The sequence below is a fragment of the Cajanus cajan genome, chromosome 11, assembly GCF_000230855.2.
Source record: "Cajanus cajan strain Asha chromosome 11, NIPB_CcT2T_4, whole genome shotgun sequence".
NCBI classification, from domain to species: domain Eukaryota; kingdom Viridiplantae; phylum Streptophyta; class Magnoliopsida; order Fabales; family Fabaceae; genus Cajanus; species Cajanus cajan.
Window position 1 is genome coordinate 42,420,236 of NC_138527.1, and position 259,842 is coordinate 42,680,077.

The following is a 259,842-nucleotide window of genomic DNA, read 5'->3' on the forward strand; positions in this document are numbered from 1 at the left end:
TTAAAAAAAATAAAAGAATTTTTTATTGAAATTTTTTATTATGATTATTGTGGAGAAAAGACATACACTAGAAAAAAGGTTAAATAGTGTGTATCAAAAACTCATATGTTTGTGCAACGAAAAAAAAATTACTTACTAGACAAAGCGCCGGAGAAAAGTCAGATTTAAGCTCAACATCAAGCATTCTTTAAACAACAAGTTTTTTTAGACTCAGCCCTTACAATAAAGGTTACATAAGATTATAAGGTTGTTTTGTCTCTTCTAAACATGTTGCAACCAACAATGAAAGTACAACTAATCTACAAAAAAAAATATACAAAATTCACGGTGAGTGTTTCTCTATATGTAAGTTTTTGCTCTATGTTTTCTCTTTGTTATTTATTAAAGATTTGATCCTTATATATTAGTTTAAGAGAAGATGATCGTTGCAACAATTTGCGTTGAACTCACAAGTTGCTCATCTCACTATTGATCCTAAAAGAGAGAGATTACCGTTACTTCATTTAATGCGAGCATTAAATACTTTTCAGTAAAGTGTTTCTCTTATATGATATAATTGGCTACTTATCATCATTTTTTTCTTTTTAAAATAGACATAACAAAAATAATGTCAGTATAAAGTAGTTAAAGTCAACTAGAGCTGTTATGCCTTTTGCTTTTGACGGATAATTTGACTTTTCCTTCTCTAACAAATTTTGAGAGTTTTGAGACATCTTTCTTGTTTGATCTGTTAAGAAATAAATCATTTAATAAAGTTTATTGTTAATCTCACTTAAAAATATACGTTTAATGCATAATAAGACAATTTATATGTTTCATCTGATTCTCTTCATATAAAATATTTTGCAAATAATTCATTTTGTTTAAAAGATAATATTTTGTTTATTATTATTAAAATTTGAGAAATTCAAAATCATCTTTTAACTTAATAATTATAAAAAATTTCTTTAATAAGTTACTTTATTCTCAATAAAAAAATGACCAATTTTTAATTATTTACTATTTATTACAATGATTGATGTTAAAAAATGACTGTGAGATTGATATCATTTTTTAATCAAGGTATTGGATTCAAATTTAATAAATGAAAAAAAAAAAGTTGTGTCATGAGAGGAATCCTTGTTAAAAGTGGGAAGTCAAATCTTTCCATCAAAATTAGTCATTAAAATAATTGACAAATATTTTACATTAATAATTTAATTAAGAAATCTTTTGAAAACTATTATCTCTGGTCATTTATATATATAAATACAAACTTATAATTTAATGTTCGTTTAAATACAAACTTAAAAAATGTATAGTTTTCTGTAGATTTGAAAAACGAAATCATTTTTATGTTTTTCTATAATTAATATACAATTCAATGAATATATAAATTAGTATCTATCTAGATATTAGGTTATGCATTTTTAATAAATTACAAGAAACAAATCATTAAATCCATATATTATTTGATGATGGATTATTTTAACTTAATTAAAAAAATTTAATTTAAATTATTAGATTATGTTTCTTATAACCTGTCTCAATTGATCAATTAAATTAAACATATAATGTAGTATCTTGACATCTAATATATATATATATATATATATATAAAAGGAGGGTAAAAAAAGGGAAAGGTATAAATGGAAAAATGACAATACGTTAAATTAGTCTTTTAAATTACAAATGACATCAATTTAACTCTTGAAATTATGAAAACATTATTTTAACTTTTAATATTATCAAAAAAATAAGTATATATATATATATGTAAGGGTGAAAAAATATATCTATAACATATAATAAAGAAAATTGACTAATTTGGTGTATATATTTTTCAACGATTTTATTCTAAAATTTTTAAATAATAAAAAAAAATATTAAAACTAGTCATTCTTACAATAATAAATTTAAAATTTAAGACTTTTAAATTTGAAAATTAATTATAACATTAATTGATTTATTAAATATTTATAATTTTTAAATATTTTTATTAAATAAAATATAGAGAGATAATGTGTTTCAATCCCTCTAATTATGTAGTATGTTAATATGATAAAAAAATGAGAAAAGGAATAAATGAAAAAATATTAAATAAATAATACAATAAATTAGTCATTAAAATTATAAATGTTTGTCATATTATAAAAAAATTCATAAGTACTTTACGGAGATAAAAAAATAAGAAAAAATTAAAATAAATTTTAATTTATAAAGAAGTTAACAAAAAAGAGTTTTTATAAATTAACTTATATATATGTTAATTTTAAATTATAAGGAAAATTATTTAATTTTTATTTATTACAAGTATTTAATATCTTAAAATAAAATGAAGAAAGAAAAATAGGAATTGTGTAATTTATTATATTATTTAATTTAATTCTCAAAACTATTAAAATATAATTTAATTTTAAAAATGATCAAGTAATAATTATTTGAATCTTCATTTTTTTTAATTTGTGGAATTAAATAACTGCACTTTATAATAGTGGAACTAATCAACATTGAAATTAGCCATTAAGGTTAGCATAATGGTTGAGTAGGAAGGAATTAGGATAGCCTGGTAGGTAAAAGTATGAAGACCTAAGTTCAATCTTCATTACGAGTAAAATTGTGTTTTCTATTTTATATTTGTGTCTGAATCTTAAAATATTAATATTTTAAAATAAAATTAATATAAAATAATTATTTAATTTAATATTTTATAGTTAAAACTTTTTTTTAAAGGTTCAGAATATATTTCGGAAGATCCAGAATTTTTCATGATCAATTGTTCATGTTGCGTACGACAGGTTGTCAATTGCATGTTATTGCTAACTTCCCTGACAGATGGCACTGACACACTCCACCGTCTATATTAACACAATTTTTATGACAATTTGAAAGTGTTTTATACACAAATTTTTTAAAAAAAATTTGACATCTGAATTCGAAAATGTTAGTTTTTCTATTTAAAAAAATAAATTTGTTAATAATATTTTTTAATATATTAAAATTTAATGAAAAAATTATTATTTTATAATTTAACATTCTATTTAATGACTTTTTCTTAATTTTATAATTTTTAATAAATTTTAACCAAAAAAAAAAAAAAAATATATATATATATATATATATATATATATATATATATATATATTACGAAGGATGTGTTAGAGTGTCTTGTTAGTACTCATCTTCACATAAATGTTTTTTATGAGTTTTCTACAAAATTATTCTTATAAGAGCAAAGAGAAACTAGCTTGTTTAAATGAAAATAATGTTTTAATGTAGTAAAAGTGTCATTATTTTTATCTATTTTTTAATACAATAAAAATCATTGATTTTCAAGTAATATTTATAAAAAAATTTAAAGACATTTATAATCAATCAAATAAATTTTCATAATTTGTATGAATCATAATTCTCATAAAGTATGATTTTTAGACATAAAAAATTGTTGTATATTAAATGTCTTATTAATTCATTACTTATTGTTGATATTTAAATTTTTATAATATTTATTTCAAAAATTATATTTTATATTAATCAAAAATAGAATACAATTAATATTAAAAAATAGAATATTTATATGTTGTCCATGAGGAATTCAAGATATAATTGTCGTGTACTAGATTTAATTTTTTTAAATCTTGTATAATTTTATTAATCTTGTTTTTTAATACATGAAATTAAAAATATGAGTAAATTACTTTATCCTTTTATGTAAGATAAAAGTATTATATTATTCTTCCCTTTTATGTTAATAAATATTTTGTGGTTTTGAATATAAAAAATGTTGGGCCCGATAGTCCACCTGTTTCTCCACCATAGTATGATATTGTCCGCTTTGGACTAGGCCCGCACGGTTTTCTTTTTGGGCTCTTTCCCAAAAGGCCTCATACTATATGGAATGGTGGACATCTTTATAAACTAGCCAATGTTTCTTCATTTTACAGATGTGGGACTTGGGATGAATCCCAACAAAAAATATATACTTTTATACTTGAAGGATAGAAGAAGTATTATTAAAATATATAATAAATTATACTTTTATCTCTTAAAAATTTGAATAATATACTATCACTTTCCTATTATATTAAAGTGTATAATTTGGAGAACTCAATTTATCATCACTAAATATTTATTATAAGAGTTTAAAATATATTTTTATTAAAATATATATTAAGATATTTTTAGTTCATTGTTATTTAATTACTGGATAATGAAGATATCAGGTAGGTGAATAATACTCAAACGAAATTGTTATTCATGCTATATCTTACAAGGATTGAGGATTGTTTGGAGAAAGAGATTCTTGTCAATAGAATGTTACTTTGACTTAATGTACATATTGTCTTAATATCTTTAATAAATCAACCTTATCTAATCTATCATAAGGAGTTGATGGAAAACCTTGGGATATCACTATGAAGCATACCCTATGAAAAGGAAATGTGTGTACTAACTTTGTTACATAAGTGCGTTCAAACTCTGATATTGCACTATTAGAATTGGAGGTTCCCTCAATTGAGTTGCACTACCAACTTTTAGCTAATGCAAGATAGATGTTGTATTTGATGTTCTATTTCTCAGTTTTTTTAGTTTATTGATAAGTGTGAATTTACTTTAATTTTATGTTTAAGTTGACATTCATTCATCATAGTTTTAACAAAAAATCTTCAACTTATCCCCTACTTTTATTCATCTAGATGGTAATACTTATTATATAATGATTAAGTTATTTTGTTGGGAATTATGATTTTTACTATAGATGTGTTCTTCCTTGTTTTGTAGGTCTTGAAAGTTATGAATTTGAAGAACTTAGGAGCCAAACAACTCATTCCTTTAAAAAGAGCTAAACGTTTTCATGGGCGTAAGCATCAGTAGAGCAGAGGAACCAAATGACTCACCCGTTTCAAAAAGTTGGGAATAAAGTGGTGCATTTCAAAATATTTTTTTCATTATGAATATTGAAGAATGTAAATTATGTAATTTATTAAATAAAACAATATTAAAAAGACAAAATTTTAAAATAGAAAATTATAATATGAAATTATTTAAATTGTATCCTCATTTCTCTGGATCTAGAGTTGATTAAAAAGTAACTTACTTAAGTACATATTACCTAAAGGTATAAGAATCGATCACATTCAGCAAATGAGTAAAAAAGGAAGGGGGGAGGAGCAAGGGGCACATATTTGCATTAGGACAGACATGCTGTTACAAGTTCGCCTCTCACTATTATTATTAGTATCTTTGTATGCTAAATAATTTGGTGTATAAATCACAATATTAATCCATGTGGGAATCCGTGCCTATTATAATATCTCATATTTACAATATAAGCAAACTATTGTGCCGGTTACATACGGACTTAAGGCAAAAGTCCAATGATTTGACTTTGAAAATTATGAATATCTACAGTAATTATATCAGATATGATCATGTTAGGATTTTTAAAAATTATTTCTAATTAATCCGAAATTCTGATACACTAAAATACAAGTATATATAATCTCTTTTCAGAGTTAAGATGATGCAAGTTACTATTTGAATGTTTTGAATTTTCACAACCGCTAGATTTTACTCTTGTAATAATTGTATCAGGCTAGATAAAAAATATATAATTGTTAATTTTAGCAAAAGAAACATATACAGAAAAGTTAGCAGAGTATCCATTTTGTGCATAGAGACCAGAGAGATATGTTTGTTGGGGGCACTTTTAGAGGTGGAGAAACGGAAAGCAGTAAATCGAAAAAGTTATTCCATAGGGGCAAGGTTTGCATGTTCCTTGTTGCTCTTTTCCCTGTTCACGATCACACTTTGTTAGTTTTTGCCACCGAATAATGAATGACCCTGTTACAATTTGGTATGTTGACGCTTCCCAACTCATATAAATACGTACAAACAGAAATATATATATATATATATATATTATTTGAATAATAGAGACATATGCAGAGCCATAAGTTTTGGGTCGTGTGTCCTATTGGTGGAGGAATGCTTGTTACCTACTCCTTTTTAAGTTCCCAAATTCCCCCAACCCAACCCAACCCAAACGTATCAGAATAAAGTCCTCTCTCTACAACAGCTGCAACAATTCCACACCCTCAAATGGAGAGGCACAAATGCAAGCTCTGCTCCAGAACATTCTCTAATGGCAGAGCACTCGGTGGCCACATGAAGTCTCACTTAGCCACCCTTCCTCTTCCGCCCAAACCCCAGCCTTGTAATTCCTCTTCTTGGGAAGATGAAGATGAAGATGAAGATGAAGAAAAGGCTCTGATTTATTATGGGCTGCGAGAGAATCCAAAGAAATGTTTCAGACTCGCAGATCCCGAGTTCGACACGGGCTCCGTCGTTCAAGACAGAGAGAGCGAGACCGAGTCAAAGAACCCAACAGGCCGACGATCCAAGCGGACCCGACGGCCCGCCAACTTGGACCAGCCCAAGAGGCCCAAACTGAGCTTCATGGAGTCGCCAGAGCCTCCCGCCCTCAGTTCGGTCTCCGACACTTCCCCCGAGGAAGACGTTGCCATGTGTCTCATGATGCTGTCCAGGGACCGGTGGATTAACAACACCACCCATGTTAACGTTAATGCTGTCGCGGCCCAGGGATCAGATGAGATCAAGCTCACCAGAGTCCGCGGCAACCACCACCGCTGTCACGGCTGTCACAAAACCTTTCGATCTTCACGCGCATTGGACAGTCACACAAGCGTTTGCCAAGGCTTGGGTAACCATAATAATAAAATCTACCAATGCCCCTTTTGTTCTAAGGTGTTTGGGTCCGGTCAAGCACTCGGTGGACACAAGAGATCTCACCTTGTGCCTTCTTCCTCCTCAAACCTTCAACTCAAAGAGAGCTTCATAGATCTCAATTTGCCTGCTCCTGCTGACGAAGACGACCTTAGCGTTCTTTCTGATGCATGATTTGATGTTTTTTTAATAGTAGGTGAGACCAATATTTCATTGTTTGCTATATCAAATGCTTTTGACAGTACAATTATAATTTTTGTTTTCACCAACCGTCAGTTATTATAGTACATGGTAGTAACAGTTTTGGCTCGATTTACTAGAAGCATTCCTTGTTGCAACTTGCAACTTAAATCAAGTTGATGTGTTTTTTTGGAGAGTTGGTTGTGGACCAACAGAGTACTAAATTGCTTCAATTCCGTTTTTGTGCTCTCATTCTCTTTCACCACCTCTCTCAACTCTGATACAAAGTAAAATTTATTTAAATGGTTTCGTTTTCTTCATGCTTGTCTTCTCTTAAAATTGGGTGATGAAAGATGTCGCTGCTGCAATTCCTTTCCTTTCTGTGAGTTCTGGAGTTAGTTCCGTGACGACCGGGGGATATTAGGAAAAGAGAATCCTTTAATTTTTCTGCCTAATTTTTTAAATAAAATAAAAAATTGGGTGAAGTTAAGCATATTTTTGTTTTATTATCAAAGACTTATCTTTGTTGTGGAAGCTGTGGAACCGGAACCAAGAATGGGTAGAAAGGGGAGACCCCCTAGTGTAGTAATATTTTTATCAAAGAAATGGTCAGATTTATGATAATATGGAATAGGCGCAAATCAAATGCTTAACTAGAGATAATTCTATTTGAGCTAAAACATAAATATATTACCGATGATTAAAAAAATTTAAAGTATTTAAAAAATCATGTGTTGAATATTCAATTTGGAAATTTCTTAAGTTTCAACAATCACAATTCAATTAATCCTTCTTGTTTCATAAAATAATCTTTAACAACTTGGAGGCGTGTGTTTACTTTATGATAGTAACTATGGTTGGAATAGAATTAAAAAAGCTAGCGCTGGCCTTTTTTCCGCCATCATGTGATGTCTTGCTTCACGCAAATTTTAGTGGAATGGCGATAGTGTTTTGTTTTTTTTTAGTACGAAGCAATAATGATTTTTGGTAGAGCGTGATGTAATTTTTAAGACATTGGAAGGTTTCTGAATTAGTAGAAATGGATTAAAGTAAAGGGAGGGGTGGGCGAACGTGAAAGTGAGTCATGGTCATGGTTGGCTTGGCTCATCGCTTTCGACACATAAAGACAGGCTTGGTCCTATGTAGCTTGCTTAATCTGAGGTGAGTTGGAGTACCCAAGATTGAAAGGGTGTAATTTGCCCATCAGAAAACATCAAAAGGGAATCGACAAAATTTTCGTTACAATTTTGTCGTATATTTCCAGCATTCCTGCCACATTGTGCTTATTGCAAAAATCTTTACCAACATTATTCAATACCAATGAAAAACACTTGTATCTCTTAATTAAATTATTGAGAATTTGAATCCTAATTTTAAATATAAAGTACATTATAGTGTAAAGAGAATTATCTTAAATATGAATTAGACTGTATTAAAAAGTGAATATGTGATCTTTGAGAAAGGTTAATTATCATGATTATTATATTATTTAATATCTTAAATAGAGTTGTGGTTAATTAATTTGATGGGTGTAATTAGTTGGTTGACAAGTTAAGTTATAAACGATCATAAATGTATCCACATTTTATTAATATGTTTTATTCTTTACTTATTACTTTTATGATAAGGAGAACTTTTCTTAAGCTAAGTCTAACTATAGTTAAATTTTAAAATATTCAAAAAGGATAACCTCTCTCTTCTTAACCCGATGAGTTATATATTTGTATTTGTGTATAATAAAATCTCATTCTCTAGAGATAATTCCTAAATATTGTAGCATGATTACTTGTGTCCCTAGTTATTGTAATTATATATAGTTCTCAAGGTTAAACTAGTAAGCTTTTGTTCTGGCTAAGTTAATAAATAATCGACACAGTTGTATGTATATGCTTGATTGAAACAAATTAATCTGATCAATTTTAAGTCTAAAGGGTACACAACCCTCAAACCTTAAACACATAAGTGTGAAGACTAAAGAGGCTTATGTAATCGACTAGATAACATTTACTAAATATCTCTTATCCTAAAATATTGTAAAGATAAAAGTTTAAAGACATAACAAAGATAAAATTGTTGCTTGGGTTATGGATTGTGAGGGGGCAATGGATAAAAGATAAGGAATAACCTTTATGTAAAGGGGTACAATTACACATATAGAGACAAATTACTCGTTGAATGCTCTAATAGTAGAAGTTTTTCTCTACTATAACACTAAAAAAATCATGAAAAATCTAAAATGCTATAACAATTGAATGATGAGTAATAGGAATAAATATAAATTTTGTTCTTGTAATTTAGCGCTTTTCATTTTTTGCCCCTATAATTTTATATTTTTTGAATCATTTATGTAAAATCTAAACATTCATTTTTCATTCCTACCAGTCAAATTTTGTTGTAAAAACTTTAACTTGATAACATCATCACATGCTACATAAGTAAAAGATGACACCATCATGTGTTAAGTCTACATAATGGCACATCATCACATGTCATGTCAACATTATATAACAAGTTAACAATAATGTCATGTCAACAACATAATAAAAAGATCAAAAGTGAAAGAAAAAAAATAGGGATGAAAAAAAAAATCCAGGGATGAAAAAAAATAATCTTTTCCTCATTTTTTTTCTTGTTCAATACTATAAGATCATGTACACATTACATAAACACTCAAAATTCTCTCATTTACTACACACCATCCTTTCCTTTTTTAACATGCACATACATCATAGAAAATATATATCTTATGTCTTAATAGTAGTCACCATTAGCCCATCTCAGTTACAACCTCTTTGGACATTGTCTCAATTGTGACTTCAAGGGTAATAGTATAGTCTAACATCGATAAGAGATGTTATAGCATAAAAATAAATTTACAATATAATCATAAATAAGTTCATCAACAACAACAAATAAGTACACAATATAATTATAAATAAACCTTAATAAGCATTTAACCACGAATACATTACCAAAAAAATACCACAAATAAAATAATATAAGTTAATAGGTCAAAGTCAAGGAAAAGTATAAGTAACCAATGAATTAACCCAAAAGGTCAATGCAACTAAATTTGTCATTTAATTTATTGGAGTGGTGGAATGTATGGGTTTATTGTGTGCGTTGGAGAATTGAAAAGTACAACCCAACTAAACTCAATTTGCTTTGGCCGGTTATATAGTTAACCTATTAGGTTGGACTAATTGTGACAACCCTTTTGGGCTACAGTTGAGACGAGTCATGAGTGACTACTATTAAAGTATAGAGTGTGCATTTTTTTTCTTGTAAGGTATATGCATGTAAAAAAGAAAAGAAAAGAATGATGTATGGTGAACAAGAGAGTTTTGAATATTTATTGAATAATGTAAGTGATCTTATATTGTTGAACAACAAAAAATGAAAAAAAGATGAAAAAATTAATTTAAAAAAAATATTTTTAATTTATATTAAATTTATACATTGAATTTAACTTATATAATCCATTTTTATTTTCGTCCATGTATTTTTTATTTTCATTTTTCATCCTTATAAGCTCTTTTTTTTTCTTTCATTTTTCATCCTTGTAATTTTTTTTCTTTCATTTTTGGTCCCTTTATTGTGTCGTTAACATGATACTATGCATAGAATTATTGTTGATGTGGCATGTGATGTCATAAAATCATGTTGACGTGACACATGACATCATATTTTGTTGACGTGGTAGATAATAATGTCATTAAGTTAAGTTTTTGTAACGAACTTTAACAGAAGAAACAAAAAATGAAATATTTGAATTTTACAAAGATGATTAAATTTTTTTAAGAGACGAATAATGAAAAACATTAAACCACAATGACAAAAATTATATATAAATTTAAGTATTAAGGTAAAATTAATATATTATAATTTTATTTACATTATTCGTGAGAAAGTAAAAATAATTTTTTTTTATCAAACAACTCCAATATTTGTTGCAACTTTAGTGTCAAAGTGTGTTTATATGTACCATCACATCAACTATAGACCCAAATAGATTGAGAATCAAATCAAATACAACATACATTCCAGTGTTTTTACATTGGATTTGGGTTATCTTTCACATTATTGAATCTATGATTTTGTCTGTTCATCGCAACTTGGATATGGGTTGTGTATTCTCTCACCGATTTGAGGCTTAGCCTAAAGTTATTATTCACATGATGGACACTTTGGTTCAATTGTATATGCGATGATAGTTATTGGGTAAAAAAAATTTGCTCTATTTTTGTGTGTTTTTCAAATTGCATTTGTTTTTTCAGGGTTGTATTTCAGTTGAGAATAATTTTGTGTTAACAAATGGCCTTAAGCCACATGTGGGTTTTCTGTAAACCCATGAGACTCTTTTCATTTGAGTATGTTTGTTAGTTATGTTCATGAGGAGATATCAAATCAAATACATTATACAATGGAGAGTTTGAATCAAATTAAATATCAAATACATTATACAATCTTGTTTCGAGGATTTCATTGGTTTTTTTTGTTTTCTCAAGGGTATTTTTGGTCATGAAATTTTATTAATGGTCAAGTTGGTGAAGATGGATGCTCACGAAGAGCATTTGAACGTCATAGTGGGACTGGATGAGGGTAAATATTATCAACAACTAATTAATAATTTCTTTCTTCAACTTTTATTTCTATAAATAATGATATCAATTGTCCTGATTGCATAAATGAAAATTCAAACGTGATGGTTCTGACGCGGGAACTGAGGTACACAGTCTAATGAAATTATTGAGTAAGCAATTCTTTATATTCAAACTTTAATATCAATGAAAATTCATATCACAATTCCCATAAAATAGTCTTGTGTTTTTGTTGGTGGTTATTTATTATATATATGTTCCTTTTGATGTTAAATGTGCTAAGGGTGACTAAGGAAGTAGCTGATGAATCTGAAAAAAATTTGGGTAAAAAGAAGCCTGTGGGTAAGGAAGATGCAATTGAGGGAAACAAGGACAATCCTATTATTGAAAATGAAGAAAATGAGTCTAATGATAAGGTTGATGGTTGGTTCATTTAAAAAATTTTGCATCTAGTTTGAATCTTCTATTGCACTTTAAATTTTTTTACACTTCATGATCAGGAAACAAACAAAAGATATGCATATTATTAATTACTGTCAAATCATTCAAATTAAGCTTCGGTGGTATGTTAGTGATCTAATTGAATTTTGTTGGTTGCTTTATTTACATTGTAGAAGGTCTCATTGTCCTTTTCTCATTGATGAATTTTTGCCTTAATCTAACTTTGCTTTGCAACTTGAAAATTTTAGGATTTCAATTGCATTTATTATTCTTGCTCATGCATTTTGTTTTTTGTTATATTTGAAATTTATATTATCTAGGTTGCTCATCAATTGCTAAATTTAATCTAAACTATGTGGTAGGAGATGACACTGAAAGAGTATGAGAAAATGTTGGAAGAGAGAAGGAAGGTTCTACAAACACTCAATATTGAAGCGACAAGAAAGGTGAATATCAAGGAGTTTAATTCCATGTAGCCACTATTAAACAAGAAAGACAATGATGAGATATTCATCAAATTGGTGAAAGTTTTAATTTGACCTCATTTTCCCCTTAATTTCTAATTATTTTTATAATTTCATATTAATGATTTCTAACAATAGTGCCTGACACTTTAATTTTCTTTCCAGGGGTATGACAAGGATAAGCGCAAAAATGCTTTAGATAAAGAGGAGAAATCTAAGAAGGTGTGACATTGTGTGATAACCAATGTTAGTGCCATGATACCCAATTGTACTGATTATTTTTTTAGGAGAGTCATCTAACACTAATTTATGTGCAATTTCATCATCAATGCTTACAAGGACATAAGGATTATCTCAAGAGCCACCTTCTACCAAGTCCTCATACCTATGTGAATCCAAAAGATAGGTTAGTTTTGCTAATTTAATATACTTGAAACTACATTAATATTATATTATTTTACTTAGTATTGTGTGTCAGCTATCAATAGTTTGCTTTCTAGCATGACATAGTATATCACCTTGTGAAAAATATGATGATTTTGAGAATTTGGTATTGTTAAGATCAAATTTAGACAATAGTCCAAGTTATATAATCATATGCCTAAACCTAAATTGATATTGCACTATATGAATTGCATTTTTTGCTGCTATAGCAATTGCCACTACAAGAAAAATGTAAATTTCTGACAGAAATTTTTTGACGGATATGGATCCGTCAGAAATTTTTGACGGATTTATAAATTTCCGATGAAATTTTCTGTCAAAAATTTTCCGTCAGAAATTTTTGACGGAAATATAAATCTGTCGGAAATTTCCGGCAGAAACTTTCCGACGATTCTGTGGGAAATTTCTGACGGAAAAATAATTTCGTCAGAAATTTCCAACAGAATTTTCCGTCGGAAATCTTATTTTTAATTATTATTTTTAATTTCTTTTTTTAATTTCTTATATATTTGTAGTATTAAAAATTTTATATATTTTTAAAGGTATAAATATATATTATAATTATTTATTACAAGTTTTTTACATCTACGATTAGTATTAAAGATGAAAATAAATTAGGTCATACTATATTTTATTATAATTTACTTAGTTTGAACCTAATTTTTTTTAAAAAATATATATTTTAAGTATGACTTATTTATCTATCATAAACAATTTTTAAATGTTTGGGTAGAACTACAATCATAAAGACTTATTTTATAATAATTTAACACTATTAAAAATATAAAAATAAATATGTTAAATTTATAAAAATAAAGTTTAATTTATTTATGATATAAATATGTTTTTAATATCTAATATATATTTTTAGATGATAAGTTATTTTAAAATATATCTTATAATAACAATTCTAAATGGAATATAAATCTTATGATTTTTCTTATTTTAATTTTTTTAATCAATGTATACAATTTTACTATTTTGATTTTTTCAATCAACGTATATAATAAATAAAAAACACAAAAGAGAAACATGCAAGCTACAAATTTTATTTTATCAAAAAATTATTTGTTTTAATATATTACATTATATATGTGAATATTAAGATATATATATATATATATACATATATATATATATTATAATTAAATTTTTTAAAAAAATTAATTCATTATTAAGAAAAAAAATTTATCACATGAGAATTAATTTCCTTCAAAAATTTGATAGATATCAAATAAATAAACATTTTTTCTGAATCTATTATTAGAATATAATTTTATTTTTTTAAAATATATTATTTTTTTAGATAAAAAATTATGTATATGTCAAATAGTAGTGAGGGCAAGTGCCTCACTATTCCAAACGTGCAGCTGTCCATGTATATATATATATATATAATATAGGGGGTTATAATTATACCGGTGTAACTTTTACTAAGTATTATGTCGCTCTATAACTTTATATTAAATGTAAATTTTATAAATCCAACCGTTAAATTGAAAGTTCATATCACTTTATACGTGTATATCAAATTTTGTTAAAATTGAACAACAACTCGAAGATAATCCAAGAGTTCATATTTTAGTGTATTTTGAAATGAATATATTACATCAATTTTGTTTTATAAGAATGAAGTATCAAATCATCTTGGATTAATATAAAGTTTTGTATATATAATCTATAAGAGATATGAACTTTCAATCTAGCAGTTGGATTTACCAAATTCATATTTAATATAAAGTTATTGAGCGGTGTAATACTTTGTAAAAGTCACATTTAATATATATATATATATATATATATGTGTGTGTGTGTGTGTACATATATATATATATATATATATATATAATTACAATGGTATAAATTTTACTAAGTATTACACCGCTCAATAACTTTATATTAAATGTGAATTTTGTAAATTCAACTATTAAATTGAAAATCTTTTACTCTTAAATCATATATACAAAATGTTATATTAATTGAAGATGATTTTTTATAAAACAAAATTAAAATCTGTCGAAAAATTTATATTTTCGATGAGAAAATTTTTGTAGGAAAAACTATATTATTGATAGAATATTTCAGACAAATTTATATTTGTCGAAAATGTAAGAATTGGTTTTAAATTTGATATGAAAATATTATGATATAATTAGATAATACTTTAAGTTAGTATTTTATTAATGGTTGATAATTAAAAAATAAAACATGGATAAATACATTTTTTGAATTTTATATGTTTGATTTAAGATAACTTACAAAACAACTCTTGGTAAAGTTATTCCGCTCAATAACTCATGGTGTGTGTTGAATTTCATCGATCCAATTAATTGTTAAATTAAAAGTTATTAAATTTTACTAATAATTAATATAAAAAAATTATTTAGTTTTGGAATAAATTATTTTCTAATTAACAATATAATTGAAACATTAATTATTTTAAATTATTTAACTAAAATCTTATTGACAATTTACTATATGATCTTAATATTTTTGTATAAATAATATCTGGTTTTAAATTTTATATGAAAATATTATATATAATTAGATAAGATTTTAAGTTAGTATTTTACTAATAGTTGATAATTAGAAGAAAAAAAATAAGGATAAATACATTTTTTGAATTTTATATGTTTGATTTAAGGTAAATAAATATGTTAAATTAATTAATAATTTATTTAAAATATTAAAATTTAATTTATAAGTATGTAATAAATAAATATTTATAATTTTATAAATTATATTATCATTATAAATTATAAAGTTAAATAATTTGAATTATAATTTTAAATAAAAATAAGTAGATGTTAATTATAAAAGTAAGTACATATAAATAAAGAATAATTAAATATATTATTATTATTATTATTATTATTATTCGTAATATAAAATTATTATATATTATTATTATAGTACAAATATAAGATTGTATATTTGATGATGACTTAAATGAATTAATTTGTACAAGTTATACTGACAACATACATAGACATTTCGGTAGTTTACTCATCAGAACTTCACAGTTAAGCATGTTTGACCTGGAGTAGTACTGGGATGAGTGACCTTCTGGGAAGTCTCCCAGAAATTGCACAAGTAAGGATAAAACATGCTAAACAGTGAAATATTGTGAAATAGAATCCTTGAGAGACCAAATATGAGAGTTGTTACATTAATAAATTTATTAAAATTAAAAAAAAAATTATAATTTTCGACGGATTTTTCCGTCGGAAATTTTGACAGCAAGTTTCGACGGATTATTCTGTCAGAAATTTCCGACGGAATTTTCTGACGGATATTTCTGTCGGAAATTTCTGAAAAATTCCGTCAGAAAATTTTCTGACGGATTTTTTTTTCCGACGCCATTTTTTCGACGGATTTCAATCCATTGGAAAAAGAAAAATCCGTCAGAAATTTACCTATTTCTGTCAGAAATTTTCCTCGGAAATTAGTATTTTTCTTGTAGTGTGCGAGAGTTGTGAATTTGACACAAATGTTTTTCGATTGAAAATATGTTAGATCCCCTATCACTGAACATATATTATTAGCATTTAGAAGGCAACAACATGGACATGTACATTTTGAGAGAATAAAAGAACAATATATTTAAGGGGTCACCCATTGTTAGACTTATTGAACCTACAGTCAGGAGCTGACAAATAAATAAAAGAAGTGATTAGATGAGAATTGTAGGGAGACGAAGGAGTTAGAATGGGATTGTAATAGAAAGGATAATTAACAACTGATGAGCGAAAATAAAGCTTAAAGCAATCATTCAGAGAAGGGAGGTTGAGGAGTTGAAAGGGGAGCGATGAATTTATTATAATGAATGTTTTGTGTGTTGAGTGAAGAAGTTTGTTCTTCCTCTGATATAATTTTATTTATTTTTGGTTTTATTTCTATTGTTTATCTTATAACAGAGGTTTTGACATCGTTCTAATTCAATATCAATATTACTTTAGTTTTACCATTCCTATTCTGATTCCTAATAATATTCCTTTAAAAATTGATGATATATTGTCTACTAATATATATTCCATTGTATAGGTTCTCTTAACTAAGATTACCCCATTGAAAAAGGTGAAAGTGATTTAAGGAGATGCTATGAAAAAGAAATAATCATTCCATAAAAATAATTATTATTTGAGTCTGAAACTTGATTAGTGCAATGATTGTGATATTTATTACCAAAATTATTTGATTAGAAAAATACTTATCATAATACCATATTTAAGCAAATAAGCACAAAGTAGAATATGTAATTTGATTAATGAAAGATTTTACTTTTTTTATTCAAGTTTTATTTTATTTTTTTCTCTTATTAAACTATTGATATCCTTGTAGTAAATTTTTGTTAAATTGATGAGTTATTTCTTAACTTTTGAGTATGAAAAATGTTAATTTAATATTAATTAAATATTATACTATTATGTGTATTAATTAGAATATTTAAAATAATAATAGAATTATTATTTTTAATTAGTATATTACATTTATAAAGTTAAATTATATTTTAATATTCAACCTTTTTGTTTGAAAGAGTTGAATTATTGGTTAACATTATTTAAAAATTATATTTTAATTTTTTGTACATGGTGCACAAACTATATATATATAAAGTTTTAAACACAAAATATTAATATGTAATATGATGTGAGATTATATAATTTAATCGTTCTATTTGTATTATATTGATTATAACTTATTTTTTGGAAGACATGTCATAAATTTTATTGAAATTTATAAATAAAGTATATATGATAAGAATAATTTTTAAAATAACTTGATATAAATTGAGTTATAGATCAATTATTGACTTATTCTCTAATCAATTCATTGAATATTTTGATTGTTTATACTAAACTATTTTTAAAAAAAATTCTATGATACATTAAAAAGACAAACGTGAGTGTGATTGAATCCTAAACAATATTATAGTCTGTATGTAAAGTGATACTTGTGAAAGTATTTTGAAATCTCATAAAAATAAATAAAAAAGTAAAAAGTGTTGTTTAAAAACACTTAAGTGTTATAAATATTTAGTGTATGAATAATTTGAACAAAATTGCCTTTGATAATTTTTTTTAACAAAAGGAGAGTTAAAACTTACAAACTAAAAATCACAACAAAAAGAGACTTTATTGTACCGTAAATAAAGGAAAATAGATCCAATCAGACGATGTATAAAATATCTTTAGTTCTTTCATTCATGTTAAGATCATGCTTGATAATATTATCTTATGGTCAGCCACCTGATTGACCTATTTAAATACATATTTGCGAAAATTAATTAGCAATAAAATTATAAACCCAGAGTTAAGGTGAAACCTGATGCATCTATTGTTGAGTAAGAGTTATAGTAGTTGAGTCTATTTCCACTAGGAGGGGACTCATAATGTCTTTTCTTTAACTATCTTCAACCCATGGTATATGATCCATAGCTCAACCTTGATACACGTGATTTATAAATAAAAAATAAAATATATATAATGTAATTGGGAAAAGTATAAAAAAATATATCTAATGAATCGTCAATTGTAGGAAAATTTGTTTTTTTATGATTTTTTTACACGAAACAAAATTAAAAAATAACATATCATTACATGAAAAAAAAATAATGTCATTAATTTTAATTAAAAAAATATCATATTGTATTGTTTCCAAAAAAATTAAGAAATTAAATTAATTTTTTTAATTAATGAAAAAGTCAAATTAAACTAATTAAGTAAAGTTTAAATTAATTTTTTTAATTCTTACAGTTTCAATCTAAAATCACATTAACTTAAAAAAAAATCTTTAATGTAATTTTATTTTAAAATTAAGCAAAAAAATATTCTTTTTTTTTCTTTGTTATAAAAAAAATGTGAAAAATCAACATTATGGGCCTCTTTATGTATCTTCGGTCCAAGGACCCTTAAGGTTAAGTATAGGCTCATGATATATCACTTTTTTTTTATTTTTTTTATTTTTATAAGTACACTTATTTTTCAAATAAAAGAAAATTATTAAAATATTTTTAATTTTATTTATTTTTTTGTTTTATACTTTCAACATTTAATTTAACATTTTTTTTCTTTTTCACATGCATCTTTTCTTCCTTTTTTTTCTTCTCAGTTTTCACATAGACTTTCTCACCTTTTCTTCACTCCCCACCTATTTCTATAAGTAATTTTAATTTTAATTTTTTTAATTTTATATTAGTATTTTCTCCCTCCTTTTTTAATTTTTAGACTATTATCCTCTTCCTTCCCTTTTTTAATTTTTACACGAACCAGAGATGTAGGATTAAACATTATTATTATATGGTACACAAAGAATTTGTCACTAACATTTTGCAAATAACCAAAACGTTATTAGTGCTTATAAGAGTGTCTTTGATACCTAATATTATCGTGGTTCTTAAACATTAAACAATAATGTTTGTCAATTTTTAGTATTGAAGTTTGCCAAGTAGATGTCACATGTAAATTACATTAGTTAATTAAACAATCATGCCTTAACTGATGAAAGGAATGAAGAAATATATTTTTATTGCAAAGCGATAGTTGACGAATGAGAAACTGAGTTACATGAGAGGAAAAAAAATCTCACAAATTACGTTTTTAAGATTTTGAAGTTTTAACATAATAATTTTTTCTTCTAATTTAGCAAAAAATATATATCATTTTTAATTTAACACGGTAAATAAAATAAACTTACAATAACTTTTAATTTGTTTTAATTTTTATATTTATTATTTTAAAATCTTAATTAAAAAAAATAACATTTAAAATAAAAATAAAATTAAAAATATATAAATTTAATTGTAAGTCCATAGAATTAAATTAAAAACTTAAATAAAAAATTTATCATTGGAACAAATTTGGTAAGAATTCCTAAATCTTACATGACATGACATAATGATATCCATAAAAAGAAGCTAAGAATCTCACTTAAACAACTTAGCATTTGGATCTTCTAATTTTATTTTATTCACAAAATCTACGTGAAAAAAAAAAAAGGAGCAACAGAGGAAAATTACACATAAAATTTGACATCGATAAAAAATAAATAATCTAAAATCGAAAAAACATCGTTGTATTGAGTTCTTGGTGCGTGCGAACGTAATCGAGAGCTTTTCCTCTCTCCAGATATTCTCTATCTGGTTGCCTACAAGATTCAGAACATGGATCGCAGAGATTTATTGTTGAATTGGGGCTCTTTACTTTGTCGGTTTCTGGGTACGTTTTCCTTGATTTGGGGTTATTGGATTGCGCGCGTTTCAGAATTCCCAGACCTTGTTTCTGTTTCGGTTATTGCACCTTGTCCTCGAGGTTTAGCTTTTAAGGTAGCAGTAGCTTCGAGGATTGTCATTTTGGATCTTGAGGTTTAGCTCTGAGCTTGAGGTTAGGAATTGCGAGAGGTGAGGAAATCTGATATTAATTGAGCGTGTTTTGGTGGGATCGAGAGGAATCGGTGAAGGGTTAGGGTTTTTGGCCAATGGCTTCGAATCCTCCATTTCACATGGAGGATCAGACGGATGAGGATTTCTTTGACAAACTGGTTGAGGATGATTTAGAGCCTGTTGTTAAGTCTAGCCATGAGGAAGACGAAGGGAATGATTGGGATGAGGCTAAAGTATTTGCCAATCTGGGAATCAGTGATGTTGATGCTGCTGCATTTGAGAATTCTGATGCCAGCGAGAGTGGGGTTGAAGTCAAAGGGGAATTAGTTGCTGGGGAATCCGATGTGGGAGTTGAACAGGAGGAGAATTCTTTGCCCTCCTCTAGCTCAGTTGGCTTTGATAGTAAGGTGGATCCCGGTGATGATGGGACTGTTGTGGGATCGGAATTCACGTCCACTTCAGCTGGAATCACGAGCGATAAAGTCGGTAGTTCTGGGGTTAAGATGGTGGGTTGGAATTCTTTTCATGATGATTTGGATAGGGGCAATAGGTTTGGATCATATTCTGACTTTTTCAGTGAGTTGGGAGATCAGTCTGGGGATTTTCCGGGGAACACGCATGATAATTTAAGTAGTGAGGTGAAGCCTGGTAATGAACTTCAAAATGATGACTTAAATGCCTCTGGTAATTATGTGCAATATCAAGAGGGTCAAGGTTATGATGCATCTTTAGAAAGCCACACAAACCGGCAAGGTGATGGCTTAAATACTTCAGTTAATAATGAACAAAATGAAAAAGGTCAAGCTTATGTTGCATCTTCAGAAGAACACGCAAATGGACAAGATCTGAGTAGTAGTCAGTATTGGGAGGATCTTTATCCTGGCTGGAAGTATGATTACAACACTGGGCAATGGTATCAAGAAGATGGCTATGGTGTAACAGCCACTACTCAGCAAAGCTCTGAAGCCAATGCAGCGGGGCATTGGACAGCCCATTCTGATGGGAAAACAGAGATCTCTTACATGCAGCAAACTGCACAATCTTTTGCTGGAACATTAGCTGAAACTGGCACAACTGAAAATGTGTCTAGTTGGAGTCAGGTTTCACAAGGGAATAATGGGTATCCGGAGCATATGGTTTTTGATCCTCAGTATCCTGGTTGGTATTATGACACAATTGCCCAAGAATGGCGTTCAGTGGAAACTTACAATTCAACCAACCAGTCTTCTGTTCATGTACTTGAAAATGGGCATGCTTCTACCAGTACTTTCTCATCCAATGATAATAGTTTGTATAATGAGTATAGCCAAGCTGATAATTATGGACCACCGGGTGTTGATAATCAGGCTGTAGATGGCAGCTGGGGTGGTTTGTATGACGCTAACCATCGGCAGGGTTTTGATATCTACACAACTGGTACTGCTACTAAAAGACGGGATAATATAACTTCTGCTGGTAACCAACAAGTTAATCATTCTTATGGTTCAAGTATTTCTGTGAACAAAGATCTACAAAATTCTTCTACTTCCTTTGGATCAGTTGTTTGCAATAAAGTAAACCATGATCATGGTTTGGCTAATGGAACTTTTGAACCACAAAGCTTTGGCCCTAGTGGCGACATTGTTCAACAGATTAATTATTCAAACACAAAGTTCAGAGAACAAAATTATTTTTCGAATGATTTTACTGCAAATCAGTATTCACACGCCCCTCATGTTGGGAGATCATCAGCTGGACGTCCTTCTCATGCTCTGGTAACTTTTGGATTTGGGGGGAAACTCATCATAATGAAAGATCCTAGTCTTTTGAGCTCATCATATGGAAACCAGGTTAATTCTCGATTCCTCTTTTTAGTTTTGATCTATGCTTTATCTGGTTTTTGAAAGGCTTTGAGGTTGCTTAATATTGTTTCCTTTATATTCTTTACTTTCTTATGAGTGATTTATCAAAATGATTCACACTGTATATTCATTTATATCCGAAGGATTCTGTACAAGGTTCTGTTTCTGTGTTGAACTTGATAGAAGTTGCCACTGGAAGTAAGGATTCTATGAGCATTGGAAATGGTGCCAGTGATTATTTCCATGCTCTGAGCCAGCAATCTTTCCCAGGTCCATTGGTTGGTGGGAGTGTTGGAATTAAGGAACTGTACAAATGGTTAGATGAGAGTATTGTACACTGTGTATCACCTGACATGGATTATAAACAAGGTGTAAGGTTGAGACTCCTTCTTTCCTTGCTTAAAATAGCTTGTCAACATTATGGAAAGTTACGTTCTCCTTTTGGTACGGACACCATACTAAAAGTAAGATACATCTATAGTCATTCAAATTATTTTCATCCTTTATGTAAACTTTGCCAACTGAATTTTCTATGCTTTTCAACTGAATTTGCAACATTATTAAGTGTTGAATGTTAGGTTAACTTTCATCAATGCATAACTTGGAGATGTTATATGTTTGTTATCCTGCAATATTTCTATCATGTTGATGTAAATGATATATGTCTTTTATTTCTCTACTTCAGAATCACTTCTGTTTGAACTTTGAAGTGATTTATGGCATTATAATTTATAATTTCTTTGCAAATGGCTGTTGTGCTGCTCTATTCTTTTTTCTCTGGCTAAATGTTGACTATACTTATCATGCTGACATGCCCTAGATGGTGTGTGATTCTGAGTCATATTGCCTAAATACTTTTCAGCATTGAATAAATCACTATTTTGGTAAACTTTTGGGCTTCATATTTGATCCAGGAAAATGATACTCCTGAGTCAGCAGTTGCAAAACTTTTTGCATCTGCCAAAATGAGTAGCACAGAGTTCCCTCAATATGGGATGCCAAGTCATTGCTTGCAAAATTTGCCTTCTGAAGGACAAATGAAGGTGTGTATTTAACTCCTGACCCACTTCCACTCTAAGATTGTTTTTCATCTGTTGCTGATTTTGATTTTGATATAGGCAATGGCCCTTGAGGTTCAAAATCTTCTTGTTTCTGGGAAAAAGAAGGAGGCTTTACAATGTGCACAAGAAGGACAGTTGTGGGGACCTGCAATTGTTCTTGCTTCACAACTTGGCGATCAGGTCAGATGTCAATATTTCAGACTGTTTAATACTATATTTCATGTGTGGGCTAGGCTGTCCCTTTAGATCTTACAGTGTTTTTCTCATACTTCCTTTGTTGGGGTGGGGTGGGGGGGGGGGGGGTGAATTTTGTCCATATTTGCCTTGCAGTTTTATGTTGATACAGTGAAGCAAATGGCACTTCGCCAGCTTGTTGCTGGGTCACCTTTGCGCACATTGTGTCTTTTAATTGCTGGGAAACCAGCTGAAGTATTTTCTATTGATACCTCATTTAGTGGGAATCCTGGTGCTTCTAATATGGCTCAACAGTCTTCACAGGTAATCCCAATAGATAAACTAAGAAGCCGTGCAAAGTGTATGCAATCCTGATGTATTGTTACCTTGCTTCAATAATTAGGAGGTAATCAGTTTCATTTGATTTGGAAGCTCAAACTTTTGTTGTTGCTTTGTCATTTAAGGTTGGATCTAATGGTATGCTTGATGATTGGGAGGAGAATCTGGCTGTAATAACTGCAAATAGAACCAAAGGAGATGAACTTGTAATTATGCACCTAGGTGATTGCTTGTGGAAGGAAAGAAGTCAGGTATAGTTCGCAACCTTTCAATTATTTTCTTCAGTGACTTCTGTAGTTTTCCATTCTGCTTCTGTTTTAAGACTTTTATTTTAGATTACTGCTGCACATATCTGCTATTTAGTTGCTGAAGCAAACTTTGAGTTATACTCAAATAGTGCAAGACTCTGTCTTCTAGGAGCAGATCACTGGAAATGTCCTCGAACTTATGCTAGTCCGGAGGCTATCCAGGTATTTGAAATTTTTTTAGTTATTAATTTGCTTCTTCCACAAAATTTTGCTTTTCTGTTGAATGTACTTGTTTTGAGTCCTTTCTCACAAAATGTTGTGTATGCTTTGTCCATCTGCCAAAAGTTCTCTCTCTGTCTCAGACTAGGCTGTTTCATATTCTGCACAATATTTGTCTAGATGCTTGAAAGATGGCATTTGCCTTTTCCAATTCCCTCTCTAGTCCTAGATTTATTTTCAAATAATATGATTTTATTTTATATTCAACCTTTTGTTTTGTGAGCTTTCTAAATAACCATCTGTGTGTCATACTTGTGCCATCTCAAGATTTGTTGCTTTTTTAAAAGAACATGTTCGATACCATTCAGTATGTTGCATGATGCATTTATTGAATTACTCAAACATATCTTACCTAATTGGTACTTGGACAGAGGACTGAGTTATATGAATATTCAAAGGTGGTTGGAAACTCTCAGTTTACATTGCATCCATTTCAGCCTTATAAGCTTATATATGCATATATGCTAGCTGAAGTGGGGAAGGTTTCAGATTCATTGAAGTAAGTTCATATAACATTATTTTAATTGCGATATTTCTTTTTATATGGTCTCTTATCTTATTGCTGTTATTTGATTTCAGGTACTGCCAAGCACTATTGAAATCCTTGAAAACTGGTCGTGCTCCAGAAGTAGAAACATGGAAACAATTAGCATTATCTCTTGAGGAGAGGATTAGAACTCACCAACAGGTACTTCCTTGTTCTTTATTAAATCTTCATTAAATCTTCATTATTAAGATAGTCTTGATTCTTATCTTGTTTATTAATAAATGTTTAGGGTGGATATGCTGCAAATTTGGCTCCTGCAAAGTTAGTTGGCAAATTGCTCAACTTTTTTGATAGCACTGCACATCGAGTTGTTGGTGGTTTACCACCGCCTGCTCCATCATCATCGCAAGGAACTGTTCATGGTAGTGAACAACATTACCAACACATGGCACCCAGAGTATCATCTAGCCAATCAACAATGGCCAAGTCATCATTAGTTCCATCTGCTTCGATGGAACCCATAAGTGAGTGGACAACTGACAATAATAGAATGCCTAAGCCTAATAGAAGTGTTTCTGAGCCAGATATTGGCAGAACCCCAAGACAGGTGCTTGAGTACTATGAAATGTGTATTGTGAAAAAATTTCATCTTCCTCTGCTTGTTTTTGGTTTTATAGAATTTTGATGGAAAAGTTCTGGTTGAGATGTATTGCAGGAAACAACGTCACCTGATTCACAAGGAAAAGCACAGGCATCTGGGGCTACATCTCGCTTTTCCCGCTTTGGGTTTGGCTCGCAACTTTTGCAAAAGACAGTAGGGCTTGTCTTGAAACCTCGCTCTGGTCGACAGGTATAATTAGTTTTTTTTTTCCTTTTATTCACCACTGTACTTCTGATTGTGCCTGTTCAAATGGTTCTTATTCTACTTTGTCTGTAGGCCAAATTGGGTGAGAAAAACAAGTTCTATTATGATGAGAAGCTGAAGACATGGGTGGAAGAAGGTGCTGAACTTCCAGTTGAAGAAGCTGCATTGCCACCACCTCCAACAACTGCTGCTTTCAAGAATGGTTCAACTGAATACAACTTGAGATCTGCATTGAAGACTGAAAGTTCACCTCCTATTGAGGGTTCTAACATAAGAACTTCTAGCCCTGAACTTAGTCCAGGGATGGCACCGAAGCCACCCACTGCAAATCAATTTTCTGCCTGGGGTCATTTGGGTGTTCGGTCAAGGTAACAACTATTTTTTTAGTTTTGTTTAGATTATTTATATTTTATAATAGCAAGTAGGGGTCAACTTTGTTTTTAGTTATACTTATTAGATTTTAAGCATTGTAAAGTGGATCTCCAATTGGTTTCCTTATTAGATTACTTAGTTTTAAATTGAAGCCTTTAATGAACTGTAAGATTGTAGCACCTAGAAAAGGCTGAGCTTGCATAGTAGTTGAAATATGTATTTTATCTTTTCTCTTATTGGGCTGAGCAGGCATACGAAGGGTTGTCTTGTAGGCCTAAAGAAAATGTATCTTAAAAATACTACATATGACAAGAAAGAAATGAGGAAGAACCCAAGGGTTATGGTTATTCTTTGCAGCTAGTTAGGTTTCCAGAAACAAGAGGAAAGTTTTATTATTCATCATTCATCTGTCTCCCAGTCATCAACATAATTTGAAACGTATAATATTGATGAAAATGTTTTATGAACTATGCAGGTATGTTGACACCTTCAACCAAGGTGGTGGAACCTCTGCAAACTTGTTTCAATCCCCCTCTGTTGCATCTGTGAAACCGGCTCTTGCTGCCAATGCGAAGTTTTTCATTCCTACTCCTGCACCATCATCTAATGAGCAGACAATGGAGGCTATAGCAGAAAGCCACCAAGAAGTTAGTGCAACAAATGAAGATCCTTCAACATCTGCCACAAATGAGTGGTCATACCAATCTCCCAAACATGTATCCCCAACGCCTATTCAAAGGTTCCCAAGTATGGATAACATTTCAAAACAGTTAGCAACAGAAGGAAGTAACGCTGATTGTGCTCATTCACGCCGAGCTTCATGGAGTGGGATGGAGTGGGAGTTTAAATGATTCATTCACCCCTCCAAAAATGGGTGATATTAATGGTGTGTTTAGTAATTGTGAAGTGGAAGAGAAGTGAATGGAAGTGTGGAAAAGTAGAAAAATTGAATGTGTTTGGTATGAGAGAAATGAAGGGAAGTGGGGATATTTTTTATTGAGCCCACGGTAAAAAAAAAGCTTTGGCGTAGAAAATGAGGAAAACGAGCAAAGTCTAGCAGCAGGGTCTTGGTTCAGTCATATGCTTATGTTTATAAATATATATACATACATATATATATATATATAAACTTAATTGATTTTTTTATAAATATATATTTATTTAATGATAATATAAATAATTTTATTTATTATTTTTAAGTAAAATTATTTTTAATAATTTAACTTTCACTTTATACTTTTCTATTTCTCTTTTACCAAACTATTATTTCTATTATATATATATATATATATATATATATATATATATATTAACCTATTTTCATATATTTCACATTTTCTTTCTCTTTACCTTTTTTCCCTTCATTTTTTTATTCTTTTCTACCAAACACAGTGTAAGCCATTAGGGGGTAGCTTCGGGCATGCCACCTTCAAGACTTATGCCCAAAGAATCTTTAATGCGTACACGGGTGAAAAGTAGCAGTTTTGGAGAAGATCTTAAAGAGGTTGTACTTTGAGCAGATGCTCAAGCTGTAAATATCAAATTTTGTTTTTTATCATCAGAATAGTTGGGACTTTCTGTTTCTGCAGCATTTCTCTGGATGTACAGAACAGTGGAACACGAGATGGGGTTCACACCGAAACAGATATCTATCCCTTCTCTTCCCTCACTCTTTTCAGTAGTTTTTGGCTAAACGACCATTGGGGCAGTTTTACAAATTTATTGTCAAAATGGGGCTGTTTTGAAACATTTTACACCTTTGGGGCTCTTTTATTGGGTGTCGCTATGGCCTATAGCGACACCCATGACACGTGGCATTTTTGGGTCTGAATATGAGCCATGAACGCCATATTGATAGAGTCGCTGTAGCCTATAGCGACTCAAATCGGCTAAAAACGAAAAAAAATAATAATTATTTGGGGCGCTATAGCCCATAGCTCCACTCAGGCGCTATGAGTCACAGCGCCTGTGTTAAAAATATATCTAATATTTTTAAAATATATCTTATATTTTTAAAATTTAAATTTTTTTTTACAAATTTATAAAAAAATAACGGATAAAAGGGAAAAAAAAGATTGAAATAAGAAAAAAAATATTAATTTTAAAAATAAGTAATAAAATGTAAAAAATAATTAAAAAACAAAAAAAAAATTATTTGGGGCGTTATGGGCCACAGCGCCTGTATTAAAAAATTGATAAATATAAAAATTGATAAATTAATTTTAAAAAAAATTCGGATAAAAAAGCGAAAAAAAAACTGAAATAAGAAAAAATATAAATATAAAAAAAAAGTAAAATAATGTGGAAAAAAATAATAAAAACCAAAAAAAAAAATATAAAAACGGAGCGCCAGGGTTCGTAGCGCCTTACAGGCGTCGAGGCCCATAGCGCCTCCTTCAGTTATATAGCGCCTCACAGGCGCGAGGGCCCCTAGCGCCTCCTTTTACTTTCGTAAGTTTCTCTTGTCTTTTTTTTTTTTTTCGTTTTTATAATTTTATTTTATTAAATATTTTAAATTTATTTTATGTTTACGTTAATAATAATTTTAACGTTTTAATTATTAAATTTTAAATATTAAATATTAACGTTATAAAAATCTAGCTAATATTTTTTAAATATTAAATTTATTTAGAAATTTATAAAAAAAACTTACAGATAAAAGGGAAAAAAATAATTTAAATAAGAAAAAAATAATTTTAAAAAATAAGTAATAAAATGTAAAAAATAATTTAAAAACAAAAAAAAATATTTTAATTGGGGCGCTATGGCCCATAGCTCCACTCAGGCGCTATGGGCCACAGCGCCTGTGTTAAAAAAATACATTTTATTTATTTTAAAATTACGTTTTTTTAAAACTTAATTTTCTTTTTATAATTTTATAATAAATAATTCACTTTATTATATTTATTTTACATTATGATTATTTTCCTTATTATTATTTTTTTTTTACCTAGTGTCGCTATGGGCTACATGATTTTTTTAAGCCCATCAGGTGTTGTGGGTTAGCCTATAGCGACACTGTTTCAGCCCAACCAAGCCAAAAATAAAAAAATGCCACGTGTCATGGGTGTCACTATGGCCCATAGCGACACCCAATAAAATAGCTCCAAAGGTGTAAAATGTTTCAAAACAGCCCCATTTTGATAATAAGTTTGTAAAACTGTCCCACAATGGTCGTTTAGTCGTAGTTTTTAAGTCCCCATATCCCAAATTTATGATGTATGATTTAAATGTGGTTGGCTCACTTGATAGTAGGCGATGTTTTTGTTTTAAATGTCAAGGGAGTTGACACATCTCAGGATTATGGAACTGGTGTGGTACAACAAAGAATAGTACCTTTTGTAATTGTTATATTTATGAGTGACTAAATAATATTAAATTTCTGAATCGTGGTCTTCAACCTTATTTGGAAGCAATTTTTATTACTTTGGACCCATATATATATATATATATATATATATATATATATATATATATATATATATATATATATATATATATATATATATATATATATATATATATATATATATATATATATATATATATATATATATATATATATATATATATATATATATATATATATATATATATATATAGATATATGACAATATGATGGGGCAACAACAATTAGAATGTGTTTTTATATCATTTTAAAATTTGAGTCCAAATCTGGTATAATTCTAAAATTTGTTCACAATTAGTGGGTAACTCGATAAATTTAATAACCAATATTAGAATACACTCTTATAATATCATATAATTTGAATTTAAATTTAATTCAACACTAACAATTAGTTCATAAGGTGATATCAATTTTAACTTATATTTACTATTTTAGTCATGGTTAAAGGATTGAATATTTTGAATGTTAAATTATTAAGATTGTATATTTTCAATTGTTCGATAATGGCAAATTAATTAGTAGGTTCATAGGATAAACAATAATTGATGATTTATAATATTATAAAATTTACGTTGAGCTTAATTTAACTTCAAAAATTTTATTTGATAGTCATCTTTTATATATATATATATATATATATATATATATATATATATATATTTAACATAGGAATACTATCTTATTGACAATTAATTATGTTAAAAAATTACAATTAAAAAAAGAAATTCAAGCTTTATTATTTTTTTTATAGGGGTATAGGTTAAACTTAATCGCCAATTAATGTATTTATTGTGCCAAAGGAAAAAAACTAAAGGATTCTTATAGAATAAATGCATGCTTTATTTGATTCATAAAGAAAGAACAAACAAAAACAAAATTTCACATGTATTATTATATATTTAAAATATCAAATAAATTTATAAAATTGAAAATGATATAGTCCAATTAATGTAAAAAAAACAACTCTAAATTTTCTCATTTTGGAGAGGGAAGTCAAAATTATTTGACAAATAATTTTAATCCCTTCCCTTATCCACCATTACATATATAAATATAAATAATTTTCTTGTGATTTCTCTCGAGAATATTTTTAGAGAGTATTACCTCAATGAAATAATTTTTAAGATTTTATAACTTCTTATCTACTTCAATTTATATTTATTATATTTATTTCAAAGTTAAATTTTAATATTTTAAAATAAATTATCTATTATTAAAATAACTCGTATCACAATATAAATAATTTATTACAATTTTAAAAATATTTTTTTAAAATATATATTTATAAAATAATTAAATATAATATAATTTATATATTTAAATATAATTTTTTATATATAATTTATTATAAATTATAGTTATATATAATAAAAAGATTTCTGTGCATATACATATATAACATATCAAATGAAAACTAAATAAAGACTATCAATTTAGACTATATAATCATTCATGATTATATAATAATTAGTATCTTAACTAATCCACATGCATATTTATTATACATAATTAAAATTATATATAAATATTATATTTGAATATATAAATTATATTTAAAATTTATATATATATATATATTTTAAATTTATAAATTATATTTTAAATTTATAATAATTAATTTATATTGTAACAAAAATTTATTTTATTTATTGATAAATTATTTTTAAATATTAATATTTAATTCATGATAATTATGATAAATAAAAATTAAATTAGAAAAGAAGTTAAAAAAATTCTTACAAATTTTTTCATAAAAAAAAATTCTTAAAAACACTTTCATGTAAAATAGAGATTTATGTGTAATATATAGGGGTTGATGATTAATTTAATGGTTCAAAATTTTTCTTTTTAATCTTAGCCATTCAAATATTATATGCTAATAATTTATATTAATAGTTATTAATTTTAAAGGTAAAAATTAATCACAGTTAATATAATCTACACGTATACAAAAAAATTGAAATTTTAATTATAAACAGGCATAAATAAATTAATTAAAATGATTATAATCAGACATACAAATTTAAATGATTATTTTATTATTTTGCTATCAAGTTTTACTTTTTTATAATATGATTAAAAATTGAAGCCTAACTGAAATGATTAAATAAATTATTTAATCGTTGTAAAAATATTTAATTATTATTTTTAATAAAGGTAAAAATGTTACATAGAAACTAAACCAATGCAAAATCATAAGAAAAAAAATTAAAAATATTTTAAATAATAATATTATTATATAAACGTCATTACTTGTTTATTTGTATAGTAAAGTGGGTTGAGGGTTGTAACTTAGACATGATTTGGACCAAAGAAAGCTAAGGCGAGGCCCATCTACTTTGGATATTTGAGCCCGTAACCCTAACCATAAACCCTAGCAATACTAATACCACAACTTATTCGCCATCTCCGTCGGTACCTGCGGCTGAAGCAAGTGATCGAAGCGATAGGAGAGTAATTAGCAGAAAAATTCATCGTCGCAGTGATGGGTAAGTTGGATTATTTCGGATTCATCAAGTGTTTCTCTCATGTGCAGAATGAATAATATGTGTAATGCAATTTGCAGGTAAGGTTCACGGATCACTCGCACGTGCCGGTAAAGTCAGGGGCCAAACCCCCAAAGTGGCCAAGCAGGACAAGAAGAAGAAGCCACGTGGCCGCGCTCACAAGAGGATGCAGTACAATCGCCGATTCGTCACCGCCGGTATTCCTCTAAACCCTAATTTTGGTTTCGTTTTCCTTTTATGCGATTGGATAATTTTGAAGAAGTAATTGTGCAGTCTCTAACGAGGGTTTTGGTTTGCGTTGTTGTAGTGGTGGGATTCGGCAAGAAGAGAGGACCCAACTCATCTGAGAAGTGAGGCTGAGGCTTGAAGAATATGTTACTACTCTATAATTGATTTATCTTTCTTGTTTTATCATTTGTATGTTTTGATTGTTTTCTGTGAACGGATTTTTTGTTAGCTTTATATCAAACTAGAATTTTGGCATGCAATTCTAATCCTATATATCAATCAGTTCATTGCTCGGTTCAATAGGGGAAAGTAATTACATTGATGTTGTTCAAGCAAAAGACTTATGTTACTTTAGGGTGATGTTCTTACCAAGTAAGTGCGTTTATGATTCTGTGCCCATTCAAGACATGCATGACCAGGTGAGTTCTGCCTTTGAGAATGTTGCATTTGCACATACTTAGATAAAATTATGAATTTCGAGTTTCTAGCTGTTTGGAATGTTATATCATCCCCTGTGTCTACAGCAAGGTTGAGAAGCAGACTAACCCTATATTGGATGCCCATAGTAGTTTTTCATATCTACGCCTCAAATCTCAACCTATGTCCTTATTTGGTTCTCCTATGAATCTTTTTTAAATTATACGACCTTTCTGTTTCTCTATATTCAGAATTCATCAATGGCCTCAACATTGCACCCCTTTTTTAGTCTTTCAGCGATATCCAGGAGTGCATCAAATTTGTTTCCTTTCCGTTGATGGGTTTAGGTTTGCAATAAGCAATGTTTGTTGTTTATGAAACTGAGTTAGAGAAGTGAACGTAACATTCTTTCAACCGTATTATCTCCACTTGGCTGAAATTTATGTGAATTTCAATGGTTTGGAAATGCAATTCACCGAAAGAGGAATATGCTCGACAGTGGGTGGGATCTACGGAAATTTCGTTCAATAGAAAAGTGTGTCGGAAAGGAAGTGATGAAATGCGCTGTCAATGTTCTTCAACTTGGTTATACAGCATTAGAGCTGTGTGAAAATGTGAATAATGACGTTACAGTTCTATGATAATTGTGTTTATCACTTGGTGATGAATTTTGCACGGTTATGGTGGAACTCAAGTATAATTTGATTCATTTGGTTAATGTACTACCTCGGCGTGTTTATATTTTATCATACAAATATGTTTATACAATCGTGAGGGGAAAGGAGATTATGGTTATATTTTTGTAACCTAATTTTGTTGGTGGCTAAATATTAGAAAATGGGGGAATGAGAAGTATCTTCGATTTTATTTTCCTCGAGTATATATAACTATTTAACTTTTTAACAATGATGTTCTGAATATGCTGGACAGTTTAGAAAGTTCTTCGTCAAGGTAGAGCAGCTTTAGAAAGATGAAGTACGAATACTGTATTTAACCAGTCTTTATAAAAATCATTAAAAAAAATGACGGAGTTATAGTTGAAAAATGAGTTCAAATATATTCGTTATATAAGCAAGATCTTTAAAATAAAGTTTTTAAGTCGCGGTAAAGGGAAAATAGGTAACATAATATTTATCTTAGTACACCTTGAGTATTAAAAGCTATGCCCATGCTTTAACAAAAGGTGAGATTTCTATTATAATAAGCTTAATTATATTAGAAATACTCTCAATTCCGTGTCTTTGGCTTCTTCTAGGTTACTATTATTCTAAAGTTTTCTGAATTAAACTACCGATAACTTTTTTAGGTTTGTCGTCACCAGTCACTAACATTAGGCACACAGGCATCCACTAACTTGATATGGCACATATATATTATCTAAAAATTACTCTTTCAATTAAGTGTGACATTTCAAACTATATTCCATGCAAATAAAATGACAGTCATATTGTAAAATGCTTTCATATGCTGCTTCTTGTTTCAAATGAAGAAGCCATGAAGGATAGGGTACTGATTTATTTTGTTGTGACTTCACTAACATTATAAAATACAGTCATATGTGTCATTACTTTCCCCACGTTGAAGTTGGAGTAAGGATAACAATATTCAGCTCAACACCATTTTGAAACAGCATAAGAATTTCATATATTAAATTTATAAACAAAAGATTGAACCATTATTACAATGTATGTATATATATATTTTTTTTACATTTGGAGTTGATCAAAGAATACTGAATGGAACGACTGGCACTCTACAAGGGGGGAACAAATGAAATCCTATATTGACAAAGAAATAAATGAATGAAGGAAATAATGGTTTTAGAGTTTTGAATGCAACGCGCAAGAGAGAAGAGAATAAAATATATTTTTAGACTTTATGGAAGGGGTTGGTGAGTTAAGCATCAGATGGGGCGATCCAGTGTCTGCCATTGACGAAGCTCTTCCTGATAAATGGATGGGCCGATTGAAAATCTAACTCTCGGGCCCATGAAACTCCACGCACAGCCTCTGCTCCTGGTCCCCAACACTTGTAGACTCCGAAGAAAACAGTCCTATCAGCAAGACAAGAGATAAGATTAAGTCTGAGTGAATGGGCTTTTACACTCTTTCTTTAATTTAATTCATACATGGAGAAAGTTGCTTACTTGTTCTTATTGTCGACATGGTCCCAGTCATCCCAACCGCCATGTGCAACTATGTCATCGAAATATGTGTAAGAGTAGACAATTCTGGAGTACTGTCCCATTGCTCGGCCCACGTATAGTGGGCCCGTACCTGTGACCCTGCACCGTACGAATGCAAATCCTGTCTTCTCGTATTCTCGTTTCCTATCTTGGGCCGCTATGGAACCGAACCTCGTGGCTATCGAGTGTAGCACGCAATCCTGAATCAACCGTTTTCACTCAGCCCAATGGCCCAATGATTAATGAATTAAGAAGCAAGTACCTATTACGTATATTACCTAAGAGCTATGAGCTATGAGCTAACCTTGTACATAGACCTTCCATTCCCAAATATGAAATCGATGGATCCCTCGATGTAGCATTCCTTGAAGTAATGCCTGCCTGCATCGTCGCAAAGCGTGTCTTGTGCGCCGTAGAAGCCGCAGCCGGAGAAGTATGCTTTGTCGCCCGATATGCGAAACGCCGCCGCTTGCCATCCCTGCATCCCCGGCATTGGTGCCGGCGCTGTGTTCTGCATGCCACGTACCAATTACCATTCATTCATTGCTCATTCTAAAGCTTTACTATGCAAAAACTAAATGTGAAGACCACGCAAGGGAGAAACTTGTAATAATTAAGCAATGTGCCACGTCAAATCAAATAGAGAAAGATATCAAATTAGTAGTGAAAAAGATACCTGTGCTAATGAATATGGTTAATTACTTCTAAATTTATTTATTTTTAATAAAATATAACTCCGCTTCCACCAAAAAAAAAAAACGTTTCTGTGATACTGAAATAGTATATCTTCTATGATCAAACCCTTACAGTAAACAACTTTGTTAATTAATTATTTCTAAATTTTTAGCCAAAGCAAAAGGAGGATCATTTATAAAAATAAAAAAAATTTGTACACTCCGCTACACCTTTAAAATATAACAATGCAGTTAATAGAATTATTATAAGAGAAATATATATTCAATTTTTATATTTGCTTTTTGTCACATTATTGCTCTTTATTTTTTTTCTTTCTCTCTTTAATCCACCTAGGTAGCTACACCTCAAAATGGGATCTACTTCTCAATTATACATATTTATATAATTTATTAGTCCTTTAACTTTCTTTCTTGTTTCTCTCTCTCGGCATCTGAAAAATGGAGTTTGTATTATATTTTTTCTAATAAAAATGTTATAAAAACAAAGTTCGCTTTACAGATCATATAGATTAACTAAGCAAAGTTAAAAAGATGAAACACTTTACTCAGATAAATGGACTCCAGTAGCACATGTCTAGGACTTTTTTGGCTGGATGAAAGCAATTTGTCTTTGACTTTTTTTTAATGAATCCTGTTGGTTATTTACTAAGAAAATATAAATATGCATGAATTTAATGAGTTTAAAATCATCAAAGCAAAAAAAAGTGAAATATAAAAATTTATGACACCTATTCATAATTTTCTTCCGGTAAAGGAATATATATTGATTCATTCTCAATTGTATGTAAGTTCTCCCAGGACAGATTCAAATCAAGGATTCAAGAGACCACAAGCAACACGTATATTTATGTTACATAAAAACGAGGTGGTCGAAATGAGCATAAGAACGTAAGTGGCCTAAGTATTAGACTATTAGTAAATAACATGTAAATTCAATACTATTTTAATAACTTTATTAAATATTTTTATCTACTTAAAAGTATTAAACATTCTTTGTGTAAAAAAATAAAAATAAAAATTCTTTCTGTTTGCCGTGTCATAAAACAATACAGGTCATACGTAGGTCCTTCCTCCCTCCCATATATGCTTCAAAGAATCAAAGTAATCAGTTAAAATATTTACCGCAACTTCATATTAGGTAGAAAAGTTATATATATTACTAGCGATTTAAAAAATATTTTAGTCGTTTTTCCTTCTCTCTAAAACTACTTATATTTCACAAATTTTAAATTTTATTTATTATTTTTCACTTGTTTTTGTATTTAACAATTACATCTAACTCTACAACTATTCTTACGATAAAATATTAAATGAGAGTATTTAAACTAAATCTATAATTCATAAATAATATTAAATACTTCCACGTATTTTTTTTCTTCTCTTTTTAGTAGAAATAAATAGATTATTATCATTGAATTACAAATTACTATATAATAATTATATAGATTTGACTTCTTTAAGTAAAATTTTGAATTTAAATTTTATGATAAAAAATGTGGTTAGAATTATTGTATTAAAAATAATTATTCAGATTTTTCAAAAGAAATTAAACATCAACAAATACGGTAAGAATAAGCTTGGTTAAAAAAAAAATAAAAAAAAATCAAGGCTTAATATCTTGAAAGTTGAAACATATGAAATAGTTTTGGGCAAAGACAGTGTGTACCTTGAAGCTGATGTTTCTGGCAGAAAAATAGCTGGCAAAAACAGTAACAGAAGCAGTTCTGTAAGTACGCAATTGTTGTCCACTGGGACCAGGGTCACTCGCTCGATCATGCCATTCTATCACCGTCACTTCCCTACCCGCGCCCCAAAACGTTATGTACGGCTTCGTCACGGGCACAACCACCTTCTCTCTGCAATGCCAAACATATAAAACCATACTCATTAATTAATTATCCTACGTGCCACGCACAAAATATGCTTAATAGTTAATCATACTATTACATGTAGCATCCCGCACTGATTTGAATAACCACGTTCTTTCGGTTGTTGTCGGGAACGGCGTTCACGGCGTCTTGGACGGACCGGAAGTACCCGCCGCCGTTTATGTCAACGGTGATTACACGGTGGCCGACGGGTCCTACCCAATGGTGGTTGTTGGAGGAGTTGGTTGAACTTGAAGAGAATATTCTCAAGGTACGCTCGTGGTGGCGTGCACGTGTCACTGTTGCTGCATGAACTGTGCAAGTGAATACCACAACTAGCACTACTTGCAGTGACACCAAGAGTGAAGCCATCATTTAGAATATTATAGCATCGAACGCGAAGGAAGCAGCAGAATGTTAAAGAAGTAGCAGAGAGACTGTGTTTGTATTGACGCAATTACAATATTGGAGGAATGTGGAATGTGCAAGCAAAAAGGAAGAAGAAAGAGTGGTATATTTTATAGTCAGAGGCTATTGTGACGAGTGTGGTTGTAAGGTCGACGTGTAATTCTTGCTTATCACGGACTTTCCAACGGTCATTTTTACTAGCTAGGTGCAAAAAAATGTAGATATAGTCTTTTGGAAATTTGATATTTTGATTGGTTCCCATTACAGTATTGCATGCACAAAATATTGTAAAACTAGTGGGTCGTCATCCTTTTGTCTTGTTATCTCCAAGTAAGATACCACCTAGGTACTACACCATGTCTCTCGATCCAATAATTGATGGTGATTAATATAATGATGCCCAGTTGTCTCTCTCTCTTCAATCCTTATACACTGTTAGTCTCTCGTGTGCGTGTAGAAGGAAAGAAAAGAAAAAAGTCTTTCCTTATATTCTGTAAAGAATAATCCTTTTAAGTGGCTACTGTTTATGATTTAAATGAATAACATTCCCATTTTAGTTAGTAGTGAGTATGCGAATGCTGTCGCACTTTTCAGTTTTCTGTTGCTCCTTTATTCTGTACAATTTACATGCTCTACTCAATTATGGTTCATAGAGTCAAAGGTGATGCAGTTGCACTAATGATGCTATTAATTAAAGCGCATGTGATGTAATTACAACAAAGTTTAGTTTCCATTTTGTTTATTCGGTTCATTAATTCACTCGCTTCCGATCGAACGTACCATTTGTTTTTTCCTAACGTAATATGCCTATAACAATGCACATATAGATAGATATATATCAAATTCGAAAATCCACCTCCCAATAAGGTGGTGAATGTTTGGCATATTTTTATTATTCTTGATATAGTGGGGTCCGGTGTGAGAATTCATTCGTCCCTTTCAACAACTAATTTTCTTAACAGATAGTGTTATCTTTCACGTCCATGTCCACTGATTCATCCTCTTGTATTATGTATATAGCATCTACGTCGTGTTTCAAACGGTCATTTGGGTGGGGGTGGCATGTAATGCGATCATGACGCATGATGGTCCAGGCATGGATTAAATAATATTTTTCATTTTGGCCTCTTTTACTATTATAGTCGCAGACAAGTGGGCCCCACCCACAAAATTTTTGAACGTTGGGGCCCCTAAGGAAGGGATGAGACAACATTTTCCCAAACTTGTAAAAAGTCATTCATAATGATTATAATGGGAAAAGAAAAAAAGAGAAAAAAGAAAAATGAATGATGATCGGCCATTGGAGTTTCACGGGGAGGGAGCCACGGTGCTGTCACACTGCTCAGTTATCGTTGGACCACACTGCAATGTTATTTCTATATACCATCCATGCTAGTTCGATATTACTGTAATAAATTTTATAATATGTATAAATTTATATTTTTTTCTTTATTCTTTAATTATATTACTTGTTTATCTAATTATCTCATGCTATTTTCTCTTTTCCTTCCTTATCTCAATCTTTTACGCAAAAAATATTATAAAAAATAATACCACTCTTGTCACAGTTTAATAGGAAGAACTGAAGAAGTCTCAAAGCCCCCTATTTATCTATTATTCAATAAAAGAAGTTGTCAATTAAATGTTAAAACAATAAAGTATGTAAATAATTAACGAAACATTGACATTTTGAGTTTATAAATTTATAGTAATAATTCATCAAAAAAATTTGATTAGTCTACTTAATAACTTATATTTTATATCAAATTTTAACAATTTAACCGTTAAATTTAAAGCTCTTAATACATATATCAAATCTATAAATTTTTTAAAATTTAAAAATTATTTGATATTTTATTTTATTAATTCAAATGGAAGGATGATTATAAAATTATTTTACACATTGATTTGAATTACTCCATTTAAATGATTCCCATCCAAACACTCTCAAAGGAAATGAGAGATAATTTCTTACACTTCTTAATGGTAAATATATTTGAGGGTCTATTGTTAATTCTTTTTAGAGAAATGCTAACAACTCAACATACTTTTTATACAAAATCTAAGAATTTGCTAAATAAAATTTAATTAAGTTAGTTTGTATGGAAGTGTGTTGATAACACTTCTCTATTTATATAATAAGTTTCTACAACATTTTTGATAGCTTTATTTTTATTCCTATTTCTTTCGATCATGTGAATTATTTTATTACACTTTTTTCTCAAATCCTTTATTCTTCGTTGTTTTAAAAGTTTTTTTTTTTGTATAAAAAGATTATTTAAATGTAATATCTTTTTCTCATTCACAAATGTTCTCAAATTTGAAGCTTTAGAAAGTTGGTGTATATATGTTTGCCCAACCCATTCAGCGAAAAAAACAAAAGTTAATGTGTGACCTTCAGGATCCCAATGTTGGGCCTTCATCGGAAAATTGAATCCCTTTCAGAATAGAAGGATGAAAGTCATGAAACTATGTTGGTTTTTTTTTTTTTTTTTTTTTGCATTTCATTAACAGTACCACAATCCATTTCCTCAGCATCCATAGCCGCTGATTGAGCTTGTTTAGGAGTGTATTAATATCATTTTTGGACGGTCAATAAGATAGAAAATATTTAAAAAATATTTTATTATTTGATTAAAGAAAAAGTGTGAGGAAAGAAAACTCAATGAAATAAAAATTTTCAAAATTCTCTCTTCGAGCTTTCGTTTCAATTTCAATTTTTAATTTTATTTTTCTCAATTTATTTCCTTCCAATGCATTTTCTCTCCTCTTACGTAAATAAAGTGAACGGAGGGATAATGGGATGAACAATCATCCATTTCCCTCTTCATGATCAATTCATGTGATTTTTTTTCCTCGTCTTTCTTTGTTTTTAATTATATCACGTGTAAATAAATCTCTCTTAGGGAAGAGATGGATCTTATACAGACTTGATGTATACTTGTATTAAAATTTAATTACATTTTTTTAATAATCCATCTTTGTTCGTTCTTGATATTTTCTGCTTTGGTTTACATATTGATGTAGTATCTCAACTGAAAAATTGGATTATGATGTGCTAATAATTTGATCGCGTTGACTAAATATAGATCTAGATATATAATATATTAATTCTTGTAGTTGTCGAGCAATTTATAGTTATATTCTTCTTTTGTTATCAATAACTTAAATAAGAATTTGTCAGTTACGGACAGCATAAAAGTATTAGTTGAATTTATTATTAGGGAGCTAAAGAAATTCAACCTTAATCGGAAGCTTAAGAAATTATATTTAAATTCAGATTTGGCGTAATTCATGATAGGTAAATAAATGAAGTTGAAACCTCCTATTTCTCCTCGCAACTTTTGTTGATTTAGTCATTTCGTTGATTATTTTTATTTTCGTTGTTTTATTACACTCTTTGATTCGAAATCAATCCATTTAACAAATATATAAATAGTGTCCGAGTGGTTGATAACCAACATTCAGAGGTACCATTTTCGTTGCTACATGTTGGATGCTTTGGAAAGCTAGAATATCGATCTTCGGCCAGGATAAGATATGGAACGGGTGGCATGTTGTTAATCAAATCCAAAACTCTACTATATCATGGCTGCTCTCTACTAGAGTTTGTAAAGTATCTACCAGTCTTAAAGGATAAATGTTTGCCATGCTGTATGTTGATGGTTTTCAAGTTATCATATGAGAATTTGATTTAATATCGCTTCGGATTTGATTCAGAAGAACCTCGATGATTTTTTTTGTTCTTACTACAATATATAGGTGATTTAGCAAACTTGAGTATTGGTTTTCTTTCCTTCATTCCTCAACTCTACCAAAAAGACATCATGCTCAAGTGAAAATTGATATCACAAGTGAATAATGAATTAGTTCCAAAAAGTGTACATGTAACCCCTTAAATATATGTAAAAAAACGTTTTCTAAGATGGGATATTTAAATAAATAAATAAATTAGTAATAACAAATATAATAATAAATAATAGAGTAATTACTTTGTAATTGTCAAGCAAATCAGGCCATTATGATCCAATAAAATATAAATTAGGAAACATGCATGTAGTAAAATTCTTGTTGTGTCTTTTGCCTCTCTATATGTATTTAGTAAATGATAGTATTCATGAGCTAGTAGTACAGTTCATGAATTCAGATGAGTTAACCTCCAAGATCGGTTGCCACATCCTTTCTCTACTTTAAATTATCATTTAGTCAAAATAACAAAATTTGAGCAAGGTGTGTCCACCCAATAAATGCACAACTTGGGCTAGCCAAGTAAATGTTAGCTCAAGTAATACATAAGTTCTTTTAAGCTTTGAAATGAGTGAAGGAGATGAAAAGATGACATTTTAGAAATTGAGCTCTAGAAGTCAAAAAGTTTACCACACACTTTGTAACTATTTGTGCCACAATGATTTCCCTCTAGTTTTCAAAATTTGAAAAAGGCGAAACCAAAGGAGTGCGAGATCATAATGTAACGACTTGATAGATCATTACACTTAGTATAACACAATTACTGCATAATTATCATACTAGAAACAACGACTAATACAGTGGTCAGATTGTTTTCTCATATTTTTCCACTTAAACTATGAAAGTCTAATACTATTGTTAAGGTAAAATAACTTGGGTGTGAGCCTACTACAACCTTAGTATGCATAACTAAGTCTTTTATGAGATTAACTTGCTGACTATCCTCTGAGTACTACATACTTCTCTAGTATTTGGTTAAGGATTTTAACTTTGACTTTTATGTCTTAGTCAATTGGTCCTTTTATACATCTATGGATCTACTTGATCGCCATATGTTTCCATACAAAGCCTAGAGAACTTAAAAAATCTTCTCATTTAAGAGCCAACTACTCACTGGAAGTTTATTACTTTGACCTCTTTGAATACCAAATTGATATCCGCACAATGGGATATGAAAACTTTAAAAAAAAATATTTTTCTTCTCCTCTATTTTTTATGTATCTCAACTGAGACATGTATCACACACCACATGTCTAAATAACTTAACAACTCTAAACATTTATCAACTTTGTACACATACAACTTTACAACTTATTCAACTTACTCAACTCTAATCAATTATCAATTCAAAACATCACTACACACTGTCCTAGATCAATGGACAATGAATCATGATCATATAACATCATATGATAAGTAAGAAGGCTTTACACTTCATATGAATACCAAGGCTTAGTAAAATTTCATGAAGTTTCATCAAACAAACCACGCCCAGTGCCATTCTCTTTGCGCCTAATGTTATTGAGATAAAATGTTTTTGTCTCGTCCAAATCTAACGCCAAACTACTTGCACTTGATGTGGATGAGGTAGAGGGTCTTTGAGTTAATGATGTATGGCGGCATTAAACCCATTCCCAACCTTATTTAGGCATAAAGTTTATGCTTGACTCACACCTGGTGTCACTCAACCTACACCAAGCATAATTTAGATAGAGAGTTGGTATCTTGGTCATGCTCAATGCTTATCCACCTACGTCCTGCATCACCAAGTTAGAAAACTCCTCACTGATGCATGCTTGGCACTATCAATCCCAGGATGATCAGGGTAGATAAACCTTAACTCAAGCTACATCCAATGCTATGAAGATGCACCCAACACGATGATGATCTTTGCAATGACAAAGGCATCAAATGACTTAAATTTGCAAGTGAAACCAACCCAAACAACATGAAATCCAACATATAACATACATGCACCATAAACAACACCAAATCAATTAAAAAAATACATGCAACCGTCTTCGAGATCATCAAAGTCACTCAAGAACACCTTCAAGAACATTTCTCTAACAACATTTTAATTCAAATTTTTCACCAATTAAATCATGCAATGATGAATCCAAGCAACATAAGCAAGTATTCATCAAACAATATTCAACTTACAAACTTTCCTTGCATCTAGTGGTTCTAATTGAGCAAAGATGAGGATGAAGAATGTAGACTTCGCACAGTTTTGACTATAAATTCCTAACTCTGTGAGCTTGAATCTCCAATTCAATCACCTTAGATCAGCTATAGGGAAGGGGAAGAAATTAGTGGAAACAGGGGAAGAAGAAATTCTTTTGTCTCTAGAGACCTTCTCTCTACTTTTTCTTAAAACATGAATTTATGAGACTCACATATTAAGAAAAAACTTTATAAACCTTTTCTTACGTTGAACCAATTTAACTCTAACCAAGACTACGTTAAAGACAACTTAACTCTTAAGATCCCTTTGATTCCTAAAGCTCTAAAGCAACAAAATAATAATAAAACAACAATTAATCATATAATTCATACAATCAAGTAAAACACCTAAAACATATAGTGTTACACATAACCCTTAATTTCAAAAAGTTAGGTTGTTGGACCCTTGGATCAACGATTCCCATGGCTCATGGTCATGAATGCAATTTGTGCAACATTTCAATTCAGGCCACTTAGCAACGAGATGTGTGTTCCCCATTGTTGCATGTAAATATCCATTGTCCCTTTCATTTTCCACTTTCATTTTTTATATTTTCAAACCTTCATTTTGCACATACATTATAGAGCCTTTTATCTCCTTCATTCCTATATTTTTCTTGGGAGTTATAAGGTGGTATGGTGGTTTGGAGGATGGATATTGAGTTGGAGTGATTAGGAGAGAGTGAGTTTGAATCCTTAACTAACATAATACACTAATTACTAACATTTATCCTTTCATTTTTCAAACTTTAGTACGTTTTTAATTGAGAAGTTTCTCCCTTTAAAGTTATGTTCCCTTTCCCCATTCTCTCAAGTGGAGAAAATTATGGTGAAAGTGAAACTTTTTAAGAAAGTCATGGGGTGGCTCCATTCATAAAGATGAGAGAGACGAGGTTGTGGAAACTCGATTCCCGTTGGTGAGGAACATATTTCCTAAACCCAAGCTCAAATTATAGATGCGGAGAAGTTTGAGAAACAGGGGAAGGGAGCAAGGATAAGAAACTCATTGGACAAGTGACAGTTATAATATTACGAGCAAGATTAGTCTTTAGTCCAATGAATTGAGAGATACTCTTGGTAAGATCAATATATATATATATATATATATATATATATATATATATATATATATTTTGTAATCATGGTAATGGTACGAAGTATTCATTATTGAAAGTAATGATTAATCTCTATCGAGGATCATGAACTCATGCAAGATAAGTATTCCCTTCTTAACATAGTGTACTTCATACTTAAGATGAGTATTTAAACTTCGTGGCAAGATAAAAAAATAAAAATTGTATACATATATATACGTGTGTGTGTGTTATATAATTATTAAATTCATATCTATTAATTTGAAAATTATTTAACTTTAATAAAACTGCATTATAAAAAATGTGAATAATAGGTATTGAGAATATAAAAAAGAAAAATAAAATAAACATATATTTAATTTATTATATTTTAATATTAAGATGTTTTTAATTAGTATAAGATATTTTTATATAATTTATTTCTACTCTCGTTTGTATTTATTCAAATAAGTGATTTTTTCTTCTTTTTCTTATTTTTATCATCTAAGGCTCTAAGCCATTTTTTTTCTATATTATTTTTATCATTTCTATTTTTTTTCTCTCTAAATTATTTCTAAACAAAACATGCATGTTAGATGAAACTTCTTAAAAAGAATGATGGAAATATACAAGGTTGGTTGACATTTTCTCTTAAAACCGAAAACCTTCTTTCGGGGAGATCCAAGTTTGTTTCCCAGAATTTTGTTTATATTTCCATTTTTTACACTATGATTGAAAGTACAAAAAATAATGCATACCCACCAAACTATATTTCTGGTTTGCGCATACGCACCTAATTTTATCACAAATAAAGACAAAAGTCATAGCTGCATCCCGCATCGCAACCATCAATAAATTATTCTTTTGGTAATATCAGTTTATTAGAAAGCGAAATAATATATACATTATCTTATCCTCTAAAAAATATATATATATATACATTATCTTAAATTTAAATCTTAGTACTGATAAAGTAATTTTAATCAATAAAAAAATGAACTAAAGTTTCTTTCAAAGTTGTCGGGTGTAAGATACATCATACAAGGGGATTGTTGAGAATACACAGCCACAAGATAAAAAGGAGATCAGAATAAACAGTAAGACTACGGATTTACTAAGTTCACCACGTCACTGCATTCTCCAAGTAAAGCGGTTGTATTTTTTTTTCTTTTATGTTTAATACTGAATTATTAACAGACTTTAATGATTATTAATTTATATTAAAGCAATTTACTAATTATTTTTAATAATATCTCTCATCTTAATTATATTTTTTATTTATAAAATTCAAATTCAAGAGTTTGTTTTAAAAAAAACTAAATTCAGAATCACCAATTTCCATTTAATAATTATCTTCGTACCAGATAATTATTTACTAAAAGAAAATTGTGATTAACATGTGATATGTGAAATTATTATTTATAGATTATTATATTTTCATAATTCAACTTATTACTTTTAGATTATTATATTTTCATACTTCAACTTATTACTTTTAGATTATTATATTTTCATAATTCAGTAAATAAAAAAATCATAACTTATTGATTACTATAAAAAAAAAAACAAAATTAATTCATTTTCAATATCAAATTTTGATTTATTTATTTAACTACCATTTTAACATGTGAATTGTACGGATTATTTTATTCTAAAAATATATAATGACTATGCATAATTATCCTAAAAAATGCAGAATCATTCATATGATATAAATATCAAACAACTACCACAGAATTTAGTAACTTTGTTTATTTACGAACAATTATCATTATTTTGACATTATAAATTATTCTTTAATTGAGAGACCAAATAATTATTATATTTTAGGATGATTTTCAGCTTTCCTGTAATTTATAAAAAATAAAATCTAAATTTATCATTATTTGTAATTAACATGTAAAATCACACACACTTACAAAATAAAAATCTGTTAAGTTGAATAGCTGTTTACATTTTAAGATATTTTGTTTTGCTTAAAATATGTTAATATGATTGTTGTTACATGATATCTCAGTTCGCAAATATCCTAATAGTAGTGAAATGAATGTTATAACTAATTAATTTTAGTGTAGTATTATGAATTCTTATAACTACTACATTTATACATTTAAATATATTTGCACTTTTTTTTCTTCAAAACAATCATATTAGTAATTGCTCTAAATTTAAGATATAAAGGACCTAATATAAAAATTAAATGATTAAAATAAATATAAAAAATAAAGTAAAAAACTGAAAGTATAATTTATTTATTTTTATATCAAACAAATGATCTATTATTTAGAAAACAATATTCAAATATCCAAATGAAATATATATTTATCTTGAAAATTCAAATATTATTTTTTTCTACACCATTTTATATATTTACATCAATGTTTATTAATCTTATATCTCTTTAAGTATATCATTTTCATATTTTTTAAAAACATTAATAATTAAAAATAATTTTGAATCACAATATAAATTATTTATTATAATTCTAAAACAAGATTTATATATTCAAAATCATATATTTATTACAAATTTTAATTATGACACAATAAATATATTATATAATATAATATAATATTTATTATTATTATTATTATAAATTTTAACTATAAAATAAAAATTATCATGTGTATTACACGTAAAAATACCATTTTTTTTCCTTATCATGTTACATCTTTTAATCTATTATTTTCATCTATATCTTTAACTTAAATTCAATATTTTGTAAATATTAATATTTAAAAAAAAACTTATATCACAATATAAATTAATAAATTATGTATCATAAATCTAAAATATAATTTATTTGATTAAAATATATTTTAAAGAATTTTTATTATAATATAAATTGTGTATTCAAAAACATTTATTTATTTTAATTTTTAGTATATAAAATAAATATTTATTTTGTGTGCATATTTTACAAACTAAAATATTAGTTTTTATAATTTTAAAAATTAATTATAAAAATATCCTTATATTATAAGGTAACTTATTTATCATAATTTCAAAATACTTATATATTTATTAATATTTATCATAAATTATAGTTATAATATAATAATTTAAATATTAATTTATTATAAATTTTAATTAAATATAATATATATTTATAGACACTGTATATACTAGAATGGTACAAAAATAAAGCTTGTTGCAGAAACTGTAAAAGATTTAGCTTGGGAATTCATCTATCTGTCTTTCTAAAGTTTAACACTTAAACTTTTACAAAACTTTTCTAATTGTTCCCTTGGATAATATAGGAGTCCTCTGAAATCTGAATCCACACCCTTGCTAAAATACCGAATGTGTAATGTGGAAGTAGCATTGCATATTTTTAATGTCACTTTTTGTCACAGTATTTATTTTTCCTTTTTCTTTTTAACGACCTACACAAAGAATTTCACACTAACATTTTGCTAATTACCAAAAAGTCATTTTTTTTATATATTTATAAACACAAAATCAACGTGAAAAATAAATTAAAAAAAATGGATAAACAGAAGAAAACTACACGAGGTGAACAAAATATATCATCAATAAATAAATAATGAAAAATTGAAAAAACGTAGTGGTATTGTGTTCTTGGTGGGTGCGAACGAAATCGAGGGCTTTTCCTCTCTCCAAATATTCTCTCTATCTGGTAGCCTGCAAGATTGATAACATGGATCGCAGAGTTTAATTGTTGAATTGAGGCTTTTAGGTACGTTTTCCTTGATTTCTGGTTATTGGATTGCGTGCGTTTCAGAATTCCCAGATCTTGTTTTCTCTTTCGGTTTTTGCTACTTGTACTCGAGTTTTAGCTTTTAAGGTTGCAGTAGCTTCGAGGATTTTCGCTTTGGATCTCGAGGTTTAGCTCTGAGCTTGAGGTTAGGAATTGGGCGAGGTGAAGAAATCTGCGATTAATTGAGCGTGTTTTGGTGGGATCAAGGGGAATCGGTGAAGGGTTAGGGTTTTTGGTGATGGCTTCGAATCCTCCATTTCACATGGAGGATCAGACGGATGAGGATTTCTTTGACAAACTGGTTGAGGATGATATAGAGCCTATTGTTAAGTCTGGCCATGACGACGACGAAGGGAATGATTGGGATGAAGCTAAAGCATTTGCAAATCTGGGAATCAGTGATGTTGATGCTGCTGCATTTGAGAATTCTGATGCTGGCGAGAGTGGGGTTGAAGTCAAAGGGGAATTGGGTGCTGTGGAATCCGATCTGGGAGTTGAACAAGAGGGGAATTCGTTGCCATCCTCTAGTTCAGTTGGATTTGATAGTAAAGTGGATCCCAGTGATGATGGGACTGTGGTGGGATCGGAATTCACGTCCACTTCAGCAGGAGTCACGAACGATAAAGTCGGCAGTTCTGGGGTTAAGATGGTGGGTTGGAATTCTTTTCATGCTGATTTGGATGGAGGCAATGGGTTTGGATCGTATTCTGACTTTTTCAGTGAGCTGGGAGATCAGTCTGGGGATTTTCTGGGGAACGTGTGTGATAATTTAAGTAGTGAGGTGAAACCTGGTAATGAAGTTCAAAATGATGGCTTAAATGCCTCTGGTAATTATGTGCAATATCAAGAGGGTCAAGGTTATGATGCATCTTTAGAAAGCCACACGAACAGGCAAGGTGATGGCTTAAATACTTCAGTTAATCATGTACAATATGAAGAGGGTAAAGCTTATGTTGCATCTTCAGAAGAAAACACAAATGGACAAGATCTGAGTAGTAGTCAGTATTGGGAGGATGCTTATCCTGGCTGGAAGTATGATTACAACACTGGGCAATGGTATAAAGTAGATGACTATGATGTAACAGCCACTACTCAGCAAAGCTCTGAAGCCAATACAGCAGGGGATTGGACAGCCCCTTCTGATGGGAAAACAGAGATTTCTTACATGCAACAAACTGCTCAATCTTTTGCTGGAACCTTAGCCGAAACTGGCACAACTGAAAATGTGTCTAGTTGGAGTCAGGTTTCACAAGGGAATAATGGGTATCCAGAGCATATGGTGTTCGATCCTCAGTATCCTGGTTGGTATTATGACACAATCGCCCAAGAATGGCGTTCATTGGAAACTTACAATTCAACCAACCAGTCTTCTGTTCATGTACTTGAAAATGGGCATGCTTCTACCAGTACTTTCTTATCTAATGGTAATAGTTTGTATAATGAGTATAGCCAAGCTGATAATTATGGACCACCGGCTGTTGATGGTCAGGCTATAGATGGCAGCTGGGGTGGTTTGTATAGTGCTAATCCTCAGCAGGGTTTTGACATGTACACAACTGGTACTGCTACTAAAAGAGGGGATAATATAACCTCTGCTGGTAACCAACAAGTTAATCATTCTTTCAGTTCAAGTTTTTCTGTGAACAAAGATCTACAAAATTCTTATACTTCCTTTGGATCAGTTGCTTACAATGAAGTAAACCATCATCATGGTTTGGCTAATGGAACTTTTGAACCACAGAGCTTTGGCCCTAGTGGTGACATTGTTCAACAGTTTAATTATTCAAACACAAAGATCAGTGAACAAAATTTTTTTTCAAATGATTTTACTGAAAATCAAAAGCCCTTTAGTTATTCTCCACAAACAATCCAGGGTGGGGATCAGTATTCACATGCCCCTCATGTTGGGAGATCATCAGCTGGACGCCCTTCTCATGCTCTGGTAACTTTTGGATTTGGGGGGAAACTCATCATAATGAAAGATCCTAGTTTTTTGAGCTCATCCTATGGAAGCCAGGTTAATTCTTGATTCCTCTTTTTAGTTTTGATCTATGCTTTATCTGGTTTCTGAAAGGCTTTGAGGTTGCTTAATATCGATTCCTTTATATTCTCTACTTTCTTACGAGCGATTTAAAAAAATGATTCACACTGTATATTCATTTATATCTGAAGGATTCGGCACAAGGTTCTGTTTCTGTGTTGAACTTGATAGAAGTTGTCACCGGAAATATGGATTCTATCAGCATTGGAAATGGTACCAGTGAATATTTCCGTGCTTTGAGCCAGCAATCTTTCCCAGGTCCATTGGTTGGTGGGAGTGTTGGAAGTAAGGAACTGTACAAATGGTTAGATGAGAGGATTGCACACTGCGAATCACCTGACATGGATTATAAGAAAGGTGTTAGGTTGAGACTCCTTCTTTCCTTGCTTAAAATAGCTTGTCAACATTATGGAAAGCTACGTTCTCCTTTTGGTACAGACACCATACTAAAAGTAAGTTACATCTACAGTCATTCAAATTCTTTTCCCCCATTCATGTAAACATTGGCAACTGAATTTGCTATACTTTTCAAGGTTGATCAACATTCTGTATGGTTTATAGAGCTGTGTTGTGCACATGATTTGCAACATTATTGTGTTGAATTTTAGATCAACTTTCATTAATGCATTTCTTGGAGATGGTATATGTCCTTTCAGAATCACTTCTGTTGACATTATAATTTATATTTGCTCTGCAAATGGCTATTGTGCTCTATTCTTTTTTCTTTGGCTAAAACTAAAATCATGTTGACTATATTTATGATGCCCCGAGATAGTCTCTGATTCTGGGTCATATTGCCTGAATACTATTCCTCATTGAATCAATCACCAATTTGCTATCCTTTTGGGGTTTGTATTTGATACAGGAAACTGATACTCCCGAGTCGGCAGTTGCAAAGCTTTTTGCATCTGCTAAGATGAGTAGCACAGAGTTCCCTCAATATGGGATGCCAAGTCATTGTTTGCAAAGTTTGCCTTCTGAAGAACAAATGAAGGTGTGTATTTAACTCCTGACCCACTTCAACTACAATATTGTTTTTTAGCCATTGCTAATTTTGATTTTGATATAGGCAATGGCTCTTGAGGTTCAAAATCTTCTTGTTTCTGGGAAAAAGAAGGAGGCTTTACAATGTGCTCAAGAAGGACAATTGTGGGGACCTGCACTTGTTCTTGCTTCACAACTTGGCGATCAGGTCAGATATCAAAATTTCACAGTTTAATACTCTGCTGATATTTAATGCTTGGGAAGACAGTCCGTTTGGGTTTTTCAGTGTTTTTCTCATACTTCCATTGTGGGGTGTGAATTATGTCCATATTTGCCTTGCAGTTCTATGTTGATACAGTGAAGCAAATGGCACTTCGCCAGCTTGTTGCTGGGTCACCTTTGCGCACATTATGTCTTCTAATTGCTGGGCAACCAGCTGAAGTATTCTCTACTGATACCTCATTTAGTGGGCATCCTGGTGCTTATATGGCTCAACAGTCTTCACAGGTAATCCTAATAGGATAAAATAACAAGCCATGCAAAGTGTATGCAATCCTGATGTATTGTAACATTGCTTCAATAGTTTAGAAGATATCAGTTTCTATTTGATTTGGAAGCTCAAACGTTTGTTGTTGCTTTGTCATTTAAGGTTGGATCTAATGGTATGCTTGATGATTGGGAGGAAAATCTGGCTGTAATAACTGCAAACAGGACCAAAGGAGATGAACTTGTAATTATTCACCTAGGTGATTGCTTGTGGAAGGAAAGAAGTGAGGTACACTTCTCAATCTTTCATTTATTTTCTTTAATGAATTTTGTAGTTTTCCATTATGCTTCTCATTTAAGACTCTTATTTTAGATTACTGCCGCACACATCTGCTATTTAGTTGCTGAAGCAAACTTTGAGTTATACTCAGATAGTGCAAGAATCTGTCTTATAGGAGCAGATCACTGGAAATGTCCTCGAACTTATGCTAGTCCAGAGGCTATCCAGGTAATTTGGAATCCTTCTAGTTCGAATTTGATTCTTCCACAAATTTGGCTTTTCTGTTGAATGTACATGTTTTGAGTCCTTTTCTGACAAAAATATTGTGTATGCTTTGTCCATCTGCCAAAAAGCTCTCTGTTTCAGACTAGGATGTTTCATATTCTGTACTATATTTGTCTAGATGGTTGAAAGATGGCATTTGCCTTTTCTAATTCTCTCTCTAGTCCCAGATTTATTTTCAAATGAAATGATTTTATTTCATATTCAACCTTTTGTTTCGATAGGTTTCAAAATAACCCATCTGTGTGTTATATTGTGCCACCAAAGGATCTGTTGCTTTTTAGAAAAAGACTTGTTCGATACAATTCAGTATGTTGCATGATGCATTTATTGAATTACTGAAACTTATCTTACCTAATTGGTACTTGGACAGCGGACTGAGTTATATGAATATTCAAAGGTGGTTGGAAACTCTCAGTTTACATTGCATCCATTTCAGCCTTATAAGCTTATATATGCATATATGCTAGCTGAAGTGGGGAAGGTTTCAGATTCATTGAAGTAAGTTCATGTAACATTATTTTAATTGTGATATTACTTTTTATGACCTCTTATTGCTGTTTTTTGATTTCAGGTATTGCCAAGCACTACTGAAATCCTTGAAAACTGGTCGTGCTCCAGAAGTAGAAACATGGAAACAATTAGCATTATCTCTTGAGGAGAGGATTAGAACTCACCAACAGGTACACCCTTGTTCTTTATTAAATCTTCATTTCTTTATTAAATCTTCATTATTAGGATAGTCTTGATACTCATCTTGTTTATTAATAAATGTTCAGGGTGGATATGCTGCAAATTTGGCTCCTGCAAAATTAGTTGGCAAATTGCTCAACTTTTTTGATAGCACTGCACATCGAGTTGTTGGTGGTTTACCACCACCTGCTCCATCGTCATCGCAAGGAACTGTTCATGGTAGTGAACAACATTACCAACACATGGCACCCAGAGTATCCTCTAGCCAATCAACAATGGCCATGTCATCATTAGTTCCATCTGCTTCAATGGAACCCATAAGTGAGTGGACAGCTGACAATAATAGAATGCCTAAGCCTAATAGAAGTGTTTCTGAGCCAGATATTGGCAGAACCCCAAGACAGGTGCGTGAGTACTATGAAATGTGTATTGTGAAAAAATTTCACCTTCCTCTGCTTGTTTTTGGTTTTATAGTTTTTTGATGGAAAAGTTTTGGTTGAGATGTATTGCAGGAAACAACGTCACCTGATTCACAAGGAAAAACACAGGCATCTGGGGCTACATCTCGCTTTTCCCGCTTTGGTTTTGGCTCGCAACTTTTGCAAAAGACAGTAGGGCTTGTCTTGAAACCTCGCTCTGGTCGACAGGTATAATTATATTTTTTATTTTTTATTCTTATTTTTCTTTTATTCACCACAGTGCTTCCGACTGTGCCTTTTCAAATGGATCTTATTCTACATTATATTTAGGCTAAGTTGGGGGACAAAAACAAGTTCTATTATGATGAGAAGCTGAAGACATGGGTGGAAGAAGGTGCTGAACTTCCAGCTGAAGAAGCTGCACTGCCACCACCTCCAACAACTGCTGCTTTCCAGAATGGTTCAACCGAATACAACTTGAGATCTGCATTGAAGACTGAAAGTTCACCTCCTATTGAGGGTTCTAACATAAGAACTTCTAGTCCTGAACTTAGTCCAGGGATGCCACCAATGCCACCCACTACAAATCAATTTTCTGCTCGGGGTCGTTTGGGTGTTCGGTCAAGGTAAGAGTTATTTTTTTTCTTTTTTGTTAAGTTTTGTTTAGATTGTTTATATTTTATAATCACAATTAGGGTTTAACTTTTTTTTACAGTTATACTTGTTAGCTGATAAGCATTGTAAAGTGGACCTCCAATTGGTTTCCCTAATAGATTGTCAAGTTTGAAACTGAGGACCTTTAAAGATATGTAAGAATTGTAGCACCTAAAAAAAGGCTAAGCTAGCATAGTAGTTGAATCTTAAAATATGTATTTTATCTTTTCTTTTATTAGGCTGAGCAGGCATACGGAGGATTGTCTTGTAGGCCTAACTAAAATGTATCTTAAAAACACTACACATGACAAGAAAGAAATGAAGAGCCAACCTATTGGTTCTGATTATTCTTTGCAGCTAGCTCAGTTTTCAGAAACTAGAGGAAAATTCTCTTATTCATCTGTCTCTCGGTCATCAACGTAATTTGAAAGGTTTAATATTGATGAAAATGTTTTATGGACCATGCAGGTATGTTGACACCTTCAACCAAGGTGGTGGAACCTCTGCAAACTTGTTTCAATCCCCATCTGTTCCATCTGTTAAACCAGCTCTTGCTGCCAATGCGAAATTTTTCATTCCTACTCCTGTACCAGCATCTAATGAGCAGACAATGGAGGCTATAGCAGAAAGCAACCATGAAGATAGTGTAATAAATGAAGATCCTTCAACATCTGTCACAAAAGAGTGGTCATACCAATCTCCCAATCATGAATCATCAATGCCCATTCAAAGGTTCCCAAGTATGGGTAACATCTCAAAACAGAGAGCAACCGAAGGAAGTAACTCTGATTTTGCTCATGCACGCCGAGCAGCTTCATGGAGTGGGAGTTTAAATGATTCATTTACCCCTCCAAAAATAGGTGATATTATGCCTTTAGGAGGGGGAGCTTCGGGCATGCCACCGTCAAGATTCATGCCCAATGAATCTTTAATGCATACACCTGTGAAAAGTGGCAGTTTTGGAGAAGATCTTCAAGAGGTTGAACTTTGAGCAGATGTTCAAACTGTAAATATCAAATTTTGTTTTTGATCATCAGAATAGTTGGGACGTCCCTGCTTCTGCAGCATTTGTCTGGAACAGTGGTACACGTGAGATGGGGTTTACACAGAAATAGATATCTATCCCTTCTCTTTAAGTCCCCAAATCCCAACTTGGTGATGTATTATTAAATGTGGTCGGCTCACTTGACACTGGACACCATCTCAGGATTATGGAACTGGTGTGGTACAACAAAGAAACAAATAGGACCACCTGCTTAGGTGAGTAGTACAACTCATTTGTTCATTTTATTAAACAAGGAATCGTCCGTGAGGAAAGATGGCCTCAATAGATCAAGGACAAAAGAATAGCTTATGGAATTGTGAAATATAATTTTGTTCCTTTTTGTATTTGTTTTAGTTATCAGTCATTAAATGATACTACTAAATTTCTGAATCCTCAGCCTTAATTGGAAGCGTTTTTATTACTTTGATGACGATATGATGGGAAAAATGGGATGAAGGGAATTTGCTCGCTGGCTATTATTTTGGAATGATATTTGAATAGGATCAAGTCTACAATGACTTGGTATACATATTAATTAACTTAATTTACTAGGGCTTTTTTTTTTTTTTAATGAACATGAAGTATTTCAAAGTTGATAACAATGAATTAATTAATGTTTGTGGAATGTATTTTTTATTGATCAAATAATATTTTAATATGTATTACTTTAACATTGATGATATATTTTACATTATTTTCGTCGATATCTCAAGTATCTGTGGATTGTGGCTGTCAAATAATGTAAAATCTTTTAGTGTATGTAAAATGTTATATGAATTAAGTTAAAAAAATTGTAGTTGTACTCCTTTAAATATATGTAAAACATTATCTTTAATATAAAATATTTAAATAAATAGATAACATATAAAATAAATAAGATAATAATTACTCTGCAACCGTCATGTAGATCGGATTGTTATGGTCCAGTAGAACAAAAATTATGAAATATGAAGTAAGATTCTCGTTGTGTCTTTTGTCTCAGGAATGAATTTGAAAATAATCATTAGTTACGTATCATTATGTAGCCAATGAATTCAAATGACCGACCTCTCGCTACATCACTTACCTTAAAATAATCATTCAACTAAAATAACAATATTTGGACGATGTGTACTCGTCTACTAGATATACAATTTAGCCTGATCAAGTGAATGTCAATTCAAGTAGTATAATTTTTATCCATAATTTCCTTTGAGCGAGATGATACACGACCTTATGGCTTTTTGATTGGAATATTTGTTTTTGAAATTTTCTTCATGAAGTAAATGATTGCACTGATTGGCTATCCAAATATGATGTTAAGTATGATGATGTCTTCCTCCATACGACGGTGAATTCTCCTTGTTACTTAACTCCTCTTATGTTAGCAAACATAATGGGGAGTCATGCACATTAGATACTAGTCTTCACTTTTATTTTCCTAATGCATAAAAAAAAAATTGACATACAACCAATTTAATTTTAACTCAACCTTCCTACAACAGTGACATTGTTGATAAGATTAAATGTAAAATTATTTTAAAATACTTTTTTTTATCTAACATGAAATCATGTATGACTTGAACTCATGTCACTAAGTTAAAATAACTTCATACTAATTGATCTACGTGTTTGTTCGTGTCATTTTAAGGTATTTTGAATTGATTTTTGAGATACTAATGCAATTTAAGTCTTATTAAAATTAAAATAGTGTAATTTAAGATTTTACATATTATTTTTATTTATTTTAATTAAAATTAAAATCAATTTGTTATAATATGATACTTATAATTATGAGTTCAATTTTTTTATATTAGTATCATGGCTATAACTTGAAAATTAATAATATAAATTCAACGCACATAAAAGAGTTAAATACTTTTTATTTTCTTAAATTTGGGTCAATATTTTTTTTTTGTTATTTCCTACCTTTCAAGAATACTAAAATAAATGTAAAAAAAAAAAGTAAAAGTAAAAGTAAATTAGTTTCAAATTTAGTAGAACAAAATACTCAACTGTCAAATTTAGATTACCAAAAAGAAATTGAACCCTAACTCGAAGGAAAAATTATATTTAAGTTTAATTAAAAATACATTTTTTTAATTTAAAATTTTGTAAGTAAAGAAATTATATAATTTTTAATTACATGCATACATATATTAACCAAATAAATCTAACTATACATTGACTCAATATTATCTCATGCAATTAATGAGTTTAATTTTCAATTCAAGTTAGATTCATCTAGTTCATGGACCAACCTCAATAAATTAATTAACTAGTCAAGTCTTAAGCTAATTTTGAGTTGGACCATTTCATTGTGAATTCTAACGGCGCGTTTGGTATTTAATGTATCACGCTCTCTCCTATTTTTGCTGAGCTTGCCAAGAAGATCCTTCTTTGCCCCATCCCAGCCTTGTATTGTGCCTAACTGGACAAGTCAATATAACTTGTTAAACCAAGAATTTGGCGAAGATTCTCCCAATCTTGTTGAAAAAAAAGCTTCCCTTTCTAGAGATAACTGAAGACCTGCTACTATTCTCACCATAGAGGCCCACAAAAATGGTGCAGAACAGAAGGCATAACCAAATACGCACAGCGCTCTCACTACGCCATCAGGGTACCAAGGAAATGCCATGACCATAAGGGCCCCTACAATTCCAAGCCACGGTACCAAAACCGGCAACATTGGTAGCAGAAAGACATTAAGTACAATTGAACAAAGTGCAAAAGCACCAAGCAAATACAGGATCCACCCCAGAAGAGGGTGGACCGTGTGAGGAATGATAAAGAAGGGTGTTGCGTAAGCAGCAAGGATGCACCACAATGCTATAACTTTGAGGCTGTTATGCACAAGGTTCATGCTCTTATCAGAGCGCCTATAACATAGCTTTGAGAAGCTTGGCCTTGCCAAACGCGTCATTGCTATTACTCCCAGATATATTGCGGATTGGAGAAGTATCACAGCCATCTCAGCACCATATCTGCAAAATGAATTTTTAAAAAAGCAGAAAAAAATTACCTCCGGAAAGCAAAGATATGATAAAAAATTAGAAACTAAGGGACTACTAAAATCAACATAATGTTGCATGGATAATCTATTATTGGAGATCTAGCATTGCCTTGTAACATGACCAATATAATGTATATAAGTAAGAGATGATTCTTATTTTACAAATTGATTGACTTATAATATGACCAATATATATAAGTAGGAGATAATTCTTATTTTACAAATTGATTTGGTAAGGTTAAATAAAAACACATATAATAATATAGTATTAAAAATTCACTAATAATTCACTTCCAAATGTTGTATCTAATAAATTTCATATTCGAAAGATGTAATTGTCAGTCTGATGAGGTGTAATGGAAATCATATTTACTAGGTTATAATATCCATCACTTTATGGATATATTCTGAGCTCCTGTTTTTTGGGTTATAGACCCCTTTAGTGATTGTGTCAGAAACTCGAGAAAATTAAAGGGCACCAAAATCTGATTAACTCCCTTTGGGACTTACCCCAAAGTTTGACGACGTCGTTCATGCCATTGGAGACCTAATGGCAGGACAGGCCACGACCACCAATACCATGGCTTCAACCATGGTGCCCCTGGGAATGTGATCACACTATTTGGTAAACATGGTACGCTCCAGCGTAGTTTAAGATCTGTTGTCAACATGCATATTAGCACAAACTTAGATTTCACTAAGCCCTTGAAACATGTACTTTAAAATACTATATATTGAAAGAACTTACAGTAGTAAGAAGCATCCATCTGATAACCCAAAGGAAGCCTATATGATCCATCGAGCTTGGTGCCATTAGGAGGTGGATGAAACATTGGTTTATCAAGCAACTTGGGGAAGTAGCTAACTATAAAACCCTGGTCTGCACCATCTGGATTTTCCCTCCCATTCTCCAATTCATGAACCATGTCCTTGAACACATCCATTGATGGCTGCCAACATCAAATATTATAATTTATAACCCATATGACAGGTCAACTATGATGGTCAAATTTAAGATTAAAAAAAAATGCATTTTTCGAAAACATAAGCATTTAGTTGTGCATAACTTTTTTTGCTGCTACTGTTATTAGAGTTTATTTCAATCCATATTAAATTATCAAGAATAATTTTTAAGGTAATTACGTAAAGAATTTGATAGATATGCTGAATATAAAAGTAACATTGTCATCTAAAAAAAAACCATGTTTTGTATAATTTCTAAGCCATTATTTGTACGTAGCCTTTTGGCGTATTCAGAGTAAGAATTAATGGTTTTACCCATACGAACTACTCCTACGAAGTTGTGTGGATAATGGAGTAATATAATGAGTTAGTTACATTACATTTTTAGAACGATATTACCTGCAAGACGAAGAGGCCAGTATGGAAGATGCACGGATTGATAAATACCGCACAAAATTGTCCACATTGAAATAACTCATCCGTGTTTTGAAGGAAGAGATTGTCAGCGTCCAACATCACTACCCTGTCATAGTCCACTAAGCTCCACGCATACAGTTTGTTCAATGATAACTTAAATCTCTTGTCAAAATTATCTTGGTGTCTGTACGGATTCTCCATGTTTTCCACCCTTACCACTTTTGCACCATCTTCCTCTTCCCTGATAAATAAAACCAACCCTGCTTATTAATATCCCCGACCCAATAAATGCATAATGGTTAATTGGATCAATCAAACTGTGTTTCTGCAATTAATTAAACTGGGCCACGTAATTCAGCCATTGAGGGGGTAATAATTGCTTTGACTAGTTGGTGAAATTAACTTTGCAAGTAGATATTCTTGCCTTCTCCAATTTTCATTTGACCAGTAAAAAGTAAAACTAAAGAACAAATTTAAATATTTTTATAGTATTTTGTTTCTAATATCATGAAGGAATATAAATGAAATGGGTTTACATTTTTAGTTAATATTTCTATAAAGATATAAAGTAGACAAAAAAAGAATATTATATGATGATGCAACATTTCTCCAAAAACAAATAAATTAGTTGCGAATCCTCTTCGTTAACTTTTAGTTATCAAATAATAATACTACATTTTTTTTTATGTTTTCAAGAATATATAAAATGTTTTCATTATTATTACATAGAAAAAAATTGACATGCGAGACCACATCTAGACAGATGTATATATATAGTATAGACAATAGACGAGGTAAGTGTTAGAAACAAGTTGAAGTCAATCCAACGGACTTAGAGAAATATAAATGGATAATTTAATAATACTATACTGGTATTGATGACAAAATTAAAAAAGAGTAATAAATGGTGCATGAGAAATTGAGAAATGAATTCTAAAATTATTTAAGTAGGTGGTTTAATGGAAGGCAGATGAAGATCAGGTGCTGAGACAATAATACTAGTAACTTTTTGGTGGAACCAAAAACGGATACAAACTCTTGCACTTAACGTGCAAACGTAAATTACATTAGCTTATAAAAATAATTAACGGCGTAAAGCAAGGGGAAAATGAGAAAAAATAAATAATAATAAAACTAGGAAGTGAAGGACAGGGATACTTACAAAGCTTGAATCCATGGGAGAGGGACATCAATGGAAGCAATGACGAGGAGATCAGCATGGACGTTAAGTTTGGAAAGGGATTTAAGGAGAACACGAACAGCAACGTAGAATTCGTAGTCTCTGGGCGTTCCCATGTACATCATGGTCGCGTAAGCATTCTTGTGGCTCGCTTTGGTCGAGGGAAAATGGCATAGGCCTAGGCCCAATAACAACACCATCCACCATCTCACAAAACCTGCACTATGACCCATATCATTCACCCAAATCAAACTTCCAAAAGGTTTAAGAGAGAGAGAGGGTGGTTTTTTGTTGAGGACACAAGTAACAGCTTTTAAATGCTACCTAGGCCGGTACAATATATTACTATAATTTTTGGCATCAATATGTAATATTCTTCTTCTTGTAATACTCCAGAAAAAAAAATATTTAAAAAAACTGTTGAATCATTCAGTCGTCTATAATGTGTGTTGCCAATTGGCTTATACGTACCAACTGCAAAGTAAACACAAACTAGTAGAGTTTCACCGTGTGATTGAACCATTAAGCTAATACCTAAACTAATTTAGTGACCCTTCAAAAATATCGATCAAAACACATATCAATTGCCGAGTAATTATTCCTCTGGACATAACAGCACAAGCCACAAGACACTAATTTATAAAGCTCATCGAAGTTGCCAAATATCAAAATAGTTAAAAACAATGAAAATGTGACGGAAAAAATTACGTTATCTATGGTTGTTCCTAAAATCATCAACATAGTCTTTGCCGATGAGAGAGCATGCTAGTCCATCTTCATTTTAATGCCAACACTAAAAGCATTTATAAGATAGACTGGGATGGATTAATCTTTATCTACATTCAATCTAAATGCTCATTGATTCACCAAAAAAAAAATTCTGAGTGCTTATCAGAATTTTTTTATTTGAATATGAATATTATCAATCGAGCTTGAATGATATATGATAAAAAGATTAAATTAAGCTAATTTAATTAGTGGTATTAAAGTAAAAAAAAAAGTATGTATTTAGTGTTTTTTTTTGTGAATTTGTTTAAAAAAATAAAGATAAAATAAATGATAAAAATAATTAAAATTAAATATATTTGAGTGATTAATAATTAGAAGGTGTGAGTGGTTTTAAATATTTATTTAGAAGATATAAAAGTCTAAAAAAAATAAATTTACGAGGAAGTAGAGTAAAAAGAGAATAAAAAACTATAAAAGAGAAAGTATGTTTTAAAAGTTAATAGACAAAACAGTTAAATTTTAAACTAGGAAGAATAAATTTTAGATATATTAAGAGACTTAATAAAAGATAGTTAAATTTTCCGGCCACTGAATACTCCGTAACTCTTTTTGTCGCCTAAAAGATTAACATACACATTAATTCCTTGTGTAGTTTAATAATCTTTTATTGATTTTAGAAGTTAATTTACTGATAGTCCTAACCATGCATGTAGGTGAATTAGTTAAGACATATTCAGAATGAACATCTATGCTCACGATAATATTGTACATTTGTATTCAAGGTTGAAATTTCTGATATGTTCGAAATCAACAATATTCAATAGTTGCATCAATTGATTTCATTAGAGCACAAAATGTGATCCAAGCTATTACCTCGCCATTTGGTTTAAGAAAATTATTAAGAGCCCTCTATTTGACTCTTTTTTTTTTCTTTTTCTTTTTTGTCAGCAAAACAAAGTTGTATTAATAAAATAAATACATATGATCTATCCAGATCCTTGTACAACTCCACCGTAAAAGAGGTTTAGGGTTTAGGGGGTCAATTGTTGTTGCAATAGTGAAAACAATAAATTGTGAGTTTATATATATATATATATATATATATATAGGGAGCGTATCAAGTGAGAAGTTTTTATTGTGAGAAGGTGGAAATATAACCCTTAGATTAATTTTTTCTCACTTGATTAAATTCTAAATTTTCTCTCACTTGATTAATTTAAGGGTTATATTTCCACATTCTCACATTCTCACAATAAAAACTTCTCACTTAATACGCTCCCTATATATATATATATATATATATATATATATATAAGAAAGACACTACCTTGAGGAAGGATATAAGAAAACAATATTATTACCACAGAAGTAAATTATACCGTATGGGATCGAGGCCGACCCGACCGATCCGACCGAATACCCGAACCCAACATAGACCGAAACCAATACCCGAACAGACCGGCCCCTCACCAAACGGAAGGAATCAGTCTGCTCGACCGATCCCCGGGACTCCACCAGTATGATTACGAAAGGATTAATTTAAGGAATAAGCTGGATTAGCTCCCTAATTTTTCGGGGCCCAGCTCCTAATCACGTCCCAATAAGAAACACTATAAATAGACCACCTTCGAGGTATGTAACCAATTTTTCTACCTACCGCATTTATTACGCCGAACACTTACTTGAGCGTCGGAGTGTCTTTGCAGGCGCCCCCCCCTCACTTCGAAATACCCGGGTTGGAACGAGAAGACCGAGACCTAAGACCAGACCCGCTGCTACGAAGATAATTGAAGTGTGTTTCCTAACACAGGAACATTTGGCGCCCACCGTGGGGCCGAAGAGACATTTTCAGCCCCTTCCGAACTGTACGTCTGAGACCAAGACATGGTAGTAACGTGCAAGGGACAATCAACAACGACTCAACCGATTCCTAACCCCGAGAACAATCCCACCATGAACAACCAAGAACGATACCCGTACGGAATGCCTCAGACCCAGCCGGAGCCTGCGATACGGGAGGCCCAGCCGAACACCAGCCAAGCTCAGCCCGACCTCCAAGATGACATGCGCGCACTGCGCGAAGAAATGGCTGCCATCCGAAGACAAAGAGAGGCCGATGCACGAGAGCTGGCCGAACTGCGTAGACAAAATGCCGAGCTCAGGAGTCTGAATCAAACATATGTGTCGTCGACTCCTACTCTCCAAGAGGAGTCGGCATACCATGCCCCAACCGATCACGTGACCCGAACACCAGTCACATCTCTAACGGGTAACAAGGCCGACGCCAGCGTTTATTCCTTAAGACACCCTTTCTCACGAAGGATAATGGAAGCAACCCTACTGGACCATTGGAAGAGTCTTCCAATCGAAAAGTACGACGGATCTACCGACCCGGATGAACACCCGAACGTATTCTTGACACAAGCGACCCTCTCCACTCAAGACGATTCGGCCTTGTGCCGAATATTCCCTACATCGCTAAAAGGAAGAGCCCTGAGCTGGTTCACGAGATTGTCGAGCTCTTCCATCGACTCGTTCAACGAGTTGTAATCCCAATTTACTCTCTAATTCGCGACGAGCAAACCGTATAGGACGACCTCGTTAGCACTAGCGGGGGTTCGTCAAGAAAAGAAAGAAAGCCTGAGGAGCTTCATGGACCGATTTAACAAAATTGCGATGGAGATAGGTGATCTTAATCCCGCCGTGGCATTAGACCGACTGAGCACTGCACTCAGGCCAGGGCCATTCGTGAACAGCCTGTGCAAGAAGCCACCTATTGACATGAACGATCTCCGGCGCCGAGCTGAAAAGTACATGCAAATGGAAGAGCTGGCGAAAACCCGTAACCAAGCCAGGGCCGAGGAAAACTATAGTCGAAAGGAATCCGGCCGAGAATCAATAAAAAAGCCGAATGTCGAACCCTCAAACGCTCGACCCCCAAAATGACCACGCTATACAACGTATACCCCCCTCAATGCTAGTAGGGCAAAGGTGATGGAGCAGGCCCTCGCATCGGAGATCCTTACAATGCCGAAAAGGGCGAACACACCCCCTAGAGCCGACAAAGCCAAGACATGTTGATTCCACCGAAATAGGGGACACTCAACAGAAGAATGCTCAGCGCTAAAAGACAAATTGGAAGACCTCATCAAGCAGGGTCATCTCAGAAGCTTTGTCACCCCTCAAGACTGTCAATCAATCAAGAGAGAGCACCAGCCTCGTGACGCTCGTCAGCCAAGAGACCGACGTCACCGATCCCGATCTGCCGAGAGGCACGATCGGACAAGACATCCCAGAGAGGATAGCGACCGACCATGGAAGGTGATCAACACAATTGCCAGAGGTTTTGCTGGGGGAGAATCCACCTCTTCCGCACGAAAGCGACACCTCTGTGCTGTCCGATCAGCCAATAATGTGAATTAGCCCAGGCTGCCGAGAATGCCACCTATAACCTTCTCTGATCGGGACTTTCGCGGGGTCGATCCTATCCAAGACGACCCCATGGTGATTTCGGTCATGCACAACTGCATTGTAAAGAAAACACTAGTCGATCACGGGAGCTCGGCCGATATCTTATATTGGAACACTTTCGTGCAGTTGGGAATTCTGGAAGAAAGTCTAGAACCGTATCATGAGCCGCTAGTAGGATTTTCCGGCGAAAGAGTGATGACGAGAGGGTGCATCGACTTGTACACTCGCTTCGGTTTCGACCAAAAGTCCTCCCGAGAAATTAAAATCCACTACATCGTGGTACATGCAAGCACATCTTACAATGTCCTACTCGGCCGACCCTCCATCAACGCGCTACAAGCCATCGTGTCGATCCCTCACCTGTGCATGAAATTCCCGTCGAGGGATGGACAAGTAATAACCGTCCATGCTGATCAAAAGACGGCAAGGGAATGTTATCTCTCCAGCTTAAAAGTCCAACCCATCGCCAACCCCTCGCCGACGGCAAAAGGTGTGAATGTGATCGGACAGGAGATGACAGAGGGTCTAGATCTCGATCTGCGCCTAGGTGAGGAAGATCGAATTGAGTCGGCCGAAGACCTCGTCTCTTTTCAACTCGGGCGGACACCCGAGCAGGTCGCACATATGGGATCTCAGCTAAATGAGAACGATTCGAACCAGGTGAAGCGAACGGTTCGAGACAACAGAGACTTGTTTGCATGGAAGTCGTCGGATATGCCGGAGATAGATCCTAGATTCCTGTGTCACCGACTAGCCATATGTCGAGACGCTCGACCAGTTGCACAGAAGAAAAGAAAGATGGGCGACGAGAAAAGGAAAACAGCCGACGCCGAGGTGAAAAAATTGTTGCAAGCCAAATTCATCAGAGAGGTCACTTACACCACCTGGCCAGCCAATGTGGTGTTGGTAAAAAAAGCTAATGAGAAGTGGAGAATGTGTACCGACTATACCGACCTCAACAAGGCCTGCCCCAAGGATGCCTATCCACTCCCTTGTATTGACCGACTAGTCGACGGAGCGTCCAGACATTCAATCTTCAGCTTCTTAGATGCATATTCCGGGTACAATCAAATACGGATGCACCCGGCCGACGAGGATAAGACGGCGTTTATAACCGAGAGCGCCAACTTTTGTTATAAAGTGATGCCGTTTGGACTGAAGAACGCCGGGGCTACCTACCAGAGGTTAATGGACAAGGTGTTTCAGGGTCAAATCGACCGAAACATCGAGATCTATGTGGATGACATGGTGGTCAAGTCCAACTCCCTGGCCGAGCACTTAACAGACCTAGCCGAAATCTTCGATGAACTCCGCAAGCACAACATGAGACTCAACCCCGAGAAATGTACCTTCGGGGTCAAGGGAGGCAAATTTTTAGGTTTCATGCTCTCAGCGAGAGGCATAGAAGCGAACCGAGACAAGTGTCAGGCCGTGTTAGACATGCGAAGCCCGAGCAATCTCAAGGAATTGCAACGCCTTTCAGGAAGATTGGTCGCCTTATCCCGTTTCCTCCCACGGCTAGGCGATAAAATCAGTCCGATGACTAAACTCTTGCGAAAGGCCTCGGCCTTCGCGTGGAACGAACAGTGCGAAATCGCCTTCGCAGCATTGAAAGCAACCTTGGTGACCCCGCCAATCCTAAAGAGGCCTGATGCTTCGAACCCCCTCCTGATATATTTGGCTATATCCGACGAGGCGATCAGTTCAGTCTTGGTGCAGGAAAAGGATGGCGCCCAAGCCCCCGTGTACTTCGTTAGCCGACTCCTCTAGGGATCCGAGACCAGATACCAACTAATATAAAAAGTTGCACTCGGATTGGTGCACACATCCTGACGCCTACGGCACTACTTCCAGAGCCACCAAGTAGTTGTGCACACAGACTGCCCGATTTCTAAGGTTTTGGGGAAGCCCGAGCTCGCCGGGAGAATGATGGCATTGTCGGTAGAACTCTCACAATTTGACATCCGCTATAAACCGAGAGGGCCGATCAAAGCTCAGTGCCTAGTGGACTTTATAAATGAACTACACCCGCACGACCACTTTGAAGAGTACTGGTGGACCCTCCACGTGGACGGATCCTCAAATCACCGAGGAAGCGGAGCAGGAGTAATTCTAGAGGGACTCAAGGGGATAGTCTTGGAACATTCCCTCCGTTTTCGGTTCAAAGCCTCGAACAACCAAGCCGAGCAACCCTCGGCCGACCACTCGAACGCACACGCGAGCCCAACAGGTTTCCCTCCCGAGTACCCCCCTCGGCTAAGGATGTACCTGGGCCGAGTACTAAAAGCTTACGCGCCGACGCCGAGCAACCCTCGACCGACCACTCAAACATGCGCGAACCCGACAGGTTTCCCTTCCGAGTACCCCCCTCGGCTAAGGATGTACCTGGGCCGAGTACTAAAAGCTTACGCGCCGACACCGAGCAACCCTCGGCCGACCACTCCAACGCGCACACGAACCCAACAGGTTTCCCTCCCGAGTACCCCCCTCGGCTAAGAATGCACCTGGGCCGAGCACTACACGCTAACGCACCGACACCTCGGCCGACCACTCAAACATGCGCGAACCCGACAGGATTAACTGGGCCGAGCACCACACTCGCGCAATTCAACTCGTTAAACCTTGAAACGCACACGATAGACGAACACTTGACATTAACCCGAAATAGCGCAACCCGAACAATCGCCAAAAGAATGCTAGGTTTGTCTAAACATATAATTGACACCCCCGGGCAAGTACGAAATCGGTTCATTGTTTTAACAAAAACGCAAGTTAAAATGTTTCATTAATAATGGCCGAGGAAGACGGCTACTTACAAAAAGAAACAAATGTTTATGCACCAGCACCAAAGGTCGAGCTTACAAAAGGCGCTGACGGCCTGGTTACAAAAAAGATCAAAATCCTAACCCTAGCCTAACATTACAAAGGCCGACCCCTATTCAGCTGCCGACTCCGTTGGATTCCCGTCGCCGACCACATCTATAACCGGATCTTCCTCCTCGGTTGTCTGCGCAGGATCCCGGCCGGAAACACCTTGACGAGGGGCCTCGGCATCAAGCTGAGCCCCTTGAGGGAACTTATCATAGCTCATAAACTTACCACCCAGGAAGTCTCGGCTAACGTCAAACTGAAAGTCAGCCGGAACATCGCAAAACTGGTAAGCTTGCCGAACGGCGTGATGGAAGTCAGCATCGTGTTGGGAGAGGATTTGCTCGATGGCTTCGGCCTCAAATTTTGCAGCAGCCTCCTTTAACCGAGCGATCTCATTCGCAGCAGCAGCAGCGTCGGCCTTCATCTTCTGTACGGCCAACTTCAGGTCGTCGGCCTCCCTCCGATAGGCGTCAGCCGATTTCTTCAGTTCCTCGACCGATTCTGTTGCCTTGGCGTTTGCACTTAAGGCATCTTTCACCGTCGCCTCAACATCCTTCAGGCGGGTTTGGAGCCTTTCGGCCGCCGACCTCATCATCACATGTTTTGCCACAAGGGAGGTCCGAGCATCAAGCTCACAGAAGAGCTTATACTCGGCCTCCGTTGACATCCCCTCCAAATATTGGAGTCCCCCTCCGGTGGTAAGGTCGAGACTTACCAAATTCTCGACCTGCACGTCTGAGGCCAAGAAGTTCGACCCCGCGACAACAGCAGGAATGGTGAAGGCCCGCACCCTGTCTGCTCCAAGGATAACTGTTTCGGGCGCTTGGAAGAGGAACTTAGACGTTCCAACTCCATATTTTGTTCGGCAGCCCGCACCCGAGACGTGCTACCCTTTTTCTTGGAATCGGCCAGAGGAATCAGTACATGAGCAGGCCTATCCCTTTGTACCTTGAGGGCCGACCTCGCCGGCGGCACCTGCCCACTCTGTTTGGCTTCCTTCGCCCTCTTGGCGAGCATAGCGGTCACGTCCAATTTGCCTCCAGCCATCAATCCTACAACAAACCAAATTTTAACATCAATTCAAAACTGCTAAACTACCGAAACCTAAAAACACATACCTAGCAAAGCCATCTCAAAATGAGATGTTTCAAAAATGTCCAAAAGGCCTCGGACAGGCAAGCCTTTCGGTAACTGGTCTAATAGGTCCACAATCTCCTTGTCCTCGGCGGGGAGTTTGGATGCAGGCATCGCCTCATAACGCGTCGGGCGCTTCGTCCAATAAAAGGGAAATAGTGGAGTGTTTTCTCAGTCGTAAAAGCAATTCTTCATCTCCGACCCCCATCGAACCTTGAAGAACCCACTCTTAAAACCTTTGTAAGAAGAGGTGAAGGCTCAAAGAAACCCTCGCTTCGGCACCCGAGACAATGACACCCACTTCACCGGCTTGCTCGGATGACAGGTATAAAAATAAAGGAAAGCGAGGGGCTGGGGAGTGAGACCCAAGCATAGGCATAGGTTCCGAAACGCCTGCATCGCAGCCCAAGCATTCGGATGCAATTGAGTCGGCGCCACGTTGAGCACTCGGAGAACCCCCATTTGAAAGTCATCAAAGGGTAACTGAATACCGAGGTCTTGGAACCAGCACATGTAGGCGTAAAAGTAGTCGTCTTCATCGGCCCCTGGCTCCAAAAACACGAAGTCAGTGTCCGGCCCGTCATCCACGCACGCCTCGGCAAGCAGTGAAAACTGATCCTCCCCACTCCCAAAGCTGTTTTCCAAAGACACGAATGTGTCTAACAGTCCTTGATTGGACAACTTTGAAAAATAAATGCCGACCTCCCCGTCGACCCATTCATACCCGGGCACCTTCACCGTGCCATAGTCAATCCTTGCTTTTAGCCGAGTACTCGGGCCGACAACGCCCTTGCCACGCGCATCGCCGACCACCTCCACTTCATCCCCACTCGCATCGATTTCCAACATCGCACGGGGGTCTGGCTGACCGACCCGACCTAAGCCCCTATCATCCACCTCGGTGGCCCGCGCCAAGGCCAGAGCCAAGGTCATCGGAGGCGAAACCTCGACCACCTCATCCCCGTTGTCCTCTTGTTCGGGATGGTCGGAAGGGAATACCACTTCACATTGTAGAGAGGGCAACTTGGATATCTCACTTGAAACCGACCCCTCTTTATCTGACGAAGCACCCGACGCCTCCGAAGACGTCCAACTCCTAGCCGAAGAATAACCCTTGTCCATTTATTGCCAAAATAAAAGAATACAAAATTTTACCTTGCTCGATTTGCTCGGAAGAGTCTGGTTTCGAGAGAGATTGGAAAATTTACAGCACGTAAATTCTCACGCCCACCCCCCTATTTATAGGCAAGGTAAATGGGGAAGGTGAAAAGACGTCCCCGAGCCATGACCGTTCGATCTACATCATCCAATGGTCCAGATTTTATGACCGTTGGACTGGTAACCGCTAGGGCCAATGTGGCAGGTCGCACCCACGGACACCTTGGCCCAATCAAGATCTCGGTAAACGATCCACCCATCCAAGGTCTCGGCATAGACGCGCCCTGCCCTGATTGCGGTACGAGATCCACCCATTCAGAGTCCCGGCCTAGCCTCGTTCAAGCTCAGATCTCGTCCAACCGAGGCCACGGCAAGACATCACATGTCTGAAGTTTCGGCCTACGTCTCGGCCAACCGAGGCCGCGGCACGGCTTCGCTTGTCAGAGGTCTCTGTCTAGACTTCTCACTTGAGACCTCGACACAGACTTCGTTCCACCAAACTTGTCCAACCGAGGTCGTGGCATGGATTCACATGTCAGAGGTCTCGGCCTAGACTTCTCTCACCTGAGGTCTCGACACAGGTTTTACATGTCTGAGGTTTCGGCTTAAACCTCGCCCAGCGGAAGGCGTTATTTCACGCTTAAGGTCTCGGCCTAAACTTCTCTCACCCGAGGCCCGGCCCAGGCTTCGCCCTGCCGAGGCCGTAGTATGGCCTCATCCATCTAAGGTCTCGGCCCAAACCCCATCACTCGAGGTTAAGTTTCAGTCCGCTAAATCCACCCAATCGCACCTCTTATATTGGAGCACGACCGAAAACCAAGAGGCACGTCCTCATAAACCAAGGAACACGCACGTCGATAATAATAGTCAAAACTGCCCTGCTTTCCCACCGAGAACCATGATGTCACACATTTAGTACCGTCTTCGTCCTTGCTATCCTCAACGCTGCGGGGGTTGTATACCGTATGGGACCGATCCGACCTGACCGATCCGACCGAATACCCGAACCCAACATAGACCGAAACCAATACCCGAACAAACCGACCCCTCGCCAAACAGAAGGAATCGGTCTACTCGGCTGATCCCCGGGACTCCACCAATATGATTACGAAAGGATTAATTTAAGGAATAAGCCGGATTAGCCCCCTAATTTTTCGGGGCCCAGCTCCTAATCACGGCCCAATAAGAAACACTATAAATAGACCACCTTCGAGGTATGTAACCAATTTTTCTACCTACCGCATTTATTACGCCGAACACTTACTTGAGCGTCAGAGTGTCTTTGCAGGCGCCCTCCCCTCACTTCGGACTACCCGGATTGGAACGAGAAGACCGAGACCTAAGACCAGACCCGCTGCTACGAAGATAATTGAAGTGTGTTTCCTAACACAGAACATAAATGAAATAAAATTGGTATTATTACCACAAATATCCAATTACCACAGAATAAAATAAACATCAGTCATACTGTAATATTTTTAATATGGTTTGACTTTGTTTCCTTTTAGTTAGTATATAAAATAAAATGACATAAATTTATTTAAGAATATTTACATATTTAATTTTAAAATATTTATTTTATCAACATATATGACTGGTATATTTTTTTTTCCTGTTCAAGTAACAACTTTCAGCAAAGATTACTTTTGCTTCATAAGAGAGGTTTATATATATTAGTAAAGATCATGATGTATATAATAATTTTCATAGAATGTTTAATGTTCCTGTGTTAGGATACACACTCCAATTATCCTTGTTGTAGCGGGTCGGGTCCGAGGTCTAGGTCTTCTCGTCCTTCTCCGAGTAGTCCAAAATGAGGGGGGTGCCTGCAAAGACACTCCAACGCTCAAGTAAGTGCTCGGCGTATTAAATGCGGTAGTTGAAAAGTTAGTTACATACCTCGTTGGGGTCCTATTTATAGTGATTATTATTGGGCCGTAATTAAGGACTGAGCCCCGGGAAATTAGGGGGCTAATCCGGTGCATTACATAAATTAACCTCTCCATAATTATCCTGGCGTAAATCCGTGACTTGGCCGAGCACACCGACACGTTCCGTTCAGATTGTGAGTGGTCGGTGGGCTCGGGTATTCGACCTGGTCGTCTACGAACTCGGGTATTCGGCCTAGTCGGCCACGAACTCGGGTATTCGGCCTAGTCAGTCACCGTACGGTATATTTAACTTTAAAAAGTATCAGTTTTTACCTTTTGAATGATTTTAATTTTTTAACTTGACCTCCCCTCTTTAAAAAAATAAAAGCTAATAATATTTTAAAGAGAAGCTTAACACACAATTTTTTTTTCCTCTTTGTTTAATATCTCACATTTTATCTCCTATATTACAAGCACAAATGTTGGGGGGAAAACCCTAAACAAATTCATATGAAAACCACGAGGGCAACGTCCAGTCTTATGCGAAAAATGTGGTGACTAGTGAGTGTTAGGTAATCTAACCAGAGACGGAAAAAGACTAATTAGATTTCCCTATTATATCGTACCATTGACGGGTAAGTTAAGGTGTCTTGAGACTCCTGACAATAAAATTGGTAACATTCTACTTTTTCTTTATTTGGTGGGTATATTCATAAATAATTGTTGTGAAAAATGGTCTGATCCATCCCAATAATCCAGTAGGTTGTACCAGATAGGATTTTTAAAATTGAAATCCGAAAGAACTAGGCCAAATAATTTAGTTTAATTTTATAGGTTAGACTGGACTCATAAAATGCAGCTTAAAATTTACTGGACATATTTGCTAACTACTATTTTATTTTTCTTTTGTTAATTATATTTTCTTTTTATTAGATAAATATTTCATCTTTTTTTTTGTATATAAAATTAATGAAATACTCTTTCATTTAATTCATCTTTTCTCAATTAATTTTCTGTTTCTCGATTTCTTCACAATTACTCTTTCGGAAATTACCTTTTCTGAATAAATATGTACTGTTCTATAAAATATTTATTAGATTAATATGTTTGTCCTCAAAAGTACATTTCGGATGTTAATTTTACTGCAAAGAGTAATTTTTGATAACATGCATAATCCCATGAACATTTGTAACTTGAAAAAGGAACAAGACTTCTTAAAGAATAGGTACACTTTTTTCCTCCTTTTTAATGTGGCTATGTCTATTCCTATTTTGTAAAAGTTGTATTAAATAAATCACTAAAGTATCATTGATGTAAAAGTTATAGTAAATAAACCACAACATATATAGTTACTAGAGAATTAGAAAGAGAGTGACAAAGGAAGAACAGGGCGAACAAGGAAGAATATTTCATGAAAATTTTGAATGAGGGGAAAGAAATTTGATGAGGGGCATTAAGAAATTTTATTTTAAAAAGTAAATACATGTGTATTTATTAATAAAATAGGTGTAAATATCATTTTTCTTATTTTTATAATTTTCAAATAAAAACTAAAATATTGGCTAATTTTGGTTGGTCTAAAAAATAAGTATCTTATAAGAAGTTTATTTTACTTTATATACATTGACCTATCATGTAAGTGGAGACTTAGAGCATCTGTAATAGGGGTTACTTATAAGCAATCTCCTGTGTCACATCAGCTATTTTTCACTTTTTTTTAAGCATGGGAGCTTCTACAAGCAACTTTACTAAAATTTAAGCAACTCATAAACACTGAAAAGAGCTGATGTGGCATGATGTGGCACAGAGATTGCTTATAAACAACCCGCACCGCAGATGCTCTTAAGTAAACCATTAAACAACTCTAAAAAAATGTCAATTTTTCTTAATAAACAATTGTTATCATTTTAGTATACGAATATTCAATATTGACTTATAAAACATAAATAAACATGATCTAGATACTCATTAATCCATCCTTAGCTCATGACAATGAGATGTGTTGTCTAACTTATGTGTTATCAAGATTAACTTATGAATTTATTTTTGATCCTTATCCAAAAAGTCTTGTATTAATAAAGACATTTTTATGATTATAAATTTGTTTTTCCTCATTTTAATGATGTGAAACTTTATTTATATCTTAAACAATTCATTCTCAAACAAAAAATTATGATTTATTAATGGTTGTTTGTAGACTATAATCACTATCACTGATATATTCTAGATATTTGTATCACTGTTGCAATCATTAACTTATGACAATAGATTATATTGAAAGGAAAATACTCATTTTATAAGTGTTAATGATCATTCCTAATAAAAATTAGTCACTATTTTCAATGACATATATTTTGTATCAATAATATAATTACAAAAAAAAAAAAAGATAACAATAATACATGTTATGTGACATATTGATGTTATTAGAAGATCTAATAAATGTGTTTTTAGTCATTATCAAAATAACTTATACCAATGAAAATATTTATGCATTTATAAACTCTTTCTTCCTTAATATCATATTTTGATTGTAACGGTTGAAATGAAAGCACTAAGAAACATATGAGATGTTATTTATCAAAATGCAATAAATAAATAATTAAATTAACAAAAGGAGCTTAAAGAAACTTGCGTTAGAAACACAAAATAATTCATTGTCTTTAAAAAAAAAAAAAATTCATCGATACTTTAATTATGGTGCGCTATTCACTCAAGATACTTCAACCAGATCATGTGGAACGAAAGATTTCCATATTAAAAAATAACAAGCTCCAAACTATTATTAATGGTAGAAGAAAAACATGCTTAATAAGAAAGACATAATTTTATGCAAGATAATATCTTGTTCCGGGTATTCTTCTAAGCAAGAGAAGATATACTTATAACCGATAAAAATCAAGAAACCACGCAACTTTGAGTACCAAATTACATAAATTGTCCTAATTAACTCCCAAAACCTGACTGACATAAGCTTTCATTAACAAAATTAGATAAAAAGTGCAGATGCCATGTTCATGATATGAACGAACATGATGTAAAATTGGACCGCATAATTAAAGTGCCTTGTTTTTAAATCGGCAAGAGTGCATCCCAGTCCGAAAAGATCCAGTGAAGGCATCGCTGAAATTGAATTCCCTGCAAGGTCACACACCTGCTCTTTAATTTCTCCTCCTTTCTGGGTCAGAACAGGAGTAGGACTGCTATTATTTGCTAAACGGCATAATAATAATTAAAACGCATAATTGTACGGCATTTATTTCCGCAATCCTCATTAATTTGCCAAAGCCGGCCTGTGCGTACGTACGTAGCATGTACATAAAGAAAAGGAAATTAAACAAGAATCAGTGCAGTGTGAAAGTAAGTAAATGAAGATCCATAGCATAAACTTACCAACAAATAAAATGTAGCAAAGGGTTGAAAGAAAGCGACTAAAGTGTGAGCGTTAAGATGGTATTAAAGGTTTGGTCGTTGAGTTGTTCTTCTTGTGTTGTAGTTGTAGTGGTAAGGGTTTGGAACATTAATCTGAAGGCTCGCTCGAACCTTGTGCCATTGGCAAATGGTATTTCCCTGTTGAAGAAAATCCGACCGAATCGGAAGAAGAACAACCTGGTTGAGTAAACGGCTTCTTGTCGGAACAACCTTAGACTTAGCAAGAGCTTCAGCGCTAGAGGACAAACGGTCCAAGCCACCACAGGGCCCAAACTCTGCCTCGCCACCTTCGCCAAAGTCACGGGCACCACGTGCAACCCCATTTTCACTCACTACCTTCAAACAAATGTAGATAGATGGCATGTACAGAGAGAGAGAGAGAGAGAGAGTGAGAAAACTCAAAGAAATGCTGCACGGATCAATCAACAGGGAAAGGGATACAATAAAATCAAAATTTCTGTCTACACATTTCACTTTAAGATCATGACAATCCAACTTATCTGCCAACTAAGTTACGATCATACAATTTTGCATTTCGATTCAAGAATATAAAAATATATAAATTACTCAAGAATATATAAATGTAGTATGAGGAGGAAGTTCATTTACTCAAGAATATAACTAATATATACTAGAGACTTGCACACTTATATATACATTTGTAAATAGTTATTATATTGTTACTTTTACATTAACAACTCATTTAATGATCTTTGGATGTGTTGATATTTGACATCAAACTTATTAAATAACATATTACTGTTTTTTTTCATCGATAGTGTATTTGAAATATATTATTTTTTACTGTCACAAAACTTTATTTATCCAAAACTAAGCATTCATTCTGATAATTATTTTAATTTTTTTATATATGTGTTTAAATATTTAATTCACGAGAAAACATTTGACATCAATTAATATTGCTATGCATAAAATTTGCTGGCTCCAGTGGACTTATTAATTTTGGTAGGGACAATTATTGAATTCAAAGGCCCTATGGTGTATGATTTGTAAATTAAAAATTATTAACTGTTATAATTTTCTGCTTGAGCTTGTATTATTTTACTTAACAATAAAATTATCCTATAATTCACACAAAAAGAAAAAAGTTTCGGGTAGTTGAAATAACACCAGGAAATAAAAAATAACACGAGGAATAGTTTTTATTCTTTTTAATGTGATATTATGTTTCATTTTTTTAATAAAGTATCTTCCTCATTGGAGGTCAACTCTATAAAAAAAATGGTGGTATTTTTTATTGTAAATTTATGCTCAAATCAGATATTGGGTCTCGATTCTAAATTAAAAAACAAAAATACTGAATCACTTGTAATATATAATATGAAGTAACACGAGGCATGAAAAATGTTTTAAAAACTAGAATGGAATGAAAAGAGAAAATTTGATTTTAACCGGTTTTGCAATTTAAAAATGCTACATAAACAAGAGTGAAGTCATTATGTACGTGATCCAAACACATTGGCGTATAAAGGTGTTGGTGGAATATCTGTGAAGGGAGTGGGACCGTTGCAGAAATTTCCTCGAACTTTCCTCGATGGTATAGACGGATTTATTTTGACGTTTTGTTGTTACGAGTAACATCGTGCCAAGTGGTAGTGGAGGAAACTCTTTCATTTTCCTAAAAATAAAAAACCACATTATTATTTTCTTAATTTAAATTTATTTATACAACAATCTTGTTATAATGTTTAGAATGCGTATAGTTTTTTTTTTGGACATCATATAATAATTCTGTTGTCACTAGTGACATCGTGCCAAGTGTTCATGGAAGGTGGAGGAAACTCCTATTTCATATTTCTCTAAAACAATTCCCTCATTATTATTTTAATTTAACATTATTTATTTATTTTTAAACTAAATTAGATTTTGAAAAATGTGAATATTATATTACTCTCTTCTCTTATATTAAATATATCATTTAACTCTTTTAAAGTAAAATAATTTTTCCTCTTATGAGAAATGCATGTATTATAATATTTTTCTCTTATATTCAATCCCATAAAGATAAATATAGTACTACATTTATAACAATGTATCTTTGTCTTAATTATTGTATTTTTATCAATGATTATTTAGTGTGTGTTGATTTAGGTGCATATTATTGAGAGATCCTAATAATTAAGGAATTCTTATGGATTTAGGTAGTTTTAAGAGTTTATCTGACTAGAGGTATACATTAACATAAGGAGAGAAGTATTTAAGATTTATGTTAACAATTGAATCTTATAAGTTTAGTTTTTCATATACTTAGTGAGATAAATTAGAGAGAAGCCTTTGAAGTTTGTGGGTTTTCTTCTTCTTTAAATTTTCTCCTGTAAGGGTGATTATTCCCTTAAAATCATTGATTTGGTTGTGTTTTTGTTGATTCAGGTCTATAAAAATCACGAACCGAGTAAGTTGAGTCGTGCGGAATTTTTCAATGGGCTAAGAAACCATATTTTTCTTCCTTCTTACTCTTCTCAAATTTGGACATTTTGGAGGTAAGGGAAACTAAAATGTGTTTTTGTTGATCGAATGAAGTTGAAAATTGGTTGTTGTTCACCTGTAATTGAATTGTGTTGTTTATTTTGTGATTGAATGAATGAAATTAAGTTGCTTGCGTGTGAAGTACATGTCAAGTGAATTTTTTGATGATTTTGGTAAAATGGTGTTGCATTTTGAATTTGAGTATGGTTATGAGTTGTTGATGACGAATATATGCGATATATTGGTTTGCATACTTGAAATTTGTTGATTTTCAGGTGACTTAAGTTAAATTTGTGGTTTGCTAAGTGTAGAACTCATAATCATGTTGGGCACGCCTTCATGGCGTTGAGCACAGTTCAATAAAAGGGAACTCTATATTACTCACATCGAGCGTAAGATTGATGGTGTCAAGTATGACAAGAAAGAATTACCTCGAGTTGAACTAACGTCATATGTGATTTGAATGACACCGATATGAGGTCAGAAAATTGACTCTATCTAGATTTCACGTCGAACATCAAAGGAGTAGTGCTAGACGTGAGGAGAGAGAATCATTTCATTTTTGGTTTAAGGTCGAGTGTGGGACCTTGCCACGCGAGACACGAGGGTTAAGGAGGTCTCTCCACCTAATCCATGTTGGGTGCGGGTTGTATGATGTTAAACGTGGACATGTAGAGAGCTCTCTACCTCAATGATGTCAAACGTTGGGTGTGTAGCACCAGACGTGAGTTACTTGATGATATCTTGTTGTTAAATGAATTAAATGGTGAACGTAAATAAGTTAAGTAAATTTATTGCATATTGTATATTGATTGGTGATACTTGTCCTATGTATGTTGACCATAGATAACATATATGATAATTATACACTAATAGAAAAGTGTCATTTTCTTGCAAATTTTCCTGCAAAAAAAATATTTGCAGAATTTTTTTGCGAATTTTCTTGCAAAAAAATATTAATAGAAATTTTTTGCGAATTTATTTGCGAAAAATAATTTACAGATATTTTTTACAAATTTTGTTACAATTTTAATAATCATAGAATTTTTTTTTTCATGATAAAAATTTGCAGAAAATATTGTAAGAATTTTAATTTGTTTCTTGCAGATTTTATTGCAAAAATAAATTCGCAAGTAATATTTACTAAATGGTAGAAAAATTTTGCAGGTAACTTTTCCTGTGGATTTTTTTTGCAAATTTTAATCCGCAGGAAAAATAAAACAAATATTTAAATTTATAAGTTTAATATTTTAAAAGAACTTCAAGTCCCACATCGATTGAAAATAAAGCAATTAAAGAGAATATAAGTTGGGGCAACACTTACCTTACAAGTTGATTTATATGGTTGAGTGTTAGACTTATAATCTACAATCTTAGAATTTAAAATATTATGTATCACATGTTGGAGACATGGAAACAAATGTTTCGGATGAATTCATTGTGAGCATTTGAAAATATTCGTAGGAAACTTTCCTGCGAATTTTTTTTTACAGGAAACTTTCCTGTAAATTTTTTTTTGCAGAAAAGTTTCTTGTGAATTTTTTTCGCAGAAAAATTTTCTGCGAATTTTAAAATTCACAAAAAAATATTATTCCCGAATGTATTACCTGCAGATAAAATTTCGCAGGAAAATTTGCAAGAACGATGTTTCTTGCGAATTTTTATGAAAAATTCGCAGGAAAAGTCGCATGTAATAAGATAAATTCTAGTAGTGATATGAGTGGATTGTTGAGATGCATTGATATGCTATAAATTGATTTTTATTGATACTTATATATACATTTACTTGAGGTAATGCATATAAATGAATGTTGTTGATGTGTGATACTACAAGTGCTTCCCACATTTAAAATTAGAAAAACAAACTACACATATTTTACTTAAACACTCCTTAGTATTTTTTTTTGTTTGTTTGTTGCAACTAGTAATGGGCTCACCACCCCACAGTTCTCATCTTATAAAAAAAAAAAAAGAAGCGTTGGGTTGAACGTCCCAAGCCACCATGGGACTTGGAGGCATCATTAACGATCTACTAAATTTTAAAACCCAACACAGAAAAATGCAGGCTCAACACTTCCTCTTCAATTGTGGACCATTTCCAATTCTTCCCGTGAGCCTTTCCTACGCCGCACGCTAGAAGTAGAAGTAGAAGCAGGGGCAAGAGTTCTTGACCTCTTCTTTCTTTCCTTTTATTTTCCACTCATTTTCTTTTCCAACACGTGGACGTTGGGCACGAAAGAGTGTAAAAAAAAAAGGGTTGGAATGCGGAGATTTGTGGCGTGACTCGCAAAGACTAATCATTCCACAGTTAGCGATTGATGTGTTAATTTGGACCATCGGTGACGTAAGCGAAAACCCCTTAAACCCTTTCCGTTCCGATTCGTTATCTGCAAAACCCTAACCCCTCACCCCAATGGAGGAACCGAACGAAGCGCAAGACAACAGAGAACTCTACGCGCTCCTGAACCTGTCTCCAGAAGCTTCCGATGAAGAAATTCGCAGAGCGTATCGTCAATGGGCACAAGCCTATCACCCCGATAAATACCAAGCTCCTCACGTATGCCTCTTTCTCTGCCTCTGTCTGTGCTAATTCCTTTATGTTTGCAATTTCTTCATTCGTTTTGTTTTCTTCTACCAGATGAAGGATATTGCTACGGAGAACTTTCAGCGAATATGTGAAGCTTATGAGATTCTTTCGGATCCAAATAAGAGGCAAATATATGATATCTACGGCATGGAAGGGTTGACCTCTGGTTTGGAACTTGGTCCGAAGCTGGATGGAGCTGAAGAGATCAAGAGGGAGCTCGAGAGACTGAAGAGGATGAAGGAACAGGAAAAAGTAGCGGCGCATTTTCGATCCTCTGGTACAATTCTGGCCAAGATGTCTTTGCCACACTGTTTAGACGGTGATGGCCTCATGAGAGGGTATTGCTCGGTTCATCATGGCTTTCCCTTGTTTCTTTTATATCAATATGAGTGAATGTGGTTGTTGAGCAACTTTAGAGTTAACTGCTCAGTTTGGAAAATGAAATGCTTATTTTATCTTATAATAATATATATTGCTAAAACTGAATACCTTGTTGTAGAAGTGGCTTTAATGATGTTGAGGTTCAATGTTAATGTAAGCAATGGTGGATAGAAACGAGAATATACTGGAGGGTATTGCGTTGTAATTTCTTAACTTCTCATACAAATGGGTTCCTGATAGTGAAATAATCAAATATTGGTTGCTCGTTGCAATTTATGTGTTTAGCTACTCTTCTTTGTCGTTTTTTTGTCTGACTATTTGCGTCTTTTTTTATCAATGAGTATCAGAATGGCTATGACTAGTGAAATCCAGTCTCAGTTATCAAAGCGTAATGCTGTAACGATTGGTGGCAATTTAGCGGTGAACGGAAGTGAAGGTGGTGGAGCTGCTACGGCTGTGTTTAGGCATGAACTTTCAGAAGTTTCGACAGTAGAGTTTGTGGCTTCAGCTGGTTTGCGTGCACTAATTGGGGTGCAAACAACTCGGTTGGTAATTTGCATTTTGTAAATCAAATTGAACAGTGTTTTTTTTAGACTTTTAGTTGATTAAGTGATCCTTTTTATGTTTCTTGTACTTTATATTTCAGCAATCTATCGTCACACTCGGCTGCAACAATGGGAATAGCAATGTCTTTGAGAGATGGTTCATTGAATCTTTCAAATTTATGGACCCGCCAATTGTCAGAAACTGCAAGTGGACATGTATGCTACTCTGTATTCTCTACCTGACTTTTCTTTCTCTTCAATGACATGATAACTAGTGCAGATGAATAGTTGTACAGAACCTGTTGTGGACATATATGGATCAGCTAGTCAACTATTAAAATAAGATTTATGTCATGTTAACTTTGAAATCAATCACTTTTAACGAGCTGTTAGATTTGTTGATATCAAGATAATCTACTACTGTGTCTTACATTCTTTTGGAAAAGCAAGATCTATATTGTATGAGCAACTAATCTATCATCATTTAATTTTGTAAAACCCAAGGGAACAAAGGAATAATCAGTCTGTTATTGGTGGGGACATATGACATTGTTTGAACCTGTAGAAGAGATTCATCAAGAAGCTGTGTATTTGGTACTTTTAGACATTTAGAATTTAACCATAATTAACCAAATCACACGGGCAATCTACGGGACCATTTTACAGCATTGAATTTGTGAATTGGGCTATTTATTGACTTGAGATTTATGAAACAGTTTCTGGAAAATCTTCTATCCCTGATCTCTCCCTTATCATCTGTGTTACAGATAGAGCTTACTTTGGGTCCACAATCTTCTATAGCTGTTGGGTGGCAAAAGAAAGATGAGATAAGGTCTGCCTCTGGAGAATTAAAGGTACTTCTATGTTTTATGCATAATAAAGTCTGAGCTGATAATTTTATTACCTTCAAAAATATTTTTTTTCCTGTATAATTCATTAATTCATCTTTCTGAACCCAAAAAAAATTAGGATTTTTTCTGACCGATCTTGTGCTTCTGTCTTTAAAATAGTGTCTTAGATATATTGCAAATTATTTAGGACAACAAAAAATCATCTTTTCCTATACTGAATTAACTCTTTCTCAACTCCTTTAGTTTGGCACAGGTTCTTTTGAGACAGAAGTTCATTATACCCATCGTTTTTCTACTAAATCTCTTGGCTGCATTGTGGGAAGAGTTGGGAGGTATAAAGAATCTTTTTAGATGTAAATTTAGTTGGATTCTCATTTTCCAGCCTCTGGTTTTGTTTTTAGATTCTAAAATGCTCACTATGTCATATGATATTTTTGACAAAGGTTTCTGTAGATTTATCTCATGTGAATATTTGATTTGATTACATATACATTTATAGGTTCAAATCTTAACTCAAAACCCAACTCTTTGCATAATTGTATCCATTGTTTGTTTCTTCACTGTCTTAATGAATGTCTCATCATAAAAATGAATTATTGCCTCACTATGAATTATTTGAGAATTTATTTTAGCTTCATAGCTTATATATCAAATTAAAAATACAACTTCCTTGTATCATATGAAACTAACATTCCTTTTCTCTGTTTGTTTGGGTGTGTGCAGACTTATTCCTTCTATATCATATCCTTCCATGCTTGAGTATAAATTTTACTGATTGGAAGACAAAAAAGTATTAGTTCAGTTACATGTCAGATGGAACTAATAATTGTAGAGTTTGCTTGTGGACTCATTTTTGTATGCCACTGCTAAATGAGAATTGAGTTCTGCTAAATTCTTGACTGGGGAATTAGTTCTGATTTCTGAATAGATGCTTGTTTTAGTTCCTTTTAGCACTGGATAATCTATGAAGTTGCTCAGCCGCATAGAAATAGCATCTCTTTTATTGTTTTCTGTGTTGGGGGGATCTATTTTCTTGTCAGGCAATAGCATTCCACATTTATGCTCAAAGAAGAGTTTTTATTTATTTATTTATTTATTTATTTTTTATTTTTTATCACAATTAGAATTGAATTGTAAGGGTAAAAAGGTTAGGACCAAGTGTAGAGCTGTTACTGTTGGATTTTTTGAAGCAAGGGCATTTTTACTATTGATTCCAAATTACTTCATGTAAAAATTGAATTAATATACCTATTGTATGTATTAAATGGCAAGTAGAATCTCTTGTAATGTTAATTAATTATAACTGTACCTAAAATGTTTTATGACTGCTAATGATTATTCTGAATGACCACTAGCATAATTATCAGCTATATGCCTATTTATGGTCAATGTTTGAATTTGTTTGTGTGCTGTCTGTTTTGACATTAAGCCATTTGTTCTTGCAGTTCTTCCCTTGAGATTGAAGTTGGTGGTGGGAGGAAGTTATCCAAATTCAGCTCAGTGCGCTGGTTGTATATAATAGGAATTCAGGTAATTTAGTTAATGATATCATATTGCTATTCATCTTTATATCGTATTTGTTAGTTAATGATATCTTGTTATTATTCATCTGTATATATTAGGCGTAGGATGAAAGCTTCTATTAACTTTTACTATATGAAATCAATTTGCTACTTGACATGAACCTCTTATCCCAAAATATTGCACTGTTAGGTAAATGAGAAATTTTATATTTATACAACATATATATCTTTAACACACCCTCCTGCAACATCCTTCTAGGTTTGAAGTGTGGACACTGCTCTACTTGTGCTTACTTTCAAGTTTTTTCTTTCTCTTTAGAAGAATAGAAATGACAAGGATTGACTTTCAACCATTTAGGCAATAATACCGTCATAAATCAACTATACCAAGTCTTTAAACTTTTAGGTGCAAGTACATGAATGATCTTATTGTAGAAGTCAGTCGAGGCATTGGGCAATCCCCCAAAACGGGATAGTGGATAGTGAGATGACAAGTATTTTGATCCCAAAGTTGATTTATACCACACAGTATATATAATATGATATTTATGCTGAAAAATAAATAAATGAAATCCTAAAATAAAAAAATAGTCATAATCGATGATTAAAACTTCAAGCTTCATAACAAAACAGAAAAATCACATGTCAAATTGTCAATTCCAACAAAGGAATCAAGTCAAACAAGTTTAACCCTCTAAGGATTTGAGGCTAGAGAAACTAAATATTCAATAAAAATGGAGAGATATTAGAGGAATGAAACTACTTGCAACATTGTTGGTTTTATGCCCAAGGTTGGGCATGGAAACAATATACTTGCTATGATGTTTAATGGAAAGATATTTGAGGACTAAAAAGAGACTTGCCTACGATTTTCACTCACATGGAAAAGGAGTATGATAATGTGCCAATAAAGGTATTCTATACGGTCCTAGATCAGAACGGAGTTTGTATTGCATATATTTGGGCAATTAAGGGAGGGTGGGAACACATGGGGCCACAACAATTTTTTCTTATAAACATGGAATTGCACTAAGGGTTGGCTTTTGGACCTTTAAGTTAATTCTTCACATTAGTGTTTAACATACTTACTAAGCATATCCAAGAGCCAATGCTATAATGAATTCTTTTTACGGATGGTATAGTTCTAGTTGGACAGTCAAGAGAGAAAATAAAAGGAAAATTATAAATGTGGAGACAAACTTGGGAAGCTCATGACTTTCACTTCTGTAGAAGTAAGATTGAGTATATGCGGTGTATATTAATTAACAAGAGGTGCAACAACAAGCCAACCTTGCATCACACAAGAATTGCATTTTACAACTTGATTGTGGCTGCTGCCAAATTAAAACCTAAAAGTTTTGGGTATATGAAGATGGAGAGATTTGAAAAAATATCAAAAGTAAGATTCAGGTGAAAATAAACAAAATAAAGTGTTAAAGGTGATATCTGGTTACCTATAGTAGGTTTTAGATAAGAGAAGTAACGAGGTCGAAAAAGCTATGGAGGTGGAGAAAGCTTAACTTTTTATCTCAAGCATGAAATATAACTCTTCTTAATTTCCTTACTTTGGATAATCAAAATACCCTGTCAAAAGACAATTTAAAATTCTTTGACCAATTATAAAAACATTTATTTTTTGATAAAATATTTGAAACAGTCTAAAATTTTACTTCTCTTCTCAAATTACTCCAATCCAGTCACTGCTTGAGGCCCTTTCCATTTTATTTTGCCATATCAATGGCAAATGGGTCCTTGCTTTACAGTTTCACCAATGAGTAGAACTGTTTTTGAAGATTCCATTGTGTAATCCTCCCTTCCCTTCAAAATTTTCCTTGTAATTAGCCATCAATCTGAAGTTCAATGCTAGGTTTTTGTTTTTTGTTTTTTTTTGGTTATTTTCCCTGCTTGTTCAATATTTGTTGTATAAGCTGGCTCACATTCTTTTTTAACATTTTCAGGGTATTTCCTGGAAATTTGAACTCTATCGTGGGGGTCAGAAGTTAATTATTCCTGTAAGTATATTCTTGTTTCTTTACATGCTTAGCCTGATAAATACTAGATAAAATTTCGGGCTTTGACCTTTATTCAGATATACTATGTAAGACAGTTCGTTTATGTTCGCCATTGTGAAGATGCACGGATGATCTGTGTATGTAGAAGAATGCCTTCTTATACTTGCTAAGCAATAAACATGCACAATATTTCATAAGATGGTTTTGGAGAAATAATCACTTATTTTTCACAAGTTCTCTCAGAAAAGCTGACAAAAATATGCAATTATTTTCTAAAATGAACTGAATCAAACATGCACACAAGGCATTCACACTATGTGCCTATGAGCACTATATACAACCCCTTTTATTAATATTGACATGAGTTTATTTTGTTGAAAAGTCTTAAGTGTGTGTATATGTATGTATCCACACACACATATATGATGTTTCTATTAGTTGGCTTTGATCCCTACTCTTGCTTTAGAATTTGGATGCCTATATGATATTTGGTATTCTAATTAACTTGGGATTGCATGTATTTGCTAAGCAACTACTTAGATAACGTAATATTATTATAAACAAGTAATATTTCCATTTAAACTAGTTTGCTTGACTTTTGTAACATAAATGAGCTTTTTCTTGCAGATTTTGCTGACAAGGCATCTGAACCCGGTGTTTGCTACTGGAGCATTTGTTGTTCCTGCATCTCTTTACTTCACTCTAAAGGTGAAATAAAATCAACTTCATGTCAATAACTTGTTTCTTTTTATCTGAGAACTCTCTCGCCAGTTAATTTTTTTAAAGACTGAAGACCTATAACTATAAATGTGTGCAGTCAGTTTATTGTTCGTATCCAATTAAGTGGAAAATATTTTGTTGTGGTATTTTAGTTTCCTCTGAATCGGAATGATGCTAGCTCATTTGGATTCCTCAGTTTCCCCTTGTGCTAAAGAGTGTGACCTGGGGTGTGAGTGGGGGAATAAAGAGTCTGATTGTTTAAATTTTTTCTCCTTTAAAAAGAGTTTTTTTTAATAAAATAAGCACTTTTTTATTTTATTTTATTTTACTGGGGTTGTCTAAACTTATTTTCTTTAAAATAAGCAGTTTTCTGTTTTTTTAAAAAGCAACTCTTACCTGCTTCTTAAAGAATTGCATTTTTAAAAAGCACTTATTTAAAAATACTTTTTTTAAGTTTAAACAAACGACACAAAATAATGTGCACAACTAGCTTCGTCGAAGAATATAAATTAGTTGTAGTGTGCACGAATACTTTTTCCTTGAATCCCCTTTTCTAGTTCTCATGGTTGTCAACTTTTTTTTATTTTCTGCTACTCACCTTTCATAAAAAACTTCTATGCAGGGACAAGAAAGATCTTTAAAGCTGTCTCTTTCTTTCAATGATGTTTTTCTGTATAATTTTCTTCTGATTTGGACGTTGTCTTGTGCTCAACTTGCAGAGCATGTGGATAAGCAGGATAAAATTTATTGAAAATAAATAAATTAATTCTGAAACTTTTCACTTGTAAATTCATTGATGTAAATGTAAGCTGTAGCATTAGTTACTAGACTTTGATCTCCATGTATCAGTTTTTATTACCAAAAATATTCCAGAGGCAGAGAAACTATGGGAAGCAGATAAGATAATTATTTATAATTCAGCTAAATGTGACAGGTGTTTGTTTGGTTTATTGAACAGTTTGGCGAAATTCTCTCATCATTTATCGTAAAATTTGTGGTGTTTGCAGAAACTTTTTTTTAAACCTTATTTTCTTAGAAGGAATAAGCAGAAGGCTCGGGAGGAGGAGGAGAAAACTTCTGCTCAGGTAAGGGTGATTAATGTGCCTAAAGCAGTGGCATTGACTTCTATTATTCCTGTCCTGCGTATTGATGTTGTTTCTTGTTTGCAACTGTTACCCTCCTCATGTAAAACATCTTATAATTTATTCACTGTGTGATAGGTATGCTCATATGTTCTCTTTTAACAATTGAAGATCTGCTTTGATACCGTCCATTGAGATGCCTGAAGATTGTTTTGTTTAACCATTCATTTTGAATGCGTGGAGAATTCCTTATGATATTATCAATTTGATTGTTATGTGGATTCATAGTTGGTTACAATTATCGTCAAGTTACTCCTTTGTGAGCGCATCAGTTATCTACTTTTAGGAGTGTTTGGCATGTTGTCCATTTGACATTGGTGCAAGATACCCTTGTAGTTTGAACGTAAGATGTTAGAAATCCTGCATTTCTTTATTGTCCCGTGCTTGCCATAATACTGGGGTCCAACTTCATGGCTGTGTAAAATATCCAAGTATGCTCCAAATGCGATGTTTATAGTTGAATAACAATTAATTCACCATTAATTACAAGTTTAATGAATTTTTGAGATTTTGGAAAATTTTTGTAGTTTTCATTTGTCATATATGAATTCCATATATATCACAGTTCATTACCCAAATATCCCGCACTAGTCCTAAATATCTGGGGAATTAGGATTCTAATTCACCAAGTGCCTCCTTGTAGTTCTCAGTAGTGATTTTCAAAGATTAGATACGCAATCAGTTTGTTTCATGACAGAATCTCCCTCATTTCCTCTGGTATGAATGCCCATACTTGATATAGTTCCAACTCTTAATGAGATTGTCTTGGGAGGTGGACATATCCATAGTTCTAATTATTTGAAGTCCGTTGAATATCCTGGTTAATCTCTCTCTCCTCCCCTTGGGAAAATATTTCTGCAGGTTAAGGAAGCAAGGGCTGCTGCAGAGAAAGCTCAGAAATTACAACAAAATGTGGCTACTAGGAAAAGAAACAAACAATTAGAGTCACGTGGACTGGTTATTATGAGAGCACTATATGGAAATAAGATAATTTTGAACAATTTGAAGTCATCAAGTGAAACAAGTTCCGAATCAACTTCAGAAGTCATTGATGTTACCATACCTCTGAATTTTCTAGTTAATGATTCTGGCCAACTTAAGGTATGCTTCCTTTCTTTTCACAATGCATGTTCTCACAAAAGTATTCTAGTTAGCAACTTAGCTTAGACGTCAACAAGTTTTTGTATCTGCCTACTTAGCCAGATGAACGAAAAATTGTGGTAAATACGGGAATAAGATAGAATGCAAACAAATCGATAGGGTGATATTTTTCTGTTTATCGGATTGAAACCAAATTTCTTGACCTTGAGTTTTACATGAAAGATTCTGGGGCCAAGGATGATAGGGGTCCTTAAAGATCAAATTCAAGACAGAGAATTAAGAGAAAGATAGATGATCAAATCGATACGTGGTTTACTTGTTGAGATTGTATGTTTTTTATTAGTAGATAATGAATGTCCTATTTGTTAATGCAGCTTCATGAAGGTGTAAAAAAATCAGGCATTATGGGTTTCTGTGATCCATGTCCAGGAAGACCTAAAGAGTTGTATGTAGAGTACGTTTATGCTGGCAATCAATACAAGGTATTACCAGTTGCTTTTTATGATTCAAAATTGTTGTAAACCTCTCGTATCTTGTTGATCCAAGGGCTAATTCAAAATATTAAGCAGGTTTGGGTCGGTGATTATGAAGAATTACAGATCCCTCAGGGCAGCCACAGGATGTAAAGGATTATTATTAACACATCAATATACCATTGTAACCTCTTGCAGTTTTGCCTGGTTTACATGGTTGAGGTACAACATTTGATCCTGTCAGATGGAGTTGGAAGAGGTACCTTTTACAATTTTTGGGGCCAGTGGTAACGTCCCTTATTTTTTTTAAATCTTTTATTTTTCTCACAATTTCTTACACCCCCAAAATGTATGAAATAAGGACATTTTAGGAGATGATTATAATATTTTTTCAAGTTGCGTCGCTCTACGCTATCAACTCTGCTGCTGGATCCCAATTTTGGTTTAGTCATACTCCTTTTATTGTCGATTCGTTGCCCATCATAAATCCTTCCCCGGGGCAACAGCTGTAGGAATTCTGGTATGATGTGCGTACTTTCAATTTTTCATTTGGGTTTGCACTTAGAAGATAATGTACCATTTATGACAATAACATCCAGTAATAAAGTTGAGCACCGAATCATTTTTCTGTTTGCTCTCTTTTACCTGCGAAGGTGCTAAATATCTGTGTAGCCGGGCAGTTTAGAGACCCTATCGCTCTCATGGAACTTCCGATTCACCATAACTGGCAATTAGACCAGCCATTTAACGCTTTTTTAATATATGTAATCATATATTGAAAGTATTTATCTTGGTCATTACAATTGATTTTTTAATGTGATGTGATAACAAAATTGGCTAATAATGAGTTGTTATCACCGATAATAAATTAAGTGTTTTTAATTTGTTAAATAAGCTAACTTTCAGGTTACAAGTTTATTTTATCAAATTAAAAATGTTTGGTGGACAACATTTTTTTTTCTCTTTAGAAAGAATAGTATGCAAATCAATTAAGGGTAATTTTTAAATCTAAATTGACCATGTGTTTTTATTAATTTATAGACATTTTTTGAAAACAAAAAGCCACAACCTAGGAACATGTGAGAATCGAAAAGTCTGGAAAAAATATGTAGACACAACGTTAGGAAGCAAAAATTACAAACAACTGTATATTAGAGAAAGCTACAGAAGATAAACAATGCCAAGGTATTTCTTTTCTATGATTCTCGTAACATATGAGGAGTACTCTTGTATGCCGAATTTGCTAGCAGATGAATGGATACCTACTGGCAGCAATTTCAGCTAAATGTGACAGGTGTTTATCTTCTGTAGCTTTCTCTGCTAGCAATATAACCCTTGATTCTCTTCTTCCACCCATGTCTTCAGCTTCTCATCATAGTAGAACTTGTTTTTGTCCCCCAACTTAGCCTAAATATAATGTAGAATAAGAACCATTTGAAAAGGCACAGTCAGAAGCACTGCGGTGAATAAAAGAAAAATAAGAATAAAAAATAAGAAATATAATTATACCTGTCGACCAGAGCGAGGTTTCAAGACAAGCCCTACTGTCTTTTGCAAAAGTTGCGAGCCAAAACCAAAGCGGGAAAAGCGAGATGTAGCCCCAGATGCCTGTGTTTTTCCTTGTGAATCAGGTGACGTTGTTTCCTGCAATACATCTCAACCAGAACTTTTCCATCAAAAAACTATAAAACCAAAAACAAGCAGAGGAAGGTGAAATTTTTTCACAATACACATTTCATAGTACTCACGCACCTGTCTTGGGGTTCTGCCAATATCTGGCTCAGAAACAATTCTATTAGGCTTAGGCATTCTATTATTGTCAGCTGTCCACTCACTTATGGGTTCCATTGAAGCAGATGGAACTAATGATGACATGGCCATTGTTGATTGGCTAGAGGATACTCTGGGTGCCATGTGTTGGTAATGTTGTTCACTACCATGAAAAGTTCCTTGCGATGACGATGGAGCAGGCGGTGGTAAACCACCAACAACTCGATGTGCAGTGCTATCAAAAAAGTTGAGCAATTTGCCAACTAATTTTGCAGGAGCCAAATTTGCAGCATATCCACCCTGAACATTTATTAATAAACAAGATGAGTATCAAGACTATCCTAATAATGAAGATTTAATAAAGAACAAGGGTGTACCTGTTGGTGAGTTCTAATCCTCTCCTCAAGAGATAATGCTAATTGTTTCCATGTTTCTACTTCTGGAGCACGACCAGTTTTCAAGGATTTCAGTAGTGCTTGGCAATACCTGAAATCAAAAAACAGCAATAAGAGGTCATATAAAAAGTAATATCACAATTTAAATAATGTTACATGAACTTACTTCAATGAATCTGAAACCTTCCCCACTTCAGCTAGCATATATGCATATATAAGCTTATAAGGCTGAAATGGATGCAATGTAAACTGAGAGTTTCCAACCACCTTTGAATATTCATATAACTCAGTCCGCTGTCCAAGTACCAATTAGGTAAGATAAGTTTCAGTAATTCAATAAATGCATCATGCAACATACTGAATTGTATCGAACATGTCTTTTTCTAAAAAGCAACAGATCCTTTGGTGGCACAATATAACACACAGATGGGTTATTTTGAAACCTAACGAAACAAAAGGTTGAATATGAAATAAAATCATTTCATTTGAAAATAAATCTGGGACTAGAGAGAGAATTAGAAAAGGCAAATGCCATCTTTCAACCATCTAGACAAATATAGTACAGAATATGAAACGTCCTAGTCTGAAACAGAGAGCTTTTTGGCAGATGGACAAAGCATACACAATATTTTTGTCAGAAAAGGACTCAAAACATGTATATTCAACAGAAAAGCCAAATTTGTGGAAGAATCAAATTAGAACTAGAAGGATTCCAAATTACCTGGATAGCCTCTGGACTAGCATAAGTTCGAGGACATTTCCAGTGATCTGCTCCTATAAGACAGATTCTTGCACTATCTGAGTATAACTCAAAGTTTGCTTCAGCAACTAAATAGCAGATGTGTGCGGCAGTAATCTAAAATAAGAGTCTTAAATGAGAAGCATAATGGAAAACTACAAAATTCATTAAAGAAAATAAATGAAAGATTGAGAAGTGTACCTCACTTCTTTCCTTCCACAAGCAATCACCTAGGTGAATAATTACAAGTTCATCTCCTTTGGTCCTGTTTGCAGTTATTACAGCCAGATTTTCCTCCCAATCATCAAGCATACCATTAGATCCAACCTTAAATGACAAAGCAACAACAAACGTTTGAGCTTCCAAATCAAATAGAAACTGATATCTTCTAAACTATTGAAGCAATGCTACAATACATCAGGATTGCATACACTTTGCATGGATTGTTATTTTATCCTATTAGGATTACCTGTGAAGACTGTTGAGCCATATAAGCACCAGGATGCCCACTAAATGAGGTATCAGCAGAGAATACTTCAGCTGGTTGCCCAGCAATTAGAAGACATAATGTGCGCAAAGGTGACCCAGCAACAAGCTGGCGAAGTGCCATTTGCTTCACTGTATCAACATAGAACTGCAAGGCAAATATGGACACAATTCACACCCCACAATGAAAGTATGAGAAAAACACTGAAAGACCCAAAGGGACTGTCTGCCCAAGCATTAAATATCAGCAGAGTATTAAACTGTGAAATTTTGATATCTGACCTGATCGCCAAGTTGTGAAGCAAGAACAAGTGCAGGTCCCCACAATTGTCCTTCTTGAGCACATTGTAAAGCCTCCTTCTTTTTCCCAGAAACAAGAAGATTTTGAACCTCAAGAGCCATTGCCTATATCAAAATCAAAATTAGCAAAGGCTAAAAAACAATATTGTAGTTGAAGTGGGTCAGGAGTTAAATACACACCTTCATTTGTTCTTCAGAAGGCAAACTTTGCAAACAATGACTTGGCATCCCATATTGAGGGAACTCTGTGCTACTCATCTTAGCAGATGCAAAAAGCTTTGCAACTGCCGACTCGGGAGTATCAGTTTCCTGTATCAAATACAAACCCCAAAAGGATAGCAAATTGGTGATTGATTCAATGAGGAATAGTATTCAGGCAATATGACTCAGAATCAGAGACTATCTCGGGGCATGATAAATATAGTCAACATGATTTTAGTTTTTGCCATAGAAAAAAGAATAGAGCACAATAGCCATTTGCAGAGCAAATATAAATTATAATGTTATGAATCATTTCAACAGAAGTGATTCTGAAAGGACATATATCATCTCCAATAAATGCATTAATGAAAGTTGACCTAAATTTCAACAAAATAATGTTGCAAATCATGTGCACAACACAGCTCTATAAACCATACAGAATGTTGATCAACCTTGAAAAGTATAGTAGATTCAGTTGTCAATGTTTACATGAATGGGGGAAAAGAATTTGAATGACTGAAGATGTAACTTACTTTTAGTATGGTGTCTGTACCAAAAGGAGAACGTAGCTTTCCATAATGTCGACATACAAGAGTACTCCTCATATGTTACGAGAATCATAGAAAAGAAATACCTTGGCATTGTTTATCTTCTGTAGCTTTCTCTAATATACAGTTGTTTGTAATTTTTGCTTCCTAACGTTGTGTCTACATATTTTTTCCAGACTTTTCGATTCTCACATGTTCCTAGGTTGTGGCTTTTTGTTTTCAAAAAATGTCTATAAATTAATAAAAACACATGGTCAATTTAGATTTAAAAATTACCCTTAATTGATTTGCATACTATTCTTTCTAAAGAGAAAAAAAAAATGTTGTCCACCAAACATTTTTAATTTGATAAAATAAACTTGTAACCTGAAAGTTAGCTTATTTAACAAATTAAAAACACTTAATTTATTATCGGTGATAACAACTCATTATTAGCCAATTTTGTTATCACATCACATTAAAAAATCAATTGTAATGACCAAGATAAATACTTTCAATATATGATTACATATATTAAAAAAGCGTTAAATGGCTGGTCTAATTGCCAGTTATGGTGAATCGGAAGTTCCATGAGAGCGATAGGGTCTCTAAACTGCCCGGCTACACAGATATTTAGCACCTTCGCAGGTAAAAGAGAGCAAACAGAAAAATGATTCGGTGCTCAACTTTATTACTGGATGTTATTGTCATAAATGGTACATTATCTTCTAAGTGCAAACCCAAATGAAAAATTGAAAGTACGCACATCATACCAGAATTCCTACAGCTGTTGCCCCGGGGAAGGATTTATGATGGGCAACGAATCGACAATAAAAGGAGTATGACTAAACCAAAATTGGGATCCAGCAGCAGAGTTGATAGCGTAGAGCGACGCAACTTGAAAAAATATTATAATCATCTCCTAAAATGTCCTTATTTCATACATTTTGGGGGTGTAAGAAATTGTGAGAAAAATAAAAGATTTAAAAAAAATAAGGGACGTTACCACTGGCCCCAAAAATTGTAAAAGGTACCTCTTCCAACTCCATCTGACAGGATCAAATGTTGTACCTCAACCATGTAAACCAGGCAAAACTGCAAGAGGTTACAATGGTATATTGATGTGTTAATAATAATCCTTTACATCCTGTGGCTGCCCTGAGGGATCTGTAATTCTTCATAATCACCGACCCAAACCTGCTTAATATTTTGAATTAGCCCTTGGATCAACAAGATACGAGAGGTTTACAACAATTTTGAATCATAAAAAGCAACTGGTAATACCTTGTATTGATTGCCAGCATAAACGTACTCTACATACAACTCTTTAGGTCTTCCTGGACATGGATCACAGAAACCCATAATGCCTGATTTTTTTACACCTTCATGAAGCTGCATTAACAAATAGGACATTCATTATCTACTAATAAAAAACATACAATCTCAACAAGTAAACCACGTATCGATTTGATCATCTATCTTTCTCTTAATTCTCTGTCTTGAATTTGATCTTTAAGGACCCCTATCATCCTTGGCCCCAGAATCTTTCATGTAAAACTCAAGGTCAAGAAATTTGGTTTCAATCCGATAAACAGAAAAATATCACCCTATCGATTTGTTTGCATTCTATCTTATTCCCGTATTTACCACAATTTTTCGTTCATCTGGCTAAGTAGGCAGATACAAAAACTTGTTGACGTCTAAGCTAAGTTGCTAACTAGAATACTTTTGTGAGAACATGCATTGTGAAAAGAAAGGAAGCATACCTTAAGTTGGCCAGAATCATTAACTAGAAAATTCAGAGGTATGGTAACATCAATGACTTCTGAAGTTGATTCGGAACTTGTTTCACTTGATGACTTCAAATTGTTCAAAATTATCTTATTTCCATATAGTGCTCTCATAATAACCAGTCCACGTGACTCTAATTGTTTGTTTCTTTTCCTAGTAGCCACATTTTGTTGTAATTTCTGAGCTTTCTCTGCAGCAGCCCTTGCTTCCTTAACCTGCAGAAATATTTTCCCAAGGGGAGGAGAGAGAGATTAACCAGGATATTCAACGGACTTCAAATAATTAGAACTATGGATATGTCCCCCTCCCAAGACAATCTCATTAAGAGTTGGAACTATATCAAGTATGGGCATTCATACCAGAGGAAATGAGGGAGATTCTGTCATGAAACAAACTGATTGCGTATCTAATCTTTGAAAATCACTACTGAGAACTACAAGGAGGCACTTGGTGAATTAGAATCCTAATTCTCCAGATATTTAGGACTAGTGCGGGATATTTGGGTAATGAACTGTGATATATATGGAATTCATATATGACAAATGAAAACTACAAAAATTTTCCAAAATCTCAAAAATTCATTAAACTTGTAATTAATGGTGAATTAATTGTTATTCAACTATAAACATCGCATTTGGAGCATACTTGGATATTTTACACAGCCATGAAGTTGGACCCCAGTATTATGGCAAGCACGGGACAATAAAGAAATGCAGGATTTCTAACATCTTACGTTCAAACTACAAGGGTATCTTGCACCAATGTCAAATGGACAACATGCCAAACACTCCTAAAAGTAGATAACTGATGCGCTCACAAAGGAGTAACTTGACGATAATTGTAACCAACTATGAATCCACATAACAATCAAATTGATAATATCATAAGGAATTCTCCACGCATTCAAAATGAATGGTTAAACAAAACAATCTTCAGGCATCACAATGGACGGTATCAAAGCAGATCTTCAATTGTTAAAAGAGAACATATGAGCATACCTATCACACGGTGAATAAATTATAAGATGTTTTACATGAGGAGGGTAACAGTTGCAAACAAGAAACAACATCAATACACAGGACAGGAATAATAGAAGTCAATGCCACTGCTTTAGGCACATTAATCACCCGTACCTGAGCAGAAGTTTTCTCCTCCTCCTCCCGAGCCTTCTGCTTATTCCTTCTAAGAAAATAAGGTTTAAAAAAAAGTTTCTGCAAACACCACAAATTTTACGATAAATGATGAGAGAATTTCGCCAAACTGTTCAATAAACCAAACAAACACCTGTCACATTTAGCTGAATTATAAATAATTATCTTATCTGCTTCCCATAGTTTCTCTGCCTCTGGAATATTTTTGGTAATAAAAACTGATACATGGAGATCAAAGTCTAGTAACTAATGCTACAGCTTACATTTACATCAATGAATTTACAAGTGAAAAGTTTCAGAATTAATTTATTTATTTTCAATAAATTTTATCCTGCTTATCCACATGCTCTGCAAGTTGAGCACAAGACAACGTCCAAATCAGAAGAAAATTATACAGAAAAACATCATTGAAAGAAAGAGACAGCTTTAAAGATCTTTCTTGTCCCTGCATAGAAGTTTTTTATGAAAGGTGAGTAGCAGAAAATAAAAAAAAGTTGACAACCATGAGAACTAGAAAAGGGGATTCAAGGAAAAAGTATTCGTGCACACTACAACTAATTTATATTCTTCGACGAAGCTAGTTGTGCACATTATTTTGTGTCGTTTGTTTAAACTTAAAAAAAGTATTTTTAAATAAGTGCTTTTTAAAAATGCAATTCTTTAAGAAGCAGGTAAGAGTTGCTTTTTAAAAAAACAGAAAACTGCTTATTTTAAAGAAAATAAGTTTAGACAACCCCAGTAAAATAAAATAAAATAAAAAAGTGCTTATTTTATTAAAAAAAACTCTTTTTAAAGGAGAAAAAATTTAAACAATCAGACTCTTTATTCCCCCACTCACACCCCAGGTCACACTCTTTAGCACAAGGGGAAACTGAGGAATCCAAATGAGCTAGCATCATTCCGATTCAGAGGAAACTAAAATACCACAACAAAATATTTTCCACTTAATTGGATACGAACAATAAACTGACTGCACACATTTATAGTTATAGGTCTTCAGTCTTTAAAAAAATTAACTGGCGAGAGAGTTCTCAGATAAAAAGAAACAAGTTATTGACATGAAGTTGATTTTATTTCACCTTTAGAGTGAAGTAAAGAGATGCAGGAACAACAAATGCTCCAGTAGCAAACACCGGGTTCAGATGCCTTGTCAGCAAAATCTGCAAGAAAAAGCTCATTTATGTTACAAAAGTCAAGCAAACTAGTTTAAATGGAAATATTACTTGTTTATAATAATATTACGTTATCTAAGTAGTTGCTTAGCAAATACATGCAATCCCAAGTTAATTAGAATACCAAATATCATATAGGCATCCAAATTCTAAAGCAAGAGTAGGGATCAAAGCCAACTAATAGAAACATCATATATGTGTGTGTGGATACATACATATACACACACTTAAGACTTTTCAACAAAATAAACTCATGTCAATATTAATAAAAGGGGTTGTATATAGTGCTCATAGGCACATAGTGTGAATGCCTTGTGTGCATGTTTGATTCAGTTCATTTTAGAAAATAATTGCATATTTTTGTCAGCTTTTCTGAGAGAACTTGTGAAAAATAAGTGATTATTTCTCCAAAACCATCTTATGAAATATTGTGCATGTTTATTGCTTAGCAAGTATAAGAAGGCATTCTTCTACATACACAGATCATCCGTGCATCTTCACAATGGCGAACATAAACGAACTGTCTTACATAGTATATCTGAATAAAGGTCAAAGCCCGAAATTTTATCTAGTATTTATCAGGCTAAGCATGTAAAGAAACAAGAATATACTTACAGGAATAATTAACTTCTGACCCCCACGATAGAGTTCAAATTTCCAGGAAATACCCTGAAAATGTTAAAAAAGAATGTGAGCCAGCTTATACAACAAATATTGAACAAGCAGGGAAAATAACCAAAAAAAAACAAAAAACAAAAACCTAGCATTGAACTTCAGATTGATGGCTAATTACAAGGAAAATTTTGAAGGGAAGGGAGGATTACACAATGGAATCTTCAAAAACAGTTCTACTCATTGGTGAAACTGTAAAGCAAGGACCCATTTGCCTAGTTTATTAAGTACCAGAAGGAACTGCCTTTCTAGAAAATTATTTGTCTAAACAAAACTTTATAGTTAAATCCATAATTAAATTATACGTTTACATAATTAGTTATAGCTAAATTGGACTGATAAATTTAGACGCGTTTGCGGTACAATTATATTCAAGTTTTGAATTCAAATAAAAAAATTCCAATTTTTTTTAATAAAAGATTTTCGGAAGTGTTGTTTTAAACAAATCTATCATCATTAGTTTGATTTGACTCACTTCAACCTATTATTAAGTAGATTGATCCGACTTGATTCATCTGCTAAAATATTCAAAAACTTTCTCGATTAGGCCGGTCGGTTGGTGGGCAATAAGACAATCCATCAACCTGTTTATTATTTTAAAAGAAATTTTAATTTGAAATACACTTCAATCTAAAATAAAAATTATCAAACTAAATATTATTTATAAAATATTAAAATTAATTAATATATATAAAATTTTAAATAATTAAAACAAAAAATAAAAATTCTTGACAATGAAATGATTGTCCATCAATATTAAACTTCATTAGAGGTTTGGGTAGATAAATCTATAACAATTTTATATTATTTAACATCAATTTTATTTTAATTTATAAAAAAATGAGATTTTATTAAAATAGTACATATATAATAAGAAATAGTTAAGTGAATCGTGAATGAATTGGATTAATGAGATGTAAGTGGGTTAAGTGAGATAACCCAACCTATCACAAGTCCAGTCTCACTGAATGAGGTCAAAGTGGGTCAAGTTAAATTTTTTGACTAAATTAATTTATGCAATAAAACCTATTTTAACAATTTTAATCCAAATCAAACCTAAAAATAAAACATCCTTTGATTTGATTTAAATTAAATGAAATTGAATACAATATCACATCCGAGCTAAATTAAACTAATCATTTATGATTTAATTTTTAAAAAAAATTATTAATGTCATGTAAAAATTTAACAACTAACCTTACATAATTATTATGTTATATTATTTTACACGAACAAATAATTTTTCACTTTTTTATTTAAATTTGTGTTTAAGATATTTAACTGCAAAACAATATTCTTCTTTTTTCTACTATTTTGCATTATTCTTTAAAAACATTACCATGATCTTTTGTAACGGAAGTAACTTGCATATTACCTTTTCTATAACATTTAAAAGTAAATTTTGCACCTCAGTTATCGCTGTTAAAAGTAAGAAATGATACTATCTAATGTTAAATATCCACTAATTAAAATCAATTTAAGAATAATGCACGGTTCAATTTGATTTGGTTCAAATCTTACAATAAAAAAACACAAATTGAATCAAACTATAAAAATAGAGCAGGTCGTTAAACTTAGAAAACGATATCATATTAATTATTGAAATTAAGAAAATATTAAATAAATCCATAAAAATATAACTTAATAGTTATATTAATCTAAAATGTATAAATTTATATAAATTTATATATCTAAAGTAATAGTGTTGATTAATATGTATTTAAGAATTGAAAAAATAATAATTAAATTTACGAACTTATTTAATATTTTTTTAATTCTAAGAATTAACATGTTAACGCTTACGATTTTCAGAACTAAAATCACTTCTTAATTTATTAAAATGTTTAGTTTTTCTTATATATTATATATAATCTTAGTTATTTTGTTTTTGATTTAATCAATTTTCATTTTTTTTTTTAAAATTGTTTAGTGGTTTAGGATGGTTTTTCTGATCGTCGTTTTTTCTCTCTCTCTCTCTCTCGTTTTACGAGGGTTTAATTTAATTACAGCCACAGGTGATGATTTCTCATTAATGTTGATAATTTTATAGAGTTCATTAGAATACTTTTTATATAATCATTTAATTAAAAAATACTTTAAAATTATTTGATAAATGAATAATGTTGGGTTATGTTATGACCTGCGGCGCGTGGCGAAAGGAGGAAAATCCGAAGGCATTAGAATTGGGATGTTCCATTCCATCGAATGCGATGTGATTGGCTCCTCCGTTAGGGCAAAATAATGGCGGGAGCTACTGCGTCCTGTGTTTTCTGTGCGATTGCCACCAAATCCACCTCTCTTCTTCATTCCGTTCGTCTCTCTCTCTCTCTCCCTTCATCTTTCACTTTCTGTTTCTTTTCTGATTCACTTTCCCAATATTCTCAAATTGCAGGACGATAAGGTCGTGGCTTTTCAGGACATTAATCCATCTGCATTCAGGTACTCACAATTCTTCATTTCATTCTCATGCATTGCAATTTTCATTTGCCAATTTCACGGGCGACTAATTTTTTCAGTTTTTATTTTATTTTATTGACATTTTTATTTTGGTGACCAATTTGAACCTGGCAACTTTTAGGCATTACTTGGTAGTTCCTGTGGCGCACATTCCGACTGTTAAAGATCTCCAGAGAAAAACTGATGACTATTCTTTGGGTAAAGAAACTGATAGCTTTGGTCACTTCAGATTTTAAAACTAATGTGTTCAAATGTGCATGTTCCAATTTTCATGACTGGTTATTTTATACAGTGAGTCACATGTTAGAGGTGGGGAAAACGTTATTACATAGAGATGCACCTCAGTCCCAGCAGTACAGGTATTTATTGGGTTGTTTACAACTGTGCTTATTATTTTCTGCTTGTCCAGTTTGTGATATTAGATTGATCCATGATGCTGATTTAAATTGTAATTCCTACCACTAATTGTTACTTGAAGTATGGGTTTCACACCTACAAGGACTTGTTTGGATCACTTTCTTTAGAAACACTTCTAAGAGAGAAAAATAGGAAGAAAAAAGCAAAGTAAGTAGCTAAAACTAACTTATACATGAGTTAAAAATAAGATTTTGGAGAAGCTAATAATAGAAGAAAACTTCTACAAATTAGCTTATGCATAAGTCAATTTTAACTTATGCAGAAATTTATTCATTTTTTTCCTATTTTGTTCTCCTAGAAGTACTTCTAGAAAAGTTTATTCAAAAAAACCCTAAGCCTATAACTTGACGTGTGTTCTGACTAACACTCGCAAAATCTAAACTGCTCCTATATTATTAATATTTATTTTTTCTTGACACTAGCTGTATTCAATTGTTTTTTTTGGTTCAATTACCCTTTGATCCCTATAGGTTTATAAATTTTACCTTTTAGCTCCTATAATTAAAAACATTATATTTTAGTTTCTATATATACTGTCTTTGTTTCTTTTTAATCCTTCTAATTTAATAAATTTTACCTTTTAATCTCTATAGCAATAGATAATAGATACTAAAAGAAAACAAAGTTGGTATATTTAAGAACTGAAATGGAAAGTTCTTAATTATAAGGGATAAGAAGTACACTCTTTGTTATCTATTATAAGCAAAAAAAAACTGATTTTACACATATTAAGAAAGTTGGTTATTTGCATTAAATTTTACTATTTCCATAAGATTTTTCTTAAATTGTCTTTATTATAAATGTCAAAAGAAATTATGCAACCGAGAGGTCATTCATTAAAGAAGAAATACTTTAGAGAAAATATCATTAAATAATGTAAAAGTAGTTAAATTTGTTTATATTTGAGAACAAGAAATGTTTTTTTTTCCTGCTTATAATAGAGAACAAAGAGAGTAAAGTTTATGAAAATGTAGGACCAAAAGAGTAATTTAATCATGCTTTTTTATCAAGCAGAAATGTTCTCTATTTATCTAAATTACTGGCACCACCTATCATTTATGTAGATGCACTCCTGTATTTTGCGATACAACATTGACCGTGGTTGTCTTTGTGCATGAAACATGGTAAGCTGGAGATGAATTTTTGTTGGTGCGTTAACATTTGAGGGGTAATGTCTTGATATTTGTTCGATTTTCTGTCTTGTGTTACATGTTCTGTTTAACATTCTATGTAACTATGGAGATATTTTGAGACGAAAAATAAAGGGTTATGTAGAATACCCATATTTTGTAATTTGACTTGGATCAATCGTATTGTGGATTTTTTAATCAGATTTTGAGCTTTGCACATGTTAATCAGACCTAGATTACTAACAATAAATAAACTGCAAGCTTCTTGAACAAGAATTGGATATTTATTAAGACGTGAAAAACAAGAACAAGAAAATATTACAGAGATCTATGGCACTGGTTTAAAGCAGGAGGTTGATTTGATCTGAAGTTGATTGTTGTACTTGAACAATACATGACAATTGGATTCTTTCTATCACGTTTTTTTTGGACAGATTTGGCTTTCATCAGCCTCCGCTGAACTCTGTTAACCACTTACACCTCCATTGTTTGGCGCTACCATATTCACCCAGGTACCTTCTTATCTTCTGTGGCTACTGTATGCTTGGCTTGTCATCTATGCCGCATGGATACTTAAACTTGCTACTTCACGAGCTTTAAGCAGATGGAGATCCATAAAATACTTGTCTTTTGGACCCCTTGGCTTCATTGAAGCGGAGAAGTTTCTGGAAAAGATAAAGCCATTGCCCACGGGTCAATCAAAAGTATAAGCGTCTGTTTGATTTCCAGTTACCCCAACCTGATAATGCTTTCCAATTAAAGATCAATGGTCTAGGTTAACTGACGCGCACATAACTAGACACCACCAACAGATGTTCTCCCACAACATTTCTTCTGCCCAAGAAACATGGTTTGCAGTTAAAACAATCAGAGTCTAGTTAACTTGAAGTTATTGTTTGTACTTATATTTGGCGTTTCATCTTTCCAGAAAGATGCTATATAGATTGGATCTCATTCAAACTTACCTCAGTTCAGTCTTCTGACAAGCAAAACTTGTAGGTACAGTTATCCTTTTGGATCTGTTGATCATGATGCCTGATGTGATGTCTCGACCTTCAAATGGAGAACAATAATAATGGTATTTGCTATACATGTATCACAATTCAGTAGCTCTACTGACGGATATTTAGTATAATTTGCTGTGTTGTAACAACAGGATACTGTAGTGGTGAGTCTGGTGATTACCATATTATTATAACACTAGCACAGACAAAATTCTTTAACTCTCTATATAGTCCTTTACTTATCAGCAATTCTTAATTCTTTTTCTATGACCTTAAAATAACTATAGTGAAGACTTGGGTATAGGTAGCAATATTATACGTGGTACTTCAACATTTGAGAAAATAAATTTATTAAGCTAACTCTCCAGTGGAGCATGATAGGGTCTCACATCTTTAGGATGAGGTAAATATAAAATCCTATATAAGTGTTTCTTGAACTTGAAGGCTTTCTTGCCTTAAACGGGAGCGTCATCTTCTTTTCCCAAATTTTGTTAAACAAAGAATAAAATAAAGAGAAAATGATTATGTTTTAATAATTTTACTTGGTGTATTTGCGGCTGGTAGGAAAGCTTTTTGGACAGATGCATTGTGTTGAGACAGTCTAGTATAAATCTGCATAAATGTAGTAGTTGACATGTCAATTTGTTAAGTGTTCTTTAAAATTTAATGCCATTTGTTATATACTAATCATGAAGTCTTATCCAAAATAAAGTACTTTTTATTTATTTATTATATCTTTAATATTTTATAATAATTTAATGAGAACACGTAGTTTGTGTAGCTTGTTTTAGTTGTCACAGTTTGTAGTTTATGTAGCTTTTTTCAAATATTTTGGGAATACCTATCATTTTGAGTTGTTTTTCTTCTCTTTTTAATAATACAGTATCATATTACTTAGATGTTAACTTAGATGGTGGTGTACGGATAATCTTTTTGGGCACTTATCGGTATTAATTTGTCAGCTTTCATGCGCTTAGTGTGCACTTTTGCATCATTATTTTGTCGCAGTTTTTAAAGATAAAATTTTTTAAATTCAACTTTTGCATTATGACAAAATTTTTGGATTTTATTGGGGGTTTAAATTTGGCAAAATTTTGTTAGTTTTTCATTTTATTATTTAGACTTAAATGCGTTTATTTATTCGTCATGTATAATAATAATATGATTTTAGTTCTTAAAATTTAAAATATTATAAAGATGGTCACAATGAAGATATAATTTAGGTCCTCATATTTTTAACTACTTCAATCCTTTTTCATCTAACCATTAGACTAATTCTAGTGATCATTTAAGTATTATAATTATATTTTTTTTACCTATTTAAATGATTATTAATAATTTCAATTTGGTGAAGCACTATACAATATCTCAGACTTTCTGTATCGGATCGAATGAGCTCTTTTAACAAGACAACACATGATCATATCTTATTGGCTCACCTCTGATATTTTGATCAATTGCAACTAGATGGTATTGCGGTATTGCTAAATCAAAGCATTTAATCCATTAGGACTGCTTAGTGTTGAAAATTTTGGATAATTTGCACCAAATAAAAAATTTAAACTTTGTTGGATAAAAAAATTAAACTTTATTGTTGTCAATGTATAAACATATACAAATAACAAAAAATCAATCCATTTATTCTTGACCAACAGGGCAATTGTTGCTTTTGAGGATTGACAATTATGCATTACTAAACATGTAGATTCTTTTGTTTAAAAACTAAAATTAAATGTCTCTTCGGGACATCCGATAAAAAATAAAATATAACACAATTTTTTTTTTCATAGATGTAATTTACACTGTCTTAAGGTTGAGTATTAAAGTTTGAATCTGCATTTGATTATACATTATTTTAACATAGATAAAAATAAAATTTAATAGTAAGTCGACCATGTATCTCATAACATCCCTTATAATCATTGAACCAAAAGGCCTCCTTACAAAGAGGACGTTTATCAAACTTAAATTTAAGCACCCATCAACTGAATAAGTAGCCGTAACCATTATAACCATCTTCTCAGAAATAACAAATGAAAACAACAATCTGCTCCAGATTCAGATCTCCTACAGTTAAGTTTTTAACTGCACAGATCATAACCATTAGAAGTTTTTGTTCTTAAACCAAGAAATTCGGCAGATTAATTGGCTATGCAGAAATGTTGAACCAACATGTGTAAAATCTTATATTGTTGAGTCAAAACTAGGAAACGTATTCCAAATGATATAATAAAAGAATTTGGGACTTTTTAGTGAAAGGCCTTTATGATAATGTTGGCAGAGTTGAATTCAGGTCTCCAATTCAATGCTTTGCCAGAACATTGAAGGAGATATTTTGCAATGGTAATGACTACCGAGACAAATTTATGCACCAAAAACTCATAAGTTGCCCCCCAACTTCAAAAAGTAGAACGAGTATGGTAGCTTTTTGATTCACAAGAAGACATAAATAATCAATTTATCGACCATGAATTCCAAAATAAAAGGCTATGCCAACAGCTGTAAAATAAAAATTTAGGAAAAGTGCACAAGTTATATTAAATTCTGTGGTTGAGAAGAATCAAGAATAAAGATAATCCAAAGCCTGAAAGTTTGTAGCTGAAACATTTTTCATTCGAGCATATTATATGTTATCTGCCAACAATGAAATGAAACCAGCAAGGCAAAAGGATTTGGCATATATATTTAATGTTAGCATTACTTTAAAAAATTCAAATTAATGATTAGATGAGTTGGATTTTCCAGGATTGGCCTACATGATAATGAACTTTTAATGGCTTCTGAATTGTCTATATATTCACCAACAATGCAGAATTTCGTTGTGTTTCCTTTTTGGTCGTCGCCTGCTACCATTGAAGCATTATAATTTATAATTCCTATTAATGTTACTTCTTAGGATTAGTCTACCATCCATTAGGTACATGACTTTGTTTTGCCGAAGCAGCCAATCTTATGTTACTTTGTTGACCATATTAATAATCACAAAGGAATAAAGAAAATAAGTGCTTTCCCTTAGTGTGTCTACCAAATTCAACCACAAAAAATGCAATTTATATATTTATGTTCACCTAAACTTGGGTGGAACCAAGGCATAAAGAATTTCAGCAAAGCGAAACTATAATATTTTGCATGTTTAGAGACAAATAATTGGTGAGACCGACCCAAATAGCTATCATCCACTAATACTGTGAAAGTGACATCAGTAGGTAGGACACAAAGGTTGCAATTTTAACAGCCATTATTTTGCCACACAGTTGCCTTGAAGAGTATGTATAACTGATGCTTCTTAGTTCTATGATTAAATTGTTGCCATGATTTGTATTCATATTTTTTTATTAAATGTTTTCTTTCCATTTTCCTCATCGTGAGGAGTAATCGTTTAAGCCAGTTAAATCATGCTTTCAGCCTATTAGTATTTATACATTCAAATATTTTTTTAATAAACTCAAGAGTTATACATTATTAGTGGAAAATATTTTACACTGTTAATTAATTTAGATATATTTTTAAAATTATCATTATATAAGATGATAATTTATAGTTATAGAGTTTCATTCTGAGTATATTTTAAGTTCTTATAAATGTGATTTTTTATATTAGGTTTTATTTATTTTTGCATTATAATTAAATTTTGATATTTATAGTGGGATTAAAAGTACATATTTTTGTTATACTTTGAATACCTATACAATGTTGTTTTAAAATTTAAGAATTAAAAACATATTGTAATCTTAACTTCAAATAAATAAATAAATAAATCAGATTATGAAGGGTATTGTAGGAAAAAAAATATAGATTTTATTGATATTTAAAAAATTAGACAAAATTAACTAATTTTCTTAATTAAGATATAAATTAATTAAATTTATTTATAATGAGTCCGAAAGGAGTATCTATATATTGGTTAGAAAGGTGAAGAACATAAGTAAAGAAAAGTTGCGAACACAAGATAACTAAAAAAAATAGGTTTAAATATTCATTTTGTTACTAAAGATTCATAAATCTTAATTTTAGTTCCTAGAATTAAAAATCATAGTTATTTATGGATTTTTTTTTTCTCTTTATAGTGTTGTATTTATTATCTTACAGATTAAAACAGAAAGTTTATAAAACTACAAATATTACGAGAAATAAAAAACAATTTGTGTAAGAATTACAACAGAATATTTTTAATTATGAAAATTAAAAGGTAAAGTTAATGAAACTTTAAAAATTAAAAGAATATTTAAAATGAAAAATAAAACAAGAAAGATGAATAGAAAAATAAATAGTATATAAAATTATTAAATGCCATTTAATAATTTTTTATTAAATAAAAAATATGTCAACCAAGCAAAACTCTAGAATTAATAATAGAGATGAGATAATTATAAAAGAAAATATTGTATAACTACTTCCAAATTTATGAAGGACCTATTGTAAAATTCGGTTTTCAAAATTATTTGTTTATTTTATTAGAGTTTAATTTTTATATACAGTAAGCAGTATATATATATATATATATATATATATATATATATATATATTGTTAATCAATTAAAATATTATTGATATAACTTTCAAATTAATTAATATAAAAATAATAAATTTTCTATAAAAACCATTCTTATTAAATAATAAAGTTATTTTTTTTTCTTTTACATTGTATCCGGACTATTTTCTCAATATTGATATAACCCAACAAAATTGGAGAACAGAGGTACTACTCTATTCAAAGAAAAAGTAGTCGTCTAGAAGAAACTTTGACTAACTAGTGTTTGCTTAAAATATTACATTCAAATTATTAATCCAGATTCACTTTGACAGCTACTTTAAGAGTGTGTATGGTTACGCGACAGAACCAAAAAAGAAAAGTGGATCCAAAACGTAAAAAATCAGAAAGTAATATATGTAACTTCTCCATGTGAATTTTGGACGTGAAAATTAGATGATACGACGCAGCTCTAAACAGGATTGAAATTTCATGTAAAAAATATATTGTAAATTTTAATGAATTTAAAAGATTTTATAAAAATCTCATGGCTTTAAAGATGTTTTTTTAAAAGATCTTTAAAACTTGAATTTTAATTAGGATTTTATAATTTATATTTTAATAGATTTTGATGAATTTATATTATAAGATTTTATAAGAATATATGGATTTATAATACTATAAGATTTAATAAAATACTAATACTAATAATAATAATAATAATAATAATAATAATAATAATAATAATAATAAAAGGTAAACCCGATACAATTTATCTATCTTTTGAAAAGAAATTGATGAATTTACATATCTAAAGTTATACTACTCCATGCATTGATATATTCTCTTTTATGCACTTAAATATGAATAATATATTCAAAATTATGATCTCCATTAATGGATAATATTGAAGATAAAAACATTGATTAAATTAGTGTTAGCAAAGTTGACACTATATTTAAATAATAACATCAATTTTTTCAACACTAAACTCAATTTAAATTTAGTATTTAAAAAGTTGACGTTATATCTTAAAATAATGTTATCTTTTTCGACAGCGTCAGTTATTAATCGACACTTATTTTTTACAACTATTTCAGTGTTTTCTTGTAATATCTTTATCAGAAGCTGCAATTTGAAATTATTAAAGATGATATCAAATAAAATTAAGGATTTTTCTATAGTAAAGATTATACATCCACAAAATTGATAAATATTTTATATTGATAATATAGTTTGAAAAAGTAATACAATTAGTTATATATGTGTATAATTTAGTTGATGTGAAAGATTATTCATTGGCAAAGTAAAGTATTATTCGACACTAATAGTATAATTATTAAAAAGTAATGCAATAAACTATATACGTTCAATTTAATTGATTTTTTTGTTGTTATAAGAGATAAGAAAAACAAAATGAAAACAAAAAAAAGTAAAAGAACATAAATGAATCCCTTCTAAAAGGGACACCAGACACGTCCGCATGCATGACAATAGATAAGCAAGCAGACGCTGAATCCAGAAGCACAAATTGATTCCCTCCCCGAGAATATTGACACAATGGTTACCCTCACGAAGATAATGGTGAATGCTACAAATTACTCAGCGTTCTTATTCATGATGGCTCTGATCTGTGCAATTTCATTAGCATGAACATATGATGAGCTTTAACACCATCCTTCACCATGTTAATAGCCGCAAGAGAATCTGAATAACAAATAAGGTTCCTAATACTAACAAATAATCTGAATCCATGCAAAGGCCACCAAGATTCACTCAGCCTTGTTGATCAACTAGAATATTCTTCAGCTAGCAAACTCTGGCCAAATCATGCATCCAGGGAAACTCTCCCGAGGGAGAAGCCAAATTGGTTCCATATATGCACTTAACCTCATGGCTCAGGAGAATGGGTCGAACATGGATAAATTGTCAAAGGAAAAACTAGAGTTTTGTTGGAAGAAGGAGCTTCCAAAGCCATCCCCAACTCACCTTAGGATCATCATTTAACCAAGCATACATGTTCCTGCCCCAATATAAGCCAAAAACATTAAACCTCCAAACCCATATCAACTTTCCAACCAATGTTGTGTTTGATTGTGCACGACACGCAAACCCAGGCCCCCCCATCGCCTACATTTTGACCTTTTATGCCACCCTACCATGTGTAAACCATCGTCTTCGACAATAATTAAATATTCAATTTAATAATGTGTTATTATTTATTATCGTATTTACTTATTTGTTAAATAGATAATTTGATAATGAGAAATAATTTTTTTTATTATTTTAATCTAAATTATTCTTTATTATATGATTGTTGTATATGAGACATTAATAAATTTAAATAAATTAATATATTTAAATATTTTTATTGGATAAAGATTAATAGATCTCATTTATTAATTACATATTGATGATGCATATGTACATATGATTATTTGAACTGATTCAATTGAAAAATTTTAATAATTTATATTATTTTAATTCATTAATAGAATTTTCTCAAGAAAGAATTAAATATTTTTCTTTAACCTGAGATTATCATAATAATTAACAAGTAATTTATTATATTTTAATTTTAGACACCTAATGTCTTAGGGTATTAGTTGAATGAATATTAGATATGTTCAAATGCTTCTAGAATTAATAATAAATCAAGAAAAAATTCATCAACTCTTGATAATGAGTTTGAGCTCTGTGAATAAAATAATATCTTAGCTAGGAAAATTGATTGAAAGAAGAAATAAGTTTTTTAAGTCATTCATGATAGGTTAACTTAATAAAATTTGACAATACTTTAGAGTTAACCAAGAGTTGTAACAATAAAGAAAAATATTATATTTTTCTAAGTTATTGAAAATAAAATATTATTTTATACTATTTGAACATTAAAAAATATTGTTACATGCCTACCTTGATTAATATATTATTTTGATTAATTTATTGCTAGCTTAATATTGAAGTTACGGGGTCACAAACAAATAAGTGTTCTAAATTCTAATCTTTATTAAAGAAATTATTTTAATAGTTGTTGATTTAATCAAATTAAATAATTTTAAGTAAAATATTATTATATTCTTTGCTAGCAATTAGAGTATAGATAATATCTTTACCAAAAAAAGAGTATAGATAATATAAATTATTTGAAATATTTGTTGAATTTTATGTTGGAATAGTTGATAAAGAATATTCGACTCAAATATTATATTTGGTCAAAATTGTTTCTAATGATAAAATTAGCTAGCAACAAAAAACAACAAATATTCAAATTGCTTTCAATGTATTTATGATAAAAATGTAATTTTTAAAAGATACTTATTTTTATATTATTATATTTATTTGAAAAACAAAATAAAATATGTATGTGTTTTTAACACTATTAATTATCCTTCACATTGTTTGCCTAATCTCTTCAAACAAACGAGGGAACACATCTATCTAAAGAATCATAAATACCTTGAGGAAACCATTGGAGCTATATATGATAAGCAAGAATGGTTGATAACACCTAATTAGCCAAAATCACTCTTCCTAGGAAAGGGTCCAATTGAATCCCATTGATGAGGTTGCGGAGGCGTCAGCAGCCGATGAACAGAGAAAGGCGAGTGATGACAAACAAGTTGCTGATTCTCATACTTTGGTTAACCTGCCAAACCACAATTATTATTCCAATAGCAAAGTAGATAAATGATTATAATATGCCCTTCTCTAATAATTACTTGAATCAAAGAAAAATAACAGCGTCACCACCAACTTATAAACTCTCGTTCTCCAACAAATTAAAAAGCAGTAAAAGGAATGGCTCCTCCTCCCCTGTTCCTCCTCTGTTTCATGCTCTGCATGGCAGCACACTCCCAGTCCCACAAAAGGAAAATTCATAGCCGCCAAACCCCTCAACATCACACACTCCCACATCGTCTCCTGCCAATCCCCTGCATGCGCCGCAGCACACTCCTCCATGCACCCCCACGACCTCTGCGCCATCGCACGTTGTCCCTTGGACAGAATCGAAACCTCCGACTGCTCCTCCGCCACGTGTCCACCTTTCTACTACGCCTACGCCGACCGAAGCTTCGTGGCGCAGCTCCACCGCCACACCCTCTCCATCTCCTCTCTCTCCCTCAAAAACTTCACCTTTGCCTGCGCCCACACCGCACTCGCCGAACCCACCGGCGTGGCGGGTTTCGGTCGAGGCTTATTATCCCTCCCCGCGCAGCTTTCAACGCTTTCTCCCAACCTCGGTAACACCTTTTCTTATTGCTTAATTTCCCACTCCTTCCAACGAGTTCCCACGCCGAGTCCACTCATTCTTGGCCACTACGATGATTTTAACCACCGCGGGGAATTCGTTTACACGCCCATGATTCCCAACCCTAAGCATCCTTACTTCTACTGCGTCGGACTCGCCGGGATTTCCGTCGGGGAGACGAATATTCCGGCGCCGGAGATGCTCCGGCGAGTGGACCGCCGCGGGAACGGCGGCGTGGTGGTGGACAGCGGGACCACTTTCACGATGCTGCCGGCGAGTTTGTATGGGTCGGTGGCGGGTGAGTTGGAGCGGCGAGTGGGGCGAGTTGCGAAGCGCGCGAGTGAGGTGGAGGAGAAAACGGGCCTCGGGCAGTGTTATTTTTTGGAGGGGTTGGTGGAGGTGCCTAAGGTGACGTTGCACTTTGTGGGGAATGGGAGTTATTCCAGTGTGGTGCTGCCTAGGAGGAACTATTTTTACGAGTTTTTGTACGGTGGAGATGGGGTTGAGAGGAAGGTGGGGTGTATGATGCTGATGAACGGCGGTGATGACGCTGACTTGAGCGGTGGGCCCGGGGCTGTACTTGGGAACTATCAGCAGCAGGGGTTTGAGGTCGTCTATGACTTGGAAAACCAGCGCGTGGGCTTTGCTAAAAGGCAATGCGCGTCGCTTTGGGATAGCCTCAACCGTCACAAGATTGAAAGCTAGTGTATACTCTGCTCTACTATGCTCTGCCTACCACTGGATTGCTTCTCAACTGGGTCGGGTCTATTGTAAATGGAAAATAAGACGGCGGATTTGGGTTTGGGCCCTATATCCAAGTCCAGGAACATGTGCATGATAGGAGAATTTACTCTCTTTTACACTGTATTTAATTGACACTAGGTAAAAAGTTAAAAAAGTAAAAAAGTAAAAAAGGTGAAGCCCTATAGATTACAGGTTTAAAGTTCTTATTTTGTTTTATGATCTTATTTTTTTGTCAATTGTGTTCCATCGTTGTATTACAGATTTTATTGGGGGTTGGTCTGCATAGAGGATTGCAAACATATTGGTCGATTCTAAAAAATATGTTCCTTAGGAAATTCAAATATATTGAATTTTAAAAAATATTTTTAATATTTCTTATTGTACTTTTGGTTTTTTACCCCATGATAAACACATACAAGTGGGAAGTATATAAATTAAATGAAAATTATATACATAGTGAGAGTTTAATTGAATTAGTTTTAAATTTTGAAAATGATACATAAATATAAACAATTTTTTTCCTAAAGAATTACTCATAAAAAAATATAAACAAAATTAAATAATTTGTACTTTTTAAGTTAAAAAAGTTAGTTAACAGAATTTAATTTTATTTCTTATCATTAAATTTTACTAATTTTAATTATAAAAAAACACTACTAACCGTTATTAAAATTTGATACCAAGAATAAAAAAAAAAGTTATTGAAAATAGAATTTCAATTAAATGAAAATTATTTTTAAATTAATATAATTAAACATATAAAAAATAGTTCAGATTTATTTTTTATTTTAACTCATTTTTGTGGTTTTTTTTTTTTGCTTATATTTAAATATAGAGAACGTAATCTTAAAAACAAAATAAAGAGACAATAATCGAATAGAAAAATATAACAAGTGTCCTTAATCAAAAGTAGTTTTTTAATGAGAAAGTATAACATTGCATTTTACTTCGTTTTCCAATGTAATTATAACTTACAAATTTATTGTTTATACTTATTAATCTTTATAAAAAAATTTAAATATATTTAAACTACCTTTAATTAAGTCAATTTTTAGATTATTACATATTAAGATATTATTGGATGATGATGTGACAATCTGTCAGCCACGTCGTCACTTAACAAATGAGGACTAACGTCTGGTATTAAATTAAAAAAAAATAGTCAAATATTTAAAACAAAAAATAATAAGTAGTAATACAAAAATTAGCCTAATAGGAGATAATTTGAACATATTTAAGGCTTACAAAAAAATGGGCTGCAAAAGTCATCCATGATCCACATATATGTTTTTTTTATATTAATTTTAAACATAAATTCATTAATATGAAGTACTAATAATTAACTTTATTATGATTAATTTTTAGTTAAAAAACTTAAACAACCACCTTTATTAAGGCTTCTAATTCGACACACATTTTTTCTTTAATAAAATACTGTAGATTAACTAATAAGCGGATACATTTGATGATATATTGATCTTTGAACAAATGGAGGAGGTGAAGTATAAATTAACTCCAATTTGCCGCTTGACATTGAACACTAGCCATTACTTCGATATTATGATAGTAAATTGGCATTGTGAGTGTACTGTGAATTTAATCGATTTATAATTTTTAATTGAAGATGTCTGATTTTTAATTATATTTTTTCATAGAATTTTTAGCTATAAAGTTAATAAGCAGTTGGTTGGAATACACTGAATTTGACATATATATATATATATATATATATATATATATATATATATATATATATATATATTTAAAGGAAAGTCTCGATTCTAATTTTGTAATCAAAAAATATATTATTAAGAGGAGAGGCTCACTAAAAATAATGAATCATGTTCATTAATAAAATATGTTCATATAAGTATATACAATGATCCAAAAGTAATTGTAGAGGTTACCTAAGTTATTAGTCAAATAACTCTACAAAATTGTATAGAAGTGGTAAGCTATATCGTTATCTAGCATGACCCTCAACATGCAATTGTTAGATTTTTTTAACTTAACCTTGTCTTACTTTCATGTAAATATGATTATCACAAACTAACCACCAAAAAACATACAAATATAAGCTAGTATGCAAAAGAATAATTTGTTTGATTAGTCTTATTTTATCTTTTGAGTTTTTTTATGGATATGATAATTTTTTATTTTAAGATTTTTTCTGGATGTTATAGAATATGTAATTAAAAATAATGAAACTAATTTTTTTTTAAATATTTTCTTTTGGCAATTAAATAATATATAAAATATAATTAGAAAACTAAAATAAAAATTTCTCCACTTTAAAGTTCAAATAATCATTTAAATTTCATTATTTTGAATTACATAATTAAGTAAAGATCATTAAATTTATTGAAAGATAAAAGATTTTAATGGAGGTAATTTTAATTGATACTGACTTGTATCAATAAAAAATTTAATATGTAATAGATGTTAAGAAATGTGATTCAAATTACCGCATATACTGTATAAATAGTAATAGACTCTTTCTATATTTTGTACTACTCAGTGAATAACAAAAAGTTTTTTTTCTCTCACTTTACGTTCTCTATGGTGTTCTCTATGGTATTATCTCTCATTTTTGTGGGTAAGTGGTTTTGCTCTAACAAACTGGTATCAGAGCCAAGAGTGATGTGTTCAACATCTTTAAAGATTTCAAAGCTCTTGTGGAAAAACAATCTGGAAAGTGCATTAAAATTCTGAGAACAGATGGTGGAGGGGAATTCACATCTGGAAGGTAGTGGAAGAATCAAAGAAGCTCGAAGAATTGAAGGTAGAGGAACTTCAAGGTTCCCTTGAGGCACATGAGCAGAGACTCATTGAAAGAGGTTCAGTGAAGACTGATGATCATCAAGCACTGCAAGCTCAAACCTCAAAAAGGGGACGTTACAACTCCAAAGGAAACTTCAGAGGCCGAGGACGTGGGAGAGGATTCAGAGGTGGCTTTGAAAGAAATAATCAAAGCCAAGATCAAGGAAAGATTGATCAAGATCAACCAGAAAGCTAAAATAGAAAAGGGAGTTTCAATAATTGGCGAGGAGGAAAAAAAAAGGTTATTGATAGAAAAAGAATTAAATGTTTTAACTATAATCGAATTGGACATTTTTCTGCAGAATGTGAAGCTGCACCAGGTCGCACAGATCAACGGGGAAGTCAATCACATAGTGATTATCAAGCACACATGGCCAAAGAAGAGAATGAAGCAAATTCTGAAGAACAACCTTTAATGTTGATGATGATCACTAATCCAGAATCTCATAACAATGAAACTTGGTACATAGATTCTGGGTGTTCAAATCATATGACGGGATATCGTGACTGGCTTGTTAACTTTGATGCAAAAAAGAAGAGCACAGTGAGGTTTGCAGACAACAGAGTCATTCAGGCAGAGGGTACTGGGAATGTGTTAGTCACGAGGCAAGATGGAAGACAAGCAGTGATTGCAGATGTGCTTTATGTTCCTGGAATGAAGAGCAACTTGATCAGTATGGGCCAACTCTTGGAGAAAGGCTTCTCAATGAACATGGTCAATGGTTTTTTGGAAATTTATGACACAACAAAGAGAATGATCGTGAAAGCCCCTCGGGCCAAGAACAGAACCTTCAAGGTAAGCCTAAACACTATTGAATCTCAATGTCTTTCCGTTGCTACGTTGTCAGATGATGCATGGTTATGGCACCTCAGGCTGGGCCACTTAAATTTTAGAGATATGAGTCTCTTGAAATCCAAGGAAATGTTGACTGGTCTTCCTTCAATCAAAATTCCCAAGAAGGTATGTGACAATTGCTTAATCAGCAAACAACCCAGCAATTTTACTGCTTCTAAGGCTAGTGAAATACTGCATGTTGTTTACTCAGATGTTTGTGGGCCTATTGACACTCCATCATTAGGAGGAAATAGATATTTTGTCTCCTTTGTTGATGATTTGAGCAGAAAGGTGTGGCTCTACCTAATCAAAGCCAAGAGTGATGTGTTCAACATCTTTAAAGATTTCAAAGCTCTTGTGGAAAAACAATCTGGAAAGTGCATTAAAATTCTGAGAACAGATGGTGGAGGGGAATTCACATCTGGAGAACTTGAAGGTTTCTGCAAGGAGCATGGTATAGTTCATGAAGTAACTGCTCCTTACACCCCCCAACACAATGGCATTGCAGAAAGGAGGAATAGGACAATTTTGAATATGGTCAGAAGCATGCTCAAAGAGAAGAATCTTCCTCACAGCTTCTGGGGTGAAGCAACCATGATAGCTGTGTATGTTCTGAATAGGTGCCCAACCAAGAGACTTGACTCCATGGTTCCAGAGGAAGCCTGGTCAGGAAGCAAACCGTCAGTCAAGCATTTTAGGATTTTTGGATCCTTATGTTACAGGCACGTTCCTGATCAGAGGAGAAAGAAGTTGGATGACAAGAGTGAGCCAATGATTTTTGTTGGATACAACCCTACAGGTTCTTATAAGTTGTACAATCCAAAAACAAAACAAGTTCTCTTCAGCAGAGACGTTTATTTTGACGAGTCTAATTCATGGAGTGAGTCACAGTCCAAAATTGAAACAGTTTCAAAATTACAGTTTGACTGGGAAGAAAATAAATCAATAGGGGAAACTACTCAGGAGACAATGAATGATGTATCTCGAGCAGTGAAAAACAGACCGACAAGGAACAGAAATTTTCCCTCAAGACTCTCAGATTATCAAGTTTATCCTAACAATGCTATCTCAGATGATGGTGATCTAGTTCAGCACCTGGCACTCATGGCTGATGTGGAACCTATCAGTCTTGATGAAGCTATCACTAGCAAAGAGTGGAGATCAGCTATGGAAGAAGAATTGAGGAGAATTGAGAAGAATCATACCTGGGAAATGGTAGAATTACCACAGAACAAGACCCCTATTGATGTTAAATGGGTTTTCAAAATTAAGCTCAAACCATATGGCTCAATTGCTAAGCACAAGGCTAGATTGGTAGCAAAAGGTTTCATGCAGAGGGAAGGAATAGATTACTCAGAGGTGTTTGCTCCTATAGCTAGATTGGAAACTGTGAGACTGATTGTTGCTTTGGCTAGTTGGAGGAATTGGAAGTTATGGCAGCTGGATGTTAAGTCAGCTTTTCTCAATGGACCACTTGATGAAGACGTGTTCATTGTACAACCTCCTGGCTTCATAAGTAAAGGGAATGAACAGAAGGTTCTGAAGTTAAGGAAGGCTCTATATGGTCTAAAACAGGCACCTAGGGCGTGGAATAAAAGGGTTGACACTTTCCTCCATAGTGTTGGTTTTCAGAAATGCTCAGTTGAGCATGGAGTTTATGTTAAGACGGTGAGTTCCACTGAAATTCTTATCATTTGCCTATATGTGGATGACTTACTGATTACTGGTAGCAGTTCAGCTGACATTGAGTCACTCAAGCAAAGTTTAAAGAAGGAATTTGAAATGACAGACTTGGGAATCCTATCATATTTTTTGGGATTAGAGTTTGCTTATACTGAAAAGGGAATCTTTATGCATCAGAAGAAGTATATTTCAAAGGTACTAAAGAGGTTCAATATGATGGGGTGTAATCCTGCAGAAACTCCAGCAGAGATAAATGGGAAACTTACAAGAAGTGAGAATGAGGCTTCAGTTGATGGAACCCTGTTCAGGCAGATTGTTGGTAGCCTGAGGTTCATTTGTCATAGCAGACCAGAAATTACTTTTAGTGTTGGGCTTGTAAGTAGGTTCATGAATGACCCTAGACAACCACATTTGGTAGCTGCTAAGAGAATCTTGAGATATCTAAAAGGAACTCTAGGATATGGAATTATGTTCTCTCATCAAACAAAGCAAGATGATGGTCTGCGTCTTGTAGCTTATTCTGATTCTGACTGGTGTGGTGATTTGGTTGATAGAAGAAGCACTACGGGACAAGTCTTCCTATTGTCTGGATCTCCTATATCTTGGAGCTCAAAGAAGCAAACAGTGGTGGCACTGTCAACGTGCGAAGCAGAATACATTGCAGCTTGTTTAGCTGCTTGTCAAGCACTGTGGTTGTCTTCCTTGCTTAGTGAATTAAAGGTGTCGGTTGATAATGGTGTTGAATTGCTTGTGGACAGTAAATCAACTATAGACTTGGCCAAGAATCCGGTATCTCATGGCAGAAGCAAGCATATAGACACCAAGTATCATTTCCTCAGGGATCAAGTAAGCAAGGGTAGAATTAAATTGAAGCATTGCAGGACAGAAGTGCAACTGGCGGATATAATGACTAAGTCATTATAGATCGAAAGGTTCAGGGAGTTGAGAGAATCTTTGGGTGTATTTTGTTTGTAAGATTTTGAATCAAAGAGGGGTGTTAAGAAATGTGATTCAAATTACCGCATATACTGTATAAATAGTAATTGACTCTTTCTATATTTTGTACTACTCAGTGAATAACAAAAAGTTTTTTTTCTCTCACTTTACGTTCTCTCTGGTATTCTCTCTCATTTTTGTGGGTAAGTGGTTTTGCTCTAACAATAGATACTGTCTTGTGGGTAGGGGTGGATATACGGATCGGTTTGGCCCGTTTAAGGTCCGGTTCGTAAAACCTGCGTTTTATACGGGTTGGATAAGTCCGGTCCGTAAAATAAATGGACTTATTTTTTAAGTTCGTATCTGACCCACCAAAATTCGCGGATAACGGACCGGTCCGTGAGCCTAAATAATGGTTCAAAAAAATAAATTTTTAAAAAATAAAAATACATAAAATTAGAAGAAAAAAATATATTTTTATTTATATACTAAATTTTATCATACTAAAATTTATCAATAGTTAAAATTGTTTAAAATACTAAATATTAAAATAAAAATAATTACAAATACTTAAATAATAGTACCAAACTTTCAATAATAAAAGCATCAAAATGTCATAAAAGTAATTTAATTGACAAATACATACTAACTAAACATAATTTTAATGTCATCATAATTTAAAAAATAAAATACGCAACTTAATATTAAAATCATAATATTTAAAAATATTAATTAGTGAAGTCTGCGGACTAACTCGCGAGCCCGCGGACTTTACGGGTCGGGCTAAAAAATTAGACATAGTCATACGGATTTGAAAAAAAACAGGCCCGTTATCCACGAAATATGCAAACTTACGAACCGGTCCGCGGACCCGGGTCCATCTACCCACCCCTACTTGTGGGTGCAACGAGACCAGACCACCGAGGAAGATGAAAAATGAGGTGAAAAAGGTGGTGAAACAGCCTGTGGAATATTATAATTACTAGAGGGGTTGAGTCACTTTGTGTTTCTAATAGTTATACATAAACAGAATATTAGAAGATTGCATATAATTAATTAGAAAAATTAGAAGTTTTTTTTATATTCAAGAGATATAATAATCTATTAAATAGTGGAGACCAAAAGGAGTTATATATCTATCCCCTTTATGATAGACTAGTATGAAAAAGGCACTATGTGCCTACATTGTATTAAAAGAAAAAAATAATTATTTTTTTAAGTAATTATGGTAGTTTCAGAATAAAATAGAAAAAAGGAAAAGAATGAGAAGTTATTCATAGAAAAAAAATAGTCTTAAAGAGTTATGGAAAATAAACAAAGGATAAAATGGTTTATATAAAAATGGAAACCAAAAGTAGTTATTGAAAGTGATATCTCCTTTACAAATTAACTAGAGGGATTGAGGAACTTCGTGCCTTTAATAATTATACACAGACATAGGGATGGCAACCTGCCAACCCACCAAACCCGCCCCGCCAAGTAGGGTTGGGTATACGGACCGGTTCGGCCCGTTTAAGGCCCGGTCCGTAAAATCCATGTTTTATACGGGCCGGATAAGTCTGGTCTGTAAAATAAAGTTTGTAATTTGCTTTTGTTGAACATATATTATGTACAATATGTATGCATTTTTAATTTCATATAGTTATATTTATTTATTTGTAACAAATTTTTTTTATTTGAACATAAAATATATATTTTTTTCTATTTTATTTATTTATTTTTTTGTTTGCGGGCTAGCCCGTCGTTAGGCGGGGCGGGCCAGCATCTCCTGCCCGTTTTACATTGGCGGGGCGGGCGGGGCCAACCTGTTTTTGGCGGGCTAATGGCAGGCCGGGCCAAAACGGGTTGAGTTGGCCTGTTTTTCCATTCCTATACAGACAAATATTAAAAATTATAATATATATATATATATATATATATATATATATTTATTTTACATTCAAGCGTATAAGAGTCTACTAAAAAGTGGAGGTCAAAATAGTGATTATTAAAATGTATTCCCTTTATAATAGGTATAGATATAGATTATAATAGATATGGATAATCAGTGAAATATTATTATTATAGTTAGTGGAATAATATAATATATAATATAAAATAATAAAATGAATGTGGATTCCTTTTAATTTGTTGGGTCCTAAGAGTAGTGTTTAAAAACTCGGATGGGACCGGCCGGTCGAACCGGTTGAACCGGGAACCAGTGGTCCAGCCGGTCCGAATCTTAAGTTGGATTGGTTATGCATTTCGACCCGTTTCAAACTGGATTGAACTGGTCAATTTTTCGGTTCGACCAGTGAATCGGTGGGTCAAACCGGTTCAACCACAATTTTTTTTATAAATTTTTTTAAAGGACCACAAACCACAAAAATAACAATGAGAATTGAATTTGTTAATGGAAGAACAAAGAGTCTTATTAAGCATAAGAATAAATACTTATTCTAATATATTTGTCTATAATATATGCAACTTAAATAACTTTTATAATATATTATCAATTCTAAATTATATATTTAATAATATAATATCTATGTAGATATTACATATATTATTTTGTAATATTAATTGTAAATATATTATATATATACATATTATTTATATTTTTAATTTGTATTAATATATAGTTTAACATGTAATTTTTTTAATGTATTTCTTTATACAAAATAAAAATAAAGATAATTTTAAATAAGATGAAAACTGGAATTTAAAATAGGATATGAATTTATCGAAATTTATAAGTATAAAATATATTTAACATGAATATTTTTTAAAAAAATTAATAAAAATTGAGTCATGCGGTTCAATTAATGACCTACTGGTTTAACCTTTGACCTACTGACCTCAGTACCTTAACCGATTTGATAACCAATCGAGTTTTAAAACTATGGCTAAGAGTGTGTAAAAAGTTACGGCGTAGTCCCGTATAATTAAAAAAAATGGGATACCGAACTTGGTTGGTTTGTTTTCGTGGTTTCTTGGAACACACACATTCCAATTCGATCCTTCCCCGGCGTGTCACATATGTTTCCTGCATACACATTACACAACACAACAATCGTTACTTTCATTCTTCTTCGTACCAGACACTTCCTTCTCGTAAGTAGTGGTTTTGGTTACATTACATCATTGTATTTCTACTGTTTCAGAATTCCTTCCTTCTCTTCTCCCTACTCCGCACTTGCATTATTTTCAATCTGACTCCAAATTTCACATCGAATATAATTTCTGTTCCACTCACTTTTTCGCTCCTGCATCCTGACACACGCTTCGTATAAAATTTAGCCCTCATTTCCAACTTGATAATGTCTTTTAGTGGTGAAAATTCTACCGTTAAAAAACAATGACATGATTTTCAAGTGTGAAAGGTGTAACAATTCAATCGTCGATTTTGATGCTTTAATTCCGGTTTTATTGTCAAAAATTTTATACTGTGAAAATTTATTTCTGCCAACAGTTTTCAAGGCAAGGTATCTATACTGAATAGATTTGCATGTATGCATAAATGCACGTTTTCAGTATCGTTGTCCTTACAAATGACAAGTCCGAAGGCGGAGTCCGAAGACAGGGAAGTGATTATAGGGAGAGGTGAAGGAGAAAACGAGTCATGTTCTGGTTTTCAGGGATTGAAGTTTGATTTTGGTAGTGGTAGCAAGAGTAGGACCAAAAGTTTTCATCCTCCAATTGAAACGCATTGGTGTCTCAATTCGTCACCAGGAAAAAAGGCTTCGTCTTCTATTAAGTCAGTGTTGTCTTACCCACTCGCGAAATTTAGAAAGAGTAAAAGTCTTAAAATGATTCTAGAAGGAGCCCGTGATCCTAAGGATAAACAAATTGTTGAGTCTTTTCGCGAAATGCTGATACAAGAAGACCTCTTGCCACCAAAGCACGATGATTATCATACTCTTCTAAGGTATCTGTGTCTCTTAATTGTTGTTATTCTATCACAGGTTTTATTGCGGAATTGGTTTTCTAACCACATTGATTGCCTTTCATGTAAGGTTTCTGCGCATGAGGGATTTCGACGTGTCAAAATCCAAAGAGATGTTTCAAAATTATCTGAAATGGCGCAAGGAATTTCGAGTAGACGTGCTTCCAAAGGTTAACAACTTTAAACTTCCGCACACATTCCTTTTTTAGTACGAAATTTCTGTTTGATCGATACATGCCGCTTTGTGGTTATGGTTTTAATCATTCTATCTGTGATGTCTGTTATGGAAGTTATTGAAAAGTTTATCCAAAACTGAAACTTCTCAAGAATGAACTTAGAATTTCACCTCTTCATATTAATGTAATTTTGTTTAAAATCATTAAGTTATTTAACTTTGTGCATTCACGCTACCATTCAGTTCTCGATAACTCACTTGAATTTGATTTATGCATGGTCTTCACATTTTGGAACATAATCAGGAATTCAATTTCACGGAGTACAATGAAGTGAAGAAATGCTATCCTCATGGATATCACGGAGTTGATAGATACGGTAGACCCGTGTATATTGAGAGAACTGGGATGGTAGACCTTAACAAACTGGGAGAAGTAACCACATTTGAAAGGTTTATCAAATATCATGTGTCAGAGCAAGAGAAAACTCTGAAAGTAAGATACCCTGCATGTTCACTAGCTGCTAAAAAGCACATAGCATCCACTACAAGTATCTTGGATGTCAATGGAGTAGTAAGCACATTTTTTTTTATATATATATTTTGCCCTTTTAGTAGAACTAGCTTGCAATTTTGCTGTCAATGGAGTACTATATTGTTATGCTCTATCTAGGTTCATTTCACTTCCATGTCTGTATAATAAGGTATCTAAATACTGATACAATTATTTGGTTCTTACAGGGGATGTCTAATTTCTCAAAGCCCGCAAGATACCTCTTTACGGAAATTCAGAAAATCGATAGCTGTTACTATCCTGAGGTATTTTATTTTTTTTCCAGATAGTTGCTCATATGCCAGATGATTGATATGCTTGGGATAAATGTGTGAAATTGGAGGTCAATTTATCTGAGGATAAGACAAGTTTTCAAGTTAGCACTTAGCACTGATTCATTATAACAAAAAAAATATAATCTATAAAATGTAGTCTCAAGTTTGCAATCAAAATTTCGGCTACATTCAGGGTGTAATTGTCATTTATAATTTTATATTAAGTTGGGGAACGGAAGAGGAAAAAAAAAAAAAAAGAAGAATCAAAAGAGTTGCAAACCTCAGCTATTTGTATTTCTATCGCTAAATATAGTTTGCCTTCGTGTTTTTGATCTCTCACCTTGAGATATTGATATTCTCTTTGGATGCAAGGTTGAACACTTGAATTTATTATTATACTTCGCATGAAGGCATGCCAGAATTTGTACTCAAAACAGTTTGCTAAGATTTTTTTAATCGTGCAAGATTGAGAGGAGATGCTTAACTAAAAGTTGGGTTTATGAGATCAGTGCGCAGTTAACTATGGTATTCATTCTTTGTTCTTGCAGACTCTAAATCAGCTCTTTATTATTAATGCCGGATCTGGGTTTAGGATGCTGTGGAAAGCAATAAAAGCATTCCTAGATGCACGCACAGTATCAAAGATTCAAGTATGAATAACTCAAATTTGAAACTACATATTATTTCATTATCACTATATCAGATACCATGAAGCTGCACATACTATATTCGGGTTGTATAACTCCCGGGGTCGTATCCATGTTGAACCAGCAAGATTGTTGTTTCAGGTGTTGGGTTCTAATTATCTCAGCGTGCTGCTTGAGGCTGTTGATCCAAGGTAACATAACATGCCTTCTGTATAGTTTGGCCATGAATTTTCTTTTATAGTAGCAACCTATGTAGCACGAATAAAAGTACAACACAAAATATGGTAAATTTTAAAAATCAAAGTACAGGTATGCTAATATATATTTATATTTAAATATTTAAAATAATATAAAGGAAGAGTTAAAATATTTATAGATTATCATGAAAATAACTATGATAATAAAATTTCAAATTTGCTTCTCACAGAAAAGGACGAATAAGCTTTGATTTAATAGAGAAACAAACTAGGAAAATTTAAAAGGCTGATGAAAAAATATTTTTATGTACCTGAAAACTTGATGATACCTTGCCGATGAATTTACATACTAGCCACTAACAAGTACATGTGTTTGTGAGATTCTGCGTTTAATGAAGCTCCTAGATTAATTGTCTGATTTTACAGTAATTTGCCAACTTTTATGGGTGGTAATTGCAAATGTTCCGATTATGGAGGTTGTCTGATGAGTGATCGAGGGCCCTGGAAAAATCCAGAAGTGTTAGAAATGATTCAGGTTTGACAATATACTGTGAATGACATTTCTATATGTTTTTCAACGCTCTGTACATTTAGTTGTCAATTTGTTCATCTAGAAGTAGGTGAGAGGGGCACGTCTTATTAATGATGCAGGTTATTAACTTGAAAGAAGAGATCGATGGTAAATGCGAAGATCGTGATGTGGCTTCAGAAGATTCCTCCATGACAAAAAATGTGAGGAATTAATGAGCTATTCACCTTTGTTCTACCAATGATATGTGTTGCTTAAGATAATGAAATGCAGGTTGACATGCAAAGCAAAAATGACAACAACACTATGAGTCTACCTGAGGAGGCAGCATGTGTGGGATCAGACTCGCCATGTGGGTTAGCATTGCAAAAAATTGATTGGCTTGAAGCTGTTATTGGAGACATAAAGAATGTGAGTTTTCATATAATGATTAATTTAATGTATAAGTTAATTAAACCAAGGCAATCCAAAATGCCTAGAGATTTTTGCTGAAACTTACAAATGTAGCAGAAAATCAAGACGCTGGAAGATGCACTACAGGACACCAAGATAGTGAGTTGAAAAACATTGATGAATGTTTTCTCAGGCAGTGTGAAATGAACCTGTGTTTTATACCTTTCTTTTTCTCTTTCAGGCATTGAAAGAAGTTGCACCGCATATAGAACGGACAAAAATGTAGAAGTGGATAGTGTTAACACTGTTGCAGTGAGTCAATTGATTTTTTTCCCCAATTCACCTTGTATTACTAGATTGAAGTTTAGCAGACTCTGCTATATTGATATCCTAACATGGTTCCTGTACCAAATTCTGCCAAAATATAGTCGTCGTGCGCAAAAGAAATAAAATAATTTTAAGAAGGAATATATTTCATGGTCATTGTCACAAAAACGATTCATGATATGAGACAATGTAAAATTAAAAGAAAATTACACATACACATATATATAAAGTTTTATCGAGAGAAATAAAATCAACTTTAATTATTTTTGTCAAAAAATAAAATTAACCTTCAACTAAGCTAGATATATTCGATAATAATTAAATAAATAAATAGGCAGAGTAATTCTAATTTTTTTTAGGTCTGATTCTAATCTTTTTAATGACCGTAATTAAGGTCTTTATTATTTTTTTTTGTAAGACTTTGGTGTATTTTCACCGGCTTTCGGACGATTATGACAATATTAATAATCAGCTACTTGTTAAATATTGGAAATTTAAAATGCAAAAACTAATTATTGAATTAAAATTATTTATTAAATTTAGCTTATAATATAGTTTTAAAAATCCAATAAAAAATAGTCTTTTTTGGACAACACTAAAAAAATATAGTTAAAAAACATAAAATAACATATTTAATCACATAATTATAACCTAAAACTTGGTAATTATATTTAATTTTCAAATAATTATTTTTTATATTTTAACTTATTCAAAATGATTTATAATCTTAAAAATTAAAGAATGGTTTTATTTATTTATTTTATTAACATTTTTAAATATTATTATTAAATGAAATAAAATAACATAAATAGATATATATTATAATTTCGATCATTATATTATAAATAAATAACATTTTATAAGAGAAAGAGAAGGTGTCAAGGCTTTTTTAACATAACAATAATAATAAGAACTATAATTAATGAACAGTAACATTACCTCGAGACCTGAGCTATTTATAGTGACATTGATGGACCCTGTCTTCCATGGGTCCCGTACTAGGATTACCAGATTAGGTAATACGTTTCAAATTAACTTTATCCGAGTGATTACTCTTTAATATTTAATTAGAGATAATTGCTGACGTAATGACGTATTTCTCTGAGGTTTCGGTTTGGCCTATCAGGTGTCGGTTACCTGGTGCGATCAATTATTGAGAGTCATTCTTTCTGTCACATCGCTCGGCCACTCTTATCGATTTTATGTACTGTTACATGTACAATTACTAACTAGTAAAATATTTCCTCTTTATTAAATAACTCTATTTTAATTAAATAAATTAAATGTTAACTTACATATTTTAGGAAATACATTCTTAAATCAAAGTCGAAATATTATAAATAAATAAAAATAAAAATAAAAAAAAGAGAGCTTTGATCCTTGGTGGTTTGAAAAGAGCTTTTGGCACTGCCTACAATTTATATCTAGGAGTGGCTAACTATGCACTGTAGAACGTGGTGCTGCTACCTGGTATTGCCTGCAATTATTTCCCTCCTTGGACTTTGCTTCTTGTTTCTTGCTGGCACCATCTCTACCATTCTTCAATTTTATGTTGTAGACTTATACTTGCTAGTATATATATGCATTATGCAGTATTAATATACAGTGCGTTGTTGAAAGGATTTACTTCTACATTACCATTGTTCCTTCCTAGCAGTTGGATTGGAGTTTTTGTTATTAGTGTCAAGAGTTCAACATACATACTCCCATAGTTAAAATATATATATATATATATATATATATATATATATATATATATATATATATACTCCTAGTATCTCTTTCAATATATTACACGATCCTTTTATACTTTTCTTTTTTAAAATGAATTTGAAGAATTACCCCCCTCATGATCAATATATATAATCTGATGGGATTGATTTTGTTTTCAGGAGCATTGGGCTAATATTTGCCAAAAGAATAGTGTGTCATAGGTTTGGGGTTGAGAAACAATCGACAGTGATAGATTGGGAGGTCGTAGGCTCGTGTCCAATGCTTTGAAAACAGCTCAAAGGCAAAGTACAAAAAAATTGTTCAACATGATTGCTAGGCAGCTAGCTAATTTTGCCATTTTTTGTTTGAGTTTTATGTAAAATTGTCAGGCAAACTTTAATAAATTAGTGAATTGTCAATTGATCACTGTATAGAGTTTTATAACCTTTCAATTGATGTAATTTATGTAGGTGGTAGATGTGAGAACGTTATGCAGAAAAATGTGATGTGATGCTAACATAAAGCGGTTTATATATGTCAATTGTCAAATATCAAGTCCACGTAACTTGTTCAACTCCATTATTAATTAGTCTCGGATACAGCATTTGGTGACATAACAAATACAAATACATGGAGCTCTTACAAGGGGGTTCAGGGATTTGCAAAAGCAGAATTTTGTGAAAAAAAAATATATACAAAATGAGAAAAGGGTAACAAATTTCCATACTAAAAATGTCATCTCAATAATATTTAACATTGTTAGTTTATAACCTTTTTTTTTAATATCAAAGAGAGATGAAATACTTCTTTTTATAAATTTTTTAATATTAGACAAGGATTGTGTTATATATAAAACCAATAAAATTTGTCTTATTACCATAGAATTTGGATTAAAAAAGAAAAATAATTATTTTCTTAAAGGATTTATATTGGTAAGGTTGTTGGGCATGATGCTATTTCAATTGAATTTTAAGAATTTGTAGAAAATCAACTAGGTATCATATTCCTCACTAAACTACTTAATGACAGTTTGAAATGAAAGAAAATGTAAATAAAGGAGGAGCACTTTTGTTACTGAAATTTGAGAACAACAGGAATATTCAAAATTGTGCTAGTTATGGAGGAATAAAATTTATGAGCCATATGGTGTTAAAAAAAAATATTTATGATTCACATAGAAAAAATTATGTATCGTGACAGATTAAGAGAATATAATAAAATAAAAGTATATAATAGATGCCATTTTATTAGTAAAATTTAGATAAAATAAAATGAGTCAGATGACTTAAGTTGACTTGACTTGTCCAACAAAATAAGTGATTCCTAAAAATTTGGGTTGGGTTAGGTAGGTGAAACCATTTAATACCACTGCTTGTATAGATAATAATGGCATATTTGTTTCAATATTTTAAAAAACCTTCTATTATTCTGTAAAATAAAAACACACTCACGCCTTTTATCATTGGGGTAAAAGGTGATAATGACACATTCATTAGAAGTAGATAAGGGACAGAGTGAGTATTAGGTTAGGATTAATTGTGTCCAATGCCGCAAGGTGCAAAACAGTGAATAGTAGTTTCGTTCAAGTAACCTTTTATAATTGTAAAATACAAATCAATGCCATTAAAATATCAGTATTAAATCAAATATTATAATAACAATATATGAGTTTAATTTGTATCCACTTTCTGGATATAAATTTTTTTATTATCAATTATTTAAGAATTATTATTATTATTATTATTTTAAAAATAATTATTGTTAAAATTAATAATTTTATTTATAATTAAATGATAATATGAAATTCTTTTATATTGTGAAAATATAATTTAAATTATAAAAACTAAAAAGTAAAATAAGTGAAATTATAGAGAATACATACATTCTATTATAATTTTAGAATGCATTTACATAGTGATTTTCAATTTCCTTTTATTATGGAAATTATTTTTAATTTCTATAACTAATATCCTAAAGCATTCATTAATAAAATCCTTTATAATTTTACCCGTGCCCACACTAAGCATACATAAATATGATAAGCTAGGGAATGATCTTCCAGCAGTGAAAAAAAAGATAAATAATTAAATAGAAACAATAAAAAAGGCAATAGTTTAAAAAAAATCAATAACAATAAAACTATATTATTAATTATTTGGTTTTAAAAGTGATAATAAGTTCAAGAATATGTCGTTTCCTAAAGACAATTTGGTTCTAATTGTTAACTATATCAAAACAATTATTTTTTTTTTGTGAAAATCTCAAAACAATTAATTTCTCCTTATTTTTCAATAGCCTATAAAAACTCTTTAATTGTTTTTTTTGACAGATCATTAATTATTTTTTTATTGACAGATAACTCTAGTCCAATTTTTAATATTTAATCTACTAAAATTAAATCTAGCATGCAAGCTCAAATTTATTTTAATTATATTCACAAAATATAGATGAAATGTCACAGTTTGAATCTAACTTTTCTAAAGTAAAGAAATTATACTCTCAAATCATGTGTGATAATAATTATTGATTAAAAAGTTAATATTTAATGTTACAATTAATTTTAGATTTTATTTTATAAAAATTTTATTATATCATAAATTTTATAATCTAACAATTGTGAAAGGACTTTTTCACTTTAGAATTATCAAATTCTACAAAATTATTGTTTAACCACAAATTATAATGATAAAAACAATTATGAATTTATCGTCCTAATTGGTTTTACATTATCATATGGATAAATGAGTTTTTTTCTTCTTCTTTGGGATGTAACATGATACCAGTTTGATAATAAAAACAACAGATATATAAATGGCAAAAGATGAAAGGTACAAAATAGTAATTAGATCACAAATTCACAATAGCTTAGTTCAGGGTGACTTCTTGGAGAGCACAAAAATAATGTGGGAAACTGGGTAGGAAAAGAAAAGAAAACTCTTCCCATCACAAAAGAGACAAAATAAAAGTCTCTTACAAGATTTCCCTTTTTGGTACATTTTTTTTTCTCTCTTTATAAATTGATATAAACTTTTTTTTATAGATATAAATATTTTTAAAGTAAAATCTCAAATCGTAATAAAATATTCGTATTAAGTTATTAGTTTAAATAGTATTTAACTAATTTTTTTAAATAAAATATTAAATTTAAGTCTAATATATGAATAAAGTGATTAATCAAGATTTTTGTTAAATATTGGTGAAGGATTTTTCCATAAAGACTAATACAATATAAAAATTAAACACTATAATTAATTTATTTCTCTATTAAATTCTGGCTATAAAAATGGTAAATAAAAAATACTACCTTTTTAATTAAAAAAAAAAGTAAAATTTAATTTATTTAGGAGTTAGAAGGCACATTAAAATGGCCACGTTCTCCACCACAGAGAAAATAGAAAAGAAAAGGAAGTTGAATGCGAATCCCTCCATCGCATCGCATTTGCATTTCAATTCTCTTTCCTTTTCTGCTTCGATCTCTCCGTCGTCACACCCAACCAGATCGAATCCGAGATGAGCACCGGTGACCTTCTCAGCATCGAACCTCTCGAGCTCAAGTTCTTCTGTGCGTTCTTTTTTCTCTTCCTCTTCCTCCTCTTTCTCTTCTCCTAGGGTTTCATTTCAATTTTCCTTCTCTTTCAGTTGAGCTCAAGAAGCAGATCTCATGTTCTCTTCAATTGTCAAACAAGACCGATAGCTATGTAGCCTTCAAGGTAACATCATTTCATTTCCCCTGCCTCTTGCCAGATTTGCATCTTTAATTTCGTGGTGTTTATGTAGGTGAAAACAACGAATCCCAAAAAGTATTGTGTTCGTCCCAACACCGGAGTTGTGTTGCCACGATCTACATGCGATGTTATTGGTAGGTACCAATGCGAATTGAATAATCTGAATATATTATTTTTCTTTGTTTAATTTATTATTGTTAATCGGTGGCTTAGTGATAAATAATTTGGTTTTTTCGTAGTTACCATGCAAGCGCAGAAGGAAGCTCCGGCTGATATGCAATGCAAGGATAAGTTTCTTCTTCAAAGCGTAAAAGTAGAAGATGGAATCACCGCAAAGGATATCACTGCAGAAATGGTATCATATAATATAATAATGCATCAATCATGTTAACCGCTGCAATTTCCTTTGATTCTTACATTGGGTGAAATGAAATGACACGACCTGTGCCGTTGGGATTTTTGTAGTTCAACAAGGAAGCGGGGCACGTGGTTGAGGAGTGCAAATTGAGAGTGCTGTATGTCTCTCCGCCTCAACCTCCGTCTCCAGTCCCAGAAGGTTCTGAGGAAGGGTCATCCCCTAGAGGTTCTGTTTCCGACAATGGAAATGTCAATGGTGCTGATTCCGCGGCGGTGAGTTCTTCACTTGGTCCTGTTTTAGGTGAACCTTTGTTGTTTTTCAATTGAAGATCTGATGATATTAACTAGGATGCCTTTCTCTTTGGGTATTGCAGGTAACAAGAGCATTTGAGGGTCCAGAAAAATCTGCAGAGGTAAAGCAAACCAATCTTCTTTTTTATTTTTTTAAATCCTTTATTTTATTTATTTTTTTATTTGTGTGTGTGTGTTGTTGTCAACATTCCTTTTGATTTGTGAATGGCTGCTGTCTTAATGAATTAACTGTAGTCATAGATATTCATCAGGAAAGTATAAGGAGAACTGAACTTTGTTGTTTGAGCATCTGTCACTGTGTGTGTGTGCTGGTTATACAGTTGGAATTTTAGGCTGTTTTATTCATTATGTGCTAAACTGCTGATGTGTACACAGTTGTGTGTGCAAGTTGTTTCTGCTTCAGAGATCAGACTCTAAAGAATGACATTAAATGATTTTAACCAAAATTTCCTTGAGGTCTAATGATTTAGTTTTCTTGTAATATTTAGCCTTAGGGATAAGTTCATATTTTCAAGTACCAACATGTCATATTGTGTGACCTATCAATCTTGAATTAACAGGACAAAAGAAAACGAGAATTCTTTTGTTTTTTTGGGGGTTCCAGGCTGTAATTATTTTGAAAACCTGTAACTTCAGTTTTTTTTTTTTTAATTTTCTTAATATTATTATTATGTGTAGCAACTTTTTTTGATTGTAGTCACTTTTTGCAGGCAAAAGCTCTTATCTCAAGGCTGACTGAAGAAAAGAATAATGCAATTCAACAAAACAACAAGCTTCGTCAGGAACTGGTGAGAAATTTACAAAATATTTACTGATAACTTTTATCTCCCTGTCTGATCTGACTGGCCTGTATTTCTCCTCTTTTTCCTGACTGGAGAGTGGAGAGAAGAATTAAATATGAAATATGAAATCCCTTTACCATGAGTATTATCCCTCCGTAACTGGGCAGTAAACTTCTAAAACTGAAGGAAAGCACTAGAAATCATAGGAAGAGAACTGTCGAAAATTTGTTGGTGGATTGGCCTGGGTTCACAACTGAGCCTGGTGGATGTGGTGATTTTCTTATGAAGGACTTGCTTTCTTCCCTAACATGATAAACTCTCGTATAATTTAATTGGATGAGAGAAGGTTCTGTTTCTGGGTTTACATTTTCTCCTTATCCATTTGTTTTTGCTTACTTAAACACAATTTATGTTATTGTGGCAATGTTTGCCTTGGATATTGTGTTATTGTCACCTCTGACTTGTTATCATATACCCTTTCTGACTATTTATTTGGGAACCTACTTGAACTGAAAAGTAAAAAATGATCCGAGTTAGATGTGGAACTTGGAAATATTAAATGGTTATTGTCAAGGTAACTTTAGGAGGGATCTTTACTTGAATACGGTTCATTTGATGAAACATTTGTGCAGGACGTAGTGGTTATTTTTGCATCCTGTGGTTTCATATTAATTCAATAGTTTACCATTTTACCTCTTTAGGAACACATTTACCTGTTTATTGCTTTCTCACCTATTAATGTCGAACTTGAAAGTATACACAATTCAAACAATGTTTCGTTGTGCATATGATGACCATTTATTTTAATATTATGTAGAGTAAAATGCATACACACCCATTGAGATTTCATGAAATTGCATTTTTACCTTCTACTTTTTTCATCCCTGCATCAATTTTCTTAATTGTTTGAAAAACATTGCTCTGACACTCCTCCTTATACATTAGATTAACACACCCTTAATTGTTTGAAAAACATACACCGGGACTCTCTACGAGGGAGGTTGTTGTAAACCTTAAAATACCGGTACTTTTATTATATATACATAGACGAGTTTATAATGACAGACAGACTTGGTATGGTCTATTATTTGTATTAATTCAACTAAGCAACTAAGTATACAAGGTTGCTTTTGAAGTTGAACTGGGTGAAACACTTACTTTGATGATCTTATTATTTGCAGGACCTGCTGAGACGGGAAAGCAGCAAAAGTCGTGGGGGTGTCTCGATGGTCTTTGTCATATTAATTGGTTTACTCGGCATAATTATGGGGTATCTCATGAAGAAGACCTAAGTATTTCCGAGATGCGATCCTTCACCATACGTTTGATCTTAGTTTTCCTGTTGTTCCTGACTATTCAAGAAATGAAGAAAGGCAAAATAGATTAATTCAGCAGGTGTTGGTGTTTTTTTGGGGGTCGATAACAATATGGACGTAGAAACATTAGTTGAAAGCGTGGGTCAATGTTTTCTTGAAGAACAGATTACTGTGAACTGACTCATGCTTATGGGTAACATGCATTCTTTTTTTGTAACTCGAGGAAAATTTGTTGTTTTATATGGTTTAGCCAGTGACTGTCTGGAAACGTCAGCAATGACCACTAGTAGCATGCATATTAAGAATATCGGATATTTTGTTTATTTTCATGAGAATAATATTACTTTGTAGTTGTTAGATTTCCAAAAGGCGGATAAAAGCCCATTATTTGGCCTGGTCATCATCAGTCGCAAATGTTTGGTTTGAATTATTACTGAGGAAATAACTGTTTCTTTTCAATAGCTTATTTAAAAGTTGGCAAAAGCTAGCTATTATTTATCTAAAATGAGTTAAATTATTTATCTAAGAGGTTAACACAGTGAAGATGGAATGGTATTTTTGTAATTTATCAGGAATTGTTATTGAAAAGAACTAGCGGAAGTTCATATTTACCTAAGGAATTTATTTCATCCGCAAGTGTAAACAAGCAGCATAGAAGCTTGGGTGATATTGGGGATTCAAGTTTACAGGAGTTAGATGGGACAACTAGAGTACTCAACGAATATTAGTTTCATGAGAGGTGTTAGTAAATCTTTTCAATATCTTAGGAGTACTATTTGTGGATTATATCAACTTATTTGATCATATATTCTATTTTAGTGATACACAGTAAGGTTCGTATTCGCTCAACATAAAAGCTTGTTGTGATGAAGATAGTATGTTGTAAACACTTGAAATATGAAAAGAAAAAAAACAAGATATAAAGAAAGAAACGCGTTTTTTAAGAATAAACTAGATTACGCCTAAAATCATAATTGGATTCCTATAAGGTTTGCTTTTTAGTTCGGTAGTACATAGTAGTGCGATATATCATTCTGTAAACAAGTAAAAAATAACAATAATTTATTGAGATAAAATTTAAACCCAAATTTATTGAAATAATATATAGGTCATTCCATCTTTATTTAAAGGTTTTCACTGGATAAATGCGTGAAAACACAGCAAGTAATACCAACATTGCGCGAAAACAGTGTTCCGCTGATATTAGCACCTGTTTTCGGTGGTAAATAATTCGTAACGATACGTTACTTAAAAAATACATAATAGTAATATTCAGAAAAAAAAAAAAAAAATGGGGTTGGAGGGTTTCACTGAAGAAGGTTAAGCGTAAACGCGCGTATTCTGTAACGCTCCTCCAATTCAATTCAACCTATATTCCTTTTGAGTAACGTTATTAAAGCAATAAATTTTTTGATGAAATTCAATAAAAAAAATTGACGTAGTGGATAAGTAAGAAGTTAAAGAGACGAAATTGTTCTCTTCATTGACAGAAATTACAGCAGACTCAGAGGGTAGTAAATAACATTTTTTTTTCTTCAAACGAACTGTCTTTAACCAAAGTTATAACAGAAGAATTGTGAATAGATGGCAATTTGCAGGCTTGATTTGGTAGAGTGGTGAATAAATAAGGATGAGATTGAGATGGTTTCCATTAGAAAAATGAGGAATAGTTGCAACGATAAAGAAAAGGATTAGAGGGCAACAAGAGAGATGAATTAATCATCATCTTGTTTGTCGTTTGGCTTCCTGAAAGAGTGTTCAAAGTGGTCGGCCATGGTAAGGGCGGTGGAGGCAAGGGCCTTCATGTTTGGAACTTTGTAGTTTTGTGCTAAATAGACTCCCAAGGCTGTGCCCATCATGAACGAAAAGCTGCTTTTAATTATCCCCATTATCCAAACTATTCTTTTTTGCCTGCTTCTACCCTTTCCCTCACTTCTTTTTTTATACTCCTGCGCCTGCGCTCTTAAAGTCATAACCCCTTCCCCAAGCAATTTTTCTTTTCAAACAAACAAATCACTATAACCCTTCGTCAAGTAATACCATCTTCCTCTACCAAGTGGGAGTGGGAGTGGGAGTGGGAGTGGGACCCGTATATTCGCTTCGCATAACTTTAGATTCGCTTTAATTAAATTCAACAAAAAAAAAACGTAGTAAAACATAATAGGAACAGTGAATGTTAAAATTATTTAAAATAAAATAATATTTACCTTATTTCATTTAACAATATTTTATTTTTTAATTTGAAAAATAAGATGATTATCTGTCTTATTTTAGAACTTAAAAAAGTTCCGAATATAAAATAATAGTTAAAGGCAGCAATTTGTGTTTTTGTTATCTTGAAGTAATCCACTCACGGATTTCTTGGAGTTGTGATCAACTACGTTACTTCTTTCTTGCTTTTCTTCATCTTCACCTTCACCAGGTTCGATAACTTTGTCAAAATCAAACTTTAATGTTTTTGTTTTCCATAATTACTCCGCTGTCGTTTTACCAATATTATATTATGGGCGAATTTCGTGGTTTCCTCCTTATCTGAATTTCGTTTCTCTCAACTTTATCAGAAACACGGTAGGTACGTACGAGAGGATCATCCTTTTCCAACTTATTAGTGTTCCCTTTTTGCTTTATACCTAAGATTTTGTCTTCCGATGATTTTCCCGCATCGGCTTCTTCTTTATGTGTAACTGCCTTCGTGTTGCTCAAGTTTGGGTTTTGTCAGTTTATGATGTCTCTTCCTTTCTTATTCTTTTAGATAAAAGAATTGATTTTGATTTTTTCTTTTTGTGATTGGTGGATTACCTTCCTTTGTCAGACCATGTATATTGTGTTTTTCTTTTAATTGAATTTTGTTGATGCTACTTTCAGTAGGAATGGCAAGGAGCTACTTCAAACAAGAACATGATCTTGGTATATAATTTTTGCTTTTTTTCTTTTTCCCCCAATTACTTGTGGCTTTTGCTGTGTACGTGGAGAGCTAATTATTGTACAAATTCTTTTCTGCAGAGAAGAGAAGAGCTGAGGCCGCTAGGATTAGGGAGAAATACCCAGATAGGATCCCGGTGAGTGCTTAAAATTTCTTATTTCCTTTGCTACTGTCTAAATACTGATGCAATTTGTGGTGATAGGTGAAGTATACATTTGTGGCAGAAGAAGACTTGTTCTTTCATTTGTCCCCCCAGTTGAGAAGCCAATGATTTTCAATTTTTTTTTTTGGGGGCGGTGAAAGCTTGTTTGTTATCTACAATTTTATCCTCTGTTTGATTTTTTCTTTTGTCTACTGCCTCTTTCATGTCATGACATGATGTGGCACCATAATATATAACTGCTTTGCACTTGACTTTTGTGGAAATTCTTTACAGGATTGGTGATCCTTGATCTTCGTTAACAGTCTTTCTTAAACAGAATTTTTTTTTACAACAGTCAACGCATTTGGATACCTGCTACTTTGATTTTCAGATTTTAGCCGTGTTTGTTCAGTTTGATGGACCTAATTTAATTAGGCATTTTACTATTCTTAGTTTGGTGGTCTTCTTGTCATGTGTGTGCTGTTCCTGTTGGTGTCGTTATTTCCCCTTAGGCCCTTAACCTTGTTTTAATTTGTGTCCAGGTGTTCCTAGTCCTAGTCCTACCATCCCTTGGTGGAGTATAATATCTCTGTAAACATAGTTATGCTCCCTGTGAGAATGGTCTGTAATCCTATTGCACGAAAATTGTATTGTGTTTTTAGATTTTTTTTAAAGTAAAAACAATTTTGATTGCTCTCGTGTATAAGTGACTAATTTGGAAGTGTTCTATATTGGATGTTAAGTGACTGATTATAGAGTCCTGAATTATACAATGAAATTCAATGTAGGATTATTGGATTATTTTTACTTGTGAACTATATACTTTTGTGGACTTTCTCAAAGGCTGGATCCTTTGAAGGAAGCATCTTATGTTCTTAAACTATTGTGTATTTTTGTTTGCTGCTTTGTATTAGTTATTCTGAGTTATGATGATACAATGCAGAGCAGTCTGTGTTGTTTTATTTTATTTTACTCTGATGATTATAGCATAGTCAATTCATACATCTAGGTTCAATTTGATTCAGGAGCAATATCCATATTTAGATATAGGTCAATTTTAATTTCTCATGTAGATAAATATTATATTATATCCGTCAAGGCATGGCATTTTAAATTTTAACTCCTGCTTCTTTCCTGCCTCTACCATGGTACTCGGAACATGTAATTGATAAACTTCTAATTTTTGTGCTAAATTATCTCTGGATATGCCTGAAGGTAATTGTGGAGAAGGCTGAAAGAAGTGACATCCCAAGTATTGACAAGAAGAAGTAAGATGCTGCCTATATTTTCCTTCTAATGTGGAAAATGCCATATTAATTAGACAATTTATGACTAGTTTCGTTTAATGATTTTATCAAAAGTGAAAAATGCTGTTAATGCACCTAACATGATTTCCAATGCTCCTTCGATGTGATTTCCTTGGTTTTCAATAAAAGCTTTTTGTTTATTGATTCCTCAACTAGTTCCTTTAGAAAACTGGTTAACAAGACCCTGTTAATTTCCATTCCAGTGTATAAAATTCAAAATAAAGCTTACACCATTTTTATTACCGTTGGATCGATAAATGTGCATATCATGCCAAGTTGAAATTGTTTCATGTTGTTGTATTGTAGAATATACATTTTAAACATCAAACAGTTAGTCGTGTTCTTTTTCTTGCGTAACATTTCTAAAGTTAAGATATGATTTCTATGTGATACGCTTTCATAATGGCCAGACTGATCAAAATCACTCTGTGGATTTATTAGATTATGTGCTGAATTGATCAAAATGACTTACAAATTTGGCACGTTTGACTATTAGCAATACTGCTATTGCTAAGAGAATTGCTGCTGATATCAGTAGCTTCATTTAGTAAAAGGACCTTCATTTTATCTGGGGCTAACAGCATTTTGAATTGGTTTTCTAATTTCTATTCAAGAAAGTTTGGTTATAATGGCTGCGTATTTTCTTTTCCTAGTTATCAACTACTAGATTTTAAGGTGAAATGAATATATCAGCCATTGTTACAGTGGACATTAAATTTCTAATATGGTTGGCAGCCATATATATACTGTCATATGCTTTCAAACTGAATGACTGCATTGCAGGTACCTTGTTCCTGCTGACTTGACTGTTGGACAGTTTGTATACGTGATCCGCAAAAGGATTAAATTAAGTGCAGAAAAGGCAATCTTCATATTTGTGGACAACGTCCTTCCTCCTACAGGTGAGCCTTGGCAAATCATATGCTCCGTAACTCTTTCTCAATATATGATTCTCTAGATTTCTAAAGTAGAACTAGAATAGCCTTATGCTATCACTTGACTGGATAATTCACTTTCTTCAGGAGCAATTATGTCTGCCATATATGATGAGAAGAAGGACGAGGATGGGTTTCTCTATGTTACGTACAGCGGCGAGAACACCTTTGGGGATCTGATTTCCATTCAGTAGCCACTATAATAAACTTCCACCGTATGATATGGTGTCATTGGTCTGTCTGATAAATTCCTCACAGTACTCGTGTCAAGAACATTACTCTCAATGTTTTGTACAGTTGTATATAAATTCCGTGAACTTGATCAATATTAAAAGTTCCCTCATTCAGTCTTTCAACTCCTTTCTCGGTTTGCATCTTGCATATCTTGGCATGTTCATTTTGCACATAGAATGATACAATGGATTAGTAGTATAACATTTGAATTTAAATATCTTCAAAAAGCCTCTTATGGTCACTTGTTCCCCCTTGGATTTCAATCAAAGGTTAAGGAATTTCATTTGTAAGGATGTGCTTTATCTTGCAGTAAGCACAAGAAAAAGGGAAACTCGATAATATATATCTACGAAGTAAAATTTTAATTTTAATTGGAGAACAATATAATAGTACTGTGTCTGGGTTTTGTTTTGGTTATGATACTAGTATTTATTTTTCCCGTGCATACATGATGAGATATATTGCTCCCATTATATTTACAACTAGTTATACCTGCATACATGCAGAAGCATGCATTGTAGGAGACAATAGAATCTGAAGGACGTGTGATTGTCATGATACATAGAAGCTAGAATTAGATATCTGCCCCTTTGGGAAGCAATGGCTATAGTGACAATGCGTTGCCACTGATGGCAGATGGCGTACGTTCCATGTGGCATGCTCCTTGGATGCTGGAAAGTGACGATTTAGCCATGCTCTGATGTCCCTAGAACTCATCCATTTCCCACTCCCCTATAGGTCCCATATGTTGCTATTCTCATACGGTAGTCGAGCTTATTGAGATTTGAAATAATGTTAAGAGAATTTCAACTAGGAAATAAAAAATTAAAAAAAATGTTTTCAATTCTTTTATTTTTGTTAATAAGTATAAAAAGGTTATTTTGTTTTCATTAAAATTCTTATTATTAAAAATGTGAATGGAAATATGAAAATATTTTTTTTTTATTTTATGACATTAATATTCTGTTATTTTTATTATTTCTTACATAGTTTTTTAAAAATAAAATTGAACGTAAAATAATTTTATAATTATTGATAAGATTTTAAAAGAATTTATTGTTTTTCTTAATGATAAGTGCCCTTAAGTTTCCAAGTCTTCAATGAAGAGCTGAAATCAATTTTGTGCATAATTTTTCATAAGCACTTAAAATAAAATAATAAGATAAAATTGGCTTATTAATAAGTCATTAAAAAATGAGAATTTATATGAATTAATTTATGCATAATAATAACTTATAAGGAAAAAAATTATTTAATTTTATTCTATGCACAAGTTTAGTATGGAAAAACTTATCAACCGAAATTCAACTAGTGTAGCAAAAATTTGATTATTTACTCTTTTTTTTTCCTTTAGTTCACGGGGTTAAACGATTTCACCTTGTCTAACAGCGAGATCTTATAATCCATTTGATCATAGTCATATATTACTCAAACCAGCAGAACCAATGTTATCTGACTTTCATTCGACCAACCTCGTACTGTTATAAATTGTCATTTCTAGCAGCACATTGTAATAAATTGTCTTAGGCAGTTCTGTGATATAGCATTAGCATATGCAATTAGAAAATCATCAAACTTCACCAGACTAATATACAACGTTTACGATCCATCCCATCTCGCGGAAAAGCAATCTAGAGGCATAAGAAGCAAGTAAATGCATTTTTGCAACATAAATATATGCAATGTCGTTACTCGTTAACCTCTGTGTGGCTTAATTAAATATTTGATTACAATTTTAATTGACTAGCCAATAGCTAACAGCCTTTTGTGGTAGGAATGGCTGATGGGGTTAAAAATGATCTGAGAATAGGGGTAAGGGGACAAATGTGGACCCTTGATATCTTCATTTTGGTTTTCAAGGTTCATCTCCCAAACACATGCATGTTCTCTTATAGAACGTTCTCCATCCCATACAAAACCTTCATTTAATGCACCTCCTATTCTACCATTACATATTCGTGAAAAATATCCTCACTCTTCCTCTGTCTCTAACTTGGAGCCATCTCACCATGACTTCTCTTTCTCTTGCTATGCTCCTTTTAATCCTCTGCGTTTCTGTGCATGCATGCACCGCTCGTTCTCTTAGTCTTACCAAAAAAGGCACCCCACATAAGGTTGGCTTCCAAATACCAACAATTCTATTTTTGTATATATGCTATAAGATCTCTTCCTCACTGCATTGCATTAGTTTTCCGTACGGGACAAAATATATAAATATATTTATTGTTCAACATGTGAAGCGTTTGAAAATATTAATAGATGGAGACTAATTAAGATTTGTGATTATCCACAGGAATTAGACAACGCCAACTCATTGGAGACTAATCAATCGCAGCAACAGAAAGTCGGAAATGATGAAATAAAAACTTGTGAGAGTTGTAGCAGTGTATCAACGATTTCGAAAGAAGTGAATCAAGTGATCATAGGGGAATCTTCAGGTGCCTAACTTTCTAGAATCTTTTCTCCGATCCCCTTCCCCAAACACACGCACACCTAAAGTGATCGAAATGAAACTTCCGAGGTTTATCTCTGTTGATGGTTAAAGTTACTTGTTTATTTGCATCACTTAATTAAGGAACTAGAATCATTAAGGAACTTAACTTGCGTGTTGTATTATATATGGTGCACAAGGTTGCATTGCATGCCATTTTATTAACTTCTTTCTCAGAATATTTGTGGCTATATGTAAATTTGTTATAAAACTTATCATCTTCCTTTCTTCCTACTATCATTCCACCCTTATGCATCCCTTTATTCTAACAATAATAATACTAACTTGTGGTGGTGGGCATATGCACTATGCAGGCACATCTTTTCAAACGGATTCACCATCCTTTCTTGCTCCTAAGGTAATATATATGGTACAAATTTGGATAATTTAGATTTTGATAGAATTATTTGCCCCTCTTATTTGGGTTGGGTCTAAAGATATAAATGTTTTACGTAAATGTTTACTAGTAGTTATATATAGAGATGAGAACATGCATATCTATACGTCGGGCAGAGGCACAATTGTAATTAATATGTGGTGGGAAGGATACATGTTTGTTGCTGATTGTGAATGATGGAAAACGATGAGACATATGCTTGTGTAGGATGAGAGGAGGCATGCGCGGTCAATGCTGGGACCTGCTCAGCACCACCTTGAAGAAACAGTGATTACAAACGCCAGTGACACCACAGAGGACATTGTTGAAATGGATTATGCTCAACCCCATCGGAAACCACCCATTCACAATGAAAAGCACTGATTGCATGCATGCTTTATTTAATTATTTTTCCAACAATCTTTCGTGCCATGTAGTTTTGGCCTTTCCATCATGTATGGAAATGTTGGGTTATTTACTTTTAATTAAAACTACAATTTCACTATGATTATGATGTGTGCTGAACATATATATTTTCATGATTGTTGGTGTTTGGCATAAAACGAGTAATGGATCATAGATATGATTAATATTTAATAACAGTCAGATTCGTTCATATCCTTAATAAATAAGCAATCAGATTCATTCATATCCTTTCTTCTTGTCGGCTTTCGTGTCTCATTTACTTTAGTCAAAATAATGTGCAGGCTTAAGACACCGAGGCACATGCAATGCCTTGGTGAAATGTCAGAATACTCTGTGTTTCTTATCCGTCAAAAAATTAAACTCACGTGAAAAGTGTGCATTGAATTTATGAGAAGTGAATGGAATGAGAGACATGGATAGGAATGGAATGGAAGAGTTGCCAACTTTTAGGACGTTTATCAGTATGGTTGTTGGTATCTCCCCAATTTCAGTTTACTGTCCTACTAAAGTTAGTTAATTGCACCAAAATAGTATTCTGTCTCGCCCAAATAATCTAAGAGTTAATTAACTATATATTATCGGTGTAAAAAAATACTTTACATTGACAGTGTATAAATGATTAACTCATAATTTAAAGGTAATATATGATGATAAAACTCAGAATAATACTAGGAGTACTATTAGTGTTCCCCAATTAGAATTACAATTTTACTTTATTAATATGTATATTTTTTTGATTGAAGTACAACACAAACATATTTAAGAAAACAACTTGAACCCTATTGTAAATGATTGATATAATTAGAAAATTGTTCCAACCATCATATAAGAAAATTGCGTCAATCATTTTAGACGGAATAGTTTATTTTTTCCACTTGAATTAAGTTAGACAACCCCTTATATTAATTAATGCAGGAAACAAAGTAAAGGCAAATAAATTAATCAATGCAGGAAGCAAAAAGAATATATCTCACATGTAACATGTATAATTGTGCCTCATCAAAACCAATACTATACATTTCAAAATCACGCCTCGACTTATAACTCATAATAAATGTACAAGTATTCTATCAAATAGCCAAAGCTTCATCAATATCATCCTACAAGTTGATGACTCCTCAAACATCACCCCCATTTCTGATATTCATCCGTATAGCCTATACCGATACATTCCTCATGATATGAAGTAACTCTAAAATCTATATATATTGGTATAGCTGACAATGAACCGGTTGATAAATCTGATTGCTTGACCTGTCTTGATCCCAAGCTCCAGATCAACCTTAGCCTCACCCAAACAAAGAAAGAAAAAACTACTGAAGTTAGTATCACAATAGCTTCATCTAAGATTACCTAAAATTGGTCCTTATATTCGGTTAGTTTGGATAAACATTTTAAAAAACAATTATAAGAGGAAAAAAAATAGAATCAAAGAGGTAAAATAAATTAAACTTGCATAAATTAAGATTATATTGTGTATTTCAACTTTTTCAGAAACTTTCTTATCTAATTTCTTAAGTCAAATTCTTTTTTTAGAAAAAATCTTAAGTAGTATTTTACAATTGGAAAACACCTACAAGTTAGGAGCTAGTTCAAAATGGACCATACTACCTACCGATCAATAAAGATAGACAATGAAGGTTTCTCTTCAATAGATAAGGCATCAAGCTATCTGAAATGAATAAGAGAATTAAATACGATTTGAATATTATGCAACTATAGCAGATATGAGTAATTAGTCAATTAATGTTCCAGGCGGAAAAAAGTAACTCTGGTAACACATGTTTAAATATAATAGGTTAAAATAATTTTATAAGGTTGAATTAACTTCTTAAGAAATTTGAAGTATTTCATCTTAAAGTGAGCATCAATTTTCACCCCTTCCAAACACTAGCATGAGAACAAGTTGTATCTTTCGGTGTATACTAATACCAAGAAGAGAATACCAGAAAACCACGTAGATATATTCAAATAATGTGTTGGAAAATTCTACACCATTTGTCTTGATTCTTAAGGTGAAACTTATATATTTGATACATAACTTTATTGAATATTATTTGGTTTTAAGACTGAATCTAACATGGTATGCAGGTCTCAATGTAGTTCCCTGAATCACTTTAGTACTGAGATAGGCCTAAATTAGAGTCGTGGACTAACCAAACAGCTGGAAGAAATATTAGACCCTTGGGCATTTGTTGGACCACTTCCTTTGAGAGCATGCACAGATTTTCCATGAGATCCTACATCCTATACAGGAGACACCCCCAAAAGAAAAATGGACCCTGTGCCAAACAGAAGAACAAAAACAAGTTGACTTGTGTGCTTGTCTAGCATCAAACAAGAAAAGATATATGCGCAAAAATCTCTGTTAATGGCAGATGTAAAACACACAAACACCACATTATTACCATGACCATGTGTTACTGTCTTAGTTTAATTTAATACAAATTTCTAAGTATGGATAAAATGATGGGAATGGACTTCGTGAAGCCTTGAAGATTTCAAGATTAAAATCGGTAAAGATGACGTGAGTTGTTATCAAAATTATATTTTTTAAATTGGATCTAGATCGAGAAGCAGACCTGCGAAAAACCTTTTTACTTTGTCCAAAAATATTGGGCCAAACAGTAGGTCCACCAAGACAATTATTTGTGTGAAAGAAATTAAACTGCACTAGGTGCAAAAATGATTGGGTTTAGGCCTTGAAACTTTAAAGAATACATGGTTAAATAGGGAAGGTCTAGTTACAAATATCTTACGGCAAACGTTGTACAGACTTGTCCAAATTTTTATTTTAGATGTTGTTACTAACACTTTTATTTTATTAGTATTAATGTATCTCAATAAATTTTGTTTAAAAATAATAAAATATAAAAATAATAAAGATTACAACTTACAAATTATAAATCAAGTGAAACCATGTATAATTAGAAAGGAAAAAAATTAATCTTAAAAAACATGATGATTAAAAGTGGTTATAAAATAAATAGGTAATTATTATTTATTGGTAAAGTAAACGATTAATTTTTTATACACATTTTTTTTATTTTTTTCTTAAGAGACATGATGGTGGGAAAAAAATTAATATATAATAATAGTGTATAAATATCTAAAAAAATTTGAAAACTAAAGAGTGATATCCCCTTATATATATAGTATAAATATATAGAGATTTATATTTTACCCTTGAGAAATATGATAATATGATGGTGAGAAAATGATTAATATCTATGTGTGTTTGCCCTTATATAAAGTATAAATATAGATGGTGAGAAAATAATTAATATTTGTGTGTGTACGCCCTTGAGAAGTATGATGCATGGTGAGAAAATGATTAATATTTGTGTGTGTGCCCTTGAGAAATATGATGGTGAGAAAATGATTAATATATGTGTGTGTCCTTATATAAATATATATAGATTTATATTTTTTGATAAATGTTATTTTTTTTATAAAGATAAAAAAATGTATAAAAATGGTTACATCGAGAATTTTACCTTAGTTTCTTATTTTTATTGTCTCAATCTCTTCTTTCCGACTATTAGACTAGTTCTAATGATCAAATATACATTGATTTTAATTTACATAATAAAATAATAAATAATTTTTAAATTTTTCAAAAAAATGTAAACTTTATCTATTTTAATAAAAACTTTAAATTTAATAGTTAAATATTTAAAATTTAATATATACTGTGTGTTATTGAATGAAATAATTATACCAAGAATTACTCTTAGAGTTACTTAATCACCATCCATTTATATATAAATGGGTTTATATATATAGTCAATACAAGTATTTTATACATATTTTTAAATATTTTTACACATATTTATAACCATTTTATTATGTTATACAATTCATTAATGTGGTAATAAATAAATTAGATATAAGTAAATATATATTAAACTAACTATTCAATTCCATTTATATATTCTTTAAATTTTAATTTGTTTCTATTATTTTAATGATAAAAAAATAATTTATATAATTTTTAGATATTCATATATATATATATATATATATATATATTGAATTAATGAATTTTTTTTAAAGAAAGTCCCATGCTTTGTAAGTGTTCCATTTCCATGTATACAGATATTTGAAAGGGGATACGAGAAGAGAGTTTTGTTAGCAGTCACAGGCGAATTATAAGAGGGCCACCATTGCATCATAAATGTTGCCACACTGTCATTTTGTGTTGTCCTGCGCCTGCCACACGTTTTCGATAAGTAAACTCTGCGTATATGAAACTGCTAAGTGCTAAACACAAAAGGTATCATCACTGCTAAAAGTGGAAAATGATAAAAAATAAAATAAGCTCACCGCACACAGATTCCTCGAAGTTAACAAGGGAAAGAAGAGAAAAAGTGATGAGCTTAAGCATCGTAAATCTTCGGGCACATAACCATAACATTCTCCTATTCGAATCATTGAAAGTTTCAACTATCAAAACCTATTGGTTGCTCGAGTGATACGATGACTTTTTGTCTCCAGAAGCCGTATTTGAACAAAAGGTACGGTAAAAAAAGGTCTCCCGAATTCATAAAGTTGAATTCAATCAAAAAGAAATTAAATTAAAATGTAAACAATGTCTCTATCATCACATAAAAAATGGGTGCAACTCATAAATTGTAGCAGTCGTGGGGTGTCGGTGAGAGACAAAAACCAGGATGACAAGTTTTCTTTTTCTCCCTTTTACAAACCTTGAAATTAACGTATTTCCTTGACGACTATTGAAACTTCTTAACACATTCATTTCATTGACGTATCCAGAACAGTAGAAACTTCAAAAGCTGTACCAGGAATTCTCTACGGAGAGACACAAGGAAAGTGGAATGGGCCCACAAAGTGACGCTGCTTTGATCTCAACCACCAAATCTCATTTACGAATTAGAATGCACGGTATTATTGACTATTGAAAAGCATTACCTTCCTTTCCAAGACTAAGAATTCGAAACCATTTACCTAATTAGAACCATGTTTTACGTTCTCATTGCACTTTCACCTCAGTATAAATATGTTGTCTCTTGCATCTCGTAACCACAAGAAACAATTAATTAATATCATCTCATAATTCACATCCATCTAATCACAATGCACAAGAGTGGTTCAAGTTCAGCTTTGGGTCCAGGGGGCTTGGACCTAACACAAGCCTTCTTCAAGTCCATCATGAACGCAGCACCTTCCTCTCCCACCAAGCGCCACAACAAGATATCTGTTGTTGGCGCTGGCAACGTGGGAATGGCCATAGCCCAAACCATCCTCACTCAGGATCTCACCGACGAGCTTGCACTCGTCGATGCCATTCCTGAGAAGCTCCGTGGCGAGATGTTGGACCTCCAGCATGCCGCCGCCTTCCTCCCCCGCACCAAAATTCATGCCTCTACGGACTACGCCGTTACGGCGGGCTCCGACCTCTGTATTGTGACTGCCGGAGCCCGTCAGATCAACGGCGAGTCGAGGCTTAACCTCCTACAAAGGAATGTGACCCTTTTTCAGAAAATCATACCTCCTCTGGTTGGTCACTCCCCAGACACCATTCTCCTTATTGTTTCAAATCCGGTGGACGTTCTCAGTTACGTGGCTTGGAAGCTCTCAGGGTTCCCTTCCAACCGCGTCATTGGCTCTGGCACTAACTTGGACTCCTCACGTTTTCGTTTCCTCATTGCTGATCATCTTGATGTCAACGCCCAAGATGTCCAGGTTCATTACTTTTGCACTATCTTATTAATGTGACTTGACTTTTACTATACATAAAACTTGCATGCAATGGTTTGCATTCTTTTTCAGTCAGATTTGGATTCTCACATCAATGATATGAGTTATAAAGAATATATTATCTGTAACTCATACCATTATTATTATTAAGATAAAATTTTGATTGGAAAATGGTACGATTAGCATGATATTGAATGTAAGTTTTTTCCTTTTATTATTCTTACGTAAATTTTTATTTTCTTATGTGAATTTGTAAGTGCAGGCTTTTATAGTGGGGGAACACGGTGACAGCTCGGTGGCCCTGTGGTCTAGCATTAGTGTTGGGGGTGTTCCGGTGCTAAGCTTTTTGGAGAAGCAAGAAATAGCGTATGAGAGGGAAATGTTGGAGAAGATACATAAAGAAGTTATACAAGGTGCTTATGAAGTGATAAGTCTGAAAGGGTACACTTCTTGGGCGATAGGGTACTCGGTGGCAAACTTGGCACGAAGCATTCTTAGGAACCAAAGGAGGGTGCATCCTGTGTCGGTTCTTGCAAAGGGTTTTTATGGCATCGATGGTGGGGAAGTGTTTCTCAGCTTGCCTGCACAACTTGGAAGAGGAGGAGTGTTGGGTGTAACCAATGTGCATTTGACTGAAGAAGAGTCGCAGAGGCTTAGGGATTCGGCAAACACGATACTCGAGGTGCAGAATCAGTTGGCTATTTGAATTTCATTTCAAGCTTCCTATGATGAAGTCAGGTAGATACTCATGTATCAATGTTTGTTGTTAATTATCCTTTTTTACAAGATCTTGTTTGTTCATCTATGTACTAATTAAAAAAAAAAAAAATTAATAAGGAGTGATGTATTTTCTATTTACAATATATAAACTTGTCAACTGTGAAGTGAATTGCTATTTTTCTATCATTTAAATAGAATTGTTGTTAAATTAATTTAACGTTTAATTGTAATTAAATCATTGTTAAATCAATAGAATAGATTTTGACTCGTATGATACACTCCACAAACTTATTATGTGAGTATTTTAAAATTAATTTTTTGTTGTAATGAATATATATATATATATATATATATATATATATATATATATATATATATATGTGTGTGTAAAAAATAATAAAATTTAAATGTATGTTTATTATTATTATTTTAATTAAATATTTCTATTATCAATTAATAAAAAGAATAAAGTTATGTAAAAAAAATTATATTCAAACTGATATTATGAATAAAGAATATATATATATATATATATATATATATATATATATATATATAACATTAAATTAGTAAAATGCAAAGTGCTTGAAAATCATAATTACTTTTAATTCATTCAAAAAATTTGAGTTCCTATCAATAATACATTATAAGTTAAATAGATAAAAAATATTGTTTAAAAATCTATCAATAATTAAAGAAATATGATTTTACGATGCTTAACATATGTTATATTCAATTGAAATGGGTAATTGCTTTTGAATCATAAATTTTAAAATTAAAATAAAGTTATCTGATGACTACAACCCTACTACTTTTCTCTATATAAATATTTGATATATATATATATAGGAGGTTATAATTAATTACATCGCTTTAACTTTTACCAAGTATTATACCGTTTAATAATTTTATATTAAATGTGAATTTTGTAAATCCAACCGTTAGATTAAAAATTCATATTACTTTATATGTGTATATCAAATTTTGTTAAAATTGAACAACAACTTGAAAGTAATCAAAGTATTCATCTTTTAGTATATTTTGAAATGAATATATTACGTCAATTTTATTTTATAAGAATGAAGTATCAAATTATCTTGGATTAATATAAAATTTTGTATATATAATCTAAGAGTAAAGAGCTTTCAATCTAACGGTTAAATTTACAAAATTTACATTTAATATAGAGTTATTAAGCAGTATAATACTTAGTAAAAGTTATATCAATGTTATTATAACCCTTCTTATATATATATATAGATATGAATATATGACTTTTTTTTTATAGTCTGAATGTTAACTTAAATGCCTATTAGTTTAATTAGTTAATTTTTTTTTTATGAAATTTAAGAATTAATTTCTAGAAATATTGAGATTCATTTAAAGAATTATCCTTTCTCAACAAATATTTTTTTTATACAAACTTATCACATGTTCAAAAAAAGTAAGATTATCTATTAATCATATCACACTTTATTGATCTTTGATAATGTATCTGTTAACACGTAAATCTTCTATTATTTTTTAAAATAATGAATCTATTAATCCTTAAGCCTATGTAACTTATTAATAATACACCAATCAACCAATTTAAATCTTTAATAATAAAAAATAAGTCTTTAAATATGTTAACCACTCAAACCAAATTTACATAAAAGTCAAGTCGAACTATAAAAAAAAAAAAAAGAAGAAAAAAAACTTATAATAAACTATTAAGTCGATTTTACTATTTTAGGCTTCAAAATTATAAGGAGATCAAACCACAAAAATAAGCAAGGCCTACTTTAACTTGCCGTATCTAGTATCTAGAATAAAACTTAAGTTTCCATAGATTGCCTAGAGAAACGCATAATGGTGACGTTTTATTTTCTTATCAAATGTTTCTGGTCCAAGTAGAGATTGTGTCCTATATGTATCAAGATGGGCCGCAGCCCAAATATTGACTAGAGATACATTTCAGTGTTGTATTAAAATTTTTTTGAATTATGCAATAATTACAGATAAGACTAACACAGAGTAGTTACCACTCTTAGGTACAATATATAAAATTCACCTTTTATGATAATGGTTATTTTCTATGATAAAATTTAGGTACACTTTTTTAATGTGTAGTTGGTATTATTCTTTAATTAAAACTAGAATTTTATGTCAATAATATAGGTCTTATTAATATATGTTTACACATATTATTAACTTAAAAGTGTAATTTTGATCGGAGAATAATATCATCTGCACTTCAAGAAATACACTTAAATTTTGTCTATTTTGTAACTCTTTTTCTTAAATAAATAAAAAAAAAAAAAAAAAAAAGAGAAAGAAAGTGCTACTCGGTTTCAAGTTTCAACCCCATCCTAAGATATACAATAATTACTATAGCTAAGTTAAGAAAAACGTTTAAATCAATTCTTGTGGCCCGATCATTAAGGTATGGATCTGTACGATCTGGCCCAATTAATGAACAATCCTCGAGACGTTTAAATTTGAGCCGTTAAGGTATAGATCGTAGTTACTCAATTATTAGACCAACCTTAATTATTAGACTTACATTTATAATATGTGTAAGAGACAGTTCATATTGGAGCTGTATCAGTGAGCCCCCAATGAGGTCAACGTGCAGCTCCCTCCATTTATTGCAAATTTATGCACCATTTTGTATGTCCTTTACATTCGCCATTCATTTCAATTTTGTTTGCATGCATAAAGAATAAAAATTTATTGTTAAAAAACAAGCATTTTCAAAGGTATTCCCTCGATGCAGGGAACCAAGTATTCCGCAGGTCATGTTTATGCTGTGATCCATCTCTTTTATCCCACCCACATGCCATTCAAAAGTCTAGTTGGAATATATTTAGCCTTCTTACTCATGTTAAGTGAACTATCAACACATTTACCGATGGAGTTGTAAAATGATTCAAATTGATTTTGATTGGAAACAAATATAATATGACATTTGTTGGTCATCACGTGTCTTTTATGCGGAATAAGGTTAGTAATTAATATATACATTTAAAAAAAAAAATTATTATTCAATGAATTTAAACCTGTTTCTTTAAATAATTTAATTGGAGTCACAAATTGTTTAGTAAATTACTAGTAAGAGAAAAGGTTTAGAAAACCAATTGTTGTAGAACTAATTTTGTTCCCGCCAACGAACGTTATGGTGTAGACTGATTTTGAAAAAACAAGATACAAAATCGTTGTCTCATAGCCAATTTTGTGTGTTTGAGGACGCAGTATCACACTTGAACGTTTACAACTCCCTCAAACAACGACAGACTCTACGAGGTTGTAGGTTTGGTTCTCCTCATTAACTCCCAAACGACTGTCGTTTCTTGTCTCTCACGGGTTATCCAACCGCGACGTCTAGGTTAGTGTCATCAAATCATCCACCGCACGCTCATTGTAACTATCTATACACTCCTCCACCGCCGCAACACCACCTATATACACCTCATTTTTATGTCATATATCAAATCGATTAAGCCATAATCAATTTTTAAATTTCGCATAAATTGTAAAAATCTTATTGTGCTGACTATTTAAACCAGTTGCAAGGATATCATACACTATTTTTGCATTCTAAAATATTTTGCACAGTTCATTTAATAATATGTACAAAATTATAAAGAATATTTGCAAATAATAATATTTAGGAAATTATAAAAAAAATATTTTTGCTAATATTATTAGAACTCTAGTGTAAATAAAATTATTCATTGATTAGATTCAGACAGATTAATTAATATATAAATGAAAAGAATTTATCATTTAATATTTTAATTAAAATTTTGAATAATATATAATATCTAACTCATTTATTTGATTTAGTGGATGTTTTGAAAAAGTAAAACTCCACCAATAATATTGCTACTTGAAAATTGAGTCCAACTATGATTCAAAACTCATCTCTTTAGATATCCATTTCATATAGTGTTTTGTTGAGGTGAGATAGTATTAAAAAAAATGAACTCAGACATATGGGTATCTTGAAACTTAAGGGATTCCAAGACGAATATAAAATAATGCGTAGAGGGTTAGATAGGGTTCATTGGATCTTCATTTTATTCTTATGGAAGGCCCCCCACCCTAGATGAGGACTCCCCACATGTTCAGAATACTGCCACATGTTTCCGGTATCAGTATACCAGTGCAAAAATTGAATTTAAAATCGAAATTTTAAAATTGGTTATAAAATAATCGATTTTAAAAGTGATGTAGTAATAATTTTATAAATAATATGAGCACTTTTAAGATCGGTTATTTTATGACCGATTTTAAAAGTGCTACTTTTAAAATTAGTTATTTAAGAACCGATTATTTCAGAACCGATTTTGTATATAATATACAAAATCGGTTATTAAATAACCGATTTTAAAAGTATCGTCAGAAACTTTTTATATTACCCTTCATTCTTATTCTCTTTAATCTTTTCCTTCATTCCTTTTTTTACTCTCTCGCGCTCTCATTTTCTGAAGTCTCTAATAAGGTAAATTTCGGTCGTTTTTGTTTTTGTTTTCGTCTTCTCATGCTCTTCTTGTATCTCTTTTCGTTTTCTCATTCTCTTGTCTCTATTTTCGTTATAGGTTCTTTTTGATAAATTTTGAATCTGGAACGGCTCGTTTTGCTGCAAGCAGAACGGACCATTCTGATGTCTGTTCTAGATTGGTTAACCTTATGTCAAACTATGCTAGAACGGCCCATTCCACACTATTTTTTAGGCCTTTTTAACAACTTAGAACGGCCTGTCTGAATCAGGACTTTTAAGATCGGTTATAAAATAATTGATCTTAAAAGTTAATTTTTAAAATCGGTTATTTAACTAATTTTAAAATTAACTTTTTAAAAATTAATTACGAAACTAATTTTAAAAGTTAAAAATAATTAATTTTAAAAGCCTATTATTTTCTTATTCTGCAAAATTTTCCACTTTTCCGTTCACCCCACGCCACCTTTATCTGCATCTCTATATCTGTCTCCACTTTGTTCACAAATCTCCATTAAACCAATTATTCATATATGCTATGGATGTGACAATTAATAATTAAAGGTCAAATTATTATAATTTTTTTTTTTTTTTTTTTATGTTTTTCCTCTATCAATAGAATGCCGCCAATGTTTATCCTTTTTCAATATCTCGTAATAAAGTATTATAATACATTTCAACGCTTAACTAGCTAACTATATCCAAAACCACGATAAGCACGTCTTCAACCACAGCACATAACATAACAAGATAGCAACATGAGGAACTTGTAAGGTAGACACATTAATCACGCTCATCACAAAATATATACCATCATATTATCCCACTCCAGTCTCCAGATACTAGTATATACTACTATATATAAACGTACAATTAATAAGAATCAATTATTACTAATAAATTAATATCGAATCATATACTTTATGATTACTGGAAGTCAACTTTTTTATTATTGAAACTTCCTAATTAATATAGTCGGTTATATCGATATTTTTATAATCTTTTTTTTTATTTTTTTTTTAAAAATAGATATGAACGACCAGTATTCAAATGAAAATACATTTCATTTCTTCTTCATCTCGGAACTATTAACTTTTTGTGAGCGTGGAAATTTTGTGTGGAGATGGATTTTAATTAAGCACCTGAACTTAAAAATAAAATATTCGATTCTTGTGAAGAAAATGTTTTGTACACAAACGAATCCCGTGTGTTAAAGAATCTTCACAAGTTCACATAGCCTAATGTGCCGGGCCTCAAAGAAAGAAGAAAAAGTATATATTTTGACGTAGTAAATATAAGTAGTACCTGTTTCTCCATACATACATACTGAACTAGGGACTGTGAAATTTGTTTTTAGTGTAACTATGTAAAGCAACTCTTCATATAATATTATTTGTGAGATTTGTTAAATATATACTCTCAGCTCAGTAAGTTTTAAAAAAAGAGGTGGCCAATTGTAATAAGATAACAAACCTATATACTTTTACTGAACCTGTACTTTCATGCGCTGGATTAAATTTTACACCAATTAAGTAATTAATGATAATATCAACTGCAAAAAAAAAATAGTGTTAATGAGAAATGACTAATAATATATATATATATACTCTATAAAATCATTTGAATGGCTAACTCATAAGAGAACTCACATTATTTGGAGCAATATGAAATCACAAACTCGGGATTTCAATAAAAAGGACAAATGAAAATTCGTGGTTTCCTTTCTGAATTTGATAGAGTAACTTTGTTACGGGTAAAATAATTAATTTTTCAAAATAATTATAAATATTTAATAAAATACATTAATATTTATCAATTGATATTGTCTTAATGACAATTTAATACTAATAAATTTGGAGGAATACATTTAAACTTGATACATTAATATCGTATATATGCATTTTTTATATATACATTTACAAAAAAAAATTAGTTACTATCGATTTAATATTAGATTAATCTATGTTGTAATTGTCAAAAATTAAACTCTTAATATAATTTTTCTTTTATAATATAATACATATTATAAGAAAATTGTTATATGTAATCTAATACGTATTATTAAAAAGTATTTTTATCTACACACCAAATATAATATATATTATATTATTAATAAATATTAGCGATACATAAAATATATTGTTAAATCATATTTAAAATCAATACTTTTTGTATTTATAATAATATTTTTTGTATATCATTATAATAACATTTTTTTTTATAATTGTACATCATAATAATAGATAATTTTATTAGAATAAAAGGTTAATATATAAGTGTGCGTGTGTGTATCCTATTACTTATATTATGGTTTTCAATAACTTATTTGATGGCTTATTGTTTCGTCACTTTAAGTATATTAGTTGTACTAAGCAATATCACCCTTAATTAGAAAAACATATCATAACTTTAATGATAATAATAATATTATTAATTTTTATTTTGTGTCTATAGACATATATTCAGTTAAATTGAAAATTTAATTAAAAACACGTTGATTATGTTAAAAAGATGAAAATTATTTAAAATTTAAATTTTTAATGAAATATATTTTAACATTTTAACATTATATTTGTACTGATACGCAGTAGACAACCCCTTAGTTAGAAAAATAGATAAGTTGATGACAACGTTAACTTTTTTTTTCTTCTTATTATTATTAATTTCCCTACCAACTAAAACTCATCCGGCTCGTGGTTGTGTGGATGGGTTTTCTCTCTCTCTCTCTTCCATTATGTGCTTTTCTTCAACTTTTGTTATTGTTTATAACTATAATTATGTTAATTTCTAAGAGACGAGGAAACAAGTTGCGTACATAATTTGATGCTAGCTCCTTATTAAATTGCTATTATTGATCCACGTGTTACGTTGTCCATGTAATGGATCTTTTGAACAACACGAAAAGCCGATTTATGGACTTCCTAAAAGAGCCATCTTTTGACTCTGAAAATCATTAATTATTAATTAAGAATTTAAAATACTATTAAGTTCTTGCACCGAATCATAATTTTGAGAGAGAAGAGAGGTTTGAACGTCTTTGTGAAATTAAGGGAACAAATCTGACGTATTAATGTTACTTTTTTCCGTATGTATTAATGGTATTAATTTATTAGTATATAAATATATTTGCTTAATGTAGAGTTTGACTAAAGTCATTAGATGTTAAATTAACTAAAATTTAAAAATGGAATTAAGCTCAAGATGGATTATGTCATTCGCCGTCCAATGAAGTGTTTTCGTCATTCTTCTTGTTTGCCAAAACTCGATTTCATTAAAGGTTTTTAATTTCTTTTATTTTTCTACAATAGAATAATAATACATTAGCACCAATCCATATCAACCACATATGTTTTATTATTGAGAATAAAATCGTGGTTAATATTGATCCTCGTGTCCAAATCTGAAAGTTTGTCACACTGTTTTCTCTTGTAAAACTAAATAAATTAATTAGTGGAGCAAGAGGAAAAAAACTCTTTGATTGCCGATGTATATATATTTTCCAAAATAAAAGTATCATTTAATTATAAGACGAAAAATATATAGTTAAAGTAGAAAAGAATAGTAATTTACATAAGAAAAGACAACAATCAACAATGATGCATAATAAGAGAATTTTGTTATCACGAGAGTGTTTAAGATCAATTTTTTAAAAAATAAAAAATAAAAATAAAAAACTTGTTTCAACGCAACTAGTGTCAGGGCTAATGCCGTGTACCGGACCCAGATTCAAGGATTCATAGCATTTTTGTTTTTTGATATATTGATTTATAGCCTATTTCTTATTATAAAACTTAAATCACTGTATATATTAAAAAGATATATTCTAATATTTACGATTATAAAAAAAAAAAATAGAACGGGCAAAAAGAGAAGGAGGGTGCACTATATCGTGGTCAGGATTCCAGTATTCTAACAAAATTAATTTTAAACAATTGATATAAGTAAAATAAATATATTTGTTTTAATTGTAAAATGTATATCAATAAAAAATTTGTAATAAAATAATCAGGCTGTTTTTTTTGAGACTCGACAGAAGTAAAAGATGAAAGAGAAAGGGTGGATTGAAGAAACTCGTGAAAGTTAATTATAACATCAGAATAATTGATGATAAAACAACGAGGTGCTTTGTCACCATCAATGTGCTCATGAAAGTTATAGCATTGAGCTTTTTAATGCACAAATATACTATATACTTTGGAGCAGGGTCTAAGCTCAAGTTCAATTACACAAATACATACGAAATGTCAAGGTATCGTAACAAAAAAAATAAAATTGTTTAGGTGAGCATGAGTTCAGCAAAATCTAAGAATCCCGATTGTCAATATAATTTGTGTTTAACTAATAAAAGTAATATGGATTAACAATAACTCAATTAATTAACAACATCTTTTGATGTTAGAAGTGAATAAATTTCATCTCTTATATCTACTATTTTTATGTATAAAAAATTTAACTGATAAATCTCAAACTCAACTAATACAATATTGAACTTCATCGACGTACAAATTGAAATTAAATAAGTACATAATAACTAATATTTACTCAATTTATTATTAACATACATTTACTTAATCAATTTTTACGTACTATTTTTCCATTGTATTTTATTTGACATTAAATATACAGTTGTAATTAATATTTGAAGAGATTAACTTGAAAAGTGAGTTAATTTTTACTAGCTTAAAGTTAATAAGAATATATGTATTATATATACATTTTAAGCCCACAATGGGTGAAAAGGTAAGATTTAGGGCCTAATTTTGTGAAGGGAATTTTACCCCCACATCACATGTGAGAATAGTCTAAAGCGTGGGGATATATAGGCATGCAGGTTTTTGGAAAGAGGGGGTCGGAAGTGTAGCAATAACAATAGTGAATGTATATTCCTCATGCATGTGACATGGTACACAAAAGAAGACTGGGGGAGAAGTTGAGAGGGAAAATACTGTTAGTGGAGGAGAATATGGATAGTTGGGTGTGGGATTGTAAGTGGAGGAGAAGGTTGTTTAAATCAGAAACAATCCATTGGCCAAATCTGCAGCAATTATTATTGAATGTTAAAATGCCAAATGCAAAGAAAGATAGTTGGGTGTGGCTTGTCGGAAGCTCAGGGTTATTTTTAGTAAATTTTGCATATAAAACAATGTACATAATGCAAAATTTGGAAGTTGTGTGGATAAAATAGCCTCAAAAGTATGGAAAATGAAAGTAACCTCTAAGGTTGCGATTTTGGTTTGGAGGGTACTCAATAATGGGTTGCTAACACCAAACAACCTCAGAAGGAATGTAATTTTTGAGGGTTAAAGACTGTATCTGTCCACTATGTCATATATACAAAAGAAGAAACAATTGCACTTTTTTTTTTTTTTTTTTTCACGTGCAAGGAGGCTGACTTAGTGTGGAAGGAATGCTATCAATGGGTATCTGTAGCAACTGTTTTACTAGAAAGTCCAAATCAACATGTGACAAGTTGTTCAGTCACAAAGAATATTTGGGGACATAGAAACAATTACATTTTTAGAGGTGCTGAGTTTGATAGGCAAAAATTGAAACAAGATATCATGTTCACTACTTAATCTTGACTCAATTTAAGAAAAAACCAGTTTTAACATAATTTTAACACAAACAGTATAAGTATATATATATATAATCTAATTTCACAACTATTAGTTAAGACTTAAGAATTTAAATAACATCGTAAATTAACAAATATCATATCTATATATAATTAAGATATTTTAACTTTAAAATTATATTGTTTAGATAGAAAAATGTATAAATAATTTTGATAAAAACATCTTTAAAATATGCTTAAAATGGATGCGTATAGTTTTAAGAAATTTGAACTTAAAATTAAAATATAAAGAAGTTATGAACGACTAATATATAATATAATTATTTATAAGAGAGTAGACTTTTCATATCAACGTAGTTGGTCACATGTCATTTTAAAAAAAAAAAATTGATATATTAGACAAGTTATTGAAGACTTTTTTTTTTTAATATACTGTTTTTTTATTTTATTTATTTAAATAACCCAAAGTGATAAATATTTACCTAAATATACCACTTGATTTTTTAGGTGAGAAATCGGTTACTGGGTAACCGATTTCTCAAAGGAATTTTTCCAAAATTTTGAAAAATCCCTTTGAAATTTCTCAAAGGCCCTTTTTTTTTTTTCGTTTTCTGTTTTTTTTTTTTTTTAAGTTTTTTTTTTCAGATTTATAATTTCTTTTTAGTTTTTCAGTTTAAAATATATAGATTTTTAAAAAAATTATAATGAAATTTTAAATAATTAATTTAATTATAAAGAAGAAATGTCCTTATCGTCAAGGGAGTTCAAGTCACCAAGCTTAAAATGTCATCAAACCTTCCAAATATTATATTTTGTTTACCATCATTTTAAATAAAAATTGTCTTTTTTTTATTAATTTAAATTCATATTTATTTCATTTATTTATTTAATAATTATTTTATTATTTATTCTTATTCTAAAAACTTAACTAAATTATTTTATTTACAATTAATACAAAATTTTAAAATAACTTAAAATTTAAAACTGAAAACTAAATAGAATTTTTAATACGAAACAAAACTCATACATTCCACGATTAAAGGACAAACTTTTAATACGAAACAAAACTCATATTGGCAAAAGAATTTTTAAAAAAATTGAAGAAAAAGAAAGAGGGTAAATAATAATAAATAGAAAAAATATACAGAAAGAATAAGAAGAAGACTACAATAGTAAGAGTTGTAAAACACAGACCACATAATGATTAGAGGAGTAAAATCAGAAGACAAGATGAAGAAATTTTTTTTTGAAAGGAAGACAAAAGAATGGAGAAGAAGCCATGGAAAGCCATGAAAACAAAAAATTCATACCTCATAAGCCTTCAAGTGTGAAAAGTTGAAGGTATTACCGAGAGAGTGACAAGAAACGGAAAAGGTGTGAAGAATAAAAAACAAAATGAAAAACCATGCAGCAGTTATGGAAGTAAAAAAAAAAAAAAAACCACTCATACCCTCAAGAGAAATTTTTTTTAAAAATAAATAAATAAACATTATTTTAACAGTATATTTATTTTTATTCTAAAAACTTAACTATATTATTTTATTTACAATTAATAAAAAAATTTAAAATAACTTAAAAATTTAACTAAATTATTCTATTTAAAATTAATTTTATTTAATTTTATTCTTTAAATTTAATTTTAAATACATTTTTATAATCTAAATTTAAAATAATAACTAAATTAATTATTTACAATTTCATTATAATTTTTTTAAAATCTATATATTTTAAACTGAAAAACTAAAAAGAAATTATAAATCTGGAAAAAAAAAACTTAAAAAAAAAAAAAAACAGAAAACGAAAAAAAAAAAAAAAAAAAGGCCTTTGAGAAATCGGTTACTGGGTAACCGATTTCTCAAAGGGATTTTTCAAAATTTTGGAAAAATCCCTATGGGAAATCGGTTACCCAGTAACCGATTTCTCACATAAAAAAAACAAGTGGTATATTTAGGTAAATATTTATCACTTTGGGTTATTTAAATAAATAAATAAATAAAACAGTATATTAAAAAAAAAAAGTCGTTATTGAACCAATATAACATTATCATAAAAAATTAAATAATCATATAATAAACGATATATTTCATCACAAAAATCATTAAAAATGTTTTATTTATACACTAGTGGATAAAAGATATTACATGTCTTTTTTTTTTTTTTAATATATACATATGTTAGTAGGGGTAGTGTGTGACCATTAAGAAATTCAAAGAAATAGACTTTTTTTATTTATATTAATTAATTATTATTATATAATATTTCTTAAAAAGTTAAAATCGTCTAAAATAATGTATACATAAAAATAAGGAATCTTCTTTTTTAAAAATAATATAGGGAAAGAGGCTAACCGTATCTTCATACTTTTCATATAAAAAAGGAAAAATAAAAAAGAAGAATAAAAAATTAAAATTGCAATTATGTAGATGTAGAAGTTGAAATGAGAAAAATAATAGTTTTACCTCTAGTTTAACCGTTGCCTTTAGAATTTTATTATATATATATATATATATATATATATATATTATTTTATCCTTTAAGTGAAAAACATAATTGAAAGAGAATACAAAATTATAGTATAATTGAAAGACAAAATTGTCTAATGAAATGTGAATAGCAAAAAATATGTCCTCTTTATTAATTTTATATTATTAATTTTATAGATTGAATATCTTTTATAACTCTTTACATCAAGCTTTTTAAGATAGAAAAGAGAGAGAGAGAAACGGAGAGGCATTTTTGACATTTTTTTTATTTTAAAAATGCATGTATGAAGTCAAATATAAAAGTAAAATTGTAAATAATTGGAGTGATATTATCTGTTTCTCATATATATGCAAGTAGCGAAATACATATAAAAAATTAATAATATTAATAGTTCAAATTTTAATTAAATTGAATTGTAAAAAACTTGTAGGTGCATGTCTTCAGATTCAGTTTCTTTAAATATTTAGACAAAAAAAATTCCTTTTGAATAAAATGCAAAAACATGTTTTTTTTAGTAGAAAAAATATTTTCTTCAATTTATTTTATTTTAAATTTAATATTAAATTCACACTAAACTAAATCTATTTTTTATGGTTTAGGGTTTAGTAGAAAAAGGAAATTCTGTTTTTTAGTAGAAAAAAATATTTTCTTCAATTTATGTTTTTATTTTATTTGACTTTTTGAATTTTTAATTTATTTTTGTATGACTTTAAAAAAGATTATTTTGAATTTAGTAATTAAGAAAATCTAACAACCAACTAACTCATGCGTAAAATTATTCAAAATGACATTTATGAAGAATACAACCTTCAACTTTTGATGTACGTAGAAAGTTTTTGATGAAGACAATTCAAAGGGTAGAATTTCTACCCCTAATTAATTAGAAACATTTGAATTAATCCTAAATTTATTTATCAAAGCTAAAGCATTTTTAAATCATGGCTATTAATTAATTTCATGTACTATCCTAAATGTGCTCTTGCAAATATTTACGAGAGGTTTTTAATAAATACACTCAATGCATTTCAAAATTAATGTAAGACTAGAGTATAACTTTTTTAATGTTCTCTCTTTAAAAAATAAATTTATTTTTTTATTATGTATTTTAAATTATTTATTTATTTCTTTCTTATCTTGTATAAAAATAACTTTTTAATACCCGAAAATCTTTTTACAAAAGAAAGCCTAAAAATTGGAATCCAAATATCAATATCAGCTTCCATATCTATATGTTGTTAAAAAAAATGGAAAGTTTAGAGAAGCTCGAGTTAAAATACACAGTGCACTATCTTTAGGGGGGGAAAAATGCTTAACTACACTAGTAAATTCATCGTTTTTAGCAAAAATAAATTCTTGAACTAAAGATTAAAAACCTACTTTTAACAATAAGATAAATATTTCTTAAAATGAGAAAGATGTTCAACACGTTAGAAGTAAATTATATATATATATATATATATATATATATATATATATATATATATATATATATATATATATATCCATTTCTGATCCTTCAAATTTTAGAAATAACTCGTAGTCTTGGAACCAGGATCGTTCCTATTATAATTTAAGATAGCATATTTTGGGAAGCTCGAAATGGAAAGAACGTACAGTAACCGGTTACAGTTTAAACTTGTGTTGTAATCTTGTACGTGCAAACTACTTAAAACACTCATTACTATGCCGACACAAATGGGTTACTTCTTATTAAGAAACAAATTAACAGTGATATATATATTTTCTTGATATCTTTAAATTAATTATACATTAGCCATATCTCTCGGAACAAAATTATGTAAATTAAGTAAGGGTAAATACATAGACACTCCTTAAGATTTTTTGAGATTGTATGTAACATTATAAATTTATAATATGATCCTTCTAAAGTAAGTTAATGTAAAAGTTATAGAAAAAATATATAATAAAAAAAAAGATATATATAATTTCACTTATAAGTCTCCGAATAATTGACTAGTTAAGTTAACAAACTGATGAATATCCCGCGCAAAAACTACATGCAGATTTTTCATGTATTTAGAAGATTATAATGCTTAGTGTATTATTTGTTTTGGTTTATGTTAACTGTTAACTTGCGTAATCTAGACAAAGTTGTCATGTAGTGTTCCGGTTGGCCGAAAAAGGTGTCTTGCCAAATTTGCATGGGCCAATTATAATTCCTTTCCCAAATTACTGACGTAATTAATCATGAATTCAGAATCGGTGGTTTTGTTTGTTTTCCAACAAAAATTCTTAATATTGGACGGTTATTTCACAAAACTGAGTAAATTGAACTACTACAAACAAAATATTGCCCCAAGTAAACAGTCATAATAAAATAAAACAAAAATAACTATTTTGAAATTAAATTTAATCTGAAACATCAAAGAGAATGAACAAGAAAATAATTCTTTTTTTTTTTGTTATTTTGTCCCATGCCATGATTGACATATTCACATATATTTATAATGAAGGGATGGCTAGACATAAGGTCAGAATTTGATTTTATAATAAACATTTTTAAAAACATTGGTCGTGTGGCCCTCTTCATCTTAGCTGTATATAAAGGTCCAAAGCTCGTGGCCTTAACAACTAACTTCCCTTGTTTGTATTGTAGCCTTGAATTCAACCCCTTGATAAGGCAATGAGCACCCTCCCTAAAACTCAAGGGAAATCTGTCCCAGATGCCTCCGACTACAAGGGCCACCCCGCCGATAGGTCCAAAACCGGTGGCTGGACCGCTTCCGCCATGATATTAGGTCTCACTAACTCACTCAAATGTCATTTCATTTTTCTTCACACACTATATAGATTGGCATGTTACTTTATTTTTACTATTTAATATTTATATAGGTGGAGAAGTGATGGAGAGGTTGACAACCCTCGGCATCGCCGTGAATTTGGTCACGTATTTAACCGGAACCATGCATTTGGGCAATGCTGCCTCTGCCAACGTTGTTACCAACTTCTTGGGAACCTCTTTCATGCTCTGTCTCCTCGGTGGTTTTCTCGCCGATACTTTCCTAGGAAGGTCCGAACCTCGCTGTTACTACAATATTATCATCTTAATTATTTAATTTAATGGGAAAACCAAGACCACTTCACCAGATCAACCTAAATTAGTATTTTATTTTATTCACGTTTTTTACTATATGCCTCCTCATTCCTCAGTATTCATTGGATTTTATTTTTATTTTCACAGATACCGCACTATCGCCATCTTCGCAGCCGTTCAAGCAACTGTAAGGATTTTAAAAATTAATGAAAGTCACAATTTCTTTTTAAGTCCTTCATGGATGATAATATATAGTGATTAAGTTTTGTTTGGTGGGGTGGAACGTGTGCGTGTGTGTGTGTGTAGGGTGTTACAATATTGACGATATCAACCATAGTTCCGAGCCTACACCCTCCGAAGTGCAAGGAAGAGACGGTGGCACCTTGCGTGCGAGCGAATGAGAAACAGTTAATGGTGCTTTATTTGGCGCTTTATGTGACGGCCCTTGGCACTGGGGGTTTGAAATCCAGCGTATCAGGGTTCGGTTCGGACCAGTTCGATGATTCGGATAGTGAAGAGAAGAAGCAGATGATAAAGTTCTTCAACTGGTTCTACTTCTTCGTGAGCATAGGGTCTCTGGCAGCAGTGACTGTTCTTGTGTACATACAAGACAACCAAGGACGAGGTTGGGGTTATGGTATTTGCGCAGGTGCCATTGTGGTGGCGCTTCTTGTGTTCTTGTCAGGTACGAGGAAGTACCGCTTCAAGAAACTTGTTGGAAGTCCACTAACTCAGTTTGCTGAAGTCTTTGTTGCTGCTCTTAGAAAGAGGAACATGGAATTACCCTCTGATTCATCGTTGCTCTTTAATGAGTATGACACCAAGAAGCAGACCCTGCCACGTAGCAAGCAGTTTCGGTAAAATTTCTCACCTCTTATTTTTCTTTCTTATGTTTCTTTGTTAGATATTCCTCGATCATTCACTTTATTATTAATTTTTTTTGCCTCCTCGAGTAAGCTTTGACTTTAGAGTAATTATTAACCAATGAAACATCAATCATTCCTTTAATTAAATGAAGATTGATTGATGTTTAACTAAAGTTTATGCAGCTCAATCTAAAGTTTCTCTTTTAAGTTTAATATTCTATTCTTCTGTGCAACTGTGAAATGAAATTTTCGGTTGTCATTGCTTGTTAACAATAGTTTGCCAAAAGAAATGTTTTTTTATTGAAGAAAGTTATTTTCATACCAAAGAAAGGTGTATGTAACTTGAAGATCGGTGGGAAGAGAAAGGTATGTGGGAAAGCGATAAAAAAAAAGTACTGTATTAATAATAAGTGAAGTGTGAAGTGAGTATATGAAAATTTGGATATGAAAAAAGGGGTTTAGTATTTTAGTTATTGCTATATATGACAAGCTAAACTTTTTTTATTCCCACTGGTAATAAAATGCTATTATTTCCTTACCTTGAAGAGATTCTTGGCATTGGGCCATTATTTTACATATTTTTTACGGTATTGGATCCACGTATTATTAGGTCTTTGTTTCCATATTGAGGATTGTTTTACTAAGATAATTAACGTTAAAAAATAGCGCAAACATGCAATAAATTGCCGTTGAAGGGTAGCTTGAAATATTTGAATGATGAAGATTTAGGAGGTGGTTGTATTTGGTAGAAGCGTGAATAATTGGGCCAAAGAATCGACTGCGTAAGGACTTAGAGCCAGATATGTAGGAGTAGAAATAGTTGGCCATGAAAGGGAAAAGCAATAAGCTATCTTGGCTCATTTGCTATGTGGTCCGGAGAGAAGTCCACTCCACGAGCTTAGAGAAGAAAAAATGTATGGTTTAGAATATTTTGTCATACTTGCTTCGAAAATTGGATAGTACATGAGATTAATTAATAGCCATGATTTTTTTATGTCTTCCTTTTGAGATTTGCAAAATATCCTCCTCTCTCTCCCTTTCAATTTGCTTCAACGTATGGAGACCAGGATGAGAAAACACCTAATAATTGTCCTTAAAAACTCGAGTCCCTCTTACAACTCATAAGGAATCAGAATCCAATCAACTCCAAGTGGACATTCACGCGCCATTTGTCCTGAATCAAACAGATTAATTCCACTATTTATTTTCTCACCTTTGCCCTTGACACACTGCCACCTCTAACATAGACAAGACTATCTGTATGCTACACCTGCGCTCAACAATTCATGTTCCTTGTTCACGATCATGTGATCTCTACTAATTAATACTAAACTTAAGACATCTTCTGTGGTAGGTATGACCACATGCACAAGCGTTTTGCCAGATTGGAATAAACATATAGGAGTATTTATTCATATCATGGTCATGCATAGGCATGCACGACCAATTGGATACTTAACTTATTTCATTTCTTGAATGTTGTGTTACTTAACTTGATAATTCTAGTCATATATGTCTTTTGGGGTTAGCTCAAATTAAATATGAATTAATGAATATATTTTATTTTATTGATGGAGCAGTTTCTTGGACAAAGCTGCAATGATGGACTCATCAGAATGCGGTGGTGCAATGAAGAGGAAGTGGTATCTTTGCACCTTAACAGACGTGGAAGAGGTGAAAATGGTGCTAAGAATGCTACCCATATGGGCCACGACCATAATGTTTTGGACGATACATGCTCAAATGACCACATTCTCGGTGTCACAAGCGACCACCATGGACCGACACATAGGAAAAACATTTCAAATACCCGCGGCATCAATGACCGTTTTCTTAATCGGAACAATTCTCCTGACTGTTCCCTTCTACGACCGTTTCATTGTTCCCGTGGCAAGGAAAGTGCTGAAGAACCCACACGGGTTCAGCCCTTTGCAACGCATTGGTGTTGGTTTGGTTCTCTCAGTGTTCTCCATGGTGGCAGGGGCATTAGTAGAAATAAAGAGACTGAGATATGCACAATCACATGGTTTGGTAGACAAGGCAGCAAAGATTCCAATGACCGTGTTCTGGTTGATCCCACAGAATTTCTTAGTGGGGTCAGGGGAAGCATTTATGTACATGGGGCAGTTAGACTTCTTTCTTAGGGAGTGTCCCAAAGGGATGAAAACCATGAGCACGGGGTTGTTCTTGAGCACACTCTCCTTGGGCTTTTTCTTTAGCACCTTGTTAGTGTCAATAGTGAACAAAATGACAGCACATGGGAGGCCATGGCTTGCGGATAATCTTAACCAAGGGAGGCTCTATGACTTTTATTGGCTTTTGGCCATATTGAGTGCTATCAATGTGATGTTATACTTGGTTTGTGCAAAGTGGTACGTGTACAAGGACATGAGGCTTGCTGAGGAGGGCATAGAATTGGAAGAAGCAGATGAAGCTACTTTTCACGGCCATTGAATCTTCTCCTACCAACTTTTTCCCTCCTTTTGTCTTTTTTTTTGAAAACCCTCATGCTTGTATCAATATGCTAATCAAGTATTTTCACACCCAAAAAAAAATGGCTAGCATATACATGGTTACCATAAATAAGCTTGTAAGTGGTGACCATTGTCTGTGTTTATACTGTGCAAAAGAGAAGGCAAATAAATTGAATTGTTTACTCCATAATCACGAGGACTAGTTTATTTGACATCAATCTGATCAATGCTTAATTATACGCTCATGCTCCTTTCAAACGTGACTGTTAAGTCCCATAAACATTTGGAAAAGGCACATGTTAAACACACCTCCATATCAACACACCCCTTTTTTAAAAAAAAAATATATAAAATGTCTAAATTACTCTTTTAAAAAAATGAAATTCCTAAATTTACACCTCCCTTTCCCGCACCCCCTTTATCCTGTATAAGCATGTAAACTTTAGTCTGGAACGACACCAGCACGGGCCGTTCTGCAAAAAGAACGACCCGTTCTGCTTTCAGAACGACCCGTACTGCAGCAAAACAGCTCGTTCTGCAAGCAGTACGGCCCGTTCTGCAAGCAGTACAGGCCGTGCTGCTTGCAGTACGGGCCGTTCTGTTGCAGTACAGGTCACCGCGTCACTTTTAAAATAGCTACTTTATGACTGATTTTAAAATTCTGATTTTAAAAGTCATTTTTATACTAGTGTTTCTTTCCATAGAACAAGTAAGAGTCTTTCTCTTACAAGACCACCTGCTGACATTGCGCACCCCTCTTCTTTCTCTTTGTGGCACTCCTCTTCTTCTTTTTTTTTTTCCTGCACCTCGCACACCCCTCTTCTTTCTCTTTCTGGCACTCCTCTTCTTCTTCTTATTGTTACGGAAAGTTCTTTCCGGAATTATATAAAAATGTTCCGAAAAATACTTTCCATAATATTAAATTCTTATTCCGGAAAGTATTTTCTGGAAATGTTTTGTTACATAATTCCGGAAAGTACTTTCCGGAATTCTAATGACTGTAAAAGTACTTTCCGGAATTCTAATGACTGTAAAAGTACTTTCCGGAATGCTAATGATTGTAAAAGAGCCTTTCTTATGCTGGTTATGGTGGGGCTAGTCCTTTTTTTCTATTCAAAATGAATGTAAAAGTATATTACTTAATGACATTGAGCGGAAAGAGACTTTGGAAAGAAGAGAGGTGTGGAGTGTGGGGTGCGGGGTGCGTGGAAGGGGGGTGCGGGGAAGGGAGGTGTAAATTTAGGAATTTCATTTGGTAATTTAGACATTTTATATATTTTTTTAAAAAAGGGGTGTATTTATACGAGAGTGGAGGTATGTTTATCATCGGCCTTTGGAAAAATATGGTTCATTAGTTATCGGTCTTTGGGCCCTGGCCCTGGCCCGCCATTTGGAAACCCAATAATACTGATTTCTTATTTAACTTATTAATCCTTTACACTTACTTACGTGTAGAGTAAAACATAATCCAACTAATCAAATTTCATAAAGTTAATTTAGTTTGATTTTTTTTTTCTTGGTAGAATTTAAATCACAATGTCAAAATAAGAACACTAATTTATTATAATTATATTAGACTTAAACGTATTTTAAATCTTAATGGATTTTATTTTTTGTTTCAACCCTTCTCATTTTTTTTGTTTGATATTCGTCTATTTTTTTAAAATTTTAATTTTAATCTTCATTCTTAAGGATATTCTATTCAAATATAATGTGCGCATATAGTATGTGCCATGTGCCATCTGTATTACATGTGACATAAATATAACACAACATCACTTTGCTTGAAGACAATAAAACCTTTTCGTCCAGAGACATGGAATTTGAATGCATATTTGGAATTATTTTATCAAGAAAAACTTTTCTTTAACAAAATACTATTTTTAGTAAACTATGATATATTTGTTAAAAATACACCTAAAAGTGATTATAATACATTGCAGTATGACTTGTTTTTATTCAAAAGTTTTTCTTATACTATACTCTAAGACCAAAAAAAAAAATTGACCTAAATTTAAAAAATATTCGTATTATAAAAGGAAAAAAAATTAATCTTCAAGACTTGGGGGTATAATCTTTACTCTTTTTTTCTTTTAAAAAAATTAAATGAATTTTATTCCAGAATAAAGGATCTCTAAAATAGTTTAGAGGCTATCCAAGTCTAAAACATTCAAGAGAATAATTTATCATCTATTAACCTAAGAGAAAATTATATACTTGTATTTTAGTGTATTAAAATCTCAGATACTCTAGAGATAATTTCTAACTATTCCAGCATATTTTTCTCAGACTCTAATTACTAAATACATCTATAGTTCTCAAGAGCAAATCATTGAACTTTTATCTCAGATAAATACGTAGGTAACCAACACAATAACCAAAATATACTTGGTTGAAACAGTTTACTCTTAGCTTTAGACATTACAAATTCATATCTCGTTAACGAGGAACTAATATATCGATGAAACTAATAATGCTTTTTTCTCTCCATTGAAAGCGTCTATATGGCCTGAGCTAATCCTAAACTTCATTTCCTGTGAACTTGTCAAAATAAATAAATAATATATATATATATATATATATATATATATATATATATATATATATGTGTGTATATGACAGCGAACATGTGCTTTGAATATAGTAAGGGAAAAAAATATGTCCGTATAATATAAGCAGAAAAAATATATAAATATTGAATAAAATATAATTTTAATTCCTCTAAAAAATAATCACATTTGGATTTGTCTTTCAATTTTTTCAATCTTATTTTGGGTGTTATCCAAACAACTTTAAAAAGAAAAAAGCAATACATTTTTAAATTAAAAAACAAATAGGGTAAAACTGAATTTCAAAAATTTTTAAAAATAAAAAACATATTTTAGTCTTGGGAACTCGTATATCACAAATCTATAAATATAAGATTTTGGATTTATGGTTTAGAATTTAGAGAGTGAAAGAAAATGATCGTGAATGTTTGCCGAGACGGAAATGAAAAACTAACTATACGTGAAAATAAAATAGTAGAAACGTATGATAAAACATCTCATCATTTATTTCTCCGAAAATTGAAATCAATTAGCTAATAAATCCATAGCCTTTGGGGCTGAGTATATAACATGGTAATGGGATCTATCCTTACACAAGCTAATACCCCAAAATAATTACATAACAAAAACAAAACAATATAAAAATAAAAGGCAAAATTATGATAATGTGACAAAGAGATGACGCGTGATCTAACAACTGTTCCTACGCTGGATTTTTCTCATATATATACGTACATCCAAGACCAAGTAACAATTTCAATTTCCAACTCTCTTCCGCGCAAAACCAGGTCCTGATTTAAAAAAAATTACAACTGTACTAACCCTGGATGTAAAGTATGTCGTTTAATTTCACAAAGCAGCGTCCTGAAACAAATGCTGGAAGTTAATTTTGCTACCCTTTCCACTGCGTTCATTTTTCATATATCAACAACACACGACAATTCACAAAGCCTGTACACTGCTTTAGGATCCCGATTTCAGCCGCGTTTTGCCAAGCCATTCTGTCAAAACATATCGCCATGCAACAATATTAAAGATAAACCCGCCACGTAACTCATTAGTTTTCATGATAAGACTGCAACAGATGAGTATGTCATTGTTCTACGGTTTTTAACACTGATTAACATACTCAGTTACAGACTTACAGCTCAAGACTTTCAAGGTGTCAATCACATACTCCCTCATTTGAAGAAAAAAAAATTCATAAAAGTTAATTATTAACATTAAATTTTACTACTTTTATAAATTATCTTTATTATAAATATTTAAAGAAATAATATAATTAAAAAGTTATATATTAAAAAAATGTTTTAAATAAAATATTATTAAATGAGACATTAAATATGTTCATTTTCCTTATAATATAGAACAGAAGTATATAATAGCACGCAAATACAGTTCTATTTTAGTGAAAAATCCGTAAAGCATTGGATTTTTGAAAATATGTAAACATTACCTGAACCAAATTAAAATGCACCTAACCGATCGACAGAGTCTTCATTAATTTCACCAAATATATTAGGGCACCCGTCCCATCTTCCAAGGTCTTTTGCTTCCCAATACCCACCAACGTATCGAAATGTTCCATTTTCACCTTCTCTTCGGAACCACCTAGGCTTCCAACCATTTTCTTGTATTTTCCTCGACTGTAAACGTAAGAATCATGATGATCATCAATATAAAAGAGAAAAACCAGTTCAATTTAACTCAGATTGAAAAAAAGTTACACTCAAACTTTTATTTTTTATTATTAAAATCTATATTTTTCTATTGAATCTAAACACGCAATAACACCAAAATTGAAACAGTGATGACAATTTAAATAGATTCATTGAAAACCACAGATATCAGAAATCAGAACTAAACCCTCAAGTATTCCAAAAACTCCATATACAATAAAAGGGAGAGAAAATGTGTGCCCATAGCAGAAAAGACGGAAGAGCTTTCAGACATACCATTCTCTGTCGCTTTTCCAACCTTTGTTTCTCGAAATTAGCCTTCTCGTATTCCCCATTCTCTAGATGCCGTTGATCTGGTCTGAGCCTGGAATCTGTGGGCGGGAGCTTCTCCTTTAATCCGTCATCAAATACCCGGGATCAGAAAAGGCTATAAAAAACAATTAGAGACGCATATATAAGAAGTGGAATGCATATAATAATGATTTAATACATCATTATATACCTTCAGTCCCGGAGTAAGCTCATTCAGAGTGATGGCAAATGGTGTCAAATTATACCGGGTGAGATTAGGAGATGGCATAGTCCTTTTCCACAACAAGGATGCGTTTGATGAAGAGAAATCTTTAGGCTTAACATTCACATTACCACTCATATAATACATGCTATCATCCCATTTGCCAAATAATGTGGCTACTTTTTTACCCGTTGCATCTTCGACAAATCCATGCACCTAATTGAACGCAATATACACATTGAATTAGATGCTAAGCAAAAATGACTTTGAAGATAATGTGTTATTGAGAATTTGGACACGGGCAAAAATTGATAAAGCAGGTAAACCAACCGAAATTTAAGGAGTAAAGATAAATAGAATAATATATAGACATGTTGCAAAGAATAAAGATTGTTACTTGTCAGTTGTCACTAACAACCAATAACTCTTACCTGACGAGGATTTCGGTCGAGGATCGTCTGCTCTTTGAACTTGAGTCTGCATGAATATTTACGATTACCACGTATATCCATGTTCCCATGATGATCACAGTATATTTTCCCAAGGATAAGATTATAGATCGTGGTGGTGACCTGATAGGAGAAACAATAACAATCGTAACATTAATTTAGAGAGAATATATACATGAATTTTAAAGGCGCGTCCTAGTACAACCGGGCGGATTGGCGAATATAATAGATAGTGATTTTACAATGCACACCTTGCTCCACTGAAATATTTCACCATCATTGAACTCTAGGGTCAGAACACCCACGGGGTCAAGCTGAATTGACCTTCCCCAAAACTTTGAATGGATGTTGCTGTCAGCCCAAAACTTCCATCCTCTACCTTCGCAGTGGCAGGCAATGAGAGTTGGATGGTGACTAACCTGTTTCACGTATAATGTCCACAACGTGAAATATATTGTCAGAATAATGAATTGCACACAATTAACTAGACAAAAATACATATGAAAATCGAATTCTATGCCTAAACACTATTATTTATGAACTGCTGGAACTTGTAAACATGCCTGATGCATAGTAAGTCCACTTTTTGATACAAGGATAAATTACGCATTTCACCCTTAAGAGAAGAGAGTTGTTAGTTAATTTAAATCACCTGGTTCTCCCCTGCACACATTAAGACTAACTAGACAAAAATACATACGATCGAAGATCGAATTCCATGGAGATATATAATGTATGCCTAAATGCTATTATGTATGAACTGCTAGAACTAGTAAATATGCATGATGCATAATAAGCACACTTTCTCAATAAGCATAAATTACACATTTCTCCCCTTGAGAAATGCTAGTTAATTTAAATCACTTGGTTTCCCCCTGTATTTTGAAATATTATAACACCCCCCCCCCCCAAATGAGATTAAAAATGTGTTACAGTTTTTTTTTATAATGTAAATGAATCTTTTAGAGCTGACGGGCATCTATAAACACAAGCACCCTACATTCAACATAGCGAATTCAGGAGATGAAATGAAATTTTGGATACCACTATTATGGAATTTGAGATTTCACTCAATTTCCATTTCATCTTCTACTGTCTAAGTTAACTATAGGGGTTAACAACCAGCCGCAATTGACATTACGCGCTATGTAATCATCATTCGTTGGAAGTGCAACTTATCTTATAAGTAAATAAGTTGCTTTACATTTTACTTTCCGAAGTTGTTAACTAACAAAAGTTTGATGAAAGTAAGTTTAATTTGTAGGAAATTTTATCAACATTTGTAAGCCCAATAAAAATCCAAAGTAAAATTAGACCTCGTGCTGTCCAGAATATCACTTGTTAGACATTTTATATTCCAATCCTATATATCTCTGCATCATTAAATCATAAGAAACTAACCTTCTCAGAAAAGAAGCGAATTCCTTTCTCGGGGTAATCAGCCTCGTAGGTTTCTCCTAGTAAAGGATTAAAGGGTTTACAATTACGACCTTCAGATGACGCATATCCAGAAACTGCAAAGGCAGCAACATACAGTGCCCGAAGGAGATTGTTTCCCTGCAAAAAAATATTCAAAGGGGAAAACTATCAAAAACAATAATATGATTGACGTCAACTTTGAATCTTATTATCATTAAACTCTTCTACCACAAAATACTCATTTCTGACATACAAATTCATAGAAATTATTACGGTATGGTTATTTCAAGTCAAATTTGTGGTTTCAATTTTGAATCACATTATCATCAAATTCTTCTACCACAAAAAACGAAACATGTAAACTAAGGGTGTGTATTTGAAAGAATAGATGGAAAGTGAAAACCTGGAAAACAGAGTACATGTAGAAATTCAACCTAGAGTGAAAAATGAAGTCGACATTATTTTCCACTTTCTTCTCTTAGCTTTGGTTGCACAGGCAAGTATAAATTAATTTTATTTCATATTATCTATCTACTCACTTTCCCCCTCTGCCCTCTCTCTGTGCGAGGTAAAGTGAACTTAATGAGTGAAACTATAAACGTAAAAACAAAGAAGCTAAAAGAGAGTAGTAAGATTACTTGATCTCTCCATATATCAGAGATGGAAACAACCCTAAACCCCAAAAGAGAAGTCATAAAACTATCATGTCCCACTACAAAATAACAGATTAGGGGTAAAATAGTGTTTTCGGAAATGCGGGCCTTCTACTTCAGTATTAGTTTTAAATTTGTATTGCTAGCACTTCAACACTGGTGAGTGGCATACACAAGAGCGAGATGTATATCTTACTGATTTTCCGTACTCATAAGCTTGATCCAGAAGATAAGAGTACTCCAAGTCCTCACAACATTTTTGTAAGGATGATATCGGCTCATTAAAGTATACCGGGAGACAAACTCTCGTGAGATCTTTTCCCACGTTGTCCTTGATCATTGACCAAAGACTAACACCCTTCTCTTTCTCAACAGGATCTGGAAGTTTCCTTCGCCTTGCAATGTGAGGGTGCTTATAATTACAGATCATTTTCTCCGGATGAATGATCTCTGTATCAATGCACTGTGAGTTGGCTTCCCTGCACCTGTCAACTTGCTTCATAGCTCCTGCAGAGTCACACTTGCAATCAGGCTCTGGAAAACACTCTCTCGTATCATAATATGAGATTTCATCTTCGTCTGACACTTCTTCCATCTCTTGTTTCTCAATATCATCAGATGATTCAGTTGTACTACATTCTGAAACCAAAAAGTATATGTAAAAATAATAGAACGTCTTGAAAGGACAGATTCAATGTAGACAAATCTACCCAAAGACAAAGGACAAAATACGTTATTTTATACTTGTACACGGCCATGGTGCATATGATCATCCAGCGAAGTGTGATAAATGAATTCAACATACTTATGAAAAGTACAGTTCTTATTTTGAGTGAATGAATTAAGAATGGAGCAAATCGTTGATTCATGCCCTTCAAATTGACACATTAATTGCATCACAAATACATTAATCTATTAGAAGCCAATAGGTAGAGGCTTATGAACTAGGATCCATAAAAAATATTAAGTAACTCGAATCTTACAATGAATAGTTTACTCATACATCAGGTTAACTTTAAAAAAAATTATTATTAAAAAAAAAAAAACTGTCGTGTGAACTTGAATCTAAAAGATGAAATAAAACAATGAGAGATAAATTTTATACAGGTCATGGCATGAAAATGCTGGTAAAAATTCTATTGGTTGAATTTTAACTATACGACTTAGGGGGGAAAATAGAAATAAAGACGTCCATGTTCTAATGGCATCTAGCCAAATAATTTCCATCATTCAAGAAACGGTTGCAAAAACAATATGATGTCAGCAATATTCCTCCTGTTCATATAAGACAGAACCATTGGTCCCTATGATAAGTTTCAACACAACAAAGATTCCGCATATAAGCACATGGTTATTGCATCAAATAAGAAAGACAAGTCACAGTACAGGTATAAACAGAAAAGCATTGGTAACATATATAGTAGTACCACTATATTTTCCGCGCCTAAGACTTGAAAACTCATTCTTTGTTAACTGGTATTCACCATCGTGTATTGCAGAGGCCTCAGGTTCAGTATTAGCTGCCTGATTATTATGATCAATAGCAAATGAGTTCAGACACAAATTAGACCTTCACGTAGAGAAATTAAACACAGAGAAAAAGGCATACTGAAATGATAATTGAATTGACATGAACCCGTGAATTACAATTACATTTTTTGGTGAGGGAGGAGGGAGAAAACAATTGATGCTATCAAATACAGTCACCAGTGACGTGACTCTTTAAAAGACATTAGAAAAACCCACAAAAAAAAAAAAAAAAAAAAAGCCGAGAATGAATGACCATTTGAACCAAACATGTCATGTGATCTAGCAAATTTTTTTTTTAGCATCGTTCTTGATTGTATGATAACAAGACTCATAGCACTTCCGTTTGAATTATACCAACACAAGTGGTCAGACAATTCCATCATTATGATCTAAGAGCCACATATATCTTAAACATGTATACATGCGTTTGACGCAACTAAGAACTAAGAAGCACTATAAATCTGGAATAAAATATATACACGCGATATTTAAAACTATTTAGCTAAAGTATTGAAACTTCATTTATAAACATTTAATCAGAATTGAAATTAAAAAAGTGATACGCGTGACAAGACAACAGTCTCCTGACATGTTAGATAGCCTCTAAAAAATAATTGATGGTAAAGGAGACTCAAAAGAAACTTTAGGATATTAAGCAAGTATATTTCAGCGAATATTTTATCAAGCTAAATTTATCAGTATTCGTCCACCCAAAGCAGACGAGCTCCAAAATTATTAAAAAAAAACTTTAGAAATCAAATGTCCTGGAATCGTTAAACTATTCCACAATTCATAATTTACATAATATCTTGTTATCTTTCACCAAATTTAAAATGGTAGAGATGTTTTGGGAGTAGTAAACTATTAAATACCCCGCAGTTCTTTCAGTATTCAAATTGACCCAATATGGAAGAAGATAGGGACAAAGCACTCCAGAATAAAGCACAAAAATTACCTCCAACTGCCTTATTGTGTCAAGCAAATTAGATCGCTCTTGACAAAGAACTTCAAGTTGTCCTTGCATTTCGGATAACTCTGAGAGCATGATTTGTTCGCACTCCTTCACAAGGTTCTCACTGGTACCCTCTTCGAGCAAGCGTGTCTTAAGACGCTCCGTTGACATTGATATGTCATTGGGTGCAAGCAAGAGATGATCATTGAGTGGTTGAAGAGGATACAGGCCACGTGTTGATACCAACGCGTGTATCCAAGACACCCTATCTTTCCTAGAATCAGTTCTCAGATGGAGCGTCTTTGTTGCTGTAAATATATAGAAACGCCGATCATCTGATTTGCTCTCTCTGAATGACGAAATCTGCTAAACATTTACACGAGGTAACTTCAATTTCAATTCAGGAAGAAACTCACTTTAACAAGTTTTCTTTTGTTGGAAAAGAAGAAATAAAGGGAATAGGATTTAAAGATAGTAACAAACATACAGGAAATAATAATGACATAACAAATGCCAAAATTGTACGAACAAGAAAAATAGTAATATTCGTGTTCATTGAAAAAAGAAATGTTAAAAGTAAAATGAAGCAGCACAGCAACAAAATTTATGGGGAGAGCCCCACCTTGACAACACGCTGTTACAAAGAAAAACGGAGATAAGCTTCCCAAGAAGACACACACACACAATAAACAAGAATAACAAGTAAAACGCCCCCTACCACCTCAACCAGAAAACACCAAAATTTTGTAGTTAACGAAAGACACTTGCTAATAATCAGAACACGCGGAACACACAGGCCCGCCAGGTTTTGGACCGCCAAACCAATGTTTTATGATATTTACGATATAAAATATAGTTTGAATGACGCTGCTGAACTACAATTATACAATGAGACCAAATAAAAGAGAAAGTTTAGATTGACTCAAGAAACAAGGTGATATAGTAAAACATGATTTACTGAAGTGGGCTGGCTTTTTATCTTGAAAAGCATGGAGCATACTAGTTTCCCACTTTACTTAAGATAATATAAATATATATATATATATATATATATATATATATATGTAAAAGGAGATGTTCATTTATTTCATAAAATAAGTCTAATTAAATTTATTTTATTTATTTTATAAAATAAGTCTAATTAAATTTATTTTATTTAATAATTTATATATATATATATATATTAAATTTATCTGTGAAATTTTAAAAAATTTTAAGATTAGATATATATATTAAAAAAATTTAATTCAACACAATTTTTAACATTTGATATAAAATATAAACTATTAAATAAGTAAATTTTCTTCTAAAATAAATGAATCTTTTTTCGTGTTTATATATGTATAATCATTATCATTAAAAAGAAAAATAAGAAAAAGAAGAAAAACAAAGCAGTTGAGAGTTGAGAAGAACACCCCACCAAAAATGTTGGCGAGTCCCACGTACGTTTTCTCCTTATATTTTGTTTTAGAAAATTTGTTTCAAGCATTTGGATAAAACCAATAACCGAAAAGACTTGTTTTTTACCATTTCATAAGGTTGCTTAGAGTAACGTCTGAGGATTCCAATTTACAAAGCTAAAAGCAGGCCAGTCCAAGATCCCTAATTATCTGCCGTTGGATCACCGCACTGATAACATTTGTTTTTTCTATACTCCACGGTGTAACGTAAGGTAACTCCATCAAGTCATGTATTACCGTTAAGGCAAGCAAAGAAAAGCCAAAAAGTATGCCACCGTCGCTTCTTCTAATTTTCTCTCTCCCCTCATATTTACAAGCTACAGGAACATGTTCCGGGAAGAGCAAACCAAAAAAACAATGCAAGACAACAGAAGAGAAAGACGTACGCCGAAAAATTAGTAAAATACTGGTTACAGGAAAGCCTTCAAAGATACCCAGTTTATTTTCTGTTTCATGTTTTTAAGCTGAATCGGTAAACGATGTAAGGTGAGATTTGGCCAAAAAAAAGAGGGGTGCGAAGAGAAAGGTATATTAATAACATGAGAGTTGAAACGAAGAAATGCATCCATCAACGAGCAATGGCTACGCAGCGATGATGTGACCGCAAGTTAATGCCTAGGGCTACGACGTAGCATACTGTACCTCCGGCCACCTGTTGATGTGACCCACTCTACATTAACCACCAGTTATTAAAACCGTAAAAACAGAATTAGAAACACGAATTTTCAAATTGAAATCGCCCTCTCCGTTTAGGATCTCTGTTAAAATTAATGCAGATTATTATTTGCTACCGATTCAGTTCCTTTGAAATCGCCCTCCCAAACCCAACCACGAGACAGAGGAAACAAACTCACAGCGAACAATGGCTGAAACCCGCGGGTTTCCACGTTACCTACATGTTTGTTCCCTTTCCCTGCCAGAAGAATCTGGTTCAGGTGTTTACTTTTTCTGGCCGGAATCAAAGAACGAATCCGTGAATATTTCCCGTACCTCGTAATCACTAATCTCATCACCGAAAAGTTAAAAGAAAAAAAAAATCAAGCACGGATAAATTAACATTTAGCATATTTCAAATCGAGAATCAAAATATTAGAAATAGAACGAAGATATTATCATTCTATTTCTAATACAAAATGTTATTGATTCCGAAAAACAGTTAACAGTATAACTGTGGAGTGAGAGATCACACTGCCAAAGCCTGCGATGATCGGTTATTGATTTCCTGAATCGAATAAAATTAGATAGAACAAAAAATCAACAAGCGCGTTAAGCGTAGGTATAAAGGTACCTTGAGATGGACAACGCCGGAAGAAGAAGAAGAAGAAGAAGCTTTGCGGTGCTTCCGTCGCGTGACGGTGGTGGCGCTGTTCTTACGTGCGAGGCGGCTGGTGGAAACCTCTCCGATGAGGCGAACGTCGTCGGAAGGAGTGAGGAGGATGAGATTCTCCGGACAGCGGATCTTGGCGTACGAGAGGACGCCGTTCCGCAGGAGGAACCACCTGGATCTCCAGCCTTTGCCGTAATTGGTCCACTTGTAGAGAACGCCGGCGACGGTGGTCTCCGATCCCTGAGCGGCATTGCCGTAGGAGGCCGCCACCGGGAGGCTCCTGGTTGGGGAAATCGCGGCCGGCGCCGCCTCGCGCTCCGGCGAATGGTTGCCGATTCCGGGACTCTCGAGGGAGATACAGCACAGTGGGTGCATCTCTTTCACTCGCATTTTCTCTCCCTGAAAAAACGCTTGCTCCTTTTTATTTTATTTTAATGGGAAGGTTTTATTAAATCTGAATAATTTTCTTCACTGATTCGGTGTTCTCCAACTGAGTGAGGTTGAAGGAGTGAAGGTGAGACGGAGAATTAAAAGGACGTGGAAGATGGTTGCGTCATAGATACATCAAGTGCAAAAATAAAAAAGCGTGCATACGGAAATAGCTTACAAAATTATTAAACAAGAAATTATATTACTATATGCAAATGAATAAATTAACGTGTTGGTAGAGGAGATAGCCGGCGAGTATATATAAGTTCGATTGGCCAAAGGCGACGATAAAGGGGCACAGCGGTAATAAGAGCAAAATACAAGGGTTTATAATTGGAAAGATAGACTGTCGTTAGTGTTTACTTGTTTTTTCCTATCATTTTGGCCTCTTTCTATACAGAAAAAATAAAATATTCATTGGGCTGAGATTATTTTATAATTTATATTCCACGGGATATATTGAGTTGAGAAAAATGTGAAAAAGTTTAGTAAATTTTAATGAATTTTTAAAAAAAAATTATAAGATTTTAAAATATTTTATGAATTTTATAGAAAAATATAAATTTATAATATTATAAAATTTAATTAAAAAAATATAATATAAACAATAAAAAAAGTAAAATTAACACAACTTTTTTATCTTTTGATAAATAATTGTCTCTATCTTTTGATAAATAATTGATTTTTATATCATTATGACTAACATTTTTTTTACATATCTAAAGTTATACTAGTCTTTCATGTATTGATAGATTCTATTTCATGCACTTAAGTTTGAACCATATGTTTAAAATTTTGATTTTCTTTAATTGTTAACAATAAAGATAAAGATTTATCTACTAATTCAATTGAAAACTCATCAAAATGACATTCTTTGTGAAAGAAGTTATGTAGTATTACTTGTTAATATAAGTTTAACTTATGTCATAAATAGAGATCCTAACTTAAAAATTGTGAAGAGTAATTTAAAAATACTAAATATTCTTTTAATTATATTTCTTAAGGATACATGACATAAATTGAAAACTTTATTTTCATTCTAAGGGTCATTACTATACTTGTAGAGTCTTATTAATATACGTTTCAAAAATTATTTTAAATATTTAATAATAAAAATATTAATAAAGTATACAATAATTGATAGCTTTAAAAAAACACAGGAGAAGAAAAATAAAAGATACATGAGAGAGATGAATAAAAAGAGACAATGAAGAAAGAGGGAGAGAAAGAGAAATAATAAAGGTGAAAGAGGAGAGAAAAAAAAAGAGAGATAAATGAGAGATGAATAAAAACTAAAGAAAAATGAAACTAGAGAAAAAAAGAAGAAACAAAAACATAAATAGCAAGAGAGAATCAAGAAAGGCAATGGAAAAGATTTAAGAGACAGAAAGAAACAATAGAAATAGAAAAGAAAAAAAGTCATGCCAAATCTCAAAAGTTTTGATGTAATTATTTGATGAGTTAATTACATATAAATTATACTAAAAAATTTCACAAAATCTAATATTTAAATTCATTAAAATTTCTATATTTTTAATATCAATATATTTTTTTTAATAAAAAATAATTAAATATCATAAGATTTTGACAAATTCCTTAAAAAAATATTGATTGTCTTAAATAAATACCACAAAATTTTGACATACTCTTAGAAAAATGTCTTGATTAGATAACACGTGACTTTTTTGTATTAAAAAAAGTTTTGATTGAATCCTAATCCTAATACACCCTTATATTAAATTTCAAATATTTGATTACTTATACATGTGGGAGAGATCTAACTATTTCAAAAATAAATCTATTAAGAATTAATTCACTTAATAACTTGTGATCTACAATATGTTTTCAATAATTCAATGATTGAATTAAAAAATTTTAATAAATAAATTAAATATACAATATAATATTTGAAAATTATATAATACTTTATTTTAAAATTCAAATTAACATATCATATAAACTTATTAATATAAGTTAATTTATATTTAATATAAAAATGTCAAATAGTCTATCATTTTTTTAAAAAAATTAAAAACTATTTAATATTATATTTCATTAATTTAAATCAACATATAAAATATTTTCATAATTATGTGTCAATTTAAATTAAAAAAATAAAATAATAAATAATTTTTAAATTTTTTAAAATTTATAAATTTGATCTATAATAATTAGATTGTCAAAATTTGATATTAAATATAAATTATTAAATAAAATAAGTATAAATAAATATACTCTTAAAATAAATTAATTATATATATATATATATATATATATATATATATATATATATATAACCTAAGATATCTAGAACTCTTAATAAAGGGTGATAAAGGGCAAAAGTTAAAAAATAAAATAAAAACACACACATGAAGAAGTATTCCCTGCTTAGATGTGTATTAATAGAATTGATTTTAGATTTTGTAGAATTAATTATGGTTACAATTAAAATTAGTATTTTGATATAATCAGCAATGTAGAGATGCACAATGCACGATTGAGGTTGGCGATCGATACTCATTCTTAATTTGCTGCCGTCATATTTTAATACAAGCGTTAAATAAGTGAGAATCTAGTATCGTCTAATTATCTCATAATATCTCAGAAACACAAAAGAGAATCTTACACATCAAAATAAACTATGGGAATCTAAAATATCTATACATAAAAAAAAAATTTGAAAAAAATGTAAAATGTAGATGCGTTTAAAATAATAAAGTCGTACTTGTATATCAAAGAATCCTATGTTAAATTCATCCCTAGCAAGAAGCATAACGAAAAACCTTTGATAATTTGAATTGTGACACAAAATTAAGGCCGAAATTTGAATAAGGTTTTTCTTTAAATAAAAAAAAACTAAGATATTTTATCGAAATACTAAAATTTATTTAAAGGATCGATTACTTTCAATAAAGGACTCTTGATTATATGTTTAAAACAATTATATCATATTTTATTAGTAGAAATTTAATTATTAATTTGGAGGAAAAACTTTCCTGTTTACATTTTTTGGTTTAGGTTAAGTAAGATTGTTTTGTATAGCAGATACTTCTGGTCTCATTTGAAGCAAAGAAAAACACTCAAACAAAATTATTAATATTAAATTAAAAACATTTTATGTTAAACGAAAAGTTTAAAAAAATTGTACGATCTTTTTAGTTGAAAATTCAAATATGAGACATAAAAAATCACATTTATTTAAGATATGAACCAACTACGCTATCTAAAAAGTGCTTTTATCCACAAATGTTAATCAAATTGGTAGGAAATTGACAAATAACAAACAAGAATGTGAGTTTGTTCAGTGTTGTGTAATTTGAAAGGTCCTTCATTGCAAATTGCAAGTGCAAAGGATGGTCCTGGCGAAATAAAAATGATGTAGCTTAGCTACTTAGGCTTAGCCAGATCAGAAATAGATTACCAAAAGTTCTTGTGTTTATGATTATTACTTGTGTGTGGAATCCACATATATTGTACTAGAGAGCATATATGATTATGGTAAAAGGTTTTGTCTACGTAAAACTGGCCTCTAGTAGCAATTCAAATATATACTCACTCAATAAGCCCTGCCACCAATAGCTAGCTAGGCCCTATATTTCAAAGTAATAGTATAGGCCTCGACTTACCTACATGCATATGCATACGGTACTGGTAGTGCAAATTTGAAGCAAGTTCTTCCAAGTAGTAACTAATGGCAGCTAAGCTAAAAAAGTTGTTGAATGTGGAAGTGGACAGTTAGCACAAGATTCAAATTGGATGGGAATTTCAAGGAAAGAGACTCAGCAAGCCTGAGTTCCTCACTTTCACACAGTTGGGTATAAACATTATGCTTTTTTCAAATATTTGTATGCTTAAAAATATTTATTTACTAAAATTTAAATTATAACATAATTTATATATTAAAATTTTAATTATTATTATTAGTTATATTAATTAAAAAATTATCCCATATATTGTAATGGTTAAAATATTAAATTTTGTATATATAAATTAAAATAACTATTTTAATTTAGAGTGTGCTTAGGAGTTATTCTTTTAAAAGCAATATATTTTTAAGAAGAGTTTTTTTGTGATTTTTTCTTAGTCTCTTATATGTTTTAACTTATTCTTTTATCTTTTTTTAAATTAAATTCCAATAATTTTAAAAAATACTAATATTTTAAAATATCTTTGTAACACAATATCAATTTTTGTTATCATAAATCTAAAATATAATTTGTATATTTAAAATAATTATTTGATACAAATTATAATTATAATTTAATTTATATATTCAAAAGTATTGCATCCCTTTGTACATATCATTGTACATTTTTTTAAAAATATTAGTTAATCAATTTTTATATATTAAATTCGATTAACTATTTTACATAAGAGTATTTTTAGAATTTTTTTATGAGAGAAATTGAAATAATTCTTAAAATTTTTAACTAATTTTGTTTTTATTTATGAATTAAATTTTAATATTTTTAAAGTAAATTATTAATAGATAAAAATAATTTTGTGCTATAATATAAATTATTTATCATATATATAAATACAATTTATATATTTAAGTATAATATTTATATGCATATATAATTTATAAATTTTAGTGATATAATAAATATTTAGCATATGCATTGTACAAGCTAAAATATTGATTTAGTCAATGATATTAAATTTTTCAATAATTTAAATTAATTTTTCTTCAAAAACTCCTTTTAATATTTTAAAATTAATCATCTATTTCTTCGCTTATTTGTTTCCCATTTAATTAAACATCATTTGAAATTTGTGTCTATCGATATTTTCCAATCTTAATTTAAGAAGAAAAAAAAAGAGTTTATTTAATGAACTTCAAAAAAAATATTTTTAATTAATTGATAATATTTATAAAAATATTAATGCAAAATATAATTAAAAAATATATTGTAAAAATAGAGAAGTAATAAAAGTTTAACATTGTTGATTTTGTGATTATTTTATCAATTATGAGAATTTTTGTTCTTTAGATGTCAATCGTTGTTAAGAACTATGGGTCAAGGGATCCTGAAAATAAGTTGATCTCTAAACAACTGAACTAAAGATAATTTAAGTCAGCTCAAGAAGGTATAAGAGAAACTTTTGTAAGTTTTAGACCTCGTAACTTATGTTTTAAAAGTTATAGAGAAAAGATAGTAAGAAGTTTTCTAAGAACCCAAAGACTAATATCGTGTTGGGTTCACCTTCAAGGCATCGGACGTTACTCCAAAGAGAGGTCTTTATCTTGCTCACATCAAGCACGTGATTGATGGTGTTGGACGTGAGAAGAAAGAATTATTTTAGGTTAGAATAAAACAGGGTGTGGGTTGAATGGTGCTGGATGTGATGAGAGAGACTCATTTTTGTCTAGATTCGCATTGGGTGCTAATGGAGTGACGCTGAGTATGAGTGAGGCAAGGACCCTCTACCTAATTGTGACCAGATATGGGTTTTGTCATGCCAAATGCGAGAAAGTGGGAGACTCTTTGTTTTAACAACACCGGGCACATGTAGTTTGGCGTTGGGTGTGAGTAAGATAGAGAGTTCCCTTGCCTCAATAGCATTAAGAGTCTATGAGTGATGTCAGGCGCGAGTTTCATGTTGGAAGATTGTTGTTTTAAGTTGTTTTGTAGTTAAAAAATGATGAATAAGTTGCATGAATGATGATGTATGATGATGGATCTATATGTTGTGAGTTAATACATTGTGTGATGATATTTATGTTGTTAAGATGAAAATTGATTAATGAAAAAGTTGTATAAGTTGTGAAAGGCTATAAGTTGATAGAGTTGTGAAGTTGTATGCTGACAAGTTGTTAAATTTGTCAAGTTGTTAAGTTATAGACATGTGGATTAGATACATGTCTTAGTTATGATACATAAAAATTAGATGAGAGTAAAGTTGTTTTTGAAAATTAGAATATGGCATTGTGTAAATATATGTTGCAATGCTTCAAGAGTTGATTGAAATCCTTCAGTAAATAAGTTGACATCTGAATGGATAAGTTGTTTTTCAATTGTCCCCTATAGGTTTTTTGTGATATTCATATGTAAGCAAAATCGAGACATACATGTATAAAGTGACCAATTGAGTAGAATTAACATATTGGGAACTTAGTCTCTAACCTAGTATTGGAGGGACATAGTACTTGGAGGGCAGTTGGTGGCCTAATCTCATATGTAACTTAGTGTTGCAAACTAATATCGTGATAGATTCATGCCTAAACTATTATACTTTGACAATAATACTAGACTTCTTAGTTTAAGTAGCAAAACTAGAGAAATCAATTTAAGTTTTCTATACCTGACCAAGTTGAGATAGATCAAACATTATGATTTGACAAGGTCTAACCATTTAATTTTCTCACTTCTGTTGTTGGACATCTTTGTAGCTGATATGCATGATAACATATTAGTTGTATATTATCGTATGATGATTATATTGTTAAGATAAAGTTGTTAAGTTGTTTATGTTGCAAGTTATATGAGTAGTATTGGTGTCAAGTGGATTGGATGTTGTTGTTCATGATGCTTAAGTTGATATTGATATTGTAGTTGTACAATTATTTTGTTTCACAAGCTTATCCTTTCGTGTTTTTCATATGACTTAGAATTGCGATGATAATACTTGATATGAGAACAAAATATAAATAATGAGAACAAAATATAAATAAGTTTTGTTGAGGTGTGCTAGTAAAGAATATGAAGTGGATGATGGCTTTTGTTGTATTTTGGTGCTACTTTTGAGTAATTTTGTATAATTATCTCTTAACCGACACTTAGGATTTATATTTGAATTTACTAAATTACTGTACATAAATTACTGTACATATATTGTTTATATTTGTATAGTTATTTCACACTTATATATAATATATATATTATATATCCAAATATTTTGTGAATGTATAATTTTAAGTAGTCTAATTTGGTTATTAATCGACGATTCCACTAAATATAAAGATTATAATGAGTTGTTACAAAATTAATTTTTTTATACAAGAATGAATAAAACATTTATTTATTATAAAATTTAATTATATAAAATAAATATTTTTCATAAATATTATATAAATTAAAATAGTAACATAACAAATTTGAATTATTTTTTAACATATTATTTAGTTCATCTATTTTCTCCTTCCTTGAGTTGATATTACATACATCTGTGCCACGTGTCAGTATTAAGGGATCTTAATGCCCCGACCATCCCATGTGTCTGGGTGTGGCCCTCAGTCCCAATTAAGGCTGGTGAGATATTTAGTTAGTCTCAATCACCAGTCTCTTCTTTGCACTATGTCATCATCATCCTCTAAAACAAAAGAGTAAGTAACACATACATAAGGACCCTTTAATTAATCTTACTTTGCGACCCTGTCGACAGATATCCTCATTTTCTATGTGTTGTTTATCAAGTGTTTGTCCATTCAAATGTATATATCAACTTTATAAATAATCTTTTTCCTCATTCTTTCTAGAGGGTGCTGGCACTGACTACATGTGGTTGTTTTGTTTTTGTTTTATTCAATCGATAATAAGATACTGATTTACCAAAAACCTTTTTTCTTTTTTGTTTGATTGTTTATTTTTTTCTTAACAAGCTTGGAAATTTGAAAGGCAAATTTAGGTGATAGGAACCACGGATCCCACATGCTCCTGCGTTAAAAGGAAGGATTAATCAATCATGATGCCATAATGTTTTTAAATATGATTCCAAAATTCCAAGTTAAAAACTGATTTCCAGAAATATTGACGTACTTTTAAATAACTGTATGGTATCGATTAATTTTGTTGATAATTAGTTTACGTAGAATAATCTAATTGTCGCCTTTAAGAAAGTTTGTTCTCACAATAAATTTTTTATTCATAAAATTTAAATTAAAAATCTATTTTAATAGACTCAAATTTAATTTCATTCAAACCATCGTAATGTTAATAAAGTAATTATAATGCTATAGTGACTTTATATATTAACTCAAAATCTTTAAAACATTTAAAATATGACTTGTCTTATTTTTTTATATTTTTTTTTATACTTTTATATCTTGGGTAAGACGATTCTCAAGTGAGGCATCCACTAATTTTTAAATAATAAAAAATAAATATTGTATAGAGAAATTTAGGAGTATGATGATACACTCTCTTAAACACATTTTTTAAGTATATTTTTTTTATTAGTTGGAATTATTAGAAATTATAAAATTTAATAAGTTTCACACTTCGTTTAATAAATTTTTCTCATGATTTTGTAACTCGAGATGAATTTTAACTAATAAAAGAAAGTCCGTTAAAAAGTGAGTTATAAAATGTGTTACTAGCACTCTTTTATTATATGATTGATTGAAGTTCATAAAGAATGTATTGTTAGTTTTTATCTACTACATAATCTATTGAAATCTATTTGTTATTTTTATAACGATTCGTCATAACCTTTACACTTAACGATTCAATTATTAGTAGTGAAAACGTAAAAGTAACTATTTGGGATTAACATGCAAACAATTACTGGAGAATATATGTAATAATACATATGTGTGTGTACGTGTGTATAAGAATAAAATCAACCAAAAGAGTAAATGTTTCTCACTGAAACTACAACATATCATGTACACAAATATGTATATATAGTAATCCAAAAATTAAAGATGTAACCTAAATCCCAACTCAACATCTGTCTTTGGCCTATCTCTATCCTCTTCCAATATAAATATGGTTGTCACAATCAAATTACAAGGAAATATACAAGGTAAGTTAGTATTTAAAATGATAATCATAAAACAAATATAGACATAATTGCATCTATACTACCAACATCATCATGTAAACTCAATGTTAATTTTTACTTATAATTACTGGTCATTTATATTAAAAAATTTATTTTTTTTAATCTTTTAACTAGCTTAATCTTCCTTTTGATGGTTTTTTGTAATTAAGTGGACATTGGTTACTGTCTTCTAATTATATCATTAATCATTTTTTTAATCTTTTAACTAGCTTAGTCAATGTTAAATAAGGTATGAAGTCAAGGGTTAAACCCTTAATTGATTACTGAAAAAGTGTGTAGTATCATGTGGGTAATTAGTGGATTGAATTCACATGTGACTTGATTTATGCATGTCAATATTGTAATAGACTTATATCCAAGTTATGTTATACCTAATAGTAGTGTTGGACTTTCCTAATTTGAGAGGCAACATCCAAGAATTCATTTTGTAAGGATTAGTATCCTAATTGATTGTTGGTCTAACAAGTATAAAAAATATCGGTTGATTTGGTAGAGTTAAATTACTTAAACTGTTTACTTTGGTTATAAGAGATCTTCGTTAGTGAATGGGTCATGACACATGTAGTTGAGATGTAGTGCATATGATGTGGTGATTTTGGTGTTGTTCATATGTTGTGCGGTTTGATTGTTGAATGACAATGATGTGGTGAAATATGAATTATCATATGTTGTTAATTTGCCTAACTTGTAAGGTGTGAAATGCCATGTTGTGATATTTATGTTGTGTTGATATGATGTGAGCCATGAGGTATATGATGTTTGGTTTGCATGTTGTTATTTGTAGTATAGTTGTTTATTTTTACACTTGGTGTATGATTATTCTTTTGAACACTAGTTTACCCTTGCATGTTTTTTCTAGTGGTTGGATTACGATGATTATATTTACATGGAAGTAGAACAAGGTTAGGCTTAAGAAGTTTCACATGTGGAGAGCCATGTTGTTGGATGGCGATTTAGCTAGATAGGGTTACATTTCAGTTGCTTTGGATTATTGTATACATGGGAGTAGGACAAGATTAAACTTGAAACTTTTATCCATAAGAAGCTTTATTTTACGTAGGTTTTTATCCATATACATATATTTATATTATTATTGTGTTTTACAGGAATTGTTACATGTTAACCTTAGGTAATTGTATATAATTTTCCATTGCTAGTAGTTGATCTATAATTGTATGGAGCATGACTAGTTGTTACAAAAATCACCACAACATATAATTTTAAAAAAATCAATAATAAATAATAAAAATGTTTAGTGTTACAATTTCTTAAGAGTTTTTTTCTTATTGATTTTTATAAAACAAACATAAAGTGACTTGTCACACAAATGCGAATTAAGTATGTTATACAATTATAAAGTTAAAAATATTATAAAAAAAATTTATCAACATTGATTAATACAAGTAACAGTGTTTCTTACAAATATTATAATTAAATAAAATAAAAAAGAAATTGTGTGAGAGGAGGAAAAAGTGGTTTTTAACTCGTGATTTTGATACAGATACTTTGTTTTGACCACTAGGATTAGCCTAGTGATTAGGTGGGGGGAGTTGGAGTAATTAGAAACATGAGGACCTATGTTCAACTCTCATTGCAACTATCTTTGTAATCTTTCTTATCTTTAAAAAAAAAAAAAAAACATACTTCGTTTTTGTTGAAATTGTAGTACGTTATTCTTGATAGACAATTCTTTATTTTAATATATTTTGTTGATGATTTAAGCTTTTCTATTATTTGTGCTAGGTACCATTTTTTGGATTTATCATGTTAGTTTCTACTTTATACCTTTAGTGATTTTCATGCTTTGTTAATTGATTTCTATTGATGTTATCATGTTAGGAAGATTTTGTTGGTGAAATTATTATTTAATATATATTTTTATTTTAGAACTAGGTTCCATATGTTTTTTTTTTTTTGTTTTTTTTAACTCCTTTCGTTATTATCATTATTGCTTTGTCAATTCATGCTCAATAGTTAAACTATTTTCTTTCACATTTATTAAGAACTAACATTTGAAATTTCAACATATTTTCGGTTCATTTTAAGCAGCCTGTGATATTTAATCCCTGTATTTTCTTCTTTTGATTTTTCAACATATAAACGCCAAACTGATTGCATCATCTCAAGGGGGGGACTGTGCAAAGGTATTCCAATTTTGGTTGTTATGTTACGCATTACGAATGGTCGTTCCAGCCATAAATTGGTCTTGTGACAGCAAATCATCAACTCTGCGTGATGGTGATGTAAAATGAGTCACATTAAGAAAAGAAAAAAATCAGAAAATTGTGTCGATCCACATTTGAACTAGCTCAGAGCAGCATTCAGATTTTTTTCGAAACTTATGCATAGCTCTTAGATTTTCGGAAAGCTTCCGAAGGGGTCCAATCATTTTCTGTTAACAAGATTTTGTGAATCTTATATTTGACGGAAATAGTAAAATCTTGTAAGTTTTGAGGGTGAAAATTCAAGATTGCAAGACATTGAAGACAATGATCATACTTCTACTTGAACCGTATGTTAATTATGTTATTTATATGTACGGCTTTGTTAATTTGGGACAATTGTTAAGAAAATAGCGAACAGAAAAATTAAAGTACAAGATATTAAATGTTATACTTGTAATAGAAAAAATATTTTGAATTCTTCAACCATTGTTACAAACTTTTATATGTATAATCATGCAAGTTTGGTTTACTTGGTTAATTAGTCCCTGTTTGTCACAAATACATTATTTGTTTTGAATGTAAGAGCCACTTATGAGTTTATTAGAGTCTTCTCGTTCTGTATTGGGAGGCAGCGATCTGAGCAAGCACCATTTCCAAGTTATACGATAGGGTGTTATCCCAAGTTTTGTGCAGAATCAATGAACCCGGGTTTAACAAAAACAAAAAGAAAAAGAGAAAAAGGTATTTTCTTTTGTTGGTGTAACCAAAACAAAATGGTATTTTAGTAGGGATGAAAATATATTATATTGTTCTAAGCCTGGCAAGGAGAAGTTATACATATTTGTTAAATAAGTTAAAATAAATTATAGCCGTATTTCTTAAAGTGGGTTGGATTTTTGACAATTCAAAAAGAAATTTAAACTTAACAAACTAACCAATTTGAATAGATTGAGAACTTCTTGTACATTACTTTATTTTTTAATTCAGAATAAATTTATAAATAAATATAAATTAAAAATATTCTGTTTAATTTTATTAATAATCAATATTCTATTTATTTCTATTTAATCAAACATCTAAGACTTTTAAAATTGAAGAGAAAATTACAAAAGTAAATTATTAAACCAAGATATACCATTATCCCGAATATAATGAACAATAATGTTGACTCTCAATACAAAAAATTCAAGACAAGTCTAATCATAAATACGTGCATATATTTAAACAAGTTAACCTTAAGATAGATAGAAATTAAACATACTTGAATGTTCTAGATAAAAAAATATATAATCCAACACCAAACCATTTTCTTAAACCAACATACTCTTAAAGTACAATTTGTATAAGTTGAGTAAATTATATAGTGAAAATTGGAGAAATAGTTATTATTATTATACACTCAATTTTTATATTACATTTTTACCTAGTTGTTTTTATCATGCCATTTATTACATCTATCAATTATTTTCTTTTTCTTTATCTCACTTTTTTCAATTCATATATCCTAATGTTGAGCATTTTTTACAAAAATTTATCGTGATTCTTTTAAAAAATTATGAATTTTGAAATATCATTACTTTTATTACTTTACTTTTACCTCTCTTGAGATCTTAATTACATTAAGACTATCTTTCTTGCTGTTATTTTTTTTATCAAACTTAAAACTTTGAAATTTGAAAACAAAGTACAACACCAATTGAACCAACGAATGTTAGTATACTACAAGTACTCTTTGAGAGAAATAATTATACTCAAAAGTGATAAAACATAAAATTCTCTTTAAGAGTAATTAGCGCAATTATATACATTACAAGCATTACTAATCAGTGACTAATTATGTTAAAAACATAAAATTCATTTAATATCTTTTGAGTCATTACTAGTTATATCTGCATCAACCTAAATTCATAATTCTAAACAATGATTTTAACATGAAAAAAGTATATCCAGTGCAAGCTGAGACAGTAGTGAATCAACTAGATGGATATTCTGAAAGATGAAAATTTCAATATCACTATCCATTTGAAGATATTTTCTAACATGTGGAAATATTTTGAAGTACATCATGACCCCCAAACCCACCAATTATATTCCATACATATACACACGCGTAGACACATAAATTAACAGATGAAATTAATGAAATATTAAGACACAAAAAGTTAAGTAAATCCAGGTTAAGAAAGAAAGCAACAACCAACCATCAAATCAAAATCCATGTTTACAAAAGTAGTTGCTACATATATACACACAACCAACCACTTCCCTTTCAGGGGAGATTAGATGGACAACTACCCTTTGTTGTTGGAAACAACTCATTGATGCAATAACAATAACAATACATAGTTACTTAACAACACAACCGTCCGGGGCCATAGCCCCTTGTCTTCTCTCAATTCAGCAACACCTCTTTAGTCTTTACTATCACTTCAAAAATTTTATCATATCATCAAAATTCAAATGTCCCCAGCCAGCACAGCATGTGCCAGCCCATACTGCCAATATTCTTTCCAATTAACAATTTCATTTTCCCCCAATTAGAGGTCGATTCACCAGATCCACTACATTCCTTCATAATTGTCACCCTGTCAAAGTCACAATTATGTTTTCAAGTCTAGCGTGAATGAAGGAAATTCAGATGCACAATACCTTGATCAATAATATTAATGTCACACAAGTACATAATTGAAATATCCAATGTCGGGGGGTATTCAAATTAGGGTGAACACATCGATATGGTTGCATTGCATCCCTGCATGGGAGAATTTTATAATTGCATTTCTGTCCTTATATTATTATCACACAAGGAAGGAGGGGGTGGCACGGTACATTTTTGCATGTGCCTTTTATGATGGCCGTTCTGTGCAGACTGCACAGACATATAGCTTTGCCCATAGAGTGGTTACCTTGTGACAGAATTTTGCAGAGGTCGTTGGGGCCATCCTCTCCCTTTACAAATCAATTTATGTTCCCATCTTTCAAATGTAAATCACACACATTATACAACGATCAAGACCAAACTTAAAAAGGTATAATATATGAACACTAAGTCACTGGTCATTTTCCAATTCAAGTGTAAAGTAGAGTGTCTCATGCAGCAACCAGTAAACTGTACCCTACCAGCCATTTTAAGAGGTTAATTAAGTACCTCTCACTCTCTCTCGGTCACGACATAATTTCTTCCTGATTACCTCTATTTGTGATAAAACAGTTAGTTTGTCATGGGATAGCAAATAGTCAATCACGGAAGTAGTGGATGTTTTACTTGATTCAGGGGTTAGTCCACGTCATCGTGGTACATAAGTGCAGAGAAAAGATAAATCTACCTTACTAATTTGGAGAAACTTGCGAGGCAACTAGTGTTTAAAAGCTAAATGTGTTTTTGGAAGTAAGTTCAAGAGAAAAAGGGTAAAAATATAAATAAAAAAAAGACTAATGCCTCAAGATTAGAAGCTACAAAGTCTAACACGGTTAATAAATAGTAAGATTTCTTAAACATGACCACAGGGTGGATTCTTTGATTGCGCATGTGAAGACTTTGTAACTAAGAGGCAAAATTTACTTCATTAATTTATACGGTTGAAAAGGAATTAGTCTGTGATTGGTGGTTATAAGATATCATCGGCGCAAAATAAAAATAAAAGAATATAATATATAAAATAAGCAGTGGGGATAGGAAACTGATTTCTAATGATGCCCAATGTCTTGATCTCTTGAAACTATTGTATGATTTTGATTTGCTGGTGGTGTCAGTAAATAATCTATCTTTCTTCCCTGCATCAGTCTGGTGAGTTTCTGAGTTTGTAGCAGTGATAAATTTGCATAGATGGCAAAATTAGAAAGACATGTAAAGTTGAGCAGTATCTGGCTTGAGTATCCCATTTGGTTGAGTGGTCCTGCATTAGCTTTTTCAGATGAAGTATCCTAGATCCTCAGGAGATTGAGATCACAAAGAAGGGTCCATGGCCAAATGTCAGCAAACTCCCAAAATAATTCGTACGAAACTCAGAAAAGCCTCACATGGTTGCAGGACTTTCTATGGCTGCACTCACAATTCACAAGTCCACTGTCGGATCATCAACTCTCTTCATTCATCATTGTCCATCATCCATCATTGAACATGTTCAGCTAATCACCTTATTCATCCTTGTCCCAATTTTTTTTTTTATATATTGTGAGTCCAACATATGTAACATTTTAAGAGGCCTCATTGTACTAGTCCAGTGCTTACAGAGACCCAAAATTGGTGATGTATTATTATTTATCAAGCTTCGAAGCCCATGTCACCCAAGTTTTGGTTACATATGATACGAGTGCTTTGCTTCACTTTGTTTAATTAACAATTACAAATTAGTACTTAAGAACTAAGAACAGTTGCTAGCTACATGCCTTTGTCTAATCACATTTATCGAAGACACCAACTCTGACAAAGGTGTACACTCAACAGCAGTGCCCTATGCTCAATCATTAAAATAGTTAAACTTGATTTTCTTTTCAGAAACAAGATATCTGCATAAAAAGTTTTTGGCCTTGTAACTTTCTGATACAAAAAATGCCACTCTAGCATGGTAAAGAGGGGGAATTTTTCTAACTTAACACTTGCCAAAAAACCTATACACAATTTGGCTAGGAAAATTCACATAGGTTACCAAACTCGGAAAAAACAACTAGCACACAATAAAAATAGGTATTGACGGATTGACCAAAGTACAAAGCCAGTTTATATGCTAATCAGAGGGTATTACCGATTGTTCAGCCTATTCATAATACTTTCTTTTTCTACCGCCATCATATCAGCATGGACATGTACCATTAATAAAGAAAACGTATACCCTTGAATGATAAAAATAAATTGAAATACCTTGATTTGTTTGCATTTATAGGCGAATCTATCATCAACAACGGCTCAATTTGCTGCGCGTCAATCACTCCATTTACAAGAAAAGGTTGTATTTTGTGCACACAACCTGAAACCTGCAGTTCCCATTATTAATAAAACAATCATGAAAAAGAAGAAAGGGCGTTTACTAACCAGTGGGACATGTGACACATAAGGAAGGACACTGATTAACCACATTCAATATATCCTGATAAATATATAAGGGTTTTATACTTTATATACAGAGGAATTTATTTACGGAGGGATATATTTCAATAATTCATATTCTACATTAAATTTTAACAATTCTAATAGTTAAATTCTAAAAGTTTTGAAATTTTATTAATTTAAATTAACAGATAATCATAAAAATATATAAAATAAATATCAAATAATTTTTAAATGTTTTAAAATTTTACAGATCTACATATTATAAATTTTTAATTTAATGATTAGACAGTTAAAATTTGATGTAAAATATGTATTATTAAATAGAATAAGTTTAAGTACACTCATTCTTGAAATAAATGAATAATTCTTCTAAATACAAGAAATAATGTTAACCAAAACTTGTCAAAACAAGAGTTTCAACATTTGTATTCCTTAATCAGGAATTGATGTTCAACCTTAAATAAGAGCATGGAATTGTAAATCACAATTTTCTCCTAATTATATAAATAAATAAAAGACTAAGAAATAACATCATTAAATATATTTTTATCATCGACATAAGTTAACCAGTAATATATTGTTAGTATTTCTAATCACACACATATATATATATATATAATATAAGATTTATTATTATGTAATCACAACTTATTATATATGATAAAAGTTATACTGAGAATGATTTTTGAATGGTTGAGAATGTAAAAATTTGTACACTTATTATCCATCTCAATGAAACTCTATTTAATTGCTTGAAGTACAAATACTAGTTAAACTTTATATTTTAATATAATAAAAGATCAAATATTTGTTTTTTTTTTTTTGCATAAGCATTGCCCACACTGCAAAGATCTAATCAGAGATATCAAAATCACCAGAGAAAGTGTCCCACAAAATACAAAGTTCCAATCAAACCCAACTTCTAGCAGTAACTTGTTTTCTCTAACCAACATGCCAGGCATGCAGAGTTGTTCATGGCAGTGGTAGGGCACTCCTAAAATTGTAGTGGATTCCACTACCAGTTTGAGCAGTAGCAAGAACAATGGCTTCACTTCTCAATCCAAGGCAATAAATTCACAACCTAAATGCGGATGCAATTATTCAAAAAGTAGGAAGAAAAACATGCACAATATGAGCCATATAGTCAAGGTTCGGCATATCAATATCTAAGCCTATGAAAGCATCCTCCAAAATCTAAGTGCTTAACATTATATTGGCAGTAATAGCCACCAGCCCCACTTGTAAAGTCAATAATCCCATAAACGATGAGTTGTTGCCCTAGTCTTGGTGTTTCCCACATTTCCATATCCTAGCAATGCCAATTATGCTGCCAGCACACAATAATAAAACACCGTCGGCACAGATTTAGTAACTTTATATATCTTTTCCAAAATTCAAACCAAAGCATGAATCAGTCAATAATAAGTTAATAACATAAGATTAACATATCAGATAAAGCTTGTCACGTGATTTATAAGATAGAATAGAACATTCTAAAGATGCAACACTAACCGAATAAATATAATCACTCAATTGAAATATCTGGTCAAAATTTCAGCTTACATTAGAGATTCAACCACAATCATCTTAGATCAAACTTAATGGATCAGAGGGTGGCACTAGGCACATGCTTACGCGTACTCACTATGCAACATGCCCCAAAAGATAAAATCATTTTTTTTAAAAAAAGTATTATATTGGCTATCACTTTCGGATCTCAAACACTTAAACACTCAACCCACCTGATCTGACAGAGTATCATCCGAGACATGATAGACATAAACCAACTCCAGCACCTGGCAGTAAATATGATAACGGATTTCAATTCTTGAGACAGAGATAGATAGACCAAATGGCTCTCTGCATCAGTGGCTCTGCAAAAATTCTGACAGCAGCAACAAATTTGCACATGCTAATGCCACGAAGAACTGCCCATTTGCTTTTGTCACCACACATCTTGTAGCTTGGATGGAAAAATGAGACAAAAAGCTGAAAAGAAATTTTATACAGCTCTGCTGTACCTATATGCTATAATATATCTTAACAATCATGTGTCGGTAACTTTGAAGAGAGTAGGAAGCACAGATAATGAAACATTACAAAACGCAACAACTAAGCAATGCTAACAGATTGGTTTGCTCAAGAGTTCACAACCAACTATTTGCAATGCAAGATGTTAAGTCATACAAGTTTGCATTTGCAATACTTTGTGCTTGAATATAAAGATGCCAATGCACAAAATCACTCAATATTTTTGTATCAAAAACAAATAAGAAAAATCACTCATCTGGGTTGGCGTAAGTTTGAATGTGCTCCACAAGAACGTAAATTATTAGAACGACATAAGCCCACATCCATCACATCTGAATCGATGTCTTCAAAAAAAACAATTTACAATCAATCAGATTTTTCCACGTGTCCCTATAAGAATTAATCCGTGGGTGCCATTGTGATAGGAAAAGAGAAAGTAAGTGTTTGTAAGTACAGACAAAAGTGTGAGGGAGAGGGTGAAGGAAAAGACTTAAAACAACTTCATATTCGTCTTTACTCTTTACCATAAAATAAAGGGAAAAGGGTAAAGGACGTCATCATCAATGCCTCATGCTTCCCAAATAAGAACCTTCTTATATTCACCCCAATTTATATGTGCGTTATACAAAGAATTACTATATTATAATATTTTTATCTTTCTTTGTTATATTATTTATCTTATTCCACAGAAAATCAAATGCATATATCAATTATCTTATGTTAATTATCATATATTAGACGATTCTATTATTTTCTATGATACCATTTGTTTTATCGAATGAATGATACCATGGCCAGTATTAAAAAGTAAATTTACTTTTTGAGTTACTCTGGTACCTTTGGAGTTTGGGTATGGTACCAAAAGTGAATTTTCATATTAAGAATCCTATGTAATAATTGTTTAAGGACTCATTTGTTTTAAGATTTTAAATTTATGTAAAAAAAAATGCTTTCATTTTTAGAGATTTTGAGTCAATTTATTTAAATTTTTTTAACAAAATATATCTTTTTTTTAATCTAAAAAGCACTTATGTATTTATTTTTTTAACGAATATCTAAATCTAAAAAAAACTTTATTTATGTTGAGAAGTTGTTTTAATGAAGAAAAATAGTACATGCACTGAAAATCTAAAAACTATTATGTAAGAAAAATTTATTGACTTTATAATAATCAACGTGAAATATACACTTCATACTTTCGTGTGTTTTTAAAATATATTAATAAATAAAAGTGAGTGATTAATAATTAGAGTTTGAGCAACTTTTGAATAACTGTAATTATAAGGATAATTTTTTAAAAATAGTGGAAAGAGAAAAAGTAATTTATGAAGTAGTTATGTATAGGATAAAATTGTCCAAAACATATTCACATTGAATAGGATAATCTCTTTTATTAGTAATATAGATTATAATTGAATTGAAAATTATATCTAAAATAATAATTTTTGTTGTTTGAAAATGTTAAAACTTTTACACTAAGCCTCACATTATATTATCTGTTAAACTTGTTACAACAAAAACATTATCAATTAAACTCTTTAATTAATTAGGTTTAAATTATCTCGAGGGAATAATTAACACGAGAAGGTTGTAACTAAAAAATAAAAAGTAAAACAAAAATAATGGACCCTACATAAATAATGGTGAGCCCTACTATAATAATTTTGTCTCTTTTTTTTTTTTTTTATCTTAACATTGTCATGTAGTTTCTAACATGAGAGGATCATGACATTTTCGGTAGTTTTTACAAAAAAGAAATATAAAAATAAATAATATGTACTATATTTCTACTGTAATGTATGATGAGTTTATTTATTTTTGTTAATGAAAAAAAAAAACACTACATACTTTCATTAAAAAGAGAGAAAATATCAAATATCTATCATAATAGTTTATAATGTTACTTATAATTATTAAAGATAAAATGAGAAAGATAAAAATATACACCTTTAAAAAAAAATCTCTTTTATTATTAATATAGATATAGATGATAATTATCCTAAAAATCATATCAGGGTACTTTTAATTATAATTTTAGCTTTTTGTTGGAAAAGGTATATTTTAAAATTAATCAAAATTTTAGTTCTTTTTCAAAACCTTAAATAAACACATTAAAAACTTCTAAAAAGTATATTTTCACAATTAAAATAACTAATACATATTTTAGTTGGTACAATGTATATAGGATAAATGTTTATTTGTTGAAAGTCTTCGTATATGGTAGAGAACAATGAGTCTTCTCTCATTGATTAGTATTACTATTATATATAAAATGTGATAGATGAGTATATAATAGAAAAGTTGAATAAAAAGATAGTGACACCTATCTCGCTGCAACTAGATATAACTAAAAATAGTTTTATAAAAGTTGAGCATAAAAGGTAGTAGAAACTTCTAGCTTAACACTTTCTTCTAAGTTGGAGTATATAAATTATATGTACCAAACTTTGAACATATATTAACTGAATCTTAGGTCTTTTTTAAAAATTTACTCAACAAATAATCTGCAAGTTGATCACTTAAGTTGATAAATTTAGTGTCAATTTTCTTAGACAGCAGCTTCTCTTGAACAAAATGATAGTCAATCTCTATATGTTTGGTTATCTCATGAAACATTGGATTAGATGCAATGTGGAGGACTGCTTGATTATTACAATATAATTTCATCTGTTGATCTCCACAAAATTTCAACTCTTGGAAGAGTTGTTTAATCCACAAAAGTTCACAAGTAATTAGGGCCGGGTCATAACTCGGTATTTTGCTTTTGCACTAGGTCGAGCCACAATATTTTGTTTCTTGCTCTTTCAAGATATGAGATTCCCACCAATAAACACACAATATCTTCCAAGATATGAGATTCCCACCAATAAACACACAATATCTTCCAAGATATGAGATATGACCTGGTTGAGATAGGTCAGACATAGTGATTCGATAGGGTCAAGTCAATTAGATTGTTCACCCTAGTTGTAGAAAATCTCCATATAGTTGATGAGCATGACAACACATTAATTGCTTAAATTTGTTATGTTGTGATTAAAGTTGTTTATGTTGTGAATATTGTTCATGTTGTAAGTTGTATTTGATGATTGAAGGTTGTGATTAATGTGGTGAGTGAGGTTATATTTTAAGTTGGAAAATAACATGTTGTACTTAATTGATGAAGTTGTAATTTTTTTATGATGTTATTATTTGATTTTTTCACAAGTTTACCTGTTTTTCTCTTTTGATTTGATTGCAATAGTCATACTTAGTATAAGAGTAAATTAAAATTATCATAGATGACTTACTTGTTGATAGATGATCATACTTGAGATGACTTGTTCTAAGTATACTACTCTGATGTAGTATAATTGTATAGAGACATTTGACCAACAATGAGATTATTTTGTATTCAGTAGTGTATATTGATATATATTGTATATATGTACAAGTATTTGATGCTTTTTAGGGTATTTGATGCTTATATATATATATATATATAATTATACACATTTTCTATCATCGATTAAAATTCATTAAAAATATATAAAATCATAAGTGATGTTCATTAATTAAAGAATGGGAAATTTTAACTAATAATTTTTTTGATATTTAAAAAAATAACTAAAATAATGTGTTGAAACTTAAAATGTATGGTGCTAACATTTGTATTATTATTGTGTAGCAGCTACACCCGAACCACAATTAAGCAAACCCAGCTACGTGGTAATTCAAAAGGACCAAAAACATTTTGGTCGCTACAACAATACACTTTTCGCGGTTGAGATGATGTTGGGCCGTTGTGGTTGACCAGCGATGGCCCAATAGCTTGTCTAAATTTTTCGCTGACAGGATTCTATTCAAATATCCAATTCTGGATCATAAAAAGTTTTTTTTTTTTTTTTCACTCAGAATCAAAATTAAAAGTTCATGATATATACACTTTTTTTTTTTTTAAAGTATACCTCTTTTATTTTTTTAAAAAAATTATAATATATTTGTAGTTATTTTTTAATTTTTTAATTTTATATCTCTAACTTTCAATTTGTTTTTTTTTTTCTTTCAGTTTTTATATGCATCATTTCATCTTTTTTTAATTTTTTTTTATCTATTTTAGTAGGTAGTTTTAACTCTTTCAATTTTTACATTATTCTCTTCTTCCCTCACCTCTTTCACTTGTTCATATGTACCCAGATTGTAGAACCAGTAGTAACAACATTGTAGGTATGTGCGACTTCCTCGACAGTTTCTACTAAACTAGACACATTTTTTTTCTTTCAACACTTCCTCTCTTTCACTCCTTCAAAAACCTTAATATTAAGTTGACTGTTTTGAAAAAAAAAATTTACTATTCTATAGTACTATGCGGAATAGTGAAATTAGTATTCTAGAAAAATCCTCCTATTGTGGTTTTTACCTACTTTTGAAAAGTATTTTCTGGAACAATATGTATAAAAACACAATCAACATTGTCAATAAAGTCACACACACCTATAATATTGTTGAAAACTAGTCCTATATTTTGCATGTATGTGAAAATTAAAAGCAAAGAGAGAGAAGATAATAATAAGAAAACTGAAAGAGGACGGGGAGGGGAAAGACAGTAAAGTAAAATAAAAAAAATTAAAATTACTTACTAAAATAAGTGCAGTGAATGAAAGATAAAGGAGTACATGTGAAAATTGAAAAAATGATAAAAGATGTGTAAAAAGAATTATTAACTTAAATATTATAGGTGTAAAATTAAAAAATTAAAAATAAAATAAAATTAAAAATAAAATAAAAATATTTAAAAAATTTAATTATTTTTTTTACAAAAAGGAATTGTACTTATAGAAAAAAAAAAGGTGTATATATCATGAACACAAATTAAAACTTGATTACCTTAAAAAAAAAAAAAAAGTAGACGTTCAGATTAGTTTTTCTTATGAGAATTAATTTATATTATTTTCTATATTAATTATTTTTTATTAAAATACTTTTAATTATTGAATTTTTCTATGTTCAATGAGCAATAAGTGAAATATATAATATCTAAGACTCTTTGTATATCTAACTTCGTCTTGTATGGAATTTTTATTTTAATCTTACTTTTTTCTCTTTATATTTTTAATCAGCAATAAATATGTGATGAAGAATGATAGCGGCATTATTTCATAAACTCTCTCTAAGGCATCGTTTGTTACTAAAGGCTAAAAATTCATTAGAAATATATAATAATAAAAAATATGAATTTTACATCTTATTTAATAACCCTCCTGGTTTAATGATAGAATTTATTAAAATTTGTGATGTTTAATAAAAAAATATATTAACAGGAGAATATTAAAAAGAGTGTCTTTAACATTTCTTATATATTATTAATAAAAAAAATTAAGAAATATTTAAAAAATGTCTCATAAATATTAATAACTTTTTAAAAAATATATATATAATAAATTTAATATTACTAATTAAATTAATTAGTTTTATTAATTCTCATGGTTTTATTAATTGATTCTTATAAAAGGCAGACATATTATAAGACCAAAATCACCGTTTATTTTAAATAATACATAAGTTTTTTTTTAAGGGCTACATAGGAATAACATTATTTTGTAAATGAAAACTGGTGTGATTGCTGTCTCCGTCAATCAAAATTAAATGACCCAACATAATGCACTTATTAAGATCAGAACACCTGGGTTTCAAAGGTTTGACTATGTACAATCACTTATGATAGGATTAGATCTGCTTTTAGTTACAGAGTCCAAGCATAATTACAAAGTTGATGAGGTTTGTTGCAACAAATGTTAAGTAGTTCGTTCGGGTTGATAATGACCACACAACCAATAATTTTGTAAATTTTTTATTAGAATTTGTAAATTTAATATACTTATTAATAAATTTTAATTCAATAGTTACATCTTTGAAATTCAAAATAACTCTATTTAAAGATACTTTTGAAAAACTAGATTTCTCTTCAAAATAATAATCTATTTTAACAGTCTATCATCCTGAAAATATATATTTTACGAAATCTATCTATTTTAAATCAAAAGATTTAATATGAAGATTAATATCGTTAATGAATAAGTTTAATATCATAATGTAATGTCAATCATTCTAAGATTTTAAGATAAAAAAAATATAAAAGTCATGAATTTATAAATGGAAGATAAACAAGTATAAGAATGTTCAGAAGACAAATTTCTTAATGCTTTGAGACAAATTTCTATTTATGTGGATTTTTTCGATCAAAATATTTTCATATTTCTTTATCTTCTCCAATAAGATTCTATCGTTTTTATTCTCTTTACCGATTTATTTTATATGCATAAAAACATTATATGTATTTTCGATTTATAATATTTTGATATGACTTAAATTTCAAGTGTTATGTCTTTAAGTTACACCAATTGTGCTCCTGTATTGTTTCATGTGTTTTCATATTTAATTATTTGATCTTAACCACGTTTACTGTTATCAGTTGTACTATTTTTTGGGGAAACTAAAATTTTTGAAAACGATATCGTGGTGCAAGTAAAAGAAAAAAGCTCTTGAGGTCTTAAGAAGAAGAAAAACTCTTGTAAAAGGAATTAACCCACTACGAGTCCATGATACAAGTTTGAACATGGTTGTGAAGATTTTGTACTCCTAAAAGGAAACCTTACCTTTTCTTCTTCTTAAAAAAAAGGTCATTCTATGAATTAACATTTGCAATAAATTGAAAAATGAAGTTAATTTTTTATTGTTTTAAAACGGGGAAGAAAAATGTTAAACTCTAAAAATTCCATGCTTTTTTAGTTTTTTTTTTTTTTTAATCTTTTCAGCCTTTTTATTTTGAATGACAACTAATTAAGGATTTATTTCGATACCAATTTTAACTGCTTTTAAATTGTTATTTAATGGAGGACGTTGTTTTCCTAGCCAAAACTATGTTTGTACTTCATATTGCAAAACTTTGAAGTTTTTTACTATTTACTCATTCTCAGACAGACATATGTTCACCTTAGAAAAATATCGACTTTTAATAATTAATTATTTTGAAAAAATTAAAAGTTTCCTTCACACAATATTTTGAATTTTTCACTTACTTGCTCCATGAAAATAAAATATGTTTCTTTGATTGACTTTTGCACTTGAGATTTTTCTTTGGTTAAATATCTTTTTCTCATATAAAAAGAGAACTTTATGGACTACCAAATTATACACTTATTTTATAAAAGCAAAATTGATTCTAGTCCGCATTTCACTTAATATCAATTTTTTTTTTAAATTCTACACTTACGTCATTTTGAGAGAACTATAAAAAGTGACACAACACAAAAATATATTTAAATTAACTCAGAAAGATATGAGTAGAACTAACTTGTAACATGTCTCCACACGCAATAAAACGAGAGATTAAGGTTGAAGTCAAGTATACTGTTATGCGATACCTTAGTTAATAAAAAAAAATGCAGAAAGGGCAACCTACAACCTTTAGGCACATTGTGCTTAAAGCTAAGAGACAAATGTACTATCTCATAAATATTTTGAGAGATCTCAACTAATTAGCAAAATACGAAAAGGGCTAACTATAGCCTTTATGCACTTTATGCTTAAGATTGGGGGACAAGTGTAAAGTCTTGAATATATTCTTAGAGGCTTATCCATTATACAATACTCAAATTAATGGTTTGTATTTGAGAGTTGTTAATAAGGAGATTTAATACGAGAACTAATATCATTAATATGTGAGTTGAATATCATAACGTAACGTCAATTATTTTAAGATTTTATGACAAATTATAAAAATTACATATTCATAAATACATAATAAACAAGTATAAGACTTTGTTTTACAATTAAGACGTGAGAAGTAACACATTTGAATGCTTTAACTTTGAACAATGACTAAACTATTTTCTAGTTTATTTTTCAGATCCAAACAAATATAATAACCGGTTTAAATGCATTATTATCATGAATTAGATCAATTTTTATCGTCGTAAATCATCTACTAATGAATTATGCATATTAATAAACAGTGTGTATTTTTTTATTCCGTGGAAAATAAAAAGCAAATAAACAAAACAAATGTATACCCAAGACTATCCCATTGCACCAGGGTGTTTAAGGCAGTCGAAGGTAGGTTCCAAATACAATAATTGGTTTAAAAAATTCTAATAACAATAATAAAAAATACAAAATAAAAACGTCGTGACCTGTTGGGTTGGCTCCTAATTACCACTTAGCATGCACATGCGCATGCGATTAAATCTCTCTTGACGAAGTTTTGTATATATATTTTTTAATATTTTGTATTTCTAATTAATCTCTTTAAGAAGAAGAAAAAAATAATGATGACATTTCGTATGAATTCTAACCTATAGATCCGAAAATCACTCCTTCGACACCGAATACTTTGAATAATAATATGTCCCCTCCGAGCATGGAATATCTATATTTATTATTTTTTTGACCAATTATTTATGTTTCTAATGATTAACAATCATTTTAATCCACAACATATATACATATCGTTTATTATATTTAAAAGACATGAATGAAAATTTGGTTCTTAAATTAACCCTTTTATTAGATTTTATATAAAAAAAATTGTCTTGGATTCTCAAAATTGTAAAAAATATTTGATTTAATTATTAATGAGAAATAAAAAATAATATTATTCTTGCTCAATAAAAATCATATAAATAAATAATTAATCAAATAAAGAAACATCATCATTTATTTAAACTATCTAACTTTATTTGAAAAAATAAAGTAATGACATTATTCATCCATCAGGCATCAACTTATGGTCGTTTCTTTGTGTGTTTTTTGGTCCAAGGTCGTGCTTTAGTATTGCTGAATTATTTCCTCTTTCTTTGATGGGCTTGAAGGCCCATTTTTTCATAAAACATGAAAAACAGCAATAACATTACTTTATTTTCCAAAATAATATGAAACAATATGTTTCTTTTTATGCTTATCTGGATAAAGATAATTACATAATTGGGTGTATCTTGGCATATTTTGTAATAATTATTTTGAAGAAATACCTTTTAAGAAACAATTATCTCAAAAAGCTAATGTCTCGTTTGGATGGATTTTAACTTAAAAAAATTAATATTAATTGAAACAAGTTTTAAGTTTGTAGTTTAATTTTTTTATATTTTAAATTTTTTCTATTAATCTGTAATTTTTCATAAAAATATGTAACAATCTTCATGCGAGATTGTGATAAAAGGACTTAAAGTGAGAGCAAAAAATAATGAAAAGAAAACAACAATCAAGTTTTTTTATGATATTTTGGGGGATAAAATTTGGTTATAATTAAATGGAGTTAAAAATATTCAAACTTAATTTGAGCTCAAAATTTAACACAAGTTTAATCATCATGCATTGGTATTATAAAATATTTTACAATGTCAACTTATCAAAATTAATGTGAACATGATTTTTAAAAATTATTATAAAAATAATAATTTTATTATACATGATAAATATTTCAACTAATTTATGAGTAGATTACCTTTACAATACAGCCTATTCTCTCTACTGATAAATATACGTATTGGTAATACATACAAGCATCATGTCCAAACTAAAATGCTTATAAATAATTATATTTCATTTGTGTATTTTTATAACTTTAATATCAAAAATTGAAGTAGAAATGCTCGGACTTTACAACAATTTTGGTAAGATTGAGTCTAGACCTGTAACAATATTTTTTTAATCGAAAGATAACTAATCTTTTGAAATATTAAACAAAGGAGTTGACTTTTTTTATAAATATTTTTTCTATACAAATTTATAATATTGAACTTTAAACCACATGCTTAAAAAATAATGTTATCTATTAACTTAAAAGAAATGCAATCAAATTAATTTTTTTTAATTTCAAATTCATATCAATACATTTTATAACATGTAAAATTATATATAATTTTTTATGATGATTTAGTTTCTTAACCTACTTTTCTCCAAAATAATGACACGACATTTTTTTTAAACTCGTTTTAAAAATACTTTTCAATATTATTTAAATTCTTATAAAAAATAATTATACCTTTTGAACTATAAACACTTTTTCAATTATGCTAAAATTTAAAACATGTATATAATGTATGAGCAATTGCTAATGATATATTTTAAAATTTCATATTAGAGTGAGGTGAGGAGTGCCCAAAGTGCATCATGGAGTGGACGTTTCATATTAGAGTTTCGTGAATAGAAAAAAATAATGTTAAAAAATAACACTTTGTTGAAAATAATTAACTAAACTTTTCAACATAAATTAGTAATGAATAAAATTAATAATAAAATGTAGTTACTAAAAAAAAGTATTTTGTTATAATAAGTATAATGATTTGACATAATTTTTTAGTGATCAATAAAATAAAATATTAGAACGTTAATATGACTGAAATATAAATTCTGATATATTTATCATCCAGCGAGGGATGCGTCAATATTATAATTTATGAGTGTTTCTGATCCTAGTTCTTCTGTCTTGAGTCTTGACCTTTTCTTTTTGTATTTTGTTTGGTTGCTTTTTGTGTTGATGAGGTTGCAAAATTGTACAGTAATGCTTTCAGCAGTCCATCTCATGAGTTGAGTAAGTTGGTCAGAAAGATGGGTCCCCGTATTCAACTTCCGCAGTTAAGACTTGTTGATTTTGCAAAATCTGCTTTTCCACAAGACAACATCATTAACAACACATGATTCTCCATTTCTTTTCACAAAACCCATGCTAGATTTCCTTCCTTTCTCTTAAAAACATCATTTCTTTCATAATAATATTTTTTACACAAAATAATACTTATCTTAAAAATTATATCAAAAATATTTTTAATTACTTAAAAGTATACAAATTCAAACTGATAATACATTATTATTAAACTCTATTTTAAATATATTATTACATTAAAATTTTCAATTTTTATTTGATATTTGATATGTTTAACAAATACTTTAAAGATATTACTTACAGTAGTATTTTTTTTTTCCGACGCTGTTGCACCAAATATGGGTTCACTGTTCCGCTGGGAATATACGACCCAAATGTTAAAATCTAGCATTTATTATAAAATTAAGAATATTAATTATATATTCCACGATTATTATATATATATTAACAAATAAAATGGGATGGAGAGAGTGACCTTTCGATCCGAAGCCCAACTCATTTGAATTTGCTCTCAGAAGCTTTGAATATTATTATTATTATTAATACGGCATGCAATCATTCTGTCAGAAAAAAGAAAAGACAAATGATAACTAAAATTTAAAAATAAAATAATTATGATATTAATACATTTTGTGATGATTTTTTTATAATCACAAATTGTTTAACTAACATCGTTTTCGTGAGCCAAAATTACGAAAAGAGGGTTGTTGTTATAAAGGTATAGTGTTTGGTTGTTGTTGAATTTGAAGTTGAAGCACGCAAACGCATTTCCCGGGGCTAAGGCTAAGGTGGAATGCAGGCGTGACAACAAAGGCTGGCAACGTTTCCAACTTCCAAACTCATTCCCATTTCCCAACCACCCAACCATTTTTCTTTTACAATTTAGATTAATTAAGGATCCAATCCTTTCAATTTAATTTACTCTATACTACATTACATTACATTATTATAATTTACAAATGTTGTCACATGTATGATGCAACTTTTTGACTGCAGCTTAATTTGGGCTTGATGGGTGTTTGATATGGTGATAAAATTATAGATAAACTTGGATTATCTCAAGATGATTGTCTGCTTGTAATGGAAGGATGGATGAGAAGTGAGAAGTGAGAAGTGAGAAGTGAGAAGGCATTGTGGCAATAGGTTATAAACAGAACAAGGACTTGGTACCTAGAGTAGCTCGTGCAAGTAATCAATAAACAATGCGCCATTCCATACATGATTAGCATGAAAGTGGAAGAAAAACTGTCGTTTTATAAGTTTAAATTTCAGTGCTTTTTTAAGATGCTTTCTCCCTCTCTGCCAGTTTCCATTCTTCTATTCTCCGCACCAACTCTTCCACTCCAAAGTCCAAACTCCCATGACATTTTTTTTAAATTTCAATCTATCTAACCACATTTTTATTTCTATTGACCAATCTGCCCCGGCTGTCAAAATCGATAATGTAACTTCACTTTATTTTTTAGTTATGTATATTGATTATTCAAATTGACGAACCAACACTGCAGCTCAGTAATGGTCGCTTTGATTTAAAGGAGCAACAATGCCACTAAGCATTCTTAGTTAGAAGCCCAAAACCTTTTCATTTATTTATAGAAATTGACTTGATTAGCTAGCTAGCTACTCACCATCCGGAAATGAGTTGTGATATTGTGAAAAACAAGAAACACAAATGAATCCAACATGGAAGCTGCTAACTAGTGCTAAAAGGATTCTAGTTAGGAAATGAAATGTTAAATGTTTTTATTTATTTATTAAAATGCTATTAATACATTTAAATATATTTTTTATAGAGAATTTCATTATTAATTTCGTAGGATATTAGTTAATAACCTTATTCAACATATAATCTTATTAATATTATTACTTTTCTATCCTTATAAATGTTTCACTACAAAGAAATGTTACATATAATGATATACAAAAAGTATCATTGTAGATATAATATATATGTACATATAAACTTATTTGACATATAATTGCACACAATTGTAATATTAATTTTGAATGAGATTTAACATCATATTTTTATAGTTTATACTTACACTTTTAACAATATTTCAATATATATTATATTTATAGTGTAGATAAAAATAATTTTTAGTAATAAATATTATGTTACTATAAGATGTATGTCATTACATAACAATTTTAAACAAAGAAAAGGCTAAAATATTATTTTAGTCTTTTATTTTATAAAAAAATTCTTTAGTCAATCAGATTTTCAGCCAAAAAAAAAAATTGCTATTAGATTTTAAAATTTTTCCCTCACTAGAGAGCTGATTTTTCATGAGATTTTTATTTATGACTTTTTATGATTCAAGCATTAATTGTGTATCATAAAGTTATGTAAGTGAATTTAATGAAAAGAATTTTACATCTTGAATTAGTAAAAAAAAATTATAAAAAATGTTTACCAAAATAAAAAAAAAATCATGAATATTTTTAAGAAGATGATATTAATTCAAATTTAAAAATTAGAAGATCTAATTCTAAATGAACCTTTTAAAAAATAAATGATTAAAATAGTTTTTCCCAACAAGATAAGAAACCTAAAATATATTTTAAAAAGAAAAAAATGCAAAAAAAAAAAAAAAAGGTAAGTCTAGGAGGAGAGTGAACCAAAAATATAAAAATAGAAGAGCGTATTGGAAAATAAAAAAGAGAAGATAGTGCAGATGCAAGAGAGTGAAGGCAAGGGAAAAACAAAAAAGAAATACGAAAATTTCATATGTTGTTTCACCCAACTTTCTCTTAAAAAGAATATTTATTCAAACCTCTTTTTTTATATGAAAATTAAGCTTTTTAAATTTTAAGAAAATGTCTTAGTTGAATTTTTTAAGGAGAATATAAAATAAAATAAATTAATATCACTTTTAATTTTTTTAAAATTCTAACATAGTTACCTTAAAAATAGTTTTCCCCATTTATTTGAGTAGTTCTTATTTTTTAAAGTGACACTCATAAAAGGCACAGGGGTTAGGTTTTTCAGAGTCTTGATTCTCATAATAATAAATCATAATAGTCTTAAGTCCTGAATCCTGATGCTGATTGCTGACCCATGAAACAAATTGATTTATAGAGTATTTCCTTTAAAATTACCCAAAGACTAATTAAAGCACTTGTTGGATGTCGAGCTTTTCTACCACATCCCAAATCATAAATGTCCAGTATTCAGCGGTATACATTAAGCAATCCAAATGCACCTCTTTCACTTAAGTTATCTTTTCTAATTACGCATGCTTTCACAGTTGGTTAAATACTGTAGGTACTATTATTTATTAAATTTATTTATGGATGAGTGCATATTTAATGTTTATGCGTGTAGAGTGTTTAAATTCTCTGAGCATTAGTGCATGAAAAGAATTTAAAATTAATTAATAATATTAAAAAAAAAAGAAAAGAGTGTATGGAATTGAGTATGCGTGGACATGAGGAGGTAACAGGAATTAAGATGAGGTATTTTGTTTTGGGAATTAATAGAATTTGTTGTTTTAGGAGGAGAGAGAGGAGAGAGGAGAGAGGGCAGGTGGGTAATTGGAAAATACTAGTATTGAGAAGGGGAAATTGGGAATTTGAGAGAGAGGGAGTAAAATCCATTTATTATGGCGCCATGTCTCTTCTGCTCTCATTTCATTCATTCATTCATTTCTGTGGTGTACGGGCAGAAGATGAGGAGAGCCCATCTGTTACATTTACAACTCCAAACAAAACCACAACTTGAACTCTTGAAAGAGTAAAGAGTAGAGAGTAAAGAGTAGAGAGTAAAGAGTAGAGAGAGAGAGACATAACATAATATCTGATTGTGGTTAGTGGTTATGGCGAGTGGGTGGGTTAAGTCATTGCAATGCAAGTCCAGAGCATACGAGGACGTCTACCACCCCAGCTGCAGAAAGAGCGTCCAAAGCATCAAAGACGTAGTGCTCGACACAACCAGGCCCAGGCCCAGGCCCAGGCCCAAGACAGACCCCAAGAAGCCTCTCCAGAAACACCCCAGCTCCAGATACCCTTCAACGGCTTCCAAGCCAGAGTTGGAAGCGAACGTCAACATGAACCGTTCGCGGAGCGTGGCTTCCACCGCCACGCGCCACGCCGACCCTCGCTTCCCTTCTCTCACGGAACTGAGCGAGGGCCACCCTTCGCGGAATGTCGTGGAGATTATCTTCCACACCAGCTGGGGGCCCAAGCCCTTCTCGGGCCTTGTCGAGATGATATTCAAGGTCCACAACGGCCCGCGGACGGTTTCCCGCTTCGAGGAGTATCGCCAGGCTGTCAAGAGCCGGGCCGGCCCAGCCCACGACGAGGAGAATGCGCGCTGCGCTGCCGATGGGAATGAGCTCATGAGGTTCCACTGCCTGGGTCCCGCCTCCGGCGCCGCTCCCTACGGCGGAGCATGCGCTTTGTCGTCCTTCCCCGGCGGGAAAGGGGCCGCCATCTGCACCTTCTCCGGCAGCGGTGGCGCCCATGAGAGCTCCGGCGGAGGTCGGGGCAGAAGGGCCATGCTGGTGTGCCGGTTCATTGCGGGTCGGGTCTCCAAGCAAATCGGGTTCATGGATTCCTTGTTGGATGGACGAGTTGGGTTCGACTCGGTCAGTGGGGACAACGGCGAGTTGTTCGTGTTTGACTCGCGTGCTGTGTTGCCCTGTTTTCTTATCATTTATAAATTGTAAAAACACTTTTTTTACACTTTGTCCTTCTAATCCTTTTTTTTTTTTTTTTTTTTTTTTTTTTTTTTTTATAAACACCCTTTGATTTATTTTCATTTTGGATGTATGTATGTATGTCGATTGTTGAGCTATTGAACTCAACCTACTTTTTTCTTGCATTTATCGACGATGCAATATTTCTTCATCTTTTCCAATTTGGCTAATTCTTCTTTGTGCATAGCGAACTGTGAAGCATAAAGTCAAACTTTCGTTATGGAAGCTTTTATTATGTTTGGAATATTTCTATTTAGTTTTCAACAATTGATTAATTTTACTTTCACGCCTAGTACTGTATCTATTAGAGCAAGAGAGTGTAGTTGGAGAAACAATAAAAAAAATCTATATTGATACTTGAGAATGTTACTACTTTTATTGAATAAACATGTACGCGGGATTATTTAAAATGTACATGGGAGAGTATTTACGTTTTGTGTAATTATGACGAGAAAATTGCGGCAATAAATGCTCTACTAAAATACCGGTTGTAAAAACTTGTATAAATTCTCAATAAAAGAATCACTGCCTCATTAGTTGCATTCATTGCTTTCAAGTTGTAATGAAATGTGGAATGTAGAATAATTATTAGTTATTGGGTAATATGTCGTTTTAATTAATTTAACTTCTTCCTCCTTTCACCGCATTAGTAGTTGTGAATTTTTATTGAGATTCCGTTGAATAATGGGGTAATGGCAAATGCTTGTTCGTCTCAAACTCAAAGGATATTTGTCGCTGTTGAAAAATATAGAATAGGACAAATTGACGTACATGAATCGTGAGGTACAGGAAACCCTTCCTCCAGCGAAGCAAATGTTTCCTTGGTGTATATATTAATAATTTAATTTAAGATATACTGCGATGTTAATTTAGTAAAATCTAAGTATAAATACATCTTCAATTAGTAATTTTATTAACTTGTGTAAAACTAATAAAATAGTTAGGAGAAAAGAAGGGAAATAGAGTAAAGGGTAAGGGTAGTGAAAGTGGAAAGACGAGAGGTTTAGAGTTTAGAGTTTAGAGTCAAATAAAATGAGAAAAAGGGTCCCACTCCCACTCAGACTCAGTGAGTGAAGTTGGTCAAGGTCAAGGCAATAAGGCAATAGGGAAGTATAGCGCAAGTTACGCAATGAGTCCAAACAAAGCCCTAACCATAACTATTCTGAAAATGAAATGATATGGGAAAAATCAAATGACAAATTAACTAACTACAACAAGAGTCCCTTTCTTTGACGCAAATTAATCTCTCCCTACTTTCCTACGTTTTCTCTATTTTCCTTTCCCATTTCAACTTCTTTTACTAATTATTACCTTTCCCTCTATCATCTTTCCTAATAACAAAAACTTTCCTTTCATGATTTCTTTGCGTAATAGGATCGTTAATTATTTTTCCTTTCCTTATCATAGGGGGTTTGGTGTGGTATGAGGCCCTATATTGTATATCAGTCAAAGTCCTAACAATTTAGCCCTTACTTTAAAATGGGCCCAAACTACTTTTGGACTCTTAGAAGGGAATGGACTACTTTTAACAAATTGGATCAATCAATGGGATAATGGACCATCAAATATGGACTTTATCATTCAATAATCAACCACTGTCTCTCCTGTTTTGGTACAAATTCACTCGCATAATCTAAATTTTATGATCAGTATTTCATTAATTAACCGTAATTTTATAATTTCACATTTCAGTGTAGGCAGGGAGAGGAGTCATTTTGTTTCTGGTGAATAACAATTTAAGTAAATTAAATTTGGAGATTTATTAAAATCTTAAGTCGCTTTGATACACATAAAAAATTTTCATTTTTGGGAATCATGATTCATATAGAATCATAAATTTCAAAAATCGTAAAAATTATGAAAATTTATTTAATTAATAATAAATATTTATTACATTAGAATAAAAAAAATTATTATATTAAATAAATAATAAATAAAGGTGGCATGATATTTTTTTCGTATTAAAAATTTATTTTTATTTTGAGATAATTAATTTTTCATTCTCCATTGAAATAATTTTATAAAAAGTAAAAATCATTATTTTAAAAATAATATTTTTTAAGACTATTATTTTTAAATAATAAATCAAACGAGGAAAATAAAAAATAAATAAATAAAATTTGTGTACCAAATATTAGATTACAAATTCACATTCTTATTAGATACAAGTTTTAATCTTCTCAAGTTGACCTTCCTTAACCAAAGTTTGAGGCTCAAGAAAGTTACTCCTATTCCTCTATGCTCTTTAAGATTTTTTTTTTTTTTTTATATATATATTTTTATCATATTTCTATGCATCTTAACACAGCTTTTATCCATAACTAAACATCTGCAATACTTAATATTGTGAGTATTAACTTCTATAATCCGCCCCCTTCCTGCAAAACAAAGCACATGGAATTGAAAAATGTAATCAGATATACTTTTATAAGAAAGTTCATGACAGAAATAAATTAAATAATCACCTCCGGCTTTAGGCTGGTTAAATATTTTAAAAATAATTGACACTTCAATCTGAATTATCACTCACACTTGTTACTGTCATTAAATAATTCTTTTACAGATATATACATTTACTGAGAGAGTTAAAAATATGGTTATAAAATTATTTAAGCGTTCAAGTAAAATAACAATATCTAGTAAAATAAGAAAAATAACAATAAATGAATATATTAAAACTATTTTTTTAAGTGTCATTTTACCACTTTTACCCGAAGTGACAATATGGTTGGCGGGCGGCCCCTGTTATAAAATAGAAAAATGTTAATACATCCTATTTTATTAGTTATAATTTATTAAAAATAAAAAAATAAAAAAAATTAACCATTAAGTAAAATATAAGATTTGAATTTTTTATTATAATATTACAAAAACATAATAAATTTATCAAAATATTATACTTTGAAATATATTTATCAAAATGTTTGTATCACTATTCATGTTGTGAAATTGGTCTTCCACCAACTAATTTCTCACCTAGATTTTTTATATTTTTTTATTTTTGCATTGAAAAATTGGTTTACCAGAAACCGATTTTCTAACTAAAGTTTTTTTAAATAATTTCAGTTTTTTTGTAATATTATTATTTTTATAATATAAATTTTTTATTATTCTTATTTTAAAAGTACATTTATTTCTATTATAAATGTAGTATTTTTTAAATATAATTGATAAATTTTATAACATATGTGTTTGATAATTTATTAGAAGAAAATAAAAAATAAAAAAAAATTATATTACAGCCAATAAAATTTAAGAACAAGTAAAATATGAAAATTTTAAAATTGACTTTCAATCAAAATAACATGAAAAATAAAATAAAAGGTACAACATTAAAAAATTTTATAAAAATTATCGTTGTTAGTCGAAAGTTTCCACATGATAAGAACTTTTTTTTTTGTATGACCTAGATTTATACACATAAAACATTCTTTTGATTGATCAACAACTTAGGATTTCATATTTTACAGTTTGGATAATTGTATATATATGTACATGATTGTGATATAGTCTCATTCATGGACCTTTATGTTTTCATTTTTTATTTACACATATATATTGTTGTATGTATATTTAGAAATTGTTGATAATTAATCCTAAATATTTATATTTATGTTTTTCGTTGCTTAATTGACAAGTTGTAAAGTGTACTGATCGACCATATCGTTACAAATGACATGTGAGCAACACAATTATAATTTTTGTAATTTGAAACTGTACCATCCCAAATAAAATCTGAAATGGACTCGCTGAGAGACTTTGAACGAGAGGCGCTAGCCGAGAGAAAGATTTTAGTCGAGATTGGTCAAGCGTCCCAGTCGCTACTGAGCCCTTGCGCCTTATAGGCTTAGAGATAGGGGACGAGTGTACCATTCGAATAAACTTCGAGATGGTTACTACCTTAGGATTTATCTTAGATAGCTTTTCTGATAGGCCTTGGCTGAGGTTGTTGGCTAGGCACCCGTTTAGGGGGATATCCGAAGATCGAGAGAAGGTTGATGTATTAAGGCGATTCACTTTCCAAAAAACGGGTCAGAATAAATCTGTTACAAGGGGTCGTATCTAGGACAAAATCTTATATTTAATGACTAAGGATCACGACATAAAGTCACTCTAGAAAATTTCGATAATCTCGGGGCCTATAAGACCCATGAATAAGTAATCATAAAATCTCGAACCCTAAATCTAAGAAGGCAGATTATATTTTTGAATGCTCTGACTTTAGAGAGTCACCTAAAACAAACCCTAATCATCCTGAAACAAAAATAATCACATCATATTTCATCCAATATGACCATAAATTATCCACTCAGTTGTTTTGGATTAAACGTCCTTTGCACAAGAAAATGTGTATCACTTTTGGTAAATTCAAACACATGATACTAGTAAACACTAATTTTATTAGTTGTTACCTATAAATTTAATTTTCGAAATGAGTGAAAGTTACTTATATATGTTTTTGTTTTTATTTTGACTTATGAATTTGATTTTGAAACATGTATAAAGGTTATTTATAATTGATAATTCTTCTTTTAGTAATATATATATATATATATATATATATACAGAGAGAGAGAGAGAGAATATCAAGCGAGAGGAATTTATTATAAGAGGGTGAGAGAGTTAAAATATAACCCTTATATTAATCAAGTGAGAGAAAATTTGGGATTTAATCAAGTGAGAGAAAATTAATGTAAGGGTTATATTTTAACCCTCTCACCCTCTCATAATAAATTTCTCTCACTTGATATGCTCCCTATATATATATATATATATATATATATATATATATATATATATATGTAGTTTTTAATTTGCATTGCTTAATAAATTGATGTGTTTTAAAATTATTTATAAATTTTTCTTACAAAACTTTTAATTTATAAAATAAAAATTATGAATTCATTTATATATTAACTAAATCTAAGCTAATAAGCTAAATAGAAAATATATATGAAATAAAAATAATATTACAAAAAAGAAATTGTAAAACAAACTATGGTAAAGAAATTAGTAACTAATTAATCAATTTCTTAATATAAAAATTAAAAAATGAAAAATTGGTTGATAAAAGAGTAATTTCTCGATATAAATAATAAATATAAGACTTTGATAAATATATTTCAAAGTATGATATATTAGTAAATTTATTTACATTTTGTAATATTACTGATATACCAGAGTTAAAAATATGAAGTTTAGTTGTGAAAATAAAGCATGAAAAAGCTGAGAATGGGTTGTGTCATTTTGGTGGTGGTCATGCAGAATATGTACAAGTAGCCAAAGATATAATTTTATTTGAAAAAGGATAGAGAAGCACAGATATGAGAAGACGAGACGAGACCCAGAGAGTGGGTCATACAAATGCATTAATTTGATTTGATCGATCGTTCCTACTACATGCTAAGATGGGAATCCAAATGGGAAAGTAAAGACACATTCCCAAATCTACATCTTAATATTCTTCACCACTTCATATCTCAATATATTCCACCAACACGTACAACGGCTTCCCGTTCAAACGTTCACGACCCTGTCACGTATTAGTAAAAAGTCATTCAACAAAACCATATGCCTTAGTAATCAATCATATACACAACCCCTTTGAAGCTGAACCAAAATTAGTGAAACATGTTACAACATATAACTGACGAATACACAATTAAAATAAAGTGCACCCCATATTTCTGTTACCTAGGCAACCAAACAAAATTAAATGGAAATCAAACCTACCATCATCCCAAAGTAGGGTTGCAGCTAGCAACGAGTGGTCTATAGAAAACAGAAATGTGACAAAGGTCATATTCAAATGTTGTGTCTATCTCTCTCTCTCTCTCTCCTATTGGTGAGTGAGTCCTATCTGCTATTTATTAGGAGAGATATAGATACAAGATTTGAACGTGACCTGACAAGTATATGAGAGGATCCATCCTCAAACAAAATATTCACAAAATCCAAAGTATACATACCTTCAATTCTGGTAATTCAATTACACATGCACACTCCACTACTTCTGCTCCCACACGTTCTAAATGACAGCAAACACATCAAATCCAAAAATCACATTAACAGCGAGGAAACAAACAAACATTTAAACTCAACTGTTATTTAAATAAATCAACAAAAAAGTGGAACAGAGACAAGAAATTCAACTTGTCCACACACTAATGATTGGAGTAAAAGCATGAATCATGAATGCAATGCACACTAAAATTAACCTTATAAAATAGTAGCCAACTAGTTCTAATTTGCACGTGACTGTTTACTTTTACGTTTGAAAACTTGAACGTGATTTTGAGAAGCAACTATTAGTTGCTTTTGTTGCGTTATAACATGAAAATAGGAGAAAACGTGGATCCCAAACACCATGTATCCTTAAGTTTTACCGTTCATTCTAGAATGCTAAATAAAAATCGATTTCAGGGAAACATATCCCTGCTGACAAGAGCTAGATTTGAACATATGAACTCGGAAGATCATCTCGGGACCTGAGCAACCTTCAGTAACAGAGTTGAAAAAATTGATGGATCATCGACATGTAAAACAATATCATATTCTATTATTCTGATATAATAAATGTCCATTAATGGTACAATAAATGTCCATTTATGACAAAATTTTCTCACGGGGGACTTTACCTAGCAAATCCATAGCTGCACAGAGGGTTCCACCAGTTGCAATCAAATCATCAACCACTAAAGCACGCTCACCAGGTTCAACTGCTCCAACATGCATCTCAAGACAGTCCCTTCCATATTCCAGAATATATTCTTGAGAAATAACTTTTCCTGGCATTGGCCTTTGAGGTAAGATTTTGTTACAAGAAAATGAAAAGAAAAAAAGTATGCTAAAGTAACAATCTCAACCAAAGTTTAGACCTTGATAAAGCCTAGCAATTTATAATCAATATTTCAAGGTTTATTGAAGCGCTATTTCAAAATTTGTTCCAATTTAGTCTTGATTTCACTTTATTATAAATAAAAAAATTCATAACGAAAGGCAACAATACGCACTCCAATTAATAGATGAACCTGGAGGGCTTACAAGTGCTTGAAAAGTTGGGTTATATAAAAAAGAAAAGATAAAGAATGAGAAAAGGGTACTCAAGACTTAAGAGGCTAAAAGGACTAAGCAAAGGTGGAGGAAATAATTGTTCTCAAAGACTGCACACTTATTGCTTATCAATAATTTGTAGACAGCACTTTGTAGTGGGAAAATATCATATTGATTCACTGTATACAAATCATCAGGAGGTAAGCATCACATATTTAGGTAACAGAAACTGCATAACTCTAGAGTTATATACCACCTAGATTTGCAAGGCTGAAATGCAAAAAACAAGGACATATCTCAAGAAATGCTTTCTTAAGTATACTGCACATTTTATATGCTGCAAGTGGGTGAAACATTATGAATCAATTGCAGAATGTAAAAAAATTTGAGCATTAGGAATGCAATAGATTTAAGTACTAAATAAATATAAAAAGGCAACCTCCTGGCTCCTGCCAAGAACATATGATTCATAACATTATAAGAGTTATGAAAGCATATCAATGAAAGTGGTTTAAAATAAATAAATAAATAAATAATAAAAAAATCGGTGCTCAATTATACCAGGCAACTTCTTTGGTTTCCTCAATGGTACAAACTTTGCTCCTATAGCCAGTGCAATGGGAGGACCAAAAATAAAACCTCGGGCTTCGATTCCTACATAAAATTCATTTATCAAAACACAAGATTATGGGCAATTACACATGTGCTATTGTAGATGATATCTAGTTCAAGACCACCATCAAGAAACAGTGTATTAGTGACACTGCTACTACTTGCTAAACACGAAAGAAACTAAGGGTCAAATAAAATTAGAATTTTTTTTTATCATTTCTCTATAATCCGCTTTCAAATGTTACATAATGCATGGAGAGTAGAAACCATCAATGATGTAAGGAATTAACCAAAAATTCTAATGTAAACCGTACAATACCACTAAGGATATGCTAATAAAAGTCAATGAGCAGAAACAAGAAATGGATATAGATTGAAAATTAGCTATATGCAGGATACCAGACCATGTTGCCATAAGCCATAGGTTGCCTATGACAAGTAACTAACGCCATGTCTAGTAAACGAAAATGCAAGCATATTCAAGCTTACTTCAACAACAAAAATAAAAAATAAAAACAGTGGAGGGACTCATCAGAAATATCCTATTCTCTTATAGATGTAAAGAGAAGCAATCGCCCCAAAATCCAAAACAATAGCAATGGATTTAAAATGTAATGATGCCAATTGCCAAGGGACCTATCAATCAGTAGCCAATCAGCAATAATACCGAATGGTAATACAGGATAATTATTATACACAAGGACAAACTCTATATCTCATACTATACTGGGCTCTATAATTGAAGAGATGCTTCTGGGAATGTCTCACAAAAGATATAAATATATAACAGAAAAAGACCCAAATATACACAGACAGACAATTCCTAAAGCACGTGCAAAAAAGACAAATCACACCCAATCCAATTGTGTTCTGTTTCATTTTATAATCATGCATAGAGAACTAAAAACCGGTGCAAAGGACCTACCAGCAATTCAGTTTCAAATTTACCCTTAAATTGTACAGAAATCGGACAGTGTAAAATGGGGCCTCTAATCAACATTTGTTCAATGGACATAAAAACAAAAAAACACTACATGCAATACAACTACACCCAAAATAGTAGTACTAACTTAGACAAAACTCAATAGATAATAGCTCCAGTTTCATGGCTTCCATGCCACATCCTCCGCAACATATCACACTAAACCCTCCAGCATATCCGGTCCTGTCGGGAAAAAAGTGAATAGCAGAAAAAAAAAAAAAAAAGCTACAACAGGACGACACACACATACAGGGTACAAAAGTGGAAAAACCAACCACGATGCACAGTGTATAGTACAGAACTACTACTAGTAGCTCGTCACTTGCAGGTACCAGTGACATTCAAGTTTTACAGGGTTTAGTAACTTGGAATAAGAAAGTAACACAGGAATGACAAAAAAGTAGATTTAAAAAAAAAGGAACAGTGAAATGGAGGAACCCACAAATCATAGATAATATAATGGAGCAAAATATAAAAATTAGGGAGTTGAAATATGCGTCATGCGGGTCCACTTTGCACAAGTTGGAAGCGATCACCAATGGTGGTACTGCTCCATGCAAATTGGATCCACGAAGAAGAGAACTTGAGATTTGATTTCACAATGGCAATCAATGGCACAACCCACTAACAAGGCCACATAGTCAAACAATAATAAATCACTCCCAAAACACACAGTGACTTCCATTCCATAATGTCCGTTAAAAGCTTTCATAAAGACAACCAGAAATTTATGCAATATAGGGCATTACTGCATACTCTGCCCAACTTTCTCGTCACCGTGGACCCCACCACCACCTTCAAGCTAAACCCCACAGAAGAAGAAAAAAAAAACAACTTGTTGAATGTTCATCCATTTTTTTCCGGCTCAAGAAGACCAAGAACGTGTCTTTCCCCTATCATTTACCTGCAACAACAGAAATGTTTTTGCCCTTGTATCGCTCAACGAACAAATCGATTGTGTCCTTAAATGCTTTGGGGTCGAGCAACAAAGTAGTTATGTCTTGGAACATAATACCTGCCATTGCGATTTGCAACAAAACCATTAAGTACTAAACAGAAGGCCGAAATAGAGAGAAGACAAAGCATGAATTGAAAGCCTCGTGGATACCGATGTGGCCTGGTTTCTTAGTCCAACAATAAAACATAGTTAAAAAAAAAACATGGAGAAGGAGTTTATGTCGGACGGTGATATCCTATGGGTGGGGTGGTTCGTAGTCGAAAAACAAAACATTAAAAAAAAAACAGAAGCGGGGAAAGAAAAAAAAAAGATGGAGAAAACGAACCGGATTTGGGAAAATCGGGGACGACACGAATCTTAGTTTTGATACCATGAAGACGAGGATCCTGGTCTTTGTAAGCCGACATTGTATGTGAGTAAGAAGGAGAAAGAAAGAGGAGAGGGTGAGGATATGACTGTCTGCACGATATTTATAGCGAGAGAGTGCGTTGGCAAATGTGGAAAGAGAAAGAATTGGAGAGAGTGAGTGTTCGTTAACACTTAACAGGGCTGCCTGGGTGAAGTGAAACTCAAAAGTTAAAACCTTTATTATTAAATACTTTTACTTTTTCTATTCTTTTATTTCTATATTTTTTATATTCAATTAAACCCTTCCAACTTCCAACTTATATTTCTATATATATTATCTAAACAGTAAATACTCCACTGTATCAAGTAATTCATTTTCATCTTTATTATAAAATAGATACATTGCTCTTCTTAATTTTAAAATTTTGTTATTTTGAAATTGCTATTAATTTAATATTCATTATCAGCCAAGTTTAAACATTAACCCCTAAATGTAAACACCTACTAATAAGGTCTCACTACTTTTTTTTATACCACGTTTCATTACTTAATATGTTTAAATATGGGAATAAAATTACATATTGAAAAAATGATAAAACTTCGGAAAGCTTTTTAAGGTATGATTGTTGTTTTTTTAAATTAAAATTAAAGTTTTATTTTAATAATATTTACTTGTATTTAATATAAATTTTATTAAAATATTTTTACATATATTATCGAAAGAAATTTCTAATTATGATTAAAGAATGACATTAATTATATTTATTTTTTTTCATGAGAAAAATTAAAAAAAAAGAAAAAAAGTAAAGGTGTAATTTAACTTATAATATATTATATTTATATTAAAAAATTATCTTCCTCTTTCCTCATCCTAATTTACCAGAAAATAAAGTATACTGTATGTTTTATATTTTCGAACTAAAAACGTTACAAGTTTTTTTTCTTTAAAAAAATGGATTCGAATCTCGTATCTCTCTATATAGTAAATACTCTTTAAAAAAGTTAGATTCGTATCACCTTTATAGGAATAATTTGATGGAAAATATGGATAAATTTTTTTTTTCGAAAAACAATACATTTTTTAATATTGTTAGTTTTAAATAATAAATTAAACACGTGGAATAAATAATTTAACTTCAAATTTCTAAAAAGCTAAAAGTTTCTTTACCAAATGCTCGTTGAATAATTACTTTAGACAGTAACTTGATATTTTATTTAGATAAAAGTTTTATAATTCATTACTATTTTATATTTTATTTTTTGATGAATCTATTTTATGCTTTATTATATAAACTCAAATTAATGTGTAATATAATATTCTAAAACATAAGTAAATATTTACTAGTAGATAATTTGTTATAAATATTAAGTTTATCCAAAATTTAGTATGCATGATATATTTAGATAATATCAAAATATTTAATGATTAGATTGGTAAAATTTAATTCATATTAATATTTATTAAATAGGATAATTTTATTAAAAATTATTTTTATATATTACTATTTGATTTGAGAGAAATTTGAGAGAAATAGAGAAGATGTGTACTTATTTTTGTAAATTTTTATTGTTTGATTCAAATTTTGAGAAAAAAAATTGATAGAGGCATCTTCATCTAATTTTACCCCCTTTCAAATATTGGAAAATGTGAAAAAGAGATGTTCTAAAATGTTTTTAATATAACATCTAAATTATTTTTACTTTTATTTTTAAATTCAAAATTGTAACGGTCCACATATAAATTAGTTTTTAAAGTTCATACCATTTATTATAAATTAAGTAACAAAGAAAAGTTATCTCCCCTCCTTTTTTCTAGTCTCAACTAAACTAAATTAGTAAGTCTTCTCCTACACTCTGCTCCCCTTACTTCCCTTTCTTTTCGATAAAATTCCTTCCCCCATACACTAATTTGATATGCATCTCCATCTCTCTTTATATATAAAACAAAACTTGGGTATAATTTTTTATATGTCGTTAGTGTTGTCTTCCAATCGCAATTAGAGTTTTATTTTGGTAGTAATACTTATATTTAATATAAATTTTATTAATATACGTTTACAATATTATTAAAGTAAAAATTCAATTATGATTGAAGAACAATATTAACCACATTTAATGAACTGTAATTAAAAAAAATTCTTATATATATTTATATATATATATATATATATAGTACTATGTATTTTATAAAAAGACATTTTTTATACAAGAGTACAAAGAATAAATATTAATCAGTAGATTTTGTTATGAATGATATGATTAAAATATACAAACGATGAAAAAAGATTGACAATAAATGATGTGAGTGTTTTTTTTTAAATTAAATGACTTTTTTTAAGTATTTATGTAACATTAAATATCGATTATTCATATATGATTGTGTGATATAGATACATGATTTGTATGACATAAATATACCCTTTTTTTACACTCGTGAATTTTTATGCAGTTGTTTTGAGTTAAGCTTTTTTAATTTAAAAAGATGTTTCTCGTGTATAAAAGTAAAATAAATTAAAATCAGAAAAATGTTTGAGTTTCTTAGAAAAACCATTTATCTAAATGACGTCACATTGTGAAAATGAAAGGTAATTAGATAATTAGATAGTAAATTTTGAATTATAATTTTACTATCATAAATTAATCTAGTAGCGGGAAATTTATGCTACATTTGATAACGAAAAAAGAGATAAAGTAAAGAGAGACACGTGTGGAAGAAAGAAAGAAGAGATAAATATGAAAGAAATAAAGCAGGTTTTTATTATTATTTTTATTAATATTTTTTAGTTGGTTAAGTGAAGAGAAATATTATTGTAAAGATTTTGGTTTGAAACTTTTGAATGTAAAAAAATGAAATAATTATAAAATATTACATATTTGATTTATTTTTTGTTTATTCATTAAAATTATAATAATGGTATTAAAATTTGAACCTAAATTTTATGTATACTATTTCAATCTTTCATCACTAAATTAATTTTAATGATTCATATTAGATTTATACATTTACAAAATTATTAGCAACATTATATTTATTTAATTGATTTAGTAAAATTGATTAATAAGAAGTACAACAACTAAATATCATAATTTAATCAAATTTTGTATTTTAGAAGAATCAATTGATTATATATATATGTATGTGTGTGTGAAGATAGAAATAGTCAGAGATAAGTTGTCACATATATACAATTTCACATGTTTAAAGCATGACTTTATTTATTTGTCAAAAACAAAATAATATTATATATCATTTAATAATTAATATTTATATTTAACGTATATAAATATTAATAATAATAATATTTTTTATTTAGTATTTAGGTTTATAAACTTACGTACTTAGATGTTAATTTATTTATAAGTATTGTATAAAACAAATCACGTAAATGGTTTTTTAGGTTGGATCATATTTTCAAATAGGTTAGAGCTAAATTTAATAATTTTATAACAAACTTTAACTCATGCAATATTTAAAAGAAACAAAATAAAGCTATTATAAAAAATTGTTTCGCACGAAGCATATTGTGTGTGCATTAAAATTTGGTAACAGATTAAAATTAAGTTAACACGAATGTAAATTTTAATTAAAGATTTGGTTCAATACAGATTGACCTCTGTCGTACTATTTGTTATACTGTATGGTTAATTTCTCCAATAAGATTGTGATCCATTAAAAGAAAATGCACACCGTATGATTGATTCCAGGTATAAAATGCTTTTAAAATTTGACAGTCATTGTCGAGAGGGGGAAATGATGCACATAGAATGGGTTACATATATTTTTAAAATTTTGGAATATATATATAAAATTTATTCTTTTAGTTATTGTAATTTCGAAAATATCATTTTAGTTTTTTATATGTTTTTTGTCTTTAAATTTAATTTTGTGCTTTTAGCTCTCAAAATATATATATATATTAGTTCTTATTCTCAAATGTCAATTATTAAATTTGTTAAATAAAATATACTTATTAAACCTTTTGTACATAATTCTTCTACTAGTATTTTTATTAGAAAAAATATCATATTAAACCAATTGATATTATATATTTAAGTTAATTTGTCACAATTAACTATGTTATTACTATCCTTGACTCTTGAGGAATTAAAATGATATTTTTAAAAATTATAGAATTTAAAAAGATAATTTTAAATTTAAGAAATTAAAAAAATTATCCTAAATTTAAAAGACTAAAATAATAATTTTTATATTTTAATGACTAAAGACAAAAGTTTTAAATTTGAATGACAAAAAAATATATGCTCTAAATTTGAATAACTAAACATAAAATTAAATCATATATAAATATGTAATATATGACATTTTCTTTAAATAAAAGTTTAGATTAAGATAAAATACGATCTCGTGTAAAATATATTTTACGAGTTGTATGTTGCATTCCTAATGTTAGATCATATGAAAGGATATAAAATACGAGAAAGGTTGAATTTGATTCTAAGTCTTATCTAATAAAAATAAAGAGACTTAACTAATTGTGTCACTCTCGTAAAGGCATATATACCTTACTTTGCAACCAAACTTTAAAAAATTAACATATTTTATCATTCTCTTAGTTAACTACTAATGTGATAGTTGGTCATTGATGTGAATAAATAATGTGATAATTGTTTTGTGATTCAACTTTTAAAATATACACATTTTACAACCAATTAATTAATATAATTATATCACACTATATAAAAAAAATTATATAAATATATAAATATAATTAACAATATTAACATTAAAACTTATATTATATATTTTCAAATCTAGTTTACTTTTCTGCATATATATATATATATATATATATATATATATATATATTTAAATTTCCTTTAAACTATTTTTAAATTTACATTTTAAAAATATGTTTTATAAACTAATTTCTAGCATGTTAATAAAAAAGTAGCAATTTTAGTATTGTACGAATAAGTTAAGAAAACATCTCGAAAATGCGTTCAACAAAACATCCAGCTCAAAGGAATTTAATAAAAAAGTGAGAAGCAGGCAGTGATTTCAGCTTCTTTCTCTTATTAGTGGTCCACTCCACTAATGTGACAATGTCTAAGCAATGAATGGATATTTATCCATTCTTATGTTATTTAAAAGACAAACTAATAAAAGTAGTTTAGCCCCACAGAAAACAGTGCTTATAAATAATTTTTGAAGAGAAAAACGAAAATAAATAAATAAATGTCGGTGGATTTATAATTTTGATATTACACCGATAGAAATTCACAGTGAAAAATACAAAAATAATGATACGCAAATATTTATCCTTCAATTTTTTTTATAAGCCTATAATTTATTGAAAGAGTGTGCAAGATTTCTTCCAAATCATTTACATTTTAATGAGATTTATACTTTTTTTTAGGCTCATGAGCTAATCTATTTTTTAGGTTTGTGGTCTATCTATCTCCTAGGTCTATGGCCAAACATGTTTCTAGGTCCGTAATCAATTGATCATGATGCATTGTTCTTACTTAACCGATCGTGATACTTTGTTTTTTGTTGACTGATCATGAGACATTATACTAGACCAACCAATAAGGTATCTAATAAACGATAACATGATTTTATAAATGATTTTGCTTTACAATTCAAATAGTTTTTTCATCTGTTAAACTCAAGACTAGGGGGTTGTAGGCTCATGGACGACTTGCCTCCTTGGCTCATAGCTGGATTGACTTGAGACCAATTATCTTAATAACTATCAACCCATAATAAATTTATACCTTTCAAGTTTATGAACTTGGCCCATGAGACTACAAGATAATATACTTGTTGTGTTGTTATAGGTCAAAAACTGATCGATCATGTTTATGTTATTCAATATTGTCCAACCACTATATGTTGCCTGGTATCGATTGATTTCGTTTTAGAAAGTGGAATTGATCAACCCATAATAATGACTCACATAAGGTATAAGATATGGAGCATAAACCACTATTTGGTAGGATAAGTATACTCGAGATATGCGAAGTCCAATGATCATGGAAATAACAAAAAATGATATATGACCATATTAGAAAATAAGTCGAAAGTTCACGGTTAAAAAGTCTTACTAATAGGTTAAAAGGAGAGAGATATCTCTAAATAAATAGTACACTTATTCTAAAAACAAAACACATCTAAAGAAGATAGAGAAAAAAAAAATTAAATATTTTAATGACGATATTAGCCTTATAGCTGAAACAAAATTAACAAATAATTCTAAGAACATAAACTCATAGATGATTCCACCAGCATAAAATTTATTAGTTGTAAATTCCACAAATTTCAGACAGAGTACTAGGATCGATTAATCTTTAATCAAGTCCATCCATTTTTTGAACACTATTCCATTATAGTGTAGCCACAAATTTAAACTATCCACACATCAGTGTCAAAGAAAAAATTGCCAAACATATTCTATTCTTTTACCCCGGCCCCTGACCAGGCTAGGCCTAGTGTTGTGGAAAATGATTCGTAATATTACAAGGTAAAACAGTATGAAAATCAAGCCAGAAATAAGAGATCATATGCTAACTTGAACATAAATAACAAATGCTAAGATGGTTTATGCGCATGTTTTATGAACATTCGCTGTCACATTTGTTCTAATCAGATTCAACGTGGAAGGGATTTCTCCGGAAAAAAAACTGTCAAGAGAATGCTAATACTCAAAATAAAATTAATGTTATATTTAAACTAATCTTAATTACTATACTACATATAAGAGTATAATTATATATATATATATAGATAGATAAAAAGTTTGTTCGAATTATAAAAGAACTTAAGTTTTGGATTAATGAAGGGAGTAGCTTTTATCGATATGAAAACAATTTAGAAGAACATTTATTATTATGAAATAGAGAGAGTAATATATCCTTTATTAAAATGTCTTTATTTAATATTTTAAATAAAACAAATTACATTACAAAATTTAATGTCTTTTTTCAAACATTAATTCTGAATTAAATCATAAATTCAAATGCCTTTGTTTAATATCTTAAAAAAACAAATTACATTACAAAAATTAATATCCTTTTCAAAATATTAATTTCGAGCTAAATCACAAATTATTAAGAAAGTCTAGCTAAGTAGATAGAACATGGTACATAAATGTTATAAATTTCTTTGATACATAGTTCAATACTTATTAATAAAACATACTAAACCCTAAATTGAAAACACATAGATCAATTGGTGTTAGTTGTTTCAATTTAACCAATAATCTCAAATTCAGGGTATATAGCCAAAATAAATATTTGTAGAAAAAATTTATCATTTATAATAGTCATATTTGGTTGAATAATATTTTTTTTATTGAATGCATGTGACTTTTTTTTGTTGTTAAATTATACTTTTGAACTCTTTATTTTTATCAATTTGCAAAATTTGTTCCTCTATTTTAAAATAAAGATATTTAGTTTCTCTAATTTTAAAAATATCAAATATCGATCTTCTCATTGAATTTGCATATATTAATAGTTAAGTTTTAACTTTTTTCATACTTATATGTTATGTTATTTTATAATATGACATTTAGAAATTAAAAGATTAAAAAAATATTTGTAAATAAAATTTATTAATAATAAATATCAATCACTTATTAAAATATATATTGGTAAATATTATTTTGTATGTTGTTTTTAATTTTTATCTTTACATTATACTATTTTAAAAAGTTGAAAACTTATAATTAAAATCATTTAAATATAAAATTTAACAAAAGAAATAAATAATAATTTTTTTTTGGTAAAAAACAATGAACTTTATAATGAAAAAGATAAAAATATATTATTTCATTTCCTTCAAATAAATTAATAAATGTTATCAAACTATAACAATAAAATAAATTTTAATAATATTATTAAAATTAATAAAATTACAAAATAATAAGATATAAAAAAAGAAGAAAAAAAATAAAAATATAAGAGGGAGAGAAGGAAAGAAACAGAAAGGAAGTGAATTATATTTCTTAAAAAAAATTAAAATAGCTACCAAATATTTAAACATTCAAGATTATCGTAAAAGTACCTTAATTTCAAGTAAGGGTATAGTTAGAAAAAAGTATTAATTAAGTTTTGAATTTGTAAAACGTCAATACTGAATACATTTAAAACGAAAATTAAAAATTATATAACGTCAAAGGAATATAAAACGGGAAAAGTAGTAATATTTTATACTAATAAATAACCTTGTTAACAAAATCAGGCCAGACCTCGGTACCGATATTTCCTTGTCTCCCATGTACGTTGCATAGCCTTCATTACCACTTTCATGTACCAGACAATTATTCTTCCGCTGCAAATACGAAAATTGTTATCATATATATCACCCCTTTTTCTACACATTCGTAAAAAATTATAAATTTATAGAATTTTAAACAAAAGTAACAAAATTGCTGATTAAAAATAATAATAAAAGAATTCAAAATTAGAATTTTATCTTAATAATAATTGTTCCGGCCAAGGAATGGACTAGGGTTTCTGCCTAGGTCAAGCATCAAAGTCAGAGCATTCAAAAGTGTAATCTGCCTCCTTAGCTCTAGGGTTTTGGGTTTTATAGTACGTTGTTCATGGACCTCTTGGGCCCCGAGGATCAAGGGATTTCCTTAACCTTTCTTGCCATGCGTCCACTCGGTGATTGGGAGTTAGTCTAGTCGGGTTATGGCCGACTAGCCCAGCTCCTAGGGTCCTCTCGGGCAAGCCCCGAGTACCCCCTTGGGGGCGAGTAGGCATGTGTTAGGACCGAGTCGGCTTGTTTCCCAAGATCCAATCGGGCCATAACCGATTGGCCCCTTTATAGGCGAGTAGAGTCGGGGTAGGAGTGAGTTGGCTCGCATAGAGAGGCCAGCTCGGTTGTGGGCCGAGAGGCTTCCAGTCCAAAAGAGATCACGTCGCGGCGGTTAGCCGGGACGGTACACTTGCCTTCCAGCCTTGAGCCCATTAGGCGGAAAGGCTAAAAGCAATCGTTCCCGGGTGTTTCAAAATTAGACCGAGAGAATGTCTCGGCGCTCACATAAAGAGGCCAGCTCGGTTGTGGGCCGAGAGGCTTCCAGTCCAGAAGAGATCACGTCGGGCCTTTACCTGGACGGCGCGCTTGGGTTGTTCCGGAACTAGATCGAGAGAACGTCTCGGCGGTTAGCCGGGACGGTACACTTGCCTTCCAGCCTTGAGCTTAATAGGCGGAAAGGCTAAAGCAAATGTTCGTGGGTAATTTCGGAAATGGACCGAGAGTACGCGTCGGAACTATGCGAGAAGGTACCTCGGGACCAAACCGAGATTATCGTCGGTGAACAATGCTTCATACTCGGCCTGGTTATTGCTTGCCCGGAACTCAAATCGCAATGACTGTTCCAACAAAATTCCTCCCGGTCCTTCCAAGACAATCCCCGCTCCACTTCCTCCAAGGTTCGAGGCTCCATCTACCGACAGGATCCACTGTGTGTCTTCAGTTCGAACTTCCCCCACTGGTGAGGTTAGTTCCATTACGAAGTCAGCCAGCGCTTGAGCTTTGATTGCTCCTCTCGGTTCGTACTTGATGGAATGCTCCGACAACTCCACCGACCACTTCATCATCCTTCCTGCCAGGTCGGGCTTCTGCAGTATTTGCCTAATCGGGTGATCTGTTCGGACTACCACCTCGTAACTCTGGAAGTAATGTCTCAGCTTGCGTGCTGTAACCAGTATCGCGAGGGCTAGCTTCTCAATCTTTTGGTAACGAATCTCCGCGCCTTGCAACACCCTGCTAATAAAATAAATAGGCAATTGAGAACTACCTCTTTCTTGTTCTAAGACTGCACTGATGGTGCTATCGGATGTCGACACATACATCAGTAAAGGGAGACCGACTTGCGGTTTGGAGAGTATTGGTGGCGAGGTGAGAGACTGTTTGAGTTCACCGAACGCTTTTTCACATTCATCTGTCCATGCAAAGCGGTTGTTCTTCCTCAAGCACTGGAACAAAGGCAGCGATTTATCCGCCGCCTTGGAGAGGAACCGAGAGAGGGAAGCCATCCTTCCTGTCAACTGCTGGACCTCTTTTACCGTCGCCGAACTTCTCATATTGATGATCGCGGAGCACTTCTCGGGATTTACCTCAATACCACGATGGGTCAGCAGGAAACCGAGGAACTTTCCTGCTTGGACGCCAAAGGAGCACTTCGCGGGATTCAACTTGAGTCGATAACGCGCCAAAGTGTCGAAGCACTCTTGCAAGTCGGCGGAATGCCGAGAAAAGCTGTTCGACTTTACCACCATATCGTCCACGTATGCCTCAACGTTCCTTCCAAGCTGCTTTGCCAGGACTTTGTCCATGAGCCGCTGGTATGTCGCTCCCGCGTTCTTCAAACCAAAAGGCATGACCCTGTAACAACAAGTAGCCTGATCGGCTATGAAGGCCGTTTTGTCCTCATCAGCTGGGTGCATTCGGATTTGGTTGTAACCGGAATAGGCGTCCATGAAACTTAACAACTCGTACCCCGAGGCGCCGTCGACCAGGCAGTCTATGTTGGGGAGTGGGTATGAGTCTTTCGGGCAAGCTTTGTTTAGGTCAGTGAAGTCTGTACACATCCTCCAACTTCCATTACTCTTTCGTACCATCACTACGTTCGCCAGCCACGTCGGGTATTGGATTTCCCGAATATGATCAGCTGCCATCAATTTCCTCGTCTCCTCCCCTATGGCCTTCCTTTTGTCTTCTCCAAACTTTCGCCTTTTCTGGATCACGGGCTTCGCCTTGGGGTCGACCATGAGGTGGTGACATAAGAAATCAGGATCAATGCCCGGCATATCCCCGGCACTCCACGCGAAGGCCGATATGTTGCTCTTTAGCACGGTGACTAGACCTTCCTCGTCTTCCTTGTTTAGAGATACACCAATCTTGACGATTTTCCCCTCGGCCAGGGTAACCTCCTTTACATCCTCTACTGGGGCTGGTCGGGTATCGAAATGATTCATTCTCGGATCCAACTCTATTGACTGAACACCCCGATCAACCTGTGTCACATATAGGTGTCGCCTCGCCCTCAAACTGTCTTCATAGCATTTCCTCGCTACGTCTTGATCGACGCAGACGACGCCCACCTTTCCGCTGGGCAAAGGGTACTTTAGCTTCAAATGAGGCGTGGAGACGACCGCTCCCAACTTATTTAGTGTTGGTCTACCGACTAGTATGCTGTAAGATGATTGAGCGTTTACCACCAGGTATCGGATAGTGACAGTTTTCATATTGTCTCCCTGGCCGAACGTTGTCTCCAAGTCGGCGTATCCCCTAGCTATTACCTGATCACCTGCAAAACCAACCAACGTACCTGCGTACAGCATGAGACGATCAGTCGGAATCTTCATCCCGACGAAAGCTTCCCAAAACATTATATCCGCCGAACTGCCTTGGTCCACTAATACTCGTTTCACGTTGTACCCCATGACGATTGCCGAGACGACTATGGGGTCATCCTCGTGGGGAGATACACCCTCAAAGTCGGCGTCCGAGAACGTGATGGCTGATCGGGAAGGTCTCGGCAACCCGGAGACCGACAACACTGACCGAGAGTATCTCTTCCTTGCTGCAGAAGTCGAGCCTCCACCAGCAAATCCCCCTGCTATGGTGTTGAAGTCTCCATGGATGGCTTGCTGGTGAGCCTCCTTGGATTTTTGCGGGGGATCTCTCGGGGGAGACCTCCCCTCTCGTCTTCCTCTCCTGTTGTCTTCTCCCTCCTGCCTATGTCGCCTGTCGGACGAGCTCTCACCCTTCTTTCCTGCAATAAACTCTTTCAACCGACCCTCCTTGATAAGGCGCTCAATTTGCCTCCCGAGAACGAAACAATTCTCCGTCTTGTGTCCATGAGCCCGATGAAACTCACACCAGTCAGTTTTGTAAGGCCCCAACTGCCGGTCAGTTGCCTCTGGGAAGTCAAATAATGACGCACTATTTACGTCATGTAGAATGTGTCGCCTGGGAACATTAAGTGGCGTAAACTTCTCCTCCTCCTTGCTTTGTGACCATTCGGCCCTTGGGCGACTGACATGATCGGACTGCCGATAGTTACCCTCCTTTGTGTTGTAGCGATCGCTTCGCTTATTCCAGTCCGACCGCGGTCGGAGATGCTTGTTACTCTCCTTATTACTGCCCCCTGCCTCTCGGTTCTCGGCTGCCCTCTTTATGATCTGGTTTTCTTCCGTCTTGATGTGGCTTAAGGCGAAAGCCCTTACCTCCGACATTGTTTGACAGTTAGCTCTTTCGAGCGCAATGTCGAACGCTCCGGACCGCAAACCCTTCTGGAAGGCGATGACCGCCATTCTCTCAGCCAACGATGCTATCTTTAGAGCCACCTCATTGAATCTCTGCAGAAAATCCTTCAATGACTCCTCCTGTTGCTGCTTAAGATCAAATAAATCCGACGTGAGCGGTGGCTTCTTCTTATTAGCAGCGAATTGAGCCATAAACAGCCGACTGAAAACGTCAAAGTCGGTGATGGATCGGTCGGGGAGGCCACTAAACCAATCGAGCGCCGCCTTTTTGAGCGTACCCATGAACAGTTTGCAACGGACTTCCATGCTCCCTCCGCAAATCAGCATCTGAGCTCGGAAATCTGTTAGATGTTGACTGGGATCCTGTGATCCATCGAAAGGTTCGACCTGCGGTATTCGATGATCCCTAGGGATGGCCTCGGCCTCTATGGCCTCCGAGAAAGGCCGAAAATCCCTTGGGACTTCCTGCATGACATCCTCCTCCAACGTTCTGGTGTTGGCTTCTATCCTGGCCTGTAACTCATCCGCTCGCCTCCAGATCTCCTCGTTTTCGCGCTGAATGGCCTCCTCTCTCTCCCTGGATCGTGCATTATCCTCCCGTAGGCCATTGATCATGGCCATCATCTCCTCCATGGTAGGGGGTTGTGAGTTGTTGTTGTTGCCGCCTCTCGCCATGGTAAAGTGTAGGTCTTTCTATATGACTTGGGGCGTAGGAAGAGTTTCACCGTAGCCCCACGGTGGGCGCCAAAATGTTCCGGCCAAGGGATGGACTAGGGTTTCTGCCTAGGTCAAGCCTCAAAGCCAGAGCATTCAAAAGTGTAATCTGCCTCCTTAGCTCTAGGGTTTTGGGTTTTATAGTACGTTGTTCATGGACCTCTTGGGCCCCGAGGATCGAGGGATTTCCTTAACCTTTCTTGCCATGCGTCCACTCGGTGATTGGGAGTTAGTCTAGTCGGGTTATGGCCGACTAGCCCTGCTCCTAGGGTCCTCTCGGGCAAGCCCCGAGTACCCCCTTGGGGGCGAGTAGGCATGTGTTAGGACCGAGTCGGCTTGTTTCCCAAGATCCAATCGGGCCATAACCGATTGGCCCCTTTATAGACGAGTAGAGTCGGGGTAGGAGTGAGTTGGCTCGCATAGAGAGGCCAGCTCGGTTGTGGGCCGAGAGGCTTCCAATCCAAAAGAGATCACGTCTCGGCGGTTAGCCGGGACGGTATAATAATAATACGTGTTAATATTTTATGGAATGTGTTGTTACATCTTACCGAAACTTTTCTGATATAGGAGAAGAAGAGTGATAAAACTTACTATACTTTTTTGAAGTTGATAACTTGATACACAACAGAAATATTAAATTTTGTGTTGTTTGTCTTATATGGCACTAAACTACAAGTATTTTGACAGGCATCGAAATCCAGCTAGGCAAGAGAGCAGTTGAGACTTGAGAGAAATGCAAGGAAGGAAATATAGTATAATTTATTTATTATGCTCTCTACACAATCTGTGAGTACCCCATCTCAATATTTGTGTATCAATTCAAGGGTAGCTTTCGAATCTGCATAGTAATATTCTGTGGTCATCTCTCATCCCTTTCCCATTAACCCAAATATCCATTTCACTTTGATTCTTTATTAATGGCACCCGCCTAATATTACAACAACCCACAAAGCTGTTGCTGTTACTATTCATATATATTAATCGGAAGGAAACCCTTTTGCATTGCATTGCATACCTTGATTACAATGACCCTCGGTTGTTGCCTACACTCTGCAACTTTAGTAGCTAGAATCGTCTTGTAAGCTGCGAAGCCACATTAATTTTGTTTAGCTGCGCTTTCCCGTAAACAAATTCAAATTAAAATTAACACTTGCATGCATTACATCGTAGAAAGACCCTTTGCTCATTGCTGCCACATGACATTAAAAGTAGGGAAAGGTAGCTAGGAGGAATCTGTCCTCTACAAACTGATTTTCCAGAATGCATCCACCTTTCGCTTCTCCGTCAGCCTGCAAATTAATGAAACACATGCATATATATAATTAAGAAAGATACAAAAAATATATTCATTTAAATAAAGATTCAACTTTATTTTAATATACTGTTATTTTAGTTACTGAAAAATATTAATTTTAATTTATCAGTATCACTAATTATATCTTTTGTGTTATATTTAAGTTTTGTTGTTTTAATTTTCCGTATAATAACCGGTCCTTTGTTAGTGAAAAAATATGATTCCAACATGTTTGGAAATTCGTTTACCGAAAATGTAAAATTACTCTTTCCAAAATATTAAAATACAAAGCAAGATCAACTAAGAACCAAGAACACCAATCTTTACTTCTTCAAAATTCAACCACCAAAGTCATTAATGGGCAAATTAATAAAATGAATCAACACATACAAAGTATAAGAATATATAATATACTGACTTCCTTTACCTTGAATCTCTCATAATTAAGAGAAAAGAAGAAAAATGATGCACTGTATGACACTACCAACACCAACACCAAATTCTTATCTCTTCAAACCTTGAGTTTCTACTCTACTCCTACAACTAAGCTCCAAGGAAGAATTAAAGCGATTCCGTGATGTGCAAAGGGAAAATGATTTTCTTCTAATTTCAAAGCACATCCTCTCAAACTTTCTTAAAAAAATGAACTTATGAAATTTAAGTGTTGAGAAAATTTTATATACTTTCATCTATATTTGGTCAACTTTGAGCTCAACTCAAAACAACTCTTAAATAATTAAACTCGTAAAAAAAATTTTAATTCTCAAAATTGTACAACAATTAAACAATCAGACATACATTCATTAATTTAATAAAATTAAATAAACTATAATAAAATTCACAGTGTCACACTTTTTTTTATATTGGATGTTGTTCATACGATTTAAAAAGTGGCATTGTGACATATTTGTAAATGTGTTTAAATATTTTTTTGACGGATATTGACTTACTTGTAGAAAGAAATATTTTATGACAGATAAAACATAATCTATTATAAAAAAGTGTTCTTATTAGGACTCAAAAGTACGAAACTCATGTTACATCCTTGTTCTCCATCTTCGTTCTTTTTCTCCTTGTTCCTTCATGCTCTTCTTGCTCTTCGTCGTTCTAACGTCTCTCTTCTGGCATTCCTCTCTCCAACGAAAGGAATTTGTTTGTTGGTCAACTATTTTTGCGCTTTTAGGTAAGGGTCAAATCATTTTTTTCCTCTGTTGCTCATATATTGATCCACTGTTGTATTTATGTATTAATTGTTTCCCTCATATTTGATGTTAACATGGTTAGATTGTTATGGTTTGTGCTTTTTTCATGTATTCCCATGAGATTCGATGAGTTACCCATGTTATTTTTGGGAATGATATATACGATACAATTTTAGGTTGATTTGAGGCTAATTTTGTTTTGGATACCTATAAGTTTATGAGTTAATCACTTATACACTACGTCTACCAGTGTAAAGTTTTTTTTACACTAGCAACCAATTAGATCTTTTAATTGTGTCATGTCACTATAAACATATTTACTTTTAACAGTGACATGACATAATTAAAAGATCTAATTGGTTACTAATAAAAAAATTTTTTACACTGAAAATATACAGGTGATTAACTCTAAGTTTATATGTGATTTAGAAATGTAAACATTTGTGTTCTAAGGGGTCCTATTGTTAGTGTGCGACCATATTTTTATTCACATTTTGTTAATGTCAAGTATTGTCATTATGGTGACTATTAATTTCTATTTTGATGGATCATTTTTAAGAGATTTCAATTTTTTTTCGGTTCATAATACTTAAGTTTGAGAACCAAGAATTTGAAGTAAGTTCCAGTCTAATCATAAATAATTAATATTTTCTTTTAAAAACATTACTAATACGTTTATCGTATATTTAATTAAGATATAAGGGAGAGTGAATCACTGAGATAGGATACATTAGAGATAAATTTTCAATATTTTAAAGAATAAAATAATATTTAAGTGACCAAATTAATAATTTATTTATTTAAAAATATAAACTCATCTCATTTAACCTCAAACTCACCTGAATCTACTTGGTTGCTACTCCTATTACAGAAGTCAGGCTAGGGATAAAGGAGGGGGAGAAAGTGTAATAATTTAATGGTTGTACATAAATTTATCTTTGACTTTTCAAGGAAAACATCATGAACCCAACATTATTATATACAACTAAATTTAGGCAACTTAAACTTTTTTTGTTTTTTCTTACCTCAAAACTGTTCGTCCAGAATTGGACTTTATAAAATGAGGAAGGAACATGACCAACGACCTCTTACTTAGAATGTCCCTTTCCTTAGCTGGGAAAAGAGAGTGAGCTGGGAGAAGGGAAGGGAGAGAGGATTGCATTTCAATTTTGAAACATCCCCATTTTGGTCTAATGGGGTAGGCTTTGATGGAGTCCCTTTTAAGATATAAAAACTATGTAAAACGAAATTGCTTGATTAGAAAATATACTTGATTCAAATAAAGAAATATATGCGGATCCTCCATATTAATAACAACAACCACATTGACTCTTTAAATTCTAAAACACATGAGTATTTTGTTTTTTTTTTAGTTTGTTCCTGCAGTGTCTACCGCTGATAACAGTGACTAATCTCCTCGCTACATTGGAAACACCTCAAAGAGTGGAATAACTGACCACAAGATTTAAAACACGAGTATGTTATTACGAGAAATGTTAATCACATATTCTCTAATTAGTTAACATTTATTAAAAAAAATATATAAATTTCACAAGTCTTACATTTTATTTAATGAATTTTTTTTAATTTTTTTTTTAATTTTTAATAAAATTTTAACTAATAAAAATATGTTAAAAAAAACATGTTAACAAATAATTACTACAAGGTAATTGAGTTGGGACTTCGCTTGAAAAATGAAAAATATAATTGTTCATTGATTAATTAATTTTATACCTGTATAGATACATTACATCATACTCCGTGAATACAATTATACAAGCAGCAAAAAACGTGAGTGTATACGTATATGATCAAAACTGCATCATTACGGATATAAAAAAAAAAGTTTTTTGAATGTAAATTAATTTACGGGTATAAAATGTTTTAAATTTGTATCAATTTAGAGAAGAAGAAAAAAGAAAGTCTAAAAGTGATAAAAACAGTGTAAAGACTAAACATGAAAGGGTGGGGGTGAATGGGTGATAGAAGACAAGAGGCCAGGGAACTGATGCACGTGCTGTTGGCACGCTTGGTTCCACCTAGTCAGTGTCAGGTTCTAACGTGGCACGGGTTTGGTCCATTTATGTTTTTTTTTCCTCGTACGGTTGAGATCTTCTCGCTTGTCCAATAGTCGACAACTCTGACTGACGCTAACAGGCTTGTATTGTCCATTGCCTATTTTACCCTTAACCTCTATGCTTCGGATATTCTTCTAAATATTTCTCACCAGTAGGAATTTTTTTGGGTTTCTTTATCAAAAGGAAAATTTATTTTTATTTCTGTTTTCATTATTTAATCACAAATTTTATTTTTTAATCAACTTTTCACTGTTTCTTATATTGATATTAAAAATAAATAAATAAAAATAATGTGATAATTTTGTAATAAAAAGTAAAAAAATATATAAAGTATCACATTATTAAAATTCAATATAAGAAATCGGGGCGGGTACGGGTTTCATGATACCCATCCCCGTCCCCGCGAGCTAAACTCATCCCCGTCTCTATACCCGTACCCGTCGGGTATGTGATTTTCATCCCCATCTCCGTCCCCGTCGGGTATCGGGTATACCCGTACCCATACCCGTACCCGTCAAAATTTTTATTTTTTATTTTTTAAAAAAATATATAATATTTTTAAATTATTTTTTTAATTATATTATAATTATAATTAGGTTATTTCTTTATCTCATACTATAATAAATAATCATACATAAAAAAATATTAAAATTCTTTAATATAATTAAATTGAAATTAGGTATTAAATTAAAAACGGGAACGGGTACGGGTACGGGTACGGGTACGGGTACGGGTACGGGGCGGGTAAGTACATACTCGTACTCGTACCCATACCCGATTTAATATATCGAGTTTTACCCGTACCCGTACCCGTACCCGTACCCGTACCCGTACCCGTACCCGGTCAAACCGGGTATTCCCCGTCAAAGTCGGGACGGGTTCGGGTATTACCCACGGGTACGGGTACATTTGTCATCCCTAATAATAGTACAAATGAGGAATGATTCACATGTAAATTAGGTAAACTCAATTCAAGTTTATTAATTAAATTAATATCATTTAATTGATTTAATTTTATTTAACACCTATTTTTGTTCCATTCAGATTATTGATTTTCAAATTCAATTAAACAAACTCAACTTAAAAAATATATACAACAATTATATGAGTTGTGAATCTACGTCCACTCGTTTATTTCATTTGATTCGAACAAATAATTTTTGTGTGTCTTAAAATCATTATTTGAATCAATCACTCATTATTATTTGTTCTCACCATAGAATATGACAATATATATGCAAACAATTTCACTTTTTTTTTAATTTATTTTTCTCTAATTTAGCCACAAGTTAATGAGTTTCATTGTTATTGTCAATCTATTTTGTAGGTTTGAAATAGTATATATATATATATATATATATATATATATATATATATATATATATATATATATATATATATATATATATATATGTGTGTGTATTATAAAGGGATGAATTAAGCAAAGCGGCTTTTAAAAATTTTGAAAGCAAATCTCTCCATTTTAAATATAGGATTGTGATGAAAGTTTTCTTTAGGCTATGACCTAATAAGTCCTAATTGTAATTAACCTTAATTTTTAACCAAGTGCAAGTTTCCAATTCAGTGAAGACTCAAAATGATTTTTAACAATCTTGAATGGAATGTATATTATGAACCAGTAAATAAGATTACAAATGCACCAAATTCACAATGTAAAGACAAATATACCATTGTGACCCAATAAAGATAAAATAAAAAATAAAAAATCAATTGCAATATGCCAATTCAATCAATTGATATCAAGAAAATCACTAAAGCAATTAATAACATTTCATAAATACTTGCAAGAACTAAAGAGTAATTAGGGTTTATAAAGACTTTATGAGAAAAATTTATGTAACTCATTTTTCAACATTGAAAGTTATATTCAATCCTTAATTAAATATGCCTTGTACCACGAACATACTTCGCTTTGATGAACTCTGGGATCTTTCTTTGAAAAGTTACACCTTCAATATTGTTGGTCTTTCACTAAGAAAATTAAAGTAAGAAAATATAATTTTTTTAATAATAATAAGAAGAAAATACTTAAAAGGGATTAGATTATGTTGGACTCTTGAGTCCTGAATCTCTTTATTGGGTGTAAAAGTGAGAGGTATGAAAAGGAGAAAAAAAGGGGAGGCATGTATGAATATGAAATAAATAGTGAAAATAGTAGGGCGAACGACAATAATAGTGTTTTTGTTTTAAGAAAATAAAGGCATATATTATCGGACATTACATTAGTGTTCCATCTGATAACAAGAGTATTTGGTAGATATTTAATTTTATTAATTTTTTACGGAAAGAGACAATAAATTAGTTTCATACCATGGTTCAATGATATCTTTTGCGGAAAAAAATAACTAATGATGTCATCACATCACAACAATGTATATGTTGTTACACACATTAATTGCTTTTGTAACATGTATGAAATGCATATATATATATATATATATATATATATATATATATATATATATATATATATATATATATTATATTTATGAAACACCCCAGATTGGTAACGCCTTGTGACTCCTTCAAAATTTTGTCAAGATTGTTTTCTGCGTGTACGTATCACCTAAATGGAATTATTTGTTTTTTCGTAGTTTGTTAAATAAAAAATAAAAATTTAGTTTTTATAATATGTTGACTGAAAGACTAAAATCCCGTGAATAACAAAATTTGATACTTTAAGTGTTTTATTAACAAAAAAGATATTTAAAAAAAATGATAGATGTTAACATACTCTCTTTAATTTACTTTTTTAAATACAATTTTTTAAGAATTACAATGAAGAGAACAAAGTTTGAATTTAAAATCTTATACATATTATATATAAATTATTTGACCAAAATGTTTATTAATGAGTTTTTTTAATGAAAAATATAATATTTTTGTTATAAAACAACAGTTTTCATATATATATATATATATATATATATATATATAATATTAACCTTTCCATATATATTCTTGTTCCATTTAAGTCATTTAATAAAAATTTCTTAATTATTATCTTAATGAAAGAACCCTCAAAGACACGTTTGGTACATGGGAAATAGTATTTTTTAAAAAATGTTATTTTTAAATAACAAATTAAATATAAGAAACTAATATTTTCAATTTCAAATTTTCAAAAAAGTAAAAAAAAAACTTTCGGATATCATCTTGAAAAAAAAAATTAAAAGATAAAATAGAGTAAATGTTTGATGATGAATTATTTGCAAAAAGTAATTAGTATGGTTAAAAGACAAAATTAGGAAGAATAATTTTGTCTTATTACGAACATATAGAGGTGTTAATTGGTGAATTGCAAAAGCAGAATAGAAAGAGAGTGAATGAAAGTGTAGGAGAAGAATGAGATGCAGTGGAAGAGTTGGGTGTCGTAGGAGAATCTGAACGAGGGACTTTTCCGAACGGCCAAACCCAACCTCTGTGTGTGTGGAATGTGTTTTCATGTTCATGATACGTGAAATGAGAGGATCTTCCTTGGAATTCGAATATAGCCCACAGATCTTGATTCTTCTTGTTCCCACTTTCTCCATTATCACTTTTCTTCCCTCCCAACACAACTCTTACACTTTCCCCATTTGCCTTTTCCTTTTTTTACTTTTTTTCTTCATCTATTTCAATTGCTGATTATTAAAAAAAATAAAAAAACTCCCTATTATTTCTCTTGGTTTCATTTTTATAAATTTATAAATAAAAAGAATAAATTTAACAAATTTTCATTTTTTATGAGATTGGATTTTTTAAGCATTGATATTTTTTTTATTTTTTTTGTAAGTTGGTCCGAAAGAAAATAATACCAGTTAATTAGATCCGTAAGAACAAAATAGTTCGTATGTATGAATCATTTTTTTTGCAGTGAATAAAAACGTAAACATGAGTTTGGAAGAATTTCTTAAGAAGAAAAGAACAATTGTTTTGTTCATGAATTAAATGAAAGCTTGTTTGTAAGTATCATTCTAATTCCGAAGGGTGGTTGGTATTGTCTTGAACTTAATTATTTATCCAAATCTAGCTTAATGTTGTCTGATACGAGGTCGATGCATAGCAAAGGAAACAGAAATTTAAGAAAGGAAGGTTTAAAAGAATTTGCGGAACTTTTTGTGCCTCGAAAGTTTTCTTCATCTACCATAATTAATGGATTTCAATGTTAATGTGGCCCAACCTGTAATTCGATGTTTGCCTGCATAAATTTGCAGGAACATGCATAAATATAGAAAGATTGCGAGAGGATATGGGCCTACCACGAAAGCAAAGCATTTCTGGTGGTTGAGAAAATATTAACATAGCAAATGATTATGATGGTGCACACCTTTACTTCTAATTCTCATCTCCCACTCGTGGATAACTCTCCTATGTTCATATCAACCCATCATTCGATAAGAGTCGAATCACACTAAAAAAAAGAATATAATTTTTCCAATGATGCGACACTGAATATAATGATAAGAAGATCTTCAAAAAAATTCAATGCAAGATTTGAGTTCTAGATTCCTAAACAATTTAAAGGAGCATCCAATGTATGATGTAAAGTTTGTTTATGAAAAACCCCACCGTTTGGATGACGCATTTTTTTTTTTCTTTTCCCTAAAAAGTTAGCTTAGCTAGAGTTGCGGCTAGCTATATTTCTGTTCTTGTGTGCGATAGTGTATACTAGTATAAAGTAAATGTAAAAATTTATTTCACTTTATTTATAAATTTTTTTCTGCTCTTTCTATCCATCAACACTTGCTAAGAAACTATTTGATCGAGTGAAGAAACGAAGTAGAGTAGTAGAAATCAATGGTGTTTCTTTAAATTTCATATTCAATTTTCTTTATATCTCTTGTCAAAGTCTTCATTTAAAGAGTAAAAATTACAGAAAATAACTTGGACGTTTCAACTTAGCGTGTTTTGTGTTACACTCGAAAATAAATAAATTATTTTGATGATTGATTATTGATATAATTAATTATATGAAATAAATTTTATTCTTGAATATGTTAGGTGTAAAATGTTTTTCTGGTAATTTATTTCATTTGTATTGTCTAAAGAATGTTTTTATTATAATTATACAAAAATGGTATGAAATTATTTTTAACAATTCATTTTGTATTTAATTGTGATAGAAAAAGTTAGTTAAAAAATACTAATTTTTTATTATCAAAGAATTAGAAATTAAAAGAGGAAAATTGAAAATTAAATATTATACCAAAATCAAAACTACAATTTAATCGACAAAATAAAATGTAGTGATTTAATTTATGAAACTTGAAGATCTTGTAATTTGCACTTTATGAGATTACAATCGGCATGTTTACTCATTTCCTATGTAAATAAGGTATGGGGCTAACTTGCCCTTCAACTTTTTTATTTTTATGAGTAAAACCTGCTCCTTTATTCCCTATACCCTATTTCATTTGTCATTTGTCATCCAATTTCTAAAGGTATGTTTAAATTACCGTTAGTTTTTCGATGGAGGGCGATCAACGTATTTTTGGAGAAAAAACTTTATATTTAGACTCTAAAAGTACTTTTAAATGGATGTGAACAGTACACCAAATATAACCTAAGATATTTTATTTGCATTCAATGAGAGGGGTCATTTGCTATGGATATGGGCCGGTATGCATTCATCCCTAGATTCAAATTCAGTATATGAAAGGCTTTAGGTCAAACGCTACAAAAGCTAGAATTATAATTGCACTTTGTTTGAAGGTGAAAAGGAATTAAAAAAAAAAAAAAATTAGGATAGCAAATCAGAATATTAATAGAAACTAAGAACAAGTAATGATCAGAATACTTTTCCAATTGAGGAATGATGAAATCTAAAGAATACTAGAATGGGTAAAAATGCAACAAAGCAAAAGATATTGCTCACATATTAAGAGAGAGTAACCAATAGCTGATTTTAAAGCCAAATTTGGCTAATTTCTAACCATACTTTAATTGTGCCAATGAATTAACTAATATGAGAAAAAATTTTGAACACGTCAAAATTTTCCTCAAACAAAATCTACACGGAGGCAATTCCTCGTTGAGAATACATCACTAACATTTTAAGAGGTATTTAGTGTTGTTTATTAACCGAAACAAACAATTAGACTTCAAAAATCCAATCTGCCAAAACTTAACTTGTATATTGAAATAAAATAAAATAAAAAGATGGAATGAAAAAGATTTTGGAGTAATATTTGAAAGACCTTATTATGTCCATATAAAATTGATATTAGTTTAATGTAGTTGCTATACTTGTATTTTGTGAATCAATTATGTCTCTAAAGGATTCCAAATGGATGTGGTATATTTGTTTAGTAGCTAAAATTTTTGCATGGATCCATCTTATTATTGGTTAAACATGTAATAACTCGACATATCACTATACTTTGAATAATTTACTACACATCAAAAAATAAATGACTTGCATCAAAATTTGAGATCATAATACAACCAATATTAGTATCAAGTACACACATGCCATATATAAAATATTGTATTAAGCGTAAAATAAATCTAAACATCAATCGACATCTATACAAGACCTGACTACCTAAGAATATCCTTCAACAAAAGAATCTAGCCACCCTCAAAGTAACTATTTTCCAATTGCACAAACCTTCATGCTAATCATGTCTTACTCTCATACCAAGTGTGATCATTGTAATTGCAATCACAGGAAAAACACATGATAAGCTTGTGAAAATAATTCAACATAACAACTTATAAACAACACTATCGTAGAAAAATATAACAACTTACAACATAACAACATCATCAGCATAACAACTTAAATAACTCACAACATATTCAACATATCAACTTATATATCACAACTAATACGTTGTCGTACATATCAACTATGAAAATCTCATATATCTCATGATGAGTAGTTTAAGTGGCTTGACTTATCAAATCACAATGGCTAGTATAATGCTATAAAACAATGATTGACACTAAGGTCAAAAAACAACAACTAGCACAAGGTTAAAAACAACGACTATATTAAGCTATATTGATTTCTCAAGTTTCACCACTTAAACTGAGAAGTATGGTACTATGCAAAGATAAAACAGTTTCGGTATGAATTTATCACGATATTAGCCTACAACACTAAGTCACTTATGGGATTAACCCATTAACTACCATCCAAATATCACAACCCTCTAATACTAGGTTAGAGATTAAGTCTCTGACTTGGTACTTTACTCAATTAGTTATTTTATACACATGCTCTCAACCTTGCCCACACACGTATACCACATAATACCTAAAGGAGACAACTGAAAATAACATACCTATTTAGAAGTCAGACCACTAACTAGAATTCCCAATACAAGCTTCTCTTACTTCTTGAAGAAAACCTGTAAAGAAGAGAGAATGAGAATTGACTTCGCATACCACTAACTTGAAGTTTCGACCCCCAAAGATCAGATTTTTCATTGCCTCTACTAGGGTAAGCTGTGAAAAGAACAAAAGGAAAAGTTTGAGGTAAGGAAAAAGGAGAAAGAAGGAGGAGAGAATCTCTCTCTAACTGCTTTCTACAACTTTTGAAAAATTGAGTTATGAGTCTCTTTTTAAAAAAAAATCTTTTTATACTTTACTGAATTGACTCTTATTATCTCTGGTCTATTCCTCTAGAAATCAACTTGTTCTTAGGGTCTGTCAATCCTAGAACTCCTAAGAGTAACTATCAATCAAATAATAGGATTATGAGATTGAGAATGTTACAAACCTGCTATATGTCCTTTGATTTCCTTGCATTTGGGTTAGGTCTTACTCTTGTTGGGATTCACAAAAATAGAATTTACGGCATATCCCATTGAAGGATAATCTAAGACTCATTGGAGAATATTGTACGCAACAGAGATGGAAGAAGGGATTGGGTCCATAAGTTTCAATTGCAAGCATAACTCTAAGTCATGATTAAAGGGCCTTTCATGTTAATTTCTAAATTATGCACATGTAACATCATTTACGAGACATAACATAGTTCGGTGAATCTTCAATCAACACCAAATAGATAAAAAATTCTAATTCAAAATGTAAAGTCTTTTCTTAATTACTTTCATTTATAAAATTTGAGTCTGGAATTTTATTTTAAAAAAATTAGTCTAATTGTTTTGAACCAGACTTGTTGATATTGTTTTTCATATTTAAATTTTAATTGAACTATACATAATATATTTAATTTCAAATATTGTTAACATTTTTTAATTCAACGTAACGTACGTAACGACTCATATATTTTAAAAATTTTGAACAATTATTTCAATAATTAATTTATATTAATTTTTAAGATATTTCTCCAAATACACTGCACTTGTTGCTTTCTGAGAATTTGCTGGGAATGACTTTGGTTGGAAAAATAAAATCGAACCCAATTCAGTTTGGTTAGTAAGGTGTATAATCTTTTTGTTCAAATATAAATCAAACCAAAGCGATAATGAACAAGTTTGTTTATCGTTCCGGTGCATTGATTCTATGCGAATTAAATCGAAACACAAAATAATTGGAATGAATATTCAATTGTGTTTAGTCTGGTAGAATCCCTAATGTTTATGAATGTCAGCATTATTTCCACAATTTACCAAATTTTGTCTTATCATTCGGATATAATATAATAATGTGGAAGCATATGGCTTTGTGTTTCTTTGCTCAGTCGTTTTGATTCATTTGCCTTGCCAATAAAATCCGTTATGTCCAGCGCAGTCCCACTCCTCACGGCGCGCCACGTGGCAGTGATCGGCGCCGGCGCCGCCGGTCTGGTGGCGGCGCGGGAGCTCCGGAGAGAGGGGCATGGTGTGGTGGTTTTCGAGCGAGGGGAGCAAGTGGGCGGCACGTGGGTGTACACTCCGGAGGTGGAATCGGATCCGCTAGGTTGGGATCCGAGCCGAAGCATAGTCCACTCGAGCCTGTACGATTCGCTCCGAACCAATCTGCCTCGGGAGTGCATGGGTTTCCGAGATTACCCCTTCGGGAAGAGGAGAGATTCTAGAAGGTTCCCCGGTCACAGAGAGGTGTTGATGTATTTGCAGGATTTCGCTCTTGATTTTGAAATCCTTGAATTGGTGAGGTTTGAAACGGAGGTAGTGTTTGCTGGGTTGGGCGAGGGTGGGAAATGGAGGGTCACATCCAAATCACCACATAGTGATCGTGACTCTGTGGATGAGATTTACGACGCCGTTATCGTTTGCAACGGACACTACGTTCAGCCTCGTCTCCCTCATATCCCCGGTAATTTTTTCTTTCTCTCACCTTTATTATTTTTGTTTATCTATTATTCAGTATAAAATTAAAATTAAAATTAAAATACGTATTATAATTTATATCTATCAGTCTATAGTCTATACGCACCACGCAGGCCACGCACAGAGTTTGCTTTTTCAATACTTTTTCTTGGTGCACTAAAAAACAGGACATTCTGCTTTTCTATTTTTTTAGTACTTGATTCATAAATTTAAATAATTGTTATTTTTATTTTAAAAATTAGATTTTGTGTACTGAAATGAAACCAGGATAATGATTTTGTTTTAAGTAATTTATTTCATGATTAAATATTTATATTGACCAATGGGTGAAATACATTTTAACATCTTAATTTTTTGGTCATAAATTTCAACACCCAAAATAAAAGGAGTTCATCTCTGCGCGGATTGGACCTGTTCGTTCAGGTTATAAGATTGATCTCACAAAAAATGCGGCTCTTTCAATAATTCATATTTTTTTATATCAAATTTTAATGATGTAATTATTGAATTTAAATTTAAATTTTTTAATATATAAATTAAGAGGAATTTAGACATACATATTATTAAAATAAATAAATCTCTCCTCATATATATATATATATATAAATTAGCATTAAAATATTTGTTCTTTATGTAGTTCTTGTTTTGTTTCATCTTACAGTTTAGATTGTTTCCAGGCATCAATGCATGGCCAGGGAAGCAAATGCATAGCCACAATTATAGAACACCTGAACCCTTTCAAGATCAAGTATGTACTATGTTTCTTCTTCTTCTTCTTCTTCTTTTTTTTTTTCTGAAAAAACTATGTTTTTTCTTCTGTTCTACATGTCTTTTGTAAAGTGTCTGATTAATACTTTCCAACTCCATTAAGATGTCATTTTATTTATAAATTGAATGTGGTTCGAAATGCTTAAATAATACTTGGCTTGCGGAAATATATTGCTTTTCATTTGATATTGTGGTGTAGTCTAGACAAATGAAAATATTTAAATAGAAAACTAGACAATTGAGAATCATGATTTAACCTTTAATTTGATCCGATCGATTAAGTTTTTCCGATGATTCTTTTGGCAGGTTGTAGTTCTAATAGGTAGCTCTGCCAGTGCGGTTGATATATCTCGAGATGTTGCAACAGTTGCTAAAGAAGTCCACATTGCAGCTAGGTCAGTTGAAGAAGATAAGCTAGGCCAGATGCCTGGCCATGAAAACATGTGGCTGCATTCTATGGTAAAATTTATCATCCATGGTGAGAATTGGATGGCTTTGATGATTATCCCTAAATTTGTTTGGCAACTGTTGCCTAGAATAGCTGATCTGATGCTACTATGTATTAATTAATCAATGCAGATTGACAGCGTTCATGAAGATGGTACAGTGGTTTTTCAAGATGGAATTGCAGTTCGTGTTGACTTCATCATACATTGCACAGGGTAATATGAGCATTCTCCATATTTTATTTGTGACACTATATATTGAAGACCCCAATTTATTTTGTTTCGACTTAAAAGTTAAAACAACCTACAATTGAAGACCCCAACTTATGTAGAGTAGTTGAAAGAAAAAAAGTGAAGCAATATTGATGTCTGTTAGTTCCTTTTGCAGGTACAAGTATGATTTCCCTTTCCTTGAAACCAATGGGGAGGTGACTGTAGATGACAACCGTGTAGGACCACTCTACAAGCATGTTTTTCCACCAGGGTTGGCTCCATGGCTTTCATTTGTTGGCTTGCCTTGGAAGGTTGTTCCCTTCCCCATGTTCGAACTGCAGAGCAAGTGGATAGCCAGAATTTTGTCTAATCGCATTGCACTTCCTTCAAAAGAGGAGATGGCTGAAGATATTGAAGCATTTTACTCGTCACTTGAAGCCTCTGGCACACCTAAGCGTTACACTCATAATATGGGCATTCTTCAGGTGGTTCTTTAAAAACTTTTTGTTAGCTAGTGCCTTTTGTCTTTCTTATCTAAATTCTGGTTTGTCAAGACTTGTATTCTACTGGTGTATCCTCCTCGGGCAGGTACTTGACGTGTGTTTGGGATTGTGTCATATTACAGTGGGACTACAATAACTGGATTGCGGATCAATGTGGGCTTCCTTCTATTGAAGAATGGAGAAAACAAATGTATATGGCTACATCTAAAAACAGGGTCCTACGACCTGAGTCTTACCGTGACGAGTGGGAGGATGATGACTTGATTTTGAAAGCTTAACAGGATTTTGCCAATTATTGATCTGATGTGCCATGTCTTAAGCCAAGTTAATAATGCGTACTGCTCCCGATTCAGTGTTAAGAATAATGAAGTCAACCTTACAGAGCGGTTTTCAAGAAAAAAAATTGATATTTACAAGCAATAACATTATTTGTTCAGAACGCTTTTACGAATTTTTCCATTAATAAGCATATGATGGCGATGAGAACACTTGTTATTTTATTTTTTTTAATGTCTCCCTTTAAATTATAGATAAATAGTTGGATTAGTAGCATATCTAAAAGATTAAAAACATGACAAGTATTTGAATTGTTAATTTAGGATAAATGTTCTTTGATTAATTAATGTTCACACATGATACCCTATGGACTTCCGTAACCCAACAACTATAAGCCGTGCAGCAAACTTTGAACAGATTTTTTTTTTCTTTTTCTTTTGGGTCTACAATTTGGAACCGCTTTGACGTCCATAGTCCAGACATAGGTTTGGTTCGTTTGCTCAATGTACACTTCTATCCTAGATGGCCTACAAAGCACAATACTCGAACATGGAGGGCTTTGATCTATTACACCATATCAGAATAACATCAAGGCATTAGAAAAGAATACACTTGTCCTTGATGTGTAATATCCAGTAGTGGATCTTTTCACATTGCCCATCATGACAGAAGTAGCAGAATAGCACCAATCAAAAAATAAATAGCTTCAGCTTCTTTCTTCGGAAAACCCAACAGGTGAGAGTATGAATTAGTAAAATCAGTTCGCTCTCCAGAAACATTAGTGCATTTCTTCTGAACGAGTTTTTAAATAGGAGTGCAGCTCAGCCCTGAAAAATTTGGTCTACCACTATTTTGTAACCATACCAGTTCAAGATCAAAACCAATTAACCAAACAATTTTATTATGCAAAAGAGTAACATGAGAAATACCTGACTTCTATTTTTCCTCGGATGACGCCTCTGTAGATTGCTTTTGTTGCCATTTCTCTGAGGCAAGAAAGATATGTTTCTTTGCCTTAGTTGAGTTCCTTCCATGTCTCTTAGTTGGTCCTTCTTCCGTGAAGAGATGGCTATATTTTTCCAGTACCCTCTCTTTCTCTTGAACCATGCCTAGCATCTCATACGCATTTGCCACTTTTTGAATGACGGATTTATCCCGAGGTTTTCGATCAAAAGCTTCCAGTCCCTTGTAAAGCTTTTTTATCAAAAGCAAAGGACCATGAACAGAAGGTTAATTGTGTGTTGACTTAACTATAAGTTTGTGTAAGTTGAACAAAAAGTAATGAACTAAGGATGCTGGATGCAAGCCCAATAATACCTATAATATTACAACTAGGAATGACACTGGAGCCATGAGAAAATGGATAATAGGATACTCATCCTTTCACAACAAGATAAAAATCTGCTTCATATCTGTGCATGTATCCACTAAGTATTTGCAAATTTAATAAATACTCGCTGCTATCTATGATATTTGTGAATATTTTTTTTAAAATATTACAAATAAATTTAAGTTTGTATTTAATGTTAATTTTATTGAAATATTAAAGATAAACAATTGACACTAATTTTTGAATTTGCATTTAATGTTAATTTTATTGAAATATTAACAAAAAAAACAAGGTAAACATATGACAATTTAAGTAATTTTACTTAATTAGTACCCATAGGTATGGATACCACCATACTCACTCCGTGCTCCCACCCCATTTATAAATGGGTAGAAAAATATCCGCACTCATTACTTACGGATATCCGTTTATTATCCGTTACGGATTATCTGTGGGTGTAAGTTTTTTTACCATCTCTAATTACAACAATATATGCAAGCTGACAACCACCATAGCCCGCAACAGTTAAGATAGGCACACACTTGATTTATTTTTTTCCTCAACAGAAATGACTGGGAAAAGTAATCATCGATTTTCCTCTATATTCAAATAATATATTAATAATGATTATTTATTAATAATGAACAATTATTTTTATTATCATTTGACATTGATCAAATTCAACACAGTAACGACCTGAATCCATTGCTTCTGTGATAGCTATTCTACTTTTCAGTTGTTACTATTTCATTTTAGTCCAGATTTTGCTAATTAAAATTTTGAGGGAAAAAAATGAGCAGTACAGTGCAAATAATGAAACTCTAAATTTTGTAAGGACACTGCAAATAATAATTTTGTATTTATTTAAGCTGTCATCAACTGCATTTCTAGATTTTAATTTTAACATTAACCTGTTGCTACGGAGAGATTTATCCCATCAAAAAATCTATAGCATAAAAGAAAGAAACAAAATCTGCGACATTTTGGAAGGTAATACACATTGCAGATTACTATTAGCATACAACAAAAAAAACAACCAAGCTTTAATCTACTGAATGGGTTCTGCACTCAGCTACATGGATTAATCAACATCATTGAAATTGAATCTATCAAAAACCTAAATTTCCTTATTCCATTGTGAAGGAAGAATGTACATAACAATAAAACTGCCATGAGTGAAAGCACATTGAAAACATATGAGTGATATTGCTTATCAGAAATATATAAGAAATGACATAAATAACAGAAAGCTTACCTTAACAAGATCTTCTAGCATGTTGTTTCGATAATATACTGATATCATGAGATGACACAGTTGCCAAGGAACTGAATGCAAATCAGTACCAATTTTCATTTCCCAGAATTTGTGCGCTTCTTCCACTCTATGGTCCATATCTAAAGCTCGTATCAATTGGCCATATGTTCCCATTGTCATCCCCTGCCCTTTGCTCAGCATCCATTTAATTACCTTGGATAGGATATTAAAGCAGCTTTGTAATTTACTAATAGCACTGAGGTCAACTAAAATTCAACCGTGAACTAATGGACTTTATTTTTGCCCAAAATATTAAATGTACTTCCAAACATCTTTATTTACTCAAAACTCACACTACATCCTAAAACAAATATGGCAACAGATCAGACCAAAATCAAAACATGGCAAATAAACTCGATAAAATTATACCTTTGTCAACAAAATAAAGAAAACAGTAAATGGATAAGTTGATCAACTTCTAAATAGAAAATTAGACTACAAAAATCTTCTACAAATGCAAAAAAAAAGAAAAAATGTCATTGAAATATGATTTTATAACTTGCTTTACAAAATTGATGAACTCCATAGCATGATATTGATTTTTGAAGTACCTACAATATACTAACCAACAGAAGCACAAGAAATGTACACATATTACATGTCGAATAGGCTCATTACAAACCCTTTTGCAACTGTTTCAAGTCTGATTCGCTTCACGCACATAAGTGAATCAGATTTGAAGGGCAACATGAACTACTACTAAACATACTTCATAAAAAAAAAAAAGAGAAAGAAAGCACTAGTAGTACCTGCACAACCCTATGCCACTGTTGTTCCTTCTCAAGAGCATTCAAAATTGTTTTCAATGAAGCAATGGGGAAGTTTTGCTCCCAGGCAACCCAGGCATCAAGAGCACCATAAACAGCCTCCTTGCTGTCGTTAAGTTCAAGAAGCTGCATTATTTTTTGTTTTAAAACAACAAATTCAGTCTCAATCACAAGGCTTAAACCTTAGAGCACCAATATATTTATTTGTTAAGACATTTAATAATACTTACTGTAGTGTATAGATATTTGTTCTTATCTTTTCTAGATACATTTTCCCTAACATAATTGCTGGGAACTACGGTGTCAGGAGGATCACAATGTGTCTGCGAGGAAGGGAAGTTTCATCGATTATGTAACGGTAACGGCATTAAACAGCGACGGTAACTAATTATGAATGTTGAATAGATACATACCTGTGGCAAATTGGATGGAGGAGGCGCCACTTGAGTGTGACAGCGACGATGGTGCATAACCTGAACATCACTTACTTTGATTTGACTCAATCTAACAACCTGATTAACAAAGTTACGTTGAGGAAATTCGAGGTGATTAACAAAAACGACGAGATAAAGAGAGAGACTCACGAGAGAAGAGATTCGAGGCGACCTCAACCTCCACATGCTGGTTCACGGTGACCAACTCGACCAACTGGGGTCTGGACTCTGGAGACGCCTTCTTTTCCCTCTCCATTGTTTCTCTGCGCAGATTGGGCCCGAGTAATTGGGCCATTGCAATTCACACTTTTTGTTGGTCTCCATTTTGGCTCATGATATATACATCTCCTTTTTTTTAATAAGTACACATCTTTTATTTCTTTTTTCAAAAAAATTATAAAATATTATAGTTTTTTTTTTTTAAATTATATACCTCTAACTTTCAATTTTTTATTTTCTTCTTTTTCTTTCACACATTTTTTTCTTTTAATTTTCACATGCTACCAAAATAGGTGAAGTAAAAAAAAAAAGATAAGGGGTACATGTAAAAATTAAAAAATAAAAGGAAAAATGTGTGAAAAAAAAAGTATTAAATTAAATTTTGTAGATATAAAATTAAAAAATAAAAAATAAAAAAATTAAGAATATTTTAAAAATTTAATTATTTTTTTTTAAAAAAGAGGTGTATATATCATGATTCCTCTATTTTTGGGTCTCTAAAAATATTCGGTAAATAAAAAAATGAAATTATATTTAAAGAGTCTTGATTTTACAAATTAATGTCATTGAACTTACTATATGATACAAAAAATACATAAATATATATCTTAATTTGATTTAGTGTATTTAGTATTTAAAATATCTATAATCAATTGTCGTATATACTTTTTTCTTTTCTGATCCTGTTGCATAATAGTGAGAAATTTTTTTTTGGATAATAATAGTAAGAGATTAAGTAAACAACTACATACTATTAGTATTATACTTCTTCCCGAATGCACATCGAACATATAATCTGTGTTGGATTTTTGATTGAGCCTTCTCCTTATCAGTTGTCACTGGATGATGTTGCTATATTAAGATATATTGGAGTGAGCTTGTTTGAACATCTATGCTAATTTTAAGTACACAATTAAGATTGATATTTTAAAAAAACAATAAATTTGTAGTTAAATCACAATCAATGTAATTTTTCTTGACTTAAGGTCTGTTTGGCATGGTGTGAAAAAAAAATTGATGGACGAAATTTAAATTTTGAATCGAAGGAAAAATATATATTTTTTTAAAATGTTTTTAAATGTCAATGTTTCCCCCCTTTTCTCTTTCAATTTCTTTCGAATTAAATAAAATTATCTATATTTTTTCCTACCTAAACATATCATTACGATTAGGACTATAAAAAATTTAACCCACAGTTTGACTTAACCCGCTTGTTAAAATATTTAATTTTTTTCAGCCTAATTTGACATATCACAAGTTGGTGGACTAAATGAATTGGTCCATCAATCCACTTAAATTTAAAATTGAAAAAAAAACTAATTTTAAATAAACTCTGATATAAAATAATCTTTCATTTAAAATAAAAATTGTCAAATTAAATATTATGTATATAATATTAAATTTAAGTAAAAAAAATGTACAACTCTAAATAACCAAAACAAAAAGATGAAAAATTATTGTCATTGAAGTGATTATCCATCAATATTAAAATTTATTGGAGATTTAAGTAGATAAATGTATAACAACTTTATATTATTTAACATTAACTTTATTTCCATCTAAAAATAATAACACCTTATTAAAATAATACAAATATAACACAAATGGTTAAATGGATCATTGGTGGATTAGGTGAGCAACTCAAGCTACCAGATTCAACTCGGGTGGGTTGAGTCAAAAGTGATTTGAGTTAAGTTTTATGACCCATTGTGATTTTTTTTAAATATTTTGTTGTCCTGATTCGATTAGCTTTTAAGGTGGACCAAGTTAACCTACATGTTAAAACCTCCTTTAACAACTCTAGTTA

At 31.5% G+C, this 259,842-nt stretch overlaps 24 protein-coding genes, 3 long non-coding RNA genes and 1 pseudogene across 52 annotated transcripts; 17 read left to right on the forward strand and 11 right to left on the reverse strand.

Annotated features, from left to right (window-relative positions):
• Positions 1-5,901: 5,901 nt before the first annotated feature.
• Positions 5,902-7,156, forward strand: LOC109801301 (zinc finger protein ZAT9). The gene has a single exon (XM_020362339.3). It carries the CDS (start codon positions 6,082-6,084, stop codon positions 6,898-6,900), a length of 819 nt encoding a protein of 272 aa, XP_020217928.1. The 5' UTR covers positions 5,902-6,081; the 3' UTR covers positions 6,901-7,156.
• Positions 7,157-11,611: 4,455 nt separating this feature from the next.
• LOC145953559 (RGG repeats nuclear RNA binding protein A-like) lies at positions 11,612-12,640 on the forward strand. Its single transcript, XM_083067534.1, has 4 exons — positions 11,612-11,634; positions 11,791-11,923; positions 12,311-12,394; positions 12,578-12,640. Exons 1-4 carry the CDS (start codon positions 11,612-11,614, stop codon positions 12,638-12,640), a joined length of 303 nt encoding a protein of 100 aa, XP_082923660.1.
• Positions 12,641-19,910: 7,270 nt separating this feature from the next.
• Positions 19,911-27,572, forward strand: LOC109799983 (protein transport protein SEC16A homolog; annotated as a pseudogene). The gene is made up of 13 exons (XR_014430496.1): positions 19,911-22,066; positions 22,222-22,542; positions 22,993-23,121; positions 23,197-23,319; positions 23,470-23,637; positions 23,778-23,903; positions 23,988-24,122; positions 24,551-24,678; positions 24,759-24,867; positions 24,956-25,273; positions 25,382-25,516; positions 25,604-25,899; positions 26,379-27,572. The product of XR_014430496.1 is annotated as a protein transport protein SEC16A homolog (transcript).
• Positions 27,573-31,645: 4,073 nt separating this feature from the next.
• LOC109801033 (small ribosomal subunit protein eS30z/eS30y/eS30x) lies at positions 31,646-32,347 on the forward strand. Its single transcript, XM_020362000.3, has 3 exons — positions 31,646-31,801; positions 31,879-32,016; positions 32,127-32,347. Exons 1-3 carry the CDS (start codon positions 31,798-31,800, stop codon positions 32,171-32,173), a joined length of 189 nt encoding a protein of 62 aa, XP_020217589.1. The 5' UTR covers positions 31,646-31,797; the 3' UTR covers positions 32,174-32,347.
• Positions 32,348-34,083: 1,736 nt separating this feature from the next.
• On the reverse strand, positions 34,084-37,794 carry PME5 (Pectin lyase-like superfamily protein). Its single transcript, XM_020362238.3, has 5 exons — positions 37,292-37,794; positions 37,011-37,200; positions 34,954-35,160; positions 34,611-34,849; positions 34,084-34,517 (listed from the first exon to the last, which is right to left on the reverse strand). The coding sequence occupies exons 1-5, from the start codon at positions 37,585-37,587 to the stop codon at positions 34,361-34,363; spliced, it is 1,089 nt and encodes a 362-aa protein (XP_020217827.1). The 5' UTR covers positions 37,588-37,794; the 3' UTR covers positions 34,084-34,360.
• Positions 37,795-48,208: 10,414 nt separating this feature from the next.
• LOC109814896 (protein transport protein SEC16A homolog) lies at positions 48,209-55,661 on the forward strand. The gene is made up of 14 exons (XM_083067106.1): positions 48,209-48,366; positions 48,482-50,404; positions 50,560-50,880; positions 51,294-51,422; positions 51,498-51,620; positions 51,755-51,919; positions 52,062-52,187; positions 52,272-52,406; positions 52,834-52,961; positions 53,035-53,143; positions 53,240-53,557; positions 53,666-53,800; positions 53,903-54,198; positions 54,695-55,661. The coding sequence occupies exons 2-14, from the start codon at positions 48,626-48,628 to the stop codon at positions 55,215-55,217; spliced, it is 4,287 nt and encodes a 1,428-aa protein (XP_082923232.1). The 5' UTR covers positions 48,209-48,366; positions 48,482-48,625; the 3' UTR covers positions 55,218-55,661.
• LOC114916005 (uncharacterized) lies at positions 54,205-54,602 on the forward strand. The gene is made up of 2 exons (XR_003804313.2): positions 54,205-54,381; positions 54,466-54,602. It is a non-coding gene; the product is annotated as an uncharacterized LOC114916005 (long non-coding RNA).
• A 1,784-nt stretch (positions 55,662-57,445) lies between the features above and the next one.
• On the reverse strand, positions 57,446-61,529 carry LOC109801204 (putative glucuronosyltransferase PGSIP7). The gene is made up of 5 exons (XM_020362218.3): positions 60,806-61,529; positions 59,626-59,884; positions 59,012-59,213; positions 58,774-58,921; positions 57,446-58,234 (listed from the first exon to the last, which is right to left on the reverse strand). The coding sequence occupies exons 1-5, from the start codon at positions 61,054-61,056 to the stop codon at positions 57,691-57,693; spliced, it is 1,404 nt and encodes a 467-aa protein (XP_020217807.2). The 5' UTR covers positions 61,057-61,529; the 3' UTR covers positions 57,446-57,690.
• Positions 61,530-74,814: 13,285 nt separating this feature from the next.
• LOC109801230 (uncharacterized) lies at positions 74,815-77,063 on the reverse strand. Its single transcript, XR_002240005.3, has 2 exons — positions 75,451-77,063; positions 74,815-75,350 (listed from the first exon to the last, which is right to left on the reverse strand). It is a non-coding gene; the product is annotated as an uncharacterized LOC109801230 (long non-coding RNA).
• A 2,938-nt stretch (positions 77,064-80,001) lies between these two features.
• Positions 80,002-89,939, forward strand: OWL1 (DNAJ heat shock N-terminal domain-containing protein). Its single transcript, XM_020361627.3, has 13 exons — positions 80,002-80,533; positions 80,615-80,901; positions 81,292-81,489; positions 81,591-81,705; positions 82,257-82,343; positions 82,584-82,672; positions 83,786-83,870; positions 85,822-85,875; positions 86,503-86,583; positions 87,603-87,680; positions 88,599-88,838; positions 89,213-89,320; positions 89,408-89,939. Exons 1-13 carry the CDS (start codon positions 80,390-80,392, stop codon positions 89,462-89,464), a joined length of 1,623 nt encoding a protein of 540 aa, XP_020217216.2. The 5' UTR covers positions 80,002-80,389; the 3' UTR covers positions 89,465-89,939.
• A 468-nt stretch (positions 89,940-90,407) lies between these two features.
• On the reverse strand, positions 90,408-94,241 carry LOC109801203 (protein transport protein SEC16B homolog). Its single transcript, XM_020362216.3, has 11 exons — positions 93,736-94,241; positions 93,182-93,310; positions 92,984-93,106; positions 92,685-92,849; positions 92,417-92,542; positions 92,198-92,332; positions 91,643-91,770; positions 91,459-91,567; positions 91,064-91,381; positions 90,821-90,955; positions 90,408-90,718 (listed from the first exon to the last, which is right to left on the reverse strand). The coding sequence occupies exons 1-11, from the start codon at positions 93,805-93,807 to the stop codon at positions 90,632-90,634; spliced, it is 1,527 nt and encodes a 508-aa protein (XP_020217805.2). The 5' UTR covers positions 93,808-94,241; the 3' UTR covers positions 90,408-90,631.
• Positions 94,242-94,394: 153 nt separating this feature from the next.
• Positions 94,395-98,511, reverse strand: LOC145953129 (chaperone protein dnaJ 13). Of its 2 annotated transcripts, XM_083066805.1 has the most exons (6): positions 98,459-98,511; positions 97,751-97,831; positions 96,654-96,731; positions 95,496-95,735; positions 95,014-95,121; positions 94,395-94,926 (listed from the first exon to the last, which is right to left on the reverse strand). In XM_083066805.1, the coding sequence occupies exons 4-6, from the start codon at positions 95,631-95,633 to the stop codon at positions 94,870-94,872; spliced, it is 303 nt and encodes a 100-aa protein (XP_082922931.1). In that variant the 5' UTR covers positions 95,634-95,735; positions 96,654-96,731; positions 97,751-97,831; positions 98,459-98,511; the 3' UTR covers positions 94,395-94,869. The 2 variants fall into 2 exon arrangements, with proteins under 2 accessions (XP_082922931.1, XP_082922930.1); XM_083066804.1 differs by lacking the exons at positions 97,751-97,831; positions 98,459-98,511 and adding an exon at positions 95,880-95,953 and having other exon boundaries at positions 96,654-97,742.
• Positions 98,512-100,650: 2,139 nt separating this feature from the next.
• On the forward strand, positions 100,651-103,742 carry HINT4 (histidine triad nucleotide-binding 4). 2 transcript variants are annotated; one of them, XM_029271820.2, is made up of 6 exons: positions 100,651-100,825; positions 100,908-100,954; positions 101,094-101,170; positions 101,265-101,331; positions 102,954-103,031; positions 103,519-103,742. In XM_029271820.2, exons 1-6 carry the CDS (start codon positions 100,757-100,759, stop codon positions 103,556-103,558), a joined length of 378 nt encoding a protein of 125 aa, XP_029127653.1. In that variant the 5' UTR covers positions 100,651-100,756; the 3' UTR covers positions 103,559-103,742. The 2 variants fall into 2 exon arrangements, with proteins under 2 accessions (XP_029127653.1, XP_020217184.1); XM_020361595.3 differs by having other exon boundaries at positions 100,654-100,825; positions 103,124-103,742.
• A 7,761-nt stretch (positions 103,743-111,503) lies between these two features.
• LOC109800543 (putative aspartyl protease At4g16563) lies at positions 111,504-113,270 on the forward strand. The gene has a single exon (XM_083066880.1). The coding sequence runs from the start codon at positions 111,953-111,955 to the stop codon at positions 112,946-112,948; it is 996 nt and encodes a 331-aa protein (XP_082923006.1). The 5' UTR covers positions 111,504-111,952; the 3' UTR covers positions 112,949-113,270.
• Positions 113,271-121,984: 8,714 nt separating this feature from the next.
• Positions 121,985-126,424, forward strand: LOC109801496 (Sec14p-like phosphatidylinositol transfer family protein). Of its 5 annotated transcripts, none has more exons than XM_029271922.2 (12): positions 121,985-122,354; positions 122,775-123,168; positions 123,257-123,356; positions 123,666-123,932; positions 124,100-124,177; positions 124,735-124,836; positions 124,975-125,024; positions 125,457-125,565; positions 125,682-125,762; positions 125,833-125,970; positions 126,067-126,111; positions 126,194-126,424. In XM_029271922.2, the coding sequence occupies exons 1-12, from the start codon at positions 122,195-122,197 to the stop codon at positions 126,236-126,238; spliced, it is 1,569 nt and encodes a 522-aa protein (XP_029127755.2). In that variant the 5' UTR covers positions 121,985-122,194; the 3' UTR covers positions 126,239-126,424. The 5 variants fall into 5 exon arrangements, with proteins under 5 accessions (XP_029127755.2, XP_020218168.2, XP_029127754.1 ...); XM_020362579.3 differs by having other exon boundaries at positions 122,161-122,354; positions 126,070-126,111; XM_029271921.2 differs by having other exon boundaries at positions 122,224-122,354; positions 122,713-123,168.
• Positions 124,165-125,474, reverse strand: LOC145953214 (uncharacterized). 2 transcript variants are annotated; one of them, XR_014430773.1, is made up of 3 exons: positions 125,342-125,474; positions 124,911-125,081; positions 124,165-124,264 (listed from the first exon to the last, which is right to left on the reverse strand). It is a non-coding gene; the product is annotated as an uncharacterized LOC145953214 (long non-coding RNA). The 2 variants fall into 2 exon arrangements; XR_014430772.1 differs by lacking the exon at positions 124,165-124,264 and having other exon boundaries at positions 124,784-125,081.
• Positions 126,425-131,365: 4,941 nt separating the features above from the next.
• LOC109801201 (vesicle-associated protein 1-2) lies at positions 131,366-134,884 on the forward strand. The gene is made up of 8 exons (XM_020362214.2): positions 131,366-131,554; positions 131,632-131,702; positions 131,770-131,851; positions 131,957-132,072; positions 132,183-132,347; positions 132,449-132,487; positions 133,097-133,174; positions 134,350-134,884. The coding sequence occupies exons 1-8, from the start codon at positions 131,503-131,505 to the stop codon at positions 134,458-134,460; spliced, it is 714 nt and encodes a 237-aa protein (XP_020217803.1). The 5' UTR covers positions 131,366-131,502; the 3' UTR covers positions 134,461-134,884.
• A 1,874-nt stretch (positions 134,885-136,758) lies between these two features.
• On the forward strand, positions 136,759-140,147 carry LOC109800649 (autophagy-related protein 8f). 7 transcript variants are annotated; one of them, XM_020361447.3, is made up of 6 exons: positions 136,759-136,906; positions 137,350-137,391; positions 137,488-137,543; positions 138,765-138,817; positions 139,640-139,758; positions 139,879-140,147. In XM_020361447.3, exons 2-6 carry the CDS (start codon positions 137,355-137,357, stop codon positions 139,983-139,985), a joined length of 372 nt encoding a protein of 123 aa, XP_020217036.1. In that variant the 5' UTR covers positions 136,759-136,906; positions 137,350-137,354; the 3' UTR covers positions 139,986-140,147. The 7 variants fall into 7 exon arrangements, with proteins under 7 accessions (XP_020217036.1, XP_020217042.1, XP_020217038.1 ...); XM_020361453.3 differs by having other exon boundaries at positions 136,788-136,906; positions 137,353-137,391; XM_020361449.3 differs by lacking the exon at positions 136,759-136,906 and adding an exon at positions 136,920-137,056.
• Positions 140,148-140,283: 136 nt separating this feature from the next.
• RGF6 (root meristem growth factor) lies at positions 140,284-143,403 on the forward strand. Its single transcript, XM_020361324.3, has 4 exons — positions 140,284-142,139; positions 142,319-142,463; positions 142,831-142,874; positions 143,121-143,403. Exons 1-4 carry the CDS (start codon positions 141,954-141,956, stop codon positions 143,274-143,276), a joined length of 531 nt encoding a protein of 176 aa, XP_020216913.2. The 5' UTR covers positions 140,284-141,953; the 3' UTR covers positions 143,277-143,403.
• Positions 143,404-148,353: 4,950 nt separating this feature from the next.
• Positions 148,354-149,928, forward strand: LOC109801439 (L-lactate dehydrogenase A). Its single transcript, XM_020362506.3, has 2 exons — positions 148,354-149,024; positions 149,302-149,928. Exons 1-2 carry the CDS (start codon positions 148,416-148,418, stop codon positions 149,743-149,745), a joined length of 1,053 nt encoding a protein of 350 aa, XP_020218095.1. The 5' UTR covers positions 148,354-148,415; the 3' UTR covers positions 149,746-149,928.
• Positions 149,929-164,883: 14,955 nt separating this feature from the next.
• Positions 164,884-168,886, forward strand: LOC109800546 (protein NRT1/ PTR FAMILY 6.3). The gene is made up of 5 exons (XM_020361325.3): positions 164,884-165,060; positions 165,155-165,332; positions 165,504-165,543; positions 165,663-166,213; positions 167,803-168,886. Exons 1-5 carry the CDS (start codon positions 164,946-164,948, stop codon positions 168,674-168,676), a joined length of 1,758 nt encoding a protein of 585 aa, XP_020216914.1. The 5' UTR covers positions 164,884-164,945; the 3' UTR covers positions 168,677-168,886.
• Positions 168,887-171,730: 2,844 nt separating this feature from the next.
• Positions 171,731-181,886, reverse strand: LOC109800106 (oxysterol-binding protein-related protein 2B). Of its 8 annotated transcripts, none has more exons than XM_020360803.2 (11): positions 181,190-181,884; positions 178,445-178,804; positions 177,387-177,483; positions 176,156-176,598; positions 175,289-175,444; positions 174,139-174,306; positions 173,870-174,010; positions 173,427-173,654; positions 173,201-173,314; positions 172,702-172,891; positions 171,731-172,246 (listed from the first exon to the last, which is right to left on the reverse strand). In XM_020360803.2, exons 1-10 carry the CDS (start codon positions 181,616-181,618, stop codon positions 172,712-172,714), a joined length of 2,316 nt encoding a protein of 771 aa, XP_020216392.2. In that variant the 5' UTR covers positions 181,619-181,884; the 3' UTR covers positions 171,731-172,246; positions 172,702-172,711. The 8 variants fall into 8 exon arrangements, 7 of the variants coding, with proteins under 7 accessions (XP_020216392.2, XP_020216391.2, XP_082922370.1 ...); XM_020360802.3 differs by having other exon boundaries at positions 178,445-178,807; XM_083066244.1 differs by lacking the exon at positions 181,190-181,884 and adding an exon at positions 179,969-179,986.
• Positions 181,887-194,786: 12,900 nt separating this feature from the next.
• LOC109799922 (uncharacterized) lies at positions 194,787-200,124 on the reverse strand. 3 transcript variants are annotated; one of them, XM_083066790.1, is made up of 4 exons: positions 199,402-200,120; positions 198,535-198,986; positions 197,471-197,583; positions 194,787-195,194 (listed from the first exon to the last, which is right to left on the reverse strand). In XM_083066790.1, exons 2-4 carry the CDS (start codon positions 198,619-198,621, stop codon positions 195,059-195,061), a joined length of 336 nt encoding a protein of 111 aa, XP_082922916.1. In that variant the 5' UTR covers positions 198,622-198,986; positions 199,402-200,120; the 3' UTR covers positions 194,787-195,058. The 3 variants fall into 3 exon arrangements, 1 of the variants encoding a protein (XP_082922916.1); XR_002239910.3 differs by lacking the exon at positions 198,535-198,986 and having other exon boundaries at positions 199,402-200,124; XR_014430672.1 differs by lacking the exons at positions 198,535-198,986; positions 199,402-200,120 and adding an exon at positions 197,642-197,660.
• Positions 200,125-213,838: 13,714 nt separating this feature from the next.
• On the forward strand, positions 213,839-215,074 carry LOC109801266 (uncharacterized). Its single transcript, XM_020362294.3, has one exon. It carries the CDS (start codon positions 214,151-214,153, stop codon positions 215,000-215,002), a length of 852 nt encoding a protein of 283 aa, XP_020217883.2. The 5' UTR covers positions 213,839-214,150; the 3' UTR covers positions 215,003-215,074.
• Positions 215,075-220,303: 5,229 nt separating this feature from the next.
• LOC109800984 (adenine phosphoribosyltransferase 4) lies at positions 220,304-225,143 on the reverse strand. The gene is made up of 6 exons (XM_020361931.3): positions 224,963-225,143; positions 224,584-224,694; positions 222,647-222,739; positions 221,671-221,820; positions 221,002-221,060; positions 220,304-220,565 (listed from the first exon to the last, which is right to left on the reverse strand). Exons 1-6 carry the CDS (start codon positions 225,042-225,044, stop codon positions 220,506-220,508), a joined length of 555 nt encoding a protein of 184 aa, XP_020217520.1. The 5' UTR covers positions 225,045-225,143; the 3' UTR covers positions 220,304-220,505.
• A 9,085-nt stretch (positions 225,144-234,228) lies between these two features.
• On the reverse strand, positions 234,229-237,864 carry LOC145953560 (uncharacterized). The gene has a single exon (XM_083067535.1). The coding sequence runs from the start codon at positions 237,862-237,864 to the stop codon at positions 234,229-234,231; it is 3,636 nt and encodes a 1,211-aa protein (XP_082923661.1).
• A 13,060-nt stretch (positions 237,865-250,924) lies between these two features.
• Positions 250,925-254,194, forward strand: LOC109800955 (flavin-containing monooxygenase FMO GS-OX-like 4). 2 transcript variants are annotated; one of them, XM_020361892.3, is made up of 6 exons: positions 250,925-251,750; positions 252,442-252,512; positions 252,839-252,991; positions 253,112-253,194; positions 253,367-253,676; positions 253,780-254,059. In XM_020361892.3, the coding sequence occupies exons 1-6, from the start codon at positions 251,213-251,215 to the stop codon at positions 253,828-253,830; spliced, it is 1,206 nt and encodes a 401-aa protein (XP_020217481.2). In that variant the 5' UTR covers positions 250,925-251,212; the 3' UTR covers positions 253,831-254,059. The 2 variants fall into 2 exon arrangements, with proteins under 2 accessions (XP_020217481.2, XP_020217480.2); XM_020361891.3 differs by having other exon boundaries at positions 250,934-251,750; positions 253,817-254,194.
• Positions 254,195-254,275: 81 nt separating this feature from the next.
• Positions 254,276-258,123, reverse strand: LOC109800792 (PPR containing-like protein). Of its 2 annotated transcripts, none has more exons than XM_020361668.3 (7): positions 257,967-258,123; positions 257,796-257,894; positions 257,613-257,705; positions 257,365-257,508; positions 256,556-256,768; positions 254,900-255,164; positions 254,276-254,797 (listed from the first exon to the last, which is right to left on the reverse strand). In XM_020361668.3, the coding sequence occupies exons 1-6, from the start codon at positions 258,000-258,002 to the stop codon at positions 254,907-254,909; spliced, it is 843 nt and encodes a 280-aa protein (XP_020217257.2). In that variant the 5' UTR covers positions 258,003-258,123; the 3' UTR covers positions 254,276-254,797; positions 254,900-254,906. The 2 variants fall into 2 exon arrangements, with proteins under 2 accessions (XP_020217257.2, XP_082922642.1); XM_083066516.1 differs by having other exon boundaries at positions 254,276-254,811.
• Between the last annotated feature and the right edge of the window lie 1,719 nt (positions 258,124-259,842).

What these genes read in the sequence shown, in the direction of transcription:
- HINT4 (XM_020361595.3), top strand. Translation starts at nt 100,757, where the DNA reads ATGGCGGGAGCTACTGCGTCCTGTGTTTTCTGTGCGATTGCCACCAAA. An exon ending in CCACCTCTCTTCTTCATTCC is followed by an intron (nt 100,826 to 100,907) that starts GTTCGTCTCTCT and finishes CTCAAATTGCAG; the next exon opens with GACGATAAGGTCGTGGCTTT. An exon ending in CCTCAGTCCCAGCAGTACAG is followed by an intron (nt 101,332 to 102,953) that starts GTATTTATTGGG and finishes TTTTTTGGACAG; the next exon opens with ATTTGGCTTTCATCAGCCTC.
- LOC109801204 (XM_020362218.3), bottom strand. Translation starts at nt 61,056, where the DNA reads ATGGGTCATAGTGCAGGTTTTGTGAGATGGTGGATGGTGTTGTTATTG. An exon ending in CTGGCCTCTTCGTCTTGCAG is followed by an intron (nt 59,214 to 59,625) that starts GTAATATCGTTC and finishes TGATGTTGGCAG; the next exon opens with CCATCAATGGATGTGTTCAA. An exon ending in CGACGTCGTCAAACTTTGGG is followed by an intron (nt 58,235 to 58,773) that starts GTAAGTCCCAAA and finishes TTCATTTTGCAG; the next exon opens with ATATGGTGCTGAGATGGCTG.
- LOC109799922 (XM_083066790.1), bottom strand. Translation starts at nt 198,621, where the DNA reads ATGCCTGGCATGTTGGTTAGAGAAAACAAGTTACTGCTAGAAGTTGGG. An exon ending in TTTGTGGGACACTTTCTCTG is followed by an intron (nt 197,584 to 198,534) that starts GTGATTTTGATA and finishes TGGGAACTGCAG; the next exon opens with GTTTCAGGTTGTGTGCACAA. An exon ending in ATAAATGCAAACAAATCAAG is followed by an intron (nt 195,195 to 197,470) that starts GTATTTCAATTT and finishes TGACTTTGACAG; the next exon opens with GGTGACAATTATGAAGGAAT.
- LOC145953560 (XM_083067535.1), bottom strand. Translation starts at nt 237,864, where the DNA reads ATGGAGGAGATGATGGCCATGATCAATGGCCTACGGGAGGATAATGCA.
- RGF6 (XM_020361324.3), top strand. Translation starts at nt 141,954, where the DNA reads ATGCACCTCCTATTCTACCATTACATATTCGTGAAAAATATCCTCACT. An exon ending in AAAAAGGCACCCCACATAAG is followed by an intron (nt 142,140 to 142,318) that starts GTTGGCTTCCAA and finishes GATTATCCACAG; the next exon opens with GAATTAGACAACGCCAACTC. An exon ending in GATCATAGGGGAATCTTCAG is followed by an intron (nt 142,464 to 142,830) that starts GTGCCTAACTTT and finishes TGCACTATGCAG; the next exon opens with GCACATCTTTTCAAACGGAT.
- LOC109800543 (XM_083066880.1), top strand. Translation starts at nt 111,953, where the DNA reads ATGCACCCCCACGACCTCTGCGCCATCGCACGTTGTCCCTTGGACAGA.
- LOC109801201 (XM_020362214.2), top strand. Translation starts at nt 131,503, where the DNA reads ATGAGCACCGGTGACCTTCTCAGCATCGAACCTCTCGAGCTCAAGTTC. An exon ending in TCTCGAGCTCAAGTTCTTCT is followed by an intron (nt 131,555 to 131,631) that starts GTGCGTTCTTTT and finishes CTTCTCTTTCAG; the next exon opens with TTGAGCTCAAGAAGCAGATC. An exon ending in ATGGTGCTGATTCCGCGGCG is followed by an intron (nt 132,348 to 132,448) that starts GTGAGTTCTTCA and finishes TGGGTATTGCAG; the next exon opens with GTAACAAGAGCATTTGAGGG.
- LOC109800649 (XM_020361447.3), top strand. Translation starts at nt 137,355, where the DNA reads ATGGCAAGGAGCTACTTCAAACAAGAACATGATCTTG. An exon ending in CCAAGTATTGACAAGAAGAA is followed by an intron (nt 138,818 to 139,639) that starts GTAAGATGCTGC and finishes ACTGCATTGCAG; the next exon opens with GTACCTTGTTCCTGCTGACT. An exon ending in CAACGTCCTTCCTCCTACAG is followed by an intron (nt 139,759 to 139,878) that starts GTGAGCCTTGGC and finishes CACTTTCTTCAG; the next exon opens with GAGCAATTATGTCTGCCATA.
- LOC109801203 (XM_020362216.3), bottom strand. Translation starts at nt 93,807, where the DNA reads ATGAGGAGTACTCTTGTATGTCGACATTATGGAAAGCTACGTTCTCCT. An exon ending in TGGCTCAACAGTCTTCACAG is followed by an intron (nt 92,543 to 92,684) that starts GTAATCCTAATA and finishes TTGTCATTTAAG; the next exon opens with GTTGGATCTAATGGTATGCT. An exon ending in AACCTCGCTCTGGTCGACAG is followed by an intron (nt 90,719 to 90,820) that starts GTATAATTATAT and finishes CATTATATTTAG; the next exon opens with GCTAAGTTGGGGGACAAAAA.
- LOC109801033 (XM_020362000.3), top strand. An exon ending in TCGCCGATTCGTCACCGCCG is followed by an intron (nt 32,017 to 32,126) that starts GTATTCCTCTAA and finishes GCGTTGTTGTAG; the next exon opens with TGGTGGGATTCGGCAAGAAG.
- LOC109801301 (XM_020362339.3), top strand. Translation starts at nt 6,082, where the DNA reads ATGGAGAGGCACAAATGCAAGCTCTGCTCCAGAACATTCTCTAATGGC.
- LOC109800792 (XM_020361668.3), bottom strand. Translation starts at nt 258,002, where the DNA reads ATGTGGAGGTTGAGGTCGCCTCGAATCTCTTCTCTC. An exon ending in CTCCATCCAATTTGCCACAG is followed by an intron (nt 257,706 to 257,795) that starts GTATGTATCTAT and finishes CCTTCCTCGCAG; the next exon opens with ACACATTGTGATCCTCCTGA. An exon ending in TGCTAGAAGATCTTGTTAAG is followed by an intron (nt 255,165 to 256,555) that starts GTAAGCTTTCTG and finishes TTGATAAAAAAG; the next exon opens with CTTTACAAGGGACTGGAAGC.
- LOC109800546 (XM_020361325.3), top strand. Translation starts at nt 164,946, where the DNA reads ATGAGCACCCTCCCTAAAACTCAAGGGAAATCTGTCCCAGATGCCTCC. An exon ending in CGCTTCCGCCATGATATTAG is followed by an intron (nt 165,061 to 165,154) that starts GTCTCACTAACT and finishes ATATTTATATAG; the next exon opens with GTGGAGAAGTGATGGAGAGG. An exon ending in TCGCAGCCGTTCAAGCAACT is followed by an intron (nt 165,544 to 165,662) that starts GTAAGGATTTTA and finishes GTGTGTGTGTAG; the next exon opens with GGTGTTACAATATTGACGAT.
- LOC109800984 (XM_020361931.3), bottom strand. Translation starts at nt 225,044, where the DNA reads ATGTCGGCTTACAAAGACCAGGATCCTCGTCTTCATGGTATCAAAACT. An exon ending in GAAACCAAAGAAGTTGCCTG is followed by an intron (nt 221,821 to 222,646) that starts GTATAATTGAGC and finishes GGCCAATGCCAG; the next exon opens with GAAAAGTTATTTCTCAAGAA. An exon ending in TGCAGCTATGGATTTGCTAG is followed by an intron (nt 221,061 to 221,670) that starts GTAAAGTCCCCC and finishes GCTGTCATTTAG; the next exon opens with AACGTGTGGGAGCAGAAGTA.
- LOC109814896 (XM_083067106.1), top strand. Translation starts at nt 48,626, where the DNA reads ATGGCTTCGAATCCTCCATTTCACATGGAGGATCAGACGGATGAGGAT. An exon ending in AAGGTTTCAGATTCATTGAA is followed by an intron (nt 52,962 to 53,034) that starts GTAAGTTCATGT and finishes TTTTGATTTCAG; the next exon opens with GTATTGCCAAGCACTACTGA. An exon ending in GGATTAGAACTCACCAACAG is followed by an intron (nt 53,144 to 53,239) that starts GTACACCCTTGT and finishes ATAAATGTTCAG; the next exon opens with GGTGGATATGCTGCAAATTT.
- PME5 (XM_020362238.3), bottom strand. Translation starts at nt 37,587, where the DNA reads ATGATGGCTTCACTCTTGGTGTCACTGCAAGTAGTGCTAGTTGTGGTA. An exon ending in CCAGAAACATCAGCTTCAAG is followed by an intron (nt 35,161 to 37,010) that starts GTACACACTGTC and finishes CGTGGCATGCAG; the next exon opens with AACACAGCGCCGGCACCAAT. An exon ending in ATGGAAGGTCTATGTACAAG is followed by an intron (nt 34,850 to 34,953) that starts GTTAGCTCATAG and finishes CGGTTGATTCAG; the next exon opens with GATTGCGTGCTACACTCGAT.
- OWL1 (XM_020361627.3), top strand. Translation starts at nt 80,390, where the DNA reads ATGGAGGAACCGAACGAAGCGCAAGACAACAGAGAACTCTACGCGCTC. An exon ending in ATAAATACCAAGCTCCTCAC is followed by an intron (nt 80,534 to 80,614) that starts GTATGCCTCTTT and finishes TTCTTCTACCAG; the next exon opens with ATGAAGGATATTGCTACGGA. An exon ending in GTCAGAAGTTAATTATTCCT is followed by an intron (nt 85,876 to 86,502) that starts GTAAGTATATTC and finishes TTTTTCTTGCAG; the next exon opens with ATTTTGCTGACAAGGCATCT.
- LOC145953559 (XM_083067534.1), top strand. Translation starts at nt 11,612, where the DNA reads ATGGTTCTGACGCGGGAACTGAG. An exon ending in GTTCTGACGCGGGAACTGAG is followed by an intron (nt 11,635 to 11,790) that starts GTACACAGTCTA and finishes AAATGTGCTAAG; the next exon opens with GGTGACTAAGGAAGTAGCTG. An exon ending in ATATTGAAGCGACAAGAAAG is followed by an intron (nt 12,395 to 12,577) that starts GTGAATATCAAG and finishes TTTTCTTTCCAG; the next exon opens with GGGTATGACAAGGATAAGCG.
- LOC109800955 (XM_020361891.3), top strand. Translation starts at nt 251,213, where the DNA reads ATGTCCAGCGCAGTCCCACTCCTCACGGCGCGCCACGTGGCAGTGATC. An exon ending in CTGAACCCTTTCAAGATCAA is followed by an intron (nt 252,513 to 252,838) that starts GTATGTACTATG and finishes TTCTTTTGGCAG; the next exon opens with GTTGTAGTTCTAATAGGTAG. An exon ending in TTCATCATACATTGCACAGG is followed by an intron (nt 253,195 to 253,366) that starts GTAATATGAGCA and finishes TTCCTTTTGCAG; the next exon opens with GTACAAGTATGATTTCCCTT.
- LOC109801496 (XM_029271922.2), top strand. Translation starts at nt 122,195, where the DNA reads ATGGGATACCGAACTTGGTTGGTTTGTTTTCGTGGTTTCTTGGAACAC. An exon ending in AAGTGTTAGAAATGATTCAG is followed by an intron (nt 125,566 to 125,681) that starts GTTTGACAATAT and finishes TTAATGATGCAG; the next exon opens with GTTATTAACTTGAAAGAAGA. An exon ending in ATTCCTCCATGACAAAAAAT is followed by an intron (nt 125,763 to 125,832) that starts GTGAGGAATTAA and finishes AATGAAATGCAG; the next exon opens with GTTGACATGCAAAGCAAAAA.
- LOC145953129 (XM_083066804.1), bottom strand. Translation starts at nt 95,906, where the DNA reads ATGACAGAATCTCCCTCATTTCCTCTG. An exon ending in AATCTCCCTCATTTCCTCTG is followed by an intron (nt 95,736 to 95,879) that starts GTATGAATGCCC and finishes ATATTTCTGCAG; the next exon opens with GTTAAGGAAGCAAGGGCTGC. An exon ending in ATGATTCTGGCCAACTTAAG is followed by an intron (nt 95,122 to 95,495) that starts GTATGCTTCCTT and finishes TTGTTAATGCAG; the next exon opens with CTTCATGAAGGTGTAAAAAA.
- LOC109800106 (XM_020360802.3), bottom strand. Translation starts at nt 181,618, where the DNA reads ATGCGAGTGAAAGAGATGCACCCACTGTGCTGTATCTCCCTCGAGAGT. An exon ending in TAGGCGCGGAAAATATAGTG is followed by an intron (nt 176,599 to 177,386) that starts GTACTACTATAT and finishes TTTTGGTTTCAG; the next exon opens with AATGTAGTACAACTGAATCA. An exon ending in AAATATTTCAGTGGAGCAAG is followed by an intron (nt 174,011 to 174,138) that starts GTGTGCATTGTA and finishes TTCTCCTATCAG; the next exon opens with GTCACCACCACGATCTATAA.
- LOC109801439 (XM_020362506.3), top strand. Translation starts at nt 148,416, where the DNA reads ATGCACAAGAGTGGTTCAAGTTCAGCTTTGGGTCCAGGGGGCTTGGAC. An exon ending in TCAACGCCCAAGATGTCCAG is followed by an intron (nt 149,025 to 149,301) that starts GTTCATTACTTT and finishes TTGTAAGTGCAG; the next exon opens with GCTTTTATAGTGGGGGAACA.
- LOC109801266 (XM_020362294.3), top strand. Translation starts at nt 214,151, where the DNA reads ATGGCGAGTGGGTGGGTTAAGTCATTGCAATGCAAGTCCAGAGCATAC.